The 258,966-nt window shown below is 36.0% G+C and overlaps 4 protein-coding genes across 13 annotated transcripts; 3 read left to right on the top strand and 1 right to left on the bottom strand.

The window, feature by feature from the left end:
- Window positions 1–42,510: 42,510 nt before the first annotated feature.
- LOC127876025 (short coiled-coil protein B-like) lies at window positions 42,511–51,236 on the bottom strand. Its single transcript, XM_052420855.1, has 5 exons — window positions 50,930–51,236; window positions 49,350–49,421; window positions 48,152–48,238; window positions 45,623–45,761; window positions 42,511–44,535 (listed from the first exon to the last, which is right to left on the bottom strand). Exons 1-5 carry the CDS (start codon window positions 50,985–50,987, stop codon window positions 44,508–44,510), a joined length of 384 nt encoding a protein of 127 aa, XP_052276815.1. The 5' UTR covers window positions 50,988–51,236; the 3' UTR covers window positions 42,511–44,507.
- Window positions 51,237–51,238: 2 nt separating this feature from the next.
- Window positions 51,239–172,063, top strand: LOC127876023 (FERM and PDZ domain-containing protein 4-like). 8 transcript variants are annotated; one of them, XM_052420848.1, is made up of 27 exons: window positions 51,246–51,372; window positions 55,507–55,797; window positions 62,517–63,088; window positions 97,391–97,510; window positions 98,187–98,347; window positions 99,922–100,024; window positions 102,506–102,554; window positions 111,197–111,310; window positions 111,929–112,045; window positions 113,608–113,739; window positions 115,107–115,226; window positions 117,213–117,349; window positions 118,710–118,929; window positions 119,661–119,738; window positions 120,323–120,349; window positions 128,866–128,970; window positions 136,494–136,629; window positions 136,966–137,156; window positions 140,861–141,599; window positions 141,923–141,958; window positions 144,991–145,188; window positions 146,389–146,525; window positions 148,180–148,708; window positions 148,991–149,790; window positions 151,124–151,156; window positions 161,008–161,079; window positions 166,123–172,063. In XM_052420848.1, the coding sequence occupies exons 3-27, from the start codon at window positions 62,982–62,984 to the stop codon at window positions 167,395–167,397; spliced, it is 5,736 nt and encodes a 1,911-aa protein (XP_052276808.1). In that variant the 5' UTR covers window positions 51,246–51,372; window positions 55,507–55,797; window positions 62,517–62,981; the 3' UTR covers window positions 167,398–172,063. The 8 variants fall into 8 exon arrangements, with proteins under 8 accessions (XP_052276807.1, XP_052276813.1, XP_052276809.1 ...); XM_052420847.1 differs by lacking the exon at window positions 55,507–55,797 and having other exon boundaries at window positions 51,239–51,372; XM_052420853.1 differs by lacking the exons at window positions 55,507–55,797; window positions 161,008–161,079 and adding an exon at window positions 163,167–163,183 and having other exon boundaries at window positions 51,239–51,372; window positions 166,123–166,292.
- A 51,401-nt stretch (window positions 172,064–223,464) lies between these two features.
- On the top strand, window positions 223,465–240,989 carry LOC127879134 (alkaline phosphatase-like). 2 transcript variants are annotated; one of them, XR_008048929.1, is made up of 13 exons: window positions 223,465–223,563; window positions 224,359–224,457; window positions 225,228–225,349; window positions 226,533–226,707; window positions 227,136–227,302; window positions 227,667–227,774; window positions 230,319–230,421; window positions 231,356–231,490; window positions 236,189–236,380; window positions 237,032–237,154; window positions 237,856–237,971; window positions 238,303–240,245; window positions 240,398–240,989. XR_008048929.1 is itself a non-coding variant. In XM_052425803.1 (12 exons), the coding sequence occupies exons 1-12, from the start codon at window positions 223,476–223,478 to the stop codon at window positions 238,462–238,464; spliced, it is 1,590 nt and encodes a 529-aa protein (XP_052281763.1). In that variant the 5' UTR covers window positions 223,465–223,475; the 3' UTR covers window positions 238,465–240,989. The 2 variants fall into 2 exon arrangements, 1 of the variants encoding a protein (XP_052281763.1); XM_052425803.1 differs by having other exon boundaries at window positions 238,303–240,989.
- Window positions 240,990–243,528: 2,539 nt separating this feature from the next.
- LOC127877802 (uncharacterized) lies at window positions 243,529–258,355 on the top strand. Of its 2 annotated transcripts, XM_052424053.1 has the most exons (5): window positions 243,529–243,704; window positions 244,527–244,633; window positions 248,157–248,364; window positions 253,530–255,611; window positions 257,731–258,355. In XM_052424053.1, exons 3-5 carry the CDS (start codon window positions 248,191–248,193, stop codon window positions 257,851–257,853), a joined length of 2,379 nt encoding a protein of 792 aa, XP_052280013.1. In that variant the 5' UTR covers window positions 243,529–243,704; window positions 244,527–244,633; window positions 248,157–248,190; the 3' UTR covers window positions 257,854–258,355. The 2 variants fall into 2 exon arrangements, with proteins under 2 accessions (XP_052280013.1, XP_052280014.1); XM_052424054.1 differs by lacking the exons at window positions 243,529–243,704; window positions 244,527–244,633 and having other exon boundaries at window positions 248,065–248,364.
- Window positions 258,356–258,966: the final 611 nt, after the last annotated feature.

Here is a 258,966-nt window from a genome sequence, read left to right as displayed (position 1 = left end):
CTGCCTCAGTAACAAATTATCCGGTCGCCGGCCGATGTGTCCGATCTCCAGGCATCGGGAAGACTGGACACGTTGGAGTCGTACGATGACTGACACAGTTTTGTACCTCCGTCACAAATAGAGACTGATCACCGTCCGATCAATGGTCGACGTATTTTTCCGATCATCGGGCTGGCCCCGACCGATGATCGCACGGTCACCGGATAATTTTTGTAGCATCTGGCGGCGTCCGGAGTAAGTTTAAAGTCACACTAAAAATTTAACCGACGTGGGGCCCGGGCAAGAATCGAGTTGAAATCGACAGAAGATTGGATGGTCATCGCACGGTTATCGCCCGGCGATCGCCCGACATCGGATTCGTTGTTTATGTATCATGGCGAGCTCTGTCCGGCGTCCCTCAGTCATCGTGCCGAGGCCCACCGGCCATCAGACGATCGCCGGCCGATGTATATGTCCTTGGGAAATACCTTGACTTTTGCTGATACACGTACAATGAGTTCGATGTCGGGCGATAACCGGGCGTTGATCGATCATTTTTCGATCTCAATTCGATTCCTTTTCGGGCCCGACGTTGGGTAAAACTTTAAGTGAGACTTGGTCAGAATTTCTGTCCCAATGATATATTGGACGAGTTCGAAAATTGTTCGGGTTATTTGCATACATGGCGGCCAGGGGGTGGGGCATTTTCCTTATATGGCTATAGTAAAACCTTGTTAACACTTTAGAGCCAACAGTGAGATATCTTGGACGAGTTCGAAAATGGTTGGGGCTAGTTGAAAAACAGTGCGGCCAAGGGGCGGGGCATTTTTCCTTATATTGCCAAGTAAAGCCTTGTTAACACTCTAGAGCCAACATTTATTGTCCAATCTTCACGAAACTTGTTTAGAAGATTTGTCCAAATAATATCTTGGACAAGTACGAAAATGATCCGGTTGGTTGAAAAACAGACAACCTCAACTCAATTTCTTGTACGCAAATATATGTTTTGAAGTATTTTTGAAAATGATGATTTGTATGCAGACAAGTTTTACATTGACTGTTTTTAAAATGCAGCTCATTAGTGTACATAAAATATATTCGCAAACGTTAATCTTGAACGATATTATACGCACATGTTTTAAGCCGGGTTTTCTAAGAGCGAGGCTGAAATTGTGTCAGCTAAGAACATACCGGTATATAAGGAATCAATAAACATATGCGAAGTAAACCAGATCCCGTCGGTGCTTATGCCAATATTTGTATCGCAAAACATAGGGAGGCGGAAAACGACAACGGGCGAGGCATGGTATGGTATTGCGCAAGGGGGGGGGGGGGGGTAGAGTGTTAGGGGTCGGGTTAGGGTTTGGGTTAGCCTAAACCCAACCCTAACCCTAACCCAACCCCTAACCCTTACCTTAACCCTTTTTTGGGGTTATCACCCCTGACCATGCCTCGCCCGTTGTAGTTTTCCGCCTCCCCAAAACATACAATTTTGTTTTGTTTTTAATGTACAAATATTTTACTGTAAAAATATTTCATTCCGTGTACGATTTGGTGCGTCGTATGTAACCCTGTGTCTGTACCATTCGTTACATGCTTGAAGTCGTATGTAACCCTGTGTCTGTACCATTCGTTACATGCTTGTAGCATCTATGCTAGTAGTATCTAGTTATGTAACCCTGTGTCTGTACCATTCGTTACATGCTTGTAGCATCTATGCTAGTAGTATCTAGTTATGTATATATTTAAAACGATTATCCTTCTGGTTACTTATTTTTTATCCCATTTTCACCGCGACATTGACGGTATAACACGTTGTGGAATATACTTTCTTGTATTCAACACTGTGGAATATACCTATCGCGTGCACGGACTACTTTTTAAATGACGTCATGCGATATGCGCTAAAATTAGGTCGATATTGTTTGGTTCATTTATCGAATTTTAAGGTCACCCATTAGAAGAAAATGTGCATATTTTGCAGAAATATATATATATGACATATTCACCAAAAGAAATGCTGAAATAATATATAAAATTACACGATTTTTGTTTTGTTATTTTTTTATTTATATTTACTTTAGTCTTTACCACTGAATGATTTTCCATAAGAAACAAAGTCGACAAAACTTAAGCTTCAAAATTATACGACCTTCAACCTTGAAATATAGTCATATGACATAATTTTTCGCCATCCGTAAAATGAATCAGCTGATTGATGGCGTTATAAAATGACATACTTATTGCGTCATTTTCCCCATTGTTTTGACGATTTATTATAAACGCGACTTATTTCACATGTTTTCTACATGTACTGTATGTCGAACTTTCTGAATTGTCAATTGATCACATTTTCCTTATTTCGTGTAATGTGCATTGTTTATAACCAAAGCATATACTTTTGACATTCAACTTAAATATTAAGAATGTACAACAAGCCATACACATATCGCACAGTTCATGAATAATCTGCTATGTTTGCGTTCCTATTTAATTCACGTTAGGCATAGAGCTGTGTTAAGTATAAGATAGTAAAAATAGCACCACACTGGAATTGGGAACGTCCCATTTTATACACGGGTATTTTGTACTCATTTATCTGTTGTGTAGACTGGAATGTTTTCCATTCTTTGTGTATTTATATATTAGATTATTTTCTCGTACATTAAGGGCATTTACCATAGATAAATAAAACATTGTGCAAGTTTAAACATAATTATGTTTGTATGCAGAAATCTGCAAATGCAACCGAGTTTACCAACGGCTATTATTAGATAAACTGCTCCGGTTCATTTGAACAGCAGTAATGTAGAGTACATGACGTAGCGTGTGACGAAGAAGAAAGTTTATCGCGTTCATAAACTCATTTGAATAAAGTGATAGAATGGCATAAGGGTCCTTATTTTTATGCTAAAATAATTATTAAAGACCCTAGATGCAAAATCGTCAATTATTGAGTTAAATGGATTATAAGATGGATTTTAAAGGATAATTAAAGGTAAGATACTAGTTCTTAAATGTTTTGATTTTTGTTTGTACTTTTGTCGTTCCCTGTTCTCGGGGAAATGATTTTAACATGGGCGCCATTGATGCATCGGATCACACACGGCATTCCCATAACATTATATAAAAAACACGTTCTGCGCGTCCTTAAATTCGTCGTCCGAAGTCGGAAAACGTATTGCCCTGTATATTTTGTCAAATAAAGTGTCAGTCGCTGCAATTGTCTGTCAAAATTGTCAAGGTTTTCGATAGCTAAAGAAACTTCAGCGTACAGTTTATTTAGTATTGACAGACCTGTAGTACAAAGTCGCGCCAGTCAAAAATCATAAAAAGCGACATTTAAAGTTATGGTAGCCAGAACTAGGTCGTCGATGGTGTAGTCCTACATGTATGTTGGCATCGACAGCATTTTGTCAGGAGTAATGGCCGCCATATTGGATTTTGATAATTTTCTTTCGTAAATAAAATAAATTATAGTAAAGTAAAATCTTCTTTTCGCGGTCGTACTGTGTTAAAATTCGCATACTGCGTAAAATTGAATGTAGGCATATGGTGATATTTTTACTTGTTTTACAGTTTGTGTGTGAATTTTTAAAGACTATTTTGCGTACCAGAACAAATACATGTATATCACTACGCATGGTTACATTTGTTAGATTTTAAGCGCTTTTATGACTGAATTAAAATTATTGTTAAGGTTATTAGATCTATTTATGTTAAATGTCACGTTGAAAAAATCAAATGGGATAAATAGAATACTAGGATTAGCGTTGAATACAGAGAAGTTTATGTTGCTCGGCTCGAACACCGAAAGCGCTCGCCAAGGCTCGCGCTTCCGGCGTTCTAAGCCTCGCAACATAAACTTCTCTGTACTAGACTTGCGACACCTTAAGGGTTTCGCGGGATGGAATGAGTGGGGAGATCATATACAATTTTCAGCTTTCCGGAAGCAAGGACCCTCTGGACGTGAAACATCAGCTTTCCAACACTATATGATTCCAGTTCCAAAGCACATATTGCATTAGTTCAATGGGAAGAACATAAAACGTCATATTTACAAATCTCTGAAAAACAAACAGTGCTAAAAAATATTTAAAGTAGTCATTTACTATTTAATTGATTATGTCCTCTGATTGTTGCATTTTTAATTTAAATATGTGTTCCTATATGCATTTATTGTTGTATTGACTTAAAAAACTAAAATGGATGCCAATTCTTAGTTTGCTGTCTAAGTCTACCCTAAAATTATACATGTTTCTTGCATAATTGAATTATCAAAAACTGCATACTTGTAAAGGCATTGTCAGAGTTATTTGGTTAAGTTAGAGACAAAGTAAAGCAAATATATTCATTTTTCTTAAAATGAATCATCCTCTGAAGCCCCCACTGGGATTCAAACCCAGATCTCTTTCCTCTGGGAAGGAAAGTATTCTATCTTGAAATACAAGGGCAAGTAAGAGGAAAATTTGCAATTTTAAACCTATAAACATATAAACTTAATTTTTCACATGAACTTAGAAACAACACAGACATCTCGGAATCTGAAACACATTACAGTTACAATTCAGGTTTTTAGTATTGTGCATTGTACATGAATGTTTAAATATTGTATTTATCCTTGGTACACAGAACTGCCTAAAGATGCGTAAAATACCAGTATTCAAATCTGAAAATATCCCATGTGTTTGTTTCACTCTGTAAGTATCCCTATTTTATTTCAATAAAGAAGTTTTTCCTTCTCCTGAAAATTTAACTAAATGTCAGTTATGCTACTTTTTCATTCAGCAAATGACATGTGTCCGTAATGTCAATTTTGAAAATTTGGTAAAAACAATATTTTTACCAAAAAGGTAGACTTAATATTATTAAACAGTTGATGTATGTCACCTTAATAAAAAAAACAAAAATGGGAAAGAAATAAAATGTTTAAAAATGTCAGTTACATGACATATAACATTAAGTAGACGATATAGCTTTGATACTTTAGGATACGAGTAGACCTTAACACAAATAGGATAAGAGTAGACCTGAACACAAAATTTACCCAAATTTTCAATTTTCTAACTATAAAAGGGGGCATTATTCTGTCAAAAAACAGAAAAAAATGGGTACGAAAAAAATGTGTGTACGAAAACAATTGGGTAAGAAAAAATTATGCCAAAAAAATATATGCTAAAATAGCTTGGGGTCTTGACCACCAAAACGGCTTGGATTTTAATTATGCTGAAATAACTCGGGGGTCATGACCACCAAACTGGCTTAGAATTAAATTATGCTGAAATAGCTCAGGATCTTGACCACCAACCTGGCTTGGATTTTTATTATGCTGAAAAAGCTTGGGATCTTTACCACCAAACTGGCTTGGATTTGAATTATGCTCATAGTTCGGGTTCTTGACCACCAAACTGGCTTGCATTTTAATTATGCTGAAATAGCTCAGGATCTTGACCATCAAACTGGCTTTGATTTTAATTATGCCGAAATAGTTCAGGATCTTCACCACCAAACTGGCTTGGATTTTAAATATGCGGAAATAGCTCGAGGTCTCGGCCATGAAACTGGCTAGGATTTTAATTATGCTAAAAAAGCTCGGGTTTTTGACCACCAAACTGGCCTTGATTTTAATAATACCGAAATAGTTCAGGATCTTGACCACTAAACTGACTTGGATTTTAAATATGCTGAAATACCTCAGGGTCTCCCCCACAAAACTGGCTAGGATTTTAATTATGCTGAAAAAGCTTGGGGTCTTGATCACCAAACTGGCCTGGATTTTAATTATAATTTATACCGATATAGTTCAGGATCTTGACCACTAAACTGACTTGGATTTTTATTATGCTGAAATAGCTCGGGGTCTCCGCAACCAAACTGGCTTGGATTTTAATTATGGTTAGAAAGCTTGGGGTCTTTACCACAAAAATTGACCACCAAACTGGCTTGGATTTTAATTATACCGAAAAAGTTCAGGATCTTGACCACTAACCTGACTTGGATTTTAATTATGCTGAAATAGCTCGGGGTCTCTGCCACCAAACTGGCTTGGATTTTAATTATGGTGAGAAAGCTCGGTGCTTGACCACAAAAATGGCTTGGATTTTAATTATGCTGAAATAGCTTGGGATCTTTACCACCAAAGTGGGCGGGGCCCTGGGGTGGGTAATGTGAACATGGATGGTCGAGACACTGTGTTGTCATAAGAAATCTTAAGTATTAATTTGAAGTCAATTGGTGAAAAATGGTGCGGCAGAGGCCGACGCGTATTCCCATGCCGCATGTTTGACCCAGGGGGCGCCCCAGGGTTGGTAATGCGGCCATGCATGGTTGAGATTGACCGTAACTATTGTCTTAAGAGATTTCGAGTGCTTGACAGGTTAATGTAAGCCACCATGGAGACGGGTGGTTAATGTGGGTTGGTGGTAATTTAAAAGATGAAGTTTCAAAAATAATTATAAAAATAAAATTGGGGGGGGGGGATTCTGGGGTGGGGCATGGGGGATAGTTTGGGTGCAGTGCATTGTGGTATGTCAGGTAAGTGTTGTTTTGTCAAAGTATGAATCAAATGTGCTCATAAATAAAGAAGTTATGGCAATTTAAGCAAAATGTTCAATTATCTAAGTATAAAAGGGGCAATAATTCTGTCAAATGCTTGATACAGTTTTCTGCTCTTGTTTATAGATTGGGATCATGTTGGTAAAGAAGTATGCAAAATATGAAAGCAATATGGCAAAGGACATAGAAAATATTTGAGGTGGTATGCAAACTTTAACATAGATTTATCAATAATATGCATATTCTAAGTATAAAAGGTTAATAATTCTGTCAAAATGCTTGATTCAGTTGTCTGCTCTTGTTTATAGATTGGGATCATGTTGGTAATGAAGTATGCAAAATATGAAAACAATAAGTCAAAGGACATAGAAAATATTTAAGGTGGTATGCAAACTTTAACATAGATTTATCAATAATATGCATATTCTAAGTATAAAAGGGGCAATAATTCTGTCAAAATGCTTGATACAGTTGTCTGCTCTTGTTTATAGATAAGGGTCATGTTGGTAAAGAAGTACATGTATGCAAAGTATAAAAGTAATTTGTAAAAGGACAAAGAAAATATATGGGGTAGTACACAAACTTTAACATGTGCACGCTAACGGTAACGCCGACGTGATCAGGATAGCTCCATTATATATATTTCATATATATTAGTCAAGCTAAAAATAAGTGAAAATCTCTGACCTGTCTCCACCCCATCCCCTTTAACTTTTGACCCAGGGGTCAGATCAAAATTCCATATAGTGCAGGGTCGCACATAATGCTCATAGCTACCATGTGTTTAAGTTTCAAGGTTCTAGTGCTAATGGTGTAGGAGATAGTGGCTAGGACAGACGGACAGACTGATGGTGGAGATAACCACAATGAACCTGTTAACAGCCAACTAACGCTGCCAACAAAGCACAAGCTTTACGTGTCAGGATGCGGCACTATCTATACAAACTGCATAAGGAATTACAAGACGCTTAGGGTTTGAGGGACACCAAACCTGATTATGAGTCTTCCACACCTTAAGCATCTTAATAACCCTTTGCATGCTGGGAAATTTGTCGTCTGCTAAAATGTCGTCTGCTGAATTTCTAAAATTAGCATTTTCTTCAAAAAATTTTCAAAGAATACTATCAGAATAGCAAACAGTTTGGATCCTGATGAGACGCCACGTTCTGTGGCGTCTCATCTGGATCCAAACTGTTTTCAAAGGCCTTTAAAATTCGGTTCCCGCACTGAAAGGGTTAAATATACTTATTTGCTTGTGTACATGTACCTGATAATAAATTATTATTATTACCTGTTTTGGCATCAACAAGCTTTATCAATTGGCCCTCAAATTTTGCACATAAACGCTACACGATCAACCAATATGCCTTTTCATTTCAAGTCGGAAAGCAATTTAGCCCTTATTCGGCCATTATAGGGTGGAGCAGGGCTTTTTTTCCTTCTTTGCGAGTGGCCCTGGAAGGACATTTCACAATTTTGATAGGGACAATTCACAAACCTAACAGGGCCGTGAATTTTTACAAAATTGGACGTTTTTCACAAATTCAACAATTTCACGGCTCAGTTTTTCACAATTTTAAGAAGTTCGCGACTCAATTTTTCACAATTTTGAATAGTTCGCGACTCAATTTTTCACAATTTTGAAAAGTTCACGAATCATTTTTTCACAATTTTGAAAAGTTCACGAATCATTTTTTCACAAAGTGAGGGTTCCAGGGCCGCATCACAAAGTCAGGAAAAAAAGCCCTGGGGTGGAGGATCTATTTAAAATACAACTATTCCAGATACAAAAATATGAATTCATTTATTTAATGCACTTATTTTCTTCTCTTTTGCTACGAAATGACCATAAACCAGCTTTCCCAGTCATATTTTGCACTAGCAGATGATATTTCTTTTTTTACATATGAAAGGTAAAAAGAAATTCAAGCAGCATTTTATAATATAAATTTTAAAATGCACTCAATCATGCACTTCCAAACAAAATTATTGTAATTCTGTTATTTATAATCATATTAATAATGCCTCATTTTTCTCAAGTTTATGGTTTACTATCTTTTTTTCCCAATTTTATGGTTTATCTTGATTATTTTCTGAATTCAAAAGGCACTGGCTTAAAAAAACTGTCTATGCATGTAACTGTATATTGAAATCTCTTTATGAGTGATTATAAATGCATGATAAAATTCTAACATGTTATGTAATAGATAAATCTATATTGTTTGTATTTTTTCGTAAACATTATTAGCCACCGTTGTTGTCAAACATATATTTTTGTTTTATTAATGACGTTGTTTCACAGATTACTGTAACAGAGCTACAGATAAGGTGGGCATTTGTGCAAATACCCAATGTAAAATTGCCGATTACGCATAGAAAAATAAAACCATGCGTTCCGAAACCCCATTGAAATTGCCGATTACGCATATCATATTTTTCCTTTGCATAACGAGTAAATTTGTCCCGGAAATACCCTGGTCCGAAATACCCGGATTCTTTCCGCTTTGTTCAAGCGCTTTCAGTATAACCTTCAGTACAATAATATGTACGGAAAAAAGTGTCTTTGTGACTACGTGTTATTGTTGTGAAAATGTCGAAATCGTGAGGCCTTAAAAATGGAAACATCGTATCCTAGGCACAAAGAAACTCAATTTTAAGATATTTAACCGCAGGCAACACAAAATCAGAAGCGGAAAATATAGTGAAACTAATTCTTGACGATATTATGTCGGAGGCAATTGCTGTCAGTGCTTACATTGTAAGAAAACTGGTGGAAAAAATCGTTGAACTTTTTTTTTGAATCAAGACTGTATATTATGGATACATCTACATAATTACACAAAATCTCTGAAACTAATCAATTAAGAGTGGAACTACAACCAGCTTATTCAGATAAGCAGGTGAGAATTTAAGACAATGAACATACCCAATTTTAAAACAAAGGTACCCAATTGTCAATTAAAGTACCCGTTGTGGGTACCGACTTTTTTGTACCCAATTGAATATGAAAATACCCAATTGAACTCAAAAGTAGTGGGTATTAACCCAATTACTCAGAAAAGTTATCTGGAGCTCTGCTGTAACGTACAATCTTTATACGGAATGAAGGAGTTTTTATTTACAAGTACACTTTTTGTATTTTTTTGATAGTCTACTTAATTTTTGTTTTACTGTTAAATAAAATAACGCCGCACGCGTCAGACTAATGTCGTTAAAATCTAGAGTTTAAATGAAATTATGTCACACGATATACGTATAAAAATATTTAACTGCATGTCCGACTTGTCGTCATTAAATTCAAGTCGTCATTAAATTCAAGATTTAAAATGAAAATACGTCACAAGATATATGTACTTCATACCATACGAGTTTTTTAGGATATTTTCAGATCTGAATACTGGTATTTTACGTGTTAAACTTTAACTGTAATGTATCGCAGATTCAGAGATGTATGTTTTGTTGTAAAGGTCATTTAACCCAACATATCTCAGACACAAAGAGTGTCCAAATTTGTGCAAACAATTAAATTAAAACTAAGACATTTATCGATTGTCATTACCTGCTGTATAATTTATTTGTGTACTGACATATATTCAATTGTGGTGAAATCAACCGGGATCACCTTGGTGAGAATCTGGTGGAAAAATCACTGCACTAACCTGAGACATCAGTCTGTCATGATTGATTGCTCAGTTGTACATATTTTTCTAATTCTGGCTACCATAACTTTAAATGTCGCTTTTTATGATTTTTGACTGGCGCGACTTTATAGTTATGGACCAACCCCATTAGGAAAGTCAACCAGAAAATGCCGAAAAGTCGACAGTTAAAAAAGACCGGTCCAAAACAGCTTTTAAATGCAGTTATTGGCCCATATCAATCACTTGATTGGAAAGATTGACATTTTTCACATTTAACTGATACATTCTTTCACAAAATACTATCTTAAACATTTAAAATTTATCTATTCTGCTCTTACATATCGAGAAAAACAGCGATGTGACAGACTTTCTTGAAATGCGAATCTCCCGAGATTTCACGGTCATATGATGGTATTTCTACTTTTAGTAACATACCGTGTGCTCAAGTGTTTTCAAATTCAGAATGACATTTCCCGGTATTTTAGAATATTCTGGCTTGTTTTGTGAACAAATTGTAGTGTAAATACAAACTCAAAGTAAATATTTAAAACTACCCGATTCACACTGAAATCATTTTTATAATCCACCAGACTTGTTGTTAATCACAAATAATAGATTTCAGAAAACGAAAGTAATGTTTACAATTTCAGCAAAAAATGTCAAGGTCGTTCGAAAGTATCCAAATTAAAACTAGTCTTGGACAAAGCGACAATGGCGTCAAAATTGTGAATTTCAGACTGATGAGAGTTATTTTCATCTATTGTAAGATGCATTTGAAACATTTGAACCTTAAAATATTCCTCGGTGCAGTAATTTATATTCATTCACCAATATATGTAGAAATGTATCCAAGAAAATGAGTATTCTTTGATTTATAGCATGACATAAATATGTTACGACTCTGGTTGACTTTTGATACGGGGTTGGCTTCATCATACAGGTATGTCAATACTATATCAGTGTCCAACAAATTTCTTATTGCATGTTATAGATATTACATGTATGTGCACATGTATGTGTACTTAAATTCGGACAGCACGTTAAGTTGGAAACGTAAATAAAGCGTTTAGATGATCAATACGACTGACTCGTATGGTGTTAATCAATGCAATTGCTCTTTTTAACAACAAATACCGAGTTTCAAGAAATCAAGAGTATTAAATCATTTATTTACTTGTGTCCGACTTTAAGTTCTGTCCGAATTTACGTATTGCATCCGTATGTTACGACACTAGTGTGCAGTCAGTATACAATACAATAATTGTTTCAATAATGAAGGAACTGATACAGTGTAACGGTAACGATACAGCGTGTTTACATTATATTTTATTAAGAGGAAATGTCAATGCCAAATAATTCGCGAGATACCCCGGTACTTTAGTTGAAATTCACAACGAAACTTTTAATGGAAACTAAATGATCTCAATGATGTACCCGCTACGAAATTTTTATTTACAAATAAATACACCCATGCCAATTTGTGCGCGCTTTTTATCTGGACCAGGGGCCTATACGTTTGTATAGGTCCCTGTCTGGACAAAGAAATTCATTTATTAAATGTAGAACTTTGTAACCTAAAATAGCTGTACACAACGTGTGCAAACCGTCGCAGGTGATTTACGCAAGTTGCAATTGAACGGTCCTGATTGGGAGCTTATTTCATCATATCTTTAAATAGAATCATATGCCGAAATTCAATTGACACTTTAGAAAATTTCAAACGTTTGTGTTTATGACTCTCATCGTCTATATTACCCTCCCATAATTTGGTTTAAAAAAAATTAAATTGGGCATATATGGGATTATTGATTAACAGTCGATCAATCCAATTATTAATTGACAATGCAAACTAATTAGCAGGTGTTAACCGCGTTGTTATTAATATTCATTTTCGGTTTCGTTACCGTTTTGAAGAATCCGCTATTGTTTTGATTTATTTAATGTTCGGCATCCTTGGATATTTAACGACATCAAAAACGTAGTCGCTCTTACTCATTGTTGCGGTTAACAAAGAATTCCAAACTGCGAAATGATGTTGCATCATGTGCGCCAACTATCCAACCGGCTCTCATTATATTATTAGCAGACGACAAATGTTGATTCTGATTGAATGATTAAAATGCACTCTTACTGTTTACGACATTACCGCAAGTGATCGGTGATTGATAAGATAATTGATTGCACTTTGTTATCGGATTATAAACAAGACACGGTGTAGAAACACATGGTCAGCGTGTTTATTCTACGTATGTCTGTCAATAAAACGGGCTACCGCTCTTATAGATTTATAGTAGCCCGGCGGGCGTCAGCTGAAACATTTCAGTAGCCCGATGAAAAAATTCTGTAGCCCCCGGGCTCCGGGCAATGGATTTGTCGGACACTGCTATATAAATTGTACACTGAAGTTTCTTTAGCTAATATTTTTCTTATGTTGACAGACCATTGACATTGCTGGGGTTTGTTGAGATAAATACTTATTATCATCAGGGGCAGGAAGACATTATAGACATTAAACAGCGTATCATTACGTAGACAACAGTTGCACAACTGTATGCGTAAAAGGTAAATCAGTATATTAATAATTATGTTGACAACTAGCTTACGTAGCAACGTCCGAAAATATGAAATATCCGACATCTATTTCAATATTTAAAATTCAAGATATAATGACTACTGAACTGTTTTACTTTAAGGAAAAAACAGTAAAAGTATGTTTTTTATGAAAATGAAACACAACAAACAATATACTTATCATGATAACGGCTAAACGACTTATTATCCCAATATAACACTGTCATTGAATCGCACATTTCAATTAAAAATTATTCCCCTTGAATGTTAATGCATATTGATATAACGAATTCATCAAACGTTATCAAACATGAGTAATTTGCATTGCATCGGATTCCCACAATATTATGTGGATGTAAATCGGATCCGGTTGTTGTTTATGTGTCAAGCTCATTTTGCCAGTGAGATACTTAAATTTCTTGCGTAGTAAAATCGGCTAGATTGAACTTTACCGGTACGCAGTTGTTTACCACTATCAAATCTACTGTAAAGTACACAAAGATACTTACATAATTCTGCCGTATCTGTCTGAATAAACATCCGCTGCACAAAATATAGACATTTGTATTAATGATTATTAAACACAATCATATTTTTCTGTGTTTATTGAATTAATGACACTGAGTTTCTTTGTCGCGTTACAAGATGGCGGATGTCTAACGCTGTTTGTGAAGTGACGTCACAATGTTTATTTGAGCGCGTGCCCGTTCCCACAAAAAAAAGTTTAAACACAAAATACTCGAAAACTTGATTTTTCCCAGGTATAACGCCTACGCCAACAGGTAGATCGCATTCTGGTCCATATACATGTCAAATTTCAGCAAACGTGTTCGGCCAGTTTTTAAGGCGCTCAAATCGCAGTGATTTGCACCAACTTAACGAAACTTAGCCCCCTTTATCATTCGTTCGATTGAACGTCATCAATGATGACGTCCAATACATCACTCATTCCATACTAGAGTTGCGACACCTTAAGGGTTTCGCGGGATGGAATGAGTGGGAACTAAAAAAATGTGGGTTCGAAAATTTGGGTAAGAAAATGTGGGAACACAAATTTTGGGTACTAAACAAATGTGGGTACGAACATTTTGGTTACGAAAAAAAATGTGGGTACGAAAATTGTGGGTACAATGGGTCAATGTTAAGGTTTTAGCATGGCGGACGCCGGACGGCGAAAAGACACGACACGACACGATGAGCTGGCTATGACAATACCTCAGGTATTCTCCGAAAACAGCCGAGCGCATATGCATAAGTCAGTGAGTAATACTCAACAATACTATTGTCAAGCAAATTTGTCCCCTACCGGCTCCACCATTGTCAGAATTTATTTTATTTTTTTATTTATTGCCATAGAAACCAGAATTTTTGACGTAGGAACAAAATGAAATTACGTGCATAATGTCCTTATTGCCATCTATCCATGTTTCAAGTTTCATGAAAAAATATTAAGAACTTTTCAAGTTATCGCAGGATTCAGAAAAGTGTGACAGACTAACTGACTGACTGACGGACACACAGAGCACAAACCATAAGTCCCCTCCGGTGAAACCGGTAGTGGACTAATAAAAGCTAGTCACTGCGTATAAAATCAGAACCACTGGGCCGAATCTGCTGAAACTTGGACACATTATAGATTATAGTCCAAACAAGCTACAGAATGAGCGTTTTTGGACCTGACGGCGTAAAACATTAACCAATAATGGACAGCACAAAATGGGTCATTTTGTACAAAAAAATGTAAACTTTAAGTGGCATTTAATGACCTTTAGACATCAGAAAGTTGCAAATTTTTAATATTCTGCACACTTCGACTTGTTTTTTTTTTACAAATTTAGAAGCATTTATGCTTGGGATGTATATAAACCCTGTTATTCAGTGCCAAATTTGGCCAAAAATCACAATACAATCCCAAAAATGGCTAAGCAGCAATGCCCTTTAACATTATTCCTTATATTTAATTGTATTGTTTAACAAGAGTGCCAAACTGTCACAAAATACGCCCGTTTGAAGATTTTGGACAACTTAATAACTTTACAATGTTCCAGTTTTGAGCTTGACCTACATTTCATCTAGACACAACTTCTGACCAAAAATTTGGTGAAGATCAGATGAAAACTACTTCAATTAGAGAGCAGACACCATGCTAAATGCTTGAAATGCCCTAAGTGACCTAGTTTTTGACCCAGCATGACCCATAATTGAACTTGACCTAGATATCATTTCGACACAAATTCTGACCAAATTTGATGAAGATCGGATGAAAACTACTTCAATTAGAGAGCGGACACCATGCTTAATCCTTGAAATGCAATAAGTGACCCTTTGACCTAGTTTTTGACCCAGCATGACCCATATTCGGACTTGACCTAGATATCAACTAGATGCAACTACTGACCAAGTTTGGTGAAGATCGGATGAATACAATTTGAATTAGAGTCCGGACAAAGTGGCGCCGTTGAAAATGCACTAATTGACCCTATGACCTAGTTTTTGACCCGGCATGACCCATATTCGAACTTGGCCTATATATCAACTAGATGCAACTGCTGACCAAGTTTGGTGAAGATCGGATGAATACAATTTGAAATAGAGTCCGGACAAAGTGGCCCCTTTGAAAATGCACTTATTGACCCTATGACCTAGTTTTTGACCCGGCATGACCCATATTCGAACTTGGCCTAGATATCAACTAGATGCAACTGCTGACCAAGTTTGGTGAAGATCGGATGAATACAATTTGAATTAGAGTCCGGACAAAGTGATGCCTTCCGCCCGCCGCCCGCCCGCCAAGGGGTTTCACATAATACGTCCCGTATTTTATACGGGCGTATAAAAAGATAACTGTGTATATTTAATCATAATGGCTCTGTATATCACACATGATAGGCCACTGCTGGGGCCTGAACCCAGAACTCATCTCACATTGTAAGATGCGTTTTTCAATTAAACTACAATGACTGTATCGAGTGAAGTGGAGCCAACATACACCCACATAAGTGAAAAAATCATTCCGTCCATATATTTGTCCTGGGTGTTTTCTGACACATGTGATACATTTGTGTAGATGAATATGACATTGTGTGTCGCAAGGTACCAAGTAAGACAAAATCAGCATTTTTATGTAGGGTCTTCATACGGTAAAATTATTTGTGCCCAAATAATAATAGATGAAAGTATATTAGGCTTCAATGTTGCTAATATACTATGACGACTAGTTCATACGATACCATTTTTATTAATATATATGCCAAATTTAATGAAATAGACTTGAAAATGTGTGTCGCCAGATACCAAGTAAGAAAAAAAATCAGCATTTTTATGTAGGGTCTTCACACTGTAAAATTATTTGTGGCCAAATAATAATAGATGAAATCAGCATTTTTATGTAGGGTCTTCACACTGTAAAATTATTTGTGGCCAAATAAAAATAGATGAATGCATATTAGGCTTCAATGTTGCTTATACTATGACTACTGGTTCATACGATGCCAATTTTATAAATATCTATGCCAAATTTAATGAAATAGACTTGAAAATGTGTGTCGCCAGGTACCAATTAAGAAAAAAATCAGCATTTTTATGTACGGTCTTCACACAGTAAAATTATTTGTGCCCAAATAATAATAGATGAATGCATATTAGGCTTCAATGTTGCTTATTCTATGACTACTGGTCCATACAATGCCAATTTTATAAATATCTATGCCAAATTTAATGAAATAGACTTGAAAATGTGTGTTGCCAGGTACCAAGTAAGAAAAAAATCTGCATTTTTATGTAGGGTCTTCACACAGTAAAATTATTTGTGCCCAAATAATAATAGATTAATGCATATTAGGCTTCAATGTTGCTTATACTATGACTAATGGTTAATACAATACCATTTTTATAAATATCTATGCCAAATTTAATGAAATAGACTTGAAAATGTGTGTCGCCAGGTACCAAGTAAGAAAAAAATCAGCATTTTTATGTAGGGTCTTCACACGGTAAAATTATATGTTCCCAAATAATAATAGATGAATGCATATTAGGCTTCAATGTTGCTTATACTATGAAGACATGTTCATACAATGCCATTTTTATTAATATATATGCCAAATTTAATGAAATAGAATTGAAAATGTGTGTCGCCAGGTACCAATTAAGAAAAAAATCAGCATTTTTATGTAGGGTCTTCACACATGGTAAAATTATTTGTGCCCAAAATAATAATAGATGAATGCATATTAGGCTTCAATGTTGCTTATACTATGACTAATGGTTCATACGATGCCATTTTTATAAATATCTATGCCAAATTTAATGAAATCGACTTGAAAATGTGTGTCGCCAGGTACCAAATAAGAAAAAAATCAGCATTTTTATGTAGGATCTTCACACGGTAAAATTGTTTGTGCCCAAATAATAATACATGTAGATGAATGCATATTAGGCTTCAATGTTACTTATACTATGACTACTTGTTCATACGATGCCATTTTTTAAAATATCTATGCCAAATTTAATGAAAAAGACTTGAAAATGTGTGTCGCCAGGTACCAAGTAAGAAAAAAATCAGCATTTTTATGTAGGGTCTTCACACAGTAAAATTATTTGTGCCCAATTAATAATAGATGAATGCATATTAGGCTTCAATGTTGCTTATACTATGACTACTGGTTCATACGATGCCAATTTTATAAATATCTATGCCAAATTTAATGAAATAGACTTGAAAATGTGTGTCGCCAGGTACCAAGTAAGAAAAAAATCAGCATTTTTATGTAGGGTCTTCACACAGTAAAATTATTTGTGCCCAAATAATAATAGATAAATGCATATTAGGCTTCAATGCAGGGTTGGCATATTGACCGGTCAATTGAGTATTGACCGGGCCGGCGGTCAATACCTGGTTAAAACCGGTCAATACTGGTCATTACTGGTCGATTGAAAATTGTAGCATTTAAACATTACAAAGGAGCCATTTTATATAAAATCAATAATTATTCTGTAATTGATTAACTTTTTTCTGAGTTATTTATTTTTAAAAAAATCTTTAAAGCTGTAAAAAGTTACTTCTTAATTATTTATGGAAACAGCCTCAAATACATAAGGACTAAGGCAATATCTTTATCTCAGTGTATCACATCTGTTACTAATTAGCCGGATTTTACATAAATTCCAGGTTGATAAACACAACAAGGTAAAGGTACCTTGTAGTCGGTGAGATATAATAATAATACAGTTAGTAAGGCTCGTACCCTGGGTACGGTAAATATACTAAAACGTACGTGGAAATTTTAACACTAAATCGGTTGTTGTCGGCTATTTTGTAAAAATTAATTATGTTTACATTTATGTCAATTTTCTGTTAAATGGCATTTATATTATCAAAACTCATTGTTAAAATCAATAATGTGATTTAATTTTAAATCTTAAATTGTTTAAAGTCGCGTCATTGTATGACGTCGTCAAGTATAATATTTTCTGCGACATCGCACGTTCACTTTTTACCGTCATAGATTTTTTTAAAGAAACATTATTTGGTTACCAAGGTCCGTTAAATGGGGAACACCATATTCGGTATTTATATTATGTTTTAACAATTAATTAATGCTGTGTAATAAATATTGTTTAAGATATTTCTATATTTATTGAAAATGTTTCAAAATGTTATTTATGAAACATCTTATTCTAATGAGTGTATGCTATTATATTATACTTTAAAAAGCATATCTGTTGTACTATAATCTTATTATTCATTTATTACTGTTAATTTCATTTATTGTAGAGAATCGTCAATGTTACATCTAGTCGCCAATGCTTGTTGTCAGTGTTAGTCTTAAATGCTTGTGATCATTGTCGTCGATGTTAGTCGTCAATCCTTATCGTCATTATACATGAAAGAAATAAAAGCAGAAACAGAGACGTATTCTTGATTACTTGCTTATTCCTACGGCGTCCTCTCAACACTCATACTAAAAAGCATGTTGATGCAGATTTTTTAAAAGAGAAGTTTGTTTAAGGTAAACAATATTGTTTTACGTTATCGGTAGCATGTTTAACGACATCGGATTTTTGGCGGATATACAACTCGGATACAATCTAATATTTGCGGGTATGTTTAAGTTTATTTACCGTACCCAGGGTACATGTAAGTAAAATTAAGAGTACCCGGGGTACATGTACCGGTAAGTAGTACCCGAGCCGAGAATGATCAATCGAGCCTTAGTAAGTGAGTGATGGTGTATGGGATAACATGCACTGAGGGTGTATATTTTTCACGAACAAGTCAATTGAAGGTGTTAGAGATGCATTGATCCATAAGATTTAAAAGGGTAATTAACCACGGGCTTATTAAAATTAAAATGATGACATTACATTGTACCGGCTGTTTATTGTTGTATACTGTAAGCTTGCAATATTTTAAATAATGTAAACAACTTACCTTGTATTAAGTTGGCACATTGTTGTCAGGTGTAGAAACTTTTTATACTTATTTCTGTTTAGTTGCACTGGCTGAACCAAAAGAATTATGTAGTCGTTTCTAAATAATCACGAAACAACCTACTAATGCATATATGCTTGCCAGTTACTGAGTTTGTGCATTTCCATTCATTATCGGCCTTGGCAAACAGCGTAGAATCAGAGACGCCGTGTGATGTCTGCTATTTCGTTACACTGAAGATTTTCATATCCGCGGGTGTTTTTATGTCAAATGTTATGGTTTTTCAATAGATCGTATACTTATCTACAAAACAGCGAATGAGCATTCACTTTACATCATTTCTGATGATCTTATTTTGTAAATAATTTCTGAGCGTTAATTCCTACGTTGCTATGTCGTCAGCCATTTTGACGGTTGCTTTGTTTACTTTCGGTTTCCACTACAAACGAAATTAATTGATTTGCTGCTTGCGTTTTTTTATTGATTAAATAATAAATTATTAAACCCTAATAATGTAATTGTCTCAATATCATTTATATTCAAGATATTATCGGATAAATAGAATACCATTCTAATACCAGTGTGTACTTACATTTATCTCGGAAAGCCTAGCCGTGTAAACCTTTCTTTAACTCGTCGCACTCAATACGTTGAATAACACATAGATTTATGTCATGTTCATTAAAAAACCACAATGTGCACAAAAGACATGCATGTGTACTACCGATTGAGATTCAAACACAATTATTACGCCTTTGTTTATCGATTAAACGCCTAACTGAATTAATAACGCGTAACGTCAGTTTCTTTGTTTCGTAGCAAGATGGAAGCTAGCCTAAGCGCTTTTCATGACGTCACGCGCGCGTGCCCTTTCCCATAAAAATATTTAAACGCAAAATACTCGAAAACTTGATTTTTGCCAGGTATAACGCCTACGCCAACAGGTAGATCGCATTCTTGTCCATATACATGTCAAATTTCAGCAAACGTGTTCGACCAGTTTTCAAGCGCCTCAAATCGCAGTGATTCTCGCCAGCTTAACGAAACTTAGCCCCCTTTATCATTCGTTCGAATGAACGTCATCAATGATGACGTCCAATACATCACATTTAAATCTTTAAAGCTGTAAAAAGTTACTTCTTAATTATTTATGGAAACAGCCTCAAATACATAAGGACTAAGGCAATATCTTTATCTCAGTGTATCACATCTGTTACTAATTAGCCGGATTTTACATAAATTCCAGGTTGATAAACACAACAAGGTAAAGGTACCTTGTAGTCGGTGAGATATAATAATAATACAGTTAGTAAGGCTCGTACCCTGGGTACGGTAAATATACTAAAACGTACGTGGAAATTTTAACACTAAATCGGTTGTTGTCGGCTATTTTGTAAAAATTAATTATGTTTACATTTATGTCAATTTTCTGTTAAATGGCATTTATATTATCAAAACTCATTGTTAAAATCAATAATGTGATTTAATTTTAAATCTTAAATTGTTTAAAGTCGCGTCATTGTATGACGTCGTCAAGTATAATATTTTCTGCGACATCGCACGTTCACTTTTTACCGTCATAGATTTTTTTAAAGAAACATTATTTGGTTACCAAGGTCCGTTAAATGGGGAACACCATATTCGGTATTTATATTATGTTTTAACAATTAATTAATGCTGTGTAATAAATATTGTTTAAGATATTTCTATATTTATTGAAAATGTTTCAAAATGTTATTTATGAAACATCTTATTCTAATGAGTGTATGCTATTATATTATACTTTAAAAAGCATATCTGTTGTACTATAATCTTATTATTCATTTATTACTGTTAATTTCATTTATTGTAGAGAATCGTCAATGTTACATCTAGTCGCCAATGCTTGTTGTCAGTGTTAGTCTTAAATGCTTGTGATCATTGTCGTCGATGTTAGTCGTCAATCCTTATCGTCATTATACATGAAAGAAATAAAAGCAGAAACAGAGACGTATTCTTGATTACTTGCTTATTCCTACGGCGTCCTCTCAACACTCATACTAAAAAGCATGTTGATGCAGATTTTTTAAAAGAGAAGTTTGTTTAAGGTAAACAATATTGTTTTACGTTATCGGTAGCATGTTTAACGACATCGGATTTTTGGCGGATATACAACTCGGATACAATCTAATATTTGCGGGTATGTTTAAGTTTATTTACCGTACCCAGGGTACATGTAAGTAAAATTAAGAGTACCCGGGGTACATGTACCGGTAAGTAGTACCCGAGCCGAGAATGATCAATCGAGCCTTAGTAAGTGAGTGATGGTGTATGGGATAACATGCACTGAGGGTGTATATTTTTCACGAACAAGTCAATTGAAGGTGTTAGAGATGCATTGATCCATAAGATTTAAAAGGGTAATTAACCACGGGCTTATTAAAATTAAAATGATGACATTACATTGTACCGGCTGTTTATTGTTGTATACTGTAAGCTTGCAATATTTTAAATAATGTAAACAACTTACCTTGTATTAAGTTGGCACATTGTTGTCAGGTGTAGAAACTTTTTATACTTATTTCTGTTTAGTTGCACTGGCTGAACCAAAAGAATTATGTAGTCGTTTCTAAATAATCACGAAACAACCTACTAATGCATATATGCTTGCCAGTTACTGAGTTTGTGCATTTCCATTCATTATCGGCCTTGGCAAACAGCGTAGAATCAGAGACGCCGTGTGATGTCTGCTATTTCGTTACACTGAAGATTTTCATATCCGCGGGTGTTTTTATGTCAAATGTTATGGTTTTTCAATAGATCGTATACTTATCTACAAAACAGCGAATGAGCATTCACTTTACATCATTTCTGATGATCTTATTTTGTAAATAATTTCTGAGCGTTAATTCCTACGTTGCTATGTCGTCAGCCATTTTGACGGTTGCTTTGTTTACTTTCGGTTTCCACTACAAACGAAATTAATTGATTTGCTGCTTGCGTTTTTTTATTGATTAAATAATAAATTATTAAACCCTAATAATGTAATTGTCTCAATATCATTTATATTCAAGATATTATCGGATAAATAGAATACCATTCTAATACCAGTGTGTACTTACATTTATCTCGGAAAGCCTAGCCGTGTAAACCTTTCTTTAACTCGTCGCACTCAATACGTTGAATAACACATAGATTTATGTCATGTTCATTAAAAAACCACAATGTGCACAAAAGACATGCATGTGTACTACCGATTGAGATTCAAACACAATTATTACGCCTTTGTTTATCGATTAAACGCCTAACTGAATTAATAACGCGTAACGTCAGTTTCTTTGTTTCGTAGCAAGATGGAAGCTAGCCTAAGCGCTTTTCATGACGTCACGCGCGCGTGCCCTTTCCCATAAAAATATTTAAACGCAAAATACTCGAAAACTTGATTTTTGCCAGGTATAACGCCTACGCCAACAGGTAGATCGCATTCTTGTCCATATACATGTCAAATTTCAGCAAACGTGTTCGACCAGTTTTCAAGCGCCTCAAATCGCAGTGATTCTCGCCAGCTTAACGAAACTTAGCCCCCTTTATCATTCGTTCGAATGAACGTCATCAATGATGACGTCCAATACATCACTCATTCCATATTTAACGCTAACCTAGTATTCTCTATGTTTTCGTTTGCATTTTCCGTTCAAGAACCAGTTGCGCCATAATTTGCATTATTCTTAGAAAGCACTAATACTCGAACAAAAAAAACAACAGATCGTTGTTGAGCTGCCCAAAAATAAAACGCGAAAACTGATTCCGAAATATAAAAAATCTTCGCATAATCAGTAAATGCCGAGTAATTTTTGTCATTAAGTCATGTCAGAATAAAAATATGTTTCGTTTTTCGTTGTTATCTGTAAAAAAACACAGAACAAACATGATTAAATCTACTGTTTTGGTGTGCGTATATCATGTATGAACAATCTACAACTCGATCATGAAGATACCTTGTGGATTTATTCATACAAATTTTGAGAGCTTAAACCTACTAATAACAATTTAAACAACTATAGAAAAATGTTGAACATTACATAAAGCGAAAGTATAGTACAACATTTATATCAAAATTAACGACGAGTGCAGACACATATATAGTTCAGAAATATTTATTTACACTAATAAGTAAATCGAACACAAGTGTTTATCTTAAAAAAGTATTCAGATATCGCTCGAAAATACCGGTATATATTGAAAACAAGAGGATCGAATACTCGAATATTTAAATACTTAGATGACCAAATCTTTACCCTATTTATGCCTAGCGTCTAGAAAAAAGGCCTTGGCAAACAGCGTGAGACGCCTCACGATGCGGCGTCTCATCAGGGTCTGCGCTGTTTGCTTAAAGGAATTTCAGTAAGAAATATTGTAATATAGAAATAAATAACCAAGACATCCCTAATTTTGGAGATAAATTGATCCAATTTAGAAGGGTGGGAGAGTCCACTAGGTATAAATGGGTTAAAATTCTAATTGAATGAAAGTTTTCTTTTGTCGTCCGATACCAGTTTAATCCTGTGACGATGCAGATGGTGTACATTATGTGATCGTGTAATAGGATAGCGTATCATACCATCGTGCGGACGTCCGGTAAGATTGCTGTCTTGTAATTATACACATCAATGAATATTTAGCAGGTGCAAGATACATCAGTAGCTTTAGCAGGTTTTTAGCTCATCTGAGCACAACGTGCTCATGGAGAGCTTTTGTGATCGCTTTTTGCCCGTCGTGCGTTGTCAGCATTTACATTGTTAACTCTCTAGAGGCCACATTTATTTCCAATGATCATGGTCAGGTCATGTGTCCCAGTTAGTTGCAATAATTCAACTCTAAGCTTTATAGCCCAATGGGCTGCTTAGAGCAGCCATAGCAAAAATTATCAAAGGCTCTGGGAGTCCGTTTATATGGACTAGTGTCCCAGTGATATATTGGAACAGTTTGAAACTGAGTCGCGTGAGGTGAAAAAACTAGGTCAATAGATCAAATTAAACAAAAGCTTGTTTACACTATAGATGTCACATCAGAGTATTGTTGAATTTTCCGAAGACTTTGTCACAACTTTTTATCTTATGATATTTAAGGTGAGTTCAAAAATGGTTCCGGTCCGTTGTAAAACATGGCCGCCAGTGGGCGAGGCAGTTTTCCTTAATTTGCTATAGTAAACCCATGTAAACACTTTAAAAGTTAAATTTTAAGTCCAATCTTCATGAAATTTTGTCAGATAATTTGTTCAAATATATTGAATGAGTTCGAAAATTGTTCCGGTTCGTTGAAAAACATGGCTGCCAGGAGGTGGGTGATTGTTCCTTATATGGCTTTAGTAAAACCTTGTTAACACTTTAGATGTTACATTTATAGTCCAATCTTCATGACAATCTATCAGAACATTTTCTCCAATGATATCTCAGCTGAGTTCTAAAATGGTTCAGGTTGGTTTAAAAACATATCCGACAGGGTTGCGGGGCAGTTTTCTTTACATTGCAATATTGAAACACTCTTGAGGTCTCATTTATAGTCCTATCTACATGAAAATTGGTCAGAACGCTTGTTCTAATGACATCTCAGCAAGTTCGAAAATGGTTCCGGTCGGTTGACAAAAACATGGTAGTCACGTTGTTGTTAAATCTTTATGAACCTCGTCAGCACATTCGTCGCAATATCTCAGCCGAGTTCAATAATGAAAATGTGCCTAGAATGTAAAGCTAAATTTATGTGATCATTTTTTTTAACTCAATCTCAGAATAGTGTAGTTCCTTCGGGTCTCAGGTGAGCGCATTCTGACCTTAGACACTCTTGTTTAATGTGCGTGTCGTTACTGCATGGCAATTCTATCAATAATTATCTCGTCAGAGTGTGAACTATAATTTAAATCTTAATGTATGGAAAACCGTCGAATTAGGGTTATATAGATATGTATGTGTGTGAATTAGCATTTAAAACGTAAGAACGAGAGACACACATAATGCAAGCAAAATACATCCTTAACAAGGACTTTCTAGAAAAAAAATACTGTACACTCCTGCCAAAATAAATCCAACACTTTAACGCAATGACATGCAAAGTGTTTTTGTCTTTGCAACTTGACACGATGTAAATAGGATGTAAATACGAGGTGTGCTCTGTGTAAAGGGGGTTTAATGAATGTGCGTAGTGTCGTCCCAGATTAGCCTGTGCAGTCCGCACAGATCTGGGACGACGCTTTCCGCCTAAACTTGATTTGTGCTAAGAAGAGACTATCTTGAAACTAAAAATATAATAAACTAAGCGGAAACTATTGTCCCTGATTAGCCTATGCGGACTGCACAGGCTAATCTGGGACGACACTTGACGCACATGCATTAAACCCCTTTTTTAAGAGCGCGGTCCATAGAAATAATTATAGACGTTGAAAGTGCGTAGAGCCTAAATAAGTGTCCAATATCTTAGACTTAGAGAGCACATTGATCATGGAAGTGACTACTGCAAGTTGATCATGGAAGTGACTACTGCAAGTTGATCATGGAAGTGACTACTGCAAGTTGATCATGGAAGTGACTACTGCAAGTTAAACATGGAAGTGACTACTGCAAGTTGATCATGGAAGTGACTACTGCAAGTTGAACATGGAAGTGACTACTGCAAGTTGAACATGGAAGTGACTACTGCAAGTTGATCATGGAAGTGACTACTGCAAGTTGAACATGGAAGTGACTACTGCAAGTTGATCATGGAAGTGACTACTGCAAGTTGAACATGGAAGTGACTACTGCAAGTTGATCATGGAAGTGACTACTGGAAGTTGATCATGGAAGTGACTACTGCAAGTTGATCATGGAAGTGACTACTGCAAGTTGATCATGGAAGTGACTACTGCAAGTTGAACATGGAAGTGACTACTGCAAGTTGATCATGGAAGTGACTACTGCAAGTTGATCATGGAAGTGACTACTGCAAGTTGAACATGGAAGTGACTACTGCAAGTTGATCATGGAAGTGACTACTGCAAGTTGAACATGGAAGTGACTACTGCAAGTTGAACATGGAAGTGACTACTGCAAGTTGAACATGGAAGTGACTACTGCAAGTTGAACATGGAAGTGACTACTGCAAGTTGAACATGGAAGTGACTACTGCAAGTTGAACATGGAAGTGACTACTGCAAGTTGAAACAGTGCAAAAGGACACGTGTGTTTCTAACTAAAGAACATGTCATTTAAAAGACAAAAAAGACATTTTACTTGTTTGGTATGAAACACTTCTTTTTTCACTATAACCTTAGAGATCTGCTTCACGTTTGTGTAGGAGGCTTCAAAACAGAAAATGCACACATTGTAACGATCTCGAGATCGAATTTCAATGTTGACAAGAATGTACTCTGTAACACATGTGGTTAGCGTGTGGCTATGATAATAATTAGTAACAAGAAATATCTTTTAAAAAGATATACGGCGTTGATTGTGGTCGATGTTTATGAACGATCAAAAGTTATCTCTATGAGATAAAAAGTAGCGGATGCCTTTTTTCTGCGCAGTTCTTAGCTACATCATAAGCAAATCAATTACGGGGTGTTGCGCCAGATTTCGTGGCTTATTTTGCTTTATGTGATATTATTACTCAGATATCTATATTTACAGAATAGAAAAACAAAAGAAACATGAAAATAAACGATTGCATATAGGTCAGCCGGCAATACTCGAATCTTATTTAATTGCATAATTATAGTATAGTGAATTATTGTGCTCATGCTTAATAAACTGGTCTAAATGGATAAATATTCCTAATTATTTTTATCAAAATTGGTCCTTATCATGCAAATGTTGAAACCATATTAAAAATCGATGATTGACATACCACAATAATATCGCCGAATATCTTTATTTAGTATCTTTCTGATCAAAACAGACTTCAAGTGCACAAAGTTTACGAGACGGCGTTTATATAAAGATTTCTGCAACTGACCGCAAACTGACCTTGATACCTTGCGGATTGGAATGCAATGCATTACAGTCAGTACGTTATTGTCAGTAAGACCGGTGTAACACAATGATCGCAACCCCTTCTGCGAACTCCGGTGATGAACTGTATATAAACTCTGACTTTCACAAATGGCCGCGAGTTGACCCGAAACCTCGCGGGTTGAAATGCAATGCAAGTAAGTACTAAATATGACAACATAGCTACTAGTATAAACGCTTTTGCGCTGGTAATTCTCTGAAAATAAAAGGTGAACGCACAAACTGTATTTATGTCGAAAATTGATTGTAAAACTGTTCTATCTATTGAGCCTTTTCATTAGAGATAAAATTGTTTCATGCAGTAAAACAGTGTTACAAAGACGCGGATATGTTTCCAATGTTATGGTGTTATACTCAAATCAGCCAATGGAATAAATGAAGTGTATTCATTCGTACCTAGCCGCGGGAAATTTTATTTGAGTATTATTGGACACTTACAAAGGTCAAGTCAGGGTGAAAAGCTGGCTTAATACAGCTTACGCCGAAAAACATCATTTTGAACAGGGACCTATACAAACAATATGTATAGGTCCCTGTTTTGAATGTAAAATAATCCAACTATAGCGAAAAATCAACTTCTCTGAAAAAAATCACTAACAAATATATATATGAAATGAACCGAAAAATGGGGGTATCAGATCGTTTTAAAGGGACCGTCAACCGCGATTGACGAAACAAGAAAAGTTCTAAAATACCGTATTTTTTACAACTATTAGTTTATATTGATTAAAATATTACGACTGATATATTACATTACTTAACAAAATTTGTTAAGTTTTAATATTTTCAGTATATTCGGTAATAAATTTTACTGGGAACAGGTACCAGGTAACTACCAGTTAACTATAAATAACGCAAGTAGATTGATCATCATCGTCACGTGGTAAACCCAGGAATGCAAATTGTGCATGCGTAGTGAATTGTATATATTTTATATATAAAATGATCAATCTTCTTGCGTTATTTATAGTACGTTTATCGTTATGTCACATATTTTCGCGATGTACTTTCGATTTCACATCGCGAAATTTTATTACCGAATATATTAAAAAAATGAACTTTGTTCAAGTAATTTAATATACCAGTACTGATATTTTAATCAATAAAAACTAATAATTGTAAAAAATACGTTATTTTAGAACTTTTCTCTTTTCGTCAATCGCGTTTGACGGTCCCTTTAAACAAACAGAGATCCCACAAGCATGTTTACTGCATATGTGTTCTTGTAAATTGTTTTCAAAAGAACGGAAGACGGTGTCTGTCGTACTTACCCGTGCCGTTGGTATGCTGTATAATTTTGTAATACGAAACCTATATCAGTTTCATATAGACACAAGACATCCCAAGCATTTGAGTGATCTTTAGCTGCTGATAGTACATTATTATTCTGTTAATTTCTTCAGTGTCGCTCTTGCTTTTAAGCGATCAGTACACGACAGTGTTAAGAATGAATATATCTAAATCGCGATTAAATTGTAACAAAAACTGACACAAACGCTATACACTCGTGAGATATTTTTAAAAAGGAAATTCTTTTTCTAGTTGTAGTGCACGGGTTTGAAAGTCAATACAACATGAAATATGTTCACGTCACTGTGGTTTTTATACAAAAAAAGCTCACTATGAGCATGTTGAGCTAAAAAGATATAGGAAGAATAAGCGCAGAATCGTTTTTTATTCTTTTGCTCTTTCTCTTGGTTTGTCGGACCGTGCGAAGGCAATAAACGGTTTATGATTGGTAGATACATTAGTTTGATCGACAGCTGGTGAGTGGTAAATTGCACCAATCGAGTGGCTTTTTGTATTTCGAATAAAGTACTTACTGCCCGAAACTGTGAATGAATATAGCATGAACGGGACCTTTTCACAATTGTTTACAAGTTTTGAAGTTTGTCATAACGTGCTTTGTATTGATAAATATAAACATGGTATATATAAAGCTCCAGTAAGAATAAGAATAAAATTAAAATAAGAAACAAGTAACCCACAACTGGGTTCGAATCACTGATAACCGAAGTTTTAGTCTAACGTTTAGACCATTCGACCATCCGTGCTCATACAGTGAGTGATGTATGTTATACTTTATATAAGCAATCCTCGTAGAGTCACACAATTTAACAACAGAACTCTCCAAATTATTCAATCACACAACAACAAGGTAAAGGTACCTTGTAGTCGGTGAGATATAATAATAATACAGTTAGTAAGGCTCGTACCCTGGGTACGGTAAATATACTAAAACGTACGTGGAAATTTTAACACTAAATCGGTTGTTGTCGGCTATTTTGTAAAAATTAATTATGTTTACATTTATGTCAATTTTCTGTTAAATGGCATTTATATTATCAAAACTCATTGTTAAAATCAATAATGTGATTTAATTTTAAATCTTAAATTGTTTAAAGTCGCGTCATTGTATGACGTCGTCAAGTATAATATTTTCTGCGACATCGCACGTTCACTTTTTACCGTCATAGATTTTTTTAAAGAAACATTATTTGGTTACCAAGGTCCGTTAAATGGGGAACACCATATTCGGTATTTATATTATGTTTTAACAATTAATTAATGCTGTGTAATAAATATTGTTTAAGATATTTCTATATTTATTGAAAATGTTTCAAAATGTTATTTATGAAACATCTTATTCTAATGAGTGTATGCTATTATATTATACTTTAAAAAGCATATCTGTTGTACTATAATCTTATTATTCATTTATTACTGTTAATTTCATTTATTGTAGAGAATCGTCAATGTTACATCTAGTCGCCAATGCTTGTTGTCAGTGTTAGTCTTAAATGCTTGTGATCATTGTCGTCGATGTTAGTCGTCAATCCTTATCGTCATTATACATGAAAGAAATAAAAGCAGAAACAGAGACGTATTCTTGATTACTTGCTTATTCCTACGGCGTCCTCTCAACACTCATACTAAAAAGCATGTTGATGCAGATTTTTTAAAAGAGAAGTTTGTTTAAGGTAAACAATATTGTTTTACGTTATCGGTAGCATGTTTAACGACATCGGATTTTTGGCGGATATACAACTCGGATACAATCTAATATTTGCGGGTATGTTTAAGTTTATTTACCGTACCCAGGGTACATGTAAGTAAAATTAAGAGTACCCGGGGTACATGTACCGGTAAGTAGTACCCGAGCCGAGAATGATCAATCGAGCCTTAGTAAGTGAGTGATGGTGTATGGGATAACATGCACTGAGGGTGTATATTTTTCACGAACAAGTCAATTGAAGGTGTTAGAGATGCATTGATCCATAAGATTTAAAAGGGTAATTAACCACGGGCTTATTAAAATTAAAATGATGACATTACATTGTACCGGCTGTTTATTGTTGTATACTGTAAGCTTGCAATATTTTAAATAATGTAAACAACTTACCTTGTATTAAGTTGGCACATTGTTGTCAGGTGTAGAAACTTTTTATACTTATTTCTGTTTAGTTGCACTGGCTGAACCAAAAGAATTATGTAGTCGTTTCTAAATAATCACGAAACAACCTACTAATGCATATATGCTTGCCAGTTACTGAGTTTGTGCATTTCCATTCATTATCGGCCTTGGCAAACAGCGTAGAATCAGAGACGCCGTGTGATGTCTGCTATTTCGTTACACTGAAGATTTTCATATCCGCGGGTGTTTTTATGTCAAATGTTATGGTTTTTCAATAGATCGTATACTTATCTACAAAACAGCGAATGAGCATTCACTTTACATCATTTCTGATGATCTTATTTTGTAAATAATTTCTGAGCGTTAATTCCTACGTTGCTATGTCGTCAGCCATTTTGACGGTTGCTTTGTTTACTTTCGGTTTCCACTACAAACGAAATTAATTGATTTGCTGCTTGCGTTTTTTTATTGATTAAATAATAAATTATTAAACCCTAATAATGTAATTGTCTCAATATCATTTATATTCAAGATATTATCGGATAAATAGAATACCATTCTAATACCAGTGTGTACTTACATTTATCTCGGAAAGCCTAGCCGTGTAAACCTTTCTTTAACTCGTCGCACTCAATACGTTGAATAACACATAGATTTATGTCATGTTCATTAAAAAACCACAATGTGCACAAAAGACATGCATGTGTACTACCGATTGAGATTCAAACACAATTATTACGCCTTTGTTTATCGATTAAACGCCTAACTGAATTAATAACGCGTAACGTCAGTTTCTTTGTTTCGTAGCAAGATGGAAGCTAGCCTAAGCGCTTTTCATGACGTCACGCGCGCGTGCCCTTTCCCATAAAAATATTTAAACGCAAAATACTCGAAAACTTGATTTTTGCCAGGTATAACGCCTACGCCAACAGGTAGATCGCATTCTTGTCCATATACATGTCAAATTTCAGCAAACGTGTTCGACCAGTTTTCAAGCGCCTCAAATCGCAGTGATTCTCGCCAGCTTAACGAAACTTAGCCCCCTTTATCATTCGTTCGAATGAACGTCATCAATGATGACGTCCAATACATCACTCATTCCATATTTAACGCTAACCTAGTATTCTCTATGTTTTCGTTTGCATTTTCCGTTCAAGAACCAGTTGCGCCATAATTTGCATTATTCTTAGAAAGCACTAATACTCGAACAAAAAAAACAACAGATCGTTGTTGAGCTGCCCAAAAATAAAACGCGAAAACTGATTCCGAAATATAAAAAATCTTCGCATAATCAGTAAATGCCGAGTAATTTTTGTCATTAAGTCATGTCAGAATAAAAATATGTTTCGTTTTTCGTTGTTATCTGTAAAAAAACACAGAACAAACATGATTAAATCTACTGTTTTGGTGTGCGTATATCATGTATGAACAATCTACAACTCGATCATGAAGATACCTTGTGGATTTATTCATACAAATTTTGAGAGCTTAAACCTACTAATAACAATTTAAACAACTATAGAAAAATGTTGAACATTACATAAAGCGAAAGTATAGTACAACATTTATATCAAAATTAACGACGAGTGCAGACACATATATAGTTCAGAAATATTTATTTACACTAATAAGTAAATCGAACACAAGTGTTTATCTTAAAAAAGTATTCAGATATCGCTCGAAAATACCGGTATATATTGAAAACAAGAGGATCGAATACTCGAATATTTAAATACTTAGATGACCAAATCTTTACCCTATTTATGCCTAGCGTCTAGAAAAAAGGCCTTGGCAAACAGCGTGAGACGCCTCACGATGCGGCGTCTCATCAGGGTCTGCGCTGTTTGCTTAAAGGAATTTCAGTAAGAAATATTGTAATATAGAAATAAATAACCAAGACATCCCTAATTTTGGAGATAAATTGATCCAATTTAGAAGGGTGGGAGAGTCCACTAGGTATAAATGGGTTAAAATTCTAATTGAATGAAAGTTTTCTTTTGTCGTCCGATACCAGTTTAATCCTGTGACGATGCAGATGGTGTACATTATGTGATCGTGTAATAGGATAGCGTATCATACCATCGTGCGGACGTCCGGTAAGATTGCTGTCTTGTAATTATACACATCAATGAATATTTAGCAGGTGCAAGATACATCAGTAGCTTTAGCAGGTTTTTAGCTCATCTGAGCACAACGTGCTCATGGAGAGCTTTTGTGATCGCTTTTTGCCCGTCGTGCGTTGTCAGCATTTACATTGTTAACTCTCTAGAGGCCACATTTATTTCCAATGATCATGGTCAGGTCATGTGTCCCAGTTAGTTGCAATAATTCAACTCTAAGCTTTATAGCCCAATGGGCTGCTTAGAGCAGCCATAGCAAAAATTATCAAAGGCTCTGGGAGTCCGTTTATATGGACTAGTGTCCCAGTGATATATTGGAACAGTTTGAAACTGAGTCGCGTGAGGTGAAAAAACTAGGTCAATAGATCAAATTAAACAAAAGCTTGTTTACACTATAGATGTCACATCAGAGTATTGTTGAATTTTCCGAAGACTTTGTCACAACTTTTTATCTTATGATATTTAAGGTGAGTTCAAAAATGGTTCCGGTCCGTTGTAAAACATGGCCGCCAGTGGGCGAGGCAGTTTTCCTTAATTTGCTATAGTAAACCCATGTAAACACTTTAAAAGTTAAATTTTAAGTCCAATCTTCATGAAATTTTGTCAGATAATTTGTTCAAATATATTGAATGAGTTCGAAAATTGTTCCGGTTCGTTGAAAAACATGGCTGCCAGGAGGTGGGTGATTGTTCCTTATATGGCTTTAGTAAAACCTTGTTAACACTTTAGATGTTACATTTATAGTCCAATCTTCATGACAATCTATCAGAACATTTTCTCCAATGATATCTCAGCTGAGTTCTAAAATGGTTCAGGTTGGTTTAAAAACATATCCGACAGGGTTGCGGGGCAGTTTTCTTTACATTGCAATATTGAAACACTCTTGAGGTCTCATTTATAGTCCTATCTACATGAAAATTGGTCAGAACGCTTGTTCTAATGACATCTCAGCAAGTTCGAAAATGGTTCCGGTCGGTTGACAAAAACATGGTAGTCACGTTGTTGTTAAATCTTTATGAACCTCGTCAGCACATTCGTCGCAATATCTCAGCCGAGTTCAATAATGAAAATGTGCCTAGAATGTAAAGCTAAATTTATGTGATCATTTTTTTTAACTCAATCTCAGAATAGTGTAGTTCCTTCGGGTCTCAGGTGAGCGCATTCTGACCTTAGACACTCTTGTTTAATGTGCGTGTCGTTACTGCATGGCAATTCTATCAATAATTATCTCGTCAGAGTGTGAACTATAATTTAAATCTTAATGTATGGAAAACCGTCGAATTAGGGTTATATAGATATGTATGTGTGTGAATTAGCATTTAAAACGTAAGAACGAGAGACACACATAATGCAAGCAAAATACATCCTTAACAAGGACTTTCTAGAAAAAAAATACTGTACACTCCTGCCAAAATAAATCCAACACTTTAACGCAATGACATGCAAAGTGTTTTTGTCTTTGCAACTTGACACGATGTAAATAGGATGTAAATACGAGGTGTGCTCTGTGTAAAGGGGGTTTAATGAATGTGCGTAGTGTCGTCCCAGATTAGCCTGTGCAGTCCGCACAGATCTGGGACGACGCTTTCCGCCTAAACTTGATTTGTGCTAAGAAGAGACTATCTTGAAACTAAAATATAATAAACTAAGCGGAAACTATTGTCCCTGATTAGCCTATGCGGACTGCACAGGCTAATCTGGGACGACACTTGACGCACATGCATTAAACCCCTTTTTTAAGAGCGCGGTCCATAGAAATAATTATAGACGTTGAAAGTGCGTAGAGCCTAAATAAGTGTCCAATATCTTAGACTTAGAGAGCACATTGATCATGGAAGTGACTACTGCAAGTTGATCATGGAAGTGACTACTGCAAGTTGATCATGGAAGTGACTACTGCAAGTTGATCATGGAAGTGACTACTGCAAGTTAAACATGGAAGTGACTACTGCAAGTTGATCATGGAAGTGACTACTGCAAGTTGAACATGGAAGTGACTACTGCAAGTTGAACATGGAAGTGACTACTGCAAGTTGATCATGGAAGTGACTACTGCAAGTTGAACATGGAAGTGACTACTGCAAGTTGATCATGGAAGTGACTACTGCAAGTTGAACATGGAAGTGACTACTGCAAGTTGATCATGGAAGTGACTACTGGAAGTTGATCATGGAAGTGACTACTGCAAGTTGATCATGGAAGTGACTACTGCAAGTTGATCATGGAAGTGACTACTGCAAGTTGAACATGGAAGTGACTACTGCAAGTTGATCATGGAAGTGACTACTGCAAGTTGATCATGGAAGTGACTACTGCAAGTTGAACATGGAAGTGACTACTGCAAGTTGATCATGGAAGTGACTACTGCAAGTTGAACATGGAAGTGACTACTGCAAGTTGAACATGGAAGTGACTACTGCAAGTTGAACATGGAAGTGACTACTGCAAGTTGAACATGGAAGTGACTACTGCAAGTTGAACATGGAAGTGACTACTGCAAGTTGAACATGGAAGTGACTACTGCAAGTTGAAACAGTGCAAAAGGACACGTGTGTTTCTAACTAAAGAACATGTCATTTAAAAGACAAAAAAGACATTTTACTTGTTTGGTATGAAACACTTCTTTTTTCACTATAACCTTAGAGATCTGCTTCACGTTTGTGTAGGAGGCTTCAAAACAGAAAATGCACACATTGTAACGATCTCGAGATCGAATTTCAATGTTGACAAGAATGTACTCTGTAACACATGTGGTTAGCGTGTGGCTATGATAATAATTAGTAACAAGAAATATCTTTTAAAAAGATATACCGGCGTTGATTGTGGTCGATGTTTATGAACGATCAAAAGTTATCTCTATGAGATAAAAAGTAGCGGATGCCTTTTTTCTGCGCAGTTCTTAGCTACATCATAAGCAAATCAATTACGGGGTGTTGCGCCAGATTTCGTGGCTTATTTTGCTTTATGTGATATTATTACTCAGATATCTATATTTACAGAATAGAAAAACAAAAGAAACATGAAAATAAACGATTGCATATAGGTCAGCCGGCAATACTCGAATCTTATTTAATTGCATAATTATAGTATAGTGAATTATTGTGCTCATGCTTAATAAACTGGTCTAAATGGATAAATATTCCTAATTATTTTTATCAAAATTGGTCCTTATCATGCAAATGTTGAAACCATATTAAAAATCGATGATTGACATACCACAATAATATCGCCGAATATCTTTATTTAGTATCTTTCTGATCAAAACAGACTTCAAGTGCACAAAGTTTACGAGACGGCGTTTATATAAAGATTTCTGCAACTGACCGCAAACTGACCTTGATACCTTGCGGATTGGAATGCAATGCATTACAGTCAGTACGTTATTGTCAGTAAGACCGGTGTAACACAATGATCGCAACCCCTTCTGCGAACTCCGGTGAGATATATTACTCTTGACTTTCACAAATGCCGCGAGTTGGAAATTGAAATGCAATGCAAGTGTACTTTTTTGTATACTAGAATAAAGCTTTTACTGCTGGTAACTCTGAATAAAAGTGAAGCACAAACTGGATTTATTCGAAAATTGATTGTAAAATGTTTATCTATTAGTTTTCATTAAGTGCTTTGTTTCATAAATAAAACATGTTATAAATAAATGTTTCCATGTAAGAATAAGAATAAAAATAAAATGTAAACAAGTAACCCACAACTGGTTCGAATCACTGATAACCGAAGTTTTAGTCTAACGTTTAGACCATTCGACCATCCGTGCTCATACAGTGAGTGATGTATGTTATACTTTATATAAGCAATCCTCGTAGAGTCACACAATTTAACAACAGAACTCTCCAAATTATTCAATCATTTCGCGTTGCACAACGCTTTATAATTTTCAGGTTTTTAAATCGTCAAAAGATGCATATTTTAGATATGGATTTTTTAAAGCATGGTCTATGTTAAGTATTACTGTTTCCTCACAAATATCATAACTACAACGAACATTTGCTATATCTGGAAATTTTTTTTTTCAATTTTGTCGATTAAACCAAAACGTGAAAGGTCCCTTTAAAAAAATAGTATACAGAATAATATGTTTTTACTGTATTTTAAGTGATTATTTAAGCAAGTATGCACATTTTATTCTCAAACATTTAATGTTATTATGACGCATTTGCGTTGTTGTCAGCTTGCATTCCCCAAACATTAAAATGTTGGCAATTTTATTGGTAGTCAATGTTCCCTCTGCTTTTAATTTTGTCCAGAAATCTTGGTCAAACCCATCTCAGACATCGTCTCTGAAAAAACAACATGATTGGGTATGTGCTACAAAAGCCGTTTACCGATTATTCAGAATTTATTGTGTTGATTTCACGCGCACGATCTGCATGTTTACTTGCTTGATGGCATTTCACGCGCACGATCGGCATGTCTACTTGCATGATGGCATGTCGATATCCTGTTGATGCTGAACTTCATTCTGGACATTCATCATCCCTACTTTGCCGCGTTGTGTGATTAAATACAAAGTACCATAAACCCAATTTGAGTGACTTGTAAACAGAATGGAACTTGAATCTCGACATTGTATTTATTCCATGTTTAACAATTCTTCAACCTTTACTCAATTCTGTGGACACGTTTACTTAAATCAATGTATGTATTTACTTAATTTACTTTTATGTCGATAGACATATGTGTTATCATAGCAATGAATGCATCCCTTTAAAGGTCTGTAAATTGATAACTATTTGGACAAATTATATTTGATTTGTAAGACAACATGTTGTGCATGGGTCAGATTTGCCGATGTTCGTGCACATTCGTTTTGCGGTTCATAGAAACAAGAGGGCCAAGATGGCCCTAGTTCGCTCACCCGAGAGGAGTCGGTTCATTCAATCTTTACCAAACGTCAAACTTGACCTAGATATTGTCCAGACAAACATCCTGGTCAAGTTTCATCATTATTGAACCAAAACTCTGGCATATGGAGTGTTTTTGTTTTTGTAAGATTTGACCTGGTGACCTATATTTTGAGTTGACCCCCCTTACCAAACATCAAAATTTGCTTACAAAAATAAATATTATGACCAAGATTCATAAAATCTGAAACAAAATTGTGACCTCTAGAGTGTTTACAAGGATTTTGTATAATATAATGAACATTTGGACAATCTAAGGGCAATAATTATGTGATATATATTAAACCAATCTTTGTACCAAGTTTGATGATGATTGTGCAAAAAGTGTGATTTCTAGAGTGTTCACAAGCTTTTTTTACTATTTAAATATAAGAAAACTGCCCCCCCCCCCCCCCTCCCGGCAGCCATGTTATTCAACTGAGCGGAACCATTTTCGAACTCAACTCTCATATCAAGGAAACAAATGTTCTGACCAAATTTCATGAAAATTGGGCCAAAAATGTGACTTCTAGAGTGTTCACATGTTTTCACTATATACATATAGAGAAAAATGCCCCGCCCACTGGCGGCAATGTTTTTTCACCGATCTGGACCATTTTCAAACTCATCTGTGATATCAATAAAACCAATGTTTTGACCAACTTTCATGATGATTGGGCAAAAAGTTTGACTTTAAGAGTGTTTACAAGGTTTCTCTATAGCCAAATAAGGAAAACTGCCCCGCCCACTGGCGGCCATGTTTTTCAACGGACCAGAACCACTTTTAAACTCAACCACCATATCATTAAGGCAAACATTTTGACAAAGTTACATGAAGATTGGGCATGAAATGTGACTTCTACAGTGTTTACAAGGTTTTTCTTTTTTTTGACCTAGTGACCTAGTTTTTGACCCGGCACAACCCAGTTTCGAACTCGGCCGAGATTTTATTGGGGCAAAGCTTTTGACCAAGTTTCATGAAGATCCAACATGAAATGTGGCCTCTAGGGTGTTTACGAGCAAATGTTTACGGACGGACGGACGGACATACGACGGACAAAGACCGGTCAGAAAAGCTCACCTGAGCATTCAGGTGAGCTAATAAAATCATATTCATGTAAACCAAATGATTGAAAATTACTCAAAATAGAAACTGACTTAGACACGTTCGTTATTAGACCCCATGTTTTATTTTAAATACATTCATTTCCGTCATTATGAACGTGTTACAGTAATATCAAAGGTACGCACATCCAGTAGCTGTGCCTATTTATATGAAGCGGCCTTGTAGATTGGCAAGAATTGTTCTTAGAATAAAGCAAAAATTATGAAACAGGGACATATTTTTCTTTAGATCACTAATTTTAAGTTATTAAACTGTCAAATTTAAAAATCGTACACGAGTGTTGAAATAAAAAAAAAAACACGCTTTAGTATGTTTTGCAGAACATGCCGTAAGGTATTTTCTAAATCAAAATAGTTCATTTTAGAGTAAATAGCTAAACCGATGTTTGTCTGCAAAGAAGCAACCGCGTGTCAATGCGCATTAATTAGAAAATGTATTTACATTAAATATACAACTCGCGGTTTAATTAATCGTACGTATCGAACTTAAATGCGTTTTTATTGCATGCTTTATGCAAAATAATGTTCACTGTTTTACTGCCACTATTTTGACGTCACAACATTATTATTAATATATCTAAGGCAGCACTTTAATCAAACTATGAAAGAATACTACAGTAGGTATATTAACGACAAAAATAACAAATACCTCCCCGCAATTCGTATGCTTTTATTAGCACATTTCCAAGTAATGTTTTGCACAAAAAGTAACGGATGGCGTAATTCTCTTTGTACTAAACGTGTTTATATACAATGCACAGGTGATTAGCGTGTGGCTATGATATTAATTAGTGAAAACATCATTTTGAATGATAAATAATCATATTATAACGAAAAATCTACTTTTCTGAAAAAAATGTGTTCACTTTTATATACATATATTTGATAGTGAATTTTTTTCCAGAAAATGTGTAGCTATGAGACGTGCTTTGAGAAAACGGGTCTTAATGCATGTGCGTGAAGTGTCGTCCCAGACTAGCTTGTACAGTCAGCACAGGCAACCCAAGGACGCCTTAATTTGATTTTTGCCCAGAAGAGACTTCCTTTAAATGAATACTATAAACCGGAAAGTGTCATCCCTGCACAGACTAATCTGGGACGACACGTCACGCGCAAACCTTAAGCACCGTTTCCTCACATTTCCACTTCTGCGTTCGGATGTTCTCGCAATATTGAGCTGGGACAATATTTTATGTTGAAGTTAATATGCAAAAGTTACCTGTGTGTGTTTTCAAACCGAAATATTTAATGGCTCTTAGTACGTTTTTGGGTTGACTTTTTATAACCCGTCAAAGGCGGAGGGATATAGAACTGGCGTTGTCCCTCGGACCGTCTCTTACACAATTTTGATATTGGCAGTGGATATCATTCAACGAATTTGCTTGTTTTTACTACAGATCGTTTCTATAAATCAACCAATAAAATATGCATGTACATGGCAGTTTCTAAATGAATTCCAAACCGTCGATGAAAGAGTGACGGTTGTGTTTAACTGAGAAATATTTGCGACGATGCTAGACATTATAACAGTCAAATACCATATTGAATTTAACTTGTGTAGATGTCAGAACACCATTTTATCAATTAAGCTCTACAAAGGCGAGTTCAATGCAATTAATGAATATATAAGCTTCTACGCGCAGACGTTCATATAACATAAATAATTGTTTATCGGCGTTTTGGCAAACACACAACATTACGATCGGATGTGACGTCAATTATCTACTCTGTGATTTAGACATAAATGTCAGCCCATTCTGCAAGGGGCCAGCTGGATGCAGAAGCTCATGAGCTCACAGAATCGCATCGATTTATCTACATCGTATTTGCCCGTTTTCCTTTGCCACTTTTGCCTTCAATTCCGAAAACACATGTGTAAATAAGTTCAGCACAGGAAGTAGCAAAGCAGAATAAATGCCATAACGTTTTGTCCATGCAGACATGAACAATTATCTTTACAGTTTTGAAAACTTTGTGGTAATTTTGAATAATTTCCCAACATTCAGGAACTTGGATTAATGATATCTGGATTACAGCATCAAAATCACAAATCAACAAGAGCACCGCCTTGCGGGTGCAGACCGCTCATCTATTTTCTTTTTAAAGGTGAACGGACTCTCATTTTCAATCACAAAGGAGGGAGGGGTGGAGTGAAGAGGGGTGTATATTGTGTGGGTGTGGATATTTATTACATTATCTTCCAAAAATGCGAAAAAATGAAAAAAAAAAAAAATCGGGGGGGGGGGGGGGGGGGGGGGTGGTGGTAATTTGTGAGATGATCTTACAAAAAAAAACAATAAAAAATTTAGGGGGGGGGGGTGGATTCGGGTGGGGAAAGGGGGGGGGGGGGTGGGGGGGATTCTTGGGTGTGATGGTTGGACAGTATTTCAAACACAAAATAATAAAAATAAATAGTTGTGTTTTTTAACCGTTTAAAAAAAAAATTGGGGGGGGGGTATAGTGTGAGGGTGTGGTGGTCATTTGTGAGATGATCTTAAAAAAAAAAATAGGGGGGGATTCGGGGGGGGGGGAGGGGGGGAACGGGGGATGGTTTGGGTGGAGTCTATTGTGGTATGTCAGGTAAGAGTAGTTTTGTCAAAGTATCAATCAAATCTAATCATAAATAAAGAAGTTATGGCAATTTTAGCAAAATTTAATAATTTGACCTTGAGAGTCAAGGTCATTCAAAGGTCAAGGTAAAATTCAACTTGCCAGGTACAGTAACCTCATGATTGCATAAAAGTATTTAAAGTTTGAAAGCAATAGCCTTGATACTGTAGGAATAAAGTGGACCTAAACACAAAACTTAACCAAATTTTCAATTTTCTAAGTATAATAAGGGCACATAATTCTGTCAAAATGCCAGTCAGAGTTACATTACTTTGCCTGCACAGTCCCCTTATGATAGTTAGTAAGTGTTGCAAGTATGAAAGCAATAGCTTTGATACTTAAGGAATAAAATGGACCTAAACACAAAACTTAACCAAAATGTTCAATTTTCTAAGTATAAAAAGGGCACATAATTCTGTCAAAATGCACGCCAGAGTTACATTACTTTGCCTGCCCAGTCCCCTCATGATAGTAAGTAAGTGTACCAAGTTTGAATGCAATAGCATTGATTCTTTCTGAAAAAAGTGGACCTAAACGCAAAACTTAACCAAAATTTTCAATTTTCTAAGTATAAAAAGGGCACATAATTCAGTCAAAATGCACGCCAGAGTTATCTAACTTTGCCTGCCCAGTCCCCTTATGATAGTAAGTAAGTGTACTAAGTTTGAATGCAATAGCATCGATACTTTCTGAGAAAAGTGGACCTAAATGCAAAACTTAACCGGACGCCAACGCCGACGCCAAGGTGATGACAATAGCTCATATTTTTTTTTCAAAAAATAGATGAGCTAAAAATGTATATTATATCATTGTTGTTTTTTCCAGTAAGCTTAGTTTGTTGTTTAGCTGGAATCAACCTTTAAATTGCAAATTTAAAATGATTTGATAAAATTGCAGGAGTTTTTTTCCACACATTTGTGAATGGATCTTTAAAAAGCCCAAACTATGCTGTTTGGTTATACATTTAGTCCATAATGGCATTATACTGGATGTTTTGGCATTTAATAGTTAAATCTCTTTTTTTGTACAAACTTTTTATTTTGTATATTCCTATAGCATTTAAACCATATTTGCCATCGGAAATGGTGTTTTTTAAGGACCTAATTGTAGCGGGTAAGCCCTCATGTTGGAAAAGCATAAACTAGATTTAAATTTTATTATATTCAAGCCAAAATAAATTTTGATCAGTTTTCAAATAATCAAAAAACGTTTAATAAAAAAACCACACTACATCATGTACATGCAAATATACAGTCAGCATTTACAACACTAAGACCAAACACGCATACAATACTACAAACAAACCAAGGCAATGTGCTAGTTAATTTTTCTGCTTTGATGCACATATTTTATCAGTCTCCTGATATTAAGACCACAAAGAAATGTTTGAAGTTGAATATCTGTTATAGGTATACAGCAAATGTAAAGCTGATAAACATAAAACAAGAAATGTGATGATGCCAAGAAACTATATTTTCAACAATTTAACAATTAATTTAGTTCAATATTGTTAAGTTTGAAAGCAAGGTCTGCATGTCAACTACCTTCACCCAAGATTTTAGCACATTACCTCCATCTTATCTAAAGTAATTGAGTGTTAATCATTTTTCTATTTTAAGCCTTAATCCAACTTTCTCCAAATGCAACCCATATTAGCTCTGCATAAAAGCTACCTAAATACAGCTTAATACCTCCATCAAAACTACTTATAGAGACACACTTTTTCGTATTTTTAGTAACAGTGACCTTGACCCAACTTGGCCCAAATACAATACTATTAAATCAGCCTTGTTATAACAGTGACCTTGACCTTACTAGCCCCAAATGCAACCACATGCTGAGCCTGCACATGAGCTAAAGATAGGAGTGTTTTCACACAAATTCTTACATGAATTTCATAAGTACAAAACGTACACTACAAACAATTCTGCTTAACCCTTTGCATGCTGGGAAATTTGTCGTCTGCTAAAATGTCGTCTGCTGAATTTTTAAAATAAGCATTTTCTTCGATTTGTTTCAAAGAATACTATCAGAATAGCAAACAGTTTGGATCCTGATAAGACGCCACGTTCTGTGGCGTCTCATCTGGATCCAAACTGTTTGCAAAGGCCTTCAAAATTCGGTTCCAGCACTGAAAGAGTTACATGCAGCTGCGAAATATGGGCCTTGGTTTGTGATCTCACATGTTGGTCCTGCAGACAGATGTGAGTGAAGTTTCAATTAACCAGAGCATCAGACAAACCTAGCCACCTACAATTGGTGAATAGTCAATAAACATTAAATGGCAGGAACATTTTTCACATTGAACTAAAATGTTATAAAAATGTGTATTATATTATTTTGTCCTTTACATCTTCATATCCATGAACAACAAGTTAAACCACAATGCCGATTTAAAACAACACATCATTAAACATGAAAACCAGTAGTCTGCAAATACATTAAACTTTTTTTTGCAAAGACCTACATATTTATTATGCTAATGGGGAAAAACAGGTGACTTTTGTATACATATACATAGGGTGTACACTTTCACCACACAAAGCCAGTTTTAACACAACTACAACATGATTTTTCTGGATCCAGGTAATAAAGTTAATTTATACAATTACTGTGTACACCAAGGACTCTGTATAATCTTGCCAAAATAAATCCAACACTTTAATGCAATTGCATGCAGAGTGTGTTTTGTTTTGCCTTTGCAATATGAACTGATGTAAATACTTTGAAGGTTTACATGTATCCAATTCAGAACTGTTGAAAGTGCAAATTACTATATGTAAACATCGCTATATAAATATCATTATTATTTTAAACTGTATGTATATAACTGCAATATAAATAACAAACAACAATCACTACTTAATCTGAGACTAAGCAAGCCAGATGATAACTGTTGTAATAAAGAAAGCATGAAAACTGATCAATTCAGAAGTGAACGGTATTCTTTTATTTGTTAACATGAAAAAGCAAATTTCAGATCTATACAAACTGAGATGATTTATACATACAAAAATGGGTTATACTACATACTAGTGCAAAATTTAATACAAGAACAATAACTCTGAACAAATCTATATTATGTATTGCACATGGTCCAATCCGTCTTGCCCCTGACTCTGCCACATCGTCTTGGTCTCTACTGTTTTTCCTTCTTCTTACCAGACCTGTGAAGCAGAATAAGCAAGGTGCGACTTATTAATGCATGTGCATAAAGTGTCATCCAAGATGTGCCTGAGCATTGTGCAATGCCGCATTTGTATAATTTGTTGTTCAAAAGAAGTATTTTCTTAATGAAAATCCATTTAAGGCGTAAAATATCGTCCCTGATTAGCCGGTGCAGATGTTCACATGTTGCTGCATAGACCGTTAATGTATGCTCGTACATGTACATTTATACTAGACTTTCATAAGTGGATATGGAAACATGGATGATAAATTTGCTTTTATCAGTTTCAATACTACTAAATTACCCAAAGTCATTTGTGCTTTGCAGAATATCTTGCAGATCCCCCATACATTATTCAGGTAGTCAGATTTAATCTACATTGCAACTTAATTTGCCTCGAAATAAAGCAAGTGTTTGTTAACTTGGAAGATCAGTGATTTATAAAAGTCGATGTGTCCACTGCAACACATGTCTCTAAAGTAGGTTGACAACTATTTAACACACATGCATAAACAGACAAAAATGTGTCAGTTCATTATAAAGACTGATTTAGGCTATGATCTCTATATAAGAATTTTATCAGAAGAGATGTTTGCAGCAAAGTTGTCCTTTTTGATCTTATCCTATGATCTCTTGATTTGAAAATCATAAGTGACCATCCTTCGTCAACACTTACTGTATCAGATACTTATTAATATGATACTAAGAATTCTCAAGATATTATGTTAAAGCAATTTTCAATTTACAAGTACTCGTGACCTTGATCTTTAAACTGCTATCATCAAAATCAATAAGAATCATTCTTAACTACTTTGAAAACCTAGTATATAACAATGTATTTGCAATTGCTACAAATCAAAAAGTCTAATAACAATGTTTGATGCTAACAGGAAAACAAGCCTTTATCAGTTTTCACAATTATTGGCATAAGGTCTCAAAATTGTTGTACATTTTAACAAAAACCAAAATATGAATCAAATTCTTACAACTAAACTTAGTCAGGGGCATATGGACAAAATATGTTAAAAATAACATCATCCAATCCAAGACTCTATTACATAGGGTCAGGAAAATAGAGTCCTCACCTTTTTTTAGCCTTGGGTGAGGTGGACTGGAACACACTGCTGGCCGCCATCAGGTTCTCGATGTACTGACCCAGGACCTGGTTCTCAGACTTTAGCTTGAGGTTCTCCTCCTTCACTGTGTCCACACGGCATGACAGATCTGTCAACATACAGGGAACCAATAGAGACTGTCCACACTGCATGACAGATCTGTCAACATACAGGGAACCAATAGACTGTCCACACGGCATGACAGATCTGTCAGCATACAGGGAACCAGTTGACTGTCCACACAACATGACAGATCTGTCAACAAACAGGGAATCAATAGAGACTGTCCACACAGCATGACAGATCTGTCAACATACAGGGAACCAATAGAGACTGTCGACATGGCATGATAGATCTGTCAACATACAGGGAACCAATAGAGACTGTCCACATGGCATGACAGATCTGTCAACATACAGGGAACCAATAGAGACTGTCCACATGGCATAAAAGATCTTTCAACAAACAGGGAACCTATAGAGACTGTCCACACTGCATGACAGATCTGTCAACATACAGGGAACTAATAGAGACTGTCCACATGGCATGACAGATCTGTCAGCATAAAGGGAACCAAAAGAGACTGTCCACACAGCATGACAGATCTGTCAACATACAGGGAACCAATGGACTGTCCACATGGCACAACAGATCTGTCAGCATACAGGGAACCAATAGAGACTGTCCACACAGTAAAATTAATCTGTCAGCATACAGGGAACCCATAGAGACTTCCAACATGGCATGACAGATCTGTCAACATACAGGGAACCAATAGAGACTGTCCACCTGGCATGACAGGTCTGTCAACATACAGGGAACCAATAAAGACTGTCCACGCAGCATGACAGATCTATCAACATATAGGGAAGCAATAGAGACTGTCCACACGGCATGACAGATCTGTCAACAAACGGGGAACCAATCAGGGCCCTCAATCCATTTTAGGGGAAGCGGGTCGCTACCCATAGCAGGGGGAATTTTCACGGCATTTCCCTTTTTGGGGGATTTTTTAGTTACTCTAATTATTACATTTGTACATGTTTGCACTACATTCATTACTTATTTCATAATTTAGTATGTTTGAAAAGATTAAATTGAAATAGAATTGAGATATAATAATCATGAGACATCAATCTATAAAAACAAAAATTTTTTTTTTCTTTTTAGGGGGAATTTTTCCCACAAAAAGGGGAAAAAAGTATACTTTTCAGGGGGGGGAATGCGGCCGAATTTCGGCCGTGGATTTGACATATTGAGGGCCCTGCCAATAGAGACTGTCCACACGGTAAAACTGATCTATCAGCATACAGGGAACCAATAGAGACTGTCCACACGGCATGACAGATCTTTCAACATGCAGGGAACTAATAGAGACTGTCCACACGGCATGATAAATCTGTCAACATACAGGGAACCAATAGAGACTGTCCACATGGCATGACAGATCTGTCAACATACAGGGAACCAATAAAGACTGTCTACACAGCATGACAGATCTGTCAACAAACAGGGAACCAATAGAGACTGTCCACACGGCATGATAGATCTGTCAACATACAGGGAAACAATACAGACTCCACACAGCATGACAGATCTGTCAACATACAGGGAACCAATAGAGACTGTCCACACGGCATGACAGATCTGTCAACATACAGGGAACCAATAAAGACTGTCCACACAGCATGACAGATCTGTCAGCATACAGGAAACCAATAGAGACTGTCAACATGGCATAATAGATCCATCAACATACTGGGAACCAATTAAGACTATACACATGGCATGATAAATCTTTCAGCATACAGAGAACCAATAGAGACTGTCCACACGGCGAGGAGATCTGTCAACATGCAGGGAACCAATCAAAACTGTCTACACAGCATGACAGATCTGTCATCATACAGGGAATCAATAGAGACTGTCCACACGGCAAGGAGATCTGTCATCATGCAGGGAAACAATAGAAACTGCCTACACGGCATGACAGATCTGTCAACATACAGGGATCCAATAGACTGTCCACACTGCATGACAGATCTGTCAACATACAGGGACTCAATAGACTGTCCACACTGCATGACAGATCTGTCAACATACAGGGAACCAAAAGACTGTGCACACTGCATGACAGATCTGTCAACATACAAAAAAGGAACAAGACAACAGGTGTCTTAATCATGTAAAAACCCATGCTTGAATATAAGTACAGCCAATGTACATTTGTTTAAACTTTAGCCGGTTTGCTAAAATTTTGTTAAAACCTTTAGTTACTTCTCAGATGCGTTTGAAGTCCCTCAGAAAATCAAATAAAATACTTTTCTTAACATATACAAGTTAATTTTGAACCCTAAGATACTAAACAGCAGCAAACAGAATCAAACCTGCGAGTTCTGGTTTAATAATGGTTGCAAATAGCCATTTTATTTTTGCTTCTGAGCTGGAAAGGGTTGAGAGACTTTAAATTTTCAGCAATAAAACTGAGAAATTATTTACCATCTAATGTGTTCTGAAGTTCCAACACTTGTGTAATCAGACGCTGTTTTTCCTCTTCCTCGTCACCATAAATGTCAGAATCTATACCTGAAACAACATGCAACATGTCAGTTTGTTTGTGGATGTTTTCCCACTTTTTTCAACAACATGTTATTAATATCACTGCAGTCAGTTTTCCTGGCTTACCAGTTACATGCACTCAAAACTGCCCTACTTGAATCGGCAAATGCAGTGAATGGGTGAAGAAATGATATCATGACCAATCACCACATACATGTAAGTTATGTATCCGGGCTGGGAATTTTTGTTAATTGGCAGGTGCAGATGGATGAACAGGACAATAACTGTAAAATAATAAAGCGTAAGGTTATTGTTTTTATGCACTGCAATTCTCATCATGGATACTCCCATACAATTTCATGTTGCAATCATATATCACAGCTTAGACATAGACCTCAAAATTTACATAATACAAAAAACAACAAAGGGAAATAAATAACAAACGGAAATAACTCTTATTTAGGAAGGTGTAGTCTTATGGTCCTTGTGCATGGCACTTTTCCTGATTGATATAAGTCAGAGGGGGTGATCACTTGATGTCAATATGGCAACGACCATGTCGAGGCACGTATTTTTGCTGTTTTATACCCTTTATTACTTGTATTAATTATTTAAAATGCCGCTCACTTTCCAGCCATATCAGCAATATAGTTACTAGTGTTTATTTTGTATTAATATTCCCTCTATATTTAGACTTTTCTCCCTGCAAAATTTCTTAGCGGGATGACCTAATTACAGCTCAACTAAGAAAATTTATGTTGAGTAAAGTTGAGTTATAAAGCAAATTTTAATACGAAATAAACGCTACATGTAATCACCGTTTCACTAATATGGCTGGAAAGTGAGCGTTACTGTATTTTAAAGTTTAACAAAAGAAATTAAGGGTATACAACGGCGAAAAATAACTGTCGTGGCATGGACGTTGCCATCTTGACTATCTTGACTACCCACTCTGATATGCAATCATGTGAAGTTTCATGATGAAATCGCAGCCATGTAGTTTTTGAGATTTAGCCCTGAAAAGTCTAGGACAGGCAGACTGACTGACAGATGAAACACTCCAAAACCTGTATATATTCCTTTGCCTCGGTCAAGGAATAACAAAAGATTAGTTGTTATTTTAAGAACTTGTACTCACTGCTTGATCCTACAATTTGGTTTGAAGTATCTGCAGGATTTATGTACACACTTCCACGCAAAGCGAGGTCACCTTAGAGAGAAACATGTGACAATTACATATAGGCATATTTTTATTACCAGGATATACAATATTACTCTGATAATAAAGCTGTCAAACAGTTCTAGGAAAGAATTGGGTGACACTAACAACATAAGAATATTTTTATCACCAGTATATAACATAGCGGATATTTGTTGGATTTGGTTAAATATCAATTTTCATTCACCTGGCATTTATCATAGACAATATTTTTTAAAGTGGCACAGTAACGAGTGAAAATATATCTTTTCTATGATCACGAATGAATTAAAATCAATATTCCACCGAATCCAATCAATTTTCTTTTTATTTTATGCTTACAAATGCTTATTTTTGTATTTTTGCCATTCCCTGTAAAATAGTTCCGGTAAAACAATGAAAATTATCAATAATTTTCAATATTTTATAATCAGTTTTAATTCACTGATATTTCTCTATAAACCACCAAAATCATATAAAGGTTATTACTCCCTTAATTAACCAGTTACTGAACATAGCTTCATCCCTAAGTCACACAGAATGTTAATCTAAGGAAATTCCCTGAGAACATTAAATATGGTATAAAGGTATGCACCGCTATAAGTATCTACAGAATAGGCCATTCTCAATACTGTCTCAGATCAATGAGTTCATTCAAAACTATTTAAATGTGAAACTAAATTATTATTTAGTTCACCTGTTCATTTTTAAATTTTCTCTGAATTGAATTTGTCAACAATGTATATTATATTTTTGTCAAATTAACCAGCAAACTGCGAATAATATTAAGTTCAGATATTTTTTGTAATTAACATAAACATTTTGAATTAATGTTACATTTGATTATAATAATTGGGTTGTCATGAACTTGGCTGTCGGCAACCAAGCCAAGTTTGATTTTGAGAGTCCTAGCCCAAATTCATAGGAAATATCAGGTGCATGGGCTACACAGCTAGCAATATTTTTTTTTTGTGTGAAATCGCCAAGTGCCTCTGTGTAAGAACAAAACAGAGATAAAGTAACAAGTACCACACCAGCTTACTGAATTAGGACTGAAAATATTGGTTGATCGCATGATGATGATGACATATTTTATCCACACTGTACAAAATTGATGAGGCATGATACACAATCATTTGATCCACGCTCTGTGGAAAGGTGTCCCAGATAAACCTGTGCGGACAGCTTATCAGGTACTACACTTTCCGCCTAAACTGGATTTTTGCTATAAAGAAGAGACTTTCTGTAAACGAAAAATACCAGTGTCTCCTAGGCTAATCTGGGACGACACTTTACACACATGCTAACCCCTTTTTCATTAAGCATGGCTAATTTAAATTATATAAGACCAAAGGTTAATAATTATGTCTATATTTAATGAATCATGTGTCATATATTAAAATTTTTTGTGTGATGCAACATCCTTTATGAAATTAACATATGACTCAAGAGGAAGATAAGCAAAATAAGCATGAATAATTGAATATACGAGTAAACAATGTTAAATACGCATTTCATACCTGCTTCACTATCACTGGATAGTGGTACATTGAACATTTCAACTTGTTGCGAACTCATATTTCAGTTTTATATTGAAGAGAAGTAAAAACTACAATTGGAGTGAATGGGTTGTCTCTCTTTAGCTTAGTGAGTCAGATTTAGTTCAAATATTCATAATTTTACTAAATTACCACGAATATGTTAGCTTTGTTTCTTTTACCCTGTTTATAATAAAACTAAACTGAAAAAAAAAACGTTGTCAATATGCCAAATTTTGCGAAAACAACAAATTAATTGAGCACTTGTTATCCGATGACCACCATTTTGAATTTGTGTATCACATGATAAGGGACGTCATCAACATGTGAGCAAGATCTGTCAAGCAAATAGAAATGTTGATACGAAGTTTTTGGAGTTTTGGGGGAACATAGGCAGCCAAAATGTGAAGGAATACATATAAACGGTAAAATAAGAAAGGAGTAGCAGATAATTTACCTTTTAACATTATTTTAATGAGAGTGTAAGTAGCTATGAATCAGTTTTTATGGTAATGTGAATAATTTACACTCAAAGTCACAGGTGTTATGAAGTATTTCTTTCGACTTTCCAATGGAAAACGAAATGGATTTTCATTTACTCGATCTTGTATATGTTTAAGTAATTGGACAATTTAGTGTGTAGGTAGCTTAAATAAAGACTTGGGACAAGCCTGGTTAAGGTTCACTAAAGATAGATAAACATCAAATATGCGATATCTGTTCAATGACATTTATTTGCATTTATAACCAATCTTGGTGACACTATAAAGACCAAATTTAAAGCCCTTCCTTCATGAAACTTGGTCAGAAAATTCGTCCCAAGGATATCTTGAGTTCAAAACTGGGTCAGTGGGACAAATTATCTGAAAAGCTTGCGGACTCTCTAGACACAACATTTTTTGCCCATTCATCTTTAAACTTTCCCAAAATATATTTGGTCTAGTGATATCTTGGCTGAGTTATAAATTGGTCTTGACAAATTTTAAAAGCTGATCAAAGCAATTCAGAACCTTAAAGGCTCAGATGAGCAACCTTCTTGTACCAATTGACTGCTATTATTGTTACTTAATTGACTAGGTTGCATTGGTTAATGGTAACATATTCCCAATATTTTGCCATTAACTACTTACTAGGGAATTTAGTTGTGTTATAAATCACTGAATACAGCTGCAAAATAAGCCTTAAATATTGACATAACAATAGACCCTTTTCACAATAGGCCAAAATCAACATGAGCGCAGAGTCACGTGACTTGCAGAACTCCAGAACGAGGCTGAACGTGTATAAATTTCCAATACTTCCCGCGCAACGCCACATCTGATTTCAGGCTATCACTCTTTTGAACATTCGGCGATGTAACGACTTAGAAAACACAATATTACATTGATAGAATAAGTTATAAATATGTAATTCACAAAATAAAAAGTGTCAATACATTAAATAAATTGTCTTGATTAATTTAATAAAGTACTTGTTTTTCTCCATTTTTTCACACATTTGACACGCTTTGGTAGAGCTTTTTTATAGCGCAGTTTGAAAAAAGATCTATCTTGTTTATTGATACATCTGTGGTTAAGTAGCCCCTGTGTTCCGGATAAACCAATTATCTCATTATGATCAGATAATGTGCCTAAAAATACTAAATAACAGCATGGTGTCATAAACCACCCGTGGTAGATGCCTGGTTATTGAACACCGTGTATGGTACCCCACTGTCTTATCGTTGTAGAAATATTACGTAGTCATTTCTAAGACTAATGTATCGCCAAATACTCGAACTAAATACTGTATAGATATAAGCCAGTTTTAATCATAATAATACAGTGAATGCTGGACATTCGTCCTAGCCTATTTTTCACACAGTCGGACAGTCGTCCCTATGTTTTTGACAACCTGAACATTCGTGCCTTCGTTATTTTGACAATGCACAATGCACATAATGGTTCCTACATAATTTTGACAGCCTGGACATTCGTTCCTTCGTTATTTGGACAGCCCGTAGATTAGTTCCTTAATAATTGCTATCCCGGTCATTATTATCACATTTTATCAAAATAATGTGGCAGTTTTATCCGGTTTTTTAATATGTCGTTATTGAAATCGTAAAAAATAATGTTCTCATATTTTGAGTATATTTTATATTGTGTATATTTTATATTGTTGTAAGATTTTATCGTGATCATGAGAATGATAACGTTAAAAAATAAACGTATATATCGACTTACACTGAGATCTGTAATTTGCCAAAATGCAGAATTCTGGGCGTTAAAACTATGTAGGAGTATATATATCCGGTCTGTCAAAATAATGTTGGAATGATTGTCCGGGATGTCTAAATAGCATGGAAATGAATGTCCTGGTAGTTAAAACAACGTATGAACTGATGTCCGCCTTGTCAAAATTAGCGTAACAATTTTCCCTGTGAAAGAATATTCGGATACATAATTAAGTGCTTAATACTTATATATACATTTGAAATATTTATTAGCTTTTATGCTAAACACGAAACCTATTTAGCAGGTGCCGCTAAAATAAAACTATGTCCTTCAATAGTCTTATAAAGAGTGTTCATTAGTGTATGGATGAACACAATTAAAACAAGAATTTTCATTTACCACAACGGGGTTCAAGAATGTTTCCGAAAGATCAAGACACACACACACACACACACACACACACAAGAGAGATTTATGACATGATGTGGCATATATTTATCACTCATAATCACGTTTAAAGAGAAATCAAGGTGCATGCATAGACAGTTTAGTTTGCTCCACGTTAGTTTTTTCACCTGTATAAATGAATTCTTCAATATGGTATTTCATTGTAAAAGAACATTAATAAAAGTTAAACGAAAAATGACACAACATTTATCATGTGCTTTGCATTTTCTATTGCTTTTTTTTATGATTGAGTTAAAACACATTTTACACGTTTGATCGTTTGTGAAAAATAGTACAGACTAACAAACATACCTTTGAGAATTTAAGTTATATAACCTTTTGTATTATACGACTTTTGTATATCTTTGTTTTGTGCAATTATTAATGTTTATTTTTCAGATCACATTTGCTCTGATGACAATGGGTATCTTGAATTTGAATCAGGATTAAACAAGCAAATTTGTTGAATTGATATCCCCCGCCTATATACTTCTGGACACAAAGGTGTTATATTTGACACACAAAAAAGCATTTTTTTGAAGATACAAAAGGCCATAACTCTGTTATTATCAGATGGTGTACAATGCCATTTGGCGTGCATCATCCTATTATCCATATATATACTCATACCAAGTTTCAATGAAATCCGCAAAAGCACTTCCAAGATATGGCTCCGGACACAAAAGTGACGGACGGACGGACAGCCGGACGGACAGCGCCAAAACAATATCCCTCTGCCTCTGGCGGGAGATATATACTCATACCAAGTTTCAATGAAATCCGCCAAAGCACTTTCAAGATATGGCCCCGGACACAAAAGTGCCTATAGTAAAAAGCTTTTTTTCAAGATACAAAGGGCCATAACTCTGTTTTAAACAGATGGTATACAATGCCATTTGGCGTGCATCATCCTCTTATGCATGTATATACTCATACCAAGTTTCAATGAAATCCGCCAAAGCACTTCCAAGATATGGCTCCTGACACAAAAGAGCCTATAGTAAAAAGCATTTTTTCAAGATACAAAGAGCCATACCTCTGTTTTTAACAGATGGTGTACAATGCCATTTGGCGTGCATCATCCTCTTATGCATGTATATACTCATACCAAGTTTCAATGAAATCCGCCAAAGCACTTCCAAGATATGGCTCCGGACTCAAAAGAGCCTATAGTAAAATGCATTTTTTCAAGATACAAAGGGCCATAACTCTGTTTTTAACAGATGGTGTACAATGCCATTTGGCGTGCATCATCCTCTTATGCATATATATACTCATAACAAGTTTAAATGAAATCCCCCAAAGCACTTCCAAGATATGGCTCCGGACACAAAAGTGCCGGACAGACGGAAGGACAGACGGACGGACAACGCCAAAACAATATCCCTCCGCCTCTGGCGGGGGATAATAAAATGTATATACACGTATACACTAGTGGTACTATAAACTATGGCTTTGAAATATGACCTGGGTGTGAGAATGTTTATTTCATAACCCCTCATCAATTTATTGACTAAACAACACATCCATATATGCATATGTTTGCCGTAATTGTAACCAGTGTAAGTGCTCATGAAAATCCTGAATGAAAATAATAAAATTCAACTGGTTTATAATCATCGATATGCTCCGCCAAAGATCTATACACGTTCAGCCTCGTTCTAAAATTCGACGCGTCATGTGATATCTAAAAATAGCACTAGCTGTAGTATTGTGAAACTGGTCTATTCACGAAGTACATTTGTTCTTTCTTGCACTTATATTTTTATATTTTGTAAATTGAACTCAAACTTTCTTGCTGTCTATCAATTAATTAAAAAATACTAAAGAAACATATGACCATAACTGTAACCTGCTGGTGTTACCTGCTGGTGTTTGTGTGTGTGTATTTCACAGTTTAAGAGGTTATTCAACGCCTGAAGTTACATTATGTGTGGACTCTGAGACTGAGTGTGTCCCAGCACTCCTACCTAATCAACTTATTGGACTCTTAAAAGTTGGGATGAATGTGGAACTATCACTACAATTTCTAGATATTTAGTTGTTACTGAAAGATTTTCCATTTTTGGAGTGATCTTCTTTTGTCGGGGAAGTTGGAATACATGGAGGAAACCCCACCTGTCGGGTATTGTGACCATAAGTTAAACTCAATGCTTCCAGGAACGGGAATCATATCCGGTTGCCTAGGTAAGAAGGGCGTGTACCAACCACTGCGCTAACTGGATAGCTTGCTTTCTGAAAATTCAAAACAATTATGATTTTTAGCTCGGCTGTTTTCGGAGAAAACCCGAGGTATTGTCATTGCCAGCTTGTTGTGTCGTGTTGTCCGCCGTAGGCATCGTGCTAAAACCTTAACATTGGCTCTTAAATCAAAGTTCTTCCACCTACAACTTTGAAACTTCATATGTAGATGCCCCTTGATGAGTTCTTGTAACACGCCACACCCATTTTTTTTTGGTCATTAGGTCAAAGGTCAAGGTCACTGTGACCTAAAAAAATACTGACAAGCTTTCATTTATTCAAAACTGCACCCGCAGCCGAGCGTTGGCACCCGTTATGTGGTGCTCTTGTAAATGCTTTCTATTGCTTTCTAGGTGACAAATGTATTATATGATGTTCTTACAGTTTGTTTTCACTATTTTGGGAATGGGACTGGGTTCCTTTGGATTGGGAAAAATCGGGCCATTTCTACTAAAATTGAGAATAAGTGTTGTTGTTGTTTTGCTAAAATATGCTTTAAAATTGAGATTAAAAGTTTTTACAATATTATATATTTTTATTTTCTAAGGATCACCTTATAGAGCTGGATTGGAGATGAACTAAATATTAACATACAAAAATTGCGGGCTGGAACCTAGAAATGGGAATGTTTAGGTCCCATTTAGGAAAAATAAATGTATATATTTATTTCGATTGGGAATGGGGCCAAATACTTGCCCTTAATTTTAAGGGAAAAAACACTGACACACATACATACATACATACCTTGTACCTTCCATCTAGGATTTACCAGATCATGTATCAATACTGACGGTTTGTGAGAACAAGTTCAGTATAATTAACACATAATATGTTGTAAGTGCTTTTATTCTGTTAGCAAATGTTGAAAGAGACAATGGAATTGTTGATTACCACAGGAAATTGCAGTGAAGTGACACTTGTGGGAGATTTGTCCTCTTAGGATTTCAGTAAATTAAAGCTTCATTGTCATATTTGTTTTATAGCATTACATTAACTATTAACAGCTGAGCATTTGGCACATGACATTGTACTAATGAAAATATTGTTATTAAAGCTATTTGTTCATGTAGCTCTATGCTTCTCCAAGTAATTGAAAATTTAGTTATATATGAGCCTCGCTGTGGAAACACCAGGCTTAATGCCTGTGTGTAATGGTTACCAAAGATAGGCCTGTGCGTAATGGTTACCAAAGATAGGCCTGTGCGTAATGGTTACCAAAGATAGGCCTGTGCGTAATAGTTACCAAAGATAGGCCTGTGCGTAATGGTTACCAAAGATAGGCCTGTGCGTAATGGTTACCAAAGATAGGCCTGTGCAGTTGGCACGGGCTTATCAGGGATGACACTTTCATCTTTTGTTGTGTTTTTGTTTTACAGAATTATCTCCTTACTGAAAATGCAGTTAAGGCCAAAAAATAAATAGGTCCGTTTTTGGTCGCCCGACCGTGTCTCCCGAATCGGCGCCGACCCTCAACTTTTTAATGGGGTCGCCAAAAAAAATAAAATTTCATTTTCGTTCATATAAGATGTAATATCGAGCATACAAAGCATATATATACATGTATTTCTTATTTAGCTTTAGTATCCTTCCATTCTAGTACCAGAGAAAGAAAAATCCTACCTACCGACCCTGTTTTTTTCCCCTAAGGAGACCAGAAACGGACCTATTTTTTTTGGCCTAAGGCGGAAAATGTCGTCCCTAATTAGCCTGTGCAAACTGCACAGGCTAACCGGGATAAAACTTAAAGCATTTTCATTTAAACCAGTTTTCCAAGAATAAGACTGACGTCATGTAACATGAACATAAATAGACTTGTATTTATAGTTTCGAAAGGAAAATTATTTTATTTCCCTAAACTTTCTCCTGGGAAGCGATAAATTTATGTAGACCTGAGTAGAAAAGTGAATCAAGGTACTTATTGCTTACTATCACTGTATACACCGTGTGTGGTATGTGTGTATTTTGCAGTTTTCCAATTTTCCAATTCCTAAGATGTTGAATGTCCCTTAAAGAAATTACATTGACCTTGAGGTATTGTGCGTGTTAGACAATTTTTTGGTTTATTTGATGGGTAAGCTTCTTATTTTTTTCTAACTCCTAATTAATCTGATTCTGAACTTTGTTTAATTATGGTCTTGTACGAGCATGTATAAGTTCATGACCTGTTTGTCGTTCATAATAGCTGATGTAGTTCACTGTCTAATATTACAGAATAGACATAAAAAATAAATTAAAAAATAAGTTAAATCGCTCTTTGAAAAAGGGGTTAAATGCATGTGCATAATTTGAGTGTCGTCCCAGATCAGTGATTTTTTTCCCCAAAATTACAGCCTGTTTCCCAATTGCAAAAAGTAAAAACAAGGCTGTTTCTCAATGGGAAAAAGTACAATTTTCCCCCCAAATCTTACCAAAATTTCCCATAAAATATGCCAAACTTTGCCAATAAACTCAATAACTGGTTTGTTGAGTATATTTATTATACAACAATTTAATTCCCTTGCACTTTATAAGATAAATTTTAGAAAGGAATTAAACATGCAATTATAAACATTTAGTTAACTGTTATTTTTAATCATATTAATAATGTTAAATTTTTCCCAATTTCATGGTCTGTGGCATTTTTTCCCAATAAAAAGGCACAGGCCGTTAAATAAAGAGCGAAAAAAATCACTGCAAATTAGCCAGGGCAGTCTGCACAGGCTAATCAGGGTTGACACTTTCCGCTTTGATAGTATTTTTCTAAAAGGCAGACACAAAAATCCAGTTAATGCAAAAAATGTCGTCCCTGATTAGACTGTGCGGACTGCACAGGCTAATCTGGGACAACACTTTACGCACATGCATTTTCACAGAGCGCGGCTTAGTTGTGTGAGGAAGGTGAGGGTCGCGTTTACATACAATGAAGCAAAACTGTTTCTAGCTTATTCAATTTAGTTTGAAATTAATATATTTTTCCGGAAATTAAATTTGGTTGTGTAGGTAATTTACATGACCTAGCTTGAATAAGTATATTGCTCTGAACGTGTATGTGAAGGTATTCAACATGAAGTCCTAGCTTGAATATGTATATTGCTCTGAAATTGTGTGTGTAGGTAACTTACATGCAGACTTAGCTTGAATAAGTATATTGCTCTGAAATGGTGTGTAGGTAATCTACATGAAGTCCTAGCTTTAATATGTATATTGCTCTGAAATTGTGTGCGTAGGCAATCTACATGAAGACCTAGCTTGAATAAGTATATTGCTCTGAAATTGTGTGTGTAGGTAATCTACATGCAGACCTAGCTTGAATAAGTATATTGCTCTGAAATTGTGTGTGTAGGTAATCTACATGAAGTCCTACATGTAGCTTGAATAAGTATATTGCTCTGAAATGGTGTGTAGGTAATCTACATGCAGACCTAGCTTGAATAAGTATATTGCTCTGAAATTGTGTGTGTAGGTAATCTCCATGAAGTCCTAGCTTGAATAAGTATATTGCTCTGAAATTGTGTGTGTAGGTTATCAACTTGCAGACCTAGCTTGAATAAGTATATTGCTCTGAAATTGTGTTTGTAGGTAAATTACATGCAGACCTAGCTTGAATAAGTATATTGCTCTGAAATTGTGTTTGTAGGTAATCTACATGAAGTCCTAGCTTTAATATGTATATTGCTCTGAAATTGTGTGTGTAGGTTATCAACTTGCAGACCTAGCTTGAATAAGTATATTGCTCTGAAATTGTGTTTGTAGGTAAATTACATGCAGACCTAGCTTGGATAAGTGTATTGCTCTGAAATTGTGCGTAGGCAATCAACATGAAGTCCTAGCTTGAATAAGTATATTGCACTGAAATTGTGTGTGTAGGTAAATTACATGCAGACTTAGCTTGAATAAGTATATTGCTTTGAAATTGTGTGTGTAGGTAATCTACATGAAGACCTAGCTTGAATAAGTATATTGCTTTGAAATTGTGTGTGTAGGTAATCTACATGAAGTCCTAGCTTGAATAAGTATATTGCTCTGAAATTGTGTGTGTAGGTAATCTACATGAAGACCTAGCTTGAATAAGTATATTGCTCTGAAATTGTGTGTGTAGGTAATCTACATGCAGACCTAGCTTGAATAAGTATATTGCTCTGAAATTGTGTTTGTAGGTAATCTACATGAAGTCCTAGCTTTAATAAGTATATTGCTCTGAAATTGTGTGTGTAGGTTATCAACTTGCAGACCTAGCTTGAATAAGTATATTGCTCTGAAATTGTGTTTGTAGGTAATCAACATGAAGTCCTAGCTTGAATATGTATATTGCTGTGAAATTGTGTGTGTAGGTTATCAACTTGCAGACCTAGCTTGAATAAGTATATTGCTCTGAAATTGTGTTTGTAGGTAAATTACATGCAGACCTAGCTTGGATAAGTGTATTGCTCTGAAATTGTGCGTAGGCAATCAACATGAAGTCCTAGCTTGAATAAGTATATTGCACTGAAATTGTGTGTGTAGGTAACTTACATGCAGACTTAGCTTGAATAAGTATATTGCTTTGAAATTGTGTGTGTAGGTAATCTACATGAAGTCCTAGCTTGAATAAGTATATTGCTCTGAAATTGTGAGTAGGTAATCTACATGAAATCCTAGCTTGAATATGTATATTGCTCTGAAATTGTGTGTGTGTAGGTAACTTACATGCAGACCTAGCTTGAATTAGTTTATTGCTCTGAAATTGTGTGTGTAGGTTATCTACATGCAGACCTAGCTTGAATAAGTATATTGCTGTGAAATTGTGTGTGTAGGTAATCAACATGAAGTCCTAGCTTGAATATGTATATTGCTCTGAAATTGTGTTTGTAGGTAAGACCTTGCTTAGGATGGCACTTAATTATCATTAAATTGAATTAAATTAATAACTAAAACGTTAAAAAAAGTTCTTCTGAGGTGTTGCAATGTTTCATGTTAAGTGTTTCTGACATAAAATAGAACTTATTTCTGGTGTCTTCTTTATAACTCAGCAGTCGCTCAATATTTCTTGCTTGATCTGGATTATTGCTTGGAATGCCTTCATTAAATTACTTGGTAAATTACTTGGTAGATGTATGGCGCAATAGCTAGATGATTGTTCTGCTTCTTAAAATAGCACACATTACAAGGTTAATGAAATAAAATGGATGTTTCATGGATATTGCTCGTGGTAAGAGTTCAGTCTGTTAGTTATGTGTTCCCATGGTATGTCACCAGGAATTGGAATTCAAGTGAGGCATTAAAATAGGCGTCACTGTGTGTATTTTTTCATTTGAATTCCGAGCAGGTATTTTGTCTTATTCCCAATTGAAAAAAGTATATATATTTTCCATATAGGACCTTAAAATTCCCAATTGAAGGTTTCAAATTTTGTTTAAATCTCAATATTAAGTTCAGCTCTGCAAAATACACCTTAGTAAATATAATATTGATAACTCTTTTATTCTCACTTTTGAAGCATTTGTTAGCAAAACAACAAAAACACCATTTTCCCAATTTTGGTAAAAATGCTGTGCTTTTCCCAATCCACTGGGACTAGGCCCCATTCCCAGAATGGTGAAAACCCCCACTGCATTTAGGTGCCCAAAATGTTTAGGATTGTATGTGTCTGCATTGGTATTGTTTTTTACTGTGAATTTGATGGTCTTCTGCAAATAACCTAGCACATACCACAGGTGGTTAGCGTGTGGCTATGATATTAATTAGTGAAAACATCCTTTTGAATGATAAATAATCATATTATAACGAAAAATTAAATTTTATTTAAAAAAGAATTCACTTTCAAATATATATATAACAAGGTATCGAACTCGAAATCATCCGAAAACGGGGGGCATCGTTTTAAACAGCCATTACTTCATCAATTTTGCAGCGTTTTTTCATGAACCCGGTCTTATATTCAACGCAGAAATGAATTTTCTTTCAGGAAATGCATATATGTTGTATATTTCTACACATGCTGGGTCAAATTTTAAGAAATAACACGATACACAACTCGCATGTCCCAGTTGACAATGATCATGCAGTCTTTATGAATGAAATCTCCAGTTGTAAAGACACACCTCCGCATTGGACCAATGAAATCACTCGTTTGTTTAAAATGTCAGTTGAAATGTATGTAAACAAAGGTTTCAAACAGCGCTGGACAGTTAGTCTTGATGCATAATGTAACGACAAGAACGGTAATAATGTTTTTTCATACGTTTTATTGAATTATGGTATTGAGGTACATGAACTTTGTACGGAAGATGCCTTTTACTTCGTGAAGATTTCAGTCTTAAAGACTGCATGATCATTGTCAACTGGGTCATGCGAGTTGTGTATCAAGTTATTTCTTAAAAGTTGACCCAGCATTTGTAAAAATATTGCAAGACATATACATTTCCAGAAAGGAAATTCATTTCTGCGTTGTATAAGACCTGAGATCGTGAAAATCGCTGCACAATTGATGAAGATATGGCTGTTCAAAGCGATGCATCCCGTTTTGGGGTGATTTTGAGTTGCATACCTTGTTATATATATATTTGATAGTGAATTTTTTTTTCCATAAAATTTGATTTTTCGTTATAATATGATTATTTATCATTCAAAATGATGTTTTCACTAATTAATATCATAGCCACACGCTAACCACCTGTGGCATATACCGGTATTTCTTTTTCTTGCAGTGGTAGCTGTAAATTAATTGCAGCTTGGTGTCTTGGAAAAAGAGAAATTCAAGAACAGTTATGTATGTGCCAAATAATTATTGATCAAATTGAAGAAAGTACTTTCAGTTGTCATCTGAAAATTTGGTTTGTCGAGTAATCTAGATTCTAAATAGTTGATTATGTGTGGCTTTGAAAGGCAGTCATAGGAAAAAAACACACATTTAAAAGCTGATTCTCAGTAACATAATTTCTCTGTGAAAAATGTTGTGAATGTCTTAGATAACAAAATATCAAACACTAAAAATATGTTGTGGAGTGTTTTGTGATTCATGCCCAACTGATGACAACATGGAGGCAGAGTATCTGATATAATATTTATAGTGTTTGTGATATGGATGTGGGAAAGGCAGCTGGTGGAAATGATGCTCCAATTTAAGTGAAGTCACACAACAACATTTCTGAGTGCAGGTTGGTTGTGAAATCATGTCTTCTGCATTGGAGAAAAATGGACTTAAATGTCTCAACGCTGTCCTTCCAGATGACTTTGAAGCCAAGCTGGTCTCAGATCAAGGGAGGATTTATTACTTAAAGTAAGTTTTTGCTTTTTAAAATATCACTTGTACATGATATTTGTGAGGAATACTTCAAAGGGTTATATTAATACAATACTATAGATCTAGTTTATTGCTAGTATTAGTAAAGAGTGGGAGTTGCTTATTATCCCCACGCTTTTTGAAAAAAAGGTGGGGATATTGTGGTGATCTCCGCCGTCCGTCCGTCTGTCCGTCCGTCTGTCCGTCCGTCCTGGCCACTATCTCCTCCTACACTAAAAGCACTAGAACCTTGAAATTTACACACATGGTAGCTATGAGCATATGTGCGACCCTGCACTATTTGGAATTTTGATCTGACCCCTGGGTCAAAAGTTATAGGGGTTGGGGTGGGGCCGCGTCAGAAATTATCACTCATTTTTTTAGGTTATTTTACATTTACTTCTTTATTTCTACACCGATTCACTTCAAATTGATACTGGACCTCACCTATGACAATACGGTCAATCTCAACCATGCATGGCCCCATTCCCAACCCTGGGGCGCCCCGCCCACATAGGCCACACCCACCAAAAATTTCCATTTACTATAATTTTTTTCATTTCTACACGGATTCACTTCAAATTGATACTGAACTTTTGTTATGACATTAGGGTCAATCTCAACTATGCATGGCCCCAATCCCAACCCTGGGGCGCCCGCCCACATAGGCCACACCCACCAAAAAATTCCATTTACTATAATTTTTTCATTTCTACACGGATTCACTTCAAATTGATACTGAACTTCTCTTATGACATTAGGGTCAATCTCAACTATGCATGGCCCCATAACCAACCCTGGGGCCCCGCCCACATAGACCACACCCACCCAAAATTGCCTTTACTATAATTTCTTCATTTCTACACCGATTCACTTCAAATTGATATTGAACTTCTCTTATGACAATACAGTCAATCTCAACTATGCATGGCCCCATTACCAACCCTGGGGCGCCCCGCCCACATAGACCACACCCACCCAAAATTGCCTTTTACTATAATTTCTTCATTTCTACACCGATTCACTTCAAATTGATACTGAACCTCTCTTATGACAATACGGTCAATCTCAACTATGCATGGCCCCATTACCAACCCTGGGGCGCCCTGCCCACATATGTCACACCCACCCAAAATTGCCTTTTACTATAACTTCTTCATTTCTACACCAATTCACTTCTAATTGATGATGAACTTCTCTTATGACAATACGGTCAATCTCAGCTATGCATGGCCCCATTACCAACCCTGGGGCACACCTAGGTCAAACATTCGGCGTGGGGATACGCGTCGGCCTCTGCCGCGCCATTTCTAGTTATAAACTGTACTGATGACATTTAAAAATATATTTTATAGTGGTGTTTAAACAATAAACTCTGGGTTATTCGGTTGTTGCTTAAAAAAATTATATAAGGTAGTGATAACATTTTGTAACTGAATAAAAAAACTGTTTGTAATTTGTTGTTAAAGAGGGTTAATAAGTATGGAGAATGTACTCTGCATTGACATTATTCGCCCATCAACAAGGTGTTAACTTCAAAGTAAAATGAACGTCCTCTTGTAACATAAGACAAGCCCTGAAGTATTTATCTTAACACCTGAATAAAACGTCTGAATGTTGACAGATATTACTATTACACAGGTATAAACTATTGATTGACCGTCTTTTGTCATAAAATAAACGGCCATTAGTGATTGAACAGTTCTTACTGTATAGGCCTATTTCATGGCAGACTGATACATAGTAGCTGAAGAAGTTTACATTACGTCTGATGTAACACAATATTTACATGTTTATTTCACAGAAGTTATTCTTTAAATAAGTATGTAGTTTTGATATATTTGAAAAGACAGTGTGGTATGCAATGTTTTTTTCGTGCAAATTCACAACCGGTATTCGGACCCATTCCCAATAGAAAAAAGTATTATTTTCCCAAATGGGACCTAAGATTCCCAATTGAAGGTGTCCAAAAAAATTAATATTTTTTTTTAATCTCAACATTAATATCAACTCCCATCCAGCTCTAAAAGTTGAACCTAAGTTAATCTTGAAAAAAACAGCGATTTTTTTCCCTTCTGTATAAAGTACCGGAAAACTACAAATTTCCCAATTGCTGTCAAACAAATTCCCAATTTAAGGTTTTAAAAAAAATAAAATAAAAAAATAAATAAATTTTTCTTTAAAGTACAATATTTAATTAGTTTCCCTATGCAGCTCTATGACTTGAACCTAAGTAAATATAATATTGACAACTTCACAACATTAAGCTATCAGTTTTAAAGTATTTAGGAGTGAAACTCAAATACACCAATTTCCCAATATGAAAATTTCACGACATGAATTTTCCCAATTCCAGTTTTTTTTTTGCGCACAATTTTCCCAATTGGGCTGGTACAGGTACTTTTTCCAATTGGGGAAAAAAAATTGCTGAAAACTTATTCTCACTGTGAAGTATTTGTCAGCTAAACAGCAACAACACTTATTTCCAAATTTTAGTCAAAATGCTGCGACTTTTCCGAATCCAAAGGGCTGTAATAAATACCGTATACGTGCGCTTATAAGACGCATTTTTGAGACTTAAATTAATAAGTTACAGTTGGGGTCGCGTCTTTTAAGCGAGATACTGGTGAAAATAAACAAAAAAAATCAAAATATCGAGTTTACTGGGCTTATGCTAGCCAAGTTGGACACTTGTCAGTTGTTTTGAATCATCGCGGCAGCCATTTGCATTTTCTCTAAAGTCTGTATTGGCCCGTACCGTGTATCGGAACGCTATGTTCAGTTACCGATTTATTTGTAATAGAATGTATTGTTACTGATTTTGTTGTCTATTATTTTTAATTTGAATTTTGTTATTTTTGGGGCGTAAGACGTTATATTGTCCGTGATTATTCTTGAAAAGTTTTTATCACCTGATTGTCTGCGCGCGACGTCGTTAAATGCCATATAAATTGGCCATTATAGTATACGTGTGTAAGCGGCAACACGATGCCAACATGCTTAAAACAACAGCAAAATCAATTCTCAGTAAACACGCTGCCGATTACAAATGCTATTTGACAAGTTTGTATCACCTGATCGTCTTTGTTCCACGTCGTTAATTTTCAATTAAGACATAATTGGCAATTAGGGTATCCTCTGAAATAAGTTACCAGTTTGCAACTGTCAATTGTTAAATAAACACGTTTATTCAGACGAACCACTAATACCGATGACACATTATTTATTAGGGGCCAACAACGACGGGAGCAAAGAGCGACCGCATGCAATTATCCGCATATGGCTTTCTTCTTGACACGTGATTTCGATTTGCGCTTCGGAGTCTATCACTCTATCACGCGATTGGCTAATTTTATGAAAGTAGGCGTTACCTATTGTTGATAGACAATGGGCGTAAAATTTGCATAATCTAGGTAATAAAACTAAACGCTTTCAAAATATCTGCCTATTAGATTTCAATACCTGTCAAACAATACAATTAAGATGACTGACACGATCAATTTTGCTTGTGCATTGATATTACGAACGTAATATGTTTTATGTTTGCAATTGTTTGCAATTGTTAGGGCAAATGATTAATACGCAGTTGTTAGAAATTTTGTCAATTTGATAATTATTTTTATTGCATGAATAATACTTGAAAATAAATTAAAACCCACAAATATATCATAAAAAAAACAAATATTATTTACTTTGTTGTTTGATTGTTTTATTTTTCAGACTTGCGTGAATTACTAATTGTATGCAGCGCGAGTTTAAAAAATTCTCAATGTTTTACTAATTGATGATTTTCTTTAACATTCTGCCATTTTTCGGCCATTTTCCGGCCGATAAATACGGCAAAATTTGACCACGTCTTACACGCGGGTCAGTCTCAAATCCACCCATTATAAAGTCCGAAGTCGGGGTGCGTCTTATAAGCGAGGGCGTCTTATAAGCGCACGTATACGGTATGTGTTATAAATGAAAAAGTAACTATTCTTTAAGGCTTTCATTAAAATCATTTGATGTTATTTTATTGTAGCATTTTGCTGTATTTGTATTTTATTTGTGCAAGTTATGCTAAATAATTTATTGATCCTAACATTTATTTTGCAAGTAGGAAATTGATGTTAATGTTTATTTAATCCATTAGTTTGTTTAATTGGTGTCAAAGGATACTATTTCCAGCAAAACAAAGAAGAATATGCTGATCAATAGTGTCCATACATGTTTATTTCAAATAAATGAGCCGTGCTCTGTGAAAAGGGGGTATACTGCATGTGCATAAAGTTTTGTCCCAGATTAGCCTGTGCAGTCTGCAATAAGGGGTGACACTTTTAATGTCCCCGGTAGGAGGGCATATAGTGATCTGTCTGTCTGTCCGTCTGTCTGTCCATCTGTCCATCTTTCTGTCGCACTTTGCGTTTAGGTTTCGAAAAATGCTCATAACTTCTATGTCCCTTGAGATATAACCTTCATATTTGGTATGCATTTGTATATCAACAGGGCCTTTCCATACGCACAAAAATGTTGACCCCTGTGACCTTGACCTTGAACTTAGAGTCCGCGTTTAGGTTTCGAAATTTGTGTTTAGGTTTCGAAAAATGCTCATAACTTCTATGTCCCTTGAGATATAACCTTCATATTTGGTATGCATGTGTATATGGACAAGGCCTTTCCATACGCAAAAAAATTTTCACCCCTGTGACCTTGAAGTTGAACTTAGGGTCTGTGTTTAGGTTGTGAAATCTGTGTTGAGGTTTTCGAAAAAAGCTCATAACTTCTATCAAGCGTTTATGGGGGGCATAAGTCATCCTATGGTGACAGCTCTTGTTGCCTTAACATATCATAAAAGCGGAAAGTGACTTCCCTGAGTAGCCTGTGCTGACTGCACCAGCTATCTGGGATGAAACTTTACGCATATGCATGAAACGCCTTTTTCACAGAGCATGGCCCAAATTTATTTGATGAGAGTCTATTAGGTATTTCTCTCAAAAAGCATGAATTGCTTTGATCGTTTTTAATGTGTCCACTGTCAATCAAGATACACAACATTGGTTAACCATTAAGTTAGGTGTTTTTAATTATCACTTTACATGGTTATTTATCAGGGACTGTTTGAAAAACTATAGCATCTTGTTACTTTGCAAATTTGTATTTTTATGCCAAAAATACTGCACTCTGAGTTAGAATAGAAAGGCAAGCTTTATGTGTATTTTGTGTTCATTAGTTAATTTTTGTGTTTGCAAAGAAGCAAGTCTTCTTATTATGCACAGTTTTCTGCAATTATAGCTTTCATTTGTAATCCCATTACTTTTGTTCAAAGCAGATACAACACTGATGAATAAAAAACTTCAATGAAAGTTCAGAAGAAGTAGCACCAGAAAATTAACGAAAGTACAGTGCTATTCAAATGCAAATAATTTTCTGCTGTGAGAAAGAACACAACTTTATCTACACTAAGATATGGACTACATTGGGAAAACTTAATTCTTTCATTAAACATTCTTTTTCTGCAAAAATAAGTGTTAATGTGTTAATGGTATCGGCTTAAACTTTTGCCTTATTCATTTTATTACAGTTTGATTGATGGTACAATGAACAGATTGTATATTAATTTTATACAATATTTCTCATTCATAAAAATTATTAAATACGAATATAAATATTATCTTTGGTTTAATAATAATATTGCAAGAATAAATTGTCAACATTGAAATCCTATATACATGTACTGGCTTTAAGAATTGCACCAATAAATAAAAGGTAACCTTTGAAAATCTTTCCAAAATGAGATAATATCCATACATTTGTATTTAAACTTCTATTTATATGAGTCATATCAAGCGTATGATATTGGAAAGTAATATCGATGCAATAATATGATAAATATAATCGCATTGATATTTCTTAGCCATTTGATATCAGGGAATTCGTCCGTCAACCAAATCCTTTGAAATGTTTTCACATAAATTGTATCCAGCTGGAATCATAGATATACATGTATCAGTTGGGAAACACCCAACTATATTGTTTAATGTGAAAACCATTGATACATCAGTGACAGGTCTTCTGTTTTAATGTAGTTTTCATTACCAATCTTGATGAAGTCAGAAAGACTTCCTATTTATTATGCAGTAAACTGATAACACAGGAAATCTGTTCGTGGCTTACATCCTATGTACCTGAGAATCACATGAAATTTTGGAATTTATAGGCTCTTGTTATAAATGGGCTGTGCTCTGTGAAAAGGGGGTTTAATGCATGTGAGTTAAGTGTCGTTCCAGATTAGCCTGTGTAGTCCGCACATGCTCACAAGGGACAACACTTTCCGCTTTAATTATATTTTTTGTTTAAAGAAAGGCTCTTCTTTTAGAAGGAAAAATCCAGTTTAGGTAACAAGTGTTGTCCCTGATAGCCTGTGCGATCTGCAAAAGCTAATCTGGGTCCACACTTTATGCAATTGCATTAAACCCCCTTTTCACAAAGCGTGGAACAAATACAACTTGCCAGGGGAATGAATATCAATGAGTTACCATTAGTTTAGCCATGCTGAAGGTTCATTATTTATTCATATAACAATACATTTAGTATCAAACTTCACTGAATGGAGGCAGCATTATAAACCATATCAAATACATTATCAACTTATTGTGTATATTATATACATGTATCTTTGAATAATTTTGGTCCAAACTTCTGAATATTTTTATGCACCCAAAATAGCTCATTTTTTTGTGAATCGGAACGTTTGACACTGATGTTATTTAATTATAACTTCCAAACAAAAATAAAATAAAATTAAGTTTGAAAGCAATTATGTTCTTATTTTTTTAGGAAAATCTGGCAAAAATAAAGTAAATCTTAATGGATATGCTTTTCTTTTAGATTATTTAATTTGTAGGCTGTCATGTGCTTATCTAAATCTTAGTTGCTATTGAATGGTTGATAGTAGGAATATAAGGTTCAATTAGCCATAAAATGTAAGACAGTCGGCTTTTTTCTGAAGCCTGATAATAATAGTACAAAAAAAGTTACGAACTGACCAGCCATAAACAAATTTATTGACGATAGCTACAGTTTTTTAGGCGAGCAAAAACCGCTTCTAAGCTGTTAAATGGGCTTCCGGCCACCTCTTGTTGAAAACACGGTTAATGTCATTTATTTTGAATTCTTCAATGTTGAAATATATGAGCCTCGCTCTGTGAACAAGGAGTTTAATGTATGTGTGTAAAGTGTGGTGTGAACAAGGGGTTTAATGTATGTGTGTAAAGTGTGGTGTGAACAAAGGGGTTTAATGTATGTGTGTAAAGTGCTGTGTGAACAAGGGGTTTAATGTAAGTGTGTAAAGTGTGGTGTGAACAAGGGGTTTAATGTATGTGTGTAAAGTGTGGTGTGAACAAGGGGTTTAATGTATGTGTGTAAAGTGTGGTGTGAACAAGGGGTTTAATGTATGTGTGTAAAGTGTGGTGTGAACAAGGTGTTTAATGTATGTGTGTAAAGTGTGGTGTGAACAAGGGGTTTAATGTATGTGTGTTAAGTGTGGTGTGAACAAGGGGTTTAATGTATGTGTGTTAAGTGTGGTGTGAACAAGGGGTTTAATGTATGTGTGTAAAGTGTGGTCAAAGATAAGCCTTGCAGTCTGACACTTTCTGCCTAAACTCGATTTCTGCTGAGAAGAGACTTTCTTAAAACAAAAGATATCATAAAAGCAGAAAGTGTCCTCCCTGATTAGCCTGTGTGGAATACACAGGCTAATCTGGGATGACACTTCACCCATGCATTAAACCCCCTTTTCATAGAGCAAGGCTCATATGTAGTTGGCTAAGGCAAAAAAAAATATGTCTGTTTCCGGTCGCCCGACCATGTCTCCCGAATCGGGGCCGACCCTCAACTTTCTATTGGGGTCGCAAAAAAAGAATTGATCATTTTCGTGGATTTAGGTTAATTTCGCATAAATTTCTGTTTCCATTTCCATTCAAGTACTCAAAAGACAAAATTATTTTTTTAATCTCGACCTACCGACCCTGTTTTTTTTCCCCAAGGAGACCAGAAACGGCATAACAGAAGTAAAATCCTTATTTAATTTTGGCAGGTTTGTTAGAGACAAACTAAGGCGTAAAAAAAATAATTGTTTGTTTCGGGTAGCCCGACCCTTCCTAATTTTTTGCCACCGGTACTAATCTTTTTTGAGGCCAAAATTTGGAAAAAAATCGGACCACGGATTTTTCAGCGCCGCTCAATAAACTTTCATCGTTATCCGCATATTTTTTTTTGGCGCCGTACATTAAACTTTCTACATAAACAAGCACCCAGCGCCGGCTCGTTGTTCGCTGCATTTGTGAAAATATTGAGAATTCGGCTCAAGCAAAATCCGATTTGCGAAAATGCTTAAATCTCGTTAAATTTCATTGAAAACTTCCGCCATTTAAATCCAGACTGGTTTTCTATATTTTTCTCTTTGTTTCAATGAAAGTGTTGGCAATTCGAACAGTGCACGAAACCCGGTCTGTACCAGAACATGAGACATCGATTGACCTTATTGTTATTGAAGCGCACGTGGTAACTGGCAACATTGAGTTCGCTCACGCATAATATTGGGTCAATCATGCGTAGACACTGAAAACTTGGAATACGCAGTTGATATTGTCGTCTGCCAACAATTTAGCGGCCGATGGCAAACGTTGTATTTTAAGATTAACAAATGAAAAGAAGCGTAACAATCAATAAATTATTTCTAAGTTGATCACTTAACACCTTTCTAGCGACTATCGATTTGCCAATTATCGTTTGAAATTAAAAGGTGATAATTAAGTTGTTTTTTTACCCACAAACTATGCTATTGTAAAACAAATTGTATATTTATTACGTATTTGCTAGGTAACTGGTTTTCATTTTCTGCAGTCAAACAATATTCACATTTTATTTAAAATTTTATGTGCAAAACGCGTACAATTTTTTGGACTGTCGTTTTCAGATACATTATTTTTCATCAGTTATAATTTCATGAATTTATTTTCGAAGTTCTTTATAGAAGAAATAGAATGATGAATACACATGCGGTGATACGGACGGTGTGGTTTATAATATTTCGAATTGTATTCACATAAAATTGCAATTGGAAAGACTATAAAAAATAACAATTATTAAGGGCTGTGGGTGGGGCGGGGGGGGGGCTCTCTGCCCTTTATTCCTGTTGGGTTCCAGTGGCTGCGGTTCCAAGACCCCCGGCCTAATTTTCAGAATTTAAAATTTGGGACAATAGGGCCTAACTGTGACTTGTAATAGTTATGCCTTTAATTGGTCATAAAATGGACTATTAAAGCCGTTGCTAGAAGTCAACATTAAACTCGGAAACAAGGAAAGTAACAAATGCAATATTAATGAACAGCAAGTTTTATTTCATAAAATTATTTAAATACAGCCATATAGCATTACATACATCATCAAATTTATTGTACATACAGCTGTACACAATAAAATGAAAAGAAGATGCACCATATACGACATTTTCTAAAAAAAATATTTTAAAAATAAAATTATTTGCCTACCTTCCTACCCTAATTTTTTTGGCCATTTCAGTGGAAACAAACACTTTTTTAGGCCTAAGGCAGGACAGGCCATTAACCTATATGACTTCACCACATGTATAATTAATTAAGTTAAGTAATCCTTCTTAATATAACACTGTAAGGCAATCAGCTGGTTAACAGATTAATTAGATTTTGTATTGTGGAACTCCTTTGTGCTTTGATTGGCCGTTTATTATGTATCAGATTTTTTTATAATTATTAACAGAGACCACAATCTATAAACTCAAGGTTTAGAACTAAGGTATAAATATATCTGGGCTTAGTTTTGTCATTTCACATATATATTTTTTTAATTCTTTATTCATTTATTATATCAAAGAAATGTCTGTCACAAGCATACAAAAAGTAAATGTGGAAGTCGTTCAAAATTAAAAAAAATGCATTCAGGATATAAAAGTATAGCTTGTTCAGCTAAATTTGAAACCTGTTTTACATTGGTTTGTTCGCTAAAATGGAAATAAGGATGACATTGAATATTAACAAGTAACATTGATACACACCACATCAAAACTTGATATTATGTTTTAAATTCTAAATTGATATTTAATGTATATCCATTTTTGTGCATTGCATTGAAAACTTTTGCTATTTGTTTAACTTTTTAATGTTGTGTTGGTTGTTCTGACGTGCATGTATCCAGAAATTAATGTTTATGATTATCATTAAGACATTTTCTTTAGTCTAGAGTGGTCTCTTATTTAATGTCTAAAGCACCACAACCTTCAAATTCTTAATAATTGTTGTTACTCTCAAAAATGCAATATATAATCCAATACTGAGTGATTGAGGTATTATTTGCTTGGAACTGCAGTAAAAAACTAGTTTGTGAGCATACTAGCTTATAAAATAAAATAAACTCAGAAAGATTTACTATCTTATTGGATGTTTAAAAAAATCATGATTAGCAGATATGTTTTATACAAAATGAAAAGCAGCCTTTTGAAATCAACCATCCATTTCAGACACTATTATTGAAACTAACTCAGCCATAATGAGGCTTATCAGTTATTACATACAGAGCAGGTTAAGACCTACATGTACCATAAAAATCCAGTCATAAGTCGAGATTTTTTTCCTAAAAAATTTGATTAAATTTACAGTCTCAACTTATGAGGTTGTCCATTAAAATAAATGACATTCTACCAAGATAGATCCCCGCAGTAATGGTTAAAGTTGTTGTTGTTGTTGTGTAGAAAACTTGTTGAAATACGACAAACGAAATGTCGTCTTTTTACTGATACTTACCAATCAATATAACCACAGTTTGCTGCAACATTTCCCTTGTTTTTATTTTCAGAATTTTATCCAAAGTTTTCATGTTAGCAGGTGTTTTTTTTAACAACTGAAGGTGTAAACAAAAGATCGAGTCATTTGTAAAGTCGAACCAGAATTGGCAACCTGTGTGAATTGACAGTTTGACGTCATCAAAGCAAAGCCCCTTCCTGTCAAGAAGCCATAAAGCATCACCCTTCACGCTGATAAAATAAGATTCCTTTAATTTGTGAAGCGACATGTTTAACCAATCGCTAGTTTATTATTCACTGGTAATCGTCCAATTACATTTGAGCATGTGCATAGCTCCGCCTCTTAAAACTGTTATGCAGTTAGCGGTCTATTGGTTATGTCAATCATTGTTATAAAAATGTGTTTTACCGAGGAAGTAATCAATTGTTTTGATAGTCAGATTAAAAGTACAAAGATTTGATTAAGTGATCACAGTGTGTCATCGGATTATAAGTTTGTGGAAAAATTAGTGCAAACTTTATAACAATTATTTGACTTACACATTTGATTTGTGAAAATGCCTGGAAAACGCAAACGCCATGCGTATGACAATGCGTTTAAAATACGTGTGATAGATTTTGCAGAGCAATCAAATAATAATAGTGCTGCTGAACGCGAGTTTGGTGTTTTGTATGTCGTTGTTATGTAAATTACGATGTACATGTATATATATGTCTGGTTTCCTATGTTGTTATACCCGCACAAACGAAGTTTAGGGGGGTATATAGGAGTGAGCTTGTCTGTCGGTCGGTCTGTCTGTCGGTCTGTATTAAGTGTCCGCTCTCTAATTCAAGTTGTTTTCATCTGATCTTCACCAAACTTGGTCAGATGTTGTATCTAAATGATGTCTAGGTCAAGTTCGAATATGGGTCATGCCGGGTCAAAAACTAGGTCACTGGGTCACTTAGTGCGTTTTAGACATTGAGCATGTTGTCCGCTCTCTAATTAAAGTAGTTGTCATCCGAGCTTCACCAAACTTGGTCAGAAGATGTATCTAGATGATGTATAGATCAAGTTTGAATATGGGTTATGCCGGATCAAAAACTAGGTCATTGGGTCATTTAGTGCGTTTTAAACATTCAGCATGTTGTCTGCTCTCTAATTCAAGTAGTTTTCATCCAATATCTTTACCAATCTTGGTCAGAAGTTTTATGATCTCTACGCCAAGTTTGAATATGGGCCATGCTGAGCCAAAACCTAGGTCACGGGGTCACTTTGTGAGTTTAAACATTGAGCATGTTGTCGGCTGTTTTTTGTGAAGACAACATGCAAAATATTCTGTGTCAATGCAGCAATTGGGGGTATTCATCAAGTCTGTGACAAAGCTCTAGTTGTCTTTGTTTTTATGTGGTTCATAATGATTTGAATGTCTATATTTGTTTATATTATTTTCAATTTCCTCAATACAGTATATATCGTATTGATTATATTAAACAAAGTACATAATACACATGTCCACTATGTCTATGTCGCACAGTGCTATAATGACGTCATGGTCTATGTATAGAATAAAAACTTCCCTTACATTTAAAATGGTGTCTGTTTATGAAATTTGTGAACGGACAGTTTCTGACTAGACTTATGACTTGGACATATTCAAAATCTCCGATTTTCGATTATTTTTTAACCCACCGACTTATGAGCGGGTAGACTTATGACTGGGTTTTACGGTAAATATATTAGTTAAATTCAGTTAAAAACATCAATAACACAACATTTACACTTAAATGTGTTTGTTTACACTCGTTAATTTTTTATAAGAAACCACTTCTGTTGCCTCACTTCTATCTAATTTCAGTTGAGGGAGAAGTCACTTTCAAGTCACTTCTCCGTCAAGTTTGAATGTTTGCTGAGCCCTGCATCTCAAATTACTCAAGTGCTGTCAATTACAAAATGCAAAAACAGGAACAAAGACATTTTTCATATTTTATTAAAAAAATAATTGCCAAAAACCCTACTGATACCTGACCATTCCCCAGTGGGTTGACACCCTACTGATACCTGACCATTCCCCAGTGTGTTGACACCCTACTGATACCTGACCATTCCCCAGTGGGTTGACAATAGCCCTGTTAGCCTGCAGGATAATTATAATATTATGGTAATCAGTAACCTCAAGTATTTCAATGTTGATACTTGATATGAGATAACATAATGTATTGTATTGCTCTGTTTATATACCATTGAAAGGGTCAACACATTGAAGTAGTTCTTTTTTGATTTGCTAAACCAAAAATTGTCCTTTGCTTATGTTAAAGATTATGGAGAACATTAACAGAAAATTGGCTGATATTTTTAGACTTGACCCATGCTGTGTCCTGTTTGAGCAGGATATTAACATTCCAAACTATTTTAAATACATGGAAAAACATTGCTGTAAATGGGGATACACCCTCTCAGACAAAGTGGTTATGCCATTATACAGTATTTTTCCCCACCATTTTGGGAAAGGGGCACTTTTGATAATTGGAAAAAATCTGATCTTTTGATCCAAATTGGGTAATTTTTAAAAAATACCATCAAATTGAGAATAAAAGTGTTTTGAGCATTATTTTGCTATGAATGTTTAAGTCATAAAAGCTTGATAGCGCGATAAACTAAACACTAGGATTTATTTAAAATATCTTTTTGTAACCATTCACTTCTGAATTTTTAGAAATATTAAATATGTATTGAAATTTGAGGGGTTTTGTACGATAGCATTCAGTTATATATTAATGGCAAGGTAGAAATGTATCTCTTTAAGTATTGTTTAAACAATTATACAAGCAAATTGTTATCATAATCTTTTTTTTGCTTTAACATATTATTTCTCTAATATTGTAATTATAAAAAGAAGCAAAACTGTAAAAATTATCTCAGTGTATTGTAATGACAAATTCATAAAAAATATATATAAAGTGTATAAAAACTTCATTGTATCCTTTTGCTATGGTCAATTTTGGTATTTTATCATTAGAGTTTATGTGTATGCTGTAACCAGTGATTTTTTTCCTTCTTATAAAGTACCGGTAAACGGCACTTTCCCAATTACGGAAAAAACTACAAATTTCCCATGCAGTCCAAACAATTTCCAATTTAAGTTAAAAAAACAAAACAACAAATAATATTTTTTTTATAGCTCACCTGATTGCTCAGGTGAGCTTTTGTGACCGGTCTTTGTCCATCGTATGTCCATCCGTCCGTCCGTCCGTCCGTTAACATTTGCTCGTTAACACTTTAGAGGCCACATTTCTTGTCCCATCTTTATGAAACTTGGTCAGAAGCTTTGTCCCAATGAAATCTCGGCCTAGTTCGAAACTGGGTTTTGCCGGGTCAAAAACTAGGTCACTAGGTAAAAAAAAGGAAACACCTTGTAAACACTGTAGAAGTCACATTTCTTGCCCAATCTTCATGTAACTTTGTCAAAATGTTTGTCTTAATGATATCTTGGTTGAGTTCAAAATTGGTTCCGATCCGTTGAAAAACATGGCCACCAGTGGGCGGGGCAGTTTTCCTTATTTGGCTATAGAGAAACCTTGTAAACACTCCAGAAGTCACAATTTTTGCCCAATCATCATGAAAGTTGGTCAAAACATTGGTTCAATTGATGTCTCGGACGAGTTCTTAAATGGTCGAGATTGGTGAAAAAACATGGCCGCCAGTGGGTGGGGAATTTTTCTCTATATGTATATAGTGGCAGTTTTCCCTATTTGGCTATAGAGAAACCTTGTAAACACTCTAGAAGTCACAATTTTGGCCAATCATTATGAAAGTTGGTCAAAACATTGGTCTTATTGATATCTCGGACGAGTTTGAAAATGGTTGGGATCGGTGAAAAAACATGGCCGCCAGTGGGCGGGGCATTTTTCTCTATATGTTTATAGTGAAAACATGTGAACACAGTAGAAGTCACATTTTTGGCCCAATTTTCATGAAATTTGCTCAGAACATTTGTTTTCTTGATACGAGAGTTGAGTTCTAAAATGGTTCCGGTCAGTTGAATAACATGGCTGCTTGGAGGGGGGGAGTTTTTTCATTATGCCCCCCCCCCCCTTTCGAAGAAGAGGGGGTATATTGTTTTGCTCATGTCGGTCCATCCGTCCACCAGATGGTTTCCGGATGATAACTCAAGAGTGCTTATGCCAAGGATCATGAAACTTTATAGGTATATTTATCATGACTCACAGATGACCCATATTGATTTTCAGGTCACTAGGTCAAAGGTCAAGGTCACGATGACCCGAAATAGTAAAATGGTTTCCGGATGATAAATCAAGAACAATTATGCCTAGGATCATGAAACATTATAGATACATTGATCATGACTTGCAGATGACCCCTATCGATTTTCAGTTCACTAGGTTAAAGGTTAAGGTCACGGTGACCCAAAGCAGTAAAATGGTTTCTGGATGATAACTCAAGAAGGCTTATGCCTAGGATCATGAAACTTCATAGATACATTGATCATGACTCGCAGATATACCTTATTGATTTTCAGGTCACTAGGTCAAAGGTCAAGGTCACGATGACCCGAAATAGTAAAATGGTTTCCGGATGATAACTCAAGAACTCTTATGCCTAGGTTCATGAAACTTCATAGGTTTATTGATCATGACTCGCAGATGACCCCTATTGATTATCAGGTCACTAGGTCAAAGGTCAAGGTCACAGTGCCAAAAAATGTATTCACACAATGGCTGTCAAGGTCACGGTGACTCAACTTAGAAAAATGGTTTCCGGATGATGACTCAAGACTGCTTATGCCTAGGATCATGAAACTTCATAGGTACATTGATTATGACTCGCAGATGAAATAATGATGAATCTTGACCAGGATGTTTGTCTGGACAATATCTAGGTTAAGTGTTTGACATTTGGTAAAGATTGAATGAACCGACTCCTCGCAGGTGAGCAAACTAGGGCCATCTTGGCCCTCTTGTTGTTTTTGGGAAAATGCAACATTTTGTTAGTTTCCCTATGCAGCTCTATGGTTTGAACCTAGGTAAATATAATATTGACAGCTTGAAAACACTTAGTTATCAATTTAAAAGTATTTGGGAGCATAAAATCAAATACACCGATTTCTCAATTCGAGGGTTTCATGATTCAATTTTTCCCAATTTTCAGGTTTTCACAACTCAATTTTTCCCAATTGGACCGGTACGGGTACTTTTCCCAATTGGACAAAAAAAATTGCTGGCTGTAACACACTGTTACATGTATGTGGAGTCGGAATGAGACACCAATCTTTTAAAATGGCCTACAGTCCAAGCAAACAAACAAGATGAAAAATGTTTGTTGTTTGTAATAACCAGTGTCCGACATATTTCTTATTTTTCAGGTAGCCCACTGGGCTACCAATGAAAATATTTGGTAGCCCATAAAATTTTCCTACAAAATGATAAGAGGCAGGTTTTCAGCTTTATTTTATTTCTTCATTTACATATATACATAATATGTATACATACATATACACAATACAGCAAGTAGTCTGATTTACACAGTCAATATCGTTAATTAATGTTACAGTACAGGCACCGTGTACTTAAATGTAAATGTACCAAAGAAAATCATATACTACATGTAGATATTACATGTACGTGCACATGTATGTGTACTTAAATTCGGACAGCACGTTAAGTTGGAAACGTAAATAAAGCATTTAGATGATCAATACGATTGACTCGTATGGTGTTAATCAATGCAATTGCCCTTTTTAACAACAAATACCGAGTTTCAAGAAATCAAGAGTATTAAATCATTTATTTACTTGTGTCCGACTTTAAGTTCTGTCCGAATTTACGTATTGCATCCGTATGTTACGACACTAGTGTGCAGTCAGTATACAATACAATAATTGTTTCAATAATGAAGGAACTGATACAGTGTAATGGTAACGATACAGCGTGTTTACATTATATTTTATTAAGAGTAAATGTCAATGCCAAATAATTCAAGACATAACCCGGTACTTTAGTTGAAATTCACAACGAAACTTTTAATGGAAATTAAATGATCTCAATGTTGTACCCGCTACAAAATTTTTATTTACAAATAAATACACCCATGCCAATTTTTTCGCACTTTTTATCTGGACCAGGGACCTATACATTTGTATAGGTCCCTGTCTGGACAAAGAAATTCATTTATTAAATGTAGAATTTTGTAACCTAAAATAGCTGACACAACGCGTACAAACCGTCGCAGGTGATTTACGCATGTTGCAATTGAACGATCCTGGTTGGGAGCTTATTTCATCATATCTTTAAATAGAATCATATGACGAAATTCATTTGACACTTTAGAAAATTTCAAACGTTTGTGTTTATGACTCTCATTGTCTATATTACCCTCCCATAATTTGGTTTAAAAAAATTAATTGGGCATATATGGGATTATTGATTAACAGTCGATTAATCCTAATTATAAATTGACAATGCAAACTAATTAGCAGGTGTTAACTGCGTTGTTATTAATATTCATTTTCGGTTTCGTAACCCTTTTGAAGAATCCGCTATTGTTTTGATTTATTTAATGTTCGGCGTCCTTGGATATTTAACGACATCAAAAACGTTGTCGCTCTTACTCATTGTTGCGGTTAACAAAGAATTCCAAACTGCAAAATGATGTTGCATCATGTGCGCCAACTATCCAAACCGGCTCTCATTATATTACATGAATTAGCAGACGACAAAAGTTGATTCTGATTGAATGATTAAAATACACTGTTACTGTTTACGACATTACCGCAAGTGATCGGTGACTGATAAGATAATTGATTGCACTTTGTTATCGGATTATAAGCAATACACGGTGTAGAAACACATGGTCAGCGTGTTTATTCTACGTATGTCTGTCAATAAAACGGGCTACCGCTCTTATAGATTTATAGTAGCCCGGCGGGCGTCAGCTGGAAAATTTCAGTAGCCCGATGAAAAATTTCGGTAGCCCCCGGGCTCCAGGCAATGGATTTGTCGGACACTGTAATAACGATTATTTTTAATTATGAAAGCATGATGTATTCAAGTTTTGATCAGCCTTTCCATTTCAGGAATGCCATTGTCATTTGAGTAAATTATTAAAAGGACTGTATTCAAAATACTTGTTGACAGGGTAGTTCTCAGATAATGTCAAATTTGCTAAAGCATTCAGTGATAACATTATCATTGAAGCCTTGTGTAACACAGAATTTATCAATGACAGGTTCTTTTTTCATAAAATAATAATTTTTCTTTTTGAATTAAAATATTGTGTTCAATTCAATTACTGATGATCATAAATCACAATTATTATATTTAATGTAAGAAAAGTGTAAAGAAGTAGTTCTCTGTTTTTAACCAGATTTTCCGAAGGAAAAAACTGGTTTTTAGATTGTCAAATGTCGGCGGGCGGGCTGGTAGGGTGGCGGGCGGGCGGAACAAGCTTGTCCAGGCCATAACTTTGTCGTTCATTGTGAGATTTTAAAATCATTTGGCTTATTTGTTCACCATCATTAGACGGTGTGTCGAACGAAAGAATTATGTCGATATCTCCAAGGTCAAGGTCACATTTTGAGTTTAAAGGTCAAAAATGGCCATAAATGAGCTTGTCTGGGCCATAACTATGTCATTCATTGTGAGATTTTAAAATCATTTGGCACATTTGTTCACCATCATTGGACGGTGTGTCAGCACAAAAGAATTATGTCAATATATCAAGGTCAAGGTAGCCACGACTAAACATAGATTTATTTTGAAACAAAGGGGGTTAATTTTAAAGAATCAGTTCAGTTTGACTTGTCTCCCTTTATCAGACTTCTATTTCAAATTGAAAACTTGGTTTTGTGACAATTTTGTCCCTTGTTTATACTTGACATATATGATTTAAGGGACTTTCAGGTTTTTCATGTTGTGTTTTAAAATTATATATGATGTCATTTAATATATATATTTTTATGCCCCCCCCCCTTTCGAAGAAGAGGGGGTATATTGATTTGCACATGTCAGGTCGGTCCGTCCGTCCACCGAATGGTTTCCGGATGATAACACAAGAACGCTTACGACTAGGATCATGCAACTTCATAGGTATATTGATCATGACTCGCAGATGACCCCTATTGATTGGCAGGTCACTAGGTCAAAGGTCACGATGACTCAAACCACAGGGCCCTCAATCTATCAAAATTCGGCGGCAGTCCCCGCACCTGAAAAGTATACTTTTTTCCCCTCTTGGGGGGAAAATTCCCCCTAAAAAAAAAAAAAAAAAAAAAATTTTTTTTTTTTTTTTTTTTTTAAAGAAAGATGTGTCTCATCTCATGATTATTATATCTCAATTCTATTCAATTTAATCTTTTCAAACATACTAAATTATGAAAAATGCAATGAATTTAGTGCAAACATGTACAAATGTAATAATGAGAGAGTAAGTAGAAAAATCCCCCAAAAAGGGACTAGCCGCGAAAATTCCCCCTCCTAAGGGCTGCGGACACCTTCCCCCAAAGTAGTGTGAGGGCCCTGAACCAGTAAAATGGTTTCCGGATGATAGCTCAAGAATGCTTACGCCTAGGATCATGAAACTTTATAGGTACATTGATCATGACTCCTAGATGACCCCTATTGATTTTCAGGTCACTAGGTCAAAGGTCAAGGTCATGGTGACTCGACACAGAAAAATGGTTTCCGGATGATAACTCAAAAACGCGTACGCCTAGTTTTAATATTTCTGTTCTAAACCACTAGGTTGGCAAACTACATGTACTTGTATCGTATAAGTTTGTTATATTATTTTAGTCCTATGTTAATATACATATCTAGTCCTATTTACCTATGAAAATTTATACAAATGGATTATAATTTTATATACTCTATTAATGATTATGAGAAGTTATATTTTGAAAAGCGTTATGTTATATGTCATTTAGTGTAGTGTTATTTATATTATTGATATTAAGTTATCTTCATTTGCGGAAAATATGACACACATTTTGATACTTGTTCTTCCTTCATGTAGTTTCACACGAAATAGCAACCAATACACCATACTAATACGTTCTTATTAGTGCAATAATTGCAAAGCCCTACTAATACATCACAACTAGCATTCTCTAAGAGGTTATGTAAGGTATAATTAGGTTACACAGTGGGCTAATGCACTGACAATCTGATTATAAGTTCAAGTTTTATGTTGCTGAGAGTCTCTGGTGCAGGACTTGCCAAAAAATCAACAAAATGTGTTTTTGTTAGCTGAGACATTCAGTAGAATGGATGTTGCATCACTGTCTGTGCAAGAAGTGACATATTTTGTTAATTAAGAGAAAACAGAAAAAGGGGCATCATTTTGTTTTTGCACTTTTCTTTTGAAGTTATTGTAATTTTATGCCCCCGGTAGGAAGGCATATACAGTACACTCCACGCGTTTTCCCCCAAAAACGCACTCACTCCGCGTTTTTATTCCTGCTAGCGAGTGTTTACGCGGAGTTTGAAAGCGAGGTAAAACGTGGCATTCCGCCGAGTTCGCTAAACCCGTGGCCTGTATTACTTTAGCCTAGTCGGTAAATGCAGACAATTTCCGTTCTTATATGCGACCGCCGCGCAACACCTTGTTAGCACTACTGGGCATGCCAACAAATAAAAACATTGTCATTAAAATTGTTTAAATACTGTGACTTATAAAAATTAAGATAATTGTATAAACAATTCATATATGTTTTTATTCACAGGTACGTTGACAATATGAATGAATATACAACACGTAAAGCATTTTGACGAATAAATGTTTAATTCATAACACATATAACACCAGAATAAATGTTCCATTTAATTTCCAAATGAGAATAATTGTTTGTAATTCGAAACATGCTTCCGATTTTTAATGTTTACACAACGTTTATAAATGCTTCGAATATACAGTCATCATGTATATTTCCGGACAAAAGCGCGCCAAAAATATGCTACAATGTACAAGTTCAAGGTTAATGCGTGAAAAGCGTGGAAAGTGTGCGAGTATTGATTTTTTGATACACTGAATTCTGTTGATTTCGGTTAAAAGTTTCTTTGGTATTTTTATACACAATTATATTGCGAATAATTTTATAATTCCTCCAAATTAATTTCAATTCAAATATCTTTATCGTTACGGTATTTTAGAATAGTTATTATTGAAACAGTTATTGTACTGTATACTGATTAAAGAGAACATCTGGACGGAACTAGATAAAGTGTTTGGCGTTATGTGTTGTTTTGACAAAAGTGATTAACATGTGTGAAAGTCACTCTGCCGATTTGGTCTATAATAACTTGTAAACATTGTTTTGAATGTCGAAGCAACTAGAACACAACTGTGAATATTTAATGCAACTCTCAACTCAATAGTTACCACCTTCTTTTAGCAATCAATGGAATAACCTACTTACGAAGAGAAAATAAATGCTTGAGTGAGCAGTGAATTGACTTTGTTCCGACAATTAAAACAATTCCTTATGTATTTGTTGAACGTGTTTACTTGAGTTAGTTATGCATTCAGACAGGAAGCGGCATTCCTTTGATAACGTCAAACTATCAATTCACACAAATTTCCGAGACTTTAAATAGGGTCCTCGGTCATTTGTTTACATGTTCAGTATAGAAAAAACACCGCCTAACATGAAAACTTTGGATTAAATTATCAAAATAAAAACAATGTTGCAAACTGTGATTATATTAATTGGTAACTATCAGTTTAAAGACGACGTTTTGTTTGTCGTAAAACAACGAGTTTTCTATACAACTACGTGGGGATCGATCTATCTTGGTTGTTTTTAGCTCACCTGATTGCTCAGGTGAGCTTTTGTGACCGGTCTTTGTCTGTCGTTCGTCCCTCCGACCGTCCGTCCCTTAACATTTGTTCGTAAACACTTTAGTAGGCCACATTTATTGTTTGATTTTCATGAAATTTAGTTAGAAGCTTCGTCTCAATGAAATCGCGGTCGAGTTCAAAACTGGGTCGTGCCAGTTCAAAAACTAGGTCACTAGGTAAAAAAACACAAAAAACTTGTAAACACTGTAGAAGTCACATTGCATGCCCAATCTTCATGTAACTTTTTCAAAATGTTTGTCTTAATGTTATCTTGGTTGAGTTCAAAAGTGGTTCCGGTCAGTTGAAAAACATGGTCGCCAGTGGGCGTACAGTTTTCCTTATTTGGCTATAGAGAAACCTTGTAAACACTCTGGAAGTCACAATTTTTGCCGAATCATCATGAAAATTGGTCAAAACATTGGTTTTATTGATTTTTCGGACAAGTTCGAAAATGGTCGAGATCGGTGAAAAAACATGGCCGCCAGTGGGTGGGGCATTTTTCTCTTTATGTATATAGTGAAAACATGTCAACACTCATCTTTTGTTTCCTAGATACGCGAGTTAAGTTTGAAAATGGTTCCGGTCTGTTGAAAAACATGGTTGCCAGGGGGACGGGGCAGTTTTCCTTATATTTATATAGTAAAAAGGCTTGCAAACAATCATGAATTAAGGTCATGTAACATGCGAGACAACTCTTCTAAAATATTGCATTTAAGTTTACCGTAGTTACTCCCCTTTGATTATTAATGTTTTCATAATAATACAGTGTAGTTGTGTTTCATTTATGTGTTAATTAATATTCGAGGTTGGATGTTTTTATGCCCCCTTTCGAAGAAAAGGGGGCATATAGTGATCGGACTGTCTGTCTGTCTATCCGTCCGTCTGTTTGTCCGTCTTTCCGTCACACTTTGCATTTAGGTTTCGAAAAATGCTCATAACTTCTATGTCCCTTGAGATATAACCTTCATATTTGGTATGCATATGTATATGGAAAAGGCCTTTCCATACGCACACAATTTTTTACCCATGTGACCTTGACCTTAAACTTAGGGTCCGCGTTTAGGTTTCGAAATCTGCGTTTAGGTTTCGAAAAAAGCTCATTACTTCTATGTCCCTTGAGATATAACCTTCATATTTGGTATGCATGTGTATATGGACAAGGCCTTTCCATACGCACAAACATTTTGACCCCTTTGACCTTGACCTTGAACTTAGGATCCGCGTTAAGGTTTCGAAATCTGCGATTAGGTTTCCAAAAATGCTCATTACTTCTATGTCCCTTGAGATAAAACCTTCATATTTGGTACGCATGTGTATATGGACAAGGCCTTTCCATACACACACAAATTTTGACCCCTGTGACCTTGACCTTGAACTAAGGGTCCGCGTTTAGGTTTCGAAATCTGCGTTTAGGTTTCGAAAAAAGCTCATAACTTCTATCAAGCGTTTATAGGGGGCATAAGTCATCCTCTGGTGACAGCTCTTGTTGTAAATGCCATTGCTGTTCAGGCATTGAACCTTTCATCTCAGAAGCAAAGTGAGAATGGCTATGTGCAAACAGCATAAACAGCATAAAACCAGAGCAAACTGCAAGTAACTCGCAGTCTGTTCAGGTTTTATGCTGTTTGCTGCACATCAGTATCTAAGTGTTGGAAATTAAGCCTTTAAAACTTTAACCTTGTAAGAAAGGTCTTAAATTAAATATAACATTCTAAGGGAAAACAGATGTCAAAATACATATCTAAGTGGTAAAGAGTTAAAACCGAAACAGTTACCTTGTACATTTTTCTGTGGCGAGATTTCTGTAAAATCTTGATCAAATTTTTAGCCAGGCTTAATTATAATCGTTACTAATAAACTTCTTAGGTATAACAGAATTATAGTAGAATTAAGAAAGTACTACCCATACATTAACATAATTATCATGTAATGATGACACTAATGTTAACTATTGAATTCAGTTATTCCAAACTGAGAGATAAGTGTGTTCTGAGAAGACATGATCATCTTGTCATATTTACAGTAGTATAGAACAGCAATAAAAGTGTTAATGCAGCTGAGAATGTCAAATAATAATAACTTATAGCAATATTATTCAGTCTTATTGATCGGATGATGGAAGAGCAAAGGGGAAATTTCATCTTCCAACAAGAAGACTTTTGATACAATAAAAATATTTTCTCAAACTGTGCATAAAAGGTCAAGAAATCATCTGTCTCATGTAATATTGCCAAGTAACATGTTCATGAAGTTTTAAGTACATGGGATGGAATAAGTAGAGTGTCGTCCCAGATAAGCCTGTGCAGTCCGCCTGGAATAAGTAAATATGAGCCGTCTTCTGTGAAAAGGGGGTTTAATGCATTTGCGTAAAGTGTCGTCCCAGATAAGCCTGTTCAGTCCGCACAGGCTAATCAGGGACGACACTTTACGCCTTTACTGGAATTTTGCTAAGAAGTGACTATATATAAACGAAAAATACAACAAAAGCTGAAAGTGTGATCACTGATTAGCCTGTGCGGACTGCACAGGCTAATCTGGGACGACGCTTTACGCACATGCATTAAACCTTCTTTTCACAGAGCACGGCCCATATATACAGAATTCAATATATGAATACATGCCTGCATTTGACTAAATTGCCCTGCCACCATTCAGATAGAGGACTGAAAACTGATCTTCCTTATTGTCAAATAAAAACGCACTTTTTACCAAAACACACATTTAGCGCACTTAAAAGTGCGTTAATTGTGTGTTTTTTGTTAATATGTGCGTTTTCAGTGTTCTAAAGTGCATTTAAGTGCGCTTTTTGTGCGTTTTTGCTTTTCAAGTGCGTTATTTTAGTGAAAAAGTGCGTTTTTTGTGTGTTTTCTTCATCTGTAAGTGCGCTTTTGAGTGTAGATGTGAGCAAAAATGTGTGTTTTTTATCTAAGAAGTGCGTCTTTTATTTAGGAAGTGCGTTTTTTGTGTGTTTTCTTCATCTGTAAGTGCGCTTTTGAGTGTAGATGTGAGCAAAATGTGTGTTTTTTATCTAAGAAGTGCGTCTTTTATTTAGGAAGTGCGTCTTTTATCTAAGAAGTGTGTTTTAAGGTTTACAGATGTGGGTTTTTTCTCACAAAAGTGCGTTTTTCTATTTTGATGTGCGTCTTTTTTAAGCATAAGTTAGTCTTTTATTTCATAAGTGCGTTTTTATCATAATGATCTGTTTTAAACGGATGTATCTAAAAAGACACATGTTTAACACACTTCTTAAAAAGTGCGTCTTTAACAACCGTTTAGCAAATGTTGTACAGAAATTGAACAAGAAACAAAATTGTTGCAGGCTCTAACAATTTATTTTACATCAAATGAATAAACATAGACATATATCTCACTAACCTGTAATAATATAAGGGGCAGTTTGAATAATTACTGGTTGTCCATATTAACCTGTTTAATGTTTACATACTTTATCATACAATTTCAATGCATACCCTATTGCTTACGTTTTAATCTCAAACATTTCTAAAACTTTCCACCTAAATCAGACTGTGTGTAACTAATTAAAAATATTGAAAGTGTCAAAAGTATTATGTGGGCTTGATAGTATCAATTATATTTCCTCAACATAAATAAGTATTTGAACTTTCTTATACTGATATTTATACCCTAATACAAGTAATGTCTACCACATTGACCATAAACATACATTTTAAAAGGCAATTAAAATAATATTTATACTATTAATATTATTTGCTAAAACCATTCAGCATGTTATATTTAAATATTTACAATTAAATATAATGTGTTAAGGGTGCTGTGTATTATTCAATAAATATTTTGGTGTTGAAATGACTGCCTTATCAGTATTTCTCAAATTATGCAATTTTTGGCTTAGACACAGCATGGAATCAGATAAGAGAATAGCCAGTCCCTATCAGTCCTCCATCTAAGCCTAACTAAGGGGTGTTGATATACTTTTGATTTGTTCAGGCACCATCTATTTGAGAACCACAGATAGGAAGTTATTTTTTGAAAACAAGCAGCATCAGCAACTGACTTTAAGCTAGAATTAAGAGTTATTATTCTAGTGTAAAATGTCTTGAAATACTTTCAGCATGAAGTATTGTGTGATGAAAAAAATGTGTATTTACTACTAGAATGTGTAAATCAACAATAAGTTTGTTGCAAAGGAGATTAAAAGTGGGTGGTTAAAGACATATAAAGTGATGGTCTAGTTCAACAAGTGCCTGTATTTTTGGAATACTGAAGAACAGTCTGTTGTAACAGGTTCGTATTTTCAATTCTGCATCCCTTTTTTATTTAGTTTATTGAATTCATTATGATCATTATCATTATTATGTATTGTCACTGGGAAATGTAAATGGATGAGTAAATGTAATGCAATTTTAAAGAAAAACAACACCATTTGAATTATTATGGCTGTATTTTATGGTTATTGTCATCTTTAAGTTATTTATACCTATTTTTGGTCATTAATGAACAGATTTTTCCCCCATATTATATGAGAACTTTTAAATTTAAAGGTTTAACCCCGTGGTGACCGTGAAATTTACATTGATCAGAAGATCCTTTGGAAAGAATGTGCATCATCGCATCGCCTGCCAAAAAAGGGAGCAAAAGAGAGACTACCTGATGTATGGACTTGAATACCAGGTTTTACCCTGCACAAGCTGGCCAACATGAGGAGAACAGGAGTGGGAAAACCGCGCCCTCTCCTTGACCAAGAAAAGCTGGATTTGTTTAGAGGTAAAACTATACAGGGTACTGGTTATTGCATTTTAAAGGTGTCACACTTCCGACAAGTCCACACAGCAAAATGAGACCACGTATCTTGTATCTTGGTACATTTTCGAACAGTATTTTCTATCAAACGTATTTATTTATGAAAAGCGTTAAGTCACATGTGATCAGGGGATTAAAATTGCAAGATAAACAACCAAAAACAACAAGCAAACAAACTAGTTTTGATTTAAATTTATAATTTTTATAGCAACAAGATTACCATAACAGCAATATTCAACACTTACATTATAAAATATCTTTCAGGACCTGATCAAATGAGATCATGCATGAGACGCATCGCGCAAAGGCCATGACAGTATAATAGTTGCAAACAAGTTTGACCGGCTGGTGGCAGACTTGGAGAGAAAGATGAGAGCTGCACTCCGCCGCCTCAAAAAAATGCTGACAGGCCTTGATTGATATGCATCTTTCTTGCGTATATAGCTCTTCGTGTGTATATACTGTACATGTTATTATAGTATGCTATTATTTTTTGTTTATTTATAATCAAATTATGTTTATATTTATTTCATCAAATTGCCATTGATATTTAATTACTCATGTATGTTAAAAAATGTTGGTGTACATTAAAGTATAAAATTGAATTATCTTGTAATTATTGAAATACACAAATATATATGTTTATATAATTATTGGTTTTTATTGCATATCTGAATTAAAAAAAACTTTTACCAGCATATAATTGAATCAACTGTTAAGGCAAAAGATGCACCTTTGACGCACATGTGTGCTTTTTGTGAGTGCGTTTTTTGCTGCCATTCATGAGCGTAAATTGTGCGTTTTGTGTGGGTTATAACTGCGCTTAACGTGCGTTAAATGTGCGCTTTTTGTGAGTTAAATGTGCGCTTTTTTATTTAAAAAGCGCACATTTAAAGCACATAAAAGCGCACATTTAACACACATGTGCGCTTTTATGTGGGTTATAACTGCGCTTTTCGTGAGTTAAATGTACGCTTTTTAAATAAAAAAGCGCACATTTAACTCACAAAAAGCGCACATTTAACGCACTTAAAAGCGCACATTTTACACACATTAATGGCAGTCAAAAACGCACTTATAAAAAGCGCACGTTTAACGCACATTTAACGCACATAAAAGCGCACATTTAACACACGTGTGCGCTTTTATGTGGGTTATAACTGCGCTTTTTGTGAGTTAAATGTGCGCTTTTTAAATAAAAAAAGCGCACATTTTACTCACAAAAAGCGCACATTTAACGCACTTAAAAGCGCACATTTTACACACATAAATGGTAGTCAAAAACGCACTTATATAAAAAGCGCACGTTTAACGCACATTTAACGCACATAAAAGCGCACATTAAACACACTTATAAAAAGCGCACGTTTAACGCACATAAAGCGCACATTTATCCACAAAAAGCGCACATTTTCTTGTTTGTTTGTTTTTGTTAAAAACTCACTTGGTAAGAAAAAGCGCACAAAAAACGCAGTGCCAATACCGCCACGTTTAACACACGCTAAACGTACTTAAAACGTACTTTTTACACACTTTTTTGAGAAGGGTTATAATGGGGCAGGAAATGTACCTGATGGTTGTAATCAAATTTCATTTGTAACATTTCAAGCTTACGCTTTATGTTGGGTGAATAAAACATTTATAACTGATACTAGTTAGGCCAGCATTTTTTTATTATTTGTTTTACGGGAGGGCCCGACCCTATTTTTCGACAAATAGAAATAAAAGTCACTTTAATTTTTTTTTTTTACATTTCACCCGCCGACCTGGTATTTTATCCAAAACTAGAAGAAAAAAATGTGAAGATTGCCGAAAGAGTTGTTTAAAAAATTTTCATAATACGAGGTTTCGTTGTGCCAAGTCGACTTGTAAAGCGTCAGCGATTTTCATTGGCTATTGCAGCCAATACCACACGCTATTAGCCTATCGGTGAGTATTTAACAAATGATTTTCATATTGCATTTCTGAAATAGCAGACATTAACAACAACGAGACAAATGTAGCATATTTTAAAATCAAATTAATTAAAAACGGAGCAGAAACAATTTCAATTAGAAAAGTTAATCTTCAGAACACCATTGTTTACATCATTCTCGTATTATGTGATATGAATTAAAACTAATTAGAGTGTTTGCAGATGATGCAGAGATGTCACCATTTATAACTTTTGATGTGTTAAAAAGTTTTGGGTAGGTTTAATAAATATGCGTATTTATTAAAATGTAGATCCTGTAATGTTTTTTAAGATAAATATCAACATCCCGAAAATGTCCAAGAAGTACTATTTTACGATTCTTTATAATGAACATGAGGACTGAACCACAGGTAATTGCATCAATAATCCCATTCCCCACCCACCCACATATATTCTTTATTTAGAAAAAAAGTATGCAACACAGCTTCTGAAGAAAATAACATTGCGTCCGGATGTTCCTATGTCCGTCAAAGTCACAAGCAACTTTTAATTATTTTTCTTGACACAGTAGCAAATTAATGTGCTTATTATTCTCCATTAACTTAAAACAAAACATTGTTTCCATATATTAAACTGTATAACTATTTTTATATCAACATTTTAACCATTTTTGGGGTATCTTTTGACCATTTTTGGTTATATTGTGACCAAACAAAAACTGGGTACCTGTTAATGGGGCTCGATTGGTCATTGTCAGCTCAGGTACTACTTACATGTACCACGGGTACTCTTAAGTATACTTACATGTACCCCGGATACAGTAAATATACCTAATCGTACCCAGTCGATATTAGACTGTATCCGAGTTGTATTCCCGCCCAAAGTCCGATGTCGTAAAACGCGCTACTGATTATCTTAAACAAACTTCTATTTAAAAAACAACAACATCATCATGCTTTTTAAGTATGAGTTTCGATAATATAGAGGCCATTTTGATTTTGTTTTGTGGGATGTATTGTTGTCATCAAACATGTTGTTTTCAAAAAATGTTTTTTTTATAATTATTGCATTTGTATTTCAAATTTTGTTATTTAATGTTACGAATTCAGAGATGTTTATATGTGGGAGATATAGGTGGAAGTTCGCTTGCAACACAAACTGTTGTAAACACTATAACTCTCTCTGAATATACATGTAAAATGAAATGCAGCACATGTTTTTATAAGTCTATAACTCTCGGTTTCATAAAATATTCACATTTTATGTACTAAGAACTTTCACTACACAAAGTTGTGATCAATATCAATTCAAGCGCAGTCTGATCAGGATCCAAAGTGTTCGCTTAACATCTTTAGAAGTACTAACTGAATGTTGAACATTTTGGATCCTGATCAGACTGCTCTTTTGGAGCCAAAATGGTTGCAATCGCCCTAAGGTCCAATTTCCTGTTACGTGGCTCATTTTTTTCTCATGATTGATACAAATTATCATGATATAAAGCAAGTCTGTTGTATATTAAAGAGTATTTGTTTAGTGTGCATATTCCACCCATGGATAAAAGTTACAAAGTTGGTTGTTATTTAAAGCTATTAAACAATGTAAAAAGTTTTCAAGTCTTTTTTTTTTTAAGATAAATGCATGCCATATTTGTTATAAACATACATAATTATGATATACACTCCACAAAAGTTTTAACGATCACTATAATAAACTACACACCTGGCGTGTTAAATCGTCTCTATTAAAGCAATATAGCATAATACATGCGAAAGGTGCTTTTACCTATATATATATTTATAACAAATCCTGTAAAACAAATTTAAAAAAAATGCTGGCCTTATTCATCATGTTAACACGTGTGGTCATTTATTTTTAATTAATCATCTTTCAATCCTTGAATAAAAAATCAAAAAGCACAATTTAGTATGAGATTGTTAACATTTCTGTGATGTGACGAGGACATTTGTAAAATTTAAAGTCTTTTCTTGTCATGTACATGAAATTTAAAGTTATCAGTTATAGTTTTCCTGCAATCTGTTTGTCTTTTAATACATAGATATTATTTGAGTTTTTCACCCCCTTACACAATATAAATTAGCCTCCCTCTGTAAAAAAGGGGTTTAATGCTTGTGTGTAAAGTGTCGTCCCAGATTAGCCTGTCTGCACAGGCTAATCAAAGATGATACTTTCTGCTTTAACTGGATGTTTGCTAAGAAAAGACTTTCTTTAAATGAAAAAATAATAATAAAAGCGGAAAGTGTTGTCCCTGATTAGCCTGTTTATATTGCACAGGCTAATCTGGGACCACACTTATGCACATGCATTAAATTTCTTTTCACAGACCACCGGCCAAATGTGTTTGGATTGGGTATAAGCTAGTTGGGTCCCAAGAAGTCTAATGTTAATTTCCTTACAACTGATAGTATCATACATAGGTTATCTCTCTAGTAATCAGTTCAATATCACTTTCACATTTATGCGGAAAATCTCAATTATTAAAATGGGTGCTATTGTGGATGACAAGGGTGTATGTCATTCTGTACAAATGTGTAAATTGGTTCTAGTAGTCTTTGATTTTATAACATTGGGTGTAAGTTATCTATAAGTTGTCCATTTGGTTTTAAGTAAATAGCTTTATCATGAGCAAACCATGTCTTACGTTATGTCCAATTTGGATGTTATTGGTCAGTATGATACTCACTGGAGTAATTTGACTGTATTTATAATATTAAAAACAACAATAAATGAAAGATATGTATCAAAATCGGTTCCAGTAATCGGACCCATTCCCAATGGCCAATGGAAACAAGTATATATTTTTCCCAAAGGGGAGCTTAAAATTCCCAATGGAAGGTTTCCAAAAAATTAAAAATAATTTTTTTTAGATCTCAATATTTTGTTCATCTCCCATCCATATAAGTTCAACCTTAGTAAATATAATACTGGACGCACTTGTATCCTCAATTTTGAAGCATTTTTTTAAGCAAAACAATAACAACACTAATTTCCCAATTTTAGTCAAAACACCACGAATTTTTACAATCCAAAGGGACTCAGGGCCCCTTTCCCAAAACGGTGAAAAAAACACTGTGTATTATAATGTTTTTGACAATGTAAAACACATTTCATTTAAATATTTAAAATACATTCACAATACAACAAAATGACCCTTATTTAGGTTGAAATTGATGTAATATTAAACGCATCATTATAACTAAATATTATTATTTATTTATTTTAACTCAGTTATAACATTTCTTTTTAGTTTGATTTTTCCTCAAATAGCCTCAAATATCAATCATGTTTTATGGTGTGTTTTTATGGAAGTCAGTTATAAAACACATCCATTCATATCATGACTGGTTTAGTAAAGGTGTATTGAGGTGGCTGTGTATTTTGGTGGGTGATGAATACGATTTGCTACAAACTTGACACCTGTGGCCAGGGGCATGTTTACAAGTCACTGAGGGGTGACACTTGGACTGATATACCCCACCTGACCTGCTTAATCAGCTTAATTCAGTTCTGTATAAGTCAACCATTACTATTAAGGTCTGTAAGAGATGACTGGTATGTGACAGTCAGGTGTAAGAAATAAACAGACAGCAGAAAGGTCAGCAAGAATGACACTCATTGAAGAAGCCTTCATGTGTGAAAACTGGGCTTAATCAATGTGCCTTTAATGTCGTCCTAGATTAGCCTGTGGTTTTGGCACCGGCTTATCTGGGACAACACTTTCCCCTATACTGGATTTTTATTTTGAAGAGACCTTCTTGAAAAGAAGAAGATCATAAAAACGGAAAGTGTCAGCAAAAAATTAGTAAAACATGTGAAATAGTTAGTATACCTGAGCAATTGGCCAACAGGACTATAAAAAATTAATGATTTGCATGTTTATTGCCTTTTCTGTCAACAGCAATCACTCACTTTGGTAGTCATACTTGTAATAACAGTATAATAATATGCGTTGTAGTCATTCTTGTAATAACAGTATAATAAAATGTCTGAATGCAAAAATAAAATATTATAACAAGATCAGTTTGTGGTGAATATTTCATAACTAAGTTATAATAAAATGGCAAAGGGAAACTATGCATGTAAAAAATTTAAAAGCAGTGTTACTTCCCTTTTGCAGAGCTATTCACTGCATTAAATAATTAAAACATGAGCACCAGTCATAACTGTATTTTACATCATATTGTATCAAATAAATACAATTTAAACTCAAATGTAAATTGAAAACAACAACAAAAAAACAGCCAACAACATCATACAATGTGCAACAATATAAAATGATAAAATGACACCATATTGTTATTAAACTTACTTTCATTGCTTCATTTGAACTTTAAAGTTGAAATAATTACAATACTCATTTTTGAACAAGAATAAAATATTTTCAATGAGCGCTGTTGGAAAACCAGGCTTAATGCATGTGCAAGTATCACGCCAGATAAGCCTGTGCAGTTTCACGGGTTAATTAGAGACGACACTTTCCTTTTTGCTAAACTTTTCTTTTAAAGGAAGTCTGTTCTTATAAATCAAGTATAGGCAAAAAGTGTTGCCCCTGATAAGTCCCTGCTGAGGCAATCTGGGACGCTCATGCATTAAACCCTGTTTCTCCGTGATAGAACTCTGATGAATTTATGTCTTTAACAAAATTTAATTAGAGTACAAATCATCTAATACCATTCATTTGTTATGCTTGAAACAGACATTTTGCAAAGCAAAAAAATAACAGGAAGCACAAAGAGCAGACTCGAGGAATTGATATGCTAATGGCAGAGCATTCCAATTCCACCAAAAAGAGCAGAGATCTGTCAGATTTAGGAGAAATATTAGTTCAAACCGGCTGTCTAATTCCTGATTGGTTTAGAAATCAACTTTGAGGCATTTTCTGCACACAGTTTTCTGGAAGAATTCTGTTTGCTTTACATTGGAGTGCTTCATCTTCTTTGGAATAATTAGTTTGAGGGAATTTTAGTGCTATTGCAAGTTGTGTGATTATGTTAATTCAATCACTTGTTTGCTCAATCTTGATTATTGTATAATTACAGTACTTTCAAAAAACCTGTGAAACCTGTAGTGATTGATATTGCTATTAGTAATACATTTTAACATTTGTGAAATAGCAAACGACCCATCCTGAGTGAAATATGAACCATTTTTAGTGCAATGTGACCCATACTGAGTGCAATGTGATGCATCTTGAGTGTTATGTGACCCATCATTAGCGCAAAGTGACCCATACTGAGTGCAATTTGATTCGTCTTGAGTGTGAAGTGACCCATCTTGAGTGCAAAGTGACCTATACTGAGTGCAATGTGAAGCATCTTGAGTGTAATGTGATCCATCTTGAGTGCAAAGTGACCCATACTGAGTGCAATTTAATGCATCTTGAGTGTTATGCCACCCATTATGCATGAAATGTAGAATTTTCATGGGTGGAGTACTAGGCTGTTTCTTACATAAGAGGCACCAAACTCAGCCATACAGCTTAAAATCAAGGCAGGTTTGCAATGGCATCTCATCTGGATTATATCTGAGCCATACTCTGGGAAAACGGACATAATGCATTTGTATAAAGTGTTGTCCCAGATTAGCCTGTGAGGTTTGCCTAGGCTAATCAGGGACAGCACTTTCCGCTTAACTTGATTTTAGCTAAAAAGGGGACTTAGTTTATGCAAAATTACTGAGATAGTGGAAAGTGTTGTCTGTGATAATCATGTGCACAGGCTAATCTGGGACGACGCTTAACGCAAATGCATTATTGCAGAATTCTTCAAGAGGAAAAAAAACATCTCACTTTTATGTTTCTGAACAGATTGAAATGTCTGCATGTGATAAACAGTCCAAATTATGTTGTTGTTTTCTCTCAGTGTTATAAATGTATGCTGAGACATGTTAAATATTCTTATCAAATTGTATTTCTAATTTCATTTGTTGTAGTCATGCCCACCAGACGTCGTCATGGGTACCGCCTCGTGAGAACTGGGATCCAGGCACCGCTGCACTTCCGTATGGCTGGGAAGGGGCCCAGGACAGGAACCAGAAACCCTACTACATCAAGTAAGATCATATAGCAGATGACAGCTGTTGAACAGAACATGCTTTTCTTATAAAGCAGCATTGAAATTGAGATTTCTTTTGATCCCATTTCAGTGATTTGTTTTCCTAATTGGGAAAATTACTGGCACTGAACGAATTGGGAAATATTTATTAACAAGGGAAAAAACTGACATTGCAAAAATTCCCTTCTTGAAATCTTGAGATTGGGAGTTATGGGTCTTTTGAATTTCTTGGTATTAATTGCACAAACCTAATCAAAGATTATTTACATGCATTTCGGCTTAAAATGTTCAGTTTCAGTGCTCATTTTATTTGTTCATTTGCAGTTTATGCATGTTAGGTTTGAAATAGATGAAATTTTCTGTCCTTTTGAGAATCTTTGAACTGAAAATAGGGAATTTTGCAGGTTTCCCACAATTGAGAAAGTACCTTTTATGGGTACTTTATAAAGAAGGAAAAAACCCCACTGCATTTAGATTACCAACTGTAAATCTTTCAGATCACTGTAGATAGTCCTGTTTTTGTTCCTCTGCAATATTAGTTTACAGCAAACATATACTGTAAAAAATAATGCTAATAAACGTAAAATTGCTACATTGTAAAAACAAACACGTTATTTCTCTTGTTCAAATATAACAGCTGTCATCTCATGTTGCATTGCAAATTCTTTTTACAGTCACATGGAGAGGTACACAACCCGTGAAGACCCACGCAATGACCCGGATTATGTTGCGCCCCCTAAACCCCGCGAGGTGGAACTGCAACGGGATGCCCAGAAGGGCTTCGGATTTGTTGCGGGCAGTGAGAAACCAGTCGTTGTACGATTTGTGACCGATGGTAAGGTCAAGGTCTTGGTTGTTTGGATGGACTTTAGTGAGAAGAGCAAGGGGCTGGGGAGGTGTTTTATATTGGACAAAGTATATTTAGTATATATTACACACTGATATTTGAAATCATGGTAACACATAATGCTCCTCATCTTTCTTCCATAAGTTGAGGGATGATAAGTCAAATAATTCATATATCATGTAATCGTTTGTTAGCTCACCTGAGAACATAGGGTTCTTTTAGAGCTTTTAGGATTTCATTCTGTCCGTCATCCTTCAGTAAGTGAGCTGCGTGTGTGCTTTATTATCCCGGCCATTCGCCATTGTGCAACAGTCTGTTTTTCTGTCCGTCAGTCAGTCCGTCTGTCCATCAGGCTGTCACAAAAAGATATCAATTCAATGAATTTGCTTGTGTTTTTCTTTTAATGACCTCTCCTCTTGAACGCCACATCAGAAATAATTGAAACATCACATGAATGTTCTCGGGGTGACCTGCTTTCAAATTTGTTCAAATCATTCCGGTCCGTCACAGAGCTTTTAATAGATTTATACAATGAAAACTTCAAAAATCTTCTTTTCTGAATATGCAAGGGTCTTGAAATTCAATTATTGATGTGTAACATCAACTATTGGTCCTCCACTATGTTTGTTCAAATCATGCCTGCTAGGATTGAACATTCCCTCTCCTGATGGGTTGGTCACATGATCTTTATAGACTGATTTTATGACCCAGAGGTATAAAATTTGGCATATAATATTGCATAGTGGTCCTCAAGCTTTTTCAAATCATGCTTCTGAGTGAAAGTTCTCTTCGCCCTTGGTGTTACTTGTTTCCCTTATATGAGAAAACTTTTTTAAAATTCTACTTCAACCCCTATAGCAGGGCCTGCTCTGCTATTCGTCAAATGAGCAAATGGCTACAAATTAGAAAATTTGGCTTGAGAAATTTCCATCTGGCTATACATTTTTTTTCGATAAACCCCGTAAAACTGATAAAATGTGAAGAATTATACAATTTTGAGACAGGGGGAGCCCTGGGAAGGCTTGGTATATTACAGAGCCTTTCTTGTTCTCTTCTCTATAACTACAGGGCCAAAAGGTTTGGATTTTGTTATGTGACATGGCATGGTTAAATTCTTGTGCCTGGGTTTAAAGTTTGCCCCGCCTGAAGGTTACTTGTTTCCTGTATGGTCAAAACTGGGTGAGGGGGTATTAGGCATGTATAATCATTTGTTGGTTTTGCACCAAGTTTATTTAAATCATGCCCCTTGCATTTAAATTGTCCACACCCTGTGGGATATCTTGCTTTCCCTTACATACATTCTGCTTTAGTGGAACTTTTGTTAAAAGGAAGTTTCTTCTAAAGAACTGCGGACTGCAAAGGCTAGCTAATCTTGGTCAACACTAACCCATGGGTTAAGCCTCCTCTGTTCTGCCAGTAAATATGCTATGTACATCTAATGCTTAAAGGTTTGCGAGTAATTGCTGATAAGATGTCACAATTTATGTAGACAAACAAACCCATTGACTTCCTGAAGGTCTATTTCCACACACGTCATTACACAGTATTGTTGTTGTTGGCAGGTGGTCCCAGTGTTGACAAGCTGATGCCTGGTGACCAGATCATTAAAATCAACGGCCAGGATGTGAAGAAGGCTCCCAGAGAATTCGTCATTGACCTGGTCAGGTGGGTGCATAGAGATATTTAGAAACTGAAAGACTGTTACAATATTATATACCGATATATATATATATATATATATATATATATATATATATATATATATATATATATATATATATATATATATATATATATGCCCCCACATCCCCAACCTAGGGGTTTTCAACAATCAAAAAGGGTGTTTTAGTCAAGTTTCTTGATTGATGGATGCTTTAGAATTGAGAAGCTTTTCTCAGCTTGTTTTGACAAATTACTTCTGTCAAATTTTCGGTTGGTTTTTTTCATTCCCTCTCTACCTAATTTAGTTCCAAAAATTGAAGATGTCCTGTTTCCGTATAGCCTGATACGGGCTGTATTTGATATCAATGAAATGCAAGACAAACAGAGAGGGAGGTGGAAGCTAAGTCTCTTGGAACACTCTAGATGATTACTTTTAGTCCATTGCTGGAAGTTTTTCTTGCTGCATGATTTAGATTATTACAAATAAACCTAATTTTCATCTTATCGAAATTGTTGTACAGTTGCATGTTTTTGTGACCGTTAAAACTGTACCTTGGCTTCTGAAATTGTTGTATTTATATCAAATAGATAGGAAATTAATGTCTTTCCCCCCATGTCATTCTGGTTATCTTGAGCACATTATTTGTGCATGATTTCATTCCAATGTCACTGCTCAGGTTTTCTTACAAGTTTCAGGTTATTTCTTAATTTCAAAAAAACAACAACTGAATAATAATAATGTAAATAATAATCATGTGTCGTGATCTTCCTTACTTGTTTATATCAGAATGAGTTGAGAAGCAGTTATATAACTCTTATCCAGTGATTTTTTTCACCCAATTGGGAATGGGTCCCTTACCCATGCCATTGGGAATTTTTTGAGTCGTGAAATCACCAAATTGGGAAAAAAACGAGTCACAAAATCTTCCAATTGGGAAAAATTAAGTTTTGAATTGTACCAATTGAAGAGTGGTATTTTTATGACTTTGTTTAACTTTTGTCAGCTTTAAATGACACAGGAAAGCAACATTAACTTTAATTCACAGTCTTGCACAAACAAAAACATGCTATCGGAACTAAGATTGTTTCAGACAGAGTTCTCTGTTTTTATCTGCTTTAAATATATCAAGAATGGCGTCTTTCTTGGCTGATGAGAGTCCAGACACCCCCAGGCTGAATAGCCTTATCTGAGCACTAAGTGCTTATTTTTGTTGCAGTGTACCGCGGGGAATGGGTGGACGAAACAGATGCGGAACTTTTTACGATATTTAACACATTTAAGTAATTTAAGATATGTACCGGTAGCACCTTTTCATCACATATCTATCATCTTTTCATCACATATTTATCGTAATGATATTATCATCATCCCTATGACTGCTTTTGTAACAAAACACAAGCTTAATTCATTGGACATCTGGTATACTGTTTATCCATATACTATACATGTCCAAAATATGTACACTTGAGAATGCCTTACCTGTTTAACTTTAATTATCCATGTAAATTGTGTAACCGTTAGATAAACAACAAACAATAAACTTGCTAATCACCTGCTGGCGGTATTTATTTATTCGTGCATATATTTATATATATATATATATATGTGTGTCATACATAAATCAATACCGCCCGCAGGTAGCATGCTTTAGTAAAAATAATCCCGCTACTTGATTTTCGCTTTTCCGGTCTTGCTTCTTAAAAAGTCGGGCGACTTGATCTTCGCTTTTCTGGGATTGTATGGCCAAATCACGGGCGTTAGAATGAAATTATCGCTCTAGTCGCCCGTAGGGTAGTCTCTGATAACATACACGTATTTAATGTAGGAATGTAATGTTAAATGTTTAAACTAGTCATTGATTGAGAAGTCAAATTGGCCGAAACTTAAAACGGTCTCATAATACGTCAAGTAGGCGTTTTCGGGGATTGTTTACTCGATTTTGATTGGGATTTTCTGTATTTTTTCGGCAATTGGGACGGGACCTGTTCATTGTGGGAACTGGTCAGTATGTCATTGGGAACGGGTTCGTTTACCAGACCAGTCCAACTAAGAAGGAAAAAACACACTGTCTTATCTTAAATCAAACAGCAGATTGTGGGAAAATATAGCAATAAGTGCAAAAAGTTCAGAATTTTAAGAAATTAAATGTTTACTTTATGACTATTGGAATAAGGTTGCTGATAAATAAAAAATATTCAGAATAGGTTGCTTAGACAGGAATGTTATATTAATAAATGTGCATCAGGGTATTTTCAGCTCCTGGGGATAGGGCCTTTATTTCATATATTATTTTTGACATTTTTGGGGAACAAATCATAGCATATGGTAAGAACAGTTTGATGGGAAAACTGCAGAACTTTGTCTGAGATGTTGAGGCGTTCAGTCTTGCCTATGGCCCTTAATGTGTACCAAAAAAAAGCTCTTTGTATTTGTTTAAATAGTTTAAATGGTTATTGCATCTTGAATGTTATTGCCTTTTGCAGGTCGTGTAAGCAGACCATTTCATTAACAGTATGCCAGCCATACAATGATGTAAGTATTGTGACAGCTTCATCTATTTATATGTTAAGGCATAAAAACACTTAGGTCTCGCTCTTGCATGTGCGTAAAGAGTGGTCCCAGATTAGCCTGTGCAGTCTGCACAACCTTATATGGGAGGACACTGGATTTTTGTGAATAAGAGTTTTCTTTAAAAGAAAAATACCATAATAGCGGAAAGTGTCGTCCCTGATTGCTCAAGCTAAACTGGGACAATACTTAACGCACGCTGAAGATCTAATATGTCTTGTTCTGAGAAAACTGGGCTTAATTCGTGTGCGTAAAGTGTCACCCCAGATTAGCCTGTGCAGTCCGCACAGGCTAATCAGGGACGACACTTTCCACTTTAATGGTATCTTTAGTTTCAAGGAAGTCCCTCCTTACCGAAAATCAAGTTTAGGCGGAAAGTGTCGTCCCTGATTAGCCTGTGCGGACTGCGCAGGCTAATCAGGGATGACACTTTACGCACATGCATTATGCCCAGTTTTATCAGAACAAGACACTAATTTGCATAGAGCAAGGCTCACTTGTATAGTAAAAGACAGCTAGCTGCACCATAATGTTGGTCTTAGATCAGTTTTAACCTTTTTCCCTCTCAGAGGCAAAGTGAAAATGGCTATGTGCAAACAGCATAAAACCAGAACAGCTTGCAAGTATTTTGCTGTCTGTTCAGGTTTATGCTTTTTGCTGTTCATCAGTATCTAAGGGTTGGAAATGAAGTTTTTTAAACTTTAATCTAGTTAGAATGGTCTTTAATTAAATTTGACTTTGAAAAAGACTACAAATGCATCAAAATACGTATTTAATTGGTAAAGGATTAAAGGTCAATTTAGCCATTTTCCTATGGGCAATAGAAATTGGGATGAGGGATTCCTGTTCCAAACTGAACATACAATTTCCAGTAAATGCTTTAAGTTTTACCCCAGCTTTTGATAGAATGTTATTATCCCCTAGCCAAAGGCGGAGGTATAAAGAATTGGCATTGTCTGTCAGTTCGTCCATCGGTCTGTCCATCTGTCTGTCACAAAACCTATATTTTGCAGGGATATCAATTCAACAAATTTGCTTGTTTTCTAATGATTTCTCCTGCTAGTGACTATTGGATGTAGTGGCCCAATCATTTGGTCTCACTTGTCCATTTTTGTCGTATCATATTTACCATTTTATATTGTAACTATAAGTAATGTGGACGAATTATTTTGCTGTTACATGCATGGCCTTGTTCTTTTCTTGGTTGCTAGGTAATTATTTGAAACCTTTATTTGCATTTTACTGAAAATTGTGGGAAATCAAAATTCATTTAGGGGGAATACAATTACATTTTAAAAGTTTGTAAAAGTGTAAAAGTTTGTAAAGGGTGTATGGTAAAGACAAGATCAAGTGATCTTGCCATTACTTTTTGATCATTGTAACAGCTTTATAATTTAGCCTCGTTCTGGGGAACCACGCTTAATGCATATGAGTAGAGTATTGTCCCAGATTAGCATATGCAGTCTGCACAGGCTTGTCACGGAAGACATTTTCGGCTTTTATCGTATATCTTGTTAAGGAATTCTTTTAGCAAAAATCCAGTTTTGATACAAAGTATTGTCCTTGATAAGCCTGTGTGGGCTGCACAAGCTAATCTGCGACAATAATGTACGCATGTGCGTTAAGCCCTGTTTTCCCAGAGGGTGGCTTAATCTATATTGTGTCTCGTGATTTGAGTGCCCTCATCCATTTCTTGTCCTTCATCTTTATTGCTTTTCTCATTACCACAGTTCCATTTGGTAAGACGGGTGCATTTATATGACTGTGTTCATTTGCTTTGATCCAATCCTGTGTCAATAGATGTAACCTTGTCTCGTCATACATTAATACTAGGATAATACATTTCAAAGTTTATTATTGTATTACCATAAGATTATTATCACAATACTAGATAAATAGTATTTAAATAATAATTTGATAGTTTAAAACATGAATGGGTCTTATTTATTTTTTATAATTATAAAGTTTAATTATAAGCACATATTGTTGAAAGAAATGCGAAACTTAAAATCGGCATATGTTTTTTGATGAACAAAATATGAGGTTCAATTTAAGCTCCTTGCAATAATACCAGCATAAAACAAATTCAAATTGAGTAATGTGGTGACATTTAAACATGTCTGTTTGAACACTGATATGCAGTGTATCAGGTTGCAGGATCACATGACTGTATGGGGTTCACAACTCGATGTAAATGGATGAAAACACACAAGTTAATTTTTTTTTTCCAAATAACTTTTTAAGACAATTTTTCTGAAGAATTTCAATAAGTGCATTAAAGACAGTTTTTATGCGGATAATGACAATGTGAAAAACATCATAATTACTTAATTTAATACGCCTGTAATCTTGGCCAAAATTATATTTTTACAACATTCATTTACAAGGTTATGCTGCACGCAAAGTTTAATTTTGGAACCGATTTCAGACATATTCAATTATGTTTTCTTAAATTGTAAGATAAATTGGCATAAACTACAATAAAAACTGTCTTTCATGCAATTAAGTTTGTTAACATATTTTAATAACTTGAAATATTTGCAAAAATGAAGTTCTTAACCTTGTGTTTTCATTCTGTCCAGCCCGAAAGCAATCATTTGTGAACCCTGTTGATCCTGCACCCTGGTTACTGGGTCCTAGTTTCAATTTTGTACCATTTTTTTTAACGAATTAGGGCCTACTTACATATTTAAGAAGCATTGAAGATTGATTGTTAAATGATAGTATCTGACAAAGAATAAAGTAGATACCAGATAAGCCGTTAATCTTCACTCAGCCTGCCTCGTAAAATGTCGAGGTTTGTTTTGGATGTATGTTGGTGTGTGACCGGTTGTCCCCAATTGTGACTATTAATTTCTGTGTCGGTTAAAGATGTCAGGCTGGTTGCATATGTTACGAGACATTTTGGCCGACGTTCCCGATGTTACTGCTGAGCAGGTAGAGTAGTGCCTGCTGGGATTGTCTTTATCGTTAAATCACCACACCCCTCTGTTCACACTATGCAATCAGGCCTTTCATTTATTTGCTTGAACAATTTTTATATATTATGTTTTATCTATTGATTGAACAAAAATTAAATTTTATCTTCTATGTATTTGATTTAACTCAAAATAAATTTTAAGATAGAACGTTTAGAGCGGAGACTTTTGGTTAAAATACCGAAATGATATAATCTGTACTCAGCAGACAATTATGCCATAAGAGTTAGTAAATATATATGCTTAAATTTTTCATACTCAAAATAACTCTTAATCCAAGGGTCACCTCTGAGTGACTTTTTCAGGTGGGCATTCAAGGATCCTCTGGGACCTCTTGTTGGATATTTTATTAGATTTTAGATTGCACTTTCACAAATAGGCTGAGCTATACTTCTCATCCAAACGTAATACACTCTTCTCACACATATGTTAGGGGGCATTGTGTTAGGTCCCTGAACAAGTTCTATTACTCTGACCTGCAATATAGCTCCCTTTTTATTTAGAAATTTGGTTAAAGGTATGCAACAGTTACTACTAAATTACAATGTTCCTTTTACAGGTATTTAATTGAAACCTCATACATGTCTTTGGGATCTTAATGCATGGTCCTAGTATCAAGAAAAATCTAATTTTTTGCTCAACTGAGAAACTGAGATTAAGTCTCAAATGGACTCGAAACTCAAAAAAATATTCATTGACACCAAATTGAGCCTGATGGTCAAACTCGTCTAAAAAATTGAGAAAAAAGTCAGATTTGAGTCACAATATTGACTTAAGTATGTTATGATACAAGCCCCAAGCACTGACCAAGGCCCATAACTCTAACCTGCCATGCAGCAGAAATTTGCCCTTACTGTACTGTGGGAGTTTACATTTGCATTCAACACCTAATATCTGTGGCTGACATGCAAGCCAATCATTTTGGTCCAGTTGGGTCAAGGTCAAGATCTCTGATCTGTTACTAAAAATAGATTTAAAAAATGTGCACTCAATTTCTTAAGTTATTAAGTTATTATTGTGCTCAAATTGAATGTTTAGGTTAGTTACATGCTGGTCTAGAGATGGATTCCATTAGGGGCTGGTGGGGTCAATGGGGCTAGTGGGGTCAAGGTCACTGTTGCAAAAAATAGAAAGAGTTTCTGCAATTACTTAAGTTTGGATGAAGGTATTGTGTTGTAAGTTTGTTTGTAGGCATCTTACATGTAGACTAAGGGTGAGCTTAAAAAATGTTCAACTTTAAGTTTACAAACAAATAAATAAATACTACAGATATTCAACCTGAAAATGTCTTATCGGTCATTTTATCAAGGGACTGACAGAAAAAGTATATTATGCTATCAAAGAGTGAGCATAGTCAAGAGGTCTGTCCTAGGACTCCTCAAGTTAACAAGTCTATTTGTTATAAGTGACATAATAATTTCTGTATTTGTATAATGTTAACACTGGGGTTATGTAACATTTTATTGTGATATGGCTTCAATATTTAGTGGCCATTATTAAAATGCATTGCTATTATCATGAATGGCAGCTGATGGTGGTTCCAATGTGGATTGTTTGCATTTAAGATTGACATGGTAGTGATTGTTTATGAACCTTTCTCTTGGAAAATGTGGCGTAATGCATATATGCATCAGCAGTCTGCACAGGCTAATCAGGGAGGACACTTTCCGCTTCAGATGATTTTTTATTAAATGGAAATATTTTCATAGGGACAATCTAGTTAAGTGGAATTTGTTGTCCCTGATAAGTCTGTGCAATGTGGGCAAACCCTTTATTGTTGTCCCTGATAAGTCTGTGCAATGTGGGCAAACACTTTAGTGTTGTCCCTGATAAGTCTGTGCAATGCGGACAAACACTTTAGTGTTGTCCCTGATAAGTCTGTGCAATGTGGGCAAACACTTTAGTGTTGTCCCTGATAAGTCTGTGCAATGTGGGCAAACCCTTTAGTGTTGTCCCTGATAAGTCTGTGCAATGTGGGCAAACACTTTAGTGTTGTCCCTGATAAGTCTGTGCAATGTGGGCAAACACTTTAGTGTTGTCCCTGATAAGTCTGTGCAATGTGGGCAAACACTTTAGTGTTGTCCCTGATAAGTCTGTGCAATGTGGGCAAACACTTTAGTGTTGTCCCTGATAAGTCTGTGCAATGTGGGCAAACACTTTAGTGTTGTCCCTGATAAGTCTGTGCAATGTGGGCAAACACTTTAGTGTTGTCCCTGATAAGTCTGTGCAATGTGGGCAAACACTGTACTCACATGCATTCAGCCCTGTTTTCCCAGAGCCAGGCTCAAATTGTAGATTCTACATGTATGTTTGACTTACTAATGATACATTTGCACTTCCAGCATGGGGAGCAAGGAGAACTTATATTATTTACGTTTATTTATACTTTGAGAGTTGAGAGTTAACTGATACATCTGCTAAATATTATTTCCAGATATGCTAGTTTAGCACTCGACTCTCACATGCATGCCTAGGCTGGGATAATTCTGAAGTCCTCTTCTGCCCACCATTTTTTTCAGATTTCAGATTTACTCATATTGTGTTTTTTTTTTTTTTTATAAAGTAAATTTCCACCACTTGAAATAAAATTTTATTTATATGCTGATTTGTACATTAACTTTAAAAGGATGCCCGTTAGAAAAGCTTTTTGCTAAATGTGTATTTTGTAGTGCTTATGATAAATTCTAATGTGTCCTCAAATTTTAATTGTCACAAATAGCAAATGAACCTTGTTTAGGGTAAACTGGTCTTAATGAATGCCAGTGAGGTATCGCAGAAGATAAACTGGTCTTAATGAATGCCAGTGAGGTATCGCAGACTGGTCTTAATGAATGCCAGTGAGGTTTTGCAGACTGGTCTTAATGAATGCCAGTGAGGTATCGCAGACTGGTCTTAATGAATGCCAGTGAGGTATCGCAGTAAACTGGTCTTAATGAATGCCAGTGAGGTATCGCAGAAGACTGGTCTTAATGAATGCCAGTGAGGTATCGCAGAAGATTAGCCTGTGCCAGGGAGGACACTGCATCTAAACTGACTTGCTTAAAAAAAAAGCCAAAAGTGTTGTCCCTGATTGAGCCTGTGCAGACTGCCTGCTATTTCCTTTTTGTTAATTATATTACTCTGTATTATCCCCACTAGCTCTATTTCTTTTGTTGTTTCCTCACCCACCAGTTAGAAAGGTCTTAAATTAAATATAGTTTTCTAAGGGACTACAAATGCGTAGAAAAAAACGTATCTAAGTTGTGAAGGGCTAATCCAGGTTATCCCAGAGGGAGGCACATATATACAAATGATGGTAAATATTACTAGATTTATAAAATCAAATCATAATGCATAGTTTCGAAGACAGACCAAAGTTAGTTTTGCATGCCTGATCATTTTGATTTACTTATCTTTCATTTATTGAATTTTTTTAAATAGTTTTGGATGGTTATTGTATTTCATTATTTGATATTGACCAATTTAGAAAACAAGTTTGAATTTCTGTTTTTGTTGATCCTATTAGTTTTTTAACATTTTTTCATGGGGTATATTAACAAGACTGGTGATTTTTATGAAAGTTTTTGTTTAAAGAAAGTCTCTTCTTAGCGAAAATGTATGCGGAAAGTGTTGTTCCTGATTAGCCTGTGTGGACTGCTTAGGCTAATCTGGGACGACACTTTACGAACATTAATTAAACCCCCTTTTTACAGCGCACGGGCCATATTCTGAAAGTAAGCATTAAAGTTTTGTATTCCTGTGATATTGTTATGCCCCTGGTAGGGTGGCATATAGAATTCAGACTTTCTGTTCGTCGGACATTTCGTTTTCTGCAGGTTTTGTATGCAACACTTTCAGATTTCATGACCTACTGATGAAGTGTAAGGTTTTTTCCTGTGCACTGATTTTTAGCGCAGTTATGGGTTTTGGACTTTTACATTTTTTGTGTAATAACAATTACTGTGTTCCGGAGGTTTTTTACGCAATCCTTTTAGATATTGAGCTGATATTTGGTATGTGAGTCTACCTACATGACTTAAAAAATGATGAAGTGTGAGTTTTGTTCCGCTCAATTGATTTTTTGGGAAGTGATGGGCCTTGGATTTGACAATTTTCTCTTGAATAGCTGCTGGTCAAAGCGCAATCTGGGTCATTTTGTTTTACAAACACAGGTCTTGTTAAAAATTATTGGCCTTTCGTAATGAAAATGTACACAAATATTCCTTGAAGGGTCCTCCACAAAACTAGTGCACATGATTATGCTTAACTGCACACAAATATTCTTAAGGGTCCTTTACAAAACTTATGCACATTACTATGCTTAACTGCACAATATGGTCCATGTAGCTAGAAATACAATTTTTATGCCCCCGGATCGAAAGATCGGGGGTATATTGTTTTTGGCCTGTCTGTCATTGTATGTGTGTGTGTGTCCCAAAACTTTAACCTTCTTCATAACATTTGCAATATAAAACATAGCAACTTGATATTTGACATGCATATGTATCTCATGGAGCTGCACATTTTGAGTGGTGAAAGGTCAAGGTCAAGGTCATCCTTCAAGGTCAAAGGTGAAAAAGAGAGCAAAAAAGCGGCGCATTCGGGGACATTGTGTTTTTGACAAACACATCTCTTGTTTCTTAATTTTTTTCTTCCAATATCACCAACTTTTTCATTAGGTTGTCCATTATCGAAACTGTTAAAAAATGGTCTTCTCAATAAACCTGTCTGAACTTAACATAGAATGTTTTTAATCAGAGGGGGTAATCAGGTGATAGTCAAGATGGCGACGTCCACGCAGAGACAGTTAGTTTTCGCTGTTTTATACCCTTTATTACTCGTGTTTATTTTTTAAAGGACGTTCACTTTCCAGCGATAACAGTTAAAAAGTGATTAGCGTTTATTTTGTATTTAAATTCGCTTTATATCTCGACTTTGCTCCCCACAAATTTTCTTTGTGGAGCCCTCATTAGGTCATCCCGCTAAGAAATTTCCCATTGAGTAAAGTCGATATTTAGAGCGAATATTGCGATGAAATAAATGCCAGTATCTTTCTTGCTAATATGGCTGGTAAGTAGGTGGAATATAGGTGAAGGGTATAAAATGGTGAAAAATACCGGCCTCGGCATGGACTTGGTAATCACGTGATTACCCCCTCTGTTAATCAGGTTTCTCCATTTTTGTCTTGTCACTTATATTTGTTGATTTGAAGAAAAGTCCAATACAGATCATTGTTTATTATGACCATGAATTAATTGTTCATATGCATTTATTGTATTTGTTGGTAACCACCTGCAGATTTGCGTTACTTTACAATTAGTGAATGCAAGTATATGAACAGATTAATTTCATTTGCTTTTGCATGAGGATCAAGTTTGGTGCAAGTTTTTTGTCCAGTTGAATCTTTAGTAAGTAAATTAGGGATATCTCAGGATCAATATCTTTGTGAAATATACTTATCGTTATAATACTAAGTATTTTAAGTTGTATTTATTGCACATAATTCTTCAACAACCCAATTATTAACATAGCATGAGTGTCCAGTAATTTAAACCAGCCTCATCCAGACGCCAGTTTAAGCCCAAGCCCCACTAATGACATACTACTTTCGGTGTTGAATCCTTACATGTTCTGCCATTGTTATTACAGTCATGCCGCAGGTCAGCCCTGCTAACTGCAGCGAAGAAGGACAAGCTGAAGAAGAACCCATCGAGGGTGCGCTTCTCCGAAGATGTCGATGTGAGAAGAGTCTCATTGCCAACGGTGGGAAGCCCAACACTTTTGTTTATGAGCTTCGATCTGGGAAATCAGGGCTTAATGCAAATGCATAATGTTGTATGAAATCAGCCTGTGCAGTCCACACAGGCTTATCAGGAACAGAACTTTCCCCTTTTATAGTATTTTTGGTTTTAAAGGAGTCTTTTGTTATAAAAAATCCAGTTAGGAGGAAAGTGTTGTCCCTTATTAGCCTGTGCAACTGCACAGACTTATATGTGATGACACTTAACACACAGGCATTGGACACAATTTTAGTAGGGGAATGCTCAAATGTATTGTTAAAAACAAATAACACAGCTGCAAATCAAAATTATGGACACATTCATGTTTCTTGAGTCAATGAGAAGGGAATGTGCCAGAAATGTTTAGTATAAATTTGATATAATAACTGTATACGTGTCATATGATGCTGCCGTGTTAAATATGGACACAAAATAGTGATATTAGACATAAGATATGTATTCTGATTTCAACACAGTCCTGTTAAGGTTGCTTGTTATTGAGTTAGATATTAAATATATTAGTTCCTCGCAATATTTTCTGTATGACTCTGCTTTGAAGTTTCACAGCTAACGTGATGCATTGATGTCATATCTATTTCAGGATAGCATTGCTACTGAGGATAGCACATATGTGCCTTTCATTCCAAATGTTCTGAAAGTGTTCCTGGAAAACGGGCAAACCAAGTCCTTTAAGTATGACAACAAAACAACGGTCAAGGTAGGATATATTATTGAAATTTTCTGTCAAAAATTAATTCAAATGCTGTAATGATTTTGATCAATTATATGCAAAATATTAGTATATTAGATAACCTGACCACCATCACTATAATATAACACTAAAGCTATCGCTGGTTTACCAGTGCGTATTCCATTTTCCTCTGATATAAATAATGCATTTGGGGTATGCTTGCACAAAAATGGAACGTGAAGTCCATTAACAAAATGGAGTCCCTAATCAAGCAGTGCTGATTGCATAGGCTGATGCAGGAAGACAATAAAAGGGTTTGTTGAAGCCAACTGTATTGGAACAAACCTGCTTTCTTGCCCAGGAAAAAATCAAGAAAATCAGTGTATTATTTCCTGTTAATAAGCACCCTTATGTGGTCACAGTGCAGTGACCCAAATTAGCAGTAATCATAACACAGATGCAAAAAATATGTTTCAGTTAATAGTTGATAAGTCATTTGAGGGAAAACATTGGAGATATAGAGAATATAATGTGAGTTTTGGATAAAGAGTAAGTTTATTATGCGAGGCTTAGAACTAATGTAGCGCAAGGCTTGCCGGGCGCTTACATGGTTCGAGCCGAGCATGATAAGCTTGATCTTTATCCAAAACTCACATAATATTCTATTTAGCCTATTAGTTCCTCCCTTTTTTATGCGCCCGGTAGGGTGTCATATAGCATTTGAACTGTCTGTCCGTCCGTCCATCAGTCTGTCAGTCCGTCCGAAAACTTTAATCATTGGCCATAACTTTTGCAATATTGAAGATAGCAACTTGATATTTGGCATGCATGTGTATCTCATGGAGCTGCACATTTTGAGTGGTGAAAGGTCAAAGTCAAGGTCATCCTTCAGGGTCAAAAGTAAAAAAAATACAATCCAAGGGAAGTAATAAGCTTTAAAAGGGAGATTATTTCTAATTCAACTGTCAAATGATATATTGAAATTTTATTTAAAAGTGGCGCAATAGGGGGCATTGTGTTTCTGACAAACACATCTTTTGTTCTATTAATAATTATATAATATCGCATTTTTTGACGATTGTATCTTTCCTTAGTTGACAAAAACAGATTCTCCAATTTTTGGAAAAACCTTAATCTGATCTTAAAATAGCGATAGTATAAAGCTAAAGTTTATACGATCATGGTTTTACTATTGATTTTCATCTGGTAATAGGATAAAAAGCTATTTATTGGTAGATCACCGAGTGAAATATGCCCACCCTGTGGAGGGGCCAGACATTCTGTAAAATGGGCCTTTATCACCAATCCATCCAGTTTGGATTTGTCACATGCCTCAAATAATTATTTGAGCTTGGGAAAAGGGGGCTTACTTAATTTGCATAAAGTGTCGTCCCTGATTAGCCAATTGATTCCGCACAGGCTAATCAGGGATGACACTTTCCACCTAAACTGGATTTTTGCCAAGAAAAAAATTCATTTAATTGAAAAATACCATTTAATCGGAAAGTATTGTCCCTGATTCTGGGACAACACTTTACACACACGCATTATGCAACTCTTTCCCAGTTGGAGACTCACTTCTTTTATAGGATGTTGTGAACTCAATACAAGAGAAGCTGAGTATAAAGGATGTGGTCCATTTCAACCTGGTGCTGCACAACATGAAGAGCCTGATGCCCGGACGTATGACACTGCTGCAGGATCACGAGACCGTGTCTGAGGTGAGGGGTCGAACTCCGTGCTATAGTGCGGCGTCTCAACCCATTCCCGCTTAGAAGCACATTGACAATGGCTTTAATGCAAACAGCATTAAACCAGAACAGCCTACGAGAAACTCGTAGTCTTTTCAGGTTTTGTGCTATTTGCTGTGCATCAGTACCTTCAGGTTGGAAATAAGGCGTTTAAGACTTGTATCAAGTAAGAAAGGTTTTGAATCAATTTTGATTTTCTACGGCACAACAATCATGTCAAAACATGTATCAAAGTGATGATGGGTATAATAGGCAAGATTAATTGGAAAAGGGAATACAGGAGAAAATGTTATATATGCTTTTGATATTGTCTTGATTCTTCATCACAGCTTCAGTATGTGTTTATAGGTAGGGTGGCACATAGCAGTCGAACTTTGATGTTTGGTGAAGATATTGTCCTTGGACATAGAAATTTTCTCTATAAGAACTGTTTTCGGGAGTTTTATTACACAACGCTTTGAGATATTGAGCTGATTTTTGGTATGTGAGTCTACCTGCATTACTTAAAGGTAAGTGTGAAGATGATGATGATGATGATGATGATGATGATGATGATGATGATGATGATGATGATGATGATGATGATGATGTCATGACATGACATGACATAAATATGACTAAATATACAAATACAATTTTTATGCCCCCCATCGAAGAAGAGGGGGAGTATTGTTTTGCACATGTCGGTCTGTCTGTATGTCCGTCCACCAGATGGTTTCCGGATGATAACTCAAGAACGCTTATGCATAGGATCATGAAACTTCATAGGTACATTTATATGACCCCTATTGATTTTCAGGTCACTAGGTCAAAGGTCAAGGTCATGGTGACCCGAAATAGTTAAATGGTTTCCGGATGATAACTCAAGAACGCTTACGCCTAGGATCATGAAACTTCATAGGTACATTGATCATGACTCGCAGATGACCCTTATTGACTTTCAGGTCACTAGGTCAAAGGTCAAGGTCATGGTGACTTGACACAGTAAAATGGTTTCCGGATGATAACTCAAGAAAGCTTACGCCTAGGATCATGAAACTTCCTAGGTACATTGATCATGACTCCCAGATGACCCCTATTGATTTTCAGGTCACTAGGTCAAAGGTCAAGGTCACAGTGCAAAAAAATGTATTCACACAACGGCTGCCACTACAACTGACAGCTGACAGCCCATATGGGGGGCATGCATGTTTTACAAACAGCCCATGTTCTTTCAAAAGTAACAAACCCTTTTACATGTATTATAGTAATATCTTGTTTACTTACAGCAATGCATTATTCCAAGGTTTCAAATCCAAATCAAACAAGATTCTAACCAAACAATTTGTTCTTTTCAGATTGCCAGTCGACCAGGGGCTCGCCATTTCCGCTGCCTGTTCCGAGTCATGTATGTCCCACGTGACTCGTATGATCTACTCAAACATGACCCGATCGCTTTCGAGTACTTCTACATTCAGGCATGTTATCCGACTCCTTTTTCTTTTATTTTATGGAATGATTGATGACTCTTACAGTTAGTGATTAAACATTAGAGCAGCGAGGTATGCAGTGTGGATAATATACTCAGTGTCCTTTGCTTGATTGGTTATTTTTGTAGTATTCAAAAATAGCTTAAAGGGGCCTTTTTGCAGATTTTGGCATGTTTTGAAGTTTGTCATTAAATGCTTTATATTGATAAAAGTAAACATTGGATCTACAAAGCTCCAGTAAAAAATCAAGAATAAAATTAAAAAAAAAAAAAAAAAGGTAACCCCAGCAGGACTCGAACCACTGACCCCTGGCGTCCTGGAGTAAAAAGTCTGCGCTTTAGACCACTCGGCCATACTTCCTTATGCAATGTAAGATGTATTTTATACTTCATATAGTTTCTCCTCGTAGTTTCCCAAAATATAACGACAACAACAGAACTCTCCAAATTATTCGATCGTTTCGCATTGCAACGCTTTATAATTTTCCGGTTTTTAAATCGTCAAAAGATGCATATAAAGGCTATTTTAGAGCATGGTTAATGTTCAGTATTACGGTTTCCTCACAAATATAAAAACTAAAACGAAAATTTGCGAATATGAAACAACTTTTTTCAATTTTGTCAATTTACCAAAACATGAAAAGGCCCCTTTAAATAAAACTTTTTCTTGTCAAATAATTGCAAGCTCATTTGGTACAGCATTAGACGTGAGGATGTGGGTTATGAAATTCCTTTTTGATCTTTTCATAATAATTTCACCTCATTGGTGCAAAAAGGTGCCTTCTTATCTTGGAAAATGGGGCTTAATGCACATGCATAAGTGCTCTCCCAGCTAAGGCTTTGATGTCACTATGCGCCTGTATTAAGCCCCATTTTCCTGGAGCAGGGCTCATTTATATTGCCATCTTTCACACCTCTTATTCAAGTAGAGCTATAATTACCCTGCAAAAGTGTTCGCTCATGGACCACTCACTACGTAATGATTAAAATACTGCTAAACATATGTGAAAAAGCTCAGACTAAACATTTAGTCTTATAGCTGACAGTGGTGTAACAGTAATGGACAGTATCCGCCTTGCTATTGACAAGTCTTGGTACCGTATTCACAAACCCATTCTTGGCCTTAAGAATACAGAAAAGTCTTTGACTCAATGAAATTACCTCAGAGTTTGCATATATACAGGCTAAAATGGTGCTTATAGCATTACCATACTGTTCTTAAAGAAGAAGTTAAAGGTATTGACTGCTATGCTAGACATTACTTTCAAGCGGTTAAGTACATTACAGATCTAAGAATATTCTTTTTTTTTTTTACTGAAGTTTAAGCATCAGTTGGTGAATATGGGCCCAGGGTTTGACTCCCTATTTGGGAGTGTTCTCATGTTATTTTCATGTATACCAAGTACTGTTTTTCTCAGGAAACTGACTGGTTCTCATGATATTTTCAAATATACCAAGTACGTTTTTCTCTTTAAACTGATTCTTAGGATCTGTTCACATATACCAAGTGCTGTTTTTCTCAGGAAACTGGCTTGTATTAATGATCTGTTCACATATACTAAGTGCTTTTTGTCTCCTACCGGTGAAACTGGAAGGGACTTCTGGTTTGCGCTCCGTGTGTCAGTCTGTCCGTCACACTTTTCTGGATCCTGCGATAACTTTAAAAGTTCTTCATATTTTTTCATGAAACTTGAAACATGGACAGATGGCAATATGGAGAGTATGCACGTCATTTCATTTTGTTCCAACGTCAATAATTCTGGTTGCTATGGCAACAAATAAAAAATTTATTTTTTTATTATTTTTTTTTACTCACAATGGTGAAGTTTCACCGGTAGGGGACAATATTGCTTAGCAATCTTTTGTTTTCTCTGGAAACTGACTCAAAAGTGTCAATTTCAAAATTCATTAAATTCAGTCATACTGAAATAAGTATGTTAAAACTTAACTAACAACCCTATTTTTCATCTCTCAGTGTGTGAACGACGTGTTGCAAGACCGTTTTACGACCGAGCTCAAGCAGGAAACGTTGATGCGTCTCTCAGCCCTCCATATTCAACAACACGCCATGAGCAACAACATCACGGGCAAAATCAACATCAAATCCATAGAGTGTGTATTTTCTGAACCCTTTCCCACACAGAAGCAATGTGAAAATTTCTATGTGCAGACAGCATAAAACCAAAACAGCCTGTGAGTCACTCGCAGTCAGTTCAGGTTTTCTGCTGTTTGCTGTTCATCAGTATCTAATGGTTGGAAATGAAGCCTTTAAAACTTGAATATAGTAAGAAAGGTCTTAAATTAAATTGAACTTTCTAAGGGACAAAAAATGTGTAAAAATACTTATATAAGTGGTAAATGGTAAATCATTACTCCGCCCGGGATTAAGGGCCTGTAATTCATTGGTGTTGTTTTCTACCAACACTTAAGAATTCCAAATGTTGATGTTGTCATGTTGTGAATATTCACATTGATTTTTCATTCTGACCTGTCGGGCATTTTGCTGAAAATAGTTTGTGCATATTAAATCAATCCAAATTTGAATTGAGGATTAAACAAACAAAAACATTTGTTGATGCATGCAATGTAATTCACATATTCAATTCCAAGACCTCTGTCCTGTAAAGTAACGCACACGATGCACCAGTGTATTTACTTCAGGAAATTAGAGAAGATGTGTGTTTATGTAATTCATAAACGCATTTATAGTTAATATTGGCCAGAAATTTAAAGTTTTTATGCCCCGGAAAGATAGATCGGGGGTATATTGTTTTTGTCCTGTTTGTCTGTCATTCTGTCCCAAAACTTTAAGGTAACAGTAAAGTTTTGCAATAACTTTTGAACATAGCAACTTAATATTTGGCATGCATGTGTATCTCATGGAGCTGCACATTTTGAGTGGTGAAAGGTCAAGGTCATCCTTCAAGGTCAAAGGTCAAAATTTTAAAACTTTAATATATTTAAGTTTTGCAATAACTTTCGAAATATTGAACATTACAACTTGATATTTGGCATGCATGTGTATCTCATGGAGCTGCACATTTTGGTGGTAAAAGGTCAAGGTCATCCTTCAAGGTCAAAGGTTGAAAATTTAAAAATTCAATATAGTAAAGTTTTGCAATAACTTTTGAAATATTGAACATAGCAACTTGATATTTGCTATGCATGTGTATCTCATGGAGCTGCACATTTTGAGTGGTGAAAGGTCAAGGTCAAGGTCATCCTTAAAGGTCAAAGGTAACAAAAGCGGTGCATTAGGGGGCATTGTGTTTTTGACAAACACATCTCTTTTTTTCTAATACACTGACCACTGACTAAGATAAAGGTGATATGAAAGATTGTTTTAGGTGTCATGGTGGGACAGTCACGCTTTGGGGTCAAATGTCCCATTAATTTTCATGGAATGTCCTGATTTGTTCCTGAAAAAATATATAGCAAATATGTCTAACAATTGTGTCCTTTTGTTTTTTAGGAAAGAGTTTGGTCTAGAAAAGTTTGTTCCACAGTCAATTCGCGAAGCTTTCAAGATCAAAGACTTGAGAAAGGTGCTGGCTCAATGCTTAAAAATGAATGCGAATCTCACTGCTCCCGGTCAGAAACAACTCACAGCTCTGCAGGCTAAACTCCACTATATGAAGATAGTTAGTGAACTCAAGACATTTGGAAGCAGAGTGTTCATGGTGACACTACTGGTAATTTTCATATGAGCTTGTGGCTATATTTGTATCGCAATTTTCATTGAGCAATTTATGGTATACAAGTTTGAATTTACGGCTCAAATAGTTTTCAGCAAAGTATTTGATATCTGCTGAATAAACTTTTGAATTGACTTTACCAGCCTCTGTTTATGGCTCCGCTCGCAGAAGCATCAGCATAAATGGGTATTCTTAAGTTCATTTATAAAGGTGGTAAGCAGAGACCTTACTCTTTGTTTACAAAGTTTCGTAGAGAAATAGAGAAAACCCTTTCAACAATTCTTTTGATTCTTAAATTCCTTGGGCAACGGCTAGATATGTGATAAGATCTGTTTACATTTTAAAAAAATTACGTTTAAATATTGCTAAAATATTAAGTATTTTACACTTTTATAAGCATAAAAGATTTTTATACATGTATTATCAACAAACAAAAAATTATGGACAACATTGTCTGAAATTTTGTCTTAAACCTTTCCCACTCAGAAGCAAAATGAAAATTGCTATGTGCAAACAGCATAAAACCAGAACATCCTGCGAGTAACGCGCAGTCTGTTCAGTGTTTATGCTGTTTGCTGCTCATCAGGTTGGAAGGGTTGGAAATGAAACCTTTAAGACTTTAATCTAGTAAAAAAGGTCTTTATTTGATTTAACTTTCTAAGGTACTACAAATGCGTCAAAATACATATCTAAGTGGTAAAGGGTTAATGAATTGCTGGACATTTCAGGATAAGAAGACAGAGGCCATGATTCTTGTTGGGCCCAAGTCTGGTATCAGTCTAGTCACAAATGTTCGCTCCTATACGGTAAGATTTTGTTTCTGTTACAATAGCTACCATTGTAATTGAACTGAGTTAAATGATCTGGGTAGAAAGTATGCATGTTTTTTGTTAAAGAATGATTTTGTAGGGTGTTCTGTTAATGGGGCAAATAGCTAAAATGGTGATAGGATTAAAATGTGTTTCAGTAAAGCAGCAAAAGAAGCAAATAATTATGTTTCAAATGACATATTGTAGTCAAAGACTAAAAACTTTATTGATGTTAGAATATAGCATTGACAATAAATGTTATGTGGTTGTAATTAGAAGTGTGATTCATTTTGCATGTAATAAATCATTCATGAGATGGATCTTGTGGAAATTGGGCCTAATGCATGTGCTTACAGTGTCATTCCAAATAAGACTGCGGAGTCAGCACACAAAATCAAAATACCTTTAAAGTAGAAATTGCTTTCTCTTATAAGGGTGTGCAGACTTCACATGCTTATCTGGAACGACTCTTTGTGCCCATGCAGTAAGCACAGTTTCCCAGAGTCAGACTCGAATGTTTGTGATCGTATGTTCAAAATAATCATATCATCGCATTAACTATGCATGACTTGTACACGTAGGATTATGTAAGAGCCACGAAGTCGGAGGTAAGGGTATATAAAAAGGCCGTGCTCGGTAAAAAGGGGGTTTCATGCATGTGCGTAAAGTGTCTTCCCAGATTAGCCTGTGCAATCCGCACAGGCTAATCAGGGACGACACTTTCCATTTTTATGATATTTTTTGTTTAAAGAAAGTCTTCTTAGCAAAAATCCCGTTTAGGTGAAAAGTGTCGTCCCTGATAAGCCTGTGCAGACTGCACAGACTAATCTGGAAGGACACTTCACACACATGCATTAACCCCCTTTTCTCAGAGTGAGGCTTGAATATCGTAATATTTCATTAGTTTTAGTCAGGTTCATATGTCTGTGCATGGTGTTAGATAGGAATTCATGGTACCAATGTTGTTGACCTCTCTCTCAGTGCTTTATCTTAATATATCATCAGTATACATATACATGTAAGGGAAATTCACTATTAATTTAATTGCATGCATATAATTTTACAATACAAATATTTGTCTATTTTTATTAATATTCTTTAGTGTCTATTGTTTTAAGATTTTATAAATTAACTATGACACAGTAACTAATTGTATTATCTTAAAACATAAGTATTTGGACATTTTTAGAATAAATTAATAAAAAGTTGTGTAGCATTTTAAGAAAAGCATAAAGAATTTCATTGTATTTGAATGTTATCTGTATAAACCAGAATTTCCTTGCTAACAACAATGTAAGATTTAACATTCTCCTGTATACAGAGAGACATGTACTTGATTATGATTATATTTGAAAATGCCTAATAATGCTTGTAACTATTGTTTTTTCTTGGAAAATAGTGTGCTTATGATGTGGGTTTAAACTACTAGTCAAAATGTTTGCAGTATTATAGTATTTTTTTTTCTAAGTAGAGTCAATGGTTAATTTGCTTTGTTCAGAACATTTTCAATTTCTTGGATTTGTCTTTTGTGCTTTACCCCTATAATTGACATATGAGGCATGTCATGCAAAAATGGGTATTATGCCATGTACTGCCAGGGTAGCTCCAGACTGGGTATTATGCCATGTACTGCCAGGGTAGCTCCAGACTGGGTATTATGCCATGTACTGCCAGGGTAGCTCCAGACTGGGTATTATGCCATGTACTGCCAGGGTAGCTCCAGACTGGGTATTATGCCATGTACTGCCAGGGTAACTCCAGACTGGGTATTATGCCATGTACTGCCAGGGTAGCTCCAGACTGGGTATTATGCCATGTACTGCCAGGGTAGCTCGAGACTGGGTATAATGCCATGTACTGCCAGGGTAGCTCCAGACTGGGTATTATGCCATGTACTGCCAGGGTAGCTCCAGACTGGGTATTATGCCATGTACTGCCAGGGTAGCTCCAGACTGGGTATTATGCCATGTACTGCCAGGGTAGCTCCAGACTGGGTATTATGCCATGTACTGCCAGGGTAGCTCCAGACTGGGTATTATGCCATGTACTGCCAGGGTAGCTCCAGACTGGGTATAATGCCATGTACTGCCAGGGTAGCTCCAGACTGGGTATTATGCCATGTACTGCCAGGGTAGCTCCAGACTGGGTATTATGCCATGTACTGCCAGGGTAGCTCCAGACTGGGTATTATGCCATGTACTGCCAGGGTAGCTCCAGACTGGGTATTATGCCATGTACTGCCAGGGTAGCTCCAGACTGGGTATTATGCCATGTACTGCCAGGGTAGCTCCAGACTGGGTATTATGCCATGTACTGCCAGGGTAGCTCCAGACTGGGTATTATGCCATGTACTGCCAGGGTAGCTCCAGACTGGGTATTATGCCATGTACTGCCAGGGTAGCTCCAGACTGGGTATTATGCCATGTACTGCCAGGGTAGCTCCAGACTGGGTATTATGCCATGTACTGCCAGGGTAGCTCCAGACTGGGTATTATGCCATGTACTGCCAGGGTAGCTCCAGACTGGGTATTATGCCATGTACTGCCAGGGTAGCTCCAGACTGGGTATTATGCCATGTACTGCCAGGGTAGCTCCAGACTGGGTATTATGCCATGTACTGCCAGGGTAGCTCCAGACTGGGTATTATGCCATGTACTGCCAGGGTAGCTCCAGACTGGGTATTATGCCATGTACTGCCAGGGTAGCTCCAGACTGGGTATTATGCCATGTACTGCCAGGGTAGCTCCAGACTGGGTATTATGCCATGTACTGCCAGGGTAGCTCCAGACTGGGTATTATGCCATGTACTGCCAGGGTAGCTCCAGACTGGGTATTATGCCATGTACTGCCAGGGTAGCTCCAGACTGGGTATTATGCCATGTACTGCCAGGGTAGCTCCAGACTGGGTATTATGCCATGTACTGCCAGGGTAGCTCCAGACTGGGTATTATGCCATGTACTGCCAGGGTAGCTCCAGAATGGGTATTATGCCATGTACTGCCAGGGTAGCTCCAGTCATGCCACAATGGGTATTATGCCATGTACTGCCAGGGTAGCTCCAGACTGGGTATTATGCCATGTACTGCCAGGGTAGCTCCAGACTGGGTATTATGCCATGTACTGCCAGGGTAGCTCCAGACTGGGTATTATGCCATGTACTGCCAGGGTAGCTCCAGACTGGGTATTATGCCATGTACTGCCAGGGTAGCTCCAGACTGGGTATTATGCCATGTACTGCCAGGGTAGCTCCAGAATGGGTATTATGCCATGTACTGCCAGGGTAGCTCCAGTCATGCCACAATGGGTATTATGCCATGTACTGCCAGGGTAGCTCCAGACTGGGTATTATGCCATGTACTGCCAGGGTAGCTCCAGACTGGGTATTATGCCATGTACTGCCAGGGTAGCTCCAGACTGGGTATTATGCCATGTACTGCCAGGGTAGCTCCAGAATGGGTATTATGCCATGTACTGCCAGGGTAGCTCCAGACTGGGTATTATGCCATGTACTGCCAGGGTAGCTCCAGACTGGGTATTATGCCATGTACTGCCAGGGTAGCTCCAGACTGGGTATTATGCCATGTACTGCCAGGGTAGCTCCAGACTGGGTATTATGCCATGTACTGCCAGGGTAGCTCCAGACTGGGTATTATGCCATGTACTGCCAGGGTAGCTCCAGACTGGGTATTATGCCATGTACTGCCAGGGTAGCTCCAGACTGGGTATTATGCCATGTACTGCCAGGGTAGCTCCAGACTAGCCTTCGCTAATGAGACCACATGCCTGCTAATGACACTATAAAACCTTTCTTGAATTTATAGGGAACAGGGAAGCTCCTGACCTGGTCTGGAGCTTTGCTAGCTGCATACGGCATAACACCCATTTTTGCATGACATGTTACATAAACAGAATGAGTAGTAAAGACAGCTGGCATACAGAATTAGTTAGGGACCCTTTTACTCTGGATAACATGGCTTTAAGTAGGTAGTGCTTAGACCATTTGGAAAATTAGTCTTTTGCCAAAATATTTTGGAAATCATTATCTGAAATGTTATAATATAAGCACTGAGCATTTAGTGAAAAAGTTTTCGGTTTTAAAGTATGAGGTGGTCTCTGGCAAAACAAGGCATAATGCATATTTCAAGTGTTGTCCCAGAGTAACTTGTGGAGACTGTATCTGCACTGGTTTATCTGGGACTACACTTTCTGCTTTTATGGCACTTTTTATGCCCCCGGATCACTGCAAATGATTTATGAAAATTGTGTCGGAATTAGACGACTGTAAAAATAACCCGACTTTGCGCTATATGGCTTCAAAGCGGCGCAGTAGGAGCATTGTGTTTCACAAACACAGCTCTTGTTGTTTAAAGGAAGTCTCTTCTAAAGGGGAAATGTTATCCTGATAATCATGTGCAGACTGCACAGGCAAATTTGAAATGACTATGTACGTATATGGATTAAGAAGGGGGTCGTTTTAGTTTGAACACAACTATAAATCTGTTGTTTAATCTTTTTATTCCCTGTATGTTTAAACAGAATATAAAGCAAATTTGTATTTGATTTTGGTACATGTTGTGCACTCACAAAGATTGTGTGGTCTTTTTATAAATTTTGTTTTTAGTGCAGTGTGTTTTTAAATAAACCAATATTTTGTTGTTTGTAGCTCATCTTAAGCATGTTGTGCTCGTATTGAGCTTTTGTGGTCACTCTTGCGTCATTTGAGCCTAGCTCTATGAAAAGGGGGTTTAATGCATGTGCGTTAAGCGTCGTCCCAGATTAGCCTGTGCAGTTTGCACAGGCTTATCAGGGATGACACTTTACCCCTTAACTGGATTTTCCTCAGGAAGGGTCTTCCTTTAAAATAAAAATAACATAAAATCTGAAAGTATTGTCCCTGCTTAGCCTGTGCTGACTGCACTGTTCACACATGCATTAAGCCCCTTTTCACAGAGCAAGGCTCATATGTATTCTTTTGTCAATATTTAGCTTATAACTTTTAAGGCCACATTTTTTATCCAATCTTAATGCAGCTGAGTGTTTATCTTAACAATACGAATGCGAGTCAGGTGCATCTTAAAACTAGGTCACAACATCAAATCTTAGAAACACCTATCTAGAAGTCACATTTTTGACTCAATCTTGTTTAGAATGTTTATCTTGACAAAAGATAGGCCATTTTCATACTTCTACAATGCATGTCATAAATCTAGATAGGGTAAAGTGATCGTGAGTCGGACAGTGTTTTCAGTTTCGAATGATTTGAGCTATATTTAGAACTGTCAGGACGGTTTCTTCATACAGGTACCCAGCCTTATATATATATATATTATTCCCGCTACGCATTTCAACCGTTTTTGCTCGCAAAACTGTTTAGATTTTGTCTATATGTGTAGCTGAATACAGCTACTCCAGTTCGATTGTGAGTCGGACAGTTTTGATATTGAGTCGCACAGTGAGATATGTCAGTGTAAATTACCATATATTATATGGTTTAATACTATTTTAAGTCAATAATGCGAATAATAATTTGTGCTATTATAGTTTTTCAATATTTGGTTTATAAAAATGAAGTAATCTAATTATAATATGTAAAATTACTCATATACTTACGTTTTCGACCAGTGGTTGCTACACGCGCTTCTAAGCTCGGCGACCTCGGTTTTGACTTCTTCTCCCGGTGCATATTAGTTCGATTGGTGGTTGCCATACTAGACCAGCGAGGTTTTGCTAAATTTATTTTCACACTATTCATAATTATCAGGTTTATATTGGGTTACTATAAAGTTACGATGCCTTGTTAAATGCACTACGTGTGTTAGCGTCTGTGGATATTAGCGTCTATGAAGCCCATCAGGTATTGAAAACAAAGCGAATATTGAAGATTTGTGTTTTCAAGCTAATTTAAAAGACAAATACAATGTACAGCATAATTTCTAATTCGTATTTATATGTAATCCAGTTACAAAGCCACTCAAACGTGTGTACGTGACTTTTTTTCTTTTGGTGCATTACATGTCATGACCGTGTGCCTGTTTGCTGCAGTTGCCTGAGGGCTTCGCAAGGAGAACTCAGGGTTTCAGCTTTATCAATATCCACCACATACCCGAATGCCTGCCACGCTTAAACGATGCGTCTTTCTGATCGGCAAAAAAAACAACGTACCATAAAAAGTTACCTTTACTATACCCAAGACCCCTTGCCGCTCATGAAGTGGCGACCTCAATAAGAACCTTTTCATCAGTTGAGGACATTTTGGGCTTTTTACCCCAGGTAGCGGCGTTCTTTACCTTACCAGTCACCCTTATATTCCAGTCAACATTATATTCATCGCGGCGAACAGACATCCCGATTATATAGAGCCACTGAAATATTAAAAAATAAACCGATACGTTTTAAATACATTTATTTTATTTATTGGCAAATAAAAACAAACATAATGAGTTAAACATTGAAATTAAGAAACTGTCAACTGTAGCTGCACTGTCAAATTTCACAGAATGTTAATAGATTTTATATATGTTGGAACTCTTGAATATCTCAGGCTCAGCTATGGAGTCTGCATCTGTTTCCCTCTGCATCTGCATCTGTATTGGTGCAGGTGTGAGTCTCCATGAACTGCGATCGCATTACAGTCCTTTCGGTTACTAGGTTCATGACAGCAATAATGCAATGGACCGACTTCGAGCTGCTTTGCACCTGTATAAACATTGCGGATTATCACGTTCTTCATCGTATTAATTTAAAAGTGAGATATGACAGCACAAACTATTAAGGTAGCGCACCTCTAATGATTTCCCGCGATTTCTTCGAAGGTTGAAGAGCCTACTATTAGGTGCCGTAGCCTAGTGGTTAAGGCGATAGACTAGAAATCTTTTGGGATATTCCCGCGCAGGTTCGAATCCTGCCGACGACGTATACTTTTTTGCGACGCGTTTTATTTATTTTCTAACCTAAGTTGATTTAATATGGCATATAAGCTATATTTATTGTTTAATATGTTGCAATTTTTATGCACATTCTTCAATTATTAAAATTAAAACAATGTTATGGCGAAATTGGGTGATTTACTGTTGAAAATGCGAACCATGCATGTTGCATTTTTATTTTTATTTAAAAAAGTAAACGGTAAATCTGTCTATTTCTTGGTATTTTTGCTGTATATAGTGTTTCTATAAAAACTAAGTTTAAAATATGACTTAAATGATACTATTTTGGATTTTATGACACTTTGTTTTTAACCGACCCAATTTTTACTTGGCTGAAATCTTTTACATTTCATGGCGCTCCTCCATAGATAAAAATTTGTAAAAAATAAATGTCTGTAAAAGAATACTTATTTCATCTTGTTAAAACTGTAAACACCTTTACAGCATCTGTACACACCAACTGCATGCCCATATTTGGAAATTTGAATGAATTATGGAACTTTTATATACCCCAGGGGTGAAAATAAACTGGACAAAAGCCGAGCATGGGGTGGTTTTGAAAAAAATAGTATATTTTTTTAAAAAGCATGGAAAGCCTACCTACAAATGTGCATGTAGTTCAGTGAAATGATGCTGATTAAGAAAATAATTACTTAGATTATATTTGGATATGTGCCCATTAGAGGTGCGCTACCTTAACTACAAAGTGCAAACAGTGTAAAATAGTGGTAAAATCCTATTATTACCAACGTAGCCCAATTTTGAAATTCACGCCCGTGAAGGTATTTTTAGAAATGAACTTCAGGAATGCTGGGAAGAACGCCACAGCAGACAAACAAATTATTTGATTGATTTAAATATTTATTTTGGTAAATGTACACTTGTTTACATGCTGAACTGTGTAAAATCGACAGAAAAACATGGTCCAAAAACGTCGGACTTCAGATCGTTTGCGACTCAAGATCACTTTACCCTCACCAGGTCAAATCTTTAAAAGAAAAATATTACCACTCTAGGGGCATCATGTATTAGCTTTCTGAAAACTTGGTCAGAATGTTTATTTTAACAATATCTAGTCAAAGTTTAAACATAGGTCAGGTTTCCCCTCAAACTAGGTCACCAGATCAAATCTTATAAAAACCATTATTATCACTATAGGGGTCACATTTATGATTCAATCTTATTGAACCATTGTTAGAGTTTATATTGACAATATCTATGCCATGTTCAAATCTTTGTCATGTGCATCTTAAATCTAAGTTACTGGATCAGTGTTTAAAAAAAATACTCTTACCACTCTAGAGGAAACAAGCTTGATGAAACTTGATTTAAAAGTTTATCTAAACATAATCAAGGCAAAGTTTGGAACTTGGTCTGATGTGTCCGAAATCTAGGTCAACTTGAAAAACCTTAAAAAAAACTAAACTTGTAAACATTTTACATTGATCAAACTTGGTCTGAATGCTTATCTTGACAATGTCAAGGCCGTTTCCATGAACTCAGGTGAGCACTTAGGACCATCATGACCCTCTGTTTTACCAAAGAGTGTGTCATGATATATACTTTGATTACATAAAATTTAGGGATGAGTATATATTGGGAATTAATTACTTTGTAACAGAAAAGTTCTTCACGTACAAACTCCAGTAAGCACATTATAATATTTACTTATTTTTGTTTATTCCCAAACAAAGTCCCTCGTACAGGTCTGCAGATCCGTAATATAATTTATTGAAGTATCCTCATATTGCAATTGTGATAGGTAAGGATTTCCATACATAGCAATTGCAATAAATGTCATGCCATTCATGTATAAATGAGTTTTGTTCAAGAAAAACTGGACTTAATGCAAGTGCATATAGTGTCATCCCAGATTAGCCAGTGCAGTTCACACATTCTCACAGGCTTATCAAAGATAACTCTATAGTCCACTTCAACTGAATTTTTGTGATAAAGAGACTTCCTTTAAACGAACAAACCCATACAAGCACAAAGTGTTGTCCCTTATTAGCGGTGCATATTGGACAGGCTTATCTGGTATAATGCTTTACACACATGCATTAAGCCCAGTTTTTGAAGAACGTGGCTTATATAGAAAGACATTTATATACATAGAAATCATAGACTACCAATATTTTAAACTTTAACTTGTTAATTAAGACTTCCTCAGAGTATTGATAAGGTTCTTTTGCTTCCAGTTATCTATGCTAGCTGACTTCAGTGAAGTCCAATGCATCAAGGTTTCTAAGGAGACTCATGACATGCGTAGGGTGGAGATCACCATCAAAGGGGAAGAACCAGGAGTAAGTAACCTTCCTTGCCATTAATTACTTCCCTTGCCAGTGGCTTTGCTATTTTATATGTTCTCATCCATCCATCAAAGGATAGCAAAAATCAAAATGAGATATCTACCTGATGGCAAACTTTGGGAACTATTTGTCATGATAAATATATCAGATAAATTCAGTAACTAGCCAATTAATTGGCACTTGAATTATCAGTGATATTCCAGCAATATCAAACATTTTTTTTTACCATTTTAAACATTGGGCAGGGTTCCTTTGGAATGGGAAAAAATGCGGAGTTTTGACCAAAAATGGAAATTGTTGTTGTTTTGCTAACAAATGCTTCAAAGTGAGCATTAAAGTGTTTTCAATATTATATTAAAGTTCAACGTATAAAGCTTAATTGGAGATAAACTAAATTGTCAGAACTAAAAAACAAATTTGTTTGGGAGGGGGAGGGAGGGGGAATCTTCAATAAGAAAGTTTTTATGTCCCATTTGGGAAACATATATTTTTTTTCCAATGGGAAAAGGGCCAAATACGAGCTCTAAATTGGAAAGGAAAAACACACTTTATCTGGTCTTCATTTAAATCCTAGAAATGTTTATGGATGTACCTTTGTCATGTTTGATAATTGGTTAATTCAGATAAGGAATAGTTTAGTTGTGGGTCTTCGTGATGTTAATATATTTTCTTTACTGCATTTTCTGTTAACAAAAACAAACTGTTTTCATATACTTATTACCAAAATTGAAGGAACATCTTTGTGGACATAAAATCTCAGTATATTTCCAAAATATTTTATGCAGAGCGTTTGTTTATCTAAGATTCTTGCATCTGTGAAACCCTTGTCATGAGATCTTATTAAATTATTACAAAATCATTACAATATAACGATACAAACCCCTTTAGTCACTTGAGCATTTTTATAATTAAAATGTGTATGATCATGTTTAAGATAATATCTTTTAAAAATCTTCTATTGATGTCATGATGGAGAAAAAAGCATTCATCATAATATGCCTCCAAAAAATGCATGTATTTTTTCAGCTGCTTGACCTTATAAAAAAATTAACCCCACTGCAACTTCATGATACAATGGTCAAGGTACACTCAATAGAAGTAGTCAGTAACTGGAAACATAACTGTTCAGTAAAACAGAGAACATTATTGTAATAATTCACTTAAAACATAACAGCATTTCATAAAAAAGAACTTAACTATGCCTTCTTAAGCATAATACATTCTTCCTTGTCTTTCTCTTTACCTGTCTGTCTAATAATAATGCTTTCTTATAATGCATTCTGGTTGTATAGAACTTGTAAAGTTTTTAATTTCCAATACACAAGTAACAAGACCAGGTTTTGTAGGGTTATAATGATGAAAAGGCTTATTATTGAGTCAAGGTTAAGAGATTTGATTGAAGATAATTTTTCTGAAAATGGAAAAATATTAAAATAACCCAGTGTTAACGGTGGTTTTAAATTAAGAGTCACATTCCTTTTGAATTTTTTCTTAGTTGACTCTTTTGACACATGGACCTATATTTATTTTCTGAATACTTTGCCTTTGTTTGCATGCCTGAGCACAATATTTGAAACTGGGTTTCAATAAGGTTACTAGGTCAAAAGTAAGGAAAAGCTCAGGAACACTATGGAAGTGACATGTTTTCTATCTTCTTGAAACTAGCTTAGAACATTTTGCAAAATATATTTCATTGAAATGGTTCGTGTGGATTGAAAAACATGACCACTAATGGGCGGGTCAATTGTTTCTGTAATGGCAAGAAGGAAACATTGTGAACACATCGAGTACCATGGTGGCTAAGGGTATGAAAATGGTTCCAGTGCATTTAACCCTTTCCCAAAGTGAAAATGGCTTTATGCAAATAGCATAAAACCAGAACAGCCTGCAAGTAGCTCACAGTCTGTTCAGGTTTTATGCTGTTTGCTGCTCATCAGTATCTAAGGGTTGGAAATGAAGCCTTTCAAACTTGAATCTAGTAAAAAAGGTCTTAAATTAATTTTGACTCTCGGAGGGACTACAAATGCATGAAAATACGTAGCTTCAGTGGTTAAGGGTTTAAGATGTGTCCATCAGTGGGCAGGGCAGTTTTCCTTAGATGGCTATTGTGTAACCTTGTGAACACTTTAGAAGCATCCTTTTTGCCCAATAATCTTGAAACTTGCTCAGGACATTTTTGTTGCTCATAACAGTTCAATTTGTTTCGCGCTTAGTTGAGCCACATAGGGCAATTGCCCCTCTGTTGTTCTCTTTTTTTTGTTTTTTGTTTTAAACAAAGCTATGGGGTTATATCTATAAATTTTCAGTAAAACAAACATGTCCTGATGTGCACTAAATTTATGTCACTTCTAATGATCAAATTTGCTTAATAGAATTGAGCTGTGATCTGTGAAAAAGGGGTTTAATGCATTTGCATAAAGTGTCGTCCCAGATTAGCCTGTGCAGTATGCTTATGCTTATCAGGAACAACACTTTCTGTCCTAAACTAGATTTTTGTAAACTTTTGAGACTTTCTGTAAACAGAAAATATCATGAAAGCGGGAAGTGTCACCCTGATTAGTCTGTGAGGACTGCACAAGCTTATCTGGGACGACACTTTACGCACATGCATGAAACCCCTTTATCACAGAGCACGGCCCAATTTAGCAGCACTCTGGTAGAACAAGGCCAAATTCTGGTAGAAGCAAAATGAAAATGGCTATGAACAGCCTGCGAGTAACTCACAGCTCGCAGTCTGTTCAGGTTTTATGCTGTTTGCTGCTCATCAGTATCTTAAGTTTGGAAATAAAGCCTTTAAAACTTAAGTTTAATTATAAAGGTATCTCATTAAATTTAACTTTCTATGGGACTACAAATGTGTCAAAATACGTATCTAAGTGGTAAAGGGTTAATGCATGTGGCGGAAGTATTGTCCCAGATTTGTCTGTTCAGACCACACTGGTTTGTCATGGTGACGCTTTCTGCTTTTATGGATTTTTAAATTAAAGTAAGTCTTTTCTTAACAAATATCCAGTCCAAGTGAAAAGTGTCATCCCTTGTGCAGACAGAACAGGCTTATCTGGAATGGCAAGCGAAAAGTGTCATCCCTTGTGCAGACAGAACAGGCTTATCTGGAATGTCATCCCTTGTGCAGACAGAACAGGCTTATCTGGAATGGCAAGCGAAAAGTGTCATCCCTTGTGCAGACAGAACAGGCTTATCTGGAATGACACTTTATACACATGCATTAAGCCCAGTTTTTCCATTTTATTATTAAAGGGTCTTAATGTATATTGCTCTTTATACCCCCATTACCATTGGTAATGGGGGCTATATAGGAGTCACTTTGTCTGTCTGTTAGTTTGTCGGTCTGTCTGTCTGTCCCAAAATTTCATCTGATCTTCACCAAACTTGGTCACAAGTTATATCAAGATGATGTATAGGTCAAGTTTGAATATGAGTCATGCCGGGTCATAAACCAGGTCACGGGGTCACTAAGTGTGTTTTAAACCCAAAGTTTGTCCGGACCATAACTATGTCATTTAACGTTAGATTATAAAATAACTTGGAACATTTGTTCACCATCATGGGACGGTGTGTCCTGTGAAAAAAGTACATCAATATCTCCAATTTCAAGGCCACACTTGGAGTTCAAAGTCAATTGCTTGTCCGGGCCATTACTTTATCATTTATTGTGAGATTTTTAAATCATTTGGCAAATTTGTTCACCATCATTGGACGGTGTGTCGCGCGAAAAAATTATGGCGATATCTCCAAGGTCAAGGTCACACTGTGAGTTCAAAGGTCAAAAATGGCCGTAAATGATCTTGTCCGGGCCATAAATATATCATTCATTGTGAGATTTTAAAATTATGTGGTACATTTGTTCACAAAGATTGGGCAACGTGTCATGCAAAAGAATTATGTTGATATCTTCAAGGTCAAGGTCACACCTGGAGTTCAAAAGTAAAAAATGACCATAAATGAGCATGTCCGGGCCATAACTATGTCATTAATAGTGAGATTTTAAAATGACTCTGTGCATTAATTTTTTTCACAGTCATTGGACGGTGTGTCATGCGAAAGAATTCAAGAGTGCAAAGGTCAAAATGGCCATAAATAATAATGGCATAATAATTCTTAAAAATCGCCATTTAGATTCTCTTGTTTTGTGAATACAGCATGCAAAATAGTCTGTGTCAATGCCGCACGTGGGGGTATACGTCACGTCTGTGACAATGCTCTAGTAAAAGCATTGGCCTTCTTAATTATTTTCTTCTTTCTGCTTTTATTTGCACTTAACCTATGGCAGGTAGTCAGTGATATTTTGAATGTTTCATTTCCTTCTAAAAGGCTTAATACTTTCTGCTTATTTCATAAAAGCATGGTTTTATATTCAGAGAATATGAAATAAAACATATTTATTTAATGTATATTTTGCATTATGTAAGAAGTAGTGAGCATTAGTGAGTACATTATCATTAACATGCCAACTTATGTGTGTTAATCCTTTTATGGAATGTTTTAGTTGGAGTCATTGTTAATTGTTATGCCCCCAGATCGAATGATCCGGGTATATTGTTTTTGGCCTGTCTGTCTGTCATTCTGTCCCAAAACTTTTACCTTGGTTAAAGTTTGATAACTTTTGCAATATTGAAGATAGTAACTTAATATTTAGCATTCATGTGTATCTCATGGAGCTGCACATTTTGAGTGGTGAAAAGTCAAGGTCAAGGTCATCCTTTATGGTCAAAGGTCAAATATCATTGTATTTTTCTTTCCTAAAACTGTTAAAGTTTGGTTATAACTTTTTGAATATTGAAGATAGCAACTTGATATTTGGCATGCATGTGTATCTGATGAAGCTTCACATTTTGAGTGGTGAAAGGTCAAGGTCATTCTTCAAGGTCAAAAGTAAAAAATACAATCCAAGGGAAGTAATAAGCTTTAAAAGGGAGATAATTAATAAACCTGCCAAATGATATATTGAAATTTTATTTCAAAGCGGCGCGATAGGGGGCATCGTGTTTCTGAAAAACACATCTCTTGTTTTGGTCATTTTATGTTGGAAATATTTGATCTTTTTTAATGACCTCAAAATATGAAGTATACAATAATTGTCTATTCAGAATTGTTTATCAGCCAATTAACAATAATTTGAAGTTCTCATTTATAGCAATTAAGCATCAGCCTGAGTTGTAGAAATAACATGCACAAGACCGTCACATAAATTGCAAAATGCTTTAGATGTTCTGACACATATTTTGCAAATGGAATAAGAATGATGTTTTGGAAAAATGTGCACAATTTTAGGACCTTTTATGTTGTGAATGAGTAGCTTTTTATGATAATTACTTCGTTTTCAGTCTATATGTAAATAAGCAAGTATGATATGACAATTTAAGATATGAAACTTCTGAAAATGTTTTTCTAAGTCTACTCATGAAATTAAATATTACTTAAAAATGATCTTATCTGCACAAATATCCTATCTCTTTCCTCTACTTGTATGTTTGAGAAAAAATTATCATTTTCCTTGTAAACTTGGAATAATACTTGATAAAACTTAAATTGTCAAGGTGTTTGAATTGAGTTTTCAAAAAAAATTCACTGCTTTCCCTTCAGTATTCTACAGATGAAAGCGTTTGGGTATAGTATTTATCGAATGTTTGGCATTGTGTAATGTTGTAGTATGTTCCTCGTAAGATTTTAACTGTTGGAGGAAATTTAGATAGCATTGCAAGACTTGTAGCTTGATCAGAAGACAAAGCAAGACCTGTAGCGTGTTCAGTAGACATAGCAAGACTGGTAGCTTGTTCAGAAGACATTGCAATACTGGCAGCTTGTTCAGAAGACATTGCAAGACTGGTAGCTTGTTCAGAAGACATTGCAAGACTGGCATCTTGTTCAGAAGACATTGCAAGACTGGCAGCTTATTCTGAAGACAAAGCAAGACTGGTAGCTTGTTCAGAAGACATTGCAGGACTGGTACTTGTACAGAAGACAATGCAAGACTGGTAGCTTGTTCAGAAGACATTGCAAAACTGGTAGATAGTTTTGAAGACATTGCAAGACTGGAAGCTTGTTCAGAAGACATCCCAGAACTGGAAGCTTGTTCAGAAGACATTGCAAGACTGGTAGCATGTTCAGAAGACATTGCAAGACTGGTAGCTTGTTCAGAAAACATTGCAAGACTGGTAGCATGTTCAGAAGACGTTGCAAGACTGGCAGTTTGTTCAGAAGACATTGCAAGACTGGTAGCTTGTTCAGAAGACATTGCAAGACTGGTAGCTTGTTCAGAAGACATTGCAGTACTGGTAGCTTTTGACAATTGACCTCAAATGATAATTGCCTTGAGAATCTCAATTAACAAATGGGAAGGTGCTCAATGTATGTCCTTGTTTGTGTTTTGTTTGAGATGTATGTGTGTTTGATGCTGATCTTAAATACTTTATGGCTGTTTCTGTGTTATGTTAGCTAAGGCTTTGTATGGAAATGGAATGTAAAAAATGGTGAAGTATCTAGGGACTTCCTAGTAATGAACATTCAATTATTTCAATAGACTAAGGTGACAAAGTATTTTTAATGAGTGTCATGCAAATTGGAAACCAGATTTTTATTGTTTCATTTTATCCAAAATGTAGCTTGATTCCAAATCAATTAATTATGACTGTTCAATAATTCGTAAAAAAAAAAAATGTTATAAATATCCATTTCAGACAATTGTCCATTGTCGTTATAACAGTGTATTGTAAACCAGATTATTCACTGAACAAAGCCATTTTAAGATTGATGTTTTTTCTAACTTCACATAAAACACTCTTTAATATATGACTAGTAGTCAAGCAAAAATTAGTTTGTAACACATACACTGATGATGTGTATGAAGTTGAACAATTACTCTTTTGCGCAGAATTGGTGAGTCAAATTTGTGATTAATTAGATAAGTAAACCAGATAATTACTTACTTGTTATTATTGATGATAGTAAATAAAAATTTGTGATAATAATACATACAGATGATGAAGAAATGAAGAGGGATCTTAAAAGCTTTTAATTTTACTTGCTGATTTATTATTTCTTCAAATTAGGAATAAAGTCAAACACAAATTAAGCTTTTGATGTATAGGCATAATTTTAATACAATTAGATTAATTGGTTTTACAAAGGAGTTGCACTCTGTGAAAACAGGGCTTAATGCTTTAATTATTGTCCCATGTTAGCCTTTGCAGTCTGCACAGGATAATTAATCAGGGACAATATTTTCCTCCTAGACTTAATTGTTTATGAAATAAAAGCAGGAAGTGTTGTCCCTGATTAGCCTGTGAAGACTGCACAGGCTCATCTGCAACGACACTTTACGCTCTTGCATTAAGCCCTGTTTTCCCAGAGTGCAGCTCAATAACTTTATCTATGTGATAAATGCATGTCAAGTATATTGTTAAATAGACCTGAATTTGAACATGCACTTAATAAAAAAAACAGTTAAAAATGTCTTTATGACAAATGTTGTGTCATGATTCCTTTAACAATTGCAGACTCTCAACCTGGGTTTGCTGAAAGAAGATGCAACCAACTTTGTCTGCATGGTGAATGGATATTACCGGATCTTTGTGGATAATGAAGGGAACGTTATCCAGAAAAATGCTGGAAAGCAAAGTGTTGATCCGGACAGTAAGTCATGCCTCTTGTCCCAGTAGCAATTTTTTTGAAAGAAGAAAAAAATTGAATTCCTTTTTTGTTATTTATTATGGTTTTTCATATTTATTAAGCACTCTGTTAAAAGACATAAGTTTATAAATGCTTTATGTCTAACTGACTCTGACATAACTAAAACAAAAAATATGTACCAACCCTTAAGATATGTAGTGGTCAGCCATAAAACAACATTAACATTATATTTATTTCAAAGAGAGATAAAAATGTAAGACAACTGGTTAAAGAGCGAACACATGGTCCTGATTGCTCAATATTAAGCTAATTTGAACACTGCCCTGTTTGTGTTTTCAGTACCCCAGTTTGAAAGCAAGCACATTGTGCTAGCGGCCCCCTGGAGCTACCCTGAGGACATTGTATCCATGGTGATTGACGAGGGAAAGGAAGGGGGTGACAATCAAAGGGTCATTGACCTTTCACGAGGGCCCCCTGCATATGAGGGGGACAAGAAATTCATCATGCAGCTTAAAAAGGATCTTGGCCTGGTATTCCTTTTTATGCCCCCCTTCGAAGAAGAGAGGGTATATTGTTTTGCAGTCGGTTGGTCCGTCCATCGAATGGTTTCCGGATGATAACTCAAAAACGCTTACGCCTAGGATCATGAAACTTCATAGGTACATTGATCATGACTCGCAGATGACCCCTATTGATTTTCAGGTCACTAGGTCAAAGGTCAAGGTCGCAGTGACTTGACACAGTAAAATGGTATCCGGATGATAACTCAAGAAAGCTTACGCCTAGGATCATGAAACTTCATAGGTACACTGATCATGACTCGCATATGACCCCTATTGATTTTCAGGTCACTTGGTCAAAGGTCAAGGTCACAGTGACAAAAATGTATTAACACAATGGCTGCCACTACAACTGACAGCCCATATGGGGGGCATGCATGTTTTACAAACAGCCCTTGTCTTAGATTAGTCACGCTGTGAGAAAATGGGTTAACTGCATGTGCGTAAATTGTTGTCCCAGATTAGCCTGTGAGGACTGCACAGGCTTTTCAGAGACGACTTTTCCCTCCTACACTGGATTTACGTCAAGAAGGGTCTTTCTCCAAACTAAAAATTCAATAAAAGAGGAAAGTGTTTTCCCTGATAAGCCTGTTTTGACTGCACATCCTAATCTTGGAGGACACTTTAGGCACATGCTTTTAGCCCGGTTTTTGCAGTGCTAGGCTCAGATGTTTTATTATCTCCTAGCCATATGGGAGCAGGTATATGTCAGCCTGTCCGCCTGTCTGTCTGTCCGCTCAAGTTTATAAATAGAAATATTTTTCCTTTTATAAAGTAATTGATTTGAAACTTTTCATATGACATCACATTGAAGTGTGTATGTGCATGACACGATTCATCTAAAGTGACAAAAGCACATTTTTAAATAATTTTCTCTTGAACAAAGCTTACAATGCAGTGCATTGGTCAAGTTTGTGATTTGGAGTTTTATACCATTTTCATATCATTAGGTCTTTACTGAGCACTTATCATATTGTCTCTGTTCCACCCTGTGAACATTTTACAGACAGAAATATTTTCTGAAAGCAAGATTTACAGTAACAAGGTCAAGTGAATGTATGTGTGTGCATTATTCCATCCGTGCTGGGACTGTTAAGATATCATTCACCATGAAGAGACTGTGTGTCATGTGTGACAACCATTCGTCTGCCTCAAAGGTTTAGGTCACACTCAGGTCAAAGGGCAGTGACTCTAAATGGACCAATTTCTCTGCTGCATATAGGCTGGAGGCATATTCTGATAGGATGGAGCTTGATTCACAGATCATTCGTGGGGAACACATTGAAATTCATTCAATTGTACAATTTCTTAGCACAAATATACAACATGAGCAGATGAGGTGTAGTAACATCTGTCTCCATAACTAAAAGGTCAAGGTCCCGTGTATAGGTCAAATGTCAAATTTAGCATGAAAACATATTGTCAGGGCAGTCACTTGATGCAATTTGAAATTACTGACCATGCAATTTTTCAACATATGAAGACAATTTATCACATGTAACACCTGTATCCCTACCTCAAAGGTTAATGTCACACTTAGAGGTTAATGGTCATGTCAAACTGTTACTCAATAAATAATAATGCATTTTTTTAAATAACTTGCCGAACATGTTAACAATTGATGCAGCACACAGACCTGTGCCCCTAGCTGTACCATCATCGTTAGTGCTGCAGCGAATCCAAAATTTCAATCGGATCTGGATTCCAATTCAAAGGCCCCGATATCGAATATCGGTTCGAATCCTAATTTGAAAGTAAAAATACGCAAAATTAATTATAATTTTAATTGCTAAAACCAAAATTATGTTTTGAAACACCAGAACTTATATATTTCTTATAAAAAAAGTAATTAACTTTTATTATTATTATAAACTACTTTGCCTGAGGCCGCAGGCCGAAGGTCAATACGGCTGTCTGAAGCTCAATAATAAAGCCAATATGAATTCAACTAATTAATGACAATTTTATTAATTGACTTTATAATATTATTCATCAAGAAAAGCTTGTATTTTACTTTCGAATTACAGGTTTTTTTATATAAATTATGAAGTATCAAGTTTTTAAAAATAGAAAAATATCTGTTCTATACAACTTATTGGTGCACAGAAACAAAAGCATTTAAACTAAGTATATGACGAAAGATGATTCCTAGACATTACATGATGCAGGAACACAATTTGACAGGTCGCGAAATTATGCAAAATTTACCTGAATAACATTCCAGCCACACTGGATCCACTGCCGTTGTTTTAAATACAACTCAGAAAGACAATAAGGATTGAAAACTTACTTATTGCCATTAGGAATTGCATTTGTAATGTGTAAATCCTCCATGATATCGAATTAGTTTTGCCTTGGGCCCTCATTGTACAAAAGTTCATTGAAAATATTGAAAATTGTTATTTTTGTACGCTCAAATATTGAACCTTACTGTTGTGGTTACACTGCACTATTGTTATTGTCAAAAAAAGGGAGCTGAATGCTTAAACTTTGAAGTATATTTTTAAAGATTTAAACTTTTGCACCAAAACTAAGCATACAACTTAAAAATGGCGTCCAAATTTTCGAAAGTTTAGATTCTCATATAAGGCTGAGTTTTTCCTGGTTTCTGTTTTGCTGATTCTCGTATTGGCCGACCTTTTTTAAGTATTGGCTGTGTTTTTTTCCATATTGGCCGCCTTTTTCTCGTATAAGGCGTGTTTCAAACTTTATTGGCGAGGCTCAACTTGTATTGGGCGAACTAATTGAACACATTCTCGTCTAATATTATAAAGTTAATTAATAATGTCTCATATTAAACACATCTATGTCAGTCGGATATAATATGAATAACGCTGTATTTTAACAAGCAATAAACGCATCACACGCAATCTGCAATTAGTATCAATAAAATACTTCGTAACGAGCCAGAATTTGTATGCTGATAAAACCCGAAATGCTTCCACACCAAGGATTTTAATTGTTTAGGTGCATCGTGAATTTTCTTCTGCGCCAGTTTGCACCAAAACGAAAGTAGACTGTGTAGTACCATGTTTTTGTCAAAAAAGTAGCGATAATCGTGAAAAAATACATACCTGTCAGCCTTGCAAACAGACAGAAACAATTTAACAAAAAGTATTAGAGCGAAAGAAACAATTACCGCAAAGGAAAGGTTAAACTCAAATAAGATCCGGATTCGAAACCGATTTTACCAATCACGATTAGATCCGCAAATCCCATTTTGGATCCGCGAATCTCAGATATTTCGGTTATTTGTTGCAGCCCTAGTCATCATTCACAAAGCAGTTTTGAAATACAGAGGTTAATCAACTCAAGTCACATGCAAATACGGTTCTCTTTGGGCAATGGTCATGTCACAGTAAAGGTCAAATTTCAAACATGTGGATGATGCAGCTTGTAAATTATTACAGGCATTCTTCACAGAAGGCTCAAGATGTTGCAAATGGTTCTGCTTTAAATGAAGTCGTTTTCTGAGCATCTTTGTTTCTGAATGCATTCAATTTGATGCTTGATGGTTGCGTATGCCAGTAATTATTATGCATTGTTTGCCTACCAAAACTAAGATGACACAATTTTGGGTATTGATAGTTGTCTTTTTAGGTAAGCAAATCTTTTCATCAAATTGTGAATGTTAAATTAAAAATTACAGCATTTGTTTTTAATTTGTATTGCAGCCTGATATTGCAGAGTCTCAAGAGAGTGAAAGTACTGCAGATAAAGAAGGTTTCTCTGAAGATGTTGGTAGTCCATCTCCAACCACCCCTGTGTCCACAAATCTCACCTCACTCACGGCAGAGGAGCCAGCAACAACCAAAGACGTTAATGACAATAATGAAACTGAACGAGTCAATTTTAATTCTCCAAACCTCCCTCAAAAGACTGTGATTATGATAGAATCCCCACCGAATTCAATGAACGCAAGTGTTACATCAGCGACCGACTCTCAGGCCTCCACCAAAATGGACTCAGACTCTGTGTCGAGTGCATCGACAAGTAGCCTCTCTCAGAATGGTACAAATAGTACAAATTCTGATGCCGAACCTTCGCCCACTCTTCCAAAGAAGGTGTACTCTTCTCCAGTAATGAAATCCAGGAAGCGTCATCAGCCGGCCCAAGAAGAAGACCATGCAGAGTATGTAAATAGTCCCCGAGCAGACGACAATAATGTGAAACCGAGCGACTTTGTACATTTGACTGGTAAAGCCTCCAACGAGCCTGTAGAGTATATTAATATCAGGCAGACAAAGAAGTTTGAGGTTGGGAGCAGTAGTTCCGATACTGATAGCGGAATGGGTGGAGACTCAGAGCGGACTACTTTCTCTGCTGAGGATGGGAGGGGATATGGGCAGGAGGCAGAGCCTGATAGAAGAATTGGCAGCTGGCTACAACAACGGCGGCCAACAGTAGACCTTAGTAAGTAATGAATTACTAATATTTTGTGGCTTACACATGTGATTATATTCTAATTGAGATTGACCTATTTAGGAAATATTTCGAAATCATGTTTAAGATGTGGTATTAAGTCATTTTATAATTATACTTTTTACAGGGTTAAATTTTTATATCACAATTGTACTGAATTTGACATCTTCTGCTGTAAAAGCATTAATATTTTCTGTTCGATTTTCATTGACAAAAAATTAACTAAAATATTGCAATAGATAGAATACTTGAAAGATTTTCTATTTTTCAAATAATTCAAACCTTCTCCATGTAATTTGTCCTCTACATTTTAGATCATAGAAACAAAAATCATAGACATATTTGGAAAGGTAGATACAAGTGTCCCCAAGTGTTGTGTTGTCAGCCTTTTTCTTGTCTTGGTATTGCTGCACATCTGCCCCTGTGTGTCCCTATCTATCAAGGTCATCTTCCATGATTGAACCTTGTTCTGGTAAAACTGGGATTAACTCTTTCAGTGCTGGAACCGAATTTTGAAAGCCTTTGCAAACAGTTTGGATCCAGATGAGACGCCACAGAATGTGGCGTCTTATCAGGATCCAAACTGTTTGCTATTCTGATAGTATTCTTTGAAAAAAATCGAAGAAAATGCTAATTTAAGAAATTCAGCTGAAGACATTTTAGCAGACGACAAATTTCCCAGCATGCAAAGGGTTAACCCTTTACCACTTGAATATGTATTTTCACGCATTTGTAGTTCCTTAAAAAGTTATATTTATTTAAGACCTGTCTTACTAAATTCAAGTTGTAAAGGCTTCATCTCCAAACCTTAGATACTGATGAACAGCAAACAGCATAAAACCTGAACAGACTGCTAGGTACTCTCAGGCTGATTTGGTTTTATGCTGTTTGTACATAGCCTTTATCACTTTGCTTCTAAGTGGAAAAGGGTTCATGCATGTGCATAAAGTGTTGTCCCAGATCAGAAAGTGCATTGGCTTATCAGAGACTCTCTGCTTTTATGGATTTTTGTGTGTGAAGAAAGTATTTTCTTAGAGGAAAACCTGTTTAGGCGGAAAGTTTAGTTCCTGATTAGCCTTTGCAAACTGCACAGGATTATCTTGGATGACACTTTAGTCACATGACTTTACCCAGTTTTTCCAGAACAAGACGAATTGTTTATCTTTAAGATTGTTATTTTCATACCTTGTTTATTTTAAGATTGTTATTTTCATACCTTGTTTAGTTGCACAATTAAAAGGAACTGTGAATATGTCAGTGTGATTGAAGCTGCCAAGCTATTGCACTAACAGGCTTTTTATGTTAAGTTTTAAAATTTGTTATGAGGTTTGTTCTCATTTACTTTAAAAAAAGGTTAATTAATTAATTATGGCATGTTGGGTCTTTTATGATATAGGATTGTTACATTTCTGTAGAATAAGAAATTTAAAAAAATGTTGCTTGCCTTAAAAACACTGACACCACATGCTTGATTAAAAAATATGTTATTTAAAATTAAAAGAATTAAAAATCAAGTCTGTAAAAAGTAATGCAATGCTGTAACAGTATGTTTTTCACAATTTTGAAATGGGGCCAGGCGCCTTTGGTTGGGAAAAAAATGGGAATTTTGTGCTATTGTTGTTGTTATGCTTACAAATGCTTCAACATTTAGAATAAAAGAACTTTCAATATAATATTTACTAATTTTCAACTATAAGAGCTGGATTGGAGATGAACTTAATGTTGAGATAAAAACAAAAATTGGGGGGGGGGGCCTTCATTTATGAATTTTAAGGTACCATTTGGGAAAAATTTACTCTTTTTATTAGGAATGGGGCTGTATACCATTCCAGAATTTGAAAAAAAAAACAAGATTGTGTGACCTTGTTTTAAATCCCAGTGTGTAGTTACACCATCTGGTTTTCCAAGCACTGCTCTTGAGCAAAACTGTTAAATCCCTCCAAAAAATCTAAGTAAATAAACATAAATGATTTCCCAATATTTTTTTATGTTTTATTTTATTCATTCTTCAAGTTTAACTCTAATTATAATGTTGTTAAGTAATTCTGATAGCTATATTTTAATATCTGATCTCTGCTTAATTTTTTTACTGATTATTTACCAAGAAAAGCTGTATCTGCAACAGTTAATAAAAACAGTGTTTTTCTTTGTGATTGAAAATGTTCTCTGTATGAGTGTATCATTCATCAACATTACACATATGAAACTTTGGATGAAATTTTGTTCAACAAAAAAGTAAGAACTGATTGATTCCATATACCATTTAAATATAAACTTTTTACATTTTATTTCTGTATGAAAACACATATTTATAATAACATCATTCATATGTTCTTACTTGATTAAAATAGTTCATTAATAATATCTTCCAAATCTTTTTGATCTTATATGAAATGCATTCTGGAAAAACGGGGCTTAATGCATGTGCATAAAATATAGTCCTGGATAAGCCTGTGCAGCCCAGGGGAGACAACACTTTCCACTTGTATGGAATTATCATGATAGCAATAATCCAGTGTAACATATTAGTATAAATGTGTGCAGACTGCACAGGCTGATCTTAGACAATACTTTATGCACAAGCATTATGCCCGGTTTTCCCAAGATGTGACCCACTTATTTTGCCCGCGTATCGAATGATCGGGGGTATATTGTTTTTGGCCTGTCTGTCATTCTGTCCCAAAACTTTAACCTTGGTCATAACCTTTGCAATATTGAAGATAGCAACTTGATATTTTGGCATGCATGTGTATCTCATGGAGCTGCATATTTTGCGTGGTGAAAGGTGAAGGTCATCCTTCAAGGTCAAAGGTCTTTTTTTTTTTATTCAACGCGGCACACTAGGGGGCTTTGTGTTTCTGACAAACACATCTCTTGTTACCAGTTAATTTCTTTAAAACTATCCAAGGTAAACAATCTAGTGTCCATCACACATGTAGGCTGGTCCGGTTGTTCTAGCCACATGTGAGTACAATAACTATGTCCCAGCAATTTTCTTACCCAATTTGGAATAGTACCGTTACCATACAAAATTGGAAAAATGTTTTCGCGAAAACCCTGAAATGCTGAAAATTCACATTGTGTAATCTTTAGATTTGAAACTAAGGGTTTAAATTACTTGGTATAAATTGCACAAACCAATTCATATATTCTTGTACCTGCATTTTGGCTTGAAATGTTCAGTTCCAATGCTAATTTTATTAGTCCATTTGAAGCTAATGCACATTTGGAAAAAAACACACACAATTTTCCCTTCCTTTTGGGAATTTATCAGATAGCAATTGGAAATTGAGTAGTTTTTTCTTAATTGGGAAAGTAACTTTTACGGTACTTTATAAAGAAGGAAAAAAATTGCTGTATGTGCATTGTGTGTCCCCTTCAGCCCCTCTGTTAGACCTGGGCTACATGCACCGTGCGGGCCCCAGACACGACTCCCCAAGCTCCACCTCCTCCCTGGACCCTGACAGCAGCTTCCTGGGACCTTTCAACGCAGACCAGCTTCCCCTGGAGATCCAGAATGCCGTGTACGACTCCAGACTCTTCTCTGACAAGGAAATGCGGGTGGATCCAGATATCATAGGTAATAGTCTACACATTAAAGGGTATAGTCACTAGTTATAGATTTCTGATCAATTTCATTGTTTCAAAGCAATACAAAATTAGTTGATTTTCCAGGAACTTTAATTGACTATATCATAAAGAATCTGCTGTATCCCTGGCCAAGTAGCTTTATTTTTAATAATAATTGATTTTTATGCCCCCGGATCGAATGACTTTAACCTAGGTTAAAGTTTACCGATAACTTTTGCAATATTGAAGATAGCAACTTGATATTTGGCATGCATGTGTATCTCATGAAGCTGCACATTTTGAGTGGTGAAAGGTCAAGGTCATCCTTCAAATTTTGAGTGGTGAAAGGTCAAAGGTGCAATAGGGGGCATTGTGTTTCTGACAAACACATCTCTTGTTTCCAATGATATAGAGAATTTTTGTTGATTTTAGTGTACAATCACATTTTATTGCATGAATGGTTATAGAAAAATAATGTAACAAATGAAAATATACTTTTTCTTTAACCACGAGTAAAATAAATATTTGATGTTTCAAAAACAAAAGATTTACTAAAAACGGAATGCTTAAGTGCAATATCAAAAATACTGGAAAACAGATTAAACATAATAAGTTATTGTATAATTACACCATTTAAATATCTGGTAAACAATGTCATAAATGAGTATTGTGGGAAACAAATGTCAGCATGTTTGTGTCCTTATAGGCAACTGATAGTTTAGTGGACCCTTTTCCATGAGAAGCGAAGTGAAAAGGGCTTTTGCAACCAGCATAAAACCAGAACAGCCTGCGAGTTACTTGCAATCTATTCAAGGTTTTATGCTGTTTGCTGCTACATCAGTATCTAAGGGTTGAAAACGAAGCCTTTAAAACTTGAATCTAGTAAAAAAGGTCTTTAATTGAATTTAAATTTCTTAGGGACTACAAATGTGTAAATATACTTGTCTAAGGGTAAATGGTAATAAGGGTAATATGAAGGCCATGTTCAATGGTAAATATACTTGTGTTCTACCAAGTTGTTGACTATTGTATTGCTTGCAATTTTGTCAAAGCCGTGTTTAAATGTGATGTTTTCATTGCACTGAGATCATGCCTGTTGACTTTTTGTGACCTTCTTTTTCATATCTGATCTTTGTTACCTTCATTTCAGATCTGACCTTGTTACCTCCCTTTATTTCATATGTGAACTTTTTACCTTTCTTTATTTCAGATCTGACCTTGTTACCTCCCTTTCCCCCCACAGAGGAGGAGCTTGAGGAGGAGTCAAGGCTAGGCTCCTCCCACAGGCACTCCCACCCACCGCTGTCGAAGCAATCAACAGTGCCATTTGAAAACCTTGATGATGTGGTAAAGGATAAAGTTTTTACTTTTCTTCTAACAAGCCACTATTCTGTGATAAACATGGTCAAGTTCTGTTGTCATTGTATGTATTATATAATTGATATGCTTTGGACTTAGACAAGGAAACCCTACAGCATTAAAAAAACAAATAAGACTTGCTCCAGGAAAACAGAGCTTAAATGCATGTGGGTAAATAGTTGTCAAAAATTAGCCTGCTGCAGTCTGCACAGGCTAATTGGGGATGATTATTACCACTTTTGACTGCTCAGGCTAATCCGGGACTTCACTTGATGCATATGACTTTAGTCCTGTATTCCGAGAACAAGGCTGAAATTAAAACATGCAGTTGTTTTGCCATAGTTATAAAGCCATTGATTCGTCAGTTCCACTTGAGATAGTTTCTATGTCAGTGTTAACATATTAATCTTTGTTGAGTCTGTACCAATTCTTCATTTGCTAGATGGATCTGAAGCAACATAATTATTTTATTATATGGAAAGAGTTTTCTTCATGCATACACAAATATTTATGAACCAAGTTGTCGGTGTAGAGTTTTTATGCCCCTGGTAGGGTGGCATATAGCAGTTGAACTGTCCGTCAGTCAGTATGTCAGTATGTCCGTCCGTCCGAAAAAACTTTAACATCGGCCATAACTGTTTAAATATTGAAGATAGCACCTTGATATTTGGCATGCATGTGTATCTCATGGAGCTGCACATTTTGAGTGGTAAAATTTCAAGGTTTACATCGTCCTTCAAGGTCTAGGGTCGAAAAAACAAAGTCAAGGGAAGTAATAAGCTTTAAATGGACATAGTTATCTGACCTGCCCACGTATATATTTTTGTTAAATAAATCAAAGCGGCGCAGTAGGCGGAATTGTGTTTCTGACAAAAACATTGTGGTAAAAGGTCAAGGTCATCCTTTACGGTCTACGGTAAAAAATACAGATATAAGGGAAGTAATAAGCTTTAAAAAGAGAGAAAATTATTCAATATTGAACATAGCCACTTTATATATTTGGCATGCATGTGTATCTCATGGAGCTGCACATTTTGAGTGGTGAATCTACAGTCACGGTAGTGGCTTTTAATTATTGCTACTAAAAATAGAGATTTGTTACAGACAATTATTTTCAAGGGAAGTAATTTATATAATTATAAATCTCATATATATATCCTTTCCAAGAATTGAAGTTCTTTTCACAGTTACTGTACAGATTTATTACTTTGATTATTTATAACTCAAATGATTGTTTTTACAAAGTTTTCTTTTCTTCATTTCTTTGTTGTTCATTACATACCTGTGGACTTAGATGTCCATAGATACATGATCAACTCTGGCCATGATCTCTTTTAAACCACAGGCCTTGGTTGTCAGTGATGTCTGACATGGTCATAATTGACTGTGAGACCCCCCTCCCCCCCCCCCCCCAGTTGGATTGGACAAAATTCAAGGGAAGTAATAACCTTTAAAGGGAGATGATTTCTATACCTGCCAAATGATTAATAGAAATTTTATTTCAATGCGGCGCAGTAGGGGGCATTGTGTTTCTGACAAACACATCACTTGTTTATAATAAATCAATTATAACACATATTTTTTTAGATCATTGATTTTATTTAAAAATTGAATATTTAGTATTTTAATTGTTTTATTTCAGGACTATTTGAAGCCTCATTTAATGAAATCTCACAGTGTGGGTTACACACCAGACTTCTTGGATAATGATATTGATGCTATTATTGAACAATTAATTGTCCAACCCCCACCCACTGATTCAAGCCTAGAACAAGTAAACATTGACCAACTTGGTACCAGCTGGAATGGTCCGGTACCCAGCTCATATGAGAATGGCTATGACAACCAGCATTTGAGCAGGACTATAGATTTGGGCGAACTGGGACTGGACGACCAGTACAGCTCGTTAGTTATACCTCCCCCACCCGACACATCAAGTACCCTAGACAATATAGTGATAGTACCACCCGTGGAATCAGTCAAGGAAAAGAAAAAGAAATTTGAAAATTCTGATTCTGATGGATACTTAAAGAGCTTTGGAAAGAAATCCAGTGTTTTACGCTTACATCCAAAGAAGGATGCTGTAAATGATAATGATTTTAGCCAAAAGCCTGAACCAAAGGTGAACAGTACCGATGACAGTGGCAATGGGGTGGTGAATGGCGAGAATGGTAATAATTCATTTTAAAATCAGGGTCTTTTTGTCAAAAAACATGTTTTTATTTTATTAAATATTTATATAGATATTCATTATTAATGTTTAACTTAAAAATAAATATTTTACTCCAAAGTAACACATAGAATGTTTTAATTGATTTATAAATGTTTGCATTGTAAATTATTTGTTGTTTAGAACAGATGTTGTTTAATATAGTTATTAAAAATTAATGTAGTTGAGCTTTGACATTAACTTACATCATTTCTAAAATGTTTTCTTTCACAATGTTATTCAGCTAATGACACGTCGCCAGCGTCTGTGTCAGAGAAGCTCAACGCCCTTCTGGCGTCTCTGTCCTCGTATAGCCAACAGGAAGAGGAGGCTGTGGGAGTCTTCCGGCGCACGTCCTCTCTCCGACTCGGCCGGTGTGCGTCGCTTGACTTTCTCAATGAGCCTAAGAAGGTCGAGAGTTGTGATAAAACTAGCGATCTAGTGACAGGTTCGGTGAGAGTCAAGCCTAAAGTGCGACCAAAGTTGAGTATCGAACGCCCCTACCTGTCTGGGAGTGGACATGTCCCAGTGCCCTTGAAGACTGGGCCCGTAGAACAAATGAACAATGATCAGGTGGAAAAGAGTATTAGTCACATAAAAACCTCCTCCAATTTTACAAGAACGCGTTCAGTTGATGTATTGCCAACTATGTCGGAAAAGGCTGATGCAGAAGCTTCAGTGAGTGAAAGCTTTGCGTCGCTTAAAGCGAAGTTACAATCCTATAGAGACAGTCTCTTAAACAGAAGTCTCAGAAGGAAGAAAAAACTTCAAGACCAGAATCAGAAGAGTGAAAGTGAGTCAGATCAGATCTCAGGGGAAGGAGAAAAAGTGCAGAGAAAAAATTCTTTGACAAGATCCAATTCATTTACTTCGTTGCTAAGGCGGTCGTTAGGGAAATCTTCAGGAAAAGAGGTTCAAAGTGAGATGAAGGCTGAGGAAGACAAGGATGATGGGAAATCAGCGGGAAAGGACAAGAAATACTTCAACACACTGACAACACCAAGAACCAATTTCCGACCCAATACAGGGTCATCGCAGGCACAGGTGAATATAGTTCACTATTTTAGCTTCACTTTACCTTCTCACTTAGCATAAAGTAAATTATATCTTACCCAGAATTTATTTTTGGCACTCTACATATTTGTTCCTTGTATATATAATATTTAAAGACGCTTACACAAGATTTTAACACCTTTTGAAAACTTTCACTGTGTTCCTTGTGTTATTAATAATTGTATGAGCGGTAAGTGCAGTCATTATCATTGTTTTTATTGTACACTCTAAACCCTTTGCATGCTGGGAAATTTGTCGTCTGCAAAAATGTCGTCTGCTGAATTTCTAAAATTAGCATTTTCTTCGATTTTTTTCAAAGAATACTATCAGAATAGCAAACAGTTTGGATCCGGATGAGACGCCACGTTCTGTGGCGTCTCATCTGGATCCAAACTGTTTGCAAAGGCCTTTAAAATTCGGTTCCCGCACTGAAAGGGTTAAGGAATAGTTAGAGTCTAAAATCAATATCCAATATTGCTGAAGATATTAAACTTGCTTGTAATGTAGTATTGTATCAAGCTCATTCAATATTGCACTCTGTTAGTACAGTTCACATCATTTCCCAAACTCCTATGTTGTTTATTCATTGCAATCACTGTGGTCTCCATCAACCAAGCTTTATTTTTTAATACAATGTAGTTGCTTTATTGAAATTGTGTGAAATCTTATTTAATGAGTATTTAATCTGTGTTAGTCCTGTAATTTAATGTAAGTAATTTAACATTTGTTTAAATGTAATTTGTTCACCAAATGTAATTTTAGTCAATTTTTCTCATTAACATTAAAAATTGTAATTTCACCTATTTCAATACCACAAATTCATTTTCTCTGCCAGTTGATGATTTTATTTTTTACCAGGCATTAACTTGACTTTGAAAAGCATTTAACAAATTGGCATTGCAATACTTGTTCTACATTGTTTAAAAAAGACTGGATGCCATTCTAAATGAGATTAACTATATAACTTACAAAAATTGTTCTTCATACATTTAGGTTAACATTTACCCTTGCTTTGACTAAGAATAAATAATTACGTAATAATTAGATAACTTTGTAAGCAATCGAAAATTGAATGGCCACTTTTGTGAGTCAAACAATGAAGTCAACAATCAGGCTTGTTTTAACCCTGTCCCACTCAGAGGCAAAGTGAAAACGGTATCTAAGTGGGGAAGGGTTAATAGGAATAAAATGAGATTGATGAGATCATCACATATTAATCAAAGTGGCATGTTAAAGTAATAAATGGCAAAGAATGTGGCAGTTGAGGAGTTTTGAACGAGACATTATTGCACACCTCATTTCATTGCATTTCATATCACTGCAGGATGATTTCTATATTGACATTATGGAGGATACGGTATGTTACCAGAGTTGATCTCATACATTTGAGGCACACTCTGAGAAAATGGGGCTTAATGCATGTGCTGTAAGTGTCATCCCATGTTAGCCTGGTCAGACCGCACAAGCTAATAAGGGACGACATTTTCTGTGTTAATGGAATTTTTTCATTAAAAGGTAGTCTCGTCTAAATGAAAATCCAGTATAAGAGGAAAGTGTCATCCCTTATTAAGCTGTTCCGACTGGACAGGCTAATCATGGACAACACTTTACACATGCATTAAGCCCCATTTTCGCAGAGCTGCGCTCATGTGTGGTATATTTCACACACTGGTTGTGGTTTGGCAGGGTTTAGCACACGCTTTTATATCTTTTTTTTTACTTACAGCATGCAGCAAAAGTATATGTATGGTTTGATAAAGGGATTTAACATTATAATTATACCCCCACAAACGAAGTTTAGGGGGGAATATAGGATTGAGCTTGTCGGTCTGTCTGTCTGTCGGTCCGTATTAAGTGTCTGCTCTCTAATTCAAGTTGTTTTCATCTGATCTTCACCAAACTTTGTCAGATGTTGTAACTAGATGATGTCTAGGTCAAGTTCGAATATGGGTCATGCCGGATAAAAAACTAGGTCACAGGGTCACTTAGTGCGTTTTAAACATTGAGTATGGAGTCCACTCTCTAATTCGAGTAGTTTTCATCCCATTTTCACCAAACTTGGTTAGAAGTTTTATCTAGATAATCTTAAGGCCAAGTAAGAACATGGGCCATGCCAGATCAAAAACTAGGTCACGGGGTCACTTAGTACGTTTTACACATTCAGCATGGTGTCCGCTCTCTAATTCAAGTAGTTTTCATCCGATCTTCACCACACTTGGTCAGAAGTTGTATCCAGATGATGTGTAGGTCAAGTTCAAACATGGGCCATGCCCGGTCAAAAACTAGGTCATGGGATCACTAAGTTTGTTTTAAACATTGAGCATGGTGTCCGCTGTTTTTGGTGAAGACAACATGAAAAATATTCTGTGTCAATGCCGCATGTGGGTTTTTTCGTCACGTCTGTGACAAAGCTCTAGTTTAAAATACTTGTGTATAAATCTAGTAAACCTGTATTTCATAAAGGGACATAAATCTTGCCCATGAAGAACTAAGGTGTATATTTTGAAAAAGGCACAGAACCCTGACATGGAAAGTATACCTACATGTGATCTGCGCTCTAAGAAAAGGGGGTTTAATGCATGTGCGTTAAGTGTCATCCCAGATTAACCAGGCACGAAAATTTTCGCTTTAACTGGATTTTTGCCAAGAAGAGACTTTCTTTAAAAGCACACATGCCATACATCCCGGATTGTCCAGGACAGTCCGGGAAATGAAGAACTTGTCCCGCTGTCCCGGAAATCTGTCAAATGTCCCGGAATTTACAAAATCCATATATACATGTACCTTATTTTAATTTTAACTGCACCTCGAATCTGTGTATATCTGCAGCGTCCACATGACAATGCCTACCCGAATAGGCAAACTACGCTATGTGTCAAAATCGATCAATTAACAGGGGTCCTGTTATCATATCGATTGTCTCACGTTCGCGGTCAAACCGCAAAGGCGGCATTGTTTAATGTGGTTGTTAATTGACTTTAATCTATTACGTCATTATTTCCCGCTGCGTAAGGGCAAAGGATAGTTGTTCACACATCTGAAGTCCAACATCGCTGAGTAAAAAATTAAAAGCAGTTTATGTTCGCACGTTTAACCGACAAAGAAGTTGAGTAAAAAATTAAGCATATAAAAACGTCATCCTCACTAGGTTTATTATTGTCTTGTTCTAAACCCCCAGTAAACATAATGTTAAAAATAATAAGTGAATTTGAAGGCGTATCAACAACTACGCGTTACACACCGGTCTTAATAACAATTACGCAGTGACGTCACCATCTATGTTTAGAACGCTTACACTGAAAACACGTGGCTTGTATCTAGTAACGGAAGTAGTAATGTTTAATTTGACGTTAATAGATCAAGTGTATTTCGGATAGGCTTTCGAACTTTTGCAATTAACGATGCGAAACAAAAAAAAAAAGGTACCAAAAATGCATATGTCTATAAATATCGCTACATTTTATACATGTCCCGGAAAATCAGCAAAAGTCCCGGACAATTGAACTCAATGTCCCGGAATTGGTCTGAAAAATTATGGCATGTATGTTAAAAGAAAGATATCATAAAAGGGGAAAGTGTCGTCCTTGATTAGCCTGTGTGGACTGCACAGACTTATCTGTGACAACACTTTACACTCATGCATTAAACCCCTTTTTCACAGAGCACGGCCTATGTGTATTTGATTAAAGGACGTGGAGATTTTGATAGATTCAACAATCTTGCACAGAATTGATGGGTTTTCCATAAAAGGCCTTTAAAGTGTCTTGGGAAAGGGATATACAGTGGAACCCCTCTAAACCGGACGACCCCGGGACCGAGAGGAAATTTAGATTTAGAGAGGGGGAAATTGTCTATTTTACTTTCAGAAGGTCAAAAACATAGCTTAATGTGGAAAAACACACACTAAGCAAAGCTCAGTGCCTTTTCCTGTTTGATCAGACCAGATATCGGCAATGACTAAGCCCTTCCAATACAGAACCAGTCCCATAGTTTGTTGATCTTTTCAAATGTTATCTGATTGTTACCGAATGTTGTTCGGTGAAACGTTGTTTCTCCAATAAGACATGTACACAGACTTTTTTCGCACGATGTATCAGATATTCGACTTTCCTCCCCTTCTTTCTCTGACAGCATCTTGAGTGTAGGTTTATGCAACATCTCGGACTCTTTGATCAGTTTGATTTTGTCTTCTAGAGACAATTCCACGTGTTCGCTTTGAAGGAGGTTCAGTAATTTTCAATATTAGTTATCTTAATTGCCAATTTGAAAATCTAAATGAAAATCTAAATGCAACTGCTTCAAGAACTCTGCAATTCAGCATTTTATATGACACTAAATTAGAAATTGTAATAAACAATTCAAAATTAAATAGCATTAAGCTTATTAAAAAATTAGCACGACTTCCTACTTCAAAAACACACTAAAATGAACCCTATGTATGTTGTAAGTAATTATGATCAGTATTATCACTTTTATTGATCAATATATACATCATAGGCTAAGTCTTTTTAAATTATTTTGCGATTTTTACAGTTTGCAAAATTTTCGACCACTTAATTTCATGCGTCTTTAATCCGATATTCACAAGTTTTTGTCTCTAGGTCTAGGTCCTAACCGGTTTAGAGAGGTACAATTACATATGGAATGACCCAATTTGATCCAAAGAATGACCGGTATTCGGAATTGAAGGGATTTCCGGTCTTTAGGAGATATTTTACGCATGGTATTATAGGCGAAAAAATGGGACCGGACAATTTGTTTTTGTTTAGAGAGGATTCCGGTATATAGAGGATCCGGTTTAGAGGGTTTCCACTGTACTATACTGTGTACTAAGGTCAATATCATTTGGTGGGAAAATATACGCTCCACCTATGTTACCTCATAATGTGACTTTCTTGGCTTCATTTGCGCAAATATATTTTTAATTCTGTGTCTTTGTAAAATTATGTTTATTTCTTATGTCAGCTCTTTTATATAGACGTTCATTATGTGCATTAAATGTAGATGTTTTATTCCAGCCAAACACATAAAATGTTTTAATGAATTAATCAATGTTTTTGTTGTTTAGAATAGATGTTGTTTATTATAGTTATAAAACGTAGTTTAGATTTGATATAAAGTCATTCATTTCTCAAGTGTTTTATTTTTTACATTATAATTCCAGGGCCCTCACACTACTTTGGGGGAAGGGGTCCGCAGCCCTTAGGAGGGGGAATTTTCGCGGCGTTTCCCTTTTTTGGGGAATTTTTTACTAACTCTCTCATTATTTCATTTGTACATGTTTGCACTATATTCATTGCATTTTTCATAATTAAGTATGTTTGAAAAGATTAAATTGAAATAGAATTGAGATATAATAATCATGAGACACATCTTTCTATCAAAAAAAAAAAAAAAAAATTTTTTTTTTTTTTTTTTTTTTAGGGGGAATTTTTCCCCCCAAAAGGGGAAAAAAGTATACTTTTCAGGTGGGGGACTGCCGCCGAAATTCGGCGGCAGATTTGATAGATTGAGGGCCCTGAATTCATATATTAACATTCTAAAAATCATGTTTTCATATCTTTTAGATTAAGCAGTTTTTAACATTGCAAAAGAAATTTATGTCTTTTTCTGCCTGCATAATGTTATAAAGCTTAACATATTATTTAATTGAAGCTGTTATACAGCTAACTTTTTAAAAACGTATTTATCTTTTGGTTGTGACTTTTTATTTTATATTTATGTTATGCATTTTAAAAGTTTAGTTATTTTAGTCACTTTTTAACTTTCAATCACTTAATGTATAATTACATTCCTCGCCATACATGTAGACATACAAGAGTAGTCCCATCAGTGGTGTGTTGTATGTGTTATGGTTGTTTTGTTAATATACATATTTTAGGACATGACATTATCTGCAGCCACTGTAAAACATTATTGGAAATAACAAAAGTTACTACATTTGATTATGCAAATGGTTTTTGTAAAATTCAAAAGAACGAAACACTTTTTTTGATACAAAAGTGTTGCTTTACTACTCAGAATCTTCCATGTTTGCACCATTTCTTTCAGATATGCACAGTGTGACATTGTATGTTTGGTCTTGAAAGTCTCTACATCTTGTTAAACCCTTTCAGTGCTGGAACCGAATTTTGAAGGCCTTTGCAAACAGTTTGGATCCAGATGAGACGCCATGTTTGTCTCATCAGAATCCAAACTGTTTGCTATTCTGATAGTATTCTTTGAAAAAAATCGAAGAAAATGCTAATTTTAGAAATTCAGCAGATGACATTTTTGCAGACGACAAATTTCCCAGCATGCAAAGGGTTAAACCCTTTCCTGCTCAGAATCAAAGTGAAAATTGCTGTATGCAAACAGCATAAAAACAGAACAGCCTGCGAGTATGTTCAGGTTTTATGCCGTTTGCTGCTCATCAGTATCAAAGAGTTGGACATGAAGCATTTAAAACTTAAATCTAGTAAGACAGGTCTTCATTTATATATATTTCGCTAAAGGACTACAAACACGTCAAAGTGTGTCTCTGAGTGGGTTAAGGGACTGCGAGGGCGATGCATGTGTACTGAAAAAAACAACAAGAAATAAGAATAAAGCATGTGGCGTTTATGTCTCTGACATAATTTTTTTACAAGTGTGGGTCTAAAGTAAACTTGAAAATCAGGAAAATTCTTATCTAAAGGATGAGTGAATATTCGAGTTTGATTTAAAAAAATGAAACGCTCTGAGAAACCATAAAATAAGCATCATAACAGGTTTGACCTTCGAACCTTAAAAAGTTGCAGGTTATTGATCAAAATGATTTGAGTCAGGGTATAGGAACACAGGACTTAATCAATGTGTGTGAAGTGTCTGTCATTCTGTCCCAAAACTTTAACCTAAAACTTCAACCTTGGTTAAAGTTTTGCAATATTTAATAACTTTTGCATTATTGAAGATAGCAACTTGATATTTGGCATGCGTGTGTATCGCATGGAGCTGCACATTTTGAGTGGTGAAAGGTCAAGGTCATCCTTCAAGGTCAAAGGTCAACAACAAAAAAGCGGCGCATTAGGGGGCATTGTGTTTCTGACAAACACATCTCTTGTTTGTTTAAGGAAAGTCTTTCCTTAGAAAAATCCAGTAAAGGGGGAGAGTGTCATCCCAGATTAGCCTGTGCAGAATTCACAGGCTATCTTGGACGACACTTAAAGCACATGCTTTATGCCCTGTGTTCTTATAGCCCTGGGGTACATTTATTATCTTTTTCTTTTTTGATCGTCACAAAAAGGTACACTGATTCTCAATTATTATTTCAATATTTTCAGCGTTATACATTTCCCCTTAAGTTGAAGGTCAGTGCGTGTGTCTTACTAATCCCAGTTTTGTGTCAGAGAAATAGGAAAGCTGGAAATAATACAATCAATAATAATTGTTATGTTAAATGTGTGATGTGATATTAACCTCTAACTTAAATTTTGAGCTCACCTGAGCAGAAATTGTGGCCACTCTATGTCCATTGTTGTAATTTTTCTGGCAAAAGTTGTCACCCTTTAACTAGTTTCCTCTCTAAAAGCCTCATTTTTCATCAAATCTTTACTAAACTGGCTTAAAATGTGTGTTTTTTTACAATATCTAAACTGAGTACAAATCTGAATCACATGCACCCAAAATTAAGGTCACCAGTTCAAATCTTAGAAAAATTTTTTTACAACTTTAGGGCCACATTTATGACTCAATCTTGATGAAACATCGGGTTATCTTTAAAATATCTATGCTGGGTTCAAATCTGGTTCATGTGCATCCAAAATTTAGGTCACCAGGTCACATCTTAAAAAAAACACCTTGTAAGCTCACCTGAGCACCACGTGCTCATGGTGTGCTTTTGTGATCGCCTTTTGTCCGTCGTGCGTTGTCCGTTGTGCGACGTCAACATTTGCCTTGTTCACTCTCTAGAGGCCACATTTATTGTCCAATCTTCATGAAATTTGGCCAGAAGATTGGTTTCAATGATATCTTGGATGAGTCCAAATGGTTACGTTTGCTTGAAAAACATGGCTGCCAAGGGAAGGGGCATTTTTCCTTATATGGCTATATATGGCTATATTAAAATCTTGTTAACACTCTAGAGGCCACATTTATTGTCTGATCTTCATGAAACTTGGTCAGAAGATTCATCCCAATAAACATGGTCGCCAGGGAGCGGGGCATTTTTCCTTATATGGCTATAGTAAAACCTTGTTAACACTCTAGAGGCCACATTTATTTCCAGATCTTCATGAAATTTGGTCAGAAGATTGGTTTTAATGATATCTTGGATGAGTTCGAAAATGGTTATGTTTGCTTGAAAAACATGGCTGCCAAGGGGCAGGGCATTTTTCTTTATATGGCAATATATGGCTATAGTAAAATCTTGTTAACACTCTAGAGGCCACATTTATTTCTGATCTTCATGAAACTTGGTCAGAAGATTTATCCTAATAATATCTTCGACGAGTTCGAAAATGATGCCGGTGGTTGAAAAACATGGCCGCCAGGGGGCGGGGCATTTTTCCTTATATGGCTATAGTAAAACCTTGTTAACACTCTAGAGGCCACATTTATTGTCCAATCTTGATGAAATATGGTCAGAAGATTTATCTAAATGATATCTTGGATGAGTTCGAAAATGGTTTTGGTTGCTTTAAAAACATGGCCACCAGGGGCGGGGCATTTTTCCTTATATGGCTATATAAGGCTATAGTAAAACCTTGTTAACACTCTAGAGGCCACATTTATTTCCAATCTTCATGAAATGCGGTCACAATGGTCTCAATGATATCTTGGATTAGTTCGAAAATAATTATGTTTGCTTGAAAAAAATGGCTTCCACGGGGTGGGGCATTTTTCCTTATATGGCTATAGTAAAATCTTGTTAACACTCTAGAGGCCACATTTACTGTCTGATCTTCATAAAACTTGGTCAGAAGATTCATCCCGATAATATCTTGGATGAGTTCAAAAATGATGCCGGTTGGTTGAAAAACATGGCTGCCAGGGGGCGGGGCATTTTTCCTTATATGGCTATAGTAAAACCTTGTTAACACTATAAAGTCCACATTTATTTTCCGATCTTCGTGAAACTTGGTCATAAGATTTGTCCCAATAATATCTTGTTATCTCAGGTGAGCGACTTTGGGTCTTTCAGGCCCTCTTGTTACCAGTCAAGATGCATTACCTATTGCTCTCAATGAAACTTGGTCAGAATGTTTATCTTAACAATATCTAGGCTGAGTTCACATTTTGGTCACATGTGTCCAAAAACTAGGTCACCAGTTCAAATCATCCAAATCATACAAAACCTTTTTTACCACTCTAGAAGGCACATGTATGATTTAAAGGGACTGTCAACCACAACGATGAAGAAAAGAAAAGATGTAAAATACCATATTTTTTTACAATAATTAGTTTATATTGATTAAAATATCACGACTGGTATATTTCATTACTTGAAGAAAAGTTCATATTTTCAGTACATTTAGTAATACAATTTCGCGATGTGAAATCGAAAGTACATCGCGAAAATAGGTGACATAACGATAATAAACACTATAAATAACGCAAGTAGATTTATCATTTTATATATATAATATATACAATTCACTATGCATGCACAATTTGCATTCCTGGGTTTACCACGTGACGATGATGATCAATCTACGGGCGTTATTTATAGTTAACTGTTAGTTACCTGGTAGACATACTCAGTAGAATTTATTACCGAATATACTGAAAATACAAAAACTTAACAACCTTTTTCAAGTAATGTAATATACCAGTCGTGATAATTTAACAATATAAACTAATAATTGTAAAAAAATACGGTATTATACAACTTTTCTTTTCTTCGTCGTCGTGGTTGACAGTCCCTTTAATGTTCATGAAAACGTGTCAGATTATTTAAATGATCTTGGCCATGTTCAAATCTTGTTCATGTGGGATCAAAAACTTTGCACTAGGTGGAATTTTTAATAAAAAAAACACCTTGTTGCCAATCTAGGGGACTCATGTATGACTCAACCTTAATGACCTTTGTTTAGAGTGTTTTGCTTGACAACATTTAGCCAAGTTTGAATCTTGATCCCATGCATAGAAAAACTGGGTCACAAGTTCAAGTCTCACAACATCATTGTAACCCCTCTAGAAGCAATATTTATGACTCAATCTTGATAAAATTTGGTCTGAAAGTTTACCTTGACAAAAGCCAGGCAAGGTTTTAATCTGGGTCACATGCATTAGTAAACTAGGGCACAAGGTCAAGTCTTATAAAAGTCTGTTACCACCTAATATTCCTCATTTGTGACTGAAATTTTGTAAGAATGTTCATCTTTACAATATGTTGGCCAAGTTTGAATCTGAATCGTGTGCATCCATGAAATAGGTCACCAAGATCAAGACTTAGCAAATTGGACATGGTGAGAATGTTTTATCTTGACAATATCAAGGGCTCAAGCTATTCAACAAATGATGTACCTTTAACTCAGGTTAGCTCTTTACAGGCCATTATGACCTTCTTGTTAAATAATCATGCTGGAATACTGACAATAAGATAACATTGTTCAATGTGTGTTATGGAAATATATAGAGCTAGTTCTTCCCATTGTGGCTACCACAGTTGAAGGATGAAGCATATTTAGCATCATAACTTTGTGTGTAGTACTAATACGAATGGCTGAACTTTGTTCATATATCAAATTATATTTCTTGTATTCTGAGTGAATTTAAGTGATGTTTGTAGATTTGTCAGTTCTCAGCAAAACTCTTAATATTGGGGTAAATTTATAATGTAAATAAGTTATTGTATATGTGTGCATGGTTAGTATTATATGTGCATTAGGCCACAAATTTGTATTTTATGTACACAGATAAAGTGGATAATTCACTCATACATATTTGAGGTGATTAATGCAAAATGGGTCTTATACCTTAAGCAGCTAGTGTAACTCTAGATCAGCGTAGCACAATTGTGCAGTCTGGAGAGGAGCTACTCTGTCTACTGTAAAGTCATGAAACATTTCGAAGTCTCAGAAGCGGACAAAGTAGCCCCTGACCAGACTGCGGGAATTTGTAGGCTGATCTGGACTTTTGCCTACCATATATTGCATAAGACCCATTATTGCATGAAGTAGCTCATAGTATGCTATACCCTGGTTAGGTTTTCATCATGTTCATAAAACTCCATGTTATTTCGGACAGGAATATTTCGAGGAGCGACTTGCCCCAAAACCTCCCCTCCCAACATGCAACACGCCACACGATAAGGGCGAGGTATATACGGCGTTATGTCACGTGTGCTGCATGCACATGACTGTGAATCACGTGTGCAGTTATTGGTGTGCACGAGTGGGCCCTTTTGTTGTTGTGAACTCTATGCTTGCATTTAATAAGGTAGGAAATGAGCGGCGTTCTATGAAAATTGGGCATAATTCATGTGCGTTTAGTGTCATCCCAGCAGACTGCACATGCTTATCAGGGATTACACTTTTTGCTTTCATGGAATTTTTTGTTTCAAGGAAGTCTCTTTAAACAAAAATCCAGTTTAGACAAAAAGTGTCGTCCCAGATGAGCCTATGCAGGATGCTACGCACATGCATTAAGCCCAGTTTTCCCAGAACCATGCTCAAATAAGTTCATTTAAGGCAGTGATAATTATCATCAAGTGCAAACTGTCGATTTAATTAGGTAAGTTTGGCAACTTTTCTTCTGTAATATATTTTCATAAAAAGTGGTATTTATTGTCTCAGTAAAGAAACATATTTCTGGAATATATATAACATTAAGATGATAAGAGCATACCACATTATTACAAATCTACACTACAATTACCAGTATATTTGTTATGTGGTTATAAAGACTCAGGTAAGGTGTGGGCAAGCATAGAGTATGTGTGACCATCACCACTGTGTTTACATTGAAGTGTTGTCACACTGGTTATCCAGAGTTTCATTTTTAGCGCATGGCTTCACTTTACAGGTCCAGGTGCAAATGCAGAAGTGGCCAAACAACTAAGTGATTTTTCTCACTTTCAACACTTTTGCTGAATTTCTTCTTACTTTACTGCATTTATACTGTTAATAGTGTTACACAAAGGTTTCTAATAGTTGATTGACAGCGCTGCAATTGTTTCGCTCAGACATTTTAAGATCTTCATTTGTTATAGAATAAGTATATTTTACCTTCATGTTCTGACTTTGGTCAATCTTTAAATCGTCTTCCCATGATATTACACTCGAGTAATTTATCATTTGATCACTCCGAGGGGTTCATTGTGTGCAGCAAAGATGCAAATCTGATAAAATAAAGTCAATAGGTCTCACTTCAAAATATGGGCCAATCAAGAAATGATGCAAATTTTATGCTAGAATTCCCAATGTTGAAGTAATCCTAAATTATGTTGTACTTCAGTTTACATTTCAGATCATTTTGTTTGTGTGTAATTTATTGTTTTGCTTCTACACAATAAAACAGTATAAACCATGTTATCCATATTTACTTGTTTAAGGCATTTTAATATAAAAAGAACTCAACACTAATAAGCCTGACTCTGGTAATGGAGAATGTCCCTGGTAATAAAACGAGCATTGCTCTTGGAAAATTTGGCTTAACCCCTAACCACTTAGATACGTATTTGGACGCATCTAGTCCCTCAGAAAGTTAAATTTAATTTAAGACCAGTCACCTTTCTTATAAGATTCAAGTTTTAAAGGCTTCATTTGCTGCGACCCATGAAAGTTTGATTTGCAGCAAATAGCATAAAACCTGAACAGACTGTAAGTTACTCGCAGGCTGTTCTGGTTTTATGCTGTTTGCACATAGCCATTTTCACTATGAATCTGAGTGAGAAAGGGTTAATGCCTTGTGTGCCCAGAGTGTGGCTCAAGTGATATGCAATTGTGTCTTGTTCTGATAAAACTGGGCTTAATTCATGTGCGTAAAGTGTCGTCCCAGATTAGCCTGTGCAGTCGGCGCAGGCTAATCAGGGACGACACTTTCCGCTTAAACTTGATTTTTGCTAAGAAGGGACTTCCTTCAAACTAAAAATACCATAAAAGCGGAAAGTGTTGTCCCTGATTAGCCTGTGCGGACTGCACAGGCTAATCTGGAACGACACTTTATGCACATGAATTAAGCCCAGTTTTCTCAGAACAAGACACATTTGTTCCCAATAAAGGGTTTAGCGGTGTTTCACTATTTGTTGTTGCTCCTCTCACGTCTGTATTCACTATTTCCAAATAAGAATCAATAGGTATGTATTGATTGTTAGAAGTCTGTTTTTCAGTGGCTTACTGTATTTGGATTATTTTCTCTCTTTTTAAAAATCTGGAATTGATGTTAATAGTCAATCTGAATTTTAGCAATCCATGCCCGTCAGGTATGTAAGGCGTGCATGTTACGTCCAACGTTTATTGCTCGTGTCCATTTTGTGTCTGTTACTGCTTTGTTACTTGTATGTCCCGAGTATTTGAAATTGTTTCTGGCTTGAATTTTCAAACATAGCATGGTGTGACATAATTTTACTTGTACTGTAGTATCTCCCATGCAACTGCATTCTTGATGAAAGAAAACATTTTTAGCTCACCTGAGCAGAACATGCTCATAATGATATTTTGTGATCGCCTTTTTTCGGTTGTTCTTAGTGTGTTGTGTGTTGTCACCATTTGCCGTGTGAGAACTGTAAAGGTGGAATATATTGCCTTATCTTCATTAAACTTGGTAAGGATACTTGTCACCGATTATTACTTTCGTTTGAAACTTGGTCACTTGAGGTCAAAAACACTTGGTCACTCCATTTGAAAATTCAAGTAAAATGCTTGTAACACTCTAGATTGCCCAAACTTTTTGAAACTTGAACAATTGTCCTTATCGGGGTCAAAATTGCTAAAAAACTAATTCACTAGTAAAATTAATGAACAAGTTTATGAACACTCTAGAATCCACATTTATTGCCCAACATTCATGGTCAGAACATTTTCCCCAATGATACGTCTGTAGACTTTGTCATGCTGGGTACAAAAGAGAGTTCATTAGTTCAAATTAAAGAAAAAGTGTGTGCACACTCCAGAGGCAGCATTTTAACCCTCGTGCTCAGAATATCTTTGCTGCATTCTGAGATGGTCCTGGAATTATCACAAAATCTGCTCAAAAGGGTTCAGCTCCTTTGGGTTTCAGGTGAATGACGTTGGCTCCTCTTGTTAGCTCACCTGAGCACAACGTGCTCATGGTGAGCTTTTGTGATCGCTTTTGTTCATCATCCGTTGTCCGTCGTGCGTTGTGCGACGTCAACATTTGCCTTGTTCACTCTCTAGAGGCCACATTTATTGTCCAATCTTCATGAAACTAGCTCAGAAGATTTGTACCACTGATATCTTGGATGAGTTCAAAAATGGTAATCTTTGCTTGAAAAACATGGCTGCCAAGGGGCGGGGCATTTTTCCTTATATGGCTATATATGGCTATAGTAAAATCTTGTTAACACTCTAGAGGCCACATTTATTGTCCAATCTTCATGAAATTTGGTCAGAAGATTAATCCTAATAATATCTTGGACAAGTTCGAAAATGATGCCGGTTGGTTGAAAAACATGGCCGCAAGGGGGCGGGGCTATTTTCCTTATATGGCTATTGTAAAACCTTGTTAACACTCTAGAGGTCACATTTATTTTCCAATCATCATGAAACTTGGTCAGAAGATTTGTCCCAATGATATCTTGGATGAGTTTGAAAATGGTTTTGGTTGCTTTAAAAACATGGCCACCAGGGGCGGGGCATTTTTCCTTATATGGCTATATATGGCTATAGTAAAACCTTGTTAACACTCAAGAGGCCACATTTATTGTCCAATCTTCATGAAATTTGGTCAGAAGATTGGTCTCAATGATATCTTGGATTAGTTCGAAAATAATTATGTTTGCTTGAAAAAAATGGCTTCCAAGGGGCGGGGCATTTTTCCTTATATGGCTATAGTAAAATCTTGTTAACACTCTAGAGGCCACATTTACTGTCTGATCTTCATGAAACTTGGTCAGAAGATTCATCCCGATAATATCTTGGATGAGTTCAAAAATGATGCCGGTTGGTTGAAAAACATGGCTGCCAGGGGGCGGGGTATTTTTCCTTAAATGGCTATAGTAAAACCTTGTTAACACTCTAGAGGCCACATTTATTTTCCGATCTTCGTGAAACTTGGTTAGAGGATTTGTCCCAGTAATATCTTGTAATCTTAGGTGAGCGACTTCAGGCCCTCTTGTTTTATTTTAAACCCTTGACAACATGATTATCTACAATCGCTTCACTTTGCCACCAACTTTATATAAACACATATAAAAACACATATATCTGCCACTAAAACATTTGGTAATGCAATAGCATGAAAGATACTGTGAACCATTCTTGAAATAAATGAATTCTCCTTACTATTATCTGTATACTACAGGTATTTTTAAAGTTCTTACCAATAAGCATGTCAAGCAACTTGCAAGCATTTGTACTTAGTATTTGTACTTTATACTATAAAGCAGTTTTGTAAGAAAATTAAAAGAAAGAAATGCGTGGAAGATGTCAAAAGAAAAGTACTGATGTAGCCAAGTACTTATATGTTGGATTATTATATTATTTACTATCATAATGTTTGCATGTTTAGATCAGTAGATCATGAGGGGGCCAGTGACTGCATTTTGCTTGCCAGTTAATTTACATGGACTTATGAATAAGTCATTTTACATGCATTTTCATTAATTTCTCTATGTTACTTGATCTTGATGTGTATACTAACTCTGTTTTCATATTTTCTGCAATGATTCCTTTAAATTACCAGTATTTGATTGTTTATTGATTGGCATTGTTCTTATCTCATATATCTGGTTAAATTTTAGAATACCCAGTTATTTTGTCTTTGCACAGGCTGATTGGATTGCACAATGTAGTTAGTGAATGTTTGTACATTAATCTTTCATACAATAATATTCACTCAATGTTCCACATTGAATTTTCTACAGAAAGTATTAGTGTTTGCATCATTATTATACACATGTACCAATGTATAATTCATATGGAAACCTAATTATTCTATAGGTTTTTTACTGTTTTGATTTGTACTCAACTATATGATTGTTTTATAGTTTATGCTTCAGTCCAGTTGGTTCTATGTGATAATTGATATTTAATGAATAAGATTGAGTTGATTTATGTTTTGATATTTATACATATTTTACACACACATAGTTCTTATCTTACAAATATACTACATACAACTGTATATATCCCTAAGTTGGTATACAATTAAGGTATTACATCATCCTTTTCCTGTTTTCAGAGTCGAGCACAAAAGGCGGGACCCATAAAGGCGCTGTCAAGTGTATTTGACCGCGCAGATTCAGACCCCAACATCCTGACAGTTCCTGTGGTCCCTATAAGGGAAAAGTCGCCTAAGAGAAAGGCCCCTCATGCTCCACCAACTGGGGATCAGATCACCGTGGCCCAAGCTGCTACTAATCCTTCTGTTGCCAGGGAACTAGGAGGCACCAAGGAGTTCACATCATCTGTGATGTCATCCATGACATCATCAGGTATCCCGTCAGCGTCAAGTACAAAACCAGTCATGCTGTCTAAGCCTCTCACCATACCTACGGCACCTCCCCGCAGGAAGCACCTGCTGTCTAACAGCGAGCACGCACAATCACCTGTCACGGACCAAACCAGCAAGGATGACTCCACCATTGAACTGTCGTCCCCAGCAAAAACAAACGTGAAGGCAAGTCCCTTCTCCACTGTTGGAAAAATGTGGAGGCCAATGTCGATGTCAACCAGTGCTACAAATGACAAAGAGGAAACTCACTACCAAACTTTTAATAACTTTGATGTGCTCAGAGAGATGGGCACTGAGAAACTACCTCTGACAGCAAGTCCCAGGGACCAGGTGGAGCCCGTAAAGATCAACGGTCACGGGCACTTGAAGGCTGTTGTCTCAAAGACCACCAGCAGGGCCAACAAGGTGCTCACTGGCAATGGATCAGTGTCCGAAAAGAGCTTCGCAGTCTTGAAAGAAAAAGTCAGCGCCAGTCATTCCAATACAGTGAAACAAATCTTGGACACAGTTTACACGTCTGAAGACTTTGTGCAGGCTACTGGTGATGTTGAGAAACTTCTGAATGAGTTGAAACAGACCATGGAGTCATTGAAGTCTTCGAGAATTGACAAAAAGCCAGTACAGTTTGACATGTGCAAGGACGAGTTGCAATCTCAGGTCAGGCAATTTGTCACGGATGCCAAGCTCTTGGTGAGCAATGCCACTCAGACGCGGGAGAAGCTTGCAGTGAACATGGACTCAAGCATGCACTCGCTTGCAAAGATCTTCCTGCACGGGCAGGCCACGATGTTCATGATGGAGGCCATTCACCAGGCCCAGCACTTGGGCTCAGAGGTCATGAGGGTCGCCAATGCCTATAAGAGCACCCTGAACGCAGCCCATGCAGCTGTTGGCAAGCCCCTGGCAGACCCCCACATGAAGTATCTCATGAGGCAGGCTACAAACCTTGCTACTCTTCTGAGCACGCTTCTGAAAAGTCTGAAAACTCTTGAACAAAAGTAGATTTCATCTTGCTACAATCTTCTTATATTTCTCATCCAATATACATTTTATCTCATTTATCAATGGTCCGAGAAAATGATTTTCAGTAAGAAACTGATAGAATAATAATTTTTCAGCCAATATGAACCTTAAATAAAGTGCTTGTGAATAGAGTCTGGCAATAAGCAACATATTCAATCAATGTAAATTACATTTCACCCTTTTCTTTTGCATACCATGTGATGATCCTCGTTTGTGCTTACTTTTTGTTTTGTTATTTATTCAAATTTTTGAACACTTAAAAACGTTATAAGAGTTGGTAATGAGTAAATTGGAACTTTGGCATGATAACTTGATTTTTTTAAAGAGAGGCTACAACTTGCTTGTTACTGTAAAGAAGGTGTACATTTCAGAATATTGATAGTAATTATAATTTTGCAAAACATGAACTCTGTGCCAAACGTGTATGTTTAACAATCAATTTTAAGAGTTTGATTGCAATGTTATAACATTACTAATCATACATTACAAGCATATATAATGCACTATATTTCATCTCTGATTGACATATGGGCCATGCTGTGTGAAAAGGGGGTTTAATGCAGGTGTGTTGTGGTCCCAAATAAGCCTGTGAAGTCCATACATGCTAATCAGAGATGACACTTTCCGCTTTTATGATATTTTTGTTTAAAGAAATCCTATTCTTAGTAAAAATCCAGTTGAGGCGGAAAGTGTCGTCCACTGATTAGGCTGTGCGAACTGCACAGGCTAATCTGTGACAACCCTTTTTCATAGAGCTTTATAGCCATTAAGCTAAGCAGATATAAAGGTTCTTCCCATTAAGTCATTATCATGAGCCAATTAAGCTTGTACGCATTCCAAGGTATAGCACTGGGTATCATTTGGCCATCCACTGTACAGGTTTTCATAAGCCAATCCATAAACAGAACAGTATCAATTTATTTGTATATGAAACCATTCATTTATTATGCTCCCCCAAAATTTATTTTAGGGGGAGCATATAGTCGCCGCTTCGTCTGTCAGTGTGTGTGCGTCTGTCTGTCCGTCCATGCACAATTTTTGTCCTGGCTATTTCTCAGCAACTAATGACCGGAATTCAATGAAACTTTATGGGAAGCTTCACTACCAAGAGGAGATGTGCATATTATCAGCGTGTTCTGGTCGGATGTTTTTTCACAGAGTTATGGCCCTTTGAAATTTTCTATAAAAAAATTATTATCCCCCCCAACTACTGTGCCCTCAAGATGTTTCCTTTTATCTGAATATATAGTGCAATATTGTGACAAAAAAAAACTTTGGGGAGCATCACCCGTCTCCGACGGTTTCTTGTATTGTAACTCATTAGGAAATCATTATCTTTGTTTGATTTACCCATCCTTTTTGTTGTTTCTTTTCATTTTGTTTCGGAAAAGACAATAACCATACAGGGTTATGTATTGTCATGCTTTGTTTGAACTCGTTGCATTGCAAACAGAAACGAACAACGTTATGTACATAGTAATTTTTTCTACGTAATTGATATATTTTTTTCATGAGCACATATGCAGAATATTGTTGATTATTTTATTGTTGGTGACAATAAATGTCTATTTTGTATATAGGTATTGTGAACAATTGTTGTTAATTGGCTAGCCATGTGTAATTGTTCCTATTTCTGATTGTGTCTAATATCCAGGTATTTCAGTTGTTAATTTTTTAGCATCATCTGATGCCAGTACAGTGGTCTTCCTGTAAATTATTTATTGGAGCTGCACTTTAATCAGGCTTAATGCATGTGCTTTTGATCAAGCATAGCCTTTGCGCCCTCACAGGCTAATGTGGTACAACACTTTCTGCTTTAATGGAATTTTTTGTTTACAAGAAGTCTTTTTTTGTAAGAAAAGTGTCGTCCCGGATTAGACTGTGAGGGCTACGCAGGCTACTTTGTGGATGTATGTACATGTACATAGAGGACGATACTTAACACATGCGTTAAGCTACGTTTTCCCAGAATGCAGCTCATATTCTTAGACTTCCAAAAAAGACTATTTGGAAACTTAAATATTTGGTAAATACTCGATTGTTGAGTATATCTTGCCATTTTTTCTTAAATCATTCTTCATTTGGAACATTTTTGTGTGTTTTGATGAGATAAGAAACATTGCTTTCCTCTTTATTGGCAACTCGGGAGTATTTTTCTTGGTTCTCCGTCTTTCCGTGAGCTATTACTTGCTGTGGCAACACGAACCCATTCAACAAGTAATGATTTGTCAGCATTATTATATAACTGTTAAAGACAAGGGACATTGAGACAGTATTATCCCGTGTTTGTTTTGTGCCCATATAACACAAACATCTTGAGTAAAGAATTGTCTTTTTTTACATCATGTATAAACATTTTCATACATAAAAAGACACACCTAAAATTAACCTTTGCAGAAATTTTAAGTTAATCAGCTTTACTTTATATTTAACTAGAGTATACTTAAAGGGGCCTTTTCACAGATTTTGGCATTTTTTAACTTATTCATTAAATGCTTTATATCGATAAATGTAAACATTGGATCGTAAAAGCTCCAGTAAAAAATCAATAATAAAATTAAAAAAAGGAAAAGAACATTGCGCTGACCAGGTTTCGAACCAGTGACCCCTGGAGTCCTGCCAGAGTCCTGAAGTAAAAACGCTTTATCCTACTGAGCTATTCCGCCGTGTACACATACTGAACGTATTTTATACCTTATTAAGCAATCTTCGTAGTTTCACAAAATTCAACGACAAAAACAGAACTCTCCAAATTATTCAATCGTTTCGCGTTGCAACGCTTTATAATTTTTAGGTTTTAAAATCGTCAAAAGATGCATATAATGGCTATATTAGACCATGGTAAATGTTCAGTATTACTGTTTCCTCACAAATATCATAACTAAAACGAAAATTTGCGAATCTGAAACAACTTTTTTCAATTTTGTCAATTTACCAAAGCGTGAAAAGATCCCTTTAACTGTAATTAGTATTTTCTAATAATATAATAATAATAAATTGATATGGAGAGGACATTTTCAGATGACTTCGGAATATGGTCCCTGATAATATAAACTGTGATAGAAGCATTAGTCCACAGCTTAATAATACATTCCATACAGCCCTGTGTATAGCAGTAGAATTGTTATGGACACTTGTTGTCTTATCAAATGTTCTTGTTTATATTTGCAATATGTCATTCTTTGTAGGACAATCTTTCAACTATGGTTAATAACTTTAATATGTGTTGCTTATGTTCTTATTGAGATAGTAATAAATTGAAATGTTGCTAGTCTGTATAATATTTTGCTCAATGGATATTATTAATAATGACAACGGTATAAAGTCTTCAGATAGCATTGCGCAGATGATGAGCATAAAATGCAGCATAAACGCTTGGAAATTAATTCTGTTAACCCTTTCCCTCTCAAGAGCAAAGTGAAAATGTCTATGTGCAAACAGCGCACAACCAGAATAGTCTGTGTGTTACACGCAGTCTGTTGAGGTTTTATCCTGTTTGCTGCTCATCTAATTGTTGGAAATGAAGCCTTTTAAAAGTTAAATCTCGTTAGAAAGGTCTTAATTAAATTTCACTTTGTGAGGGACTACAAATGCAAGCTGCACATGCTACTCAGGGATGACACTTTATAAACATGCATTAAGCCCTGTTTTCCCAGAGGCAGGCTCAGATGTCTTGTGTTGGATATCAAGATGTTTATACCTGATTGATACAGAAGTTTTCTCTTAATTGCATTTTACTATAATAAAACTAAAATTACAATATATTTTCATTTCAAATTTCTGATTTAAATTGTTGTGTGATGCTTTGTTAACCAACAGTCACTTTGATTGTTGATTTTTATACAAAAGTTATATATATATAAGTTAACATTTTTGACAGTTATAATTATACATTGTCTATTTTCCCAATGTATGTTGAAACCTGTTGTACTGTTACTCCATGTATACAAGGCATATATTTAGCATATAGGCTGGTGCAAATTCAGCAGTGTAGATCCTATTTCATGTACTTTGTTGCTTTTTCTCAGTTTGACAGATTGCCAGGGATGAAAATATATTGTCTTATGTTTTGTGGATAAGGCTTGTGCAACAATCATTTACAGTATTAATATTTCTAAAGCAAAATTTTTAAAAGCTTGAAATTGATACACCAAGATGAATGCTCTGTGCATTTTACAACATTTACCAGTATATTTTGTTTAAGCAAGATTCCACATACCGGTAATCTTGTACTAAATAAAATTGCTTAGAAGACTGAAATAGATTTTTTTTTTAATGTAACTTGTATATATAGAAAAAATATCAATAATTGTTGTTTCCAGTAATTAGGCAATGTGATTTTATGTCAATATGCAAGTGCTCTTATAGCAGCTAAATTATCAACATTTTTCAGTACCACTTTAACAGTATAGTTTGTTTGTGGGAACTATTTAAACACAACTCAACTTACCAGCTTTGATTCTTGTATGGCAATCTAGTGACAAACCTTGCATCTGTCAAACAGGGATTTTCATGTTTTCTATAACCACAAATCCTATTATTTTGTTCATGTCATAGAGAAATTGTGTATAGTACAGAGGAATTTATAACAAAATATTTACACATTGTATGAAGAGATATTATTAAACCTATAAAGTTTGGTTTATATTGGTGTTTGTAGTTGTAGCTGGTCAAAGTTGCATTGTTCTGTGACTGTCTTGAAGGTTTTCACAAAACCACGTCCTTATGCAACTTAATTTTTATAGCATAAATACGTTTTCTGCTATCTAATAGTTACTACCTCCGAAAGTGAGTTAATCAATCCGGAAATTTCTGGAGCAGTGAGCCGCAACCTATATACGCAAATTAGACTAGGTCAGAACATAATGTAATGTAACCTAGGCTAAACCGATACCCTACACCTCAATCTACTTCCGGATGATTAACGGTTCCCCATACATCTGGTATCTACGCATCCACAAATTCCAGATTCCATTCGCAGACTCTCACAAAAACAGGCGGTAGAAAGGGTTCACAGCCCTTATTCTCCAGGATTTTACAGTCGCCTTTTCCTGGTTCAAAAGAAAAACAGCTCCTGGAGACCGGTCATAGACGTAAAAGTGTTCAACACGTTTCTAATCAAACCAACTTTCAAGATGGAGACTCCTGCCTTCATACGAAACTCCATCAAACCCATGCACTGGGAAGTGTCCTTGGATCTGGAAGATGCATACTTCCATGTTCCTATCCATCCCAAATACTGGTAGTACCTGTGCTCCTTTCGAGGCCAGGTCTACCAGTTTTGGGCTATGCCATTTGGGTTGGCGACCGCCCCACAAGTTTTTACCAGACTCATGGCTGCAGTCGTTGCACAGCAGGTTCACGGGACTCTTCTTCTTCAGTATTTCGACGACTGGCTCTAAGCTTACATCAGCTCAATTGTCAACTGCTTCTGCAGAAACTAGATTTCTCTTGGAAGGAACTCCTCTCGTTAGGACTCCTCAATGCAGACAAGTCAGACCTCATTCCTTCTGAGGATTTCATCTTCGTGGGAATGAATTTCTTGACCCACATCAATCAGACCAGGGTCTCACATCAAGGTGTATCACACCTCCTTGTGAGGGTCAAATGGGTTCTGTCCCAGTCTCATGTCACAGCTCAAGAATTTCTCTCTCTCAGCGTTATCCTTAGCTCAGTAGCAGACTTCGTGCAGTTGGGACGTCTCTTCCTACGTCCTCTTCAGCAGTATCTCTCAGCTTGTTGGAAATGGTCTCCGGACAATCTGCTAACACGAAGCCCAATCCTTCTGGCCTAAGTCCCCCATCTTCAGTGGTGGCTAGTCGAGGAGACTCTTGGCAGGAGTACCGCTTCTTGCCCCGCAACCTTCATTACGTCTCATAACAGATGCGAGCAGGGAAGGTTGGGGCTCTCACCTGGAACCACTCAGCCTGAAACTAAGTAATCTTCAAGAATGCATTATCCATTAATGGACGAATAACAAGCTATAGTTTTTGAGACCCACTCTCATGCAGCCTTCAAGAATGAATTATCCATCAATGGAACTCATTACAACTCATAGTGTTTGAAGCCCACTCTCCTGCATCCTTCAAGAATGCATTATCGATCACTGGAACTCATAACAAGCCATTGTGTTTGAGACCCACCCTCCTGCAGCCTTCAAGAATGAATTATACATAAATTGAATACATTACAAGTCATAGTGCTTGAGGACCATTCTCCTGCATCCTTTAAGAATGAATTATCCATTAATGGAACTGATTACAACTAACAAGCCATAGTGTTTGAGGCCCACTATCCTTCATCCTTCAAGAACCTAGTATTCATCTATGGAACTCATTACAAACCATAGTGTTTGAGGCCCACTATCCTGATCCTTCAAAAATGCCGTGTCTATCAATGGAACACATAACAAGCAATTGTGTTTGAGGCCCCACTCTCCTGAATCCTTTAAGAATGTATTATCCATCAATGGAACTCATAACCAGCCACAGTGTTTGAGGCCCACTATCCTTCATCTTTTAGGACCTAGTATCCATCAATGGAACTCATTACAAGCCACAGTGTTTGAGGCCCATTTCTCCTGCATCCTTTAAGAATGTATTATCCATCAATGGAACTCATTACAAGCCATAGTGTTTGAGGCCCACTATCCTGATCCTTCACGAATGCAGTGTCCATCAATGAAACTCATTACAAGCCATAGTGTATGATGCCCCATTCTCTTGCATCCTTTAAGAATGTATTATCCATCAACTGAACTCATTACAATATAAAGAAGTGAAACTCCAGCTGCTGGAGCAGTATTGAATTTTCATTAAAACAATTAATTGGTCCTTTATTTAAGGCAAGTGACCGATTGCCCAAACAGTACGAAACAGCACAATACAGCACAATACAAACCAACATAAACACAAAAGTCATTACAAGCCATAGTGTTTCATGCCCCACTATCCTGATCCATCAAGAATGCAGTATCTATCAATTGAACACATAACAAGCAATTGTGTTTGAGGCCCCACTCTTCTGCATCCTTTAAGAAGTATACCTAGGCTCACTCTATGGCATCCGTCGATGGCGCAGTATCCCACTATGGAACTCTTTACCAGCCAATATTACCGAGGCTCACTCTATGGCATCCTTCAATAGCGGTGTATCCCACTATGGAACTCTTTACCAGCCAATATTACCGAGGCTCACTCTATGGCATCGTTCAATAGCGGAGTATCCCACTATGGAACTCTTTACCAGCCAATATTACCGAGGCTCACTCTATGGCATCCTTCGATGGCGCAGTATCCCACTATGGAACTCTTTATCAGCCAATATTACCGAGGCTCACTCTATGGCATCCTTCAATATCCCAGTATCCCACTATGGAACTCTTTACCAGAAAATATTACCGAGGCTCACTCTCTGGCATCCTTCCAGAGGGCAGAATCTAACTATGAAACTCATTATCAGAAAATGTAGACGGAAACGATAACAAAATGGCAGTCGAAAGACGGCCAAACTGCCAGAATTACAAAATTGCAGTCAAAAGACGGCCAAACGGACAGAATAACAAAATAGCAGTAAAAAGACTTACAGAATAACAAAACGGCAGTCAAACAGCTACCAGACGGACAGAATAACAACAGGCAGTCAAAATTCTACCAGACAAACAGAATAACAAATTGGAAGTAAAAAACCAGCCAGGCGGACATATTTTATAAAATGCCATGCATATTGCGAAAGTCTATTCCCACTTATTTTGAACGGTTGTCGCTTTTTGTATGTGTTGGGAATCGTTTATGAAGCTCATTTGTGTGTGAAAATTTCGAAGTTTACTAGGTCCTTAAAATCCTGAAGCTGCATAACCCATAGTGTGACCCAACAATCCAAATGAATAAACTTTAAAGACTCGCTTAAGTTAGAACTTATTTTTTAATAAATAGGCAGTTTCAAACTACTTAGATTTTTCTGAAATAAATTCAATTATGGTGTGTGTTGTTCTGTGGGAGCTTGTAAAAGTATCACAAGAAGACCCCACTGGCCGCCATGGTAACTACCAACCTAAAGCGCATTTTCGCCGGATGAGATGTGCATTTCATCGCTCATATTAGTCACATGACACTCTGAATGTAACTCTGTAATCAGCATCTCCCTCAGTTTTCACTGGAGCTGATGTTTGTAATAATAAATTGAAGAGTGGTGTGCCTCGTATACCCAGACAAAAACCTTTTTTGTCTCCACTTTCAAACAAATGAACTTATTGATAAATTTCAAAAATAAGAGCACACTTTCCTCTGATTGGACGGTCCGGTTTTAAATAAAGTTAAATAAATCATAACTGCATCCTTAAATATCAGTTGCAGTTTAATGTCATTTTAAACGAGAAATGACGCGGCAGAGGCCGATGCGTATCCCCACGCCGCTTAGATGTTATATTAAAAAACAATTTTGGGTGGGCAAGGCCTATGTTGGTGTCGCCCCGGGATGGGTAATGTGGACATGGATCGTCGAGATAGACCGTGTTGTCATAAGAGATGTTCAGTTTTAATTTCAATTCAATTGGTGAATAAATGAATAAGTTATGTTAAAACAAAAAATTTGGTGTGCGTGGCCTAGGTGGGCGGGGTGCCCCAGGATTTGTAATGGGGCCATGCATAGTTAAGATTGACCGTATTGTAATAACAGAAGTTCAGTATCAATTAGAAGGGAATCGGTGTAGAAATGAAAAAGTTAATGTAAAATAACCTAAAAAAAAGGAGTGAAAATCTCTGACCCGGACCCATCCCAACCAGGGGTGATATCAAAATTCCAAATAGTGCAAGGTCGCACATATGCTCATAGCTACCATGTGTTTAAGATTCAAGGTTCTAGTGCTAATAGTGTAGAAGGAGATAGTGGCCAGGACGGATAGACGGACAGACAGCGGAGATAATCACATAATCCCCCCACTCCAATTTGGAGCGTGGGGATAATCAATGGCAAATAAGAATCAAAGTACTGACAGAACTGGTGTGACGATGCTTTTGAAGAGGATGGATATAAAAGCATCAATTTAAGTTTAAAACTTTATCTACATCACCACAATTGTGTATGTGCATACGAAAAATTGGGTACGAAAATAATAGGGTACGAAAACAATTTTGGTATGAAAAAAAAAATTTGGTACGAAAAAAATGGTGGTTCCAAAAAATTTTGGGTACGAACAAAAATGGGTACGAAACATTTTGGGTACGAAAAAAATTGGGGGTACGGGGAAATTGGGGTACGAAACAAAATTTAGGTGCGAAAAAAAATTGGGAACGAAAAAATTGGGTACGAAAAAAATCGGGTACAAACAATTTAGGTACGAAAAGAATGGGTACGAAAAAAATCGGGTATGAAAAAAAAATCGGGAACCAAGCTGCCTTTACCTTTATTAATGGCACTGGGGTGGGTTATGTGGACATGGATGGTCGAGATAGACCGTATTGTCATAAGAGATGTTCAGTATTAATATGAAGTCAATTGGTTAATACATGAAGAAGATATGTTAAAACAACACTTTGGGCCTCACCCCAACCCTCATCGGCCACTATCTGCTCCTACACCATTACAAGGGGGCATGCGTATACGGGAGCTTACCGGCTTTAAGTGAGGTTAGTTGTAACTTACCTCCAGTTTTTCGTGAAGGAGTAGCAGATATTTTCACCCGGTAAGCCACTTTATATTGATATTTCTGTTAAATGAATACGCCCTTTCGGCTCTGCGGTGTTTGTGCTCCCCTCGGTTTTTTGTTTCAATACCGGTGACGTCGGGATATAAAAGTTATTGAAGCAAAACCGTCCACAGATTTGTCGTTTAATTTCTTGACCTCCGATATTTTGGTTGTTCGAACATCAGTTTCTCTAATAATTAACAGTATTTGTACATGTTTACAGTAAAATATAACATAAATTACGATTATGTTATTATCTCGACGCGTTTTTATGTCTATTAATTCATTTAATGCCGAACTATAACGCATTAACCTCCTTTTTTAAATGACTTCCTTTAAGCATATTTTGGGACTTTACTTCAAAATGACAAACAGTTCTTTCCTATGTTAGAACGTTTTAAACGAAATAACTGTCATGAATGATTTGGTGCGAATGTTTTGGAGGGCATTTTCTCTTTAGAGATCAAGAGTTATCATTTTTAAATATTTGTATTAATTGTAATATTATTATTTATTATTATTTGTTTTCTCACATACAAAACGCTTACATTTGGTGTGCGTAATATAAGGCATTTGACGGTATTGTGTACACAGTGTAATTTTTACCTCTTTATTTTACCACATATGAACATACTTATGTTTGAATATGCCTCAAACGGAATTTACTATGCTTACTATACTTACTAAAACGAAAGGAACATGAAAACCCACCAATCAAACAACGATAACGTCGAAGTACCACGCCAGTTAAACACACCAAACAATCACATGTACATGCATTATTAATGTAATGAAAAACAGAAAAGGGTAAAGCCGGTTCGTACTATTATAAGGTTGGTGTAACCAAATTCTACCATTATTGCGATTTGGAATGCCTGAAGCAATTTGGAATACTGGACGCTTGCTTAAGAGATGCATATTAGTGGATGATTTATTTATAAAATATTAACCGTTTGTTTAATACAATGATATTTGACGCGTTTTCCATAACGTTACTGATACATGAATGTGACTTTGATGTGACACATTTTGGACGACTTTCTTTTCGACAAGTTTTGAGTTGGTGAATATATTATAATCGCAAAAAGTGAACCTTGTAGTGGATATAAAGATTTGTGCACATGTAATACACGATATAATTTCAGTAGAAGTGATCAACATATACATGTATATTTTTTCTCTTTTATACTTATGTGAATACGTATTATTTGAGACTGCTGTATTGAGGAAATAAAGTATTGGTTCACTTAGATACGTTATTTCGTTTGTTCCTAACCTTGCCTTCTTATCTTAAGTCATGTTAATATATCAAATGCATAACGAATTATTTTCTACCCAAATGTTTTTATCATGTATGTAAGTGCGGAATACACTTTAAAATGTATGAATATATATCGTGAGAAGAAATGACGTAACACAGATAATGGTTTACCATTATTTTAATTAAAAAACAACAATGTTGGAAACTAGCATCATTACATATATGGAACAAAACGTGTAATTAAGAATCGCTTATAGCAATTATATGTCAGACGTGTCTATGTAGACTTGATAAAAAAAACACTACAAACATCAGCTGTTTTTGTTTGGTTCGTGTTTTTTTATTTGCTGTTTTAGTCCGGCTCTGTTAAAGGATTCTTTCTTGCATATTCTACATTTAAACTCATGTGGTACATGAATGGGACATGGTATCTCAATCCTCCCCTAATGTAAAATTCCTCATTATATATATTGCAACGAAAGATGCACTTATTTTCGCCTTTTAACCTGCACCATCTTAAAAGACAGTAAAAGAATGGTTAAACAAAAGTTTATATCATAATAAGGTCGACACGTCGTTAAATACATTAAATTTATTATAATATTACTGAAAGGGCTGATAAACGTTCTATTATCTCGTACATCAGCCATCCCACAACACATCTTCGTGAAAATATGCGAATTGATTCAATTGGTCGGCAGGTTTTTCGTACAGCACTATTATAATTCTGCAATAAATAACGTGATTAAGATAACATGTTTATCCCATCATCAGACGTGCATTGTAGAAATAAACCACTGTGGAATAAATTTGTCTCCAGTGCTGAAATATATGTGTCACGCGCGGCGAAGAATGTTCATATTACTCGGAATCAACTATAAAGTTATCATTTTTAGTAAAATCGAATCAGATTCAACAGAACAAACAATTTGATACCAAGGGCGAAGAATGTTCATATTACTCGGAATCAACTATAAAGTTATCATTTTTAGTAAAATCGAATCAGATTCAACAAAACAAACAATTTGATACCAAGATGTAATATATTTTTAGCACATAATGCAACTCAAAAAGCAAATAAACATTATTTACAAATATTAAGTGCGCGTACTCGTGACGTCATTATCAACACGTCATACGACACAATCCATGTTGTTTTACGCTAAAGATGCAGTTGTTTAGTGTCTTTTTTCTCATTATTTCTTAAAAATAGGGGAAGTAGAGTTATGATAAACAGAAAAACAGGTTAGTTACTGATCTTTTTGTAATGTATTAGGCTTGACACGATTAAAATAATGAAACAATGTTTGCTTAAAATATCTTTGGGATTTTCCGTCTAATTCGATTTTCCTATTCTATTTTCAAAGAAATAATTTACGACTAAAAAAATTGATGGGATATATCGAAAACTAGGTCGGTGCCGAATAAAGCAAAGTGTATCTTGCTCGGCACGAAAATCTGAACCACTCGCCAAGGCTCGTGGTTCAGATTTTCTAAGCCTCAAAAAATAAACTTTGCTTTATTCGGCACCGACTTAGTATTCTCTATATATTGCATCACATAACATGCTATAAAACGTTAATATTGAAGTACACATATAAACTTTATTCAAGATGGGTAGGTATTTCGTGTGAAGCTCTTTAAGATATGTAAGAGCTGTTTGTCAGTAGGAAGTCATGTCCCAAAATGTGCTTAAAAGGAAGTCAGTTCCAAAAAGGGGGTTTACACCAATAATTTTTGCCAATAAATTAATTATCAGAGATAAAACGGCATCGGGAGAATGACATAATCATGATTTTTGTTATATTTTATTGTTCACGTGTTTCAATACTGTTTATTATTAAAGAACATGATATTTGTAAATCCAATTTTTCGAACGTCCCTTAAGTAGACAACCGATGTGTGGACGGTTTTCCTTTAATAACTTTTTTATCCGACGTCTACGATCTTGAAACAAACAAAAAACGAGGGAAGCACAAACATCGTAGAGCCGAAAGGGCGTATTCATATAAAATAAATATGAATACAAAGTGGCTTACCGGGTGAATATATCCGCTACTCTTTCAGGAAAAACACAAAAACGACGCCATCTTGGAAGTAAGTTCCAACTAACCTCACTTAAAGCCGGTAAGCTCTATACGCATGCCCCCCTGCTATTAGCACTAGAACCTTAAAACTTACACACATGGTAGCTATGAGCATATGTCGACGGTGCACTATTTGGAATTTTGATATTTTCCGAACCCTATGTCAAAAGTTATAATCAATACTTTTTATGCCCCCCTTCGAAGAAGAGGTGTATATTGCTTTGCTCATGTCGGTCTGTCGGTCGGTCCGTCCACCAGGTGGTTGTCAGACGATAACTCAAGAACGCTTGGGCCTAGGATCATGAAACTTCATAGGTACATTGAACATGACTCGCAGATGACCCCTATTGATTTTGAGGTCACTAGGTCAAAGGTCAAGGTCACGGTGACCTAAATAGTAAAATGGTTTCCGGATGATAACTCAAGAACGCTTAGGCCTAGGATCATGAAAATTGATAGGTAGATTGATCATGACTCGCAGATGACCCCTATTGATTTTCATGTCACTAGGTCAAAGGTCAAGGTCACAGTGACCCGAAATAGTAAAATGATTTTCGGATGATAACTCAAGAACGCTTAGGCCTAGGATCAGGAAACTTGATAGGTAGATTGATCAAAACTCGCAGATGACCCCTATTGATTTTGAGGTCACTAGGTCAAAGGTCAAGGTCACAGTGGTCCGAAATAGTAAAATGGTTTCCGGATGATAACTCAAGAACGCTTATTCCTAGGATCATGAAACTTTATAGGTAGAATGATAATGACTCGTAGATGACTCCTATTGATTTTCAGGTCACTAGGTCAAAGGTCAAGGTCACGGTGACCCGAAGTAGTAAAATGGTGTCCGGATGATAACTCATGAATGCTTATGGCTAGGATCATGAAACTTCATAGGTACATTGATCATGACTGGCAGATGACCCCTATTGATTTTCAGGTCACTATGTCAAAGGTCAAGGTCACAGTGACAAAAACATATTCACACAATGGCTCTCACTACAACGGAGAGCCCATATGGGGGCATGCATGTTTTACAAACAGCCCTTGTTTACAATGTGGCCTTCTTAAACTAACATACACAAATAGGTCTATAAGTATAAATATTCAAACAATATTTTCTTACACCCATACATAACACACATAGATAGACACACATGAAATATTATTGATTATAATAATAATAATAATAATAATAATAAAAATAATAATAATAATAATAATAATAAAAGCTTTATTAACAGAAGGTTACACAAAACGACAATGACGCATTATACATATTCTGCAGATGAATCAATACTTTTTTACAATGTGGCCTTCTTAAACTAACATACACAAATAGGTCTATATCAAGTAAAACATTTAAACAATATTTTCTTACACCAATATATAACACACAGTTTGCCTTTTAGACAGGCACACATTAAATATTATTGATTCGAAAGAAAACAGCCACAAAAAACCACAACATATGACAAATTATTGATTAGAAAATAAATGTGCTTTATATTGCCTTTTAAAAGCAGAGATAGAGCATGCCATTCTTATTCCAATCGGTATACTGTTCCAAATATCCATGCTATGGTATGAAAACGCTCGTTTCTTATTACCTGTATTTGCTTTGGTATTAACAATATCGCTATGGGTGGTAGATCTAAAGTTATATTTTTGATTTTGAGAAAAAGTTATAATATTATTCAAATATTCTGGAGTCTGATTGTTGACACATTTATATATCAAGATTGCCGTGTGGTATTTACATCTATTATTAAACGAGAGCCAATAAAGCTGTTAAAACAATTCTTTGGATGGTGTTCTAATTGGCTTTTGTAGAATGACTTTCGCTGCGCGTTTTTGTAAATATTCACTTTTTTTAAAATTGGTTTTATTAGCGTTGCCCCAGATCGTACAGCAGTAATCGAAACATGTTAGAATATATGAATTATGAAATAATTTCTTCATATCAAAAGTGAGATAATTTTATATCTTTTTAGTAGAGTTATTTTACTGCTTATTTCAGAGCATGTTTTATCAATGTGTACTTTCCATTGCAGATGTCTGTCAATAAAAAGTCCTAAAATGTTATGGCTAGTGACATTTTCAATAGCATTATTATCTATTTTTAGATCAAGGTTGATATTATTATTTTTTGTTTTGATCCAATCAGCATGCATTTTGATTTACTAGGGTTTATCATCATGTTATTGAGGGTGCACCATTTTTGTATGGAATAAATATCATTTTGTAAGTTAGTTTGAATTTCTGAAGGATTGGCCCCTGTAGCATGTAGTGTCGAGTCATCAGCATATAAGTCTATGTCTGATTGGTTTAGTAATAACCCAATATCATTTATATAAATTAGAAACAAGAGAGGGCTCAATATAGAACCTTGAGGGACACCACTCTTACAGAGGCGTATCCAGAAAATTTTCAGAGGGGGGGCTCAACCGGGGATGGTGCGGGAGGGATGTCCCCTTCCGTCGTCGATTTTTTTTTTTAATGGCACCTTGAAATGATGCGATTTCCTGCTTTCTAATCAGCATTTTGCATGATAAAAGTGCATGTGAAACAAACAAGAACTTGAGTTCACACATCAAGTGTGACAGACACACGGACGGACAGACACACAGGGGTAAATCAAATGTCTCTCAAACCACTAAAGTGGTGGGAGACATTATCTTTATCAATAACTTTTTTAACGGAGTTAGATGGGTGGACCTCCTATTTAACCTTGTTGGATATCCTACTAGGTCAACTAAGGTACAACATTAAAATGTTTATGTCCATGTCCCTATGAATGGAAAGCAGGCACACAGAGGACAACCTGTCCTGACCCATTGATGATCTTAGTTTTGTCTTAACAAGTCCTTGGGCACTGATACTCCTTTCACACTCGCATGATGTGACAGGGAACACACATGATATGGACAAAACAGTGTAAATGGTGGGGTACAGCTGGGAATCACAATGTGCAACAGAGCCCTGAAGGGAAGTAGGTGGGTTGGGTACACCTTACAATAACACAAAATAGGCAAGAAAAATTATTCATTAAAGCCGAATTTCATAAAATGCAGCAAAGACAAATTAGCGCCCCGAGCCGATTGTGACGTTCATATTTTCCTACAATAACCGAAGCATTCGTCTTTGTATTAGGATTGGAGTTAGTGTTCGTGTGTCGTATGAATAGATATTGTTGCAGGAACTCAAACCGTTAAACTAAGTTTAGATTCACATCGTACATGTATGTTAAACATGCTGGCGTATTCGGCTGTACAGCCGTTTAAAATTTCAGAATTAAATATCTGGCTTATTTCGCATTTTCGACACATGTTCTTCTTAACTTTTATTTTAATTTATATTTAAATATATATATAATACGTTTTTTTACACATTTTATATAAATTCATAAATATTTGACAAAATCGTATATACCCGTTTAAAGTGTGCAGTTGAATTTCACTGGCTATAACTTGTTACTCAAAAGGATTATCACTCTAAAGAGCTAATACCAACTAAATTCATCAAAGAAATTACTGAAAAAATAATAATGATTGTCCATTGTGTTCGTCTAAACTCTTTAATTGCTACAAATTGAAATATTGTTTTTCACAAGTCTCACGCGGCAGCCATTTGAAAACATTTATCTATAGCTAAATGTATGGATGAATTCATTAGTTGAATGTATCTTCTTCAGCCAATCAAATAGCGCAGTTTATTACTTACAGTCAATGAAGCGTGCACTTTAGCTGACGAATGTTAGATCGTCTGTACACATGCCTGGGGGCTAATCAAACAAATCGACAGCTGTTTATGGCTTAATAAGGGACATATGACAGGAAATACACAAGTGGATTGAAACTGTAAGGGGCTCATTTTTATTAAAAATCGTGTCTTGCCAGCCAGCTGGGGGGGGCTTTAGCCCCCTAGCCCCCCACCTAAATACGCCTCTGCTCTTAATAGTAAGAGGGGTAGAAAAACTAGTTCCTAGTTTAACGCATTGTTGTCTTTGACTAAGATAAGAATGAAAAAGGGACAAGGTACCATCCGAAAAGTGATGAAGTTTTAGTTTGTATAACAGAATTTTATAATCTACTGAATCAAAAGCTTTTTTCATGTCAATAAAAACAGAACCAATACAATTATCGTTATCTACATCTTTCAGCCACTCATCAATTAGTCGAATCAGTGCTGTTTGGCAAGAATGATTTTCTCTAAAGCCTGACTGATGTTTATTCAACACATTTGTTATTCGAAAGAATTTTTTTCAATTTATTTGAAAGATGTCTTTTGAATATTTTGGATATAGTTGGCAACATTGAAATCGGATTATAGTTATTACAGTCCTCTCTGTCTGAGTCTTTATATATTGGTAGAACATACGCTTGTTTTAACAAATCGGGGAAAATTCCTGTACGAATACAATTATCAATTCTCGAGGTAATTGGTAAAACAATATGCTCTCCACAGTATTTTATAATGTTTGCACTGATCCCGTCGAGTCCCGTAGCCTTGTTTACATTTAAATTGCCAAGTATTATACTTACTTCGAGAGGGGTAATGTAATTTATAGACAAGAGCACCGCCTTGCGGGTGCAGACCGCTCATCTATTTTCTTTTTAAATGTGAAGGGACTCTCATTTTCAATCACAAAGGTGGGAGGGGTGGAGTGAAGAGGGGTGTATAGTGTGGGGGCGTGGACATTTATTACATTATCTTCCAAAACTGGGGAAAAAAATGCAAAAAAAAATAATCAGGGGTGGGGGGTGGGGGGGATTCTTGGGTGCGATGGTTAGACGGTATTTCAAACATAAAATAATAAAAATAAATATTTGTGTTTTTTAACCGTTTCAAAAAAAATTCGGGGGGGGTGGGGGGGGGTATATTGTGAGGGTGTGGTGGTCATTTGTGAGATGATCTTTAAAAAAAAAATAGGGGGATTCGGGGGAGGAGGGGGTATTCTTGGGTGCGATGGTTGGACGATATTTCAAACATAAAATAATAAAAATAAATATTTGTGTTTTTTAACCGTTTAAAAAAACAATTTGGGGGTGGGGGGTGGGTATAGTATAGTGTGAGGGTGTGGTGGTCATTTGTGAGATGATCTTAAAAAAAAATTAGGGGGGGGGGGGGTTCGGGGGGGGGGGAGGGCACGGGGGATGGTTTGGTGGAGTCTATTGTGGTATGTCAGGTAAGAGTAGTTTTGTCATAGTATCGATCAAATCTAATCATAAATAAAGAAGTTATGCCATTTTTAGCAAAATTTAATAATTTGACCTTGAGAGTCAAGGTCATTCAAAGGTCAAGGTAAAATTCAACTTGGTACGAGGTACAGTAACCTCATGATAGCATGAAAGTATTTGAAGTTCGAAAGCAATAGCCTTGATTTTTTAGAAGTAAAGTGGATCGAAACACAAAATTGAACCATATATTCAAAGTTACTTAGTCAAAAAAGGGCCATAATTCCGTAAAAATGACAACCAGAGTTATGCAACTTGTCCTTTTACTGTACCCTTATGATAGTTTGCGAGTGTTCCAAGTATGAAAGCAATATCTATGATAGTTTAGGGGTAAAGTGGACCAAAACACAAAACTTAACAAAATTTTCAATTTTCTAAGTATAAAGGGCCCATAATTTCGTCCAAATGCCAGTCAGAGTTACATAACTTTGCCTGCACAGTCCCCTTATGATAGTTAGTAAGTGCTGCAAGTATGCAAGCAATAGCTTTGATACTTAAGGAATAAAATGGACCTAAACACAAAACTTAACCACATTTTCAATTTTTTAAGTATAAAAAGGACACATAATTCTGTCAAAATGCACGCCAGAATTATCTAACTTTGCCTGCCCAGTCCCCTCATGATAGTAAGTAACTGTACCAAGTTTGAATGCAATAGCATTGATACTTTCTGAGAAAAGTGGACCTAAACGCAAAACTTAACCGGACGCCGACGCCGACGCCAAGGTGATGACAATAGCTCTTTTTTTTTTCAAAAAATAGATGAGCTAAAAATTAATGCTGTTTTAAAGATTTGTCGAGATATAAATTCAAATAAGCAAAGTTTTCTTCGTGAAATTTAAGCTTATCAACAATATTTGATATGTTTGTAAAATGCTCATTTAAGGCAATTAGGATCCTACTTTTGTCCTCAACAAACACACCATTCACTAAAATTTTATTTATTAAATGTACTCCGCAGTTTTGATCATTGTCATTATTAGATATCATTTTCAAAGTTTTCCAAATATTTGTCGTACTAGTACCATTTTTAACAGCATTATTGTAATATTCTTTCTTTCTTTTGCGAATTAATGCCGTTGTTTTATTTCGTAACAGTTCATAATTGTCCCAGTCTTTAATTTTGTGGAAGTGATCTCTATCGCACATACTTTTAATAACTTCTTTGTTTATCCATTTTGGCATATGTGTGTTTTTTATTCTCTTTTGCTTGTAAGGGGCGTGCTTATCTAAAACGTTATTTAAAATTCTAAATAAAGATTGAAGGGACATATTTGGATCGTGAACATCTTCAATTAAGTTTAGTTGCGAAATTGATAGATCAAATTGGAAATCAGATATTGAAAACTTTTTAAAGCATCTATATCTAATATTCGAGTGAGTACCTTGTTTCGAGATTTTATAGTTAATTTTCCTTGTCATGCTTACCGGATAGTGGTCGCTTATAGATATTTGTGGGACATAAGTAGTACTTACTCTGTCAGTTCGATTAGTATATATATAATCAATTATTGAAGACGATTTATCTGTGACTCTGGTTGGTGTGTTAATAAGTTGCAAGAAGCCATGCTTTAATACCGTTTTTGACCACATTTTGCATTCATAGGACTTGCTGTCAGCAAAGTATTTAAAATTGAAATCACCTAATATGTGATACTCAACGTTTAAACCCTCAAACTTATCAAGTAACGCATCAATTTTTTCTATCCATTTTTGCGTCTCATTAGGTGGACGATCAATAAAATTTAACAGAAAAGATTTTATGTTTTTAAAGCAAATTTCAATACAAACTGAATCAATCCCATCAGGCTCTAAGTCTGGCCTATGTTTAAATGGTACATTGTTACCTATATAAAGTAAGATTCCGCCACCCTTTTTCTGACTTCTGTATTTACGAATGTATGTAAAATTCGGAATATTTAAATTTACATCAGACAAACTTTCGTTTAAAAATGTTTCGTAAAAACCATTAACATCCACATAACATTTTTCGGACAACAAAACGTACTTAATTTCATCAAGTTTTGGCAAAAAGTGTTGAATATTAAAACTTACGATATGAAGTCCCTTTTTTGAAAATTCTAAGGTAGACGCTGCTGAATTATCTTTATCCTCGCAGAAATTTAATCTTTCAGTTGCAATAGGGATTGAGATTGAAACATCATTATTATTGCATGACATATTATGACAGCGTTCTGAGTAATCAGAAACTTTAATACTGGCATCAAAGACACGGTCTATATCACCATATTTTAGCACTATTTCGGATTCATTACATAAACAAATCTTAAGTTTACAATTTTCACAAACCTTGTTTAGTTCTTTAAATTTGCTGTGTATCAGTACATGTTTGTGTCTGTCTACGCGTTCCTACTGAGCCGAACGCAATCGTCTGCATTTACTAGTGTAGTGATTATTGTAATGACAGTACTCACAATGTCTTTGTTGTTGTCCATAATTACTACTGTTTTGATATCTAGATAGATTATGCTTCTCGCCATCCCTTCCGTCACGTGAACCGCCATTCCTTGTGCCTCGATCAGATGCGTAACTTCGGCAAACCGCTACTTCCTGTTTGCGTCTGACAGCCATCTTGCCCGTTACGTGAGTCGCTATTTCTCAAGCCACGACCTGGTGCATGATCTCCGTAGCCGAAGCTGCCGGTTTGTGTGTGAAAACTGCCTCTTCCGTCACGTGAAAAGCGATTCATCGAGCCACGTCCTGGTGCATAATTTTTGTAGCCATAACTTCCGGTTTGCAACTGATAGTTACGTGAATCACCGTTTGTCGAACTGCCTCGATCAGGAGCATAATTAGCGTATCCATTACTTCCGGATTGAGTATAGTGAGGGCTTACGCTACGATTCGCTTGTTGATCTTGTTGCCCGTTCGTCTTCTGTTTAATGATGTGCACGGCTTTGTTTATGTTAGCCACTAGCGTACTACAGCCTTTAGCTTGCAGATGTATCCCGTCGCTGCCATACAAATGTTTAGCCATGTTACCATTTCCATAAATAAAGGATGTATACAGTTCAATATATTTAGCATCTGTTTCTTTGCATATTAATTTAATTATATCATTCAGTGAAACTACATCTGCATCTCGTCTTGGGGCAACTGTGCACAAGTATACAGTGCATTTATGTCCAATTATTTCATGTAGCAGTTGCTTTATTTCACTGCATGTTTTTTTTTGGCGTCGCCTCCTTCCGCCAGGTCATTACCACCAACATATATTATCACATTTTCGTATTTTGTCATGTCCCATGAATCCAGTGTCAAACGAATGTCTTTAATTTTCCGCCCTGGTAGAGTTTTAATGTGTGTATTTTCATTTAATCCACGCCTGTTAATACCACTTATAATTGAGTCACCTATTATAAGAGTTTTCAAAGTTTTCTTTGATCTATCTGCCGTGTTCACAATATCAGTATTCACTTCAAGTTGTTGCTCAGTTGAAGATTGTTCTCTCTCTTTTGTATCATGTCCGCTTCCGTTATTTTTACTTTTTTGTGATTGCGGTGTTTCCGTTGTAGCTCTTTCACTGCGTTCATTTTGTGCCAACTGTTCTTCCATATTCGCTGTCGATGGGATCATCTTCTTTATATTGTCATGCACTGATTGTAATTTCCTGTGAAGTGCGTCGTTGGCTTGTTTCATGTCTTTACTGAGTTTATCCGTACTCTGACTAACTGTTTGTACTTTATCTGTTGATTGCTGGTTAGCTAACGAGATTGTATTTTTAACACTTGCGATTTCATCTCTTAATTGCGAAAGTTGCAATTTAGTCTCCGGTTGAAAATTGTTCAGTTGGAATTTAGTAGCTTACAGAAGTTCATTCATCATCTTCATTTCCTTTAGAATGCCATTTTCTACCGAGTCTATTTGGGTGGCACAATTAATATGAAAACTAGCATCGCTTTCTGCTTCTAAATTAGTCTCGGAATTTTCAGTATCATCTTCCGCTTTTGTCTCTATCTCGATATTTGTGTCCGCTTTATCATTCTCTTCTTGCCGGGAGTCCTGTTTTATATTACTGTCTTGAACCGTGTGAGGTTCATCAACACAATGCGTTACAGACATTTTCGATGATGGGCGCTCGGGATTTTTACGCTCCAAGTATGACCGTATTTGCTGTTTCATGTATTCATTTATTTCACTTATCGAATAATTATTTGTCTGAATGTCAGTTTCCATTTATATATGGAGAATGTTTGGAAGGTCTATGTCAAAGAAGTTTCTACCATTGATCAAGCACGAGGAAGTTGTGTGATACATGTTAAACGTGTACAAGTGGTTCTTCTCATCTGCGACTTTATAACGAAGCTCCACTTCATATGATTTTCTGTCGTTTGTTGGTTTACATAAGTACTTATAATTAAGTGAATTGTCTGAAAAATACTTTTTGCTAGCAAATTTTAACAGTTCATAAGTACCCGTGTTAAGTACGAGTTTTGTTCCTCCGTTAGATTCTTTAATCCCAAACGGTTCCTGTTTAGTAGATGACAATTTCTTCTATTGTTAGTAAAATGAGTTTTTGTTTTTTTACCCATTTTACCCATTTATTTACCCATAAATTTTGACCCAGGGGTCAGATCAAAATTCCAAATAGTACACCGTCGCACATATGGTCATAGCTACCATGTGTGTAAGTTGCAAGGTTCAAGTGCTAATAGTGTAGGAGAAGATAGTGTCAAGGACGGGCGGACAGACGGCGGAGATAACCATAATATCACCACGCTTTTAAAAGCGTGGTGATAATTAAAAAAAAGTGGTAATTCTTTATTGATCTGTATATGAAATCTTAAAATGCATATTTATATTCTGGAAAGTCGGATGAGAGTTAGAGCTATACATAGGTCACGCTGACAAAAGTACCGCAAAGCACGTGCGGCCGAGCTTGTTCGTTGTGTTGAACGAAGTAAAATGTCAAAAAAAAACAGAGAGAAGACAATTCTATGGTAGGTCCTTGAAATAGTAAAAACAATCTCCGATAAAAGCGCGAGTATTGAAATGATTTTAAATTCACCTGTGATTCATGTCGACTAAACTGATCCAATTAAACGACGAGCTTAAACGATGCGCCGCTCCTTTATGCACACAGATACCGACCTCTTTATCTTGATGAATCAAGTAAAATTAGACCATGCGCGACTGATGTCATTAATTTTCGCGCAATGTTATTATGCCATTAATGTTCGCTTAATGTTATTAATATAAAACTCGCATAAACCGGTGCAGTTCATTTCAAGCAAGAATGTTCAGACAGGTACACGAAGGTCAATAGTGTACTTGTTCGTGTACCAGTCGCTCTTGCTCGTTGTTTATACTAATGTCACACTCAATATACTATATCAAGTATTCAAAACCAATGTGTGAGCGATTTTGTTTCTCGATTTTGTAAAATTTTCTTTATAATTTGATAAGTACTATTTGAAGACTTTTCTAACATATAAACAACGGTATTTTAGCTAAAACTTGCTATCCACGTTTATAAAGCTTAATATACATTTTGACCCTCACAACATTGCTACAAAAGGCATTGTAAAGTGATCCTGTTAGCGTAGAAGGTACTTCAAGTTTTTATCAAAGTCGGATATCCGTAGAGATGACCGCAAAGACTAGTCATTCAAAGTTGATAATTTTGCTGTCTACATTGAGGTGTGTGTTTTTTTCTGGGTGGGGTGGTGGGGTTGGGGGCTGTTTTGAAGGAGGAATGGTGTAGTATTGGACATCAGGATAGGATCATGTATTACTAATTTCCGAAAACTGACTTTTTCATATGCCGAAGTTTAATCACGGCCTGTGTGAGCATGAAGCAGTTCATCACAGCCTCACTTGATGCGTCTGCAGCATGGTCTCTAGTTGGCTGAGCGATCTGAGGCTTGTCTGCTTTACGAAGTATGTTCTTGAATTCAAAGAGGGCTTGGGAATAGGAGATCAGCCTTTATGTTCATTATTGAGTAAATAAACATTAGGAAAAAATTTCCGTTCAGCTCCCCCTCCCCCTAAAAAATAATCCGTCCCGAAATACTCACATAATGCTATCTAACTTTAAAACATTTTAACGAATAAACCCGTCCTTGCCGAACCGGGATCTTCTTTTAAACATTACAAGCGCGTGTTATAATTTATATATTCATACCTTTCAGCATGCCCCACTAACAGCCATCTTGAATTTTCTGAATTCCGGAACGCGGCATACGTTAGACGTCACATACTTAAAACACTTTATTATTGGTAGCTTTTATGTTCATAATACGCTACGCTTATCAATCATCTCAAAAGTATGTGAACATTCGTATTTGTTAACATCAAAGATTTTAAAATGTACCATTTAATAAGCTGCATAACTTGTTCCTAAACTTTAAGGCCACCAGCTTTACCGGTCGTCGAGAGACTCAATAAAGAAACATAATCATAACGCTTTCCACATAATTAACTTGAAACTTTTTTAGCTCTACTTTGAAAGGCCTTTTTTCGTTGTGCGTCCTGTTTTCGCGTCGTATACATTTACGTTTGTATAGAAAATCGATATGCGTCGCCATTTTCAACTTTGTTATCGTGAAAAATCTAAAGACATTTTGTATGGAGTTCACTTGCACGTCAACAACATCAGTAAAACATGACGCTAATAAAGAACAGTGCATTAATTGAAATCGGTTGGTGGGAAATCTGCATAATTATCGGTCATATTTGCACCACTCCTGTCATGTATTATTCTGGTTCTAATATACTGTCCTTCAAGTTTTAAGATTAACATTACGGTTGTAAATGAGCCGCGTCTTGCGAAAACGGGTCTTATGCCATTTGCGGCCGGCGAAGCTCATGACCTGCCTGCACAACAGCGCAGTCTGGTCATGGGCTACCCTGTCCGCTATTCAGTCACGCATGGTTTCGTGGTCTAATAAGCGGACATGGTAGCATCCGTGCAGGCCTGTCAGCAGCTTTTCTGTGGCATACGATCGACTTTCGCCAGACGTGGCTCATATTGTATTGTTGCAGACTGCTATTCATTAACTTCTAATGCTTACACAAACAATTAATTGAAAGGTGGATAGATCTATGCGCGTCTGCTGGTTACTTACAATCGACACATTTATATCACATCTCAATGTATAAAGTACTCACAACGAGTTATAAGGCACCGATTGGTCACAGTATGGGTATTTTTTATATTTTCTTTATTTCTAATAATTTCAGATGCATTTTGATGAACACAAAATTACTTCCACGAATATTTTATCACGTATTGAAGTACACCTTAAACAATTAAACTTTCATTTCTAGCTGAAATAATTATCGAACCAGAACAGATCACTTAGATTTCAATTTATTTTCATTCTCATCATTTATTGAGTATACATGCGCTAAAACCTTTATTGAGTATTCATGAGCATGAACCTTTATTAAGATTAATGCGGCTATGCTATGTTTAGTATTTATAAACGCGATGTTACTCGTTTCAGTGTTAATGCACTTAAACGATTGTTGAGTTGTGTTATATTTTGTGTTGGCAAAGCATATATGCGGCGACCCGAATACTCTTGCGGCAGATGTCGGGACAACCGGGGGAGGAAACCACGCTCTCATTTAAACGCTTCCCAAACGTCTTCCTCTCTAAGAAACGTCCGGGCAGAGCTCCAGATAAGGATTTAGTCTAAAGGGTATTTCACCCCCTGATATTATTGTCAATGCGTATTTTACTCCTTTGTTTCAGCCATAAAGGGTAAGGAATATTTAGGGGTATTTTCCATTTCCATAGAAAACGGAAAAAGTAAAAGGCGTGTTTAATCTAGAAATAGTATTATTATTTGTTATTTATATTTTCAAATGCAAACAGAATATATTTAAAAAGACGATATGAACAGTCTTTCTTTAAAAAATCTTCCCGCAAGTTGCTTAAAACGTTCCTTTTCGATCCACAAACATGATGGGCCGCCATTTTTATTACAAACTTATTTTGATTGACTTACTTTTGATTCAAAGGTTACCTTACACTAAAAACTTAACTGGATTATTGTTAAACCGGTTACGCACTTTAATAGATTTAAAATACGTACCAAGATTTGTAAAGCGTTTTGTTACGTACTGGGCCGATTTTTAATGCGTTTTTTTTATTTTTTCAATACGTAAATACGCAGATACGCCTCTTATCTAGAGCTCTGCGTCCGGGAGTTTACGCAGCAGCTTACAGGGAGTTATATGGAAATTAATAATGGTGCAGTAATATCATATTACGAAACAAACATTGATCAGAAATATATAAAGATTTTAAACCCTTTTAGATAGTCATCCGTTTTTTCGTTATTTAGTGGATAATATGTATTGCTCCTAATTCGAAACACAATAGAGTGAATTTATTCAAATAACTGATATGCGAATTTCAAGCGAAAGTACCGGTATATGTTGTTTGCACACCTTTACGCTATAATTTGCCGAAAGTCTTTGTCATTATCTGAATGATCAGGTCAATTTGATACTATACCTTTCAGGTTATCCAATATTTGCCGAACGCATGCATGCAAGAATGCAACGAAAACAGTAATTATAGGGAAATTATGTACGCTAGATTCTTTTATGGAAATTGCAAATGTACTATCCCATTGCATCGTGATACTACCATACATCGTTATACGACCATACTTAAACATTAAAAGAAAATGTTTACACGCCTGCAGTGTGCGATGTCGTATTTAACAATTGCTTTAAAGGTACTCATTTACAAAATTAAAGCTGTCTTACACGAGGCTGCATGCATCGATACTGTGGTACCAAATTTTGAAGCCTTGACCGTCTCCAGGTGGAGCTAAACTGGAAATCCCTAGCCGACAGAAGAAATTTTTTAAACTTCTTATGCTTTTTAAGATGAAAAACGATAGCTCTATTACTCCATCATACCTTTGCAAACTGATACATGTGCATTATGATCGTACTCATCAGCTTCGTATCACTTAAGTCATTCGAACAATTTTCACAACAATTCATCTGAACGCGACTTTATCTGTTCTCTAAACAATCCGAGTTTGGCATTTCCTTCCATCGCCCACACCAAACAGACTTAAGGTACCCGACTTCAACCGCGTGCACACACACACAGATAAAGCATAATATATAAGCAGAATCCAATCAATATCGCATATCTGTCTACGTCTAGGTTGTGGCACACTGAATCATGCGTTACACCACGTATAACTTAACGCCACCACACTTCTTCTTGCGATGTCAACATCTTAATAATATTCGTAATTTTCTCTTTTCAGATCTGTCATGTCCATTGATTTTAAACTTTCTTCTAGGGACGATCGGTTGTCACTTGAACTCACCACACATTTATTTCAACGTGACCAAGGCCCATCGCAGTAACAAACGCTTTAACTCGCAGACAGTGCTAAGGACCGATCTCCCTGATTCCACATTGGCGCCCGACAATAATGAACCTTTTCTTTTGCAAATAAATATTTCTGACTGCGTGGTAAAAATGCTCGAGATTATACCACCAAGTGTAATATATAAACATGTTAAACAATTAAGTGTCTTCCAAAACTATATATTTCGGTATTCATCAGGTTTGTCATCAGCATCTGAAGATATATTTATAAGAATACTATTTTGTATTCTGACAGAGTGGTGCCACCTTTTTTCAATACTACAACATTCCGAGATCTAATTGTAAGCAGTTATTTCAAGTCTTGTATCGCCATGATCTCATTATATAACAGTTTATAACTATCTGACTAAGGCAATACTTAACAGATGTTACTTTGAAGTAGTCGAATGAGTGCAGGTAATTGTGGATACATGTCTGGTCCATTTAATGAAAGCAATTACAGACACGAGGTTCGACGACCTTAAAGTATTGCTTCAAACTAAAACTGAAGTAATATATAAGAAAAAACATACAACTGAGTACAAGTAAAGAATTGTTTAGCGTAATTTATTGTGTATGCACTTCTAGTTCAGACGGATTTAGATTGTACAAAATATTTACATGTTTTTTTATAGACAAATATTAATTGTAGATACCGACCGAGTGCGATTTAGTTTGTTCAACAAGGTTTTCTAGTTAACTGACCTTGCCTTTGGTGCTGACGTCGCTTTTCAAGCATCGCCGATTCTTACGGTGCCGTATCTCATACCGTGTGTTCTATTTACATTTGATTATATGTCTTACACTAAAGTTTCAGTAAAAATAAACAAATATTTCTTTTTCAAAAAGGTTCCAATCACACACAAAAAAACAACAGCACAAATTTAGGTTACAAGGCCGATGATGTAACAATCCAATGTAAAGGAAATAATATAACAATGATAGATTGCACACTTTAAGACGACTTACTAAGGTCACAAAATTGTTGTATGATAAATAATATGGCAATAAACTCAGATAAAACTACTTGCATGACTATTGGATCGCGCCAAAAACTAAAACATACAGAAGATCTAAATTTGTTTGTAAATAACTAAAAAAAACATGTAGCAACCCAAAAACTTCTATGTATTCATATTGATATACATTTTAATTGGAAGGCCCATGTTGATAAAACTTATTCAAAACTTGTTTCGAAATTATCACTGTTTAGGCGTATACAGTATTTTCTAACACCTGAGATGAAAATTATGTTCTATAATGCGTACGTAACACCAATTATTGATTATGGATGTGTCACATGGCAAGATGCAAATACTAGAGATATAAACAGAATATCAAAACTGCAAAAAATATTTTAAAGAGTAATATTTCGTACTGATTTAAATATAAATTATTATGATTTTTCTCACAAACAACCAATGGCTTTCTTTTAAAAACAGATGTAAATAGTTCACAAGTACATGTATAATTATTTACAAATCTCTTCATAATTTAACGCCCATATATATCGACGACCGGATAAAACTGTTTAAAAAGAATAATTACAATTTAAGATCGATATCAAACAATGATTTGACGCATAAAACACCTCACCCAGACCTTTTAAAAAGTCGTTTAGTTACTATAGTATGGAAATATGGAACCACATACCGGTCAGTATTCGACAATCTCTCATTCTCACCACTTTCAAACATAGGCTTAAGAAATATGTCGTTATTGAGGAGCAAAATGAGTCTCACGCGAAGTTACATTTTCTTTTCTTTTTTTCTCTTTTTTTTCCTTTTCAAAAGTCAAATACGCCATAAGTGTCGTAATGATTACTGTAGATTTATTTTTTGCAAACAAATATATGCATATTGCTTTTTCAAACTATTTTTGGCAAGGAAGTGTTCTTCATAACAGTTGTGTGATTTTATATCCTATTGTGAACACGGGTCATGAATGTTGTTTTCTGTAATTAGAATATTTGTGTGTATCAGCCACATGAATGTTGTTTTCTGTAATTATAATATGTGTGTATATCAGCCACTTTTTGTCAATCGTAAACTATTTCAAGAATAATGTATTTCACGTTTTTAAACGCTGACTTTGCATAATTATTACGCGGCTGTTCTTGTTAACTTCTTGATATTGTTATTGGTCGTGTTAATTAAGATATGCTAATTGTGTGTGTGTGTGTGTGTGTGCGTGCGTGCGTGCGTGCGTGCGTGCGTGCGTGCGTGCGTGCGTGTGTGTGTGTGCGTGCGTGCGTGCGAGTGTGTGTGTGTGTGTGTGTGTGTGTGTGTGTGTGTGCGTGCGTGCGTGCGTGTGTGCGCGTGCGTGTGTGCGCGTGCGTGCGTGCGTGCGTGCGTGCGTGTGTGTGTGTGTGTGTGTGTGTGTGTGTGTGCGCGTGCCTGCGTGAGAGTGTGTGCATATAGGAAAATGTAATCAACAAGAAATTTATATTCTTAAATACTTTCTGTAAATAAATAATTGTTCCTAGAGACCATTTCAATATTGAAAGAGAAATTAATAATATAAGAGAAGTCATGTAATAGGGTTGCTTTTTATGACACTTCTATAACACTGTTACAGTGCTCATATGTCCGTCAAAGTCTACATGTTTCGCATGATAATGCAGAAATGCATTATACATACCATAGTTGTTTGAAGGCCTCATTGAAAACCAGATTGCCATTGTTAAACTGTTCGCATGACTTTGTATCAATGTGTTGTCTTAATGAGTTACCTTCAGAAAATAAAGAGATTATTATTATTATTATTATTATTATTATTATTATTATTATTATTATTATTATTATTATTATTATTATCATTATTATTATTATTATTATACGTCTAGCGTTGAAATTTTGGCTATTGCTTTAAGGAACTTTTTTTGTTATGTGTTAAAATTATTTTTTTCGATATATTGTACGAACTATTCGTTGATTTTGATTTATTATGTAACTTTAATTGTGCGATGATTATTTGAACAAATGAGTGCCTTTTTATTCATTGGAGATAAGGTGGGATGATATTATACAATTATATAAATAAACATTTCCAAAGGAAACTTACATCCAATTTGCCTTAATATACCAAACCCGATGCACTGCTTTCAAGTGCTGAAAAGCGCAGAAACAAAATCATCGTCGTCAAATAATTTACTGTTTTCACGCACAACATAAAACTTAAATAATTTGTAAAATGTGAATATTTTTATATATACATACTCTTGGGGGCAATTACCTTGGGTCCTATTGCAAATGATAGAATAAGCAACCTGCTTCTCTGATTTATTTTTAAATATGACAACACAATAGAAAAAGTATTCTAAATCGTGTGCCATCCCCAAAACCAAAAACGGCTATGCAAGACGTAAAACCGATATTCAGAAAGATTGCTATTAAAGTTGATGTTATCAACATGCTCGTTTTGCTAGTAAACAATTACATTACTAGTATTTATTTAAAAAAGCGAAGAAAATATCAGACCCACTATACTAACCAACAAAAAGGCACCAGGGTGAAAGTATTTCTTGTGTCGATTGAGAAAAATATGGTACCATAACTACTACATGTACGTTCAGTTATTGGCGTAATTATTATCATACCGCCTACACAAACTGAACAATTGTTATACAGGATTTAATAGGGATTTGGTTTTCTCTTTTAAATTATGTAACCTTCCTTTGTATACAAGACGTGGGTTAAGCTGTCATTAAGATCTGAGGTCAAATACAGGGGCGACATTATATTGTAATTTATTTTCATATTCATTCTTTAACTAAAGAATTGAATGCAAGAACGAGCCATAACACAAATGTTTTTATTAGTGGAACAACTCGCAAAGTGATCTTGTAAACCTTTCTATTACCTATAACTTTTGCCTGAAACACATGCAAGGGTATGACAGAAACATTTCAACAGATTATTGCCTGTCAACCGTTAATACCGTCTCGATAGTAAATGAACTGGAAATAATACAACTAACATTCTTCGGCCAAATCTGCAGATTAATTCCTAAATAAAGATATCGAAATATATCTTCAACAATAGACTTATACGTCACATTGTACTAGAAGGCCAATGCCTCGGATATAACCTATCGTCGGATACCCACGTTCGACCCATTCCGCTACTCTCCATTTATCGTGGGTATCCGACGATGGGTATAACCCTGATACATACAGGATACTACAAAAGTACAACTTAATGAACGCGAGAACGTCCGCGGCCCTCTCGTCTGCGCCAAGATTAGGCGACATGATCGTAAATATGTCTTCATAATATATATATAGAGAGAGAAATATTACATCAATTAATAAATAGACAAAGAATAATGCGAATAAACCCATATATCTCAATGACTACCACTAAACAAGGCACAGATTTCGGGGGTTGTCTATGACGAACGTCCTCGGCCCTCTCGTCCACGCCAAGATTAGGCGACATGCTCGTAAATATGTTATATTATAAATAGGAAAATTACGTTAATAAATAAATAGATAAAGAATAATGCGAATAAACGCATATAGCTATATAAGTATAGAAGAACCATTGACTACTACTAAACAAGAAAAAGATGAGGGGTTGTCTATGACGAATATGCGACATTATCGTAAAAATGCTATATTATAACTAGGAAAATTACATCAATAAATAAATAGATATAGTATGATGCTAACAAACCCATATATCTGTAACAACAACAGAGGCATATCCAGAAATGTTTCAGAGGGGGGGGGGGGGCTCAACTGGGAAGGGTGCGGAAGGGGTGTTCCCTGCTGTGGTCGAATTTTTTTTGGAAATGGCACCTTGAAATGATGCAATTTTCTGCTATCTAATCAGCATTTTGCATGATAAAAGTGCTTGTAAAATAAACAAGAACTTGAGTTCAGACATCAAGTGTGACAGGGGTAAATCAAATGTCTCTCAAACCACTAAAGTGGAGAGAGACAAAATCTTTATCCGGAATATTTTTAACAGTGTTAGATGGGTGGACCTCATATTTAACCTTGTTAAATATCCTACTAGGTCACCCTGTTGGATGGGTGGATATTTATCAAACTTGGTTTTAATCATATTATGTATACCTTGTTGAGTCTTGTGGTTTAAAAACTGTCAAATGAGGCAAATGCATTGATAAACATTTTTACAAATTATAAAATAACATTTTAAGCAACACTCTTTATTTCAAATTCTATCAAATGTTATGTCATTTTGTAACAAAAACATTACAAGAAAATCTATGCACAGGTATATTCTTACAACTATTCAACTAATGTTATGATATTTGTACTTTCTCCGAAATGATCACTTAGATAATTCATATATCTCTTCATACCATCACTGGTTACAATTTACAACTCAGACATGATGTCAGGAAGATCCATCCGCCTGCTTCCGAGCATAATCACAGCAGGCACAAAGCGGACAACCTGTCCTGACCCATTGATGATCTTAGTTTTGTCTTAACAAGTCCTAGGCCACTGATACTTCTTTCACACTCGCATGATGTGACAGGAAACACACATGATATGAACAAAACAGTGTAAATGTTGGTGTACAGCTGGGAATCACAATAGGCAACAGAGCGCTGAAGGGTAGTAGGTGGGTTGGGTACACCGTTACACTTAGCCTGCCATAAGTGCAACTCAGCAGGCAGAGGCTGAGGGGAAGGAAGGTCATCATTGAACCATTCAAGGTCAATTACCTGTCAATAATACCCGCAATAAAGAAATAAAGTATTGTTCTGTTCTGTTCTGTTCTGTTCAATAATACCCGCAAGGGGAGTTAGACAGTATAGATAGATAGGTATATAGATAGGTCACTAGCACTTACAGGAGAGTAGCACAAACAAATTAATTGCCATTCATTAAGTCTGCTGTTGAATTTCACTGGCAATAGCTTGTTACTCAAAAGGATTATCACTCTCAAGAGCTAATACAAATAAAATTCATCAAAGAAACTTACCGAAAAATTAATGATGCTTGTCCATTGCGTTCGTCTAAACTCTTTAAATGCTATAAATTGAAATATTGTTTTTCACAAGTCCCATGCGGCAGCCATTTGTAAACATTTACCTATAGCTAAATGTATTGATGAATTCATTAGTTGAATGTATCTCCTTCAGCCAATCAAAAAGCGCAGTTTATCACTTACAGTCAATAAAGCGTGTAGTTTAGCTGGCGAAGGTTAGATGCCACGGGGCTAATCAGACAAATCGACAGCTGTTTATGGCTTAATTAGGGGCATATGACAGGAAATACACAAGTGGATTGAAACTGTAAGGGGCTCATTTTTTTTAAATCGTATCTAGCCAGCAAGCTGGGGGGGGGGGGCTTTAGCCCCCTAGCCCCCCACCTAAATACGCCTCTGACAAACAATACTAAAACGACGGAAGGGTACGTTCCCCCTTATACATACGTCACTCAGCCTTTTTCGACCACTATGGATACGCTCTAATCCTTCTTTTAAAACCAAATATCGCTCTAGATAACAAAACCCAGGGTTCCGTGAGACCCTGTTTTTCCTCCTCTTGCAGCTACCGACTACGAAGGCAGGGGAAAGCACACAGTTAACATGCTTCCACGCAGCATCGGAAGATACCATAAGTGCGCACGTGGGCAAATTATTCACAGTGAAACCCCTATAGGTGTAAATAATGTTGAAATTGAATATGATAAGTAAATAATTCTTCCCATATGTATATTATAAAAACATGTTGGGTGGAGCGTGACGACAGGGCTAGTAGGGCGCGCCTGGCGGTATACCATCTCGTCCGTGCACTCTGGCTCTGTTGACATGACCCAGCCAACATGACAAAATCTTTTTAAAAATGGTGACGGTATTAGTTGTTGTTGTTTGCCTTATTGAGCCCATTAATAGCTAACCATTCAAATGTTTTCGTTCAACGTATCGAATGGTAACTTTAATACCAAATCTGTTAAATGAAATATACTGTTAATTTTACACTTTCGAAAATTATTGTACTTACATTGATCAAATATTTACGATGCAAAACTCTTGAAACTTTATTGAAAACTGACCAAACAGTTTGCTAACACTTATTTTAACCAATAATCTTCGCACCTTCTCTAATTTTCGCCGATAAAGGTAAGATTGTTATTAGTTTCGCCATGATAATAAATTAATAGGACCCATTGGTAACTGGCTCCGCTTTTTCAAACCCGGGTTTCAAACACTCGTTAACGGTTATTCGGTCCCACTAATCCGCTAATAATAATAATGATACACTAATGGGGGCAAATTACTGGTCACCTGATAACAAAAAAAACTGGTATATTGACATGTGACAAACAGGCCTCACCTCCTGCAAGTGACTCTCAAGTGTCTCCCCTCTTTCCCAACTACGATTTTTCGCAACTGCGATATATTTCGGACAAACAAATCGGATACTGACTGAGGCATTTTTTATCAAAGTCAGGAATTGGCGAATTTAAGTGCTGACGAATACATCATTTTTATAAAAATGACGAAATTTCGTGCTGGCGAAAATAAATGATTTCACAGTACGACGTTTTCTCAGTGCTTTCTGAATCAATGCGCTATTGAGTAATATTGATTCATTATCTTAAATGTACTTTTACTTCTTACAAAACTGGAGAAGGCGATTGTAACGATTGTAACGAGGAAAAAGTCTTAGTGCACCGAATGGGACTTCACAAACAATACATGCTCACGAGCCAACACATCCCTACCTCAAAAAGAATAAAATGTGTTTTAAAAGCAAACAAAAAAAAACAACTTTAATGCGCTATTGGTAAACAAGTTGTGTATGTAAAAAAAAAACATTCTGCTCTAGTTGATTGTTTGAACATATGCATCGCCATCCTGTATGTCTACAAGAGCGTTATTAAGGCCGTGTCATAATTACGAGGTGATTAACCATCATTTAATCGAAAACGATTCTTCTGAGGTAAGCTCCGTACACATATTGCTTATATTAGTAATTACCGCTGAGATATAGGTCTGACCTTCAACTGAATTCCACTTCATCTGAGAAAAATAAAGGAAGCCAATGTTCTTTTGATATTTCTCAAATAAGACGATGCAGTTTTGGTATATACAGGTATTTATTCGGATTAAAAGTCAGTAATTTTCTCTACCATTCTATTGGCGAATGGGAATTTAGAAACGCTACAACCTGGGCTAGACAGAAACGCCGAAAAACAATCGTATGCACTGACATGTACATTTGTATTTCATTAAATGAAAACAAAAGAACAAACGTATACAATGATTTTGAAAAACAAAACGTGTATATTAGTTTAGAAGTGTTACTGGCCTTTCAATTGAACATACGCAGACCGCTTCAGTTATCTTCAGTAAGCCAGACTGTTGAACAGTGTTGTTACCTCGACCGTGACGATGATATGCGCGATGTTTACATACAGTACGCATGCGCGATGCTTACACGCAGTACGCAAGCTAGGTAGCGTCTTCATTCAATATCAGTGTACACGAGATACAAGCAGGTCAGTGATTTTATTTTCCTGTTCGCAACTGATACTTCAAATATGAGTCGCTTTCTGAGAAAACTGGGCATAATGCATGTGCGTAAAGTGTCGTCCCAGATAAGCCTGTGCAGTTCACACAGGCTAATCAGGGATGACACATTCCGCCTAAATTAGATTTTTGCTAAGAAGAGGCTTCATTTAAACGAAAAATGTCATAAAAGCGGAAAATGTCGTCCCTGATTAGCTTGTGCGGACTGCACAGGCTAATCTGGGACGACACTTTACGCACATGCATTATGCCCAGTTTTTTATATATATTTTTTATAACAAGGTTGGCAAGATTAAATTTTTCGCAACGTTTGAATCTTTTTAACGCATGTACGTTGATCTGTATTCTTTAACTTAAGTTGTACTAAATGATATCAGTTATACAGCATGAATAAGTTGTAATAAAGGATATTAGTTATACAGCTTGAATGTTTTTCGATAAGATGGATATTCAAAATTCGTAAAAATTTACAAATAACGTATATACAGTTAAAACTATTATTAAATCTTATTCGAGCTCTGTTATATGACGTGATTTGATGAAGTTATGAATATGATAGAGGATTATCTGTATTTTCGTTACGATACTGCAATATGTTATCACCGGACAGGTATATAAGTAATATTTTTAGTGTTTCCTAGGGATATCGTCGATTCGCCGTTAAACGGAATCAGTTAATCATCGTGATTTGTTCAAATGACTTGGTTTTATAATATTACTTTATTAAACGTTATTTGTTTTACCTTCCCTTTGATTAAACAGAATATTATTTTTTCTACGTGATTGTCCGTTTAAAACGTTAAAACGCGCATCAGTTAGAACCCCTACATTGTTCACACTACTCAAAGTGAACTATCTCAACAAAAGAAGTATTCATGACATTTAAACGCCGTATGAACAACACACTGCAAAGTCTGCATGTGTATTTGGAAACTTGCTTAACGTTGCTAACGTTGCTCAACGTACATCTTGCTCGGCATTTTACGTGATGCATCAATAAGCATTGTGAATATCTAATAGAAAATGAGCTACGATGTCGGATGCATCAACATTGAATTTAACCCATTCATGCCTAGCGTCTAGAAAAAAAAAGCCTTGGCAAACAGCGTTGACCCAGATGAAACGCCGCCTGATGGGTAAAACGCGGCGCTCCCAGGTCTCTGTGATGTTATGGACGTTTTATGTCAATTTACGAGTTGTTATGAGTTAAATTTTCTGGACTACTTAGTATTCGCTCAATAACTCCCCTTGGTTAACCCATTTGGGTTACGCATGCGCAATTAATTTCCTTCTATATTACATATAAAATAGTTGAAGTTCGATATCAATTTTTACCATAATCAAGCGCATACCAACTATATCATCATACATCATTGGAAAAATAAATGCATAGTCTTTTGAAACAAATGCATGTCATTAAATTCTATACGCGCTAACTCAAAATATTTACCTTAGAATAGGCAAACCGGTTTTGACAGCTGTGCAGACAACCATTTTGGGCTCAAATAGTATGACCTACTTTCAAAGCCGGGAACCATCAACACAAAAAGTAGAGCACAAAAATGGCTTATTTTCTTATTGCTTACAAATATACCTTCAAGTTGATACCAAAACTAACCATTTGCAATGTATTTCGCAAATTATAGGCAGCATGCACTCAACAATGTGTGCTAAGTATCAAACTGACTGCATGTAACCCTAAAAACAGGAGTTCCGGTTTGGGGTTATGTGACCTTTATGCGTAGTGGACTCTCCCATCCTTCTAAATCGGATCAATTTATTTCCAAAATTATGGATGTCTAGTATATTTCTTACAGAAATTACTTTAAGCAAACAGCGCAGATACTGATGCATCTTGGTCTACGCTGTTTGCCAAGGCCTTTTTTCTAGACGCTTGGCATAAATTGGTTAATAAATTAAACAAAAAATAACATACAAGCGGAAAGTGTCGTCCCTGATTAGCCTGTATGGACTGTACAGGCTGATCTGTGACGACACTTAAAACGCACATGCATTAAACCCCTTTTGCACAGAGCGCGGCCCATATCTTTGTTAGCTTTACATGTTAAACTTTTTGCACTAAATTGGTTGGTTCGCATGTACCCCCTGCCAAAATACATCATCCGCAAAAAAAACGTAGTTATCGTAGTTAACATTTTGATCTGGTATTTGCTCCCGTTATTGGATTGCATTCTTCCGTTCTGCTTCGTAAAGCATGTTGTAAAAACTGACTGTCCTACATTTACAAAAGTTATTAAGTAGAGGATATTTGTTGGATTGGGTGGGATATCGATTTTAATTCACGAGTGATCATAGAGAAAATATATTTTTATATGATCACGAGTGAATTAAAATCGATATTCCTCCAAATCTTACAAGATTTCTTTTTATTTTATTCTCACAAATTAAATTTTTATACGTTTGCCAATCTGTTCAAACCAATTTCCCTTTAGGCGCCCCAAAATATCATTACCGCTTTAACAATAAGCGTTGCAATAGTTTACAAGAAAACAAACGTTAAACAATAATTTTTTTATGTCCCCCACTATATTGTTTTTGCCCTGTCTGTTGGTTGGTTGGTCTGTTGGTCTGTTGGTTGGTTTGCGCCAACTTTAACATTTGCAATAACTTTTGCAATATTAAAGACAGCAACTTGATATTTGGCATGCATATGTATCTCATTGAGCTGCACATTTTGAGTGGTGAAAGCTCAAAGTCAAGGTCATCCTTCAAGGTCAAAGGTCAAATATATGGGTCAAAATCGCTAATTTAATGTACACTTTTGCAGTATTTCAATATTCAAGATAGCAACTTGATATTTGGCATGCATGTGTATCTCATGGAGCTGCACATTTTGAGTGGTGAAAGGTCAAGGTCAAGGTCATCCTTCAAGGTCAGATGTCAAATATATATGGCCAAAATCGCTCATTTTATGAGTACTTTTGCAATATTGAAGATAGCAACTTGATATTTGGCATGTATGTGTATCTCATGGAGCTGCACATTTTGAGTGGTGAAAGGTCAAGGTCATCCTTTAAGGTCAGAGGTCAAATATATGTGGCCCAAATCGCTTATTTTATGAATACTTTTTGAATATTGAAGATAGCAACTTGATATTCGGCATGCATGTGTATCTCATGGAGCTGCACATTTTGAGTGGTGAAAGGTCAAGGTCAATTTCAATCTTCAAGGTCAAATATATGGTTCAAAATTGCTCATGTAATGTCACTTCTGCGATATTGAAGCTAGCAATTTTATATTTGAAATGCATGTGTATCTCATGGAGCTGCACATTTTGAGAGGTGAAGGGTCAAGGTCAAGGTCATCCTTCAAGGTCAAACGTCATATAGGGGGACATTGTGTTTCACAAACACATCTTGTTGTATTTACAATGCAACACATATCAAGTGAAAAGAAGAAAAAAACAACGATAACATCATTTAAAAAATAAATAATCATATGATGACACAATTTGTGTATGTCATGTTGTCGTATCAATATGCGGAGTCTATTTATAGCGTAAATAACGTTAACAGTGTTTACATGTATGTTCAAGGGAAGTTACTCAGTGCAAAAACTATTCATCCGATTATATTGGTTTATACGTTATCTTGTTGCTTATTAATTCCTCTTCCAAAAAAATATAACTTTTAGTATATTCCCTTTGTTATTAATGGATTTATAGCGAGTTAAACACAAGAAATACACATTTTATGTTTTACCACCGCGCGTTTTAACGTGTTGTGGCTATCGATCTTTTACAATCAGCGTACAACGAAGCGCCGAGGTTATACATTTTGATGTACCCACTCACGTCTTCTGTTAAATTCAGTTTTAAAAATTACATCTTGCTTAGGAGAATAGAATTCTGTATACGATAGAAAAAAAATTGTTTAAAAACGAAAGTAATTAAGGAATGAAGGCGGGAAAAAGTAGCGCGCGTTCCTAACGCACTGAACTGATGCTACGGTCTTGGCGATTATGCTTTTGTTTAGAAACCGGCCATTGAATTTCCTTTGCCATATTATTATATTTTTATGGAATATATTGTAGTATTTTGTTCACGAAACATATCAATAAAGCTTATTATAAATGAATCTTAATAAATTAACGATTTCATCTCTTGTTTATAACACAGAAAGGGTGTTAAATTTATGATGAAACAGCGTATATAGCGGACCCTCTCGATATTATTCGGCTTTGCATGCATACTTGAAATAAAATGGGTGTCAAAAACATTCATCGTTTGCTGTTTATTATCAACAAGGTAATTATGTATAATTATTTGAAATGTTATTTACCTTAATTTATCAATTTATTAAAGATTCTTGAAAATCACGGTCGGTGTTACGCGGGTCATTTCGTATTTTGACATCAGGGCATCATGTCCAACTATTCAAAATCAGATTTTTTTTCACCGGGACGATGACGGCTTAGATTTAGACAGGCAGACATATAGTTTGTTCAGACTTATACAACAGTACATCGTCTTCAACTCAAATATATAAATTATTTTTAGACGAATTGTTAGGTGATTACACATATAGCAGTGATGATTCTGAGAATGGTGCCATGTTTCTAATCCGTGTAATCTAGAGTCCATGGTTTGAGCATTTTTATCGCGGTGTTCAATCAAAGATCTCTCAATAATCTTGTTTATTGATAGATCTGTGGTTTTATTGCCCCTGTGTTCAGCACAAACCAATTATCTCGTTATGATCAGATACTGTGCCGACCAATACTAAATAACACTATGGTGTCATACGCCACAGCAGGGACCTATACTTGTATATTGGTCCCTAACCACAGGTGGCAATGTCTGGTCAGTTTACACTTTTTATGATACCTCCATGTCTTCTTGTGGTATTAGTGGTCATTTCTTGGAGTAATGTAACGCCAAATACTCAATTTTGCGTTTATAAGATATGTAGCGTATTGAAAACATTTATAGTCATCTGCCCATACAGATTGCCATAAACTAAATACTGTATAGATGTCAGCCAGCTTAAGCATAATAATTATAAGTGCTTAATACCTATACATGTACATTTTAAACATTTAAAAAATCTAATACTTACCATTTAACGTATTTAGCGGGTACCGGTAAAAAACTCCGTCATTTCGTAGTCCTATAAAGAGTGTATGGTAGTGTACGGAACAACATAATTAAAAACAGCATTCTCATTTGACCACAACGGGGTTTAATAATCTTTCCGAAAAATACAAATAATACAGAGTTTTAATTTAGAATTCTTATATTTATAACTCTGTTAACTTATAAAGATATTTCAATATACATGCATAGACAGTTGACCGTGATTTTCAAAAATCTTTAAATAATTTTAATTAATTGATAATTTATGGTTAATAACATTTCATATAATTTTACATAATTACATTTTCGATAATAAACAACAAACGATGAATGTTTTGACATCCATTATATTTGAAGTATGCAAAGCCGAAAATTATCAAGAGGGTCCGCTATATACGCTGTTTCATCATAAAATTAACACCCTTTCTGTGTTATAATCAAGAGCTGAAATCGTTAATTTATTAAGCTTCATTAATACTTAGCTTTATTGATATGTCTCTAGAACAAAATATTTAAATATATTTCATAAAAAAATATAATAATCATGGCAAAGGAAATTCAATGGCCGGTATCTAAACAAAAGCATAATCGCCAAGACCTTAGCATCAGTTCGGTTCGTTAGGACCGCGCGCTACTTTTTTCCGCCTTCATTCCTTACTTGTTTTCATTTTTAAACCATTTTTTTCTCTATCATATACATAATTCTATTCTCCAAAGCAAGATGTTATTTTTAAAACTGAACTCCAAATATAAACGCTACAAATCGTTATTAAGTACGAACATGTCAACCGTAAATCATGATTCTAAAAGTCCAAAACGGTATGATATTTGCAAAAGTTAAAGTTATAACTCGCCGGGCTGCCGAAATCAGAAGAAAACCTTAATATATATTTATATATCTGAAAACTACGATACGTAAGCTTTCTAATGATATATAATTTGTCAAAATCGGCCTAGAAATGAAACTAAAATTTAACAAAATACGTGAGTGGGTACATCAAATTTATAACCTCGGCGCTTCGATAAAAGATCGATAGTTACGACACGGTCACGTGACTTAGACACAACAAGATATTTAGCGTATCGGTCCCGTTTCTTATCCGTGTAATCTAGGGTCCGTGCTCAGTAAGCTTGCGGGTGGAAGATTATATTTTTGCATATCATAGTTAATGATGTCCTACAGCGCCTGAGACTGCTTTTATTATCTACCGTTCATCAGGTGCACATGCGTATTGTAATGTATCGTGTTATTTCTTAAACTTTGACCCAGCATTTGTACAAATAATGCAAGATATGTACATTTTCAGGAAGGAAATTAATTTCTGCGTTGAATAAGACCAAGTTCGTGAAACTCGCTGCAAAATTGGTGAAGTAATGGCTATTCAAAGCGATGCACTTTGTTTTTGGGCCATTTCGAGTTTAATACCTTGTTATATATATATATATATATATATATATATATATATATATATATATATATATATATATATATATATATATATATATATATATATATATATATATAAATATATATATATATATATATATGATAGTGAAATTTTTGTCTTTCAGAGAAGTTGACTTTTCGTTATATTTTGATTATTTTTCATTCAAAATGAAGTTTTCGTTAATTTATATCATAGCCACACGCTAACCACCTGTGGTCCGAAAGAGTAGAGTTACAAATTATAATAAAGTCAAAGTAATATTGATTCATTATAAGCACATCTTAAATTTACCTTTAAACGTCTTCGTGCATCGAATGGGACTTCACAAAGCAAACACGGGCACGAGCCAACACAACACCCCATTAGAATAAAATAATGTTTTTTAAAGCAAAAAAAACACACAAAAAACAGCATAAAACTTTAATACGCTAATAGTTAACAAGTTTAATTTTCATAAACCATGCTCTTATGGGTTGTAAAAACTTATACATCGCCATTTTTTTTTTATGTCTACAAGAGCGTTAAATATATTAAGGCCGTGTCATTATTACGAGGTGATTAACCATCATTTAATCGAACACGATTCTTCTGAGGTAAGCTCCGTACACGTATTGGTTTTATTTGTCATTACCGTTGAGAGATACCGGTAGGTTTGATCAACAGATGAATTTATATTCATCTCGAAAAATATAGGAAGCCAATGTTGTTTGGGTATTTCTCACAAAATAGCCGATGTACTATTGGTATATATTAATTCGGGTTGAATGTCGGTAGTTTTCTCGATCATTCCATTCGCAATTGGGAATTCAGAAACGCCGATTAACAATCGTATGCACTGGCATATACACGTGTATTTCATTACATGAAAAAAAAGAGATGTATGGAATGATTTTGAAAAAAAAAACTTGTTTGTTTTTTTAGTCAGTGTTACTGACCCATCCTAAAGAAGAGAACACAAAGTCCAAACCTTTCAATTCAAACGCATACCGCTTCAATTATCTTCAGTAAGCCAGACCGTTGTTACATAGAACGGGATATGCGCGATGTTTACATACAGTCTAGGCAATCAAGTGAGCGTTTTCATTCAATATTAGAGAACACAGAATACAAGCAGGTCAGTGATTTTATTTGCCTGTTCGTATGAGCACGCAGCTGATACTTCATAATATGTTGTTGTTTTTTGTATGTATTACTGTAGTAAAATAACATTTAAATAATGAACTGTTAAAACCTTGTTAACGATTTTCCGTTCTCATTTATTTATTTTCTGTATTTTTCAAGGTTGTCAAGTTTAAATATTTGCACAACGTTTGAATCTTTTAAACACATGTATGTTGAAATATATTCTCAAACTTTAGTTGTTATAAAGGAGTTATAAAGCATGCATGTTTTTCAATATGTCATTGGATTTTCAAAATTCGTAAAAATAACATCTTATCTAATTGTTTGACAGTTAAAACTATTATTAAATTTTATTATTCCTCTATGATATGATGTGATTTGATGTTGTTCTGAATAGGATAGAGGAGTTTCTGTATTTTCGTTGCGATACTGCAATATATTATCACCGGAGAGGTATATGTTCAGCGTTTGCTTGTGATGGTGTCTGTTCGTCGTTAAACAGAATCATTTAATCAACGTGATTTTTGCAAATGACTTGATTTTATAATTTAAATTTATTAAACGTGTATTGTTTTTACCTGTCAATGTGGATTAAACAGACTATGTTCTTCTACGTGAATACATGTTCGAAACGCGCATTAGTTAGAACCCCTGTGTCACGTAATCGTTCATAGTTCATAGACGACACATAGTTACTAAAAATGTTCATTACTCTTAAATTACCGGTATGTAGCCTATCATTCGATATCTCGTCATGCGCGAATTGCCAAGATGACGAGTTTTGCATTAACTCCCATTTTCTCGTGCCGCGCATGGGACAAGTCGGTCCCTCTCTATTTATGTTAATTTCTCTGCATAATACAGGATAAAATATTCAACAACACCATGTATCAGTTTCTAGTCCAATTTAATGTCTAACATACTTAATATTTTCGGTTATACAAATACAGTCTGATAGCTACATGATCGTATCTTTCTCGATCCGTACACCTCCAAGTCTAAACGCTAACTGTCTGTTTCCCTCTAACATCTGCCCAGTGAAACTCTGTTATGAATCCCATTGGTCAGTGTTCTATGCGTTTTTATTTCTGATTGGCTGAATTACAACCTGGAGAAGTCACTATTCAAGTATGCACCCGCTAATCAGCATTGTGATACCAATAAATAATGCAAATACAGCCCAAGGCTTGTGTTAACAGCATCGTAACCCCTTTGTTGTTAAACATACACCAGATCCAAATATTTAATCTTTTTGATATACTTGTCAATATTTCGTACATAAAGAAAACCCACATATTTCACCCAATTTCTCATCATTATTTGACACCCACATTGTTCATAATATTCAAAGTGAACTATCTTAAAAGAAAAGAAGTATTAAATGCCATTTAAATGCCGTATTAACAACACTACATGTGTATTTTGAAACTTGCTTAACGTTGATTACGTTGCTCAACGTACATCTTGCTCGGCATTTTACGTGATGCATCAATAAGCATTGTGAATATCTAATAGAAAATGAGCTACGATGTCGGATGCATCAACATTGAATATAAACGCGGCGCTCCCAGGTCTCTGTGATGTTATGGATTTGTTATGTCAATTTAAGAGTTGTTATAAGTTTATTTTTCAGAACTACTTATTATTCGCTCAATTAATCGCTTTGGTTAATATAACACGTTATCAGTAATTAAACACACAGTTTCAGCATAACACGTTGAAGAAACTTGCCTCTGAGCAATGTGATCCTACACCTTGATCTTTTAGCCGCATGGTGTTAATATTTTGGATTAATAATCACGGTGAACGGCACAAAATGCAGTACCATTTAACCCTTTGCATGCTGGGAAATTTATCGTCTGCTAAAATGTCGTCTGCCGAATTTATAAAATTAGCATTTTCTTCGATTTTTTCAAAGAATACCATCAGAATAGCAAACAGTTTGGATCCAGATGAGACGCCACGTTCTGTGGCGTCTCATCTGGATCCAAACTGTTTGCAAAGGCCTTCAAAATTCGGTTCCGGCACTGAAAGAGTTAATAGTTGTAGTTCAATTGTTATTTCTTACGACGCTAAATGCAGTAAAATCGTGAATTTAAATGATTACATTCATGCAATTGAAATGTCCAAATCCTTGCATATATACTATCGTCGCTATTGTACATAAACCACTTGATTTACTCGATCTTGTAGTTTACATGTTGTTACTAATATTCAAGAAAGCTTTTTGCAACAAGCACACATCAAAAAAGAGCAATGATTATCAGCACATGTTTCCCATCAATCATTTATGTAAGGGTTTTTTCGACAGTAATTGCATGCTGCTTAATAATATTTTGAGTTATTAATCGCGTATGCGTTTTGCGGCTCGACATTCCAGCTCGACATTCAGTTCGACATTCGGAGATAGTGTTGTATGCTTATTTTCGAATGTCGAGCTGGCTCGGCATTCCAGCTCGACATTCAGTTCGGCATGCGCATATAGTGTAGTATGCTTATTTTCGAATGTTTAGCTGGCTCGGCATTCCAGTTCGACATTGAGTTTGGCATTCGCATATAGTGTTGTACAATACTTTTTGAATGTCGAGCTTGCTTGGCATTCCAGTTCGACATTCAGTTCGACATTCGGATATAGTGTTGTACAATAATTTTTGAATGACGAGCTGGCTCGGCATTCCAGCTCGACATTCAGTTCGACATTCGGATATAGTCTTGCATGCTTATATTCAAATGTTGAGCTGGCTCGGCATTCCAGCTCGACATTCAGTTAGACATTCGGATATAGTGCTGTATAATAATTTTTGAATGTCGAGCTGGCTCGGCATTCCAGCTCGACATTCAGTTCGACATCCGGATATAGTGTTGTACAATAATGTTTGAATGACGAGCTAGCTCTGCATTCCAGCTCGACATTCAGTTCGACATTCGGATATAGTGTTGTACAATAATTTTTAAATGTCGAACTGAACGATAGACGACTAACCGACGACCGGCGGACGGGAGAGGGACAACCGATGTACGAACGACAGACGGATAAGGGACGACCGATGGACGACCGACGGACGGACAAGGACAGACAATAGACGACCGATGGACGGCCAACATTTGGACGACGTACGACCGATGGAAGACCGATGGACGAGGGACGATCGATGGACGACCTATGGACGACCGACGATTGGGCGAGGGACGACATATGGACGAACGACGGTTGGACGAGGGACGACCGATGGACAACCGATGGGAGACCGATGGACGACAGATGGACGACCGATTGTTGGGCGAGGGACGACCGATGGATAACCGAGGGCCGTCCATATGTCGTCTCTCGCCCAACCGTCGGTCGTCCATCGGTCGTCCCTCGTCCATCAGTCTTCCATTTGTCGTCCCTCGTCCAACTGTTGGCCGTCCATCGGTCGTCCATTATCTGCCCTTGTCCATCCGTCGGTCGTACATCGGTCGTCCCTTATCCGTCTGTCGGTTGTCCATCGGTTGTCCCTCTCCCGTCCGTCGATCGTCCGTCGGTCGTCGGTCGGTCGTCCATCGGTCAACTCGACATTTAATTTTTTTATCCGAATGCCGAACTGAATGTTGAGCTGGAATGCCGAGCCAGCTCGACATTCGAAAATAAGCTCACAACACTAGCTGGAATGCCGAGCCAGCTCGACATTAAAAAAAATACAACACTATCTCCGAATGTCGAACTGAGCTGGAATGCCGAGCCAGCTCGACATTCGGTAATTTGAATGTTGAGCTAATGTCGAACGTCGAACGGCGAGCCAGCTTCACGCACCTAATTGACGCTAGGTCACCGGGTTAACTCTTCTTGAACTCAGGTGAGCGTTTCAGGACCATAATGGCACTCTTCTTAATAGAGGCTTAATATAGTTCGTGTCTATGATTAATTAATTTATTTCGTCATGATATTATTAACTCTAGAGTAGACATTACGTCGTCCGCTAAATGGAAAAAAGAACAACAACAACAACAGCAGTCAGAATCACAGTCTTGCCCTACTTTCGGAGACGTGTCGAAAGTCAGTACAAAGCATATCTTTGTAAGCCTTACATGTTAAACTTATTGCACTCTATTGGTGTGCATGTACCGACTGCCAAAATACATCATCCGAAAACAAAACGTAGTTATCGTAGTTAACATTATATCTGGTATTTGCTCCCGTTATATTGGATTGCATTGTTCCGTTTTGCTTCGTAAAGCATGTAAAACGGCTGTCCTACATTTACAAAAGTTATTAAAAAGACTTTTTGAACATTTGATTTATCGAAAAACAGGACCCATAATTTTATTCGAAGTTAAATCGTTCATGATAAAAATCAATACCTTTAACAAACCGATAACATGCCACATAATATTGCTTTATGAATCGTCATGGAAATATAACAAATTATAAATGTCAGAAAATATGTTTAGCTTTGATGAATGAGCGCTTCTGTCGCCACATTTCATTAAAAGAAATACTTATTAACATGTGCAGCTATATATTTAATAACACCAACAGAATACATTATTAATAAAAAGATGCGATTATAGACAAGTCCTAGTAAGTCTAACACGACCACAATTTAACTATACATAAACATATTTTGTATACTTTCAATTTAATTAAAGAAAATGCTTAATGAATCTGCTTTGCCCTAATTAAACGCTGCTGCGTGCGAATTTAAGGACATTCATATTCTGGAGTGTTTTTTTTACTCCCAGGTAGTATTAATTCACAGACTGGGAAGTAAACTACAAAATGCTATGCTTACACAAAGAATATAGCAAACATAATTCGGTATTTGATTGTTTTTCTCTTTGTAAAGAAAATGCAGGACAAACTATGTATGTAGACGCGCTCTGGGAAAAGGGGGTTGCGTAAAGTATCATCCCAGATCAGCATAGGCAGTCCGCACATGCTAATAAGGGACGACACTTTCGCTTTCATTGTATTTTGTTTCAAAGAAATCTCCTTTAAGACGCATGTATTACCTCTGAGAAGCTTAGTATCCGACCCCGTGATATGCAGCACGGCAAGAATGTCATGTTTTGTTGGCTGTATAAAAGGTTCTGTAGTTCGCATTTAGTTTACGTATCCAAACATACAAGTATTCTTAAATATGCTCAGTTTTGGGAGATATGTTTATTATAGGCCTTTGATTTTTATTTCCACTTTTATTTATACAACAATTTGGATTTAAACCTCCAATACATATTATTATAAAATATATCGTTGTTGTAAGGTAGCATTACCTCAAGTTAAACTTTACAATTTGTGCAGTTCTAATCGCAGTCAATATTCCCACTGCATATACTGATATTAGTATATGCTTTGGGCGTTTACAAATAAACATTCAGATACATACAATATTCCCAGAGGTCAATATCCGAACATTTAGAGAAAATTTACATATTTGATTGACGACTGTGTGACGGCAGTGGTCAAAGTAAATAGCGTGTACCTGTGAACACCACTTCGATATGTATTAAATACTCAAGATAGGTTTGATTAAAAAAAAATAATATAATTAATGTTGTTTTACAGAAAAGATACCCATTGGTTGAACTTTGACCAACAAGTAAAAGGTGAAGTATTCAACAGTCTTCAGTATGAACCTTAAAAGCAATCAGTACAATCATGATTTGAAGTTGTCCGCAAGATGATACAAAACGTACACTTTGAATACATTAAGCAGAACTCATTAGTTCCTAACAACGATCATTTCAACTAAATAACAACAGTAAGCTTGCGGGTGGAAGATTATATTTTTGCATATCATAGTTAATGAGGTCCTACCGCGCCTGAGACTGCTTTTATTATCTACCGTTCATCAGGTGCACATGCGTATTGTTGTGTATCGTGTTTTATCCCACTTTTACAGCGATTTCGGTTGATTAAAGCCCCATTGATTAAATATCGTCTATAGTTAACGGCAGGAAATGACGTCAATATTTCGACGAAATGACGTCATAAATCCAGCGAAATTATCAAGTCAAACACATTTTGTTTAAATAAAAAGGTTTACAAAATAAAAAAATGGGATAAATAGATTAATAGATAAGTGTTGATTATAGATCAGGTTTATCATGCTCGGCACGAAAACTTACCTATTATTCTCTATATTTCTTAAACTTTGACCCAGCATTTGTACAAATATTGCAAGATATGTACATTTTCAGGAAGGAAATTAATTTCTGCGTTGAATAAGACCAAGGTCGTGAAACTCGCTGAAAAAATTGGTGAAGTAATGGCTGTTCAAAGCGATGCACTTTGTTTTCGGGTCATTTTGAGTTGAATACCTTGTTATACATAATTATATGATAGTGAAATTTTTGTCTTTCAGGAAAGTTTTTTTTTCGTTATATTTTGAGTATTTTTCATTGAAAATGAAGTTTTCACTAATTAATATCATAGCCACTCGCTAACCACCTGTGGTCAGAAAGAGTAGAGGTACAAAATATAATGATGTGTTAAAAAAGGAAACAGCTTTTAAAATAACTTTTGGATACAACTAAGTACGTTGTCCCCACAACTTATTAAGTTGAGACCTCAGCTAAGTAACTTGTGGCCACAACTTCATAACTTGTTCGCAATAAGTTGTGGTCTAACTTAGTAATTTGTTCCTTTTTACTTATGAAGTTATTCCTTTAACTTAATAACTTGTGGGGACAACTTATATAGTTTAGGCCTCAGCTTAGACACTTGTGGCGACAACTTCATAACTTGTTCCCACAACTTATTAGTTTTTGCCTCAACTCACTAACTTGTGGGACCAACTAACTAAGTTGAGGCCACTACTTTAAAATTTACCAATCAGATAGGCCGTTTCATCTTTATTGTTTTATCACAATGAGTAACCCTTATACTACTAGGTGCTCGGGTTCGAGCGCCGGTCTGAGCGCTATCCCTGTTAGCTGTAGATCCCTGGTTCGAGCCCTGTCTGAGCACTTGCCATGTAAGCCATGGATTCCAAATTTAGGCCCTATCTGATCAATCGCCAAGATAGCAACTGGGTTTAGGGTTAGAACCCTGGTGTGAAAACTAGCCACATAAGCGGTTACGAATCCAGGCCTGATGGCTCCCATTTTAAACGATATGTCTTTGGGTTTTAGCCCCAGTCTAAGGACTTTCCCTGTAAGCGACTGGGACCCCAGCCGGAGCATTCGCACACTACGTAACGGGTCCCGGTTTGCAGGCCCTGCCTTAGCACTCACCCTGTATGATATGGGATCCGGGCTCAAATCCCGGTTAAAGTACTTAACATTTAAGCGAACGGACCCTGATCCAACTACTAGTCTTAACGCCGGACCCGAAAAATGCGGGATGTATACCTTACAGGGCTAGTGCTCAGACCGGCGCTCGAACCCGAACACCCATCGCTTGCGAAGCTCTCTCTCTCTCTCTCCGGGACTCGAAACCAGGAAATGTTGCTTACGGAGCAAGTGCTCATATCGGCAACCGGTCGCTTAGAAGGCGAGTGCTCAAAATGGTATGTTAGCGACGGCTGTTTGGTTCGAGTCCCTGTGTTAACCCGTAGCTTTCGTTGCGAATGCTCAGGCTGAGGTTCGCAACCGGGATCCTTCCCTTACTGGGCAAGTGGTAAGACACTTGAACCCGGGATCCATAGCTTTCATGACTAGTACTCAGACTGGCGCTCGAACTCGGGACCTGTCACTGTTGGTGCAAATTCTCACATCGGAATTCAAGCCGTCGCTTATAGGGTAAGTCCTCAAACCGAGGCTCGATCTAGAGACCCAAAGCATGCAGGGCTAGTGCTCTTACCCTGATTCGAACCCCGGGACCGTCGAAAACGCCTAGTTAGCTTTAAGGACTAGTGCTCAAATATTCGAATCCAGGGACCGTCGAAAACTTAGGCATCTAGCACTCGCCTCGTAAGCGATGGTTCTCGGGATCGATCCCCGGTCAGAGCAATTGCCCTTTACAAGAAGGGTCCCGGGTTCGAATCCAAAAACCATGGACCACTCTCGCTAGTGCTCAGACCGTGGATGGAACCCTGAACCCAGTCGCAAACAATGCAAGTGCTCAGACAGGGGCTCAATGCCGGGATCCATAGCTTACAGGGATAGTGCTCAAACCGACGCTCGAACCCGAACACACAATATAACGAATATAAGGGTACTAACTGTGATAAAACGGTAAAGATGAAACGGCCTATCTGATTGGTTAAACTATGTTGTGGTCTAAACTTAGCAAGTTGTTCCCACAACTTATTAAGGTGTGGTCTCAACTTGATAACTTGCGACCAGAAGTTATTAAGTTGAAGGAACAACTTACTATGTTGAGACCTCAACTTAATAAGTTGTAGGAACAAGCTTTTGTGGCCACAAGTTACTAAGTTAAGGCCTCAACATTTTATATAATTTTTATCTCATTTTGCGTTCATCTATGCTGTAAAATGTACCTGATTGAATTACTAGTACTCTATACGCAAAAAGTTGACGTTTCGTCAATTTTCCTTAAAAATACATGCCTATATTGATACTTAAATAATTATATTAATTAGCGCGCAAAATGCCGAAGTTGCAATTTTGTTCAGCTTCGTCATTTTGACTTCAATCAATTGCGATTCGTCATTACATCACATGACTTTTTTGAGCTGTTGTGATTTGTTAACTAGTTCGTAATTTTTTGGAGGTATATGCGCATTGATTACCCGCTTTGCACAGTATCAAAATCGCGAAATGCCAAAACATGTAGGTTCGGCATTTGGAATTGGAGACCATCGATAAATGATGTAGACTGAACATCGCTTATGTGAGTGCGTAAATAAAGTAAGGACTAAGTATATGAGTAGATATATTTATTTGTATATTATTGTTTGCAAAACGCTCGAAACATTTTTTTGAAGCATAAACTATTAAAGAGTATTTTGTTGTCTGATATCCTTAACTCGAATGACTTATAATGAATCAGAAAACGTTACGATATTTTAATATTAAATAGTTCAAAGATGAGCATGTGATGTACCGATACTCGCTAGTATGAACCTGTAATTAACGCAATAAAAAAGCAAATTCTTTGTTTGTTCATTTCCGATAGTTGTTGTCTATTGAAATTATACGGATATAAAAGATATTTACCCGGTAACATTAAAGATACTGCTTCCTTAATACGGCATCAATTCAAATGCTATCGGGCGGAACCATTGTTTAATACCGGTTTACAAGGTAATTTACCCAATAACGCAAATGTAATGGTCCGTTGCCCTCAGGCATGCACCTGCCTGGTTTTATGATGTTAATCTGGTTGTAAAACCCCATGATCAAAGTGTCATTAGATATCGAAAACAAGAAATTTGGTACAATAGCACTGTAAAATATACTGTCCCAAAACTTAGAGACATTAATTATGGACGAAAACTCGTGTGTCCGAAAATTAAGAGACACGAAAAATAATTATTTTTGCTAAAAAAAGGGGTGTCCGAAAACTTAGAGTGTCCGAAAACATAGAGTAATTACGGTATATCACATTCGTGTTTAACTCAAGAGGCCTTTTAACAGATTTTGGCATGTATTTAAGTTTGTCATTAAATGCTTTATATTGATAAATGTAGGCATTTGATCTTAAAAGCTCAATAAAAAACAAGTTAAAAAAAGAAAAAAATAAGTAAAAGTCTTCCGCTTAGACCACTCGGCCATCCGTGTTCATACAGTGTATGATGTACTTAATATAAGCAATCCATCGTAGTGTAACAAAATATAACGACAACAACATAACTCTCCTAATTATTCAATTGTTTCGCGTTAAAATGCTTTATGATTTTCAAGTTTTAAAATCGTCAAAATATGCATATAATAGATATTTGGAAGCATGGTTATTGTTCAGTATCACTGTTTCCTCACAAATATCATAACGAAATCTTGCGAATCTGAAACATTTTTATGTTGGCAATTTACCAAAACGTGAAAGGCTCATTTAATCCACCTCTGTACAATGTGATTATTATGAGCCATTGTGACCATCTTTTGTCCGTCAACATTTGCTTTGGGAACACTCTAAAGGCCGCTTGAACAAAATATTTGTTCTAATGCTATCTCCGCCGAGGTAAAAACTGGGTCATATTGGGACAACTACGTCATTATTCATATTCAAGAACAAGTTCTTGAACACCGTAAAATCCACATAAGATTTCCTAATAATACTACAGTTGCCACATTTTTGCCAAATGCATGTGCGTAAAGTGTCATCCCATATTAGCTTATTCAGTCCGCACAGGTAAATCAGGGACGACACTATTCGCCTTTATGATATGTTTCGTTTCAAGAAAGTCTCTTCTTAGCAAATATCAAGTATAGGCGGAAAGTGTCGTCCCTGGGACATGCATTAAACCCCCTTTTCACAGTGCGAGGCTCATATATATTTTTTAGCTCACCTGAGCACAACGTGCTCATGGTGAGCTTTTGTGATCGCTTTTTGTCCGTCGTGCGTCGTCCGTCGTGCGTCGTCCGTCGTGAGCCGTCAACATTTGCCTTGTTAACTCTCTAGAGGCCACATTATTTGTCCAATCGTCATGAAATTTGGTCAGAAAATTGGTCTCAATGATATTTTGGATGAGTTCGAAAATAGTTACGTTTGCTTGACAAACATGGCTGACAAGGCGCGGGGCATTTTTCCTTATATGGCTATTTATGGCTATAGTAAAATCTTGTTAACACTCTAAAGGCCACATTTATTGTCTGATCTTCATAAAACTTGGTCAGAAGGTTCATCCCAATAATATCTTGAACGAATTCGAAAATGATGCCGGTTGGTTCAAAAACATGGCCGCCAGGGGGCGGGGCATTTTTCCCTATATGTCTATAGTAAAACCTTGTTAACACTCTAGAGGCCACATTTATTGTCCGATCTTCTTGACACTTGGTCAGAAGATTTGTCCCAATGATATCTTGGATGACTTCAGAAATGGTAACCTTTGCTTGAAAAACATGGCTGTCAAGGGGCGGGGCATTTTTCCCTATATGGCTAAATATGGCTATAGTAAAATATTGTAAACACTCTAGAGGCCACATTTATTGTCCAATGTTCATGAAACTTGGTCAGAAGGTTCATCCCAATAATATCTTGGACGAGTTCGAAAATGATGCCGGTTGGTTGAAAAACATGGTCGCCAGGGGGCGGGTCATTTTCCTTATATGGCTATAGTAAAACCTTGTTAACACTCTAGAGGCCACATTTATTTTCCGATCTTCATGAAACTTTGTCAGAAGAATTGTCCCAATGATATCTTAGATGAGTTTGAAAATGGTAACATTTGCTTGAAAAACATTGCTGCTAAGGGACGGTGCATTTTTCCTTATATGGCTATATATGGCTATAGTAAAATCTTTTTAACACTCTAGAGGCCACATTTATTGTCCAATCTTCATGAAACTTTGTCTTGCACGAGTTCAAAAATGATGCCGGATGGTTGAAAAACATGGCCACCTTGGGGGCGGGGCATTTTTCCTTATATGGCTATTGTAAAACTTCGTTAACACTCTAAAAGGTCACATTTATTTTCCGATCATCATGAAACTTGGTCAGAAGATTTGTCCCAATTATATCTTGGATTAGTTCGAAAATGGTTTTTGTTGCTTTAAAAATATGGTCACCAGGGGCGGGGCATTTTTCCTTCTATGGCTATATATGGCTTCAGTAAAACCTTGTTAACACTCTAGAGGCCACATTTATTGTCCAATCTTCATGATATTTGGTCAGAAGATTGGTCTCAATGATATCTTAGATAAGTTCGAAAAAATAATTATGTTTGCTTGACAAACATGGCTTCCAATGGGCGGGTCATTTTCCTTATATGGCTTTAGTAAAATCTTGTTAACACTCTAGAGGCCACATTTACTTCCGATCTTCATGAAACTTGGTCAGAAGATTCATCCCGATAATATCTTGGAAGAGTTAAAAAATGATGCCGGTTGGTTGCCAGGGGACGGGGCATTTTTCCTAATATGGCTATAGTAAAACATTGTTTACACTCTAGAGGCCACATTTATTTTCCGATCTTCATGAAACTAGGTCAGAAGATTTGTCCTATTAATATCTTGTTATCTCAGGTGAGCGACTTTGGGCCTTTCAGGTCCTCTTGTATTTTAGTTTTGCGTGTTACACTTGTAATCTTATTCCATCACGTGAACTTTATTTTTATTAAAGGGCATATACTATTTCATGCTTTGAACTTAAATAAAGTAACACAATAGTGTGTCTTCATTTTTCAGTGTGAACAATGCTTATTTGCACAGTTTTATTCGCGCTGACTCTGACAAAAGTGTGCCTAGCGGCCGCGGGTCCAAATATTCCCACCCAAGAATTAGGTAGGTACCGCGTGCTTTATGTGTATATATTTTCGTCAACATTTCGTTCACATCATCTAGTGGCGATGACAGTTGATGACAGTTGACGCTGTGCATGGAGCTTGCATAAGCATAAATAAACAACATACTAAATGAAGTTATAATTGTTAAAAAAATCATCATCAACATTAAGTATCGTGATTTTGGTCCTATTTTGCTGTAAACGTGGACTTGTGATTGACCATTCATAACGACCTAATGAAAAAAAAGCTAGAGCGATTGAATTTACTTATGAAGTAGGAATTGAAAATAAGGTCATATTTCTTGACGTCTCATTAAGCGTCTCTAGTAATGCTTGGGTTTGACAATATCTGTTGTATAGACTTCAAATTGAGTAATTGTGTATTTTCGAATTTCACTTCCGGGGTACACGAATATATTCCTGACCTCCTGTTATAACTTCCAGTGAAAATAAAAGAACACGCCATTTTTTACCAACGAATGTTTTCACATGTCACGTTAGTATTAATTGATGTTGCAAATCTTTCATCAAACAACCAGGTCTGGGCTGTGTTTGATACATAGTTAGAATAAACACACCCAACCTACATTCAACATTATTTGTTCAAAAACGTAAATCCAGTCGACTTATTAAACGTTTTTGTACAAAATTACTTTAACTTTTAGGGAAACGTTAGTCAAACGTCGTTCATACAGAGTAAACAAAAGAACCTCTCTGATAAGACATATTTCAAGATAGGTAAAGTTTCCCTTACCAATATCCTAAATCTGATGGAGCTTTGCTGTTCTTTTCAGACCCGCAGTTTTGGAATCGAATGGCAAAGAGTCAGATCAACGCTCGGTTGAAGATGTCTCACAACTACAACACAGCGAAGAACGTCATATTCTTTATTGGTATGCAATTGCATCATATATTATACAAACATTATACTTGCTTTCGAATGACTGATTGTAAGAGATGGGGGTCATTATGAGGACACCTTTTAGGTTCGACGACTTAAATAGAACGTTGTGAGTTACATGATAGCTTGAGTGTTTGAAAAAAAAAGAAGATTAGGATAAATACACGTGAATGAATACAATGCGCACAACCCCAACTCGACTCTGCAATTTTAACAGCCTATTACAAATTTAACTGCAATTATTGAATATTATGTTTAGAAAAAGATATCTGTTTTGTCAGATATAATCACACCAGGCACTTCAATTATATCGTTGTGATCGATGCCATGTTTGTACAATTACTGATTTATATTTCAGTGAGAAAACTGGCCTAGTGCATGTGCGCAAATTCTCTTCCCAGATAAGGCTGTTTAGAAAGGGACACACTTTCCGAATAATGGAGGACTGCACGTGCTAATTTGAGACGATACTTTACGCACACGCATGAAGCCCGATTTTCCCAGAACGCGGCTCAGTTAAACTTTCTAACCAATCAGATGGCCATTGTTACATGTTTTTATTCGATATTTACAAAAGACCTATTTGCGTTTCGGTTGACACGGAAATGCTTTTGTTATTGCCAAATATTATACCACAAGTATTAAAGTATTTGTCAAATAGTTATATTACGCATTTCAATCTGATATAGAAAAAGAAAAAAACTTTGATGTCCGTTTTTCAGCGTGTAACATTTGTCGTGTACATTATTTGCGATTTTGCAGGAGACGGCCTGGGACCTACTACCGTGACGGCGGCCCGGATACTCAAGGGGCAGCTGGCGGGGCAGCCAGGGGAGGAAACCGTGCTCGCCTTCGAACGCTTCCCAAACGTCGCCCTTTCTAAGGTCCTCTTACAGGAGTCAGTCTTTACTGTAGCCATATGCAGAGAATTCAAGTAAAATGAATGTGGGCTCAGAAAAAAAAGAAATAATAACTACAAAAACTATATAATACTATTGCTTAAATTACATACAATGTGTTGCAAGATTTCACAATCATTCACGTTGACATCGCGTTACACAAATTAGCACATACGTCATAAGTAACTTTTCACTATTTTCATCTTTATTAAACAATATATGTTTAGACAAACTCATATTACCGCACTATATTAACCTATAATGTGTAAATATTTAATTTTACTGTTTAAGAAAGTGTCAAATACGCATACTCAAATCAAGAACTCTAAGAAAACTTGTCTGTGTTAAAAAAATAAATAAATACATGTAGAAGTATTCATGTTTGCTTGACTTACTTAGATAACAGCTCTTCACATTTTAAGAAAAGTATGTATTTTTGCAACTCTGCGCCATAAATTGCCATAAATTCTCTGAAATTATGCGGTTAGCTCGATTTGATAATACGCTATTGCAAGAAATCTAAGCTTTCAAAACGCAGCGAAAACAGTAATTATAAGCATTAAGCGTTATATTCGAATGCAAATGATACATTCCATGACATGAACATATAGAGAACGATACAGTTTGATGACTTCTATAGCACAAGGCTAATAGAATTCGGAAAAAAGATTTTAAAATTCGTATGCGCAAGTTAACTATAGGAAAATTATTGTGTTTGCATCTGTTAAGGCTGTAATCGAAGACAACACCAGGCCAATCTCCAATGTATAACCTTGAACTGCTTTGACAAACTGCGAACTGTAAAAAGAGCCTCGTGTATTCAAACATGTTGACTAGCGCACATACCAAACATAGTCCATACCCGCAGAGAACTTATTTTGTTACGTGAACTATGGCAACATATCAGATGAAGTAATAATTATATTGCTCACTGTTCTTGATCACTTTTTTTGTAAATGTTACGTAACTTAAAGAAAAAAAAGCTGTTCGATTTTATAGCACCGATACATATGATCGCAAGGAAGGCAAACGTTTCACAAATGTTAACTCTAACAGGCCCACATAAATATATCGATCGTGTGCCTTTCTAGTGATGATTTTACTTATTACCACACCGGAAGCAGCGCATATCCTGTATTTTCCACGTCCCTAAAAACAACCATTTCAGACGTACAATGTTGACCGCCAGACTCCAGATTCTGCCGGAACTGCCTCCGCCATGTTGAGCGGCGTCAAAACCAACTACTATTTGATCGGCCTCAACGCCCGGGCCAGCAGGGCGGACTGCGAGGGTTCAAAGGGCAAGGAGATGGACACCATCTTAGACTGGGCCGTCAGGGCAGGTATGACCTCTCAAAATGAGTCGCGTTCTGAGAAAACTGGGCATAATGCATGTGCGTAAAGTGTCGTCACAGATTAGCCTGTGCACAGGCTAATCAGGGACGACACTTTCCGCCTTAACTGGATTTTCGTGCAGAAGAGGCTTCCTTTAAACGAAGAATACCATAAAAGCGGAAAGTGTCGTCCCTGATTAGCCTGTGCGGACTGCTAATCTGGGACGACACTTTACGCTCATGCATTATGCCCAGTTTTCTCAGAACGCGACTCAAATCATTTAAAACATGATTTGAATTTCTTGGTAGAGTAGAGTAAGTTAAGTAAACAATTAGCAATTACTGCACATATTTATTTTAACATAAAGCGATCCATGCTCATTCAACATTTTAATTATTAAATACAAATGATTAAACGCACATAACTGCCACTGCAGGCAAACGCACCGGAATAGTAACGACTGCCAGGATCACTCACGCCACGCCGGCGGCCGCTTACGCTCACGCCGCCGACAGATACTGGGAGGGTGACGTGAATACAAAGGGCATCACCAGCTGTCGGGACATCGCACAACAGCTGGTGGACGACAACGCCGACATCAATGTAATGAGCCGCGTTCTGAGAAAACTGGACCTAATGCATTTGCGTAAAGTGTCATCCCAGATAAGCCTGTGCAGTCTGCATAGGCTAATCAGGGACGACACTTTCCGCTTTTATGTATTTTTAGTTTCAAGGAAGTCTTTCCTTACCGACAATCACGTTTAGGCGGAAAGTGTCGTCCCTGATTAGCCTGTGCAGGCTGCACATGCTAATCTGGGACGACACTTTACGCACATGCATTAGGCCCAGTTTTCTCAGAACACGACACAAATTATCGCTTTACTACGCAATTCACCAAATCTCGAAGTGCTTCATACAAAATGTTCATTTCAGTCCCCACATTTGTATTCATATGTCAACACTGTAGGTGCTTTTCGGCGGTGGGCGTCGCCACTTCCTGCCTAACACTACGGCGGACCCGGAAACGAACACAATAGACAAAAACCACAGACAAGATGGACGCAATCTTATTGAAGTAAGAATAATTTAAACACAGAAAATAAGTCGTACTTTACATATATTTTTATTCATATAATATGTTTATCCAATTCGTATTTTGTCGCCTTTGTTTTGCCAAGGTAATGCGCCGTTGTGCTAGTTGTATAAGCAAACGTTATTATATGAGTCGCGTTCGCGCAGTCCGCAAAGGCTTATCAGGGACGACACTTTCCGCCTAAATTGGATTTTTGCTAAGAAGAAACTTCATTTAAACAAAAAATGTCATAACAGCGGGAAGTGTCGTCCCTGATTAGCCTGTGCGCACTTCACAGGCTAATCTGGGACGACACTTTACGCACATGCATTAAGCCCAGTTTTCTCAGAACACGACTCATATCTATTCATTAGTTCATCAAATACCGTTGACCATCACTCGATGTGTTGTCAACAAATTCTGATCTTGAAGGCAATTAATTTGTTGGTTATTCCAATGTCGGTATTTAACGTTTATTATGCCCCCCTTCGAAGAAGTGGGGGTATATTGCTTTGCTCATGTCGGTATGTCGGTTAGTCGGTCTGTCGGTATGTCGGTATGTCGGTCTGTCTGTCTGTCGGTCCGTCCACCAGTTGGTTGTCAGATGATAACTCAAGAACGCTTGGGCCTAGGATCATGAAACCTCATGACTCGTAGATGACCCCTATTGATTTTGAGGTCACTTGGTCAAAGGTCAATGTCACGGTGACTCGAAATAGTAAAATGGTTTTTGAATGATAACTCAAGAATGCATACGCGGCCAACAGGACAAACTCTGAACAATATTACTGAAGCAACTGGTCTGTAATCCTAAATCTATAATTATCAGTCCAATGAAACATCATCCTTTGAGTAAAATACAGTGGATCAGTAAATATATTATCAGAATATGAGACGTTTTGTATATTTTGTATATTAAATATTGTGTTAATGTTTAATTTTGTTGATTAATATAAATATAAGCAGGACAGGGGAGGTAAAACACTATTATATCTTTCTTATATACAGGGGAAACAAATGCAATAAGTTTAAATTTCATGTTTTATAAATAGAAGATATTTGTTCATGTCAGTGTGAGATCATTTGTTATTTTTTATGATCACATTTACTATTACTATGACAAAACAACACTTACCTGAATACCACAATGGATTCCACCCAAACTATACCCCACGCCCCTACCAGAATCCTTTCCCCCCCCAACCTCATCCCTCTCCAATTTTTTTTAAACATCCCACATGATACCCCCCTCATCATTCCTCCCTACTCCCCCCCATTTTTTTTAAACATCTAATAAATTACCACACCCCACATTATACCCCCCTCTCACTCCCCCCTACCCCCCACCCACCCTAGCCCCCACCCCCACCCCCCAACCCCCCCCCAATTTTTTTATAACATCTTATAATTACCCCACCCCACATTATACCCCCCTCTTACCCCCATCACCCCTACCCCCCCCCAACAACCCCCCCCCCAATTTTTTTAAACATCTTATAAATTACCACAACCCCACATTATACCCCCTCTCACCCCCACCCCCCTACCCCCCCCACCTCCCCCCCAATTTTTTTTAACATGTAATAAATTACCACACCCCACATTATATCCCCTCTCACCCCCCCACCCCCCCTACCCCCCCAACCCCCCCATTTTTTTTAAACATCTTATAAATTACCACACCCCACATTACAGCCCCCTCTCACCCCCGACCCCCCTACCCCCCCACCCCCCGACCCCCCACCCTCCCCCCAGTTTTTTTTTCAACATCTTATATAACTACAACCCCACATTAGACCCCCCACTCAACCCCTCACCCCCCCTATACCCCTACCCCCCCCCCCCCTCACCCCCGCCCATTTTTTTTTAAACATCTTATAAATTACCACACCCCACATTAAACTCCCCACCCCCCCCTACCCTCACCCCCCCCCCAATTTTGTTTAAACATCTTATAAATTACCCCACCCCACATTATACCCGCCCCTCTCACCCCCCCCCCCACCCCCCTACCCCCCCACCCACCCTCAATTTTTTTAGCATCTAATAAATTACCCCACCCCACATTATACCCCCTTCTCACTCCCCCCTACCGCCCCCCCCCCCCCCGGCCCCCACTCCAAAAAAAATACTCTTCTCTCAATCCCCCCTTGATCATGACTGGCAGATGACCCCTATTGATTTTCAGGTCACTAGGTCAAAGGTCACAGTGACTCGAAATAGTACAATGGTTTCCGGATGATAACTTATATTAGGTCAAAGGTCAAGGTCACAGTGACAAAAAACGTATTCACACAATGGCTCCACTACAACTGACAGCTCATATGGGGGGCATGCATGTTTTACAAACAGCCCTTGTTAACACTTAATTCAAAACAGTAGAAACTTTTTTTGTTAAATATTTTCACACTCTGTAAGAATGATGATTGATAGCGTAAGAATAAAGTTGTGAAGACCCAAAACTTCTGATTTATGTTAGCATTCAAATCAAGTGTAAATAAACGCTATCCCCTTACTCTCGTCACATCCGGTTTGTTGCACTTGCAGGACTGGACGAAGTACCAGACGTCACGGGGACGCCGGTCGGCCTACGTGTGGAACCTGGACCAGTTCAATGCCGTCAATCCCACCGACACCGACTATATGCTCGGTAGAAGGGAGGGGAGTTTACTGACTTGTTGAAATAACTGATGTTCCCAGCAGAAATGTCAAGCTAAAATAAAATACACTTAAATGACATGAGCCTCCATTTGTGAAAGGGGGTTTCATGCATTTGCGCAGGCTAATCATGGACCTTCCGCCTTAACAGGATTTTTGCTAAGGAAAAACTTTCTTTAAAAAATAAACGCGGAGTGTGTTTTACTGATAAGCATTTGCGGACTGCATGTGCTATTCGGGGACGACAATGTGTGCAAATGCATTAACCCTTTTCCCCCATAAGAAGCAAAGTGAAAATGGCTTTTGCAACCGGCATAAAACCAGAAAAACCTGCGAGTCACTCGCAGTCTGTTCAAGTTTTATGCTGTGTGCTGCCCATCAGTATCTAAGGGTTGGAAATGAAGCCTTTAAGATTTGAATCTAGTAAGAAATGTCTTAAATTAAATGTAACTTTCAAAGGGACTACAAATGCATGAAAATACGTATCTAAGTGGAGAAGGGTTGAACCATCTTTTAACTGATCGAGGCTCAATTGTATGTAAAGTTATCATAATCAATTGTATATGAGCCTGGAAAGGCAATCTCTGATAATTATTTAAATTTCTAAACGAAATCATGACTTCTTTGTGTTTGGGAAAATGAGCTTAAAAGAAAGTGCGTAAAGTGTAGTCACAGATTAGCCTATGAAATTCGCACAGGCTAATCGGGGACGACGCTTTCCGCTTTTAAGACATCTTTATTCAAAGCAAGTATCTTTTTAGCGAAAATCACTTTAAGCGGAGGTGTCGTCACCGATTAGCCTGTGCGGACGGCACAGGCTCATCAGGGGCGGCACTTTACGCGCATGCACTAAACCAGGTTTTTCTCAGAATGTTCCATGATCATTTCATGTAAGTGTCTATCATGGTTCCCTGATCTGACCACAGGCCTGTTCGAGCCGAACCACATGCAGTACGAGCTGGAGCGTAACACGAGCCGGGAGCCGTCCATCGCCATGATGACACAGAAAGCCATTGAGGTGCTCCGAAAAGGGGACAATGGCTACTTCCTCCTCGTAGAGGGTACGTGATGTCGACCAAACTACTATTTTACATACATTATAATATGCATGTTCTAAAAATGCACACATTCTTTTTGTCGAGGCCGGGACCTACTCGCCATCGATCAGACTGAGACTGAAATCTTCACGGAGTAAAGGGCATTTTCCCTGCAAAGTTCACGGACCTCAATACCATAATTCAATAAAACGTATGAAAAAACATTTTCACCGTTATTGCTGTTACTTTAATGATGCATCAAAGCTAACTGTCCAGCGCCTCTTGAAACCTTTGTTTACAGGTTATATTGCACTAATTTCGATTCCCATAGGGTCCCATTATAAAACTGACAACTTTCACGGCATTTTCCTTGCCTTTTCGACGGATCAATTTTTCCGAACCTGGTATCATTTTAAAGATGGATCTGTCATCTTCCAATAATTGCAATCAAAAATATACCGTCTCGCAACTTCTAAGAAAGTAAATCGCTGTCGAATGAACCCACCGTAGAAAAACGTGTTTCGGAATCCTAATTTCGAAAAAAGCCCCACACAATAGAAAACACACCCTCAATAGTTCATCTTTTAAGTTATCAAGGCATCAAAGTACTCCAGACACATACAGGATATTACAAATAACCACAAAAGACATGTCTCACATTGTTAAATGGCTTATATTCAAGAAGAGAAAAGGAACTCTTTAGAAATAGGCACTACTTTCGAATGGACCACGGAGGGATACACAATGATTTAGTGTAATGTAACCTTTACATACATTTCAACTGGCCGACATTTTAAACACAAGAGTGATTTCATTGGTCCAACGCGAAGGTGTGTCTTTACGTTGTGAAGTTATCATAATTCAATCAGATCTGATCGTTGACGAGTAGGTCGCACCGGTAGTGTATTGTGTTATTTCTTAAAATTTGACCCAGCATTTGTAAATATATTGGAAGATATGTACATTTCAAGAAAGGAAATTCAATTCTGCGTTTAACAAGATAAGTATTGATGCAAAGCATCAAAGGGCGTCGAGAATTTCAGTGTAAAAGGCACTCAATGAAGTTACATGAAACGATTTTTTTTTCTACTGTAAATATTAATATATTGGCCGATTATTTTAAACAAAATAGAAAAAACATACTGGTATAACCATGATCTATGATTTTGTGTTATAACCCCCAAATAACCATTATCTATGATGTTGTGTTATAACCCCCAAATAACCATTATCTATGATTTTGTGTTGTAACCCCCAAATATTTCATAGTTCATTTTATTAACATTGGTTTTCTTATTTTACCGGCATCCATTTCGTGTGCAGTTTGCATTAATGGAACAGAACTGTGTAGGTTTTAAAATATCTGCTTCATCTTGTAAGCGTTATTTCATAATTTTCTCAACTTCAAGGGGAGATGATTCTGAACTTATTCTTACGTTGCTCGTTTACGATAGGGGTTGAGTACTCATTGATATGAAAACACTGTAAAAGTTTTAATGTGTTTACGAACCCCCCCCCCTCTCACACATATATTTCATGGGCATAATAAAAACAAAAAATGGTTACAATAAAACAGCATACTTATTTAAACTAAAATGTCTACATCAAAACATAAAGTTAACATAGAACACAAATAAAATAATTTGATTCTACTGGGGCTCAAACCTTGGGCCTCTCACATGTGAAGCAAGCGTGTAACCACTACACTACGAAACCGCTTGAAAAATCACCTTCTAACTAAGGTATTAATAAATGACTGTAGTGTAACGGTTATCAATAAAGCAATAAACCGTGTTATCGCTGTCGTCTTGTAAAATTGAAGAAAATACGCGTTAACCAAAATTCGAACAGCAAAAGTCCATGTGATCAGTTAATAATTAAAAGAAATAGCTTTGCATTATTGGCAATAAATGTTGTAGTAAATGTAATAGGCACATACGCAGTACTTATATACACTAACTTACACAAAAAATCACCACCATGCAAGATATTCTGACAACAAAAATATATACATTGTTCCGTAAAATAACTTCTCCTCCATTAAGCGAAAAAAAAAACGTATTACATACTAGTCGCCCCACTTCAGTACGACGCCAAAAACACCACGTTCGTGGAAATCGCTGCACAATTGATGAAGAAATGGCTATTCAAAGCAATGCACCCTGTTTTCGGGTCATTTTGAGTTGAATACATATTTACATATATACAATATAGAGGATATTTGTTGGATTCGGTGGATTATCGATTTTAATTCACGAGTGATCATAGAAAATAATATTTTCACGAGTGGCGCAGCCACGAGTGAAAATATATATTTCTATGATCACGAGTGAATAAAAATCGATATTCCACCGAATGCAACACATTTTCTTTTTATTTTATGCTTTTTTCACAGTTTATATACATTGTTAAAGAGTTTAACTAAAGAATTTCGCTAGGATTATGACGTCATTTCGTCAAAAAATGACGTCATTTCACAGTAAACAATGAAAATTATCGATAATTTTCACTGATAATTTTCACTGTTTGAAACAGTGAAATTATCAGTTTTAATTCACTGATATTTTTCTATAAACCACCGGAAAGCATAAAATAAATATATATATTCACACATATGGTCCGTTACGAGGTCTCTGATTTAGAAATAGGTCATGGGGTTCCCTCTTTTAATACATATATCTCAAATCCCTTTTTTATCCGATATAAACACGAATTAATATATATAGCTGTACCTAATATATTAGTATACAAAAAGGTATATAAAATTTCAATTTCAGACGTGATTGTGGTTTTCGATTTAAGACCGTATTTGATTGCATTACCTCCCCTTCACCCCCTCATAGTAATTAAAGGTGCCTAGAACGCGGGGTTGTATACAGACCCCGTTTTTTATATTGACCTCGTAAGTAAAGTCTAAAAACTACCGAGACCGCGTAACTGGCACTATGCATTAGTATATTTATGTATATATTTGATAGTGAAATATATTTTTTTCAGAGAAGTTGATATTTCGTTATAATTTGATTAGTTTTCATTCAAAATGATGTTTTCACTAATAGCATAGCCACACGCTAACCACCTGTGGATCACATAACAATGTGATTTTAAAGGGAAAAAAAGTTATTTTTGCTTAATCAGTCTGTATACATTTTCGTCCTCCAGGGTGTAGATAGTTTTGACGAAAGGGTCATGATTCATTGAAACAATAGTACATATAGAGTATTACATGTTTAGATATTTGATTCTTAGATGTAACTTTTTGCTAGTAAAGTCAATATATTCATAATCATTGTTACAGAAATTTTCAGAAGAAAATTAACATACTTGTTGATTTTTTTTACTTAGGACGCGGACATAATTTAATATGCGCAACTTCGTATCATGCGAGTTTGAAATGTGTACATGTAAAGATGCAGGAACACTTGTGCGGATTAATTTGCGTTTAAAGACAGACGGACGGACGGTCGGACGGACGACTGGACGGACAAACGTTTTGTGATAACTACAAATGACAACGAAATCGACGTGTTTGCCGAAACATATTGTATGTTGCACCTCGAGTAATGACCATGTATGGTGTACGAACTGGTCCAAAACTACTCTAAACTGTCCGGGACAGTTTATAAACCGTCCCGGACGGTTTCTAAACTGTCCCGGACAGTAAACTAAACTGTCCCGGACAGTTTACAAACTGTCCGGGACGGTTTAGGAAAGTTTTGGACCGTTCGTGCGCATAAACCGTCCGGGACGGTTTAAACTGTCCGGGACAGTTTAGTAAACTGTCCGGGACGGTTTAAACTGTCCGATAGGGTACTATTTATATCAGCCAATCAGAACACTCCTTACAATAATGCTTTTCTTTAGAAGTCGTAATGTAATATCGTTGTCATCTCGAGCGACGCTATTTTTCTCGGACAAAACATGATTTTAAAAATATTTAATCAATAATTGCTGCCAAAAACGCCAGAGTTAAAAATGAATATTTTAAGTACTCGAAATAAATGTATTTGCCCACAAAGTATTTCTGACATTGGTAACGAACTTCTTCTTTTACAGTCGCTGCCCTGAAAATGTCGAGTAGGTGTAAACTCGGGATATGATGTGGTCATTCTGTTCACATTTCTAGCCAGAGCATCCAATCTAGTCAGTGAAGAATTAATCACCTCAAGGGACCTATTTGTCTCTAAAATTCTTGTAATGGAATTAAGCACATCCCGACAAGTCTCTATAAAACCGATCTCTGTCCATATTCGCGTAACAATGATAAATTATCGAACAATCACTCGAGTAAACGTTTTTAAAAAGGAAATTCTCACTTTCGAAATGGCACACAAATGCGAAGTGTTACGAGTGTTCTGATTGATTGATTGACTCCTCTTAAGAACCTATGCCGTACTAAAATTTATGCCTGTAAACCGTCCGGGACAGTTTAGGAAACCGTCCGGGACAGTTTAGGAAACCGTCCCGGACAGTTTCCAGGAAACCGTCCCGGACAGTTTCCTAAACTGTCCCGGACGGTTTGTAATCCACAAAATAAATCGCCCGGTACAGTTTACAGACGCACGAGCGGTTCAAAAGTAAGAAACTGTCCGGGACAGTTTAGTAAACTGTCTGGGACAGTTTACAAACCGTCCCGGACGGTTTATAAACCGTCCCGGACAGTTTAGAATAGTTTTGGACCAGTTCGTACACCATAACCATGAACTGTTTGCGTAATTTCAGGTGCGCGCATCGATCATGCTCATCACGACAGCTTGGCGAAGAAAGCGCTTCACGAGACGATTTCATTCGAAGCCGCGATCAGCCAGGCGGTTGCAATGACCAATCAGGAAGATACTCTCATTGTCGTCACGGGAGACCACTCTCATGCCTTCGATATTCAGGGCTATTCTTACCGAGGCCTTGATATTCTGGGTAATTAGCGATAAAACTTGATAATACATCAAGATAGCAAGAAGGCCTTTCTTAGAATAAAATTTGGGAAATGATTTTGAACGGCTAAACAATGTTTTGCGTTTCAAATTTAAATGACTTCAATAAAATTTAAATTGATCAATAGTGCTGTGTAAATGAAAAAATATGGTGACAATGCCATAAAAAGTTTTAAATTATTAAAAATGGCTTACAATAAAATGTGCATTCTAATTTTAGTTTGTATGTGCAAGATATTGGTATGGATTTAAAACACATCTTTTAAGTGCCTCTGCCTTTACTATACATATCTAAGAAAGCCTTTAACATTATACACCGACTTTCAAACTAATCTATATTGATTTGCTACATATTGAGTAAATGGTTTTGTTTCGATTGAAATGTTCTGCAAAATCATCTGCAGGTGAAGTATCCTGAATATAGTATACACTTAAGGGTGAAAATAGTACTTTTGTTAATATAACTGTGTTACAAGCAAGAGTATGTCTATTTTGAAGATTACATTACACAACAGTACATGAGAACAGCTGCTTAATGTCAATAGACCTTTATAGTTTACTTAATTAGTGTACAATAAGTTTGACATCTCATCTAATTATACTAATTTTAATAATAAATCTAATTATGTCACAGGACTGGCCGATCCATTAGAGGAGGACGAACCGACCCTGGACCAGAAGCCCTACACCATCCTTCAATACGGCAACGGACCCGGATACGAGACGCCTCGGAAGAACCTCACCGGCGTCGACACACGTAAGCATGCATGCCTAAAAACGTAGTGGTTTCCGCTACAATATATTGATATTAAGGATTTATTAATATTAACCTACCGGTACGTTAGAAGAGACTGATTATACAGGACAGTATATATATGAACCTCGCTCTGGGAAAACGTCGTTTAATGCTTTTGCGTAAAGTGTCGTCCCAGATTAGCATGTGCAGTCCCTACAGGCTAATCAAGGACGACACTTTCCTGCTTTGTGTAATTAAAAAAAGATGTCTTTTTTAACGAAAATCAATTTAGGCGGAAAGTGTAGCCACTGATTAGCCTTTGCGAACTGCACAGGCTATTTTGGGACGTCACTTCACGCACATGCATTAAGCTCCTTTTTCCCGCAACGCCGCTCATAAAAAAATGTATGGTGTCGACGAAGACGACGACGAAAATGACAATGGTACTGTACAATTGAAACTGCTGCAGATTATGATGTTAGTGAAAAAGTTTTCTAGTTTCGTCGCATATTTATTATTTACACAGTAAGACCAAATATATAAGCCGAGTTCTTGCATAACTGGGCTTAATGAATATGCGTTAATTGTCGTCCCAGATTTTTCTGGACGGTCATCAAATACCATAAAAGCGGAAAGTGATGTCCCTGAATAGTCTGTACGAACATGTCTCTTTATTCAGTACCGCGTTTGAACACGTGCCGTTGTTTGTTAATGCGTTGCAGACGGCAACAACTACATCTTTCCTAGCGGAGTTCCGGTCGAGTGGGAGACCCACGGGGGCGAGGACGTGGCTATATACGCACAGGGGCCCATGGCTCACCTGTTTTATGGAGTCCAGGTAGGAATCCTAAGAATGAAGTCCGATTGTAAGCACTTTTAGAAACGGTAAGAATGCTGTTCAAAACGTTGCAATCGAAGCCAAGTTTTCGATACAAAAATATGAGAAGGATTTAATTATAAAAAATCTCGATGTATCATATATTCGTACGCGTTCTTTATACCGAATACCTCATTGAAACCAGTATGAGTATATATCGCTTTAAGCAAAGAGCAGATGCTTTTGTGTTAATTATAAACCGAACACCTCGCCATGCTTCCTATCGTAGTGTTTTTTTGTAAACATTCAGCATTTTTGGTACCTGTATATGATTTAACATCACCAATTTCAGGAACAAAACTACATCGCTCACGTGATGGCATACTCGGCATGCATTGGTCCGTACACCACATCATGTGATCACGGCCAACCAATAGAATGCACCAGCGGCTGTGAACACGTTTCTCTTCACATATATGCGTTTATTGCTCTATTGTTTGTTTCGTTGGTGTAATTGTGACTTCTAACCTTTCCTCTTTTTTGAACGACATGTATTACTCACATATTTTAGCGAATAGTAGCACTTTTAACCAGATAAATAAGTTGTCATCGAAACTTTCATCCCGATTACATAAATCTCAAAGCTTCAAATAGCAATTTATGTTTAAACTCAAAGAATGTTTTTACATAGAAGCACGTCCTTAAAAAGGTGGTTTGAACCCTTCATTAACCCATTTATGCCTAACGTCTTGAAAAAAGGCCTTTGCAAACAGCGTAGACCCAGATAAGACGCCGCATGATAGGAATTTCTGTAAGAAATATTCTAAATATAGAAATAAATATACATGACATCCCTAATTTTGGAAATAAATTGATCCAATTCTGAAGGATGGGAGAGTCCACTAGGCTTAAATGGGCTAACTACTTGATGAATCGAGCCCAAAACAATTACAGTTGATGGCCTGATTGTGTACTTGATCGTTAAGAAAGTAATTTTTACTTCAAAGAATTTTGTGAAATCTATATGGGTCATAAACTTAAACATTGTATAACTAAGTGTGAAGATGTTTGTATAAACAAGATTTTGTGTGACCAGTTTTGTCAGAGTTATGGTCCTTAATGTGAAGATAATCAAGAACATATTTTGGCTGCGACAAGGTTCGACAGACTTTTGGTCCTGTGTCGGGTTTCCCACTATAGAATTAGAAGTTGAAATGCTGCGATCATTGAATTGACAGGAATTTCAGCTGCGAAAGGTTTTGGAAGTTATATGACCAATTGTATGTTTTCCCGATGTGTGTTGTTGGCGTATCAAAATCATGGCACATGTCTTGTTTCGTTATGAAACTATATATAAATGATTTTAACCGAATGAATCTCAGACAAATAAATTTAAGGATGATAATTTTGTTATTCATCCTTAAATATTATTGGTAAATACCCCCATATGTATTTTGTAAATACTGCCATATGGCAATACTTTTACGTCATGGTTGTTTTATCGGGATCTCCATGAAAATATAAGGTTTTGTAAACAGATTGCAAGTTATGACAATATAAGTTTAAGTAATAAATTGCAATTGAAAATGTACATTATTACATGTTAAAACACTCATGACTAACAAATACATTGAGACTAGTGTTCTATATGTGGATAATCATATAAATGAGCCGTACTGTGTAAAAAGGGGTTTAATGCATGTGCGTAAAGTGTTATCCCACATTAGCATGTGCAGTACGCACAGGCTAATCAGGGACAACACTCCGCCTTAACTGGATTTTTGCTAAGAATAGACGTGCTTTAAACGAAAAATATCATAATAGCGGAAAGTGTCGTCCCTGAATAGCCTGTGCGGACTGCACATGCTAATCTGGAACGACACTTAACACACATGCATTTAAGCCCCTTTTCACCGGAAAAGGTTCAAATGTATACAATTACAATTTGCTTGTTATTCGTTTCATTTTAAATGTTAAATGATGCAGCAATTTAATCAATAGTTCAATACTGAAGGGCTTTAAGGAATTTTAAAGAGAAGATTTGTACCTCGAAGACAACTGTTTCAAATTCAAGCGAAGGATCTTTTAAATTTGAATTTATTTCTTTATTTTTATGTCCCCCACTATAGTAGTGGGGGACATATTGCTTTTGCCCTGTCTGTTGGTTGGTCTGTTTGCGCCAACTTTAACATTTTGCAATAACTTTTGCTATATTGAATATAGCAACTTGATATTTGGCATGCATGTGTATCTCATGGAGCTGCACATTTTGAGTGGTGAAAGGTCAAGGTCAAGGTCATCCTTTAAGGTCAGAGGTCAAATATATGTGGCCCAAATCGCTTATTTTATGAATACTTTTGCAATATTGAAGATAGCAACTTGATATTTGGCATGCATGTGTATCTCATGGAGCTGCACATTTTGAGTGGTGAAAGGTTAAGGTCAAGGTCATCCTTCAAGGTCAGAGGTCAAATATATGTGGCCAAAATCGCTTATTTTATGAATACTTTTGCAATATTGAAGATAGCAACTTGATATTTGGCATGCATGTGAACCTCATGGAGCTGCACATTTTGAGTGGTGAAAGGTCAAGGTCAAGGTCATCCTTCAAGGTCAAATATATGGGTCAAAATTGCTCATGTAATGTCACTTCCGCAATATTGAAGCTAGCAATTTTATATTTGAAATGCATGTGTATCTCATGGAGCTGCACATTTTGAGTGGTGAAGGGTCAAGGTCAAGGTCATCCTTCAAGGTCAAACGTCATATAGGGGGATATTGTGTTTCACAAACACATCTTGTTTAATCCAAGATTATTTTAATCATTACAGTTTTTGCAGAACATGCATTTACTGACATGTTCCGAACAACCGAGAGTGTTAAACTATACGACATACATGCATAGACAACTTAATAAGCATTTGAAATGAAGTAGAAATTAGTGCACATTTTTACAAACCTTTTTTTTTGTTTAAACAAGACACTTTGGTAGTATTATATTTTTTCAATGTAGTAAATAATAAAGATTAATTTAAAACAGTCGGTTGGGTTATTATATGACTTATTGATGTTATGTGGCTTTTTTAGGGTCGTGCTCTGTGATAAGGAGGTTTAATGCATGTGCGTAAAGTATCGTCCCAGATTGGACTGCACAGGCTAATCAGGAACGACACTTTCCGCTTCTATGATATGTTTCGTTTAAAGAAAGTCTCTTCATGGCTAAAATCCAAGTAATGCGGAGATTGTCGGCCCTTATTAGCCTGCACCGTCTAATCTGGGATGACACTTTACGTACATGCAACAGTCTAATCTGGGATGACACTTTACGTACATGCAACAGTCTAATCTGGGATGACACTTTACGTACATGCATTAAACCCCATTTTCACAGAGCGATACTCATTTGTTTTAATTAATGATGAAGCCTTTGAATACAATAGATCAGTTGTTAACATTTACCCATGTATGCATAGCGTCTAGAAAAAATGCCTTGGCAAACATCGTAGACCCAGATGAGACGCCGCATAATGCGGCATCTCATCAGGGTCTGCGCTGTTTGCTTAAAGGAATTTCTGTAAGAAATATTTTAAATATAGAAATAAATATACTAGACATCCCCAATTTTGGAAATACATTTTGTAAATTGATCCAATTTAGAAGGATGGGAGAGTCCACCAGGCATAAATGGGTTAAAATGTCCTTACACGTGAACGCGTTGGGTAGATCAGACCACTTGCCATGTGTTGCTTAAGTACAAAGAAGAAATACAATCTATCGAATTATTTAAAGTATGTTTTATTTAAACGACGCCAAAATTAGTCACGTTTCAGTTTCAATGCAGTATTTAAGACTTTAAGACATGCATTTACATGATAACATTTTATATTCATTTGAAAAACGGACCATGTAAAATAATAAAAATTAGAGTCGATTTGAGTTTCATCACTGAACTATTAGATTTAGTTCATTGGGATGTATGTATTAATAGAAAGATTTTGCTTCATTATATATATCTACTTGTCGTGGAAATGCATGTGGTAATAAACAATATTCTGATATGTTTTTAAGATGTACACTTGGAGACTTTTCTAACACAACACGTATTTAAATCAATATAGCTCCCTTAATTTAGAGCGGATTGTGTTGAAATTGGGACTCAAACTAATTCAACACATATCTTATATTTCATGTAAATTTAATTGAAATTGATCAATATTTGAATATCAAACATAACAAATAAAAAATCACTTAAAAAGTAAAATTCACAAAATCGTACATCGTAAAATAAGAATGTGAAAAGTAAAACGCATTAACTTACACGTCTTAATGACCGACCGGCGTACAACATAGCGGTCATGAATATTCATACGAGCCATATTGTTTTTCTAATTAATATTATGTTTCCTGGTGTAAACACCCTCCGAGAATGATAAAATTCAAATTAAATTGGAGTTATATAGCGTTGTACAACACTTAGTGACTTTTCGAACGCAGCATTTTTTCAATCTTAAATATCTCAGTTGGGAGTATTTTTTTATATTCAAAGTTGTACATGTGGTCATTTGACGAGAGTATGTGAAAGCAAACGATAAAATCATTCATCCGTGACGATCGGATGCTTCAGCAAGTAGGGAACCTTAAGTAAAGAACTTCAAATAAAATTAGAATCATATAGAGTTTCACCATTTTCACGTGCAAACAAATTTAAACTACACCAAGCAAAAGCGCCCGATTTTCACGGATAAATGATGTTATCGTTATCTTGCACAGAGTACAGTCGAATGATCACGTGTACTTTTTAAAATCAAAATCTGAACTCATTACTGATATATTCAAGTTTCTAAAGTGTTGCGTTACAAAGGTCTCCAAGTGTACACACCATTTTTTTCATTCATGCTAATCTGTGACAACACTTTCCGTATGAACTGGATTTTGCTAAGAACAGACTTCGTTGAAACGAAAAAAGCGGAATGTGTCATGATCATGCTTTATACACATGCATTAAGCCCAGTTATCCCAGAGCGAGGATGAAATCTTTCCGTGTACCTCTCCAGAGAAAATTGTGGAATTTACATTAATAGTGATTGGTTTAGGCTTTTTGGCTTGAATTGTTTGAACGCTAAGAGGAAACAAAGCGCCTTATATTCAAAATACATATTGAACAGATATTATCCGTTAAAATAATATTCGACTAGCAAGCACTTGACATCGCAGCTCTCAATAAATCGCTTCAAAATAAACTTTTATCAGCAAGTGGTGAGTATAATGAATGCAATCTAACGCAGACTTTAGTATGGATGCTCTTCAAGTGCACAATAAGAATTGTACACAGCATGTGATTTTTATATGTTCCATCCCATCGCTCAACTTTCTTGTTCTGTATTCGTATCCATAATGGTCGATATTTATGACAAGCAGCGCAATAGCTGAACATGTTATCTTTGAATAGTAAATGAAACATTTTTCAATTTATTCTCCCTAGCTTTATGATGCTAATGGATTGCGCTCTTGCGGTACAAGCATGCGCACTACACTGTGATGTTGAATTAATTCTTAATAATTGAAAATGGATGTCATTCTATCGTGTTAATGTGTTTCATCAACTGTAACCTTGGATTGGAAATGATATTGACGTCAACAAAAGCTCATATATTCCAATATTTGCTCCAAAGCGGATAGGAGAGGCGTCACGATCAGGACTATCTGAAACAACTATCGGCATTTAGGTCCGAACAGGACCATTGTGTTTGAAAGGTAATAGGTTTCATACATTTCTGGATGTTTCCGCTTTCTGTTTAGTTAAATTACATTAATGAACCAGAATAAATTGTTGCATTATTAGAATACGCTACATGCACGTGTGCTTTAATATTGAAACATTTAGCCAAAATAGCGTTCATATTTCAGCATTCTTTTCAGCTGTTTCGTTACCGGATAAAGCATATCTAACCAATCTCAGTATTTTCAGACAATTCATAATAATATTATTCTATGTATTGGATTTCTGGAACTCTATATGACACTTTGATGTTTGTATCTGCCGTATGGTCGATATTGAATAACTGGGACGGCAATATGGATTTATTTATGAACTTTTAGAAATTAAGGTAGATGCTTTTGTTCAAATAGAATAACCGATATAAGACACTTTTGCTTGTGAACTGTTCCTGTTCTTTTATTATTCCTCTTTTAAATTTCATGGCATTGATGATAAACTACTTTTGTTTAACAAATGTCGGCAAACATAATAACGATCAATTTATATATTCAGTTATTTGGTTAAAATGTTTACTTAATCCCTTAACTATGTTTTCTAGATTGCATCGGCAACGCTACTCTGTTTCAAATAGCCGTTACAATTTGACCAAAAGATAGTGCGACCTATGTTAATATAAAAAATATTCATTATACCCAATCTCCGTTCTACTCTCTGTATATTCGAAGCACTTCCGTTATAAGCCCGAATCGCCACGGGTCTTGGGGAGAACTCTTTAGCAACACGTTTTATGGGAAGCTGTCAATAATGCCTGGATTAAAAACATCATGAGTGATTTCTCCATATCTTTTTTCCTACAGGACATTGAATCTCACTGGTCGGCTAAGTTGGCTGAGATAGCCTGATGGTGTTGTAAGCTATATCCGGCTATATTGGGTTTTACTCCGTAGTTCTGCGCAAGAATGCGGTGAGTTAAACAACAGAGGCAGTTATTGTTTTGCCAGTGTACATGTTGAAAATAATTTCATGTTATAACTAGGATAGTATTTCATCATAAATAATTACACTCTTATAGCTTTAAATACTTTGACCGTAAATCAAACACGTTGCTATAGATGCTATATGTTAGAATTATTGCACTAGAGTTTGATGTGATGTATTACAATATTGGATATATGTATTATGATATTTCGCGTTACTAAAATCGTTAGAAGCAAAACTTGACACATCACGTTGACTAAGTTTTACTTGTGTTATGCAGCTTAAAGGATTAATGTACAAGATTCATATCGATATTCCTGCATCTAACTCATAAATCTCTTACAAAAGTTCAATTTATTTTATTTAAATAGCATACAAAGACAAAAGATGTTTATGTTGATTATTACATGTTTTGTATACAGCAATTCGGTTTAATTGATTGTCACTTGTAATTTCTTCTGGACGTCAGAAAATGACGAATTTATAGGAGTCGAGTGAGTTAACCAGATAACCAAGTAATATAATAACTTTATTTCATGAAGAATTCACATAAAGAATAATTTCTTTTTTACAATGTGGTCCTCAGTAACATAACACAAGTATATATTTTGAAACATGCATACGAACATACAAGGGGAAAAAAGAACGACGATGATGATGATGACGATGATGATGATGATTATGATAATACAAAATATGCAATAATTATATGATACAAAAATACAAAATCAATCTTTCAAAAGTCAATCTTTCAAAATAAATCACATCAGACACATCACAACAAAGTATTAACATAAAAAAATGAGCATACATGCATATCAATGATTTGTTTGTAGGTATTCTTTAAAATTTATTTTGAATATAGTATTCGAAGACACTTGTCGGATGCTTATTGGAATTAAATTCAAAACTGCTCGTGCACGAAACAAAAACGTTCGTTTTCCATAATTTGTTTTAAACGGAATAGATGATATATCATTGTGGGTGATGGATCTAAGAGCGTACACATAGTTTTTTGAGATATGAATAACATTAGTCAAATAAGAGGGCATTGCGCCTATTACAAACTTATGAACAATAGATAACCAACCAAGTTCTTTGAATAAGGGAGCTGAAGGAGTTGAATATGGTTTATTCTGTACTATTTTAGCAGCTCGTTTTTGCATCGAATGTATTTTACGTAAGTGTGACTTTGTTGCTGAACACCATAATGCGCAACAATAATCCATAGTGGTTAATATCTATGAATTGTAAAATAGTTTCTTTGTTTCCTAGTTAATAAAAGAGTTAATTCGATTTAATAAGGCCAGTTTAAAGCTAAGTTTACGACATACACTGTTTATGTGCGATTGTCATGTAAGATGCTCATCAATCGTAACTCCAAGTAAATTAAATCGATTAGTTCAAGGATAATGCCATTAATATTACGTCTAAGATTGTCGATAGAACTACGAGCTTTTGAAAAAATCATACATTTAGTTTTGTTTGGATGAATTGACATGTTATTAAAAGAACACCATGTTGCTATACTGTCCAAATCGTTTTGCAAATTTAATTGTATACATGTATTTTGAATGTTATAATCCGATACGTGTAATGTCGAATTGTCAGCGTAACGATCAATTGTTGAGTTTCTAACGAAGTATGGAATGTCATAAATGTAAATAAGAAATAAAATACTGTGAAATCATTTATTTTCGCCAGCACGAAATTTCGTCATTTTTACAAAAATGACGTTTTCGTCAGCACTTAAATTCGCCAGTTCCTGACTTTGCTTCAGTCAATATCCGATTTGTTTGTCCGAAATATATCGCGTTTGCGAAAAATCGTAGTGGGGAAAGAGGGAGGACACTTGAGAGTCACTTGCAGGAGGTGGGGCCTGTTTGTCACATGTCAATATACTAGTCTTTTGTTATCAGGTGATCAGTAATTTGCCCCCATTAGTGTATCATTATTATGATTTGCGGATTAGCCAGTTGCAAATTGGTCCTATTGATTTATTATCATGGCCACACTAATAACAATCTTACCTTTATCTTTAGAGAAGGTGCGAAGATTAATGGTTAAAATTAGTGTTAGCAAATTATTTGGTCAGTTCAATAAAGTTTCAAGAGTTTTGCATCGTAAATATTTGATCACTTTAAGTACAATAATTTTCGGAAGTGTAAAATTAACAGTGCATTATGGGACAGAGGTTTCATAGGGCAAAGTTCAGATTTAATTGTTACAACCAATGGACAATTGAGTTTAAATTAGATTGAATGCAATATGATACAAAGCAATGTTTTATTGCGTCATACTCAGTCATTCGAAACACGTGCTTTCTGGATTTTCTGGAAATCGCGCAAAAATAAAAGTGAATTCAGAGGCGTATTTAGGTGGGGGGCTAGGGGGCTAAAGCCCCCCCCCCCCCCCAAGCTGGCTGGCTAGACACGATTTTAAATAAAAATGAGCCCCTTACAGTTTCAATCCACTTGTGTATTTCCTGTCATATGTCCCTAATTAAGCCATAAACAGCTGTCGATTTGTGTGATTAGCCCCCAGGCATGTGTACAGACGATCTAACCTTCGTCAGCTAAAGTGCACGGTTCATTGACTGTAAGTAATAAACTGCGCTATTTGATTGGCTGAAGAAGATACATTCAACTAATGAAATTCATCCATACATTTAGCTATAGATAAATGTTTACAAATGGCTGCCGCATGAGACTTGTGAAAAACAATATTTCAATTTGTAGCAATTAAAGAGTTTAGACGAACGCAATGGACAATCATAATTATTTTTTCGGTAATATCTTTGATGAATTTAATTGGTATTAGCTCTTTAGAGTGATAATCCTTTTGAGTAACAAGTTATTGCCAGTGAAATTCAACTGCACACTTAAAGAATGCCAATTTTTATTTTTTATTTTTTTACAAATCGGGCTAACTGCTTTAATGTTCATCCAAAATTCAATTTTTGAAAACAATTTCCCTACGTTGGATGAAACTAATAGTCATGATTTCTAATTTCTCTTTACCTGTTACAATTGTTTGAAACATGTATCGTAAAACTTGTAAAAGATATCAATGATTAAAAAGATCGATAGCTAATAAAACGAAGCACAAGCTATTTTTACACCTGTATTGTAGTTAAACGCCAACAACCAAACACAAATCAAAATGTTCTGTATTTATTTGTAATCAATGCGGAGAATGTATACGGTAAGTATATACATCACCATCTTTTAATTGTGTTTATTGTCTTTGATCCGGATCTAATTCGGTGCGTGGAGGCTGTAACAACACTGAAAAACACAATACACACAATGGGTAATAAAGTAGGCCAGGTATAGAGCAAAAGCCAGAAATAACGCATTTACATTTAAATATTTGAATACGCATAAAGCATGAGAAACCATGAAGAGTTGTCATAACAGTTATTCTTTGATTACACCAGAGACAGTTCCGTCAACGCACAACAAGTAACACTTTGATTCTTTAAAGACAAATGCTCGAACACGTTTCAGTGACCATTCGGATACATAAAGAACAGGCTCGAGAATGCACGAGGAAGAGGTGATGAATTCGGAGACTGGTATGAATACACGTGATGAGGTTGTGAGCAAATCACAGACCAATGCTGATAGTATCGTTGACAGTTTGCCTTGTGAAGATGGCCATGACGACTTACCGCATACCAATCCTAACAGGAATGTACCTTCAACGTCGTCCCAGGTATGAAATTCCTTATTATTTTTACTTTAAATTGGTTACATGTCAAGTGTTAAGGCAAAGAGAAATGAACACTCAATCCAGTTTGTTATCGTACAGTAAATTTAATAGTTTAGTCTTATAATATGCACCTCGCAATAATGTATGCTAGAGAGTGCGGTGTTTGAAGAAAGAATTGAAGAGGTGGTGGGTGCTGCACTGCAACATCGATATCGCAAAAATCTCTATTGTTTATTATAAACTAACATGTAACAATCGAATGTATTAAGGACATATTCACACGTTCCTCTTTAAGCAACTAACAACATTGGGGCTATATTATGCAAAAATGTGTCTCATGCCATATGCGGCTAACGTAGCTTTAAACCAGTCTTCACACAATCGCGCACTCTGCTAAGGAACAATGCAGTCCGCTATAAAATCGCGCAAAGTTTCCTGGTCTCATTTGCATAAATGGTAGCGCCGGAAAAGCCTGTCCGAATGCACAGCAAGGTCTGGAGCTGGTTGCATCAGGCATTAGACCCATTTTTGCATGACGCGGGTCGTTTCAAGATATCTCGATAATTCTTATTGATTAGAAATACAAGCCCACCAAACAAACACAAACAAAACATCAAATATTTGACGAAGCTAATAACGTAATAAAGACCAGACAAACGACTCGAAAACCAATGTTTGAACTGCGTGAAAAAAGCGTCAAGTATGAAGTATCCGAAGGCAGCTATAAATGAAATGTGAGTTGTTCAGTGATAATTTATTGCGATTGTGAGGTATGAATTTGTTAGCGGAAAAAACTTTAAACAATTATCTAATGTATCCGACTCTTTTGGCTATATTAACTGTTGATGTATTGGGAAATATGTGACGATGCGATTGCGAAAAAAAGTTTGCCAGAACTACTTTTAAGAAACATGAAACTTATAGGGTCATTTTTTTCCAAGTGGTGAATTGGAAATCTTCAAAAGGTTTATTATTATCTGTTAATTCAATAAAAAAAGAAAATTGTATCAAAACGAGAGGATTAACGTAAAGCGTTTGCTGACACAGAAACATCTACTTTTTGGTTACCGGTATAAGGTAACACGAGCTGAACATGAAGAAATTGTACAGACTTTGAACATCACACGCTGAGAAAAAGTTAACATTGGTGCTGTCTTCGTTGACATTGCTGATACAAGTTCCAGCACTGACACAAAGTAAATTTAGCGACTCATTATATTAAATTTTGAATGACTGACTGGTGAAGTGATTCGAGTAGTAGAGGTTTATAGCTAGAGGTCTTGTGAAATGGTGTTGGTCGATAAAATGTTGTAGAAACTTTCGTTTTTCGCACCTTATTTAACAACCCCATGAAGCTGAAATTAAGTCTATCTGTGGCCAGAATATACTGAACTATGTTAATAAGTATTTTTTTTAATAAAAATATTAATTTCCCGTCCAGAGACTGAACGATAACCCAGCAATTCGCAGATGTCCTTACTCTTTACATTTGATTTCTGACTCTCGACCTTTGTGTTCACGGAAATATTAGTGTTTGCAATTTATTGCAACTTGTCGAATACGCATGGTCTATCGACCAACAATATGAAAAATCGCGTGTTATTCTGTGGATATTATATTAACAGGTAAATAAATTAAAATACTGTTGTTGTGAGGTGAATAATTCGTCAGTTTTATTTAAATATATATGAGCCGTGCTCTGTGAAATGGTGGTTTAGTGCATGTGCGTAAAGTTTCTTCCCAGATTAGCCTGTGCAGTCCGCACAGGCTAATTAGGGACGATACTTTCTGCAAAAACTTGATTTTTGCTAAGAAGAAACTTTATTGAAACGAAAAATATCGTAAAAGCGGAAAGTGTCGTCCCTGATTTGCCTGTGCTGACTTAAAACTTCTTTCAAATTATAATGACAGTGCTTATGAGAACATGTTCATGTACTATCATAACACAATAACAAAGTCATGATAATGATTATCATCATGTTCACCCTTGTATTAAAGTATGAAGCGCAACGTCACAATCAAAACATAAATTTGAATAGCAGAAACAACAATAATAATGTATGGCAAACACATACATTGAATATAAATTATTCAGGACAAATAACTCATCATTCCTTGTAAGAGGCTTTCAGATTTAGATTGAAAACATAATATTCACATGATTTTGTTTAAAGCGTTCCCTAACAATATTTTACTGATATCTGCTTTTATCCAGAGAGTTTACCCCATTTATGCCTAGCGTCTAGAAAAACGGCCTTGGCAAACAGCGTAGACCCAGATGAGACGCCGCAGGATGCGGCGTCTCATCAGGGTCTGCACTGTTTGCTTACAGGAATTTGTGTAAGAAATATTCTAAAAATAGAATTAAATATTCTATACATCCCTAATTTTGAAAATAAATTGATCCAGGTTAGAATGATGGGAGAATCCACAAGGCATAAATGGGTTAAGTAGGCTGCAATTTTAGAGGTTCAAGCTTGTTCACAAACTCCACGTTGTCATTAAAAAACAACAACTGATGTATGAATTATTGATTGACATGTACGTAACTGTCGTTTGAAAGCATCATTGGATATTAATAACCAATTTGCATGGCTAACAGAGTTGCAAACATTACCTGGCCATTAAGGGGCGTAATTTTCATATTGATCTGCAACATCAATGTGCGAATTTTCGATTGATAGAGAAGTAGTCAGGACCAGGGATGTGTTAAGAATTTGTTTTAGTAATCTCATTATGCCTAAAGGAATCTGGGGGGGGGGGGGCATGTTTCCCTGGTAGACATTTTCACTTAGGAACGTCGTAGATGCATTTGGGAGGTTATTAAACACATTAGTTAATCTTTAAGTATAGTTTTACATGAAATACAATACAGAAAAATGTTACTTGTTTTTATACAGAAAGGAAAGTACAGCGTTTCAATTTGTCTTATCATCACGTCGTGCGTAAGATTGTATCGGTAAACACAGAAATGCCGCTGAGACAAGCGAGATCAACACAATCGGAATCTATACTAGTCGTTGTCACGTCCTTTCGATGTTACTGCATCATTTAATTTAAAATGTACGATCAGGGAGTTGCATATAGTCCATGAAAATAAAACTATATTTCGTCACTGAAATAACAAATAAAAGGGGTTTTGTCCATTTTCGGCAAATAATAGTGGTAAATAGTGTTGGTTAAAACCCGTAAATGTACTTAAAGAATGACGTGTGTGCTCCCCAATGTTTACGGCCATATGGATAGCATGGTAAATTACCTGAAACGAATTCATGGTACAATAACGTGAACCGAATTCATGGTACAATAGCGTGAAATGAAGGTAACAAAAGTTGCGTAATGTTATCCCTTTACCACTTAGATACGTATGTTGACGCATCTGTGGTTCCTTAGAAAGTTTAATCTAATTAAAGACCTTTCTTACTAGATAACAGTATTAAACGCTGCATTTCAAACCCTTAGATACTGATGAGTAGCAAACAGCATACAACCTGAACAGACTACGGGTTACTCGTAGGCTGTTGTGGATTTATTCTGTTTGCACTTAGTTATTTTTACTTCGCTTCATATGGGGAAAGGGTTATTTTAAGGTCAAATATTTTGAATGTTTATTCCATTTATGAGTCCAACGACATATCGTTATTACATATACCATTTACATTAAAATATGAAAAAATAAGTTCTGATATAGAATTATATAATGTACATTTCAATTATATTTTAGCAATGCTTCTGTCTGATTATGAACACAAAATAAGGTTTATTTGTTGTACACGTGTAACGTTTAGTCAGTCATTTAGGTATTCTTCTTTATATATTTTATTAGAAACATGTATATTGTTAAGTCTTCAATAAACCTTTGTAGGCCTGATGTACAGGACGAGTTCAAATAGTTTAACGCATTTTTGCCTAACGTCTAGAAAAAAGGCATTGGCAAACAGCGTAGACCCAGATGAGACGCCGCACGATGCGGCGTCTCATCAGGGTCTGCGATGTTTGCTTAAAGGAATGTCTGTAAGAAATGTTCTAAATATAGAAATAAATATACTAGACATCCCTAATTTTGGAAATAAATTGATCAAATTTAGAAGGATGGGAGAGTCCAATAGGCATAAATGGGTTAATAATCTACGACATCCTCGGTTGGCTTGTTAAATTACACATTAATAACAAGTACTGTTTTCACTAACGAGACATGCATATTATATGCTTTGTTTGATAAATGATAAATGAAAAATCCACTCAAGAGACAACCATAAATAGCTGTTGCGGAAATTAAAACGGAATATTGGTTTTGTCAGGGGCTCAATAAAGACGAAAGAAGTATAAACACAGATAGTTCTAGTTTTATCAATAATATAAAAACAATCGTAAATTATTTGTATCATGTTTATAGGAAATAAATTGCAATTTGTTTGAGAGTTTGTACCATTATCGCCAATAAATACGTAAGTCGCTTAGCTGGTTGTTATGTCAAAAGATCAACAATATCAATATGGTTATCAAGATTCCGACATTGAATTTCTATGTTAAAGCTTTTAAAGACAAGACGCGATCATTCAATATTTAGCATAAAACGTCACCTTTAAACGATCGAAGCTGGCAGCTGTCAACACACACACCTTTTGACGAATTCATTGTTGATTTCCTTTCGCGTAGTAGATAGCAAATATTTCTTCTCTAAAAGGTTGTTTTAACATTGAAAAGAAAAGCATTTCAATGCGGGTAAGAAGTTTGGATACAGATAAAATACAAATATACCGGTATCAGAGAATTTAAGCACAAACTTTCGTGTTGAACTTTACGCATCAGTTGCAGGCAATTTTTATATATGGCATTGTGAGCGCATCATCATCATCATTATCATCATCATCATCATCATCATCATCATCATCATCATCATCATCATCATCATCATCATCATCATCATCATAAACATCATCATCATCATCATCATCATCATCATCATCATCATCATCATCATCATCATCATCATCATCATCATCATCATCATCACCACCACCACCACCACCATCATCATCATCATCATCATCATCATCATCATTATCACCACCTCTATAATTATCATCTCTACATTCATCACAATCAACATGGACAACAACAATATTGATAATACCAAAATTAATACTGATTAATTTCTTTTTTAGTCGAAAACACTGTTCAGGAATATAGTCCAAAAGCATTTTGTAAAGAGCCGCCTTTACTATCTCGTGGGGGACTTCCTGTCATCCGTAGAAGATGAAAAACAAGCAAGTCTAGATCTTCTAGACACCTTTCAAAAAGCGCGAAAATCAACTCGTGACGTTATCGAAGCGACTGTTGACGTAAAGGAGGCGCGACGGAAACTTAAACGTCGACGGAAGGCTTCAAACATTTCTCTAGCAGACAGGATTTCTCTGGCACGTAGAAAGTCAATATCCATCGAGAAATTGTCTCAAGATGATGAACAATGTGTAGAGAATGATGTTGTGGTGGGTATTCTAGACCTAACTCTAAATGAGAAACAATATCCGGATGAAGCCAACAAATCCGACGATTCTGATCAAGCCCATGAAAAACAACCTAAGAAACTATCTAAAAGAGGTCGAAAATACATTTATTCGGAAACGAATGAGGTAACTATACGACCTCACTCTGTCAACAATTTTAATGAACACAAAGACGAAATAAATCAAGGAACAAAAAGACGCAGATCGAAAAGCTTACCAGCTGGTACGCATGAAAAAATCTGCGCCATATTGCAGAGAGATGTCGATGAAAAGAAATATGAAATTGAAAAGCTAGTTCTGAATTCTATACTCAGACTAGCGGACGACAAGATGGAGTCGATAAGTATGTCAAGTCGGCACGGTGGCCTAATCAATGAAGAAAGTGACACATTAAACGAAAATCACGTCGATTGTTACAAAACTGTTTTCGATACAAGTGAGGGCATTAACAAAATGGCAACTGTAGAGATTCTGACCTCGTCATCTGATAGTGAGGAAAGTGGTGATGATATCTCTGTCGTCGGATACGACGAGAGGCGTTTTTCTGATTCCTCGGATTCCTCGGATAAAAGTGACCGCAGTGCTAAAGAAGACTACGAAAAACATGTACGCGAAATGCAAGATCATACAACGTGCATTGTAGTAGAAGATGATGAACACGAAGTCGATGATGGTGCAGATAATACTAATGATAGTTATAGCGATGACGAAGATTTTGAATTTAAGCAACTTAACGACCCCAAGGTGTATATATCGACATCAGAATATCGCAACAGTAAACCTGTGTTGATGCTTAAGCCCACACTTGATGCAATTGCAGAAACCTCTCACGAATCTTTCAATACGTTGTCACATTCTGACGGGCGACACAGCCAGACTAACAATGATATTGAGTTCGTCGCAAGTAGAAAAGTAAACAAAAGAACGCTTTCAAACACCGGTCATGAAGGTAAGCGGTTTTTGTCTACTAATACAGAAACAAACACAAGGAGAGTGAATGTTACCAAACCAAACACAACGACTAAATCTAACAGACGCCCGTATGACTCTGTACGTGATAGAAACACTAATCGTGTGGAACATAAAACTAAACATTTAATGAATAATTATGTTACACAAAATACGGGTCGCATAAAAACTCCAGACAAGAAGAAATGTATTTCAATAGATTTGCTGGGATTTTATGAGGAAACTAAGGAGTTACATACAGTTAATTCTAAACGCCGACACAAGCAGATAAGTACAGCAGTGAGTACTCAAAACGAGCAAATTGTAAAAGAAGACGTTAAAACACAAACTATGGCCAAACGGTCACCAAAACGGAAAAGAAAACTTACAAGGGCAAGAAAATACGACATGACACCGCTGCCGCCAAAAACGAAACCAGTACCGCTACCGGATTTGGAAACAATATACTTATTGAACAGAAGCAAAACTGAGCTCACTTCCTCTAGAAGTAGCACGTCCTCTCACGAGACGATGGAGTCCTTCAAACTTTTGAAAGAGAGAGCTACGGATAACAGGTACAGGCGCCCGGACTTCGTGCTTTGGACGCAGCTCGATCTAAGAAAGGATTTCCATAGCGAGTCGCATGCAAACGGTCGATTAGGGGTCTCGATGGAAAAAGGGAACGATAGGACGTCGCTCGTGGGTTACCACGTGGGAAGATTGCCCCTTAAGGAGGCTATCAAGGGAGTGAAGAGTACCTCTCATGTGCCAGAGTTCAGAGAGGTGCCGGATGTAAGTACATACAAGCAGCGATCTTCAATCGGATGATTATGTTTTTTTTCACACAATTATATGTTTTATTTGGGACTCTGATGAATACTAATACGATTTTAACGGTGTCTTGAAGGTCGATAGTCGAAATGAAAACATTTAGATTTTCAATCTTCATCATGATCCTGGCTTTTTTTAGCGACCAGGTTCAATCATTGTTTATATATTTAAATGCTCTTTGCGAAAAAACACATAACTTCATATGTCGATGCATGGTAGCAATCTATATCAAACGATAACTTTCACGCAAATGTGACTTCCAAATCTTATAATGTTACATTGAAAGTTCGTAAACTGTAACCATTATAAATGCATGTTGAAGAAAATTCTGCGTAATGAATACATTTGAAACTGCCGATTTAAAAAGGAATCGTTGAAACGATTTTCGTATTATGCGTTTTTTTCAGATTCACAAATTTTCGTTGTAGTTAATATATTTGTGAGTAAACAGTAATACCGAACATTAACCATGCTCTTAAGTATCCACGATTTGCATCTTTCGACGATTTAAAAACCTGAAAATTATAAAGTGTTGCAACGCGAAACGATTGAATAACTTGGAGAGTTTTGTTAATGTCGTTATATTTTGTGAAAGTACGAGGATTACAATATACAGTATACAAATCACTGATTGTATCAGAACGGATGACCGAGTGGTCTACAGTATACAAATCACTAATTGTATCAGAACGGATGACCGAGTGGTCTACAGTATACAAATCACTTATTGTATCAGAACGGATGACCGAGTGGTCTACAGTATACAAATCACGTATTGTATCAGAACGGATGACCGAGTGGTCTAATCGTTAGACTTTTACTCCAGGGGTCAGTGGTTCGAGCCCAGTTGAGTTTTTTTTTTCTTTAATTTTATTCTTGTTTTTTTTTTTTACTGGAGCTTTTAACGATGTCATGTTTACATTTATCAATATCTGTGAAAAGGTCCCTTTAAGGATGCAAGACGCTAGAAACACATGCTAATTTGACCTATTTTATTGAACATTATCCTTAAACCCAACCCTATTTTCATATGTTTTTCTAAAGGTTTAAAGTTGCTCGTATATATAACATTAATATTATCATGTTATAGTATATGGAAAATCTTTTTTAAATTTTAATTGGAGCCAATGTGTGAACAGTCCCATTAAAGACGCCTCCACGGAACAATCGATTTGATGTATAAATCTACATAATTTAATATACCATTGATCCACTGTAACGAATGGCTCCATTGTCAGTGAAACACCCAATGTCAGAACTCAATAAATTAACACTGGTGAAAAGAAACTATTGAAATCAATACTAACCGAAGTGTATCACGGAAAGTCTATACGTTACTTAAGCTGCTACATACATCAGCTCAGAATATGATAATTAATGTCACAAGGCGAGAAATTTTGCGACCAGTCCAGGACTCGAACCAGGGACACCTCGCTCTTAGGGCGAGGGCAAATGCTCTTACCAATGAGCTAAGCGAGCTACGACACAATCTCTCCCCTAACTCGACCAAGTTCATGCCGAGACATTACGTCATAACACATGTGTTGATATACATGCACATATTTTCAAACAAATGAATGAGTTATTAAATCAGTCACGAAAGCGATCAATACTTAATTATTAAATTATTTAATTAACGAATCAACCCATTTGTAGGTCTTTCTGTCCGCGCGTCCGTCGCTCGGTTAGTCAGTAATTTAAATTCATTAAAACAAATCCGTGGCCAAAAAGTGTAACTGACATACATGTTATCAATAAACCATCAAGCTAGTACTAAATACTCTATGGAATCGGTTATACCATATGAGTCGTGTTCTGAGAAAACTGGGCATAATGCATGTGCTTAAAGTGTCGTCCGCACAGGCTAATCAGGGACGTCACTTTCCGCTTTTATGGTATTTTTAGTTTCAAGGAAGTCCATCCTTACCGAAAATCAAGTTTAGGCGGAAAGTGTCGTCCCTGATTAGCCTGTGCGGACTACACAGGCTAATCTGGGACGACACTTTTCGCACATGCATCAAGCCCAGTTTTCTCAGAACAAGGCTCATATTATTACAAGTAGAATGGCTTTTCTCTGCAGCGGACCCCCAGATCATCGCGAGTAGAACAGATCTACGTGGATCTACAGCGGGAGCGGCGGGTGACTGGCGGAGGCGAGTACCGGAAGTTGACCGCATCAGCCAGAGAGGATAGCTGGTTCTAATCAATCGGATCAATCTTTTTCTTGCCGAGTAACAACTCAAATAACTATAATTATCTGTGATCAACTTGGTGAGTTTTTGTACTAATAAAAACGTTTAAGTGTGTTACGGTAGTACCGTGGTAATGAAAACGACAAATGCAAACGAACGGGAGCAATTAAACGCAATCTATACGGTTTTATAGAAAGCTTATCTACTTTCTCTGCTAATTGTGAAATGGTGAAATCTGCTTTTATTACTTGTTTAATTTTGTTCAATTGTTGTTGCAATATGTTAGTAATTTCATCAAATCGCTTTTAAGTGTAACCTTTTGTTTTAGTTGTAATCAGTATGTGAACACGTGCATGATCTAGAATGTAAATAGTCTTTAAGAATATTTTTTGGGAAAGCACAATTTCTGTGTGCACCAAACACATGATGGTGATTAATTTGCACTGATTATTTGCTTAAGTGTATGTTTAATTTAAAGTGATTTGTTCAATAAATTCGATACTTTACGTTAAATCAATCTTTTGTTTAAGTTCTCTCGACATATGCTGAACATGTGAGACAAGTTTATAAAAATAGTCCGATGAATGATTAAGTTGCAATACCTACAAAAAATATCAGTATTACTTTGACCTTTGACGTCCAAGTTTTACCTTGACCTTGGAACCGTTGACATGGGGCACGCCTTCATTGTGGGTATCTTTTATAAATAATTGCAATAATCCAACTCCTAGCTATTGACCATCCGGGTCGCTGGGATTTGCAACTGGTTACGGGTTTTTTCATAGAAGGGTGCCGCCCGGAATCCAGGCGGTACTTTAATCGGTAAAATTAGCGACATAAACTGTAAGATAGAACCAATCGTCAAGTGAAAACTCCGGCTTTCGGTTTTGAACGGTTTGTGTGTCAAATTTTTGCTTTGAGTATTTCTCCACAAATGATCATTTATTGATATCGATGATGACAGGTATTGTGTTTGTTACGATGTATTAGGTTGATTGAACTCGATTTTATAGACATACGTGAGACATATTTTTTACATGGAATTTCGTTTCATCAAGAAGAACTATGAGTTGTACGTATGTCCTCATAAAAGCTCAGAGCATTCATGAAGCACTACCTTTTTA

Source organism: Dreissena polymorpha, chromosome 4 (genome assembly GCF_020536995.1).
Source record: "Dreissena polymorpha isolate Duluth1 chromosome 4, UMN_Dpol_1.0, whole genome shotgun sequence".
NCBI classification, from domain to species: domain Eukaryota; kingdom Metazoa; phylum Mollusca; class Bivalvia; order Myida; family Dreissenidae; genus Dreissena; species Dreissena polymorpha.
The sequence above is the reverse complement of the archived record's forward strand: the minus strand, read 5'-3'. Positions and strand labels throughout refer to the sequence as shown.

Excerpts from the sequence above, each read along its gene's own strand:
- LOC127876025 (XM_052420855.1), bottom strand. The coding sequence starts at position 50,987 with ATGAGTTCGCAACAAGTTGAAATGTTCAATGTACCACTATCCAGTGAT. Across the intron at positions 49,422-50,929 it reads ATCCAGTGATAGTGAAGCAG|GTGACCTCGCTTTGCGTGGA; the intron begins GTATGAAATGCG and ends TTTCTCTCTAAG. Across the intron at positions 44,536-45,622 it reads TCACCCAAGGCTAAAAAAAG|GTCTGGTAAGAAGAAGGAAA; the intron begins GTGAGGACTCTA and ends TCTGCTTCACAG.
- LOC127876023 (XM_052420847.1), top strand. The coding sequence starts at position 62,982 with ATGTCTTCTGCATTGGAGAAAAATGGACTTAAATGTCTCAACGCTGTC. Across the intron at positions 98,348-99,921 it reads TGTACGATTTGTGACCGATG|GTGGTCCCAGTGTTGACAAG; the intron begins GTAAGGTCAAGG and ends TGTTGTTGGCAG. Across the intron at positions 141,959-144,990 it reads TCATAGACATATTTGGAAAG|CCCCTCTGTTAGACCTGGGC; the intron begins GTAGATACAAGT and ends TGTCCCCTTCAG.
- LOC127879134 (XM_052425803.1), top strand. The coding sequence starts at position 223,476 with ATGCTTATTTGCACAGTTTTATTCGCGCTGACTCTGACAAAAGTGTGC. Across the intron at positions 224,458-225,227 it reads GAACGTCATATTCTTTATTG|GAGACGGCCTGGGACCTACT; the intron begins GTATGCAATTGC and ends GCGATTTTGCAG. Across the intron at positions 227,303-227,666 it reads ACGACAACGCCGACATCAAT|GTGCTTTTCGGCGGTGGGCG; the intron begins GTAATGAGCCGC and ends TCAACACTGTAG.
- LOC127877802 (XM_052424053.1), top strand. The coding sequence starts at position 248,191 with ATGCACGAGGAAGAGGTGATGAATTCGGAGACTGGTATGAATACACGT. Across the intron at positions 248,365-253,529 it reads TACCTTCAACGTCGTCCCAG|TCGAAAACACTGTTCAGGAA; the intron begins GTATGAAATTCC and ends TTTCTTTTTTAG. Across the intron at positions 255,612-257,730 it reads AGTTCAGAGAGGTGCCGGAT|CGGACCCCCAGATCATCGCG; the intron begins GTAAGTACATAC and ends TTTTCTCTGCAG.